Source organism: Chironomus tepperi, unplaced genomic scaffold (genome assembly GCF_022539635.2).
Source record: "Chironomus tepperi strain 1889 unplaced genomic scaffold, CSIRO-AGI_Ctep_v1 contig_376, whole genome shotgun sequence".
Lineage (NCBI taxonomy): Eukaryota > Metazoa > Arthropoda > Insecta > Diptera > Chironomidae > Chironomus > Chironomus tepperi.
The window spans coordinates 2,060,661-2,286,430 of NW_027226498.1; the positions used below are offsets into that span (position 1 = coordinate 2,060,661).

Consider the following 225,770-nt stretch of genomic DNA (forward strand, 5'->3'; position numbering starts at 1 on the left):
ACTAGATAGCTCTTAAAAATAAAATCAAAATTTGATTGATTTCAGCCAAAAAATCTCAGTCTTTGTTTGAAATTTCCAATGATATTCAAGCACTGATGCAGAGTTTTATGTAAAAAAACTTAGTTTGATTTAAGCGTAAATTTGAACCTTTTTAGCGGAACTCATTCATATTCACCCTTTTTGATTTATCTTTATGGATGCAACGAAACAGCGAGATGTTATTTTCAAACCAAAAACATGAAATCCTGTGTGAGATGAAAATATTTTTCCATTCTTTTCCTTCTTACATATGTGTAAATAAAGTTAAATGGCAAAAAAACAACAAAAAGGTTTCAACTTTTCCATTGTTCAAAGATAATATTTTTAAGCATCAAAATAACTTTTTTGTTATGCGTGAAAAAACACCAATTTTCATTTGTTTTTACTTTGTATTTTCAAAAGATATGGTGTGTGTCATTCGTTGCTGAAATAAATTTAAATATATATATATATGTTATATATACGCATCACTTTATTCATCTTTCAAATTGTGACATGTTTTTTATTCTGAACTTTAGCCATTCATTGTTCAATTTCTCTTAAATAATCTATTCATTTTTTTTGTAATTGTGTGTTAATTGTGTGGTTTTTGGGGTGCAAAATAAGAAAATTACATTTTATTATTCTGATTTTTTTTTCTTCTTCTTCTTCTTTTGATTACTGGAATATCATTTTTTTCATTTAATATACTACGTAATTCAATATAATAATTAAATTTGATTTAATTTATGTTGATGCATTAATTAATTTAAACATAAATTATTTTTGGCATTACTCAATTAAGATTATGATATGAAAATGGAAAAACCTATCTAATGATAAATCCTTTTAGAAAGAAAAATTGTTACAATTTTTTGGAAGATACAACTTGCAGTTCCTAATTGCAAAATTCAATGTATGTTTAGGCCAATTTTTAACAACGGGGATATTTTCATAATCTGTAAAATTGTATCATTTTTTCAATCAAATGAATTATACTTCAATCCTATCCCGAGTGACATAAATGAAGAAGGCTCAGCCACAAAGCTCATAAGGCTCCACAAAAGCTCTTTTATTAACACCAAATGGAATTATCCGACTTCATTCTATATTGAGGCGGTTTCCATTTTGTGTTAATAAAAGAGCATTAGTGGAATCTTAAAAGCTCCTCGGATGAGGCTTCTTCAAGTGTGCTACTCGGGAATCAAATCCCACGTCAACTTGCTTTCACTTTATTTTTAGTAAATTTTGTCAAAGCCCGTTGCAATGGCCATTGAGTTTCAATTTTTAGTGATCTTATTCTTCATTCTTCCATCTTTCTTAAAGTAACCAAAAGTGATTTTCTACAAATATTACATATACTTAATAGGTTTCTTATTATTTCTTTCACCTTTCATTTATGATAATAACAGCAATTTAAACAATTCTTTTTCGTAATAATATTCATCTTCAACTGACTAATCACAATGCTCTAAAACATTTATAATGTCTATTTATGGTATTTTTCTCATTAATTAATCGCTTTATATCTATTTCTTATTCACTTTTAATTCATATTATCTGCTAAAACAATTATAATAATTAATTAATTAATTAAGTATGGGTTGCATGGGATCATATCATCGTATTATTAATAAAAAGAACATAATAATAAGACATGTATGTAGCACAGGTTATTTACTCTTTATTAGCATTTTTTTTCTTCATTTATATTTTGTTTTGAGAGAATTTACGTAAGGAATTTTGTTTCATCATCATCCTCATCTTTTTCAATTAAGTTAAGATTTTTCGGAGACGAAAATATCACTTCGTTGAGATTGAAACATAATATAACAAAAACAATAAAGAAAAGTTCACTAACGATTCAACAAAAAGTTAAAATTAAAATGACAAAAATAGAATTTAATTCCTTTGGGAATATCTTTCATACAATGGCTTAATTATCAATAAACATGTTAAAAATTTCAATTTAAAAAAATCTTATTCTTGTTATGGGGATGAAAATTTTATTTTAAAAGTATTAAACCCGAAAAACTCTGCAATTCAAAAAAACTTGAATGCAATCTTTTCGAAGGCACCTGAAAGTTTTGAATTTTTAAAAGTTTTCAAATAAATAATTAGCAATTAGAAGATGACAAGAACTTTTAAGACAGATATTTCTAAAAAATATCAAATCAAAATAATTCATAACTTGAAGGAATGTAATTAGTGGCAATATGATTATTTCGATGTATAAGAGTTTAAAAAGTATTGAAGAAAAGAACAGAAAATATTCGAACTAAGTATTTAACATTACAATAATCGTGGCATTTTAAATTATTGTGCTTGAAAAATGCCTTTAAATAATTTGTTTTATTGGAAGAAGTAAAGCCTTTTGATAGATTGTTGAGCATTAATACACAAAAACCCATTCATGGTTGAATCGTTGAGTCCCTAACAATTAATTAAAGTACTAAAGAAATTATTCAACAGAACAAAGAACGCGCAATAATCTCATTATAGAAAAAGAAGTATATAGGAAAATAAGTAGAAAAGGAGATATAAAAGACCAAGAAGGAGCAAAAGAGAAGAAAAACTTTTTTCCCGCTTATAATAAAAATTTTCTTTAAAAAGAGTAAGAACAAGAAAAACAAGAAGAAAAAAAATTATGTTGTTGAGCATTTCGCTTGAGTGAGCAACTTTAATCATCTTTTAAATTATTATACAGTCTGTACTTACAAAATAATGGAAAAGAAATAAATGAATAATACGAAAGCAAAAAAAAATTAAATTAAATTTTTCATCCTTACTTACATCTCTGCTTCTAATGAAAGCAAACGAAAGTAAAAAAGAGAGAAATTGTGAAATAATAACAAGAAAGAAATAAGTCATGAAGAAAAGTGAAGTGTACTTAGCCGTTAAAAGGAGAAAATAGATAGGTGTGGATACTTTTGGTTTTGGTTCTTCATTAATTGTTGAATTCAGGGGCAAAGAGAGATGAATGGGTAGATTTATAACAATTATTCCGAGTTCTAAGGCTAAGCCCTTTCATGGTGCAATGTGAAGTTATTTTAGTAACTTATTCTGAGAATATTAGCCTGATAATGAGACAACTTTCAATCTCAGCTTGCAATTGTTCTAATTAAAGCTTGAAAACGATTTGGATTTTGTATAGAGTCAATCGATTTGAAGTGACATTTCGATACAAAATTTGGCTCAATTTCGAACTCAAGTTTCAATTAAAAGTAAAAGTAACCACTATTAATATTCAAATTGAACCTTAGCAGTGTGTCACATCCTTGGATGCTCCAAACAAAATTTTTATCTTCTCATTCGCAATTTTATTTTCTCATTCTTTTTTTCTTTAAGTTTTCGCAGGAAAAACTCATTAATTAGTTTATGGAGTTGAAATTTTCTTCAATAAATTCAAAATAATGAGAACTTTTTTTTCCATTTGCCTTCTCCTAAGATCGCACAATTAGCTATACGCTTTTTAATGACTGTAAGCGAAAGAGAAAAAAAAATTATAAAAATATAAAAACTTTCGCAATTTTAATTTCTGAAGCTTATTATCTAATAATGTTAATTGGGATTGTCATTCTTCTTTTTTAAACTTGAAAACATTTTTCATTTTTATTATTATAATTATATTCTCATCTTCGTCATTGATATTTTTATAACTTTCAAATAGAATGCCATCAGTTTGTGCTACTTCTAGGGATGAGATATTGAAGAAAATCAAGATTAAAAAATCACATAATTTACTAATGAAATGATAAAATCTAACGCAAAGTTTTATGGCATAAAGTTATTAAAGCGGCGAGGTAATAAAATGAAATTTCAAAGAAATAAGAAAAGTAATCAGGATGTAATTAACCTTTTAAGAAAAAAAGTACAGTGTGGATGGAAAGGCCAATTAATTAAAATCACTGTTCTGGAATTGAAATTATTTAATGAAACATAAAAGGAGTTCTGGGGAAATTCATAAAGAAAGTTTTTTTATGGAATTTGCGGTTAAACTTCTTCAACGTAAGCCATATTTTAATTAAAATGTACTTTAATTTATTGAATTAAGATTTTATAATTTTAGACATTAAATTTATATTTTTGACCAGAATTTTGTTTAAAGAATTGAAGTTTTAGACCGAAAAATATATAAAAATGAATATTAATTCCACAAAAATGAGTTCTAATAATCAATGAACTAAAAATTTACTGGAGTGATAGATTTACTATGACATGAAAACAACAAGATACACTTCAAATATCTTCACTTTTCTTCAATTTATTTTTAAAGGCCATTTAACTTTTTCATCGATTTATTTTTACGTACACTTCTCTGCATTACTTCTATGTAAGGTTTTATATTTTCTTTTATTATGTATTAATTGATAGGATCGTAGAAAATCAGAATTTATTGTATTTCTCTCTTACCCATTAAAATAACGCTTTAATTGTGAGTGTATGTGTGTGTGTCATAACGTTATAACATTCATCTCATTTCATTACGATATTTATCATAATTCATTGTTTTATAATATATTCGGTGTGATATTTACAAAGAGCGCATGTAGTTAGTTACATAATCATCTTCGTCATGTTGTCCTTAAAATTTCTAAAAGAGTCACTATTTTTTTTGATTTCTATAAAAACTAGTTCATCTATTCTCGAATTATTTTTTATTATTAATGTTTTATTTTCTTTTTTTTTTCATCTAACACTGTTCATCTAAAAACATTCAATTTAGATTCTTTAATTATTATTATTCTTATTATTTTTTATCATCATGATCAAAATAAAGATATCTGTGATATGTCTATAGAAACTTTTTTCTCATTTTAATTTTTTCTTATTTCTTTTTCTCTAGTTTCAATTCATTATTATTATCTATTACTATATTTCATATACTATAATTATATAACTAAAGAGGGACTACTTGTTAGCCTTAGACAGACAGACAAAGACAGAGTATAGATAATTAGATAGAAGTTTTGCAATAAAAGCTCATTTTTCACATTTTTTTTTTTGTAAGAGATAAAACCTGATTTAATTAATTCATTTCTGTATTCAATTTTAAATTAAGGAAAGTTTTCATTTTCTTTAAAATTTTTCAGATGTGCTAAAATTATTTTAAATTCAAAGTTGTCATCAAACATTTACTTTGCAGCTTTTCTTTAACAAAAAGTTTTATAAATTTTAAAATTTTCTGTCAAAATTCCCGCAGGAAAATCCATAAAAATTAATCTGAACTTTTTGGTAAACTTAGTCAAATACAAAAAGCTTAATTAAATTAAATTCTATCTCTCACAGGAATTAAAATAAAAAAGTAAATTTAAACAAGAGAAACTTTCAACATTGAGTTTCATTTTTCTTCTTTTGTTCTTAAAAATCACAACACAGAGTAGATGTCATTTTATTTTGTATGCAGAATTTTTTTTCTTACCACTTAAGATTAAAACTTTTTTTATTTACACTTACTTAATTCATTTTTATTTCCTCTGATAGAAATTTTTATTTTTTAAATGTAATCATCTACATAGCAGCACAGGTACGACAATATTAAAAAGAATTTTTTTTATTCACTTTTCAATCTATATTTTCAACATGAAATGATTAACAAAAAATTTCATTCATTTTTTTAAAAGAAAAAGAAAGTCACGAAGAGTTAAATAAAAACAGGAAACAAAGAAATGCATTAAAAATGTGTGAGTGTATCGAGTGTGTGTATGTGTATAATATTTATCGCCCTAATGATTTTCATTTCACATTTCGTCTTATGAATTAGGAAACTATTCAACGTCATTGACAAAAATATTCATCTCATTCATCTTAAAGTAATTTTTTTTATACTCTTATTTCTATCCTTAATAAATCATCGTCATCATTGATTTGAAAGTGACCTCTTATTTTTTAGCTTTTTTTCCTTTACCATAATTTATGTTGTATGTATATATATTTCTTTTATATTATTTTCTTTGCTTAGTATATGCTAAAGATTTAGAATTTTTATTTTTTTTCGTCATATTTTATAAAAAGAGACAGGAAAAGTATGAAAAAATATGAAATAAAATGACGTAAGAATTATGAGAAAGATTAAATAAAAGACCGCAAGGGAATGAAAGTCTCAATTGTGAGCATGTTTTTTTTTTTAATTTTATGTTTGAGCAAATCCATTCTTTTAAGTATTGCCATCAGAATTGAGCTAGTCTCTGAAATTATTTGTTTTAGGACGAAATTGATTTCTTTTCTGCATTGGAAATATTTTTTATAGCATAAAATATTAAGGTATTGCATAATTTCAATAAACAAATGCCATCATTATTCATATTCTACATTAACAAACACATAATACAACCATCGTACGATCATCGTTTCATTATTGAAATTAAATGTGAAGCATTAAAAGTTAGAGTTTAGAAAGTGCTATTGCCATCACACCAAAAATGATCATCATTGTAAAAATGAAAGATTCTTTGATAAAATTGGAAAGAACATTTCACAAACTCTTTTAAAAACTTCATTTTTTCATCATCCTTAAGGGGTAAAAGTGTAGGAGGAATATATTTCAACCTACAATCAGGCAAAAGATTTGCAATGAAAAAAATACTTTTCACAACTTTCCAAATTTTGATTGTTAAGCTTTCACCATGAATTGAACATATTTTTGATTAAAATTAAATATTATTATTTTACTATGACTATTATAAAAGTATTTTAATATTAAATTTACCTTCATTCATTGATTTCAAAAATTATTATTTTCACTTAGTTATCTTATTATGTTTACTACTATAAAACAACTTATAATCATATTTGCAAGAGAGATTGTCTTCAGTTGACATAATTTTTATTTTTTGTTTTCATTTTCATCATCATCAGAAAGTTTTTATTCTAATTAATTTTAAAATTTTCACTCTTAAGATTCCATTTTTTTTTTGTTGATGCTGTATCGAAAATATCAAGAAATTATAAATTAACATTGCTGGATTTCATTTTCTTGAGGCCGATGTGATTTCATGTGAGCGCTTCGACTTTTGACTTTATTAAATACTCTGTAAAGAAAATAATGTAAAGAATTTTTTTGAGTTTAATGTCATTTTTCAATGAACATTGAAGAAACAATTTTTTTTCTACTTTGTGATAATTTAATTTCTGCCTCCGCATTTCCAACATGAAAGAATATTGTTATGGCAACGGAAAAGAAACAATCCCCATAGCGAAATAAATTAAATTTTTCGTTTACTTTCTGCTTTAGTAATATCCGTTGAGTAGACTGTTCATTGATCTAACCATACAATATTCTATTTGTCATATTTTTGATTGATTTTGGAATTTTAACTCTTGATTTGAATGTTTTAAAGTTTGTGGAAACCGATTTATTCAGACTTAAGTTTCTTGTATATTGGTATGCAGTAAACATTTTTGACTATTTGTGGATAAATTATTTTTAGATATCATGTAACTCTAATGAACAGAATGTCTGCATTTGACATAACTCAAGGAATAATCAAGCAACGAAATATATATATAATGACTAAAGACACATAAGGCCCAGCCTTATGAGCTGGAGGCACTGCGATTTTAAATCTGTTGTACCACACCCTTTAGACCTACAGTTTATAGTGGGATCCGAACCACTTGCAAGCTCTGCACATTGCAAAGACACGAGTACGTCATAAGACCTGATGTACCCTGCAATGTACCTAGTTACAATTCGTGTGCGCAAGATTTCGTAATGAAAGTCATCCAAATACTAGTATATCCTTGTATACCTAGCAGTGGAGACACATTGTTTGCCAAAGACCTCAAAACTCCACCCAACACACGAACCGAGCTTCATAACTAGAACGGTGAAATGGAAAAAGAGCTTCGAAAATTAGACATTTATGTAAAATCTGTTTCTTTATTTACCATGAAATTATTTTAACACATGAACAGAACATCCTATCAAAAATTTTCATAAATTCCAAATAGCTCTTTTATTATTTTACATTTTAACTCCTCAAACCCTCCTAAATTATAATCAAAAAGGCATTTATGTTACATATGTTTCAAGCAAAACTTTTGCCTATTATGGTTCTGAAATTAGTATTTTAATATCATAGGAACTGAATCGTGATCATTAAATCATGATTTATTATGAAATTTCAAAAATTTTTATACTCTTCTCAATCCACTTTGCTTCTTAAAAAGCCGCAAAGCTCATTAATCAAAACTAGACTAGCTTACAAGTTTTATGAAAAACTGTTTTACCACTGTGTTAGGATTTCCCTCTATTTAAAATATGAGCGCAATTTTCTCGAGACATCTGCTTAGCTGTCAATCTATTAATGTCTTGACAATGAGAAAGATGCGTTGTATTTTTACATTTTTTACAGTGAAAAAACCAGAGGCAGAAATAGAAATCATCATTTTAATACTGAATCAGCATTTTCTCGAGCACAAACGTAAAAGATGAAAAACGATAAAAGAAAGGAAAATTTACAGGACGACATGACATTAAAAAAGAAAGTATATAAAAGATGCTCAAAATGGAACTGTGGGACAAGGAATAAAAATTTATTTTACTACCATAGGAACAATCAATGAATTCATGAAACTCATATAAATGATAGAAACTTAAAAAATTCTCTAAATAATTTTCAAATGTATTTTTTTGAACTGATCTATAGAAAGGACATCTAACAAGGGTTCTTACTTGCCGCACACCTTGCAGGGGAAGGAAAATTCATCCTTTATGCTTGTTCCCGCTTGATTACTATTGTTTAATAAATTACCATTATTCAACTGGTTCATGCTTCGTCCAATGCAGTGAATTCGTGTGTGTCCATGCAATGCAACGCGAGATGAAAAGCTCTGATGATTTGTGACGGATGTTGTGCATTATGGATAATAGAAGAAGAGAAGTGGGGAAGGGACGAGAAAGAAGAAGAGAAAAGAAAAAGCGCATTAAAAATTGATGCATTTCATTAAAGTAATGATTATGATGATAATGATTATGGTATAGTGGGTGAGTTTGTAGAATGAATGGTGGAATAGCATAGCTGATGGTGGTTTATTGCAATAAAAAAATCATGAAGCAAAATTATATCATTAATTAACTTACGGCTGAACAATCCGGTACTTCGCACACATGCGGTCGTAATTCATTATTGTGGCCAGCGACAGTTGAATTAATATTATTGTTATTATTATGACCATTTCCGTTTTGGATCGTTGAATTACTCAAATTATTGTTATCGTTAATATTTTCAACATAATCAAAAAAATCGTCGCTGTTATTGTTATGTTTATTATCATTTCCTATCATGTTGCAATCACGAGATGACTGTTGTTGATGATGATGATGCTGATGACACAGTTGTAGATATTGTTGTTGTATTTGCTGATTCTGTTGCTGTGGTAGATGCGTCGATTTATATTCATTACACAATTTCTTCCAGAAATAATATAATTGAACACAATCACCAGTTGTCTTGTTAAGGATACCTCGTGCAATGCTTGTGAAATCTTTTCCATATATTTCTAATCCCTTAAGGAATTGTTCCATTTCAGTTTGCGACCATAGTTTATCTAGACTTTTGTCACTACTTTGGAGTAGTTTTAGTACAGCTACATGCACTTCACCTTGTGATTCCATAAGTATCTTTAAGGCAGACTCAATTGAATGAGTGGGTACAGCAGACGATTTTGTTAAATCGATATAACGGTCTAATTGACGATCATCTTCGAGGACATTTGGTTTCCATAGTAATGTCTCATATGTTTTCTTATCCTCAGACTTAACACTATTATTAAAACTATTATTGTTATAAATTATTTCCGATGGCAATGTTGCTTGATAATCCGTGCCTATATTGACTCTAGGTTTTTCGAAGAAATCAATCATATCAACCTCATCATCAAAATCATTATTTAATCGGTCAATTGGAACTGATGCGTATAATCCAATGCCATATCGTTCTGGATTTAAAATTGGTGATGGTGTATAATGCAATTGAGATATTCTTTTCATCTTTGATTTGAATTGCTCGTGTTTCTTAACAACCATTTCGTACTGCTCGTTTAGATTACAACTAAGATTATTATCATTAAAACTATTAAATTTTCTTTTATTAGAGAGCAAAGCACTTTGTAAAATTTTTGGTGATGAACCGGATGATGAAGATGATATGCTATTTGGACTCAGGAAGACTGAACCAATATTATCTTTTGTTAGAATTTGTTCCGTTTGTACACTTAAAAGATTCTTATCACTATTATCACTGGATTCAATTATTGGACTGTTATGATGACTTTCAATTTTAATTTTCTTATTTTCGGGTGGTGAGAATGGATCAATATCAAAATTTGGTGTTTCATGTGATTGTGAATTTTGTAGAGACGAAGAAGTCGACGATGATATCAAATGTGGCTGGCTACGATGATGTCCAAAGTCACGTGGAACTGACGATAGAAGTGGATCATCTGAATTTGACATCATTTGTGATTGAAGTGAAAGACCAGCTGATAGAAAATATAAATCTAATGTTGAGCCAGCTCCATCATCTTCATTAGGTAGTACTTCTTCTAATGCCTCTTTAACCTCCTCAGCCGTAGACATAGATGAGAAAAATGCAGCTGATAATGGCGACGATGCATTCACTCGATCATCATCGACAATATTAAATGCTTGTGCTTCATCTAAGAAATCTAAATTTTGATTAAAATCTTGTAATTTGGCACTGTTATCACCGATGAATGTTTTTGAATCGTTATTTAGAAAACTATTATCTAGAATGCTTTTATTACTGTTACTTCCACTGCAACTGTTACTGTTACAGTTTCGAAACTCCTCTAAAACTGCCTTGCTATCGTTGAATAATTCATTTTTGAGTTGTAAGATGCGCTCACTTTCAGTTAGATTACTATTGTCTTTTGTATCTTTCATATTGTGGAACAATTCATTGCTATCATCCAACAGTCCAAAATCATTTACACTATTATTATTATTTTTCATATTTGTCTTTTTATCGTCATGGAAAAATGTACTAACATCAGAGAAATGATGAGAGTCGTCAAGGAATGGCGAAGCTTGTGCAATTGCTTCATGACTTGCAGGAGGAGTTGGATATGCTAAAGGTGATGGTAATGGTGATGATGATGTTGGAGATTCATTGCTACTACTGCATCCATACAGTACATAATCTTTAGAATTTAAAGTACCAAATTCAACAAGTGAATCTGGTAGAGGAGAATCTAGGACAGCTTGCAATTGACGTGATGGCGTGAAGCTTTGATTGAGCGATACGCTATCTGATAATGATGTATAATCACTAAGGGATGCAATGTCATCAAGATGATCTGATGTGGAGTTATCTTGCAATAAATGTATTGAGTCGACAGCTTGCAAGAGCATTGCTGTGTCATTAACGCTATAAACATCACTGTCACTGAGAAAGGAAGGAGAACTATTTGCTGAATACGTGAGAGCATAAATGTCTCCGGAAGAGCCACTTGTGCTGGGTGCTTGAGATATTGTTAATGATAGAGGACTCGATGAGCCATTTGATGATAAAACTAATGATGCTGGCGAAGAATCTGATACAGTTTCTGTTGTGGAAATTGATGCAGGTACCACAACTCTTGTAGCTTGAATGGTATTACTGGTATTTGAATCTGTAGATGCTCTTTTAACAGCAACTTTAGTTGTTCCACGTTTCAATAGCTCAATTAATGTTGCATCTTTCTCGCTCGATAATGTCGATATTTGTGTCGCCTTTTGAACAACATTTGTTGCCGTCTGTTGAGCGACTTGTTGCACAATTGCTTGCTTCGTAAGTCCATTAAATGTATTTGATGTGAGACCAGATGCTACAATTGTGATTGTATTGTTATTAGTATTTGATAATGTGCTCACATTTTTAGCATTTAAAAAGGCTTCCGCTTCTGCAAGACGTCGTGTTGTGGACAATGGTGCTGCTGGGACAACAAATGCTCCCTGCAATGACATTAAATATTAAATCAAATGATTTTTTATTTTATCTTAATGTAATAAAAATGAAAATTCATTTTCAAGCTCAATTTACCTTCAAGTCTTTGCTTCTCTTGTTAATTATTTTCTCTTCAATTAACGCTCGAACACCAACCGATGCTGTTTGCAGTGGTGGTCCTGACGATTCTTTCTTATCTGATTTCTTTGTATCCGTATCTTTTTTGAAGTAGCCTCCATGAAGTCTCATATGTCCATTTAGTGCTGGTATATTTTTAAACTTCCTATGACACAAATTACACTCCACAGGCTTCTGATCACCCCCATTAGCACCGGTATTTTTTTGGGCTTGTGTGGTTTGATTACTATTTGTTGTTGTCGATGTTGACGTTGATACTTGCTGTTGATTGGCATTAGATTTCACAGCAGCTTCAATAGTTGTTGTTGATGTCTTTACTTGATTTTGCTGTAGCTTTTTGAAAATACAAATAAAATTGCGAAAGGACCTTTAATCTCTAATTTAATTAATTTAAATTAATTTTATGTTTGATGTTACAAAGTAATATGTGGTATGTGGTATTTATGCATATTATTTCCAGAAAAAGAAATTATTTCATCGAATGAAATAGATAATTTGAATTTGAAAAATGTTCAAAATTCATTTGACAATTCGAAACCAATTTTATAGCATGATTCACTTAAAGTATTTTAAAATAATTCAATTAATTTGAAGAAATTGTATTGAAAAGTTTATCGTTTCATTTGAGACGAGTTTATCTCTCAAAATGCAAGATACAGAAAGTATAAAGGACGAAAAAGTTCCTTATTTACTCTCGCATGAGTCACAAAGTATTGAGTAGAATTTAATTCCATTAAAATTTCATTTCTTTGATGTTATTACTGCGTACAAAAAATATCTCCATCTCTCTTATTTTCACCATCGTTTGATAACGTTGTCTCCATTTACTCTGTGTCTCTTCCGTCTGATTTATGTGCTTCAATTTTTAATGCAATATAAATTTCAATTAATGTCGAGCACTTTTATTTCTATTTGCTCTTTACTTTTGCAACTGCCATTTTCTCCATTTCTCATTTCATTAAAATGTAGCATAAGAAGAGTAGGATGGAACAAATTTACTAAAATATTTAAATAAAGTTTTCTTTCAATTTCTATTCAAATATTTGAATATGAAAAGTGCACTGACTCAGTTGATGTAAGAGAAGTAAAGATTTCATTCTACAACGAAATGCATTATGACTGCATTACATAAAAGGCACTCACTGTCGTGTGAAAATACTCTAAATCCTTTCCATTCATTAATTATTTGACGACTTTACAGCCGTTTTGCTTAATAAAATATTTAATAAAAGTGAGAATGAGCATCCTTATTCTATCTTTAGAACCCATCCATCCGTCCTTTTATCACAAATTTATAAGCTGTGAAATTCATGTTATTTTTTCTCTCATTTTAAGCAAAATTCTATGACATTTAAAGGCGCAAAATATTCAGGACGAGTGTTAATAATAACAATATGATGATATAATAAAAAAAAATGAAAAATATGAAGGTTGGATTGTTTAATGAAGATTGTATGAAAGGAGATAAAAAGTATAAAAAAATGTTTATCAAACAGAAAATGTGTTTCACACAATAACAGCTCAAACAAAGGAGGTTTGACATCATCGTTATCGTCATCATCCGTGAAATGAAGTATAAAAAAGTTTAAGCATGCATATACACATGTCAATGTATAACTGTGTAATTTAGACAGTAATTAAACAAAAGGGTAAAGAAAAATGTTCCATCAGTGTTTTATCAGGATGGGCAGATATGAGCGTGATTTTTTGAATGAAATCATGTTAATCTCAAATTGATGTTTTGCATTCAAAATCGTTTAAATATTTTAATGTGCAAATCTAGGTTTCCTCAATAAATATAGCAAAAAACCAACATAAATCTAAGTTTAAGTCTAAAAACATCTTAGTTTACATAAATAATGAAGTCAAATCGTTTCTTCCTTCTTTAATACTATCAGAAAGCAAAAGGTGTTCAAAAGGTGAGCATGTATGAGTTGGTTTAAAAAACGGAATATATGTAAAGCTGAACAAAATAAACGAGATTGTGAAGCACGGGGTGCACGAGAATGATGATATGAAATTTATGTAAAATTTCTCGTTCTCTGTTTTTATTAAATTCTCATGTGGTTATTTGCATGGTTTTTACAGCACAAATTTTTGTCTCATCCCATCACATCCATTTATGTTTCATCTCTTTATGTCTCCATCTCACTTTATCTAAGACTAGATTTTTATGAGTTCATCTAACATTGTAATAACATAAACATTCAAAATAACACACATACACACACAATTCTTTTTTTCTGCACATTCCTTCATATTCATGCTGAACTGAACTGAGACTCTGTTTTGTATGCGGTGAAAATTCCTCTGTGAAAATGAAGCAAACTGTGAGAGTTTTCATAAAATAATGCTCTCGGCTCTCTTGGTCCATGTTCTTTGGTTAACCATTTTTTAATGGAAATATAATTTTTATGGATGTTAGTAATCTTTTCATATGATGAACAAGTAAATTTGTGTATTTTATCTAATGCTATTACAAAAGTATGAAATAATTTAATCAGCAGAAAGTAGAAATAAATTTTAATCCTTTTCTGTTCTCTTTCCAAGATAAAGTAATAGGGTTATTCCTTGAAAATGAGAATTATTACTGACTTTTTCTATTTGAAGTCTTAATAAGTTTTTACTATATTAAGCTAAATGACGTATTTTATACCACGACTCTCTAAAAAGTTTTTTTGAAATATTCCATGTCGAACTTAATTTTCCTTTTTTTAATCTGTGGACAGACTTTTCATTAAACTGATTAAATTTAGAATTTTCATGAAAAGAAGAATAAAATTGGAAAGTTTTCAAACTTTTCATCGATATGCTTTTGGCATTAAGCAGAAGAAAAAAATGTAAAATCATAACAAGAAGCATGAAACCCCAAAAGAGATCTGGAAATTCCTTAAATTTATTGAAATCATATTTTCTTCTCTTCTTATTGGAATTTTTCTTTTCATACTATTTTTCAAATTATTAAAACTCCTTCCAAAACTGCCATTTAAAAGTTCAATTTAAACTCGGGCTCCCCATTAAAGCACAATTATCAATAAAACAAAAATTCCCCGCCATGCTTGCCGAGGTTCTACACTGGCTCATCCATATTATTATCCTTTTACTTCTCGTTCACCTGATTGTTCTCATGGTGCCTTTTCACTCAATTCGATATTTTTTATTCTATTTTCATACATTTTCCATTTCATACTTCCTTTTGCATGCTTTGAATTCTAACATATATTAGTCTGAACAGTCACTGCTATTACATTTTATTTTATCTTAAATTCCAAAGAAGATGAAAGAAAGAAAACATGTAAGAAAAGAATGAAATTGTGAATCGCTAGAAAACAATGGAAGAAACAATTTCATTATTTTTGCACCTGCTGATGTTTCTTTTGTGTATCATATTTCTAGCAAAATGCTAAAGAAAAGTGAAAATGTCAAACAAAAATGAACCAAACATGAAATGTATGTAAAAATTATATTAATATCATATGCAAATACTTTTCTGTTCATGATAATGATATTTTATTGAAAATTTGGAATTAATGTAATTTGTTACACAATTCGATGACACCAGCCTGAATTCGACTGTAATTTGAATACAAAAATGAACAATTGAATTCTCGGAATTACCTTTAATTAAATAGAAGTTAAATGGTTAAGCATTAAACCAATTTCAAGCTCATGAAACTAATGACACTCATTTACTTAGTCACAATAAATAATTATTAATTATTTTCATGACTCAATCAATTCATAAATCTTTAACTAGTGCAGTTCTTAACAGAGCTTCATATTCCCTCCTATTTTATACTTATTACTAAAATCTCAGATGTTGATATATAAATTGAATATATGACACCTTTATGTTGTTGTTTATAGCATACAAGTGAATATTTTTATTTTGATTATATTTCGTGTGTGTCTGCACATAATGATTTTACGCATTTTTATGTTGGAGATGGGAGAGATCTACTTTCATATCCTATTTTTATGATATCACACTGTATGAACATGGATTTCAAGAATTAAATTAAGTATGTGAGTAAAGTATATCATAAAAGCACATAATACGCATAAGAGTGTATGAAGGCTTATGAAGGTACGTAAGTATGTAAACGCATAAACGTAGAGTAAGAAGGGTTTTTTATGAAACTAATGTCATATGATAAAAGTAATCAATGTAATCTTATTTTTACCTGCATATTCCATGTTCTCGGTCTTTGCGCTGACGATTTGTGTCCATTCGCATGCTTCGTTTGCTGCATAATTTGACTAATCAAATCCAACTGTTGACGTGTTAATCCTTCATTATTTGTCCCAGCAGGCGATGATGGAGATGGCGATTTCGAATTGATTGCAGTAATTGTATTTCCATCAGCATTCATCTGATATTGAATACAGGTAGCACCATGCGGCGAACTAGCATCACCTAATGTCAATTTTTTAGATTAAAAAGGAAAAAAAAGTTTTATATAAATTTTTTATGTTCAACATCCAAACTAGACATAACACATAAAATAAAAAATAGAAAGAAACTATTGATGATAAAAAAAAGCTGAGAGATTTTACCGCTTGCTGTTGCGGGTGATAAACTGGGATTGGTAATTGTTGATGTACCGCTGCTTGCATTATTGGACGACACGCTGTTTGATTGATTTTGTGAAGATGACGTTGTCGTTGTTGTTGTCGCAAGAACCAACGAACTATGATGATTCTCTGTATGTCGTCTCAATGAGCGCGCATCACAGTAAGATTTACCACATCCTTCTGCCTTACACTCATATGGTTTCTTATTGCGATGTGTCAACATGTGTCCATTTCTATTATTATAGATAGTAGATTTTGGTTGATATGATGAAAAGGTATTGAAAGTGGATTATATTGATTAAAGAAAAGAAATTAAATTTCCATCACTTACAGATGATCCTGACGCTTGAATGCCTTTGAGCACATGCCACATACATATTTCCTCTCATCACTATGTGTCAATTTATGCTTTGCTAATGCTGATGCATTTCCGAAAACTTTACTGCACACCTGCAAAGACAGAGAGAAAAGACAAAAAAAATGAGAAAAACACTTTATTGGCACTAAATCGATTTTTTTCATCAGTCTTGAATTCATAAACGTCCTGTATTACTTAAAAATTGATAAACAATTCACGAAGCGATGCTTGAACATTAAGAGGCTGAACAATTTTTGAATATTTGATGATTAAATTTCCATCCCTTCAAACCATTGAGTGAATAAAGAAGGGAGAGTGAACGAGATAAAGTAAGCAAATTTATACAGTTTTGAAGGGTACAATAACTTATAAGCTGTAAGAGCAGTCAGTGGTAGAGTAGCAACAACGTCTGACATACAGATGAGTGTGAGTGACTTGAATTTTAAATAACTTGAAAGATTCATGAAAGATTTTTACTTGCTTTGCTACTGCTTTTGACGCTTTAGTGGCTTTCTTCAATGTATTTCTCTCTCCTTCAATTTCTTTATTCACGAACAATAAAAAAAAGTTTCAAAAGGCAAAGAGAATGAATGAAAAGTTTAACATTTTTGAACCCTAAAAGCAAAAATGTGAAATAAGTTTGACACCGTCGACATATTGGCATTTGTTAAATTCTTATATTAGGCTTATTGAATTTTTCTTTCTTTCTTTTCTTACTTGGCTTAACAAAAAAATATTCTTTTTCAGACTCCTTTTCTCTTTTGTCAATAAATTATTATAAATTCATTTCATCCTTGAACTAAGAATGAGAACGTTCATTCCTATCCATTCACAAAAGCTGTTTAAATTAAATATTTCACTTCATGCTCCTTGCACCATGTTGATTTAAGATTTTAGACTCAAAATTTAAGATGAATAGAAGTGTGAAAATTGTCACTACGTATACATATTTAGTTATTCATTCATAAAATTTAAAGAATAATTCCTTAAGGATGAAAAAGTTTTCGACATTCCAAACGAATGACTTCAACGAATCAAACGTTTGTATGAGCTGTGCAAAGACATTTTCAAGTGTTTATTTTGGTTCTCCTATTAGAACGAAAAGGATATGTCATCACTATGCAATGGTTAAGAATTGTATGTCCACACATTGGCAAATATATAGAATAGCAAGATGATAGTCATATCATTAACCCTCATATTCAAGTACTTTTTCATATCCACATATGTGTTTGCTGGTGAAAATATATTTTATGGCTATAACCCATATGTTTAATTAAAATTACACATTGCATATGTTTTTGAGGCCATTTTTAAATTGAAGCAGAATCAAAAGCTTTGTGGTCTTGAATCTGCAAAAGCATTATACAGATATTTGGTCAGAACACTAATCTCATGTCTTTTCCCCTCTCATTAGTCATTCTCGTTATCCAATTCATACAATGAATATTTGTTTATGCTACCTTGTGCCATTTTAATGAGATGGTAAATGAAATGATAATATTGTAACATGACAAAGCAGTATCAGGAAAATGAGGATGAGAAGAGTTGAATAGAAAGCTAATTCATTATTTAAATAATTGCCTTTGGTCTCAAAAATAAATCATTAGAGGAGGACTTTATTCAATGAATGGTTGAATGAATTGCATGACTATAATATGTCTATTGATCTTCATCGTTTGCATTATTGGACAGTCTTTTAACTTCATGCACGCACAAAATTAATCAAGTCAATTTTTATCATCATCAATAGATATAATTCAATGTATTCATGCTTGTTTTAGTATGTAAGTAAGTAAGTAAGTAAGTGTAAGATGGAGGAAGAGAAAGATGCTGACGATGATAATACTTTGTTGCTTTTATATCTGTTTAGTGCTTTGGTAATGAGAAAATAGCTGAAGTAATGTAATAAATGCCTTCATGCTTTTATTATTTAAAGGCACATATATTATGGAAGGACGAAGGCAAGCGCAAAATGTTTCGTGTATCATAAATTACAATTCTCGTTGTCTTTCTTCCTTCCTGTTCCGAACTTACATCAGTATGCTGTAACAGCACTCTGATTATCACACAAAAGAACTGCCTCAATGTTTTGTTCTCTCTTCTTTTTAACTGTGTTTGATTATTTTAACAAAATTTATCGTTTGTGCATCTAGAATATTAATTTGAAAATTTACAGACATAAAGAGATTCAATCGAAGTTCAAACACTAAGTTCTTTTAAATTGAATTTTAAATGTGGACAATATTGAAAACCTCTTAAAAGTCATTCAAGTTCCCGTATACATTTTTCTTCTTTGCACAGCATTAACGTTTATGACACTGAACTAACAATGAAAGACAAAATCATCATAATGGTCATCTCATCGTTGTTGTTCAGATTTCGAGATAACTTTTAAAGGGCAGCAAAATGTACAATGTTCAGTAGTGAAATGTAATAGAAATATCATCAGCAATAATATTGAATACCTATTGTTATGGTAGAGAATGACAATTGCTAGGCATGCGTACAATGAAACGCGCAATTTGTGAATTGGAATTCATTTGTAATATTTTATTATGTTATGTAGTTCTTTAATATGTTTTCACTTAGCCTACACACGCAAAAAATTATTTTCTTTTATGCTTGATGTTGTTTGTCTTCCATGTATCACTCTTTTACATTACTGTTTCATGTGTGATAACAAATTGAAATTGAAGGCGGATTTTAATGTCGCGAAATTGTTTTCAATTTAAATTCTTGACTTTATTTTGACGAGAAAAGCTAAAGGAAGAAAAATCCTTTAATCTAATTTCTTATTTGAAAAGATTTGAATATGATTGACACTTTTTGTGATATATTATTCGTGAGTGAAACCAAGACTATCTCAAATACATTAAAAAGGGATAAAATTCGCCAATCAAAAATGTTAATAAAGTTTGTCATAACCTATAACGTTAAGTGCGATGATTTCTTTTTTCCTCGATAAAATGATATGTATTTTGCTGTGCAAATACATCAAGCATAACATGATGTCGATGAAGCAGACATTTGCATGATAATCAAAGGGAATAAAAGAAATGACAAATTTTGCAGAAAATCAAAAATGCTGAATCAAACTTTTTCTGTTCTCATTTTTTAAAATATGATTTGTCATTCTACATAGTATCACAGGTGTTTCATATTCACAAATCGATATGCAGCAAAATATCAAAGAATACATTAGGATTCGAATTGAAATAGAAACTTTTAATCACATAAAAATATAAATTAAGCACAGAACTGAAACTCATGTGGTCAACTTTTCACTCTTGTTCAGGCATTGCTTTCAGAAAAGTAACCGATTTAGCTTTGTAAACCTGAATTGTTTATCATAGATATGACCTTTGTTTAAGCGCATCTATCAAATGATCTTGTCATTTGTCTAGGCTCAGATCAGTGTTTCTCATACTTTTTAGAAGCGGACACATCAAAAATTAATTGAAATTTACATCAGTGTCGAAACATAGTTTGTGAAGCACTGGTCTAGATGATGCAAAGGCAAGAATGACAATATCAAACAACTCAATCTACAAAAAGGCAATAGAATGTCAAAAATATAATCGATAAAACTCGCAAATACCTGACATTGTTGAGGACCATGTCGCGTTGGAGACGCAGTTTTTGGTCTTGATTTTTTAGCTGGTTGTGTTGAAGTTACTGTTGACAAGGAATTTGCTTGTGGTAAATTGGAATTTGATGAATTTGAAATTGTTGCTGTGGAAGCTAACGTTGTCATAGTGATTGGCTGATGTTGTGTAGAAACTACAATCGATGCAACGGATGTCGTTGGTGTTGATGTGGATGTCTTTTGTATTATGTTTGATGCTTCAATCACTTTTGCGACTTTAATGAAAATTGTAATGAATTAATTAAAAGTTTCCTGACTGATTCTTTTGAAATAAAAGTTTTCAAAAGCGTCGAAATGGTTTTTTTTTCATGTATACAAAGTAAAGATATTAATAGCATTAAATTAATCACTTTTGTTTAATACATACTTGCTGTTATAGGAAATAACACCACTTTGATTGTAGTTAATTATTTCATCATTTTTGCAATTAAGTCATTCTTACCTGTTTCTTGTTTAATTGTCGTTATGTTATTGGCAGTTTTGAAAAATTGTGCACTTTGATGTTGCCGACCATTAGTAACGATATCATAAGTTGCATCGCTACCAGCAGCTTGAAATGTACCCAGAACATCTGCCAAAATTTCAGGATCTGGATATCCAATTGTCAATGCATTATTTATGGTTGTGGAATCTGAAATGGGTGCTTGAACTGCTTCGCGTAATTGCAGTGTAACTGATCCTTCTGCTCCCATCGATGCACTGCACATAAGCAATCGAGGCGGTGCAAGACCAGTTAATGGTAATCGTAAACCCGTTTGAACCTAAATATAAAAGAAAAGTTTAAGTTAAGCTCATTAAGTTACAGAAAAAATAAATATAAAAAAAATGCAGAATAGAGAGTTTGGGTATTTGCGAAACATAATCTCATTATAACCTAAAGCTGAATAGAAGCAACAATAAATGGAACAAAAATAATACAACATATAATAAAGCAACAAAATCGAAACTTTTTCGTATTTCATTTTATTTTATCGATTTTCGTATTATCGTCATAAAGTACAAGATTTTCCATACAGAATTTCCTTTTTAACGAAAACTTTTTCTTCGCTTTGCTCCCTTCTCACTCCTTATAAACTTTTACCTTCAATTATTCCATCTCATCTTTCTTCATATTTTCCTTCTCATTCGCTCACTTTTGTATTTTTCGAAAATTAACCTTACAATAAAACAATAGCAATAAAAAGTTTATTTGATTCGGTTTCCATTTTTCTCGTTTTTCCTTATGCTTGCTTCAATAATTTGTCTTCGTTTCTTAATATGCTTTCATATGTCACATACATGAATAAGCATTTTTTCTGTTGCTTTCCTTTAAATTTTATTTAGGCTGGATTCTGGAAGAACTTTTTATGTTTTTTTATAAACGAGGCTGTTCATACTTTTTAAGCTATTGTTTATGAGTAGCATCTTCAAGAACTCTTAGAGAAAATGTGAGATAATTTTCAGTTTTTTGTTTTTCTGGCAATTTTCCCATTTCCCAATAGCTATGCTCTGATGACACACAGAAGATTAATTTTAGTGTATTTATCTCCATCTCTATCTTTATCTTCTAATATCTTCACTTTCAACACAAAGCGATGTTTAGAATCCACAGTCATAAATAAAAGTCATAGAGGAGCAACATTGAGAATTATAAAAATCCGTGCTGAAATGTGGGGATAAGTGTTTGATCTTTAGACTTTATCATAAAATTTGTTCAATTTATCAGATGCAAAATTTGCGTGGTATTTTTGCGTTCAAACATTCAAAAATTGTTTATGTATTGTTAATTCGAATGACTAAGAAGAGATTAATTTGCAGTTGAATATGTTGTTGGATATTATTCATAAGATTAATTTAATTAATTTAAATTACTCACTCCTACTCAGAGTACTCGGGCTAATTTTTTGTTTAAAATGTATTGAAAATCTCAAACTTAAAGAAAAATAAAATACTAGTAATCTGGATGAAGCCGGTTTCAAGTAAGTTAGGTGTAAAAATTAAGCATGTATTTGTAAGATGTGAAACATGATGATGGCTGTGAAGAAAATTAATGTGACAATTTGCGAAAATATTTTAATGAACAAGAAACAAACAAAAGAAATACGTAAATTCCACATCAACTGTCATAGGTCAGCTGGCGCTCTAAATCAATTGTAATCATGAAGCGTTTTGTATTGTTGTTACGTTTTTGGGCATTACTATTAATAGAAACTTTATTACAATAGACGCTTCATCCATTACTGACTCAATTTATTTCAAATTTATATATCTTTTGTCAGGAGAAAATGAAATGCTTCTTTGAAATACTGAGACAAAGTTGTTAAATATTTTTTTTTTTGGTGAAAATTTTCAACAAGACTTTTTATCTTTTTCAAAAAGGCTTTTCATGTTTTTTGTGGGATTTAAAATTATGCTCAGGACACGTTAAACTTTTTTTCAGAGATAAAAAGTTTTAATCTCTTAATTTTCGTTGGCGTAGGCAACTCTCATTCTTTTTATTACTCTATCATATTGTTGCCATGGGTTTCAATATTTTTCCGCTCTGAAAACCATTTTCATTCAGTTTCCCTTTATTTTATCGCATCATCTCCGATTTCCCACTGGATTCCTCTTTAAACCATTTATTGATTTTAGTTGTTGGTAGAACTTGAATAAATTTTATGTTTGCTTATTTGTACATGTTCATGTATTTGTGTATTTGTGAATGTTTATTGTTGAATGGTCAAAGCATGAATAAAGGCTGATTAATGATTTTGCAATCGGTTTAAATGTGAATATGCTCCCCTTATTGTTTAATTTACCTACTGTTGTTTGTTCACACAGCATATTCATTTGCTGTTGCTATATCTACTTTTATTTATTTCTAGAGCAAAACAATTATCACGGATACTTTTTTTTATATTTATTTGAATCATTTTAAACTACTTTTGTGTCAATAATAAACAAAACTAGCTTTCATTTTCTCACTCAGCAGTACCAAAAACTTTTTTATCCCTTCCTGTGGATTTATTTACCAAAAACCCTTATCAAACACACCAACCTCACAGCACTACATGCATAAACTGATCCTCTTCTACATTTTTCTTCTCCTTATTTCCTCCCATATTGCTTGTACATAGATTATAATAATGGAATCGTAAATCACTTTTTTATTGGAGCATGAAGATTCCTTTTATTTAGGGAGAAGGGAATTTTCTTTGTATAAGGTGGATTATTCCTATCCACAAACACACAATTTATATGCTCATGCTAATCGATGCTCATTAGCGCTTTTTAGAATGATTTACGATTATATATAAGTTTAGTGTTACTTTAATGTGTTAAGCCTTAACTTTTTGCTTGATATCATTTTGTGTGGTCATTAACAAAATCTTCAATTTATGTCTTCTTGTTTACCACCAGAATTTTCAAAATAAATTTCGCTTTTTGAAGTTTTGTCCTCATTTTTGCAAAAGTCGTCCAAATTTTTAAATCTGCAGCATTGGACTATAAGGTACAGCTGAAAACTGCAGGTCTGTGATTCCTTACTTAATCTTATTTATCTTATCTACATTCTACATAGATGTAAATGAGCAATGAGTTGATCGATTACATCAAACCGTCCAAAAATCAACATGTGGCTATTTGGGTGTTTCAATATCGTGGCCAGGAAGGTAATTAGGCTAATCACTTCCTTGAAACTAAAATAACTCAAAAACTAGATAGGTTTATGTATTTTTTGAAATATATTTCTTACTTTAAAATGTCTAAAAAACCACAACTCTGATTATGCCAATGCTATTATTGATATCCATCATTAACTCAAATCATTAATTACATGCAAATACCAATAAACGATAAAATTTATTTCGCAAAAATACCAAATCCATAAATTGAAAGCTAAATAATTGATCATTATTGATTGCGAAAGCACACACATAAGAGAAGCAATATTGGTGAGGAAGGATTAAGTAAAATAAAAAATTATGTAATTAAAACTTATTTCATTAGGATTAATTTTTGGAACTTGCATATTGCAAATTATACAGGTTGATACAGTATGAGGGAGAGAGAGAATTCAATGTTTAAATATATCACTTTATAATTTTATAAATAAATCTCATGCACACAGCGGAAATGAACAGTTTCACGGTTGCAAAAGATAAATTACATTAAATTATCTCATAGCTATACACAGTCAGAGTAAAGCACATAATAATGAGATTAATCGCTTTTCATTTGATGAATCATTGTTAAAGAAATGAGAATGCATGCCAAAAAGCTTTTTATGATTTTTTTAGAGAAGATCTTTCTACCCAAATAAATGGTGAAGAGTGATGCATACTAAAAGTGCATTTATGCATATACAAGACTTGAAAGTTAAAGAGACGCCATTAAAACCTTCGTACATGTATAATTCGATACATCAAAACTTTTTTAATTAAAATTTTTTCCCCCTTACTCCTCAACTATATATTTATAAATATATATTTGTTTCTACTCTCACGCTTTATTATACATTGTATGTATTTTGTGGCAATGCAGTTCTGCAAATGATTACAGTCATTACAAAGAGTGTTGCAAACATTTCATACTTTGTATGCTTATAAAAATAGACTACAAAAGTTTGTAGTTTTAAAAATTTATATTTATTAGAGATTCTCAAGTCATGTCGTATTGGACATATTCTGTCATACGACGGAAAAAAATTTAAGATAATTTTTAACTTTAAAATTTTCAAATAATATTAATATTGGAAATGAAAAATGCTGTTATTAATATTTTCCGATCTAAACCTCTAATTTATGTCGTGCTACGAGACGACATATGATACATGTACAAAAATACATACGAAAGAAAGTAAATGACATATTCCCATTGTAATCTCTACTATTCTGCTAGTCAGTCTAGATGAAATTGCATTGTGTTTTACATTACATTTTGCTTCGAGAAACTTACGGAATTTACAGCCATTTTTAATTACGAGAAGTGTATCTGCAATTAAAAAAAATGTGTATTATTATGAGTGAAAAATATGTCACTGTGATTTAGCTTTTAATAGCATAAAAAAATAATTTTGCTGTTTTCTGAGGGAATATAGAGCATTGCAATTCATTTAAAGCATGCTGTCTATGATAAATTTTCATGTTTTTTTGTCTTCCTTCTCTCATAAGAGTAATTTTAATTATCTCATATGCATTTGCATTAAAATATGTATTTAGAGTAAAATATATGTAGTTGAGAAGTGTGAAATACATTATGATTATGTCAAATGAGTATTATTAAAGTTACATATTGAAAATGATGATGTGTTTTTAATAAATTAATTGAAAACTTTACTTTAGTAGAAAGATTAATTTTTTATGCATACTTATTAGATTTTCTAATAGACCGAGAATAAAATAATAATAAGAGAATAACACCGAATTTTCAAAATTAGCTTAGAATCAATTAAGCATCTGAGATTTTCAAATTTATCAAAAGTAGGTAGGGGATTATATTACAAGTTTATATGAGAGTCAAGTCTCAATATTGAAAATTTTCAATCAAGAGGGGCATGGAGATTATTACATGATGTGATTTACAATATTGTGAGTCTTGAACTGAAATGTATCGTATTGGACCTGGTTTTGGATCTTATTTTGTAAATAAGAAAAAATACTTGGATGTTACTGTATTTAGAATTATAGGAGGAAAAATGCGTTTATCGTACTGATCAAAAAAGCATTTGTTAATTAAATACTGATGGATAAGCAAGAAAGAGCTTAAGTTCCTCGATATCAAGAAGACTTTTATTTTTGTTATTAAATGAGAGAATGAATAATCATACATCAAGGAAAATTTGAATGAATCATAGAATAGAACCTGTCGAATGTAAATGATACTCCGACACTCATTTCAAAAGAGTTAATGTAAACAGGAACTACAGAAATCTCAACGAGAATACTTCATTTGATCTCCTATGGACCTTAACATTTTCATAATTTAAATATCATCACATCATGAATGATTAATAATTGACATTAACGAGTAAATTTCAAGTAATTAAGGCGTGAATATGAGAAAAACTTCCAACTGTGTGGAATAAACAGAGATTTGAAAAAGAGCGTATTTGAAATCCTCATGTACTAATGTTTATTAAAGTTTAAATGAATGGATTAAATAAAACATTGAAAATCTTATAGGAGTTTAAAGAAAAATATAGCAAATTATTTCCCCATGAAGCAGACGATCGAAAACGCTTTCGAGTTTCCCAATGAGATGTTAGAGCTGAATATAGATATGAGGAAAAAAACAAGCAACTCTTTAATTCACAAAGTCATTAATCTTGAATTTTTGCTAGCTTCTCATCTCTTTTCCACAAATTCTTCTTGATGTAAATAATTCTGTTCATTTTTTTCAGCACAATAAATGTTCAATGAAATTCTTGCTCTGTTGTGTTAAATTTATTATCAAGACCTTCTTGGAAAGTTTTTTATGTGATTTTCTGTTTTTCGTTTCTTGTTCTATCTAAAAAAAATCAATTTCTAATGCTACCTAATTAATTTATTTCGTATACGACTTAGCTAAGTTATGGATTTTCTAGTTGATAATTTACGAGTTCCAGTTCAAAAGTAAAAAATTGAGTTCTGCATTTTAGGTGCGCAGCCCTGCAGTAATGGATTGTATCTTATGGTTCGTCAGAGAATACAGGCCTGCAATTTTGGACGAACCTTAAAAAATCATTTTAAAAGTATTATGAATCATGTTTGATGACATTTTTGTCTGCTGACTTCATAGGTCATTTTTATCTACAAATATTGTTTTAGCAAGTTTAATATTGTGATGAAAATTTTTGCTCACAGATCAACAACCTTGCTTACGTAGTAAACTAAAAATAAATAAATTTTTATTTTACTTAGACTTAAACATATTTGAAGTAATTTTTCTTAATAGGATTAAGAGATTTTAAATTTAATATTTTAAAGCGACGTAATGAATTCGTTTTTAGAACATGTATGCATATTGTTGTTGCTTTTTAATATAAAAGTATGGAACATTGAAAAATGATGATATTGTATCATGAAAATATAGATCCTATTAGTTAAATAAACTGCTAATGTTTCTAAACATATCTTCTTATTTCGACAAAAAAAAAATTAATTTTTGTAGATTGTAGGAAAAGTTGTGTCTTAACACATTTCAAAACATGGGAAAATTGTTGTGGTAAAAGATGTAACTTGTGAAAATCTGTTAGGTGATGATTAATGATTTTAAGTGAAAATTTTGCGAAAAAAATACTTAAATAAGGAGGGATAAAAATTTTCAGTTATAAACGTATATTTTTCCAGAATGGATGCTTATAACAAAAGTGTTCTTTACAGCACAAGCATGAGAGAGAGAAAATTTAAAGAAAAATAGTCGAAAAGATGTGGGTTGTTTTTGTATGTCGCTAACGCCATTAGTCTTGGAATTTATGACGAAAATAAACGCGAGACAATCTGATTTAAGCTTGGAGATAACACATTCCTTTTAGTCGCTTAACAGAAAGAGATATGTAGTCGTGTTTTATGTTTCAATTAATTTAATTCGAGTTATACCGCTGTTGAGAAGTGAAAAAAAATTCTCACAAATTAATTCGCGCATTGTGTTTTATTGCTTCAGCACCCATGGCGTTTCAAATTCGACAGAGAAAAAAGAGGAAATTTGAGAAATTGTACAACAATATTATAAACACATTAAAACAGTTGAAAATGCGACGAATAGGATTAATAACAATTGCTGTTGAGAAAGGTTTATAACGTGTTTTCGTATAAAATTCTCGTATGGAACTAGGAATTGTAGCACGAAAAAAAAATCGTTTTCTATCTTCAATGTCGTATAAAGGAGTCTGCTTATTTTCAATTGACAAAATACTTAAAGCGTAAAATTGAATTTCACAAAAAATATATTATTTTTCAGAATTTAACATTGATTTAACTTTAAATTCAAAGGACTGCATTTCAGATGCGCATGCTTGCAGTTTTCAGCTGGACCTTATAGTTTGTTCAAGGCTAAAGACCTCATTCTCTGTATTCTTTCTTAAAAATATGAATAATCCGAAAACTGCATTAAGATTTAATATTCCAATAATTCCTCTTTAATGAATTTAGAAAGCATGGAAGCTCATGACTTCGTGCAAGTTATCACATTTTTTTGTTGTTTTCATTTTAATTGACAGCGACAGGTGTCCGTAGAATGTGTAACAACTATAACCAATTAAACATTTACTTCACTCGTTTATTTTCACTCATACGGTATAGTCTGATGTGAATGAGAAAATGCTATACAACATTCAAGCAAGATTAAATTTATGTATAAATTTTCAAAAAAAGAAAATCAACAACTAGTTGATGGAAATATTTTTTGAATGATTCAGGAGATTTTATATGTAAAGAAAACAAAAGAATTAATGTGGCAAAGTATCATCATCATTTAAACAATCAAATGATTTTATTCACCGGCATTTACCATAAATTTTACTCCTCCACGAATAGCTTGAAAAGTGTGTGTGCCATTCGCAAGTCTGTTGTGGTTCATTTCATAACAACTTTTAGTTATCTGAACTTCTCTTGAATTTAAGCCTTTAAAAATACAGATCAAAAAAGAAAAGATTTTTACTACAACAACCTACAGTGATGGCGCTTTTAGAGATTGTAAATAAAATTAAACCTTCGCGAAATTTGTTAATAATTATTATTAGGGTCTTCCTACATACATGTGTTCGTAAATGTAAAATCAACTCTGTTTCATCAACTGTCGAAAATAAATTGTAAGCGAACAAAACCTGAGAAACATTCAGAATGCTTTAGATTGAAATGTATTGAGAGAAACGATACAACGACCTTTCTGTCACTCATTAATAACTTCTCATGTTTATATTGTAAAAATTCTTTCCTACTTCTAAATAAACTTTTTTCTTTTGATTTTGTAACTTGTTTATATTGAAACAATTTTTATGGGGAAAATACCTCCATTTAGGAAATATATACGAGAAGGATCCATTATTCTCTTACTCCATGTTCTACTTGAAATTTCAAAGCTAAATTTCAAAGTCAAATGTTTAGATACTTTTGTATGAATTTAGACTCAAAATAAACTTATGCACTGTTATTATTTCATTAAATGGAAGGTATCCCGAGCGACACCATATTTATTAGCACCAAATCGAAGTCGCCTCAATTTGGCGAACATATGACTGCAGTTCATATGGTTGGTCTTAATAAAAGAGGTTTAGCGATTCATTTGTATCGCTCGGTAAATTGTTTGAATAAGGCTTCAGACAATGTGGGAATATATTCGCAATTTGAATTAATGTAGTCTAGATCAGTTGAGATAATTGAGAAGAAACATAGCCAAATTGAAAAAAAGTATGGTTATTGTATTTTTGACCTTTTAAGCGCTAGCTTGGTAATATCGAGAAGAAAGTATCATTATTTGATAAAGGTCATTTGTAAATAACTCTAAATATAAATTATGAAAAACATCTTTAATGTATGGAAGTAAAAAGTTTAAACAAAAATTGCAGATATATCTTTATACCCACTCGGTTTCATTAAATATTTCACTGTTTTATTAAAACCACACAAAAGATAATAATCTTCTACTAACTTCTTGATAATAATTTCAAAATACGATCAAATTCATCTATCTACTCTTTGAACTTCTTTTAGATGTTTTTAATTAAATCTTTGAGTCATCTTTATTACACCTTTGATTTCTCATATGAAGTTTCAGATACACAATTTTTATGACTAAATGGGCAATCAATACTATTTCATTTTGATTATCATCTTTCAACGTGTAATGAACTAGACAAACTTTTATTGATTCCAATTTGAGATCATTTAATTTAGCTTGCAGATATTAGTGTGAGTGTGTTTGGAGGATTTATGAAAACAGGTGCAATTGAAAAACAGGAAGTAACAAATGAAACTTATTGACTTCACAATATCATACATGACTGGCCGAAAATTGGTAGCCTTTCAAATTCGAGCCTAAACTCCACAAATACATTGATTTTCATAGTATGTACGTAAATTTACAAAATATTGTATATTTTTGAAATATTGTATACAATATTATTCATCTTACTTTAAATCTCATTAAAAAAAAACTTTGACATAATTCAGAACAGTTCTAAATTTTTATAAGTTAATCTTGCCAACTTTTAAAATTTATTAATATCCTCATTAATTTTAATTAGTGAGTTTCCATGATTGATTATACTTTAAAAATATAATATTTTTTTTTACAAATTTTCTATAATAAATCAAGCGTGATATTTTGATACATATTCTATTATTTTAGTAATTTATACACTTTATTGTACATTTTGCTCTATTTATTTTCAAATTCTTCTTAGAAAATTATTTATGAAAGAGCGAACTTCAGAAAAATAAGGTCAATTCCACAGAAAAACATTAATACTTCTAAGAAATTTTAAATAAAGTATTTATAGTTTTTCAAGAAATAACAAAGAATAAGGCAAAAAAGCTTTTATTTACTATGTCATAGAAACATAATTGAAAGGTTAAAAAGTTGAATTTTATGTTACTTTTTTAGGAGATAAAAGAGCAAAGTATTTATAGTACTAACAATATTAGAATAGACATCATCATGTATTGTAGGCAAATTCAATGGAACATTTACAAAACATTTTATTTTGTTCCTTCAATGTTTTATCGACCGTAAAAATACAAAAAAATATTTTTTCATTATTTCCCAACAAAAAATGTTTTCAAGACAAGCAGGAGAAAAAGAAAATTTTGTAAAACTTTTGTAATTACATACATATACAGAATACAAATAGAGAGAAGTGAATCACTGCCTTTTGCATCATTTCACGCAAATGCTTGTATAATAGCTTATAGTCGATAAATTGATGACTAAGTCAAATGTAAACATTCAACTTGATTTATATGAGACATATACACATTGTGAAAACGTTAAAAAGGAAAGAATATGTAGATAGAGTTCAGAGTGGTGGCATATCATAAATTTTCATGGTAAATTTGTCGCATAAATTTGTTTGCATAACACCAAAGATATAAATCTACAATTTTTACTGTTTTGCATTAGGTCATCGTGCTGTGTACTATTTCTTTCATATTTAATACATCAAATGGACGAAATCTCTTTTGACACAGAAATAAGTAGAAAAATGGGTTAAAAAAATGTTATTGAATACTAAGTTTTCTTATAAAAATATTTTGAAAATTCTAAATAAATTCCAATTAAAAGTATATAAATAGTTACAATCTCTTTATATATGCACGATTATAATCAGTTTTTACTAGAGTTGTATTGAGACACAAAGGCCACATAGCCACATTTAGTCACAAATTTCGAAATCCTAACTGTCAACGTGGTCAAATTAAAACATGAAACGTGCCTTTTCTCTTTTTAAATCCTAATCAAGTTGTGCCTATCAAGACAACTCTGGCATTTACTAATTTTAACTTTGTGTTCTGAAAGCATTGAAAGTACTTTTATCAGAAATGTCAACAAATGGTTAAGATGTAATCCAATGGATTTATGGCAAATTTTTAAGTTCAGATTCGAAAATTACTTTTAGGTAGTAAAGCATTGTCTTAATCCTTCAAAAGTTCGATTAATTTATTTGCCAAAAAAGTTAATTTTGTTTTAAAAGAATGCCGAAAATACAGTATGAAATGATTCGAAGTATTCCTACATATTTATTGTAGAAAGAAGCTCAAAAAATCTGAACAAACAAATTAAGAATAAATCAAATTGATTCATGTCGTTTTATTTGAAAGAATGAATTTGAGCTAAACTTAACTTATTATGTATTATTTTAATGTGATCATCTACTCATTCAGGCCGCTTTCCCCACAGTCTATCTTCTTTTTCTTGCTTACAATGTCATAAAAAAGACATTAAAAACGCTTCACAATACACATCAAGTTTTTATTTGGACATGTGTTTTCGCCATGACTATCGCACTCAGAAAAAAAATGTAGATAAATTCTTTTATAGAATGTGTATATACATTCTCTAGTAATCGACGTAGGGAAAAAACTGACCGATGAGAAGAGAAGAAAAAGTTATGCAATTTCCCTATCCCGATTTACTTTCTCTGTATCGTTCATCTCTCTCAAATTCTCATTTTTTTTTTCAATAATTGCTATATAAATTCAGTCATCGTATTCATTCATACGTTCACGTAATGGGCATCAACATTAAGTTGAATGGTCGACTATCTGTATGAAGATAATAAAATTAATTGTCAATTTCAACAACTGTATTGTAATCGATGTAGAATCAATAGAATTCTCTCGTATAACATGCTGAGCATTCGTATTCTGTTAATTTAGTAGGTCTATAAATCGATTTTTCTATAGAACCAATGCCATTTACTAATAAAAATGCTAATATGACAGTTACAATTTCGCAAATATAAAGAAATATTCTGTAATAATTAAAATTGAATTCGTCAGGACAAACAAAATTCTCGATATATCTAGAAAGATCTGTGATATGGCAATAAGACCAACGTAAAATTTTCCACTTGGCGGAATGAGAACTTATCAATTAAGACTGAAAAATATTTAAAACATCAAACGTAATATGGATGATTTAGTAGATAATACACGCGGTATTCATATTTTTAAACCATGGAGATGATGCTAATACCTATTACATCATGACATGCCGTACTATTGTACACATATATAAAAATAGATGTGAGTGAAAGGAGGAAAGAAAATTGAAATGGCTTATCTTTTTTTGGACTTTGAAAGTGATTGACAAGTTTATTAAAGAGACGGGCATGAAGCAATAGCAACAAAATCGGATCGAAAAAAATGTGCTAAGTCAAGTCACATGCCTTTTTGGATATGTTTTCATTTCCATTTTCTCTGTTCTTCTTCTTATTCTCATTCAAAATACTAAGAAAATGCGTCATATGAGTAAAAATATATTTAAGACATACATAATTTACTTTTAACGGCCGCTTTATCTTAGGGTTTTCAGGTGGAACACGTTTTAAAATTTTCTAATTCTTTTCCTCACTTCAATGTCCCACTTTCCTCAATTTTTTGTTTCTGTTGTTTTCTTTTTAAAAATTTCCATTACAAAATAAATCACTTTAAAGGTTTTACTTCTTCTTTTTCTTTAAAAAATTCTTTCGTTGCTTCTAAATATCTCAAATGAGATGTGCGATATATCTCTTCAGAAAATGTACACGTACTGAGCATTTGACATTGCGCCAAATTAATCACTCTAATGAACTAATGGCATTCACTACTATGAATGTGGTTTTCCGCTGTTTTTACATAAATATTCCAAAAGAGAATTTTGCAAATATTTTTTTAGGTTACAGATTTTGATTCTGAATGAAATATTTTTTACAATATATTATGCAACACATGATTAATCATGAAAAGAAGATATTTGATACATATACCATGTCGAAGTTAATGACATGAATTTTAATGTAAATCCCTGCTCATTTCATTTAATATAATCTTTTCGAAATTTTCGAATGTGGTTCGTATTACATGCCTCACGTCAAAGATGTAACATGTTTACAAGGGTGAGGGGTAAAATCCCCGAAAAATATTATTCCCACAGCCCAGCGAGATAAAAACCCCGAAAACCGCAAATTTTAATATGTTCCCTGCGGGATAATATTCCCACTTAGAAATGTACGTGGGATTATTATCCTGCCGGGAAAATATTAATCCCACATATATTTTCAAGTGGGATTTTTATCTTCCAGGAAGATAATATTTCCACTTACATTTCCAAGTGGGAATATTATCCTCGTGGACCACGATTAAAATCCTGGTTTAACTTAAATCCGGGAATTAAAAGAGTCCTTGTGGATAAAAATTCCACTTGTATTTTCAAGTGGGGTTTTTATCCTCAAAGATTTTCATGAAGATAAAAATTTCGCTAAAGTCGGTGGCTAAATGTTCGCTTATTTTAGCGAATATTAAAGTATTGTAGAAGGTTTAATTCCAGATTTAGTTCTTGGAAGTGACTTGGACTCAACTGGACCTTGTGTTTATGGTCGAAGAGACTAAGACTCTACGCGGAAGAATCATGTCAACAATACTATTTGATTGATAGGTAAGATAAGAAAGAAGTCAGAAAGGATTGAGGGGAACACTTGGCTGGAAAAGCGCAAGCTTCTGATGACTGTGGTAATATTAGGGGCCATTGTAATACTATTAAAGAGCTTGGTAGACATTCAGTAAGAAAACAGGCGCCAATAAAATCAAAAGAGGGAAAAGTCTTGTTCACTTTTGATGAGCAGACTGCTAGGTGGAGAGACCACTTTGAGGAAGGAACAAAGAGATGGAACAGTTGTTGAAACAATCGACAGTCCCCAAGCTTTTCCAATTAAGACGAAATCAGCAAGCATGAAAGAAATAGTTGAGGCAGTCAAGAAACTGAAAATGGTAGCAGATTGCGATGCTATTCCTTCTGAAATCCTTAAAGTGGATGCAAATGCCACGGGAAAGATGCTCAAGCCATTTTTTGATTAGATTTGGTCCCTAGAGTAGTGCATAGAGGATTGGAAAGAGGGTCTCATCGTAAAGCTTTGTAAGAAAGTGGCCCCTAATATTACCACAGTCATCAGAAGCTTGCGCTTTTCCAGCCAAGTGTTCCCCTCAATCCTTTCTGACTTCTTTCTTATCTTACCTATCAATCAAATAGTATTGTTGACATGATTCTTCCGCGTAGAGTCTTAGTCTCTTCGACCATAAACACAAGGTCCAGTTGAGTCCAAGTCACTTCCAAGAACTAAATCTGGAATTAAACCTTCTACAATACTTTAATATTCGCTAAAATAAGCGAACATTTAGCCACCGACTTTAGCGAAATTTTTATCTTCATGAAAATCTTTGAGGATAAAAACCCCACTTGAAAATACAAGTGGAATTTTTATCCACAAGGACTCTTTTAATTCCCGGATTTAAGTTAAAGCAGGATTTTAATCGTGGTCCACGAGGATAATATTCCCACTTGGAAATGTAAGTGGAAATATTATCTTCCTGGAAGATAAAAATCCCACTTGAAAATATATGTGGGATTAATATTTTCCCGGCAGGATAATAATCCCACGTACATTTCTAAGTGGGAATATTATCCCGCAGGGAACATATAAAAATTTGCGGTTTTCGGGGTTTTTATCCCGCTGGGCTGTGGGAATAATATTTTTCGGGGATTTTACCCCTCACCTTTACAAGCAAATGAGTTCGCTCTCGTTAAATCAAAATCCAGAAATTTGAAAAATAAATAATAGCAAAGTTTGGAATCAAAAGTTTTCTTTATTGTCGGAACGCATTTAAGTAACATAATGTTTGGAAATTATGTAATGCTTAGGAGGAAGAGTTTTGCTGTGGAGTGTCATGAAATTTGTAGAATATATCATCAAAACGTATTTTAGTGCGGAATTCAAAACTTAATCAATTTATTTTGAGTATCAAAAATCGCAAATTTCCCAAAAATTTCCCTTAATTGAAAAGGCTTTAATCAAAAGTTATAGCAGAACTTAAGTTTGTATTAACGTACATTTAAAACTTTTAATGAGGATTTTGATTTTGGTGGAAAAAATTTGGCCACCATGCTGTTTGGCTAGTGTGTTCTATTCGGAAGCTAAAATGTCAATAATCTTATGCTGTCACTGACACTCAGTGGAATCAATCAAGCCAGCTATTTACATTCGTTTGATTTATGATAGGCTTTGTTCACAAACATCTATTTATTCATCCATTGCGCGTTTCCTTCCCTCATTAGCCGCACTCTTTTTTTTCTTCATTTCTTCTCCTCTTCTTCTTTTGTCTTTGTTATTTTTTGCTTCTTTTTAATGTCTCTTTTATTTTATCTACTCGACTCGGTTGTAGAAATGAACCACACAAAACCTCCCGCCTTTCAAAAGTGATTAATTTAAGAAAATCAAAAATGACAGCTCCATATAATAGCAAGAGCAAAACTGAGGGAAGAGGGAAATGTTCTCCGATCACTAAACACAAACAGTTAGATTTGTTTTGACTGTTTTTATTCAGGAGTCATTAATTTTACTCATGCATGATGATTTTCAATTGGTAAAGATCGTATGGCTTGTTTGAATGTTTATAGATTCCCGTACTCCACATTCATTGATCTATTCATCCATCTACCGTATTTTTTCTCCCTAATTGATTGAAAATATTAAATGAAATCAATTTCAATCTTGTCTGAAATCATCAGAAGCTTAATTCAAGTCCTAATTAGATTTGGATTTTTTACTTCCTCCGCTGTATCATGATTTTTATTTCTATCGTCATCATCCTCCTCGTAGATCGTCGTCGTAATTGTATTTCTAATATACATTAAGATTATGTGGCTATGCCATTAATTCTATTCTATAATTTTTTTACCGCACGCTTCATATCGGAAATACGGGAATGATAGACGAAGGTGAATAAGAAAAGAAAAATTTTGCTATTATTCGCAACTCACAATTCAATTTATCGAATTTCAATTTATTATTACACTCGAGAAAGTCACGAACAGAAAATAATTTCTAATTATTGTTGGAACTCTTGTGGCTTTTCAAATATATATTTTTGCCATTCTTACATTTTCTCTCGTATCTTTTCATTCTACTGTTGCTTTTCAATGTACTGGATCAAACGAAAATTTAAGAAAAGAAGATTTATAAACTGAGCATTTCTGTCATTTGAGAGAATCGGATATATTTTTTCTTATATAAATTTTCAATTCAATATTTTATGAAAAGCTTCATACTCTGATTTTAAAGTCGACAAGAAATTTTTCTTGGTATTTTTTTAAAGTATATCTTGATAAAATCCCTCATGCTTGGTGGGGTATTGTACTAGTAACATAATAATATAGGAAGAAACACGTCGTTTTACAAACACTCAGACCATGAAGTATTTTAATTATGTCTTCATTCATTTGTTAACATCCTTTCATGAATGAAGACAGAAAAAGCGTTAAAAATGAAAGATAGAGAGGGAAAGAAGGAAAATACACAAAAAAGTGTATGAATGAGCATCAAAACAGGCAAAAAAAAATGAGGAAAAATAATTTTTCGCTTGCCTTTCCATCATATTCATCAGTGTAAAGTGAAACTCACATACTTGAAGTCTCAACATGCTGTTGAAAGCAATGTAGGTCAAGTGGATGTTAATTTATTACGTTTCAGTACTTCTGCTTACAGTATTTCAAAGGAAGATCTGTACTGAGACTGACACACGGTAAAGTATATATCTGCACAAAATGGTTTAATTTAAATGAATCTTGAAGTGATATGCACTATTGAAATATGTATAATTGTGAAGTGGATCCTTTGATGTAATTAAATTTTAATACAGGAAAGTAAAGTAATGTGAAGACAGACAGCGGGCAACACAGCATTCGTATCTGTTTCAAACATAGAAAATGAGATATTATTTACCTCGTGTATTTGTATAATGATGCTCATCGCTTACATTTTCTTTTCAATTTCTCATCATACGCGCCATTCAACATGTTAAATTTAATGAAGATAAAAATTATATTCGTATTGCCAAATACATTCTACATGTATGCATGTTTTTGAAAGAAATTAAAGAAGAATGTTCACAATGTTCAAGTGTATGTACATATGCATCTCTTTTGAATAATTAACACTAAATTACTTTTTAATCAAGAGAACTTTCATGGCAAACAATAACACTAACAGTGAATAAGTGATGAGGAGAGTGTCTAAGTACGTTGAACTTTTTCAAAAGGACAGAAAAGGAGGATTGGGGTTCAAAACTCCTACCTCAATAAAAAAATTCTTAAATTTGATATCAGTATGCAATATTATTTATGAAGCTTATAATTTAACCTTGATCGGCAGGCTGGCTGGGGTGCGTGATCTCAACAACCCAGACTCTGTAGAAAGCTCAGATTAGAAGCATTAACCGAAAATCCTTATTAGTAAGACAAATTTTGCATACATAAATACCCATCATTACCTTGAAAATGTAACCTTCGAAGAAATATTTTTTCTTTAAATATCAAATCTCAACACAGAAGAAAATTCATAGTCATAAAGCATATCATGTAAAAGATTTAATTTTTCATATTCTTAAAAACATTTCCATCTCCACAAATCTTTCTCCAATCTTTTCTTCATTACTTTTCCATTCTCTATTTGGATTTATTTAAATAATGTTCCTTTGATGATATAATGTAAGCTCGTTAGAAATTTTTTTATTATTGTTGTACATAAATGTGAAGAAAGGGAATGAAAAGTGGTATACAATTTGACAAATTGATTCAGATTCATGAAAGCTTACTGATACTACAGAGTATGGAGTAAAAAAGTTTCTTTCTTCTCAACTAGGAAGAAGAAAATGAAAAGTTGTGAAATTTAATTTTGTTCTGTCGAATTGAAAACTTTTAGAATTCTCTCATATCCCACATACAGTGAGGAAAATTCCTTCCTTGAATTTTTCTTTTGCCACCATTAATAGATGCATGCGAGAAACGAGAAAAACTTTTTTTTTTACTTTTATAAAGACGAAAAAAAGGATGAAAAAGTTTTACGTTTCACAAGTAGAAATTTTGCTTCCGTGTTTTATTTTCTGTGCTTTATTTTTATAAAAAGTAGCAGAAGAAGGCAACAAAAACTCATTCCAAAGATAACTTTCTGTATATTTTTTGAACATTCTTTAAATTGAAAGCTACAAATTTCTTCTGCAAGGGTTTTTGTTTGAAATGAAAAATAAATTTCGATACGCTTGATTTCATTTTTCGTTGCAGAAAATGAAAAGTTTTTAGCTGTTTTTATTTCAACTTTTTGCATATCGTCTGTGCCACAGAAATTTTAATGAAATTTTTTAGAAATAATAAGACTCAACATTGTATTTCAATTTTATGTCTCTATCTGTGATGCCTCAAACCATTCATTTATTTCATCTCATTTCATTCATTTTTACTTTTGATGTTCCTCATTTTCAATTCATTCATTTTTGGTAAAGTTTTTTAAACGAATATTCCGACCGACACAAATAAAGGAGGCTTCTCAATGGAGCTATTGAGGTTACTCAGACTATATATTTTCAGCCGCCGTGAGGCCAGCCTAAATTTGTGTCGCTCGGGTATCATTAAATTTATACCATAAATAGAATTATTGGTCATTAAAAATAGAAACTTCAAAAGTGTCGAGTATCTGCACCGCTCTATAGATTAGAAATTTATAGACATTCTTCATTAATTTTGTCAACCGAAAACATTAAATTTTTAGAGCAGCAAATAATTCTAGTTTTTATATCTGAAATACATATCTATACATTTTGATCTATGACATAAAAACAGGACAGGACGTTCATGTGGATTTTGACAAAATTCATTTAAGGGCATCTCATAAACTTCATATAGTTATTTTTCTACACCTAAGTGAAAATAATTTTATTGCGAAACATTTTCTGTCATATTTTAAGCAATAAATTTTTTTATAAACATTGCTCCAATTATATAAAAGTCTAGGAGCATCTTCATAGATGTATGAGAAAATTTAATAGTCATTTTAATGTTTGAGAATCAAATTGGAAGTGAAACATTGTACTTTAAATATTATTTATGACATAAAGTGTGGATGAATCTAAATAAACTTCATTTAACAACCCATCTGTTATGATATTTTTACTGATGTGAAGTATCCATGTCCATTTTTTTTTAAATTAATATCCAGCAATATCCAGTAAAAGATATAAATGATTTAGACTGTAAAAATCAAACGGTGTGGCTATCAGAAATATAAAATTAACGAAAAAAATCTCGGCTCAATGATTTAACCACAACACGCGCTGCCAAAACATATATATTCATCCATGAAGAGGCATAAGTATCATCAACAGTAACAACATCAACTATAAAATAGCAGATTAATTCAATTAATTGAAACACTGATGTGTAAAATTCATTCAAGCGCATAATTTTCCTTTTTAAAATTACATTGTGTTGTTGTAATATGATATGATACATCTTTTCATGTAAAAACATAAAATAAATGTTATGTTCATGTGTAGATATGCAAGTATGTATATATATATATATAAATACAAGAAAAGAAGAACAAGTGAAGAGATGATGGAAAATTAACCTCATAATCGTTAGGGAGATGGAGTTGGGTGGAGATTCGTGAAAAGGAAAATTCATTTTTTGTCTCATTCTATTTTCATCGTAATCGTTAAAAATTCAAGAAGGAATACAAAAGATGAAGAAGTAAACAGAAAAAAGGCACGAGAAAAAGTAGAAGAAACCAAGTTAAAGAATGTGGTGGAAAGCTTATGCATGAATTATTTATGATGTACATGCTTGTAAGTATAAATGGTGCAATCAGACTCTCATTGTGTATAGAGAGCGAGAGAAAAAAAAATCAATTTATTTAAACATTATTTTTATGCGTATGCATATAAAAGAGAAGGATGAAGACATCAGTATTAACAGCAAGATGAAAGTGTATAAATCAAGATGCAATAACTTTAATTAGACGTTTACATTTTCAAAATTTACGTCAATAATTTCTTTTTCTGCTACTCATATTCCAATTTATTTCAAGGAAACTCGAGTTATAAATTTGAATGCTTAAAAGTTATTGCACCTAGAATTGTACATAAAAATACTAAAAGATCATAAAAATTACCTTAATCATTTGTTTGTATAAGCGAGAATATCCATAAGTTTATTTAATCCAGTTGAATTGCACAAGAGTTTCTCTTCCTTTGAGTCTGAATATTGATTCTCTTTATAACGTTATTGAACTTTATCCACGTAAATAAAACATAAAATTTTTTCAATATCTTTCTCGTTTTTCTTTTTTTTTTACTTATTTATGTAATATTAAGGTTTCCATTCATATAATATAGGTAATACTTTGGTTTGGCACACACTGAGTTTTACAGCAAACGATTTTTTTATATATTCACAAATTTATAAATGTTTCTTCTTTTGAGTACATTCAGAACATTTATCTAGAAAAACATTTTCTGCTAATACTTGCCTTAAAAAATGCTTTTTTTTCATTCACTGATTTTTCTCGCAATTCACCATCATCCACCCACAGACACGGTTTTTGTCATTTTCTTTTATTATTTTTCCTCAATTCAATTCAATTACACATTTCTTCTATTTCTTCTATATTCAATCGAATGTCGACATCACTTGCTCTTTCCTCTCTTCGTTATATTTTTTTTTGATTCCTTTTCAAGTACAGAATAAAAAACGACCAGAAAATTTCAGCAATTAATTATTGAACGTGATTTTGACTTGTGAGCATAGAATAGATTTGGCAGAAATTGAAATTGAAATCTACAGCACGATTGTAGTCATTAATTTTAACAATCATACGAGAATTGCAACGTCTGATTTCTGGTATTTCAATTGTTGAGCTTCTTTACAAATATTTTAATTTTTATTCCGACAGTTTTGAGTTTTCTTTTTTTTATGTATTAATATTAAAGGACGGCTATTTACTTCAATTTTTAATATATATTTACACAGTTATTTTTTTGTTTTTAGCACACTTTTATAATGATGTAATTTCTTTATAATATCATATCACAACCACTTCAAAGAAATATTTTATTTATGGTATACATAACAAACAACTTTAATGTCTCTTTCACAATATTTTTTTGTTTCTTTGCTCCTGTGTGTCGTTCATTAATTTATACAGTAATATGTATCATATATGTATATTAATTTATTATTTTTGTAGTTAGCATATCTGTGCGAATATAAAACCGACTATAACATGATATATTGACTTCTCTTTACTTCAAAATATATGTAGCTGAATGTGTCTTACTCCTTTTTATTATTATGATGTTGTTGAAATAATTTTCTCCTCATATCACTCTATATATCTGACATTTATACAAACATATACATGTGTGTATATAAAAAATATAAGAAGTCTCTTGCACGAGCTGTTACAAAACACCATTAAGCGTTTGTTTTCCAGTTCATCCGGAATTTCTTATTTTATTTGATGTCGCTGCTGTTTTTTTTTGATTATTTTATCTCTCAGTGTTCTTCTCTGTTTGTTATGAGTAATTACATTTGACTGCTTACACCTCCGCGCACATTTTCATGAAAAAAGGCGATTTATTTTTAAAATAAGAAGTTTATTATTTAAGATGTTTTTTGATATCACTAGCTCTTCTTAATTTTCTTTCTTATTTACATAAAAATTCTTCTTCATCCTTCTTTGGCTTGTCTTCTTTTGAATATGAAAAGAAATTAATTTCTTCTCTCTTTTCCTTATTTACTTTCTTTTTCACAACCACTGAATATTTTAAAAATGAAAAAAGTTGATTGATAAATTTTTTTTCTTCTTATTTCCTCTGTATGCTTTCTTGCTTCTCGCACTCGTCACATATATTTACAGTTCATAATAATTTCTCTTCTTTCTTTTTCCTAATTCCTTTTCACAGATAACTTTTTGCAAAAAAAGCTCGAGTTTCAGGCGTGAAAGATAAGATATGGAAATTTTTATTCCTCTCTTATACTTTATTTCATCCAATAAGTCGAATCAAAAAGTTAAATTTTTGATGATCGATTTTTCAATATTTTTTTAAGTTCCTTTTCTTTTCTTTTGAGGTTTTCATTATTTGAAGAAAATATTTTAATTCCAGTTGTTGCTAAAGGAGTAAAAGGAAAAAAAAACGAAATTAAGTGAAATGAATTTTAAAGCAAAAGTTCATTACAAAATAAGGTTTTTTGATTTTTTGGAATATTTTAAAATTTTAAATAAAAGTTTTTTGTTAATTTTTCTGAGCAGTTTGAGAAAATTTAAAAACTCGGTGATTAGTCTAAATTATTGTTAAGATAAGAGACACAATCATAAATTGAATGTTTTTAATTTAAATTCATTGTTTCAAGGTTAAAGAATTTAAAATTTTGAATATTTGTAAGATTTTAAAAATTTTAAGTTTTGAATTTCGAATTTTTAAATTTTGAAATTTTGAAATTTTGTTAAATAATCTTTCTTCGTGCGTCTTACAATTTGAATATCACAATTAGTTTAGGTAAAAACGAACTTCATAAGGATGTAAAGCATTAGTGACTAAACCTAATTTCGGAACACAAATTTACACAGTGTTTTTAGCATAAAGATGGAGAAGAGGAAATAGATCAAACGTATATTTAAAAGATCGACAAAAAAATTTGACATAAAACAACAAATTCGTTAAGAAAAATATCCCAAAATCATCATAATTTATTTTTGATTATAAATGGTATTTCCACAAAAATACTGTATAAAGTAAAAGTTGGCAAGATTTTATCGATTATCAAAAATGGCGTGGGAGATAATGCAAATTTAAATAAAAACAGTTTTAAATCGCACGAAAACATAAATAAATACATACGTATTTATCAACAGATGAAAGTAAAATTTAAATTAGGTATATTTATTTTTTCATCATTTTTTCATCATTTTTTCATCATATTTGAGATTTGTATTAATACGTCGTGAAAATTTTCGTTTAGAGTTATATATTGCTTCAATAAAAGTTTTAATTTATGTTCATTCAGGATGGGCAAGATGTTAATTCATATCGTAGTTAAAGATGAATTTGAGTTGGCGAAATTTGTAAATCTTAAATTTTACAAATCGATTCATAAAAAAAGTTTTTAAATTAGAATCAATTTAAATCTGGTCTGAATTTTTTGACTTTTTTAAATTTCTTTCACATTATCAACCGACTTTTATAACTTGAATAATTAAAAATTAAAATAATAAAATCTAAAAATTAAAAAAGAAAATTCTTCGAAGTGCACAAAACATTGAAAATTGCAATTAGTACAACCCATAACAATTTTAATTGTATAAAGCACTACACAATAAACTTTTTCATAAAGAAACCTTCTAAATCACGAATAAAAAGCATTTTTCATAATCCTATTATTTCTCGAAAGCATTTAAGTCACAATATTCTTTGAATAGCCAATTTTTTGCTCATTTTTCGTCCTAATAATTTAATCTCCATAGCATTTATGTTGTCAATATAATGAAATCCGTAATTTAATCCTCAAAGTCAAAGCCAAAAACAAATTGAATCTTGTATTAATTAATTTATCACACACAAATGTGCTTGATCATAAAACTTGGAAATATTTAATAGCAAAACGAAAATATTTTCGTTATCAATAAATTACTGCCAACTTTTACTAAATGTCTTATGCAATATGCGAGAAAAATATTTATTAGTAGAAGAAATATTAGTTTTTGTACATATACATGTTCCAGCTGCTAAAATTAATTCCTTTTGATGTCAGTTAATGTTGAAGGGAAAAAGCGGAAGGAAAGTCAAAGACAGAAATGTGGAAAAGAATGGTGGAATGAGTGAGAAAATAGAAAAATATTCACTTATGTACCGAGTGGATCTATATGAAAACTGTAAAGAGATGAATGCTTAAAGCATTTTTGCTGGCAATTCATTGTTGTAGTATAAAACAAAAAGTTGTAAAGACTTTTTTTTTCATTTCATTTTTATTTTGTTCTGCATTGAAAATTATGTATGGAGAAGTTATCAAGTGTCTTGAATATGAATGAAATAGAATGAACTATACGATACAGAAGTGAGGTAGATGAGAAGGTAGGTTGGTAATAGCTGAATATTGAGTGTTGTAGAATAGAAAAGAAGGGAGAGAAAATATGATGATAAACATACAGAAAGAAATATGACCTACTTTTATGATGCAATTTTTATCTCGTAAAATAGTACAGGAGAAGAGATCGATAAAAAGTCACTTCAAATGTTACAACTACTACGTGAATATAGTAATAATATCGACATTGAATAAATTCTTGTTGTTTTAAAATTCTACACTAGTTCTTTCGATATTTTCAATAATTTCTTTCCCTTCTTCTTCTACTTTTGTTTTATTTTTTTATGATTGCTCTTTGAAACATGATGGGGGAGGCAAATTAAAATTCAATTCCTCAACGTATAACGACATCAGAAGAATAAGTATTAGCAGACAGCGTATATTTTTATAGTAAAATAATAATACTTAAAAATTCTGTATTTACTCTTTAAAATTGCGTTCTATTACATAGGTCTTGTAATTTGTTTTATTTTAAATAGATTTCACTTGATGTATTGTTGCGATTCCTTTATTATTTAACGTTTTGTTTTAAAACACATAAAAAAATTTATATATTTTTTTTTTCAAATTTATTTTTTTTTTGAACCGAAAAACAAAAAAAAAATTGTCTGTGTGAGTCCGGACAAAATTTTCTATTTAGGTTTAATTTTTTTAAACTTTTGTATTGTTTGTATTATCTTATTTAATATTTTTGTGATAAAACCGAGAACACACACGAATCAAGCTGTACGATTTCTGACCAACTAATAGAAACAACTGAACGTAATGGAAAACAGAACTCGTCGAAAAGGAAAGCAAATAAACTTTAACAATCATGACATGGAAAATTCTCAAAATTGAGACGAATCTCAAAGAGAAATGCTGAGAGTGAGCACTTTATGTACCATTTTCCATACGTGAGGATGAAAAACTCTCATCTCATGACAGCATCATGTAAAAAAATATCTCAGTCATGCGCTTAAGGTTTTATATTAATGATAAACATGATGATGATGATGCGATGTTGGAAAGGTGGCATGAAAATTTTCCGTGTGGATAGTCTGAAAATGTTCGATGTTCGTTAACGAAGAGAAGAAACAAAAAAAGTCATGAAAAATTGTTCAAAAATGAGAGAAGTTTTTCTCTTATTCGTTGCTCTTTCGCTACTCGAAATTGATGATGTTTTCAACATTTCTTCGCAAAAATATTTTTCTTTTAAATGTGATTAATTTATTTTTCTATTTTTATTTTCTTAATGTTCAGTCTTTCCTTTTTCACTAAATTTTTCTCTATTATTTTATTTCAATTCTCTGTGTCTATGTCTCTAGCATTTGCCAATTAAGATTTATGATACAAAAATTTTCATAATTACAGGAACAGTGTACTCACCAATCGTAACTACTAAAATATGACCCAGTGACCCAATTTTCAACTAATGTGTGAGGAGAAATGAATTTTACTGTTGATAAGGGAATAAAGGAGAGAAAGAAGGATACAGCAAAGAGACAGAGAGGAAAGGGAACTACTGTTGTTTTTATAAATCTGTATATAAAATGCAAGGTTACTCGTTAGGTAGGTGGATTGTGAATCTTTTTTCTCTTTCATCCCATGAGACAAATTTAAATTTAATTTTCGGTTGACACTAGAGAAAAATTCCATTCTATTGCACGAAAAAAAGTAAATTAAATTATTCAGCTTTATTGCATTATAAATTTATTTTCATGCCCTTTTCAAAATTAACTTTCATTCTTTTTCCTATCTTGTGAAAGGTACATAAGATTTACGCAACATCATGACGACAAAAGAATATGTTGAGTCAAAAAAGAATTTGATAGATTACTATTGCCAGACATCGTACGTAAAAAGACATTTTTTCACTCTTAAAATCATTCAAACTGTTTTCATGTCTCTTGTTGAAAAGACAATCATTTTTTTCAGATGAGCATGTCTTCTTCTTTTTTATTTGCCATTTGAAGGTTGCGACGCTTTTGAATTTTAGTTCTGAATTTCCTTATATCTTATTCATGTTCTGTCATCGAAGCAATATGGGAAGTAGTTTATGATGACAATTTTTGTAGGTATTTTAAAAATAAAGTAATTATGAAATATTTTCATAGTTTAGCTTACATGCTAATATAGACATAGGGAATTATAAATGAAATAGCTTTATGGAAGCTAAGTGTAAGAACTTTAATTCTGCTTCTATTTTATTAAACTTTAAATTTCTACATTGAAACTGGATCATTAAAATAAACCTCCCGGCCTTTTAAAGACCCAAATGAATTTTTAAATAATAATAAGATCAATACATGCTTTATTTTACTTTAAGATGTCTCAAGGGCAAACAAAAAAGGAAAATTTCCGAGAGCTACCAATTTTCTTTCATGTGAACGACAAACATCTCATTTATAAATTAATGTCGAGAATGGCACAAATCTATTTTCCATTTAATCACCATTTTATTATCTGAATAATATTACTAATTAGTGCAAAAAGTTTCTTTGATTTTGTTTTCTGAGAATAATGTCCATAAGGCCAAAATCAATCCATCAATATTGGCTGACAAAATGAGAACGTTAAAGTATGTTTTTTTGTTACAAATTTTCACCTCATGTGGCTTTAACGTTACTCTAATATTCATGAAATTATCTAAAGGCATAGAAATAAGACTCTTACAGTTCATTTGCAAAAAATTTCCATCTTAATCTAAATAATATTTCCTGTGAATTTTGAGTTCATAACCAAGGTAATAAAGCTTATCAATTTTGTCAATTAATATTTTCAATATGTTTTCAATAGTGTTCAATGCCGTTCCAATAATAGCATTTCTATGATAAAGTTTTTATCTGAATTAATAATGATGTTAAAAATAATTTATCACAAATGTTTACTACGTGCTTGTTAAATAATTTCAAGTTCTTGACAAACTTTTCATATTTTCTTGGAATTGTAAACTCGTTGATCAAACTTAAAAGTACTTAAATATTATCTAATTAATATTCCAAAAACTTTCCATCGAAGTTAATTGAATTTATGAACGTTTATGGTTAAAAATAAGTATTCATTAAAGTTCAAATGATTACAATATAATTTAAAGAAAACAGGAAGCCTTCAAATTTATATTGAATTTTTGTTTGAAGTTTGTGAGAACTGTAAAAATAGTAAAATAGGAATAATGAGTGAAAAATAACGAGTACATAAAGGTAAATGTAAGTCATCATAGCAACTACATCATAAATACGTTTTCCCTCCTCACATCAACAAATATCATAATTAGCATTCAGTAAAACGAATATAATCATAGATTCTGTTTAAAAGACAGACATTTCATGATTTCACACACGTTCCTACTTTTTTTTGTGCCGTTTCTAAAGCATATATTACATAGCACAAGAGAAAAATAAAACAACAGAAAAATAATTTTTACAGTAAAAATATTCAAATTTCTGTCACTTGAGACTCCTCTGTCTTTATTTTTGTATTTTTTTTTCTGTTTGCTTTGAGTCATGCAGTGAAATTTGAAATCAAATGCTCGTACGGATGATAATTATGAAGTGAAATATAAAGAATTTTTTTTCCTCTCTTTGCTTTTTTTTAAAGAAAAATAAGCAGTGTTTCGAAATTTTTCGCTTTGGACGTCGGCCAAAAAACATTTGTGACATCAATTTTTGTCTTTTTCCGTTTCTCGCTTACTTTTACACAGTTGAGAGAACAAATGTGAAACGAATAAAAAATGTTTTAAAGCACTATGAAAATTGCACGAGGAACATACTTTAAACAGGAGAAAAATTGAAAATCATCATGAAGGTGGTGGTTGTGGGAATATTATTGTTGATGATTAATGAAATTATGTAATAATTACTTAATGTGCACAAATGGATTTATATAGGGTATCTGAAAAACCGGAGAAGTTCTGATCTCACTTTAAGCTGTAGGTTTACTGAGTGCAGAGATCTGGCACTCATTAAACAGTTATCATCCATGATCTGCACTAGCAGAGCTGTGGATTTCAATTATCTGAATAGCTTAAGAAACCCTATTAATAAGGATGATTTGTTTATTTATGAAAATGTGTTAATTTTCTCATGTTGTGATTAAAGTTTATGTGGTTAATAAAATTTTCCTTTGAACGTCCTTTGGAAAATCTTTGATTTTATTACTAACTTGGCAATCACACTAATTGTAGCTGTTTGAAATGTTTTGATAAAAAATCAGAAATTAAATTTTTGCAAAAAATTCATAATTATTTGTTACAATGTATTGCTACTAATGGATTTAAAATTTAAAGAGCATACTGCCAGAATAATTTTAGTGTATAAATCTACTTAATGAATAAATCAAAAGGATGTCAATTTACAAGATATGCACAGATTCAAATCCATTGTTATACCTTCATGACAACAGCTTTAAAGATTCCTGAAAAATTATTAAACATTCTTCTAAAAGGACAACGTAACCCTTCTGAATAATATCCAATTCATTTTAATTTTGTGTACAGAGGAATGTCAAAATTTTCGCTGAAAACAATATTTTAGGGCCAAAAATGTTTCTAAAAAACAGCAAAATAAAACAAAAAAATGTGCTCGAATTATTTACGACGACGACATGACAATTTGTTGTGTACATTTACTTGCAAAATGTATCATCAGACAAATTTTGAATCTTTAGAATAATAAATTTTGTATTTGTTTCTTTTTCACTATTTGCGAAAGTTATAAAAATTTTATCAAGCATTTTATTTTAAGAAAATTTGCACAAAAAGAAGATAACGTGAAAGATAGATTTCAGTATTTTTCCACCTTTTCACTTTTTAATGCTCTTCAGCTTTTAGAAATTTTGAATCAAAAACTAGACATTGACGAAAACAAAAGTTTTATCCCAATGAAAACAACAACAGAAAGTATTCAACCCTTATATCAATTGTCAAGTTAGATATCACTAGACAATAAAACATTGAGTTGAATAAAATATATAGAAAACTTCAAATATACTCGAATTTTCCCTCCAATCTCCTTCCTTTTTTGATGCAAACAAAAGAGTTTTAAATTTGATCTGTCATGTTATTTTCACATTTTATATATTGATTGTTGTTCACAGCCATGCTGTTACAGTTTCTGCTTTTGTTGTGACGGTAGACTATTAAAACTTTTCATTTTATAACATTAAATTGATTCAGTTGTAATGAATAAATTTAATCAATTCTTTCATGGATTCTTGTTAATTCAAATATTCATACAAAAGATTATTGATCGAAAGCATGTCAGATTGATTTTTTTCAACATTTATCAAAATTAACAAAGAAGATTTTAATCGGATATAATCAGCCTATACCATATAGCATCAACATACAGCTGCAATTACATATAAACATATATTTATCTTAAACGTAAAGACTTTAGCATGGCAATCATAAATTTATCATTATAGAAGAGGAACTAAACTCTTAAAGGTACCGAAAAAGTCTTGACTTTTCGAGTGACAGTCGTGTGTGATAGTCGAATAACAAAAAAATCAACATTGTATTATTAAGATTTAAATATATATTGCATTGTTTTTAACGAAATCAATTTGAAAGTCAACAAGTTAATTCAAAGAATATACATCACAGCTTTTTTCAAAACAGGCAAAGTATATAATCATTAACGGAGTTCTCCTTCTACGAAATCTACGCCTGACTTTTACATATTTTGAAAATTCACGAGTTTAAAATGATTTTAGATTCGCTTGAAAGGTAATTAAATTTCATAAATGAGTAACGACTATAAATGGGAAATTCAATTAAAATTTATATTATTACACAGAAAAGCAGGAAAGTTGATTTCTTCTGCTTATGTATATATACACACCTACATGTACGTATACAAACTCCATAAACATAAACAGCACATCTAAAAAAATTCAATTTCGCTTAATTTATCTACCTATAAGGAGAGGAGAAATGAAATATAAATTCTAAATATTTAATGAGAGTTTCGTCATCGAAACTTCCCTTTTCACGTTTATCATCATTGAACGAAAGAAAATATGAAGAGGAAAAGAGAGAAAAAAATCTTTAACTTTCTTCCTCTTCTTAATATTTCTATGGCTGATTTTTGTGCGCTTTATAGCAAAAGAAGGAAGAAATTGAAGAAAATAACGACGAAGGAAATTGCTTATGATTATAATCTTTCCTGAAAATAAATCAACGATATAATAATAATATGAGATCCGATGGAAGTATCGTTCGTGCACTTATATATTGATTTTTAACTTCTTTCTCCTCCCTTATTCCTTTACCTTTTCCCTTCTCTATGTTTAATATGGAAACGAAGCATCTACGATTATCTATATAATGAAGATGAAAAATTTTCTTTTTATTTTATTTTCTCTGTTGATTTTTTTTATAACAACATCTTATTCCAAAGTTAAAGCAATTTTTCTTCTTCCTATTCTCTATTTTATGTCGCTTCTACTTTTTCCTTTGATCAATCAATGGATTTTTTTCTTTTCCTTTTTTTTTCTCTCTCTCAACTTTTTTAAATCAACAAATGACATCATAATAATTTGATATCGATGACCAAGATGACAAAATAAAAATACCGTAATGCTAGCATAAAGTTTTTTATACCTCAAGGTCATTAATTTTATTTTTTCCTGTTTTAATGATTAAAGACATGCATAAAAATTATATTTTAGATCTTTTTTGTATTATCTAGTCAAAGTTCTTTGATATGAAATGATTGGATATTCTGATAACGGAATGTTACTTTTCAGTTAGTAATTCGAAAGGCTAATTCATAGTTTGAAGAGGCAACTCACTAAATACATGTCTTGGTCTTTTCTATTTGTTAACTTATTTCATTGACCGAATAAATTTATTGTGATCCATGGCTTTTCTATTGCCAATTTCCAATACCAAATTCAAAATTTTATCTGTCAACAGCTTCCTTTAATAATTCTTTGGGCGTCCTCGTAATATTTTGTCATTTTTAAAGCGAAACTTGAAATTTATTTACAATATGAATGTAAGTATACATTAGTTTAATATAGATAGATGTAATAATCTGTATGCAATAAATTTATAATCCACGAGGTGAAATTAAAGAAATTTTAAACATAAAATGAAAAGAATTCATGAGGACCCTTGAATAACTCATAACATCCGATAGAAAGTAAAATATCTTGACATAAAAAATCGTCAAAACAAATTGATTTTACACAATAGTGACGTTAAAACATTTTGAAATTAGAAAAACCATTTTTCATGAAAAATTTTTATTTAAAATGCCAAATCTGACATATTTAATAGCAAAAATAATTGATCAGCAAAATTAAGTCAAAAGACTAATCAGATTAGATCAATTATGTAAAGCTTTATATTATACTGGTATAATACCGATGGCATCAAACATCTCTTTTATTATAAATAGATAAAAAAAGAAAAAGAAAAATTTGTCATGAAAAAAGAGAGAAATAATCAAAATTCTAAATAAAAATAAATTTTCATTTTCATCTTCGCAACCTTCTAAAATGTTATGCTATGCTATTAAACTATACTTGCATAGATTATTTTTTCGTAACATTTAATTACTACAAGCTACTGAAGTATAGTAAGTTGAAGAAGAAGGGAAAAATATTCGTAGCAAATGTTTCGTCTAAGACTTTCTTGGAATGCGTCCAATATTAAATACATACCAAGAGTTACAGCAAAATATAAAGGAAAGAAACGGGAACAGAAATAGAGGTTCTACATGTCAACCTAATCAATTTAGCTATTCAGTCTGGTTTCCTTCTTTTCAATTTGTAGTCTCTATTTTAAAACTTAAATTTTAAGTTTTTCATTAATGTCAAAATAACTACACTAATACGCCCCTGTAATGAACTAATTAAATATGATTCAGACATTTTGAAACTACCGTCTGACAAATAGACGAGATGTAAAAATTTATTCTCAATAAAATTGTTTACAGATTGATGTCTAAAAGATTATGTCAACTTACACATTTATTAAATGTTTTGTATGTCAATTTATTATGAATACGCTAATCACTAATATAAAAAATGCCGGGCAAGTCAGCATACTTTTTTCGTGAATTCATGCAGTAAGAGAGACTAGGAATTTTGTAATATAAATTTTTTTAAGAATATGACGCTATTTTTGTGGCATAGCTACAAAAAAAATAGATATATAATTGAGAAACAATTTAATTGTCAACGAATAAACAAGATATTTTATAATTAGGTGTAAGTGAGGTTCAATCACAAAAAAAAATCTAATTAAAAGGGTATAAATCTTACAAATAAATTAATAGAATATAAAAGGCTGTATGATGTGAAAATGGAAGAAGTAAAATTTAATTTAGCAATTTCAGCTCATTAATTTAAGTAGCATGTACGATCATATATCTTTAATCGTACGTAAGACTTTACATTTTGTGTCGTATTATTATATACAGAAGTTTAATAGAGAATAAAATTGTGAAGATAACTTAATGGCATAAAAAAAGAGAAACAAAAAAATAAATAAATGTGCGATAAAATATTTTTATGGTGCAAATTCATTGTCACATTAACTTTTGAGTCACTTTACGAGAAATGAAAATTAATTTGTCATAATAAATTATGCTTCTCATCCCCTTTTCTCTCTCACGTTTTCGCTTATACTCTAATTTTCCTTGTGTCTTGTCACACAATCACACTTTTTGCTATTTCTTATTCAAAATAAAATCTTTTACTTTTATTATTTTTTATTTCATTTAAATAATATAACATTGATGTCTTAATTTTAATAATGACTTCTATTTTGTTTTTATTCACTTTACGCTTTGATTTCTAAAATAAAGAAACATTTATTTTGTATTTTAATTTTCTAAATTACTTACTTACTTCGCTTAGCATACAAATCATCTGTGATCCATGGCCTCACTCAGCTATAGCGTTTAAAACTCGCTATATCGCTGGCTGTCTTTGCTAATTGTCAATACCAAATCCTGTCTCTATGAGTTATTGGCCCACTCTCATGCTCCTCTGTCATTTATAAAATCAGAATTTAAGACCTTATTAATGGAAGCTTCAATAGGCTTCCTAACAATGTGCCCTGCCAATCGGAGTCTATTGATCCTTGTCCAACATACAATATCAGCTTCATTTAAGATCTGATAAAATTCTGAGTTGCACCTGCTTCGGAAAATGTCTCATTCATTTTTTTGGTCCAATAATGCTACCAAGGACTTTTCCAACTGTTACTTTTTATTGATTATTTATTTGATAGCCAAATAAAACCGTTTTTTGTAAATTAAAATAATCAAAAAGCTTTACTCTCTACCAAAATATTTAATATCATTTTACGAGCCATTAAATCACGTTAAAGATATTAATTATTAATAGTAATTTATTGAAAAATATCGATCAATTTATTATTTCATTAATGATATGATGTCTGTGAATGAAATAAAGCTTGAAGGGTTAAAAAGTTCGATTTTCATAATAATATTTTAAAGACTTGAGCATTTTTTCACAATTGAAAATATTGGCATCGAATTAATATTTGTTAATCATTGAAAATCAATTCGAAATGAGGATTGATTTAACAAAAAATGAGATTGTTAAACTAGAGATTCGACATTCAAGATAAACTAAATATATAAACCAGAACATTATTTTAAAGCTAAAAGTTCATTGAAATCCAAAAACAAGTGCTACATGTGCACCATTTTGTTCAATTAACTAAATTAATTTTCATTGAAAAAAGTTTTCTTTTCATCAGAACTAAAAGCTCTATTGAGATATGGAAAAATGTTCATTACTTAAATTTTTGATGATTATGGAAATTTTGAAATCAAACTTTGATGCTTTTTTAGTCTGAAAACTTTCACCGTCGATTTTGTAGTTTGCATGCATTTGCATTTTTTTGTTGAATGTGCAGAAAAAAAGACCAAACAATAAATATAATAAAAACCAATTCCCACTTTACTGACAAAAAATAAAACATACAAAAAGCTTTTGAAAAAATATTCATTTATCATGATTCATGAAAGAATAAACAATACATACTTTTATGCTGCAAAAAAACATTTTTTTTCAACGATAGAAGCAAATTTTTGCTGAGTTTAAAAATAGTTGAAATAATATTAAAAAAAAGTTTGAATAATGTTCAGTAATTGAAAACAAACTCAAAAGCTTTTCCTCTAGATTCTGAAATAAAAATATTATAAAATCATAATCTGAGAGCTTTTGTGAGTTAAGCAAATTATTTGATATAAATTTGCTAACGTAAAGCCTTTTGATGAATTAATAGGTCAGTTTTTATTGAACTAACATTAGCGATCTCCTGTTACAGCTGTGTATGTACAACTGGATTAAAAATAAAAGCACAAATTAAAAAAAATGTTTGAATTTATTTCATGCATAAAACATTTATAATTGAATTAATTCGGTTTTCACGGTTCAACTGGCTTGATAAAAAAAACTTTTTTCAATTATTTTTTCCAACTAAGATGGTTTTCAGTTATAAAGATTTATGAAATTGCATAACAATTTAATATTGCATTGTTTAAAATTCATGCTTAAGAACATATCCGGAACGAACATGGCATAGATATGGCAGAAAATCTGGAACCAGGGCAGCGTGACTCTAGGTCCAGGCCAGATTCATAGAGTATTTGTTGTCAGCTTTTCGGTCATTTATAAGCCTTGTGCTTTCCGACATTATTAATAATTCAAAATTAAATGTCAAAGTACACCCACTGATTAACGCATTTTGTACCATAAATAAAATTGAACTCGATAGTTCAAGGCTGTAAATGAAATGAAATAAATCAGAGTAGCTTATTCAAGTTGCAATCACCATTCAGTGACAAAAGTACTAATGGTATTCTGAGGAAAAAATAAAAATTTCTCACCTCTCTTGCAATTGAAATTGCTCATGGTTGTAAAAATAAATCATGTAACAGTTATTTTTCCATTTTATAAAAAATATTATAAAATATGCAAAAGAATGAATTATAATCTTTTTATAAATTCCATTCATACTTGACTATAGTGCAGTATTCATTTAAATACATAAATTCAAGCATTCCATTTATTTTCAAACTATCTGTTTATTTTAAAGCTACATATTTTTTGTGCATTTATTTCAAATGAAAGCAAAAAATAATTTGAGAAATGTTGTTAAAATTGAAGTTTTTCTTCGGACTTTGAATTTTTAAGCGCATTTCAATCATTTTTAAAAACACGTTTCTTAGAATTGATTATAATATGTATTTGAAGCCACAACTACTTCATCAAAACATTTTCCTTAAGAAGGACGTGTTCTAGAATAAAGAATTATTCAGATATTTTTAGTATATCCACCTTTGAAAAAATCTGATATTTTTATATAACTTATATTTCAAATCCAAAAAACTTTCAGCATTCGTACTGGATAGCACATAAATTCTCCAAAGTTGTTTACTCAGAAAAAACTCAAAAAATAAATGAACAGACATAATGCCAAAATGAGAACATAATAATTATTTTCAGCATTAAATTACAAATAAATAATAGAAAAACAGGAAGACAGCAATAAATTTTACTGTCGCTCTGCATAGTGCGATGATGATCAAACTACACATGTAAATGTGTAAAGAATATAAAATTTCTAAAGTTTTAAATTAGGATTATAAAAAAAGAGATTTAATTCATCTCGAAAATGATTTTTGTGTTACAAAGTATAATAAAAAGGCACGCGAAGTAACAATGAAGTATCACAAGGATTAAATCTAATCTTTTCAAATATTTTTCTGTCATTCAATGTTGTCTCGAAAATTAAACAAATGAATGACTCTTTGTGGATTTAAAATTGCTATGAGAACGAAATTTAAATTAAAACTGAAATGTGATTAGGACTATTCATTTGTTACAAAATTGTCTATCCTTTGAATACTTATTGAAAGAGCTTTCAAAATAATTAAAAACATTCAAAAGAAATAAATTGAGTCATATTGTATCGGTACTTTTCAAAATAATCTCTTGAGGAAATATGCTTTGATAAAATTAGGTAAAGAGTTCGAAAATAATCCATATCTGTGGAAATTTTCTTTGATCTTTTTAGTTTTTATAAAGTTTTTGAATGTGAAAAATAAACATTTAAATTAAATGTTTTCAGAGTTATTTTTAATGAAATTTTTTCAATAATTCTAGTGCATAATGATAATTGACAATTTGGTCATTTTCAAGATTTGAATAATGTTTTGATGAATTGCCCAGCTTTTGCCATAAACCATCTTTCGAAATAAATTCGAAACATAATGTTCACCTTTTTGTATTTCTATTCATTTAAAACATACGGAAATTAAATATTGTAGAAACGTAAATGATGATCATGCTGATGATGGAATATGCAAAAAAAGAAAGGAAAGCAATAAAACGAGGAAGGTGGAAATGGAATTATCATGGAAATTAAACTTTTTTCATTGCTTTAGCTTTGAAAATGAGAACATAGCAGAATCGAAAAAGAAAAGCAGAATGAATGCTTCATTTGAGATAATTAATGAGGAAAATCTTTTCTTTCACATCCAAATCTTCTTTATTGACGACTGTCTTTATTGGGATGTTCTTTATTTTATGTTTGGCGTCTATCTAAAAATATACAACCACATACAAACATTAGAATTTGTTTTATTATTGCTTACATTATCTATCTATCTATGTACAATACAATAAAAATAAAGCATCGAAAGCTAAAGCGAAATGATTATATTTTTTGTTCTCGCAAACATTCTCGGTTTGTGAAAAATTCCTGCGATATCGAAATAAATGAGATTAGCTGTAGAATTAGCAAAAAATAGAAAACTAAAACAATATATTTTGGAATAAGTAGATGAATGAAAGTCAAAGCACAGCAGAATCATTTAGAATAAATTGTATTATTCAACATCAACAGCTACGGAAACCGTAGATATTTTTTTCGAAGCAAAAAAATAAACTTTTTCAATTTCTGCCGCGATGAAAAACTTTTATTATATATACAAGTTGTGATGAAAAGCATAAAAATTCAATGAGCTTATGGGAATTAAAAGTCCTCTGTTTACAAGCTTCCATTAGTGTAGTTTCTAATGAATTTTTTAGATACTTTTATTAAAACGGTATCGAAGATGTTCGTAAATTAATTTTTGTTTTTAATCTTTTATCGAAAGTGAATCACAAGTTATCCTTAACTTTAAAAGTTGTAAGTTTAACTACATCTCGTGCTTCTTGTGGTCGACTACAGCACTTGTTTCTTTTCTCTGTCCGTAATAGACACAGAGCATGTTTTCATGGTACAAATTATCACTCCGGTACCTAAAAGTGGTCCCTTTGTTTGATATTATGATTTTAAACTAGAATACCAGACAATAGTTTTTGCTAACTTGAAGCTAATTAGTCTTGTTCTCAACAAAGCCTTTTTTTAGAGAGCATTCACTGATACGTTTAGCAAAAATGTAGTTTTTTTGTACAACAGCTTGGAAGCGATAAAATAAATCCTCGTTTAACATATTGTATTACCGATAAGCTATCATGTGTTGTTAGGAAGCTTCAAAATTCTCAGCATTAACTATTGATCTATTTTGTTTAACATTGTAGTTATTGTGGCTCTACTAGGCTACACTGAGTAACGATCTAAATATAAAAAATTAATACATTACTTCTTCTCCTTCAATCTTACTTTAAAATTGAAAATTTGATTCCATACAAATTTTATATGAAGCGTTTGAAAGAAAAATCGATAAATTTAATACAAAAATTGAAAGAGACGAAATTTCACCTTTTCTACATCAAAAAATGTTTCATTCACCCTATTCAAATGGCACCAAAATTTCCATCTATATATTTCACGTTTATTTCGAATGTAAGTATACGCTCGAAAATGATGTTATAAAAAAAGTTAAAGAATCAAAGAGATATAAAGCTACTTTGTTTTCTCGCACTCTGTAATTTACAAAAAAAAATAAAAAAAGTTGAAAAGAAAATAAAATTTGAACGTGGAATTTTATTTAATAGCTGTAAAGAAAAAAGCGATAATGAAAAATTTTCCCAAACAACAGTGAATTTTCCTTCATTCGAAAAAGGAAAATTAATTAAATTACGTCTGTGTTCAACTTTTGTTAACTGTTTAAATTGAATCTTTCTTATTTTTCAGCTTTAGGAATGACTTGTTTGTGTATCCTAGCTTTTTACGACATAACATCGTAGGTGTTACTTCCTGTAAAGCATCTTGCTCTTGAATCTTTTATTTATGTTTTCCATTCTCAAATAACAACAACAAAAGAATTTTTTTTTATAAAAACAGCAAGGATGTATGTGGCATGCATGCGATGCTTAGAGTAAAAGTACGAAAATAGCTGAGACAATATGCTTAATATAATTAGTATGTGACAACACAATGTGTATATGTAATTACATTAACTGTCTCAACACCGCACACATAACAACTCAGCATTGTAGCATAAATGGATGGAAACTTATTTCACACATATTTACTACAACAAGAACATAAATATCAGGATAATGTGAAGGAGAAGAAGAAGAAAATTTTAGTAAACTCATCAGACACTAAAATAAACAAACATAATGAACCATTTTTAGCATTCTGAACTCAAAGTTGTAGAAAAGAAAAATTCCTTTTTGTTCATCAACTTTTAATCTTAACAACAAGAATGAGAGCAGTAGAAGTAAAAGGAATGAAGAAACCCTTTTTTATAAACAATTCACATCCATTTGTACAGAATTGTGTAATGTTGACTTCTTTCATTTAATTTATAGCACAAAGCGTTGCTTTTTTTCCTTCGAGCACTTTTTATTTGTATTTCTAATAAAAATAAGAGCTCAAAAATTTCATTTCTAGGAATTATGATGAACAGAAAAAAATTGGAAAAGGGCAATGTAATATAAATTGATGATTGCATAAATGTAAGTGTGGTAGAAAGATTCTTCATTGGGAAAGGAGTAGTCTCCAAGTAAAAAAGGTAAAGTTCGGATATGAAATTGATGAAATAGAAGAAGAAAATTTATGGAACGTAATTGCTCAATTTGTTATTGAAATTGAAGGCAAAATTTTTGGTTAGAAAGGAATTTTTTGTTTCAATTCATTCCTATTTTCCACTCAATTTTATAAAAGGAACATTTTGTTTCGGTTAAAGTATTCTCATATCTTTTATGTATCTAAACATAGAATTCATGGTTTTGTTGGTAACATTTAGGCCATTATAAATGCATGAGTATGGATGAAAAACAGTAACAAGCGATGATTACAATGGGGATAGAAAAGAAGAGAGTATATAAAAGGAATAGGGACTATTTTCATTAAGATAAGAATTTATATTGTTTCACAGAATTTTATATTGTTTAAATATGCTTCAGTCGCATGACACTTTCCTTAGAATGTTAAAACTTAATAATGTACAAGCAAAGGAATTCTAAATTTATTTATTTTTTAATTTAAAAGTTATTAAACTTAATTAAGGTATGAGTCAATTTTAAGTACGGCTGGTAGGACACACACTTCGGAGGAAAAATTACAGAGAAATAATCATTGCTGGGACAGAACACATTTTTGCTATACCGGTTTTGATTGGATTCCACAAGGGAAATGCCGACCAGGAGTTCTAAAAGTTACTTTAACCAGAATCGAAAGCCTTTTGTTGTAATCTAAGGTTCACATAGGAACATGGTTGCAGTAAGTAAATAAGTAATACAAATTAATAGTAATCATATTTTGCCTCACATTTGCATTATAAAATTGATGTAAAATTTTAAAGTGAAAACGATTTGCTGAGACCTTTTTTCAGCGTTTTACATTGTAAATCTATATTGAAATTGCTACATAAGAATCCGATTGAATACCATCGAATCTGTATCTCCAAGAAAAAAAAGAAGCGGTAAAACTTTTTAAATTCCTTTTTATGTTTTCATTTTTTATCAATGTGTATCTAAATCCTAATGGTGAATGGTAAAGCAATTCAATTTCTTGATTTTTCTACTGAAGAACGTAACTTTTTTCAATAATTTTAATTTGCAAGTTAATTTAACTATAAATCGATAAGTACTGAGAATTCCTGTTATAAAATAAAATAAAAATGGCTCAATTCAAATATGTAAAGAGTTCATTATGGTAAGTACTTTGATACATGAAAATAGTGTCCATATTTAGATTTAACGGTTTAAAATAATTCGAAATTGAAAAGTACTAGATTAAAAAAAGTTCCCTCAGATAGTACGAAGCAGAAAGGATATTCAAAGTTTCAAATAAATTTTTTAATTTATTTCTGACATTCCATATCTCAAAAATTTCCAAAATTAATTATTCAAAGTACAATAACTCCCTGCAACCAGGGATAAAGGTAGAATTTATAAATTTATTTATTTTAAGTGATTTTTTCTGATTGGTAGAAAATTTGTGCATTCATTCATTATTTTTTCTTCTGTATAGTGCTTTTGTTTACAATTTGATAATTTTAAATTTTATTTATTTTAAATCTTTGTGTGTGAATTATTTTAATTTGACGCCGCGACATATAATCATCATGAACAAACTGGCAAGTATTAAAGGAAAAACAAACTTTTATTTTCATAGCAGAACAAAAAAAATTAACATAGCAAGGTAGTCGGTTTCATCGCTAACAAGAAAAACTGGTTCGACTGGATAGAATATTTAGATTTTTTAATTTGATTTTAGCTTTAGAATTTGAGTTTTAGTCGATTTAATTCCTTTGCCTGATTAAAATGTCATCTAATGAAGAGCCTATTGATTTACAGCCTATACTCTATTCGTACTGGCGATCAAGTTGCAGTTGGAGAGTTCGAATATGTCTTAATCTTAAAGAAGTTCCGTATGACATAAAACCAATAAGCTTGATCAAATCAGGCGGTGAACAACATTGCAATGAATATAGAGAAGTTAATCCAATGGAACAAGTTCCAGCTCTACAAATTGATGGTCATACACTCGTTGAATCAGTGGCAATCATGCAATACTTAGAAGAAACTCGTCCACAAAGACCATTATTGCCACAAGATTTTTATAAGCGAGCAAAAGTAAGGGAGATTTGTGAAATCATTGCATCAGGTATTCAGCCATTGCAGAATCTTATTGTGTTAATTCATGTTGGCGAAGAAAAGAAAAAGGAATGGGCACAGCATTGGATAACAAGAGGGTTTAGAGCAGTTGAAAAATTATTGTCAACAAGTGCCGGTAAATATTGTGTTGGCGATGAAATTACGTTGGCAGATTGCTGCTTGGTTCCTCAGGTTTTTAACGCTAGAAGGTAATAAATTTATAAATTAATAACAAATAATTTTAATTCAATTATTCCAATTATATTTTCAGGTTCCATGTCGATTTACGGCCTTATCCCATCATACTCCGAATTGATCGTGAACTTGAAAGCCATCCTGCATTTAGAGCAGCTCATCCATCTGCACAACCAGATTCACCTCCAGAAATTACAAAGTAAACGTTTTAAACATTTCAAATGCTCCAAGAACAGAAAAAATATTTTTTAAAAAAGTGAATAATTCCTTTTTATCTTTATTACACAAAAGTTTCTTTCCTTATCAAAAATTTTGAAATAAAAAGTCAAAGATTTTAAAAATTTAACACATATGTGCTTCATACTCAAGACTTGCAGCTTGTCGCATGTATTCTAATACAGGATTTCTTAAACACATATCCATTTCTTCAATATAAAATTCTCCTTCAACTGTGAATCTTGTTTGTTCCCATTTTAACAGCTGTGTCACTGCTGTTGGCCATTGAGTAGTGTAAACATGATATAAATCACTTAAATAATCAACAATTTCATCCTCATCATCCATTACATTTCCTCTTGATAAAGCATCCATAACGATTAAATTAATAAATAATACTTCGGATTGAATATCAGCAAATGTTGGATAGAATACATCGCGTAATTGCGCTTGCATTGTATTGTTGGCGCGAAGTGAACAGGCATGAACGTCACGAGTGATATCTTCAGATAGACGATCTCTTCTATTTATGACACCTTGCAGACATTCAGTCACACCACCAAGTTCGTTTTCTTTCATCTCAAGGGCTTCATCAAGTTCGACAGATGCTCGTCTAACGAAATCTAATTTTTCACCAAAAAGTTCCATCATTTGATTAAAAATATTTGTAATTAATTTGACATGATCGAGGCGATATTCTCTCATTTGAAAGTTCATTGTGGTATAGAAATTTTGAAAACGCTGAAATCTGTACATTATCTCATCATTAAAATCATCAACTCGAACTTGTCCATCATCTTTGAGTTCAGGAGCTGATAATGCTAGTGTCTAAAAAGGTTAAATAATTTAATTTTTAAATTTGACAATTTGAATGATTCTGTAAATCATAATGCTATAAATCATTAATGATGCGATGATTCATTAGGTGATTCATAAAGTTTGTGATCAATCATTAGGGTTTGTTCAATATTCAGGCCTGCAGCATTTGACGTACTATAAGATACAGCCAAAAACTGCAGGTCCACAAATCTGAAACGCAGTAAATGCAGCTCGAACCCTTTTTAATCACCATCAAAAATGAACTTTGATAACATTTGATTTTCAAAACATTGATCAATCCATTTGCATTTCTATCTTATCATATTCCTGTTATTTGATCATGCTGTGTTCACATTTTCCGTGCAAAGAATTTCAGTAATAAATTTACCTTCGATATGAGAGCAAAAACAACAATTGCGATAAGACTCTTCATTTTCAAAACTAAAGCAATTACTTCCTTTTGAAATGCCTTTTTATGAAAGACTAAACTTATTGGATGCTATTACCGTAAGATATATACCCTTATAAAAATTATCAACATTCAGTTACAATTGATTACCACAATCAAGCTATTTTTTGAGATAAAGCATAACTTCTTATTAATAACAAGAAAAAAAGGAGATAAGCTTTTGTTGGTCTTACTACGGAGATCAATTGATAATAAAAGCACTTCTGAAACTTATATTTATTGTGCACAAGCTGAAAAGCTTCATCCCAAATAAAAAATTCTTGACAAAAGTTAACCGGATATCACACTTCTGTCAAGTGGTTTAATTGATAAAGATAACAAAATTAATCAACTCTTATTAAATTTGACTAACTTAATCAGCTGAAAATAATTTATGTCATATAATTTACTTTCCATTAAGATAAAAGTTATAGTTTAAAAAATTATTTTATTAAATCATTCATTTTCATAATGTTTTTAAAAAGATTTTCGTGGAAAGAAAATGAAGCAGTATCAATTATGTGAAGATTTATTGGCGGGTTGGAGCGCACTCGTCAACGATACGGTACATGTTGAATGTATTGGTGTTTCTGTAGTTTTCTACTGGTTCAAGGAGACAGAGCAACATTTCTTCAATATAGAATCTTCCTTCAACACGGAAACGGTTTGTATCCCATCTGAACAATTGTGAGGCAGCTGATTTCCATTGTAAAGTGATAACTTGGTATTGGGCATCTAAGTAATCAAGGATTTCTTGGGCATCATCGAAGACATTTCCACGTGAAAGTGCATTGATGGTCAACAATGGAACTGTTGAAGCAGAGTTTTGGATGCTGTCGAATGTTGGGTAGAAAATTTCAGCTAATCCATTGCTGATTGTTGCATTAGCTCTACGTGCGCATGCATTGAATTCTGTTCCGAGTCTGGCTGAGTTGGCATCCAATGCAGCTTGGACTTCATTGAGACAAGCATTTGGGTTTCCACCAAGACGGTCGAGTGCATTTCTGAATTGCATATCAACATAGTCCTTTGATTGACGGATAATGTCGAGATCAACTGAGAAAACTTCCATCATATCTAAACCAATTTCTGTGACTAAATTAACATGTTCTAAACGGTAATGTGTCATTCTTTCATTGAATAAGTCATAGAATGTTTGGAAGCGATAAAATTGTTCAATAATATCTGCACGGAATTGATCAACAACATCATTTTTTGGCTTTGGCATCTCCTCTGGTTTTGATGGATCTTCCATAGGCAAGGCAAGTGCCTGAAAATTAAAATTGTAAAAAAGATTAATGATTAATTACGCAATCTGTACGTTGCTCTATTAATTAAGCTGTATATGACTTTTTGAGAGATAAGAATTTTCGTTTGTTTTTATCTAATCTTCTGAGTTATCGTGAAAAATTTTCAATTTCCTCAATATTTACGACAAGTTTCAAAGTTGTTGAGATATACTCAATATTGATAGATTTTACAGGAAATTATATAAATTATTCAAAGTTAATCCTTGAAGGCCATAATGGCTGTGTTTAAAAATACTAAGATCTTATTATGTTCTTAATTTATCCCTTTTGTCAGTTAATCGTCAAAAGAGCCATTAAATAGACAATCATATTATGTAACATTTAAACATTTTTCATCAGTTTCTAAACCGAAGTTATATTCCTGACTAGTTTTTAAATTAAATCTAATTATAGATTTTGACATAGAATCTTATTGTCTTATTGTATTTACTCAATTATTTAAAATTTAGAATTGACCCTTAATTATCTTTCATCCAATCAATAAGATACATTATAGCGTCTATTTGACTATATTGTCTATTTAACATCTCGAATTTCCCGAAAAGTACTTAAAATCGTTAGTAAAATTATCCTTACCTGCACTAGCATGAGTGAAACAATAATTGCAAATAATTTCATTTTGTCCTTCTAAATTTTCCCGTTTGATTTGAAAACTCACAGAAAACTGAAATCGCAACCACGTAGTGTATCAAAATTTATAGAAGTCTGTTAAACTTATCGAAAAATTATTGAAAGGAAGGGTTTTAAATGATTAGATTTGTGCTTATCATAAGCGTTGATATAATAATTGTGTTCAATAAAATTATTACTGAATGAAAAAGTGTAAGATGGGAGGAAATTGAGTTAATAGCTTAAGCTTATTTTTTAATAGGATGTCTGAAAGTTTGTGACAAAAGATAATGAAATATGTAAAAAGAAAAAAGCAAAATTGCACTTATGCTGTATTTCTTGATTGTTACGAAACAAAAGCTAATCAACATTTCTAGTTCTATCAAAATCTCACATTTAGGAATTTAACCCACATACACACACACAAAAAGTTATCTGAGAGCGGAAGATGATAAAAATAATATTATTATCAATCCAATTGTACATTAAAAATATCCTCTGATAAGAGGAAAAAAACGGTTAAAATTTTTAATTAATTATTTCACTCACAAACTCTCATTGAAACAAATTTGAAAATTCATTGATAATTTTTTGTCGTTCTTTTTTCATAGAAAAACCTTACGTGTTACGTACACGTGCTTTCACTTTAACCATATGGAACTCGAGGAATTAACCGCTGGTCAGCTCAATCAATCGTTGAATCGTTTGTTCCTTTGGTAGTGCATAGGGTAACAAAATAAAAATTAAATATTGTAATTTGGAATAATCCTTCAAAAAATTTTATTATTCTTAAATTTCACCTACAAAATTATTTTTTGTTTCAATCTAAAGGAATTTAATAATCAGATCAATTCGTACAATTAATGAAAAGTTATAAATATTTTTTTTTTTGCTTAATAAGTGACACAATTAATTTTAATATGAGACTCATTATTTATCCTTTGGCAAATTCAAATGACTTAACATCAAATTTGGGTCCACTTATTTGTCCTATGGTGAGTAAGCTAAATACTGTCCTCAATCTTAAATAGGATGATAATTTTGGCGCGTTAAATTGAATTTTCTTAAAAGCTTTCGAAAACTGTGAGAGATCAATATGTTAACAATAATGAGTACAAATCCAAATACTACATAAAGTCTTAGTTGTGTAAATCTATTGGGTATAAAGAGAGGTGTATAGTGCAAATATCCATTTTCAATTACGGCTTGTCCAAAACCAATGTGATCTTCTCCCATGCGATATGAGCATGATGGTACTTGAATCTCTAAAGCTTCTTGATTTGTTTCTATGGTACGTAATTCGTATGACATTGAATGCATTAATGGCAAGGTTGTAGAATATCGCAGTCGTTTCAATTCAGATGTAATTTGGGAGCTTCGATGATAGTGTCCACTGAATATAACATGCGGACGAAACCTCTCAATTGCTTTATAAGAATATGCACCGGGTATTAGAATAATTGAAAAATGACTTATCAAAATTCGAGTATATCCTGAATTCTCCTCAATTTGAGGCATATCCTGATCTTTGAGCAACGGTAATTCATGAGTTATTCGATTTATATGATAAATATTCAATTTGTTGTCGAATTTCCATTGACTATTGTCTTCAAAATAATTATTAAATCGCTTCACTTTTGACGGTTTCACCATCTCCGAACCTTCGCCTCCAATATCCTGTGGATGTAAATTTACATTAGTATTTAAATATCACATTAAATTTAATTGGTAATTACATTATCTCCAGGAATGAAAATCATTTTCACATCAGTAGGTTCAGGAAAAATTTCAACGAACCGTCGAAAATATTTTTCATACAGAAAGTCATCAACAAAACTTCCTTCGTCAATTAGGTCACCCAAAAATACAATCACATCAGGTCGAACATGTGATACTGCTTGATGATAATTACGAGATATGTGCTTATCACTATCATAACGAGCATACCATCTCGATTCTTTGGATTCACCTAATACTTGGGGATCAGCCACGAAAAGTATTCGTGAACAGGACTCTGAAAATGAAATTACCAAAAGCAATAGTGTATAGTCTATTATGTTACATGAATATTTACTACCTGTCTCACATGCTGCCTTTTCCCAGCCTAATCGATTGAAGTAATAAATTATGTACTCATTAAACAACAATGCCGCTAGAAGTCCATAGAAATTAAGTCTCTGTATGTGGCTAAATCTGAAATAAGTGTCATTAAATTTCAATCAACATGAGCAAAACGGTCAGCAATAAATATTTTGTATGTCCTCTTATGAATAAGAAAACAAATTAAAATCATCAATAAATTCATTAAAGAGCTAATTATTTATATAACAAACTAAATAAATAAAAGAAAAAAAGTAGGATCATAGACTTTAAAAAAAGATTTTTCAGGCAATGTGTTTTTTCAATTGTTTTCGGCATATAATGAAAATTTCATGATTTTTTTTTAATACAGATACTTGACAAATCTGTAAGTTTTGAATGATATCTGTAACTATTGCTCGTATAGGCATGGCATCTGATATTAATCAAAACATAACTTATGTTTGAAATGTTGTCGTTAATACAGGTGTTCTTGAATTAAGTTATTATTTTCAAATTTCAAATTCTTAAAAAAATTGATAAAGAATTTCAAAATTTCACTTCTTTTTAAGTTTTATATAATCATCACCTCAATACTACAAATGTGTTTGCTATATCTTAAAAGTCTTTCAAAGCTTAATTTAAAAAACATTTCTTTAATAAATTTGCATTTGCTTCTTCTTTTTCAAAATTTTAAATCATATTAATATATTGTCATAAATGATGAATTAAATTCTTTACCTTATTGCCAACAGCTTACGCATTCTTATTTTCCATATTCCCATCAGTATGATCGTGCTTAGAACTTTAAAAACTCCAACTTGTTTAAAGAAAACGAGAGATAATATTCGATGAAAATTTTAAAGTATATAAAATATATATAAACAAACCATTATATGATGGGTGACTAGATTATGTTTAAAGGTAATATTGTGGATATATTTTGTAAAAATGAATGTTCAAGCGATTTGTAAAATCGATTCTGATTTGACCAGAACACGCAAGGAACACTCTAATTTACAAGTTATTAAATTAATTTAAAAAAGATTGACTTTGACATGCATTAAATTTCCAAAGGTCATAGTCACCCAAGATTCTTCGCACTACACAATTTCGAAAACATATTTTTCGATATATCTATACACATTAGTCTTTATTGTGTTTTTTGTTTCTTCGACCGTACTACCCTTAGTTGATTTTGCTGAACGATTTTATTTATTTTTTCTGTGCATGACAATTTAATAGTTTAACAGTTATTCAATAAAGAAACTTCTTTATTCAAGTGCAATTATTAGAAAATTATTAAAAATCATTTTTTTGTTATCTGATTATTGAGGAGATAAAAAACTTATCATCTATATAATTTTTGCTCTGATTGTTAGCAATCTGAAACTGATTTTGCAATGGAAGCATTGATTGAAAAGTTGTCAATCGTCTTGCACCCTTATAAAGATACTGTAGGACAATTTGCTATTATTATAACAGTCCTACAGTTATTAACTCCAGCTGTTTTAGTTAATGAAATCCGTAAAGCAAAGTCGACTAAGGGATTCAGTATTGTTCCCTTTATCGGTGGAGGAATTATGTGAGTGATTATTATATCTGTGCTAATTAGTTGCATAATTGATTTCTTTCAAAATTAGATCAATAATGTTCGTCGTTTTTGGTCAAATGCTGAACGATCCGGTTACGGTGAAAGTCGTAAGTATTGATTGAAGGTCATTGTCAAATCTCAATTATCTGATAAATTTATTTAAACAGAACTTGATAGGAGTGATTCTAAGTGCTGTATACATCTCAATATTTTATATGTATACTCCGCTGAACGACAAGTTTAATGTATGGCTTCGTATTGGTGCAGCTGGTGCTTTTAGTGCAGTTATGGTTGCTTATACTAAGGTAAGATTTGTATTTAATAATTTAAATTGTATTTAAAATTCTCGTTTTCATTTTAGTATGAGGATCCTGAACTTGTCGAAAATCGTTTTGGCATGATCGTAACTTTATTGCTCTATGCACTCATTGCATCACCAATGACTGAACTTGGAGAAATCATCCGAAAAAAATCGACAGAAGGTCTTCCGTTTCCAATAATTTTTATGGGTTTTGCAGTCGGTTTAACCTGGTTAGTCTACGGAATAATTTTAAATAGTTTATTTATGGTATATCAAAATCTTGTTGCGGTATTATTGAGTGGATTCCAATTAGGATTATTTATTGTATATCCATCAAAAAGTACTATTCCCGACAAAAAGAAAAATTAAAAGGGAAAAAAAAATTGATAAATTTTAAATTAACTTTTGGACGTACTGGAACTTTAAAATTAAATTATAAGAAACTTCCATTTAAATTTTCAAAGAATTTAACTATGTTGAAAAGCATATTTTATTAATAGACAATACGATAAAAGTTCTTCTAAAGAATGTTTGTTAAAGACAATAATGAATGTAAAACTTTAAAACAAACTTGCAATATTTATCTAAATATTTTTGTGATAAGATTAAAAAAGACGAAATAGTTAAAAAAATGTTTAAAACCGTTTAAAGAATAAAATCTATTTTCTATAAAATATAAAAATAAAGAATTAAAATTTACTTTAATTTTAGCACAAATTTATTGAACAAATTTCAGACTGATGATTTTTCGTTAGTTACAAAATTCATTGAACATTAGTTAAAACTTGTTAAAATAAATTTGAATAAATTTAGTTTTGCTACATTTTCAGGTTTTGTATGAATTTGTTCACTGTATTTAGAAGAGTAATTTTTGTTGATTATTTGTCGTTCAGAAGTGCATACGATGCATTTTTAAATGAAATGATGACAAATAGAAGTCTAATAGAAATTCTATACATTTACTTCGTGATCACAATCCATGTCGATTTTTAGACTATTAATTAGGAAAAAGAAAACAAACCAAAAAAATAGAATCCTTACTTCATTTTCTATAAATTAATTGACAATAATTTAATAAAGGAAATAGTTCAAAAATTTACAATATTTGACAACATGCAAGTGTTATTTGAACGTTTTCACTTGTTAATTAAAATACACTTTCCTATACAATTTCAATAACAACAGACCTGAAATTGATTAATTTAAATATTATTTTAAAACCATTAAAATTCATTTTCTAAAATTTTATTTCTGAATTATGACATGAAAAAAAAGTCAATTATATTTAAGATTTTACATTATTAAACACCTAATAATCAAAATAATCAGTAAAGTTATAAGTTAAAAAGATTAAAATTTTTTGATTTACTCAAAAATTTCTTTTAAATTCTTGCAATTTTCTGTTGTTGTTGTTGTGGCATCGGTTGATGCTGAGCTCTCATCATAGGACTTTGTTCAGCCGGTGTAGGAATAGCAGGTGGTTTTACTTCTGTTTTGATTTCCTCAACTCCAAGTCTTGTAATAAATCTCAATCTAGATTTCAATGGATTACTTAGTCTTTTTATGATTGGCTCTAAATCAGTCTTCATTGAGTCACCAACAAACATGTATTTAATATGATAAAGCATATCACATATTGGATCCATAAATTCCAAATTATTTTCTTCTCCAACGTTTTTATCGACGAGCTCGAGGAGCTCATAGTACACTTTTGTTATTTCAATAACATCTTTTGGATCAAGACGTTGCAAGAATGGACCAACAATATGATGCAGATAAAGTAGCTGATATTCTGTTCTAATATGTGGCACTAATTTTTCTTTAATATATGTCACTATTTTTGATGTTTGACCAATATTAAAATGATGGAAAATTGAATGTGCAATCGCCAAATGCATGACGAACTTGTGATCCAAAAGTGCGCACTTTACTGTATTGAAATTAAACATATCAAATGGTGATTGACGATAAGTCCACTCTTTCATTTGTGGATGGCAAATGATTTCCTCAAGACGATCGTATATAACAGACCAATAAGACTCCGGTAGGGCTGCAGTTATTAATCCTTCAAAAAATATAAGATTAGCTAAAATTCTTAAATTAAGCAAAAGACTGATCAACTTACCAACAGCATTAATCCATGTATGAATGTGCTGATATGAAATTACTACTAATCCTTTAACGATTACATCAAATAAATTGTTTGCAACAGTATGAGGCAAAACTGGAAGTCCAAGAAGTTCAACTGCTGTTACATACAAAGCATGTGTTGGTGGATTGGGAAACTCGTTGAATCGCCAATCTACATTAGGAAAGATGTTGCCGCCTTCGATTGCTATAATTAAAAATATATTATTAATCTCATACATTTAAGAATATTGAGCAACTTACTTTCAATGAGACGTTTGACAAGTGACATATAATAACTCAAATCAGGAACCCATTTGATTATGCTAGATGAATCATCTTGTTGAGTATTTTTAACATACATCTGATATTGTTCAGTGAGAGCCCAACTTTTCTCGCGTACATCTTTCAATGATAGTATTATTGTGCTGACTATAACTTTCTTTAGATATAAGCGGTCACGAAGTTTTATCTCGTAGTAGAATAATGTATTATAGAGATAAGTGATTGGACGATCATGGAATTTATATAAGCATCCAAGAGTTTTTAAAATTGATTCCAGTGGTGCCGTTGTTTCAACTGACATTTCCAAGTATCGATGAATAACAATGTCAAGTACTGGTAAAAATCTGAGACAAACATTTCCAAAGTAAACAGGCAATACTTGAGAATGTTCATCAGGTGCAAATTTCTCTGGATATTCATTATGAAATGCTGCATGCTTCTCATGCCAGTTTGATTGTTTCCAATATTCGGGAGAGTTGTTTTCAACAAACTTTATTACACGATCTCGAAAATGAGAGTTCTTAATAAGCAAAAGTTGGATGACAAACACTTGTGCAGTTGGCATCTCAATTTGATTTTGTTCTTGTGTTCTCAGTGCCAAGCATAATACAAGACGATCAATAGTTACAATGTTCCATTTCCAGATCATATCATTCATTGAGTCTACGAGTTTTGGAATTTCACTTCGTCGCATGACTTCATAGAGCAAAAAGTCACATAATGTTCTTAGTTGTGCAGAAAACAGCCTTGCACCAATTCTTTCCAAAACTTTGTAAGCAATCGGACTGATTTCTCCAGTATCTGAGATTAGCTTAAATAAGAGACATAGGAATAATGGTCGTTGGCTGAAGTATGATATTGTATCATTCTCATTACTCATGGACATAAAGTTTCTGTACTCTTCCTCAATTGACTTCTTCAACATTTGTTTATCCTCAACTGGAAAATTATGATTTGCATAAAATTCCGACAAAACTTTTGGGAAGCATACACGTGTATGTTGTGCCCAGGAATGTGGTGTGTTTTTCATGACCATCTGAAGTAAGTCCATTAGGTACATATTATTTCCACCACCTTCGCTACTCGTGATTCTAACATCACCCATTCCAGTAATATGAATCGAACGTGCCATTGTCAATATCAAAACACGATTTAATTCCTCATTGTCATTAGAAACAATTGATGACAAGTTTTTGGGTTCTGTGAAGAAACGTGAAAGTTGGAATTGAAATTCAGCACTTCCTAATCCAGTTAATAGTCGAAGAGCTGTCGATTCAAAACATAGATGAAGTTGAGCTGAATTGATGTGAGAGTTTTGAGTTAAATTATGAAGCTGGAGAAGTAGTTGGGAACGATAATGTGCCTGAATATGAAATAGTCGATACGAAAACATTTCCAGTAACGTATATAAAATACTCCATGCATTTGATTTACAGACAGTCGGAAGGAGGCGTGATAAAAATCCTTTAATTCCAAGTGATTCGATTTCCGTATAGACCAAAAGGCGTGAATATGTTTCAACTAATGCTGGAGCAACATGTGATGGTGACATGTTTGAAACCATAGTTCCTTTAGCTTCCGCTTGTTTCATCAAATTATTCACAACGCAATGAATAATACTCATTTTTGAGTGAACTGTCAATGAGTCCAAAAAGACCATTGATAATGGTGCTGTTGTAAGAGCTTGTTGATTTGCTTGAGTTTGTGGTTTGTTATTCAGCAAGATTGTGTCTATTAATGTCGTCATAGGACGAGAGAAATATTCCTGATTTGTTGAGTATGCGTTGCATAGCAATGTTACGATGTAATCATCTCCAATAGTTAAATTCGGAGATGCAGAAAGTTGTTGCAAAAATTCATAGTGTTTTCGTAATGCAATCGGAATTGGCCTGATTGCAATATTTTCAAGTTGTGCTTTTTTCAGCAAATGAATATAAATGCATGTTGCGGCAATTTTCTTGGTGCTCGATGGCTGTTTTACATCTGGAACAGGCAATGGTTCCTTTTCATTATACAAAATGTCATAGAGTTTTAATACCGGAAGAAAGTTTGACAATGCATTTCTCTGGATACTTCCACTTATGTATTGTAATAATGCCCACATTAGATCATCACGTCCTTTGCGTAAATTAGTTGATGATAATTTTTCATGTAGCTCGTTAACAATATTTGGGAATGTTGCACATTGAAACAACACAAAATAAATGAGTTGAGAAGAGAAATGAAGCCACAGCCATTCCTAAAAATTATGGAAAAATATAGTTTTAATTTAAAGAGATATTCATTTCATTCTTACCTTATGTGATGGTGTTGAATCATTTGGATCAATATTAAGTTCTGAGTTGCTTTCCTGTTCGCTCTTTTCCATAGCATGGACAATCATCCATACTAATTGCTCCTCCAAAACGGCTGATCTCTGCTTTTGTAAATTCAACATTGAGCATACCATTTCCTTGGAATACAGCTGTTGCAAAACATAGCGTAAAAGTCCTACTTGTGGTTGTGTCAATTCGGAATCATAAGGGAGATTTCCTTTGAGCGTTGTGAACTTTAAATTAGGATCCAGACGCCATGGATTGGTTGAATCACCATATCCAGATGCAGAAGCTGGCTCTAAAATTGGAAGCATAGATGAATGCCCAATTATGGACAACATTTGTGCTAATCTTGTAAATTCTTCGATGAAATTGGATGTTAATGTTGAAATTTTCCAATGAACATCAGCATTTTCTTGTTTCTGAAGTTCAGTAATAATGAAGTATGCTGGTAATAAGCATGCCTTACGATCAAAAATATATTTCAAAACGTCAGCGACACTCGTTATTTGATTAAGAATACTTGTTGATAATGCAACTGGAAAACTGTTGACTTTTTCACGACATTGCTTCATTATTTCTCGAACTCCTTTATAGTCAACACCACCAATCAATTTTTTGATCATTTTAAAAGATTCCATAAAGAATAATTCATTTTTGTAGTCTAATTTTTCAGAATTTAAAATTTGCTCACAAACACTTCTGGAACTTAGTACATTTGTTTTTACTAAAAGATCCAGTGTATGATACAAAACTGTTAATTGATGATAGTTAGCTTCACTGCATCGTGATATATACATTGATAATGCTGCTTCTTTACATTCGGGAGTTTGTTGAGTGAAAAATGTTTCGACTTTCTTTTGATAATCTTTCAATTTATTTTCTTCAATATCTGGTCGTTGTACAGCAATGTCGGAAAATGTCTCTTCGATGAAATCCATCTTCAAAACCATATCCATTATCTTCTCTACACGATCCATATTGGAAATTTTGTTTTTTTAAGTTATTTTGAATTGATTAATCACCATAAACTAATAATTTTTGTCACTAAAAATTGTTGTTTATACTCGGCAAATGGAATTTTTTGTTATTTTTATGCTTTCGAAACTTCGAAATTCAAGGTTTGGAAACTTCGAAAATTGATTGATAGTTTATGATTTGTTGTGTTTATTTTATGTATTTTTTTGATCAGCCAAAAATAAAGTTTAATTATTTTTTTGACTTTTTATGCACAAATCAATCACAAACAGAAATCATGAGGAGGAAAAAATCATCAATTTTCAAAATAATTTTTTTCAATTATTTCAGATAATCCGGATTTTTGAAATCCTACGTCAAAAATTTACGTCGGATCTTTTGTACGTAAGCAAAATATTAATATTAAAAACATATGAATCCACAAATATTTAACTCAATAACATCTGGATATATTTCATGCTTAATCATTGAGAGCAAAAACCAATACAACAATTCTTCAAGTTCAAAGTAAAATGCTAATGAAGTTTGTACCCATTAACAATTCTGTGGATGTTACATACCATAACAGGCTTTCAAGGTAAAATATTCTCTTCCTGAAAAATTAAAATAACAGTTAAATAACTTAACGCACATATTTTTAAATATTTTCGAATTCGAAATTTCTGCCGGAAAATTTAAACATAATTGAATTGAATTTTGAAACGATGACAGCTTCTAAATGATTTATATTCTTTATTGATTTATTGAAATATTTTATTCCTAATTCATCAATTTTCAGAGAAATTCTTTATTACTTAATTTTTTACCATTTATTTTTTAATGGAATTACTTAACACTGTTACGATCCCTTCAGGTTTCGAAACATCAAAAGCGAAACAAAGAATAGTAGTGAAAAGCAAGAGAAGTTTGTGAGTGTAAAATAAAATTGCTAATAAAAGTAAATGATTACGCCGGTTTTGAATTTAGTTGACTTCAAGGTGCTTCACGGTAGTCATTGATCAAAAAAGAATCCACCAACATACATGTGTTATGTAGTTGTTAATGAGAATTTTAATACAAAAAAATTAATTTAAAGTCTTACAAATAGTATTTTTATGAAACCAAGAATAAAGAGATTCAAGTATTAAAAGGAAGTGGACAAAAGTCAAAAAAGATCCAAATGAGTACGAAGGATTATCAGGATTTAAACAACGTTGTGTTACTTAATTCATTTGAAATCGATAAAAAGAGATATCGGGTTTTTTATAATAATGATACGCTGATATGGGAAAAGGAAAAATCCAATAAAAGTACGTACTATTAAAATCTTAAAAAACATAATGTTTTTTGTTACTTCCATTCATTATTTCTCAACAAATATCAATTTGAAAGCAATAAACATTCATGCGAAACTAACGACCTTGCGTAGAACTAAATGCATAATAGCAAAAACTAGTTTCTACATACAGAACTAAATGAGCTTTGAAATGCAGTTTTATCATTTGCAAGCAAAAATTTCTACTGGTTTATGCTTAAACATTTTCAATTTGTTTTGCAATGATGAAACTAGTTTTATGACACAATTTTAGATTTTTTTAATGATTTCAAATTTTACAAATGTTTTTATAATTCTTTCATAATCCTTCAAACAATATTTTACTAAACAGCAGCTGATTTAGATTAAATAAAAAAAAACTAATATTTACCCATCGGATATAAAGTAAAAACTTGTTCATTTAAGATTTTAATTTCCTCAAAGAATACAAAATGATTTGCGACTTAATTTACCTCGTGTATGATGAAAATAAATTGAATGGATTTTTTGTTTTAATTTCACAGGTAAAATTAGCATTCCGATACACGATGTAATTAGTGTGAATTATCCAAAAAGGAAGAACTCATCAACAACACCATCACCACAACATCCTGCTTTTAATTCATCGCCGTCAATTAATTCAGTTGAAATTCAAAATAATAGTAGCAATAATGTAGAAGATTTTCGTTGTTTTACCATTAATTATGCAAAAAGGTGTATTGATCCGAAAGTTCAGGATGTCGGAAGTGGAAGTTCAAAAAAATCGTGCCATAATATTAACAATTGGAGAATTCATAGCATCACACTGCACAATAATGACAAATATATTATTAAGGAATGGCATGATACTCTTTCCAAAATCTTGAATTGTGAGTATCTCTTGATTTATTTTAGATCACTGCGTCACGTAGCGCCAACTCGTTAATTTATTCACAACTTTATTTATTTACATTTTATTTTATTTTTATTCTTTTCTCACACTCAAAAAACTCATATTGTCTCTAGCTCTTAAACGTCCTCGGAAATTATTGTTATTTATAAATCCGTACGGTGGCAAAAAGAATGCCCTTCAACTTTATGAAAAGTATGCGAAACCAATATTCCAAATGGCCAATGTCGATGTCAGTGTCATCATTTCCCAAAGACCCAATCAAATATTTGATCTTGTGATGCAGCAGCACTTGGATCAATATGACGGTATAGCATGTAGTGGAGGTGAGTTCAAATACATTTGATTTAATCAATATGACATTGTGACTTTTTTATATTGCATTTTTGGTAATTGTTCATTTAAAAATATTGATTGTTATGAGAGCTTAATCGAATTATATACTAATTTAGTTTTGTTTACCGTCAAGCAAAGAAAAAAACTACTTTATGATCATTAGGGTTTTATGGGGAATGAAAATAATTTGAAAAGAACTAATACTAAGAACACCAGAACTTTTGTCCAAACAACGATTCAGATCAAAAAAATCTCTTAATCTCAGAATCTCATAATAATATCAACAGTAGCAATCGAGATTATGATCCAAACATAAGTTTATCCTTGTAAATTATTTTTAATTTTCTATATTTGATTTTGGTTCCGCATACTTCAAAGTAGTTTTTTGTTTGAATTAAATTAACAACGGTACAAAGACAAAGTCAATTTTCGCACTTAATGATGTTGTATAGGTCATTGACATTACAAGAGATTTTTTCGAAGATGTTCATTTTAATCGTTTATTCATACATCATGAATCATTTTTTCGGATATGTCTTAGATTTTTTGACGTAGCATCTGATAATTATTATTCAGACGGTTGCTTTTTATTGCATACTGTAAATCATTTAAAAATATTATTAACATTTCTTAAGGAAAAATTTAGATAGAATTCTGTCATTCATTTCTCAGATTGTAAATAAATAAATAAATAAATAGTTTTAACTTTTAAAACAATAACAAGATAACTCAATGCTATTTCAAGGTCAAGATCAGCTTATGTGTCTCTTTTTAGCGCATTGTTTAATACATCCAATAAAATAAAACTCCGACTGCAAACATTCAAAGTAAATAATAAGAAAAATAAAGTTTTGACCATTTAAATATAGGTGAATCACATATTCTTGGAAATATTTTGTTTTTAAGTCATTATTTTTGCCTCGGGCGAAAAAATATAAACAGGAATTAATGAACTGTACAAATAAATTGAATTCAAATGTTTAGATGACATTTTTTAAAACTTGTAAAATTAATTTTTGAGGATAAAATAGGGTGTGAATATTGCTAAAAAGATGTATCTTTCAAACGTTGCAAGGTGAATTCTATAAAAAAATGACGTAAATATTCTTTTATGACAAGCAATAAATAAAAATTTAGCATTTCATTCAGTGACTTTTAAATAATTTTCTTGGATATGTATTCAAATTGGAAACTTTTGAACTTTAAATTTAAATTCTTTAAATTTGATTAATTTTTGGCAATAACATTTAAATAACACAAAACAATGTTTCAGATAGTTTTATAACAAATGAGTATGACGTAAAACTTGTTCAAGTTTTTTAACGCAATTTAATTCTTAGGATTATTGATACGTAATTGATAATCTCTGATCCTAACACAACTTTAAACACAACAAATATGTGTGTTGATTGTTAATAATTACACTGATTTATTCATTATAAGATAAATACAAATGAATGGGTTTTTTGTCTCATAATTAGAAATAAAACGATATTCAAGCAGAATACATAATTTTTTCAGTTTATATAAAAATTATTTTTTAAGGTTCAGGGTTGAATTAAGTCTCTGAAATTCATTTGAAAATTGACCGATTTCGCAATATTTGTGTGATAAATTTATAAAAATGTGTACAATTTAAACAATTCTCGTTAATTTAAAATTTTATGATGAGTGCCTGAAACTTGAGTTGAATAGTAAGGTTGTTTATCAACATGTTTTAAAACAATTTTATCTCAGTCAGAAAGTAAAATACTTCATCCACCTTTAAGGGGGGCTTAATTTTTTTATCGACTGCTTGATTGTAAAGTTATGATAAGTAAATCTTTTTAGATAGGTACATTTAACTTAAAGATTTACCCCGAGCGATCCCCAGCAGTCAGAATGCTGCCAAATAGTAGCGGGTTCCATTTGAGTCCTTGTTACATTGAAGAACTAAACTTTTATGTAGCCTGAATTTAAATTAAATGTAATTTATCGTAATTGAATAAACAGAAAATTTTCCCTGTAATTTTATTACATTAAATTCCAAGAAGTAAGATTTTAAATACAGAACGTTTATGATATTTATTCTTCTGCATTTAACATTTCATATGAAATTGTCCGCCTACATATAAAATTAAAAATTCATATCAGACTTTTAGATTATATTTGAAAAGGTAATTCAAAAAATAATTTTGTTAATTGCAGGTGATGGAACATTTTCGGAATTGTTTAATGGATTAATTTATCGTAAAATGATAAATGAACATTCCAGTAGCCTTGAGAACAATGAGCAGTTAAATATAGATTTTGATAACATTCAAACTCCTGATATTCCTTGTGGTAAGATAAAAACATTTTCTTTAATTAATCAGCAAAATAAATAATTCTATTGATGTAGGTATCATACCGGCTGGATCAACAGACACAATTGCTTATTGTATGCATGGAACTACAGACGTTAAAACCTGCATTATACACATTGTTTTAGGACAAACGACAGGTCTTGATATTTCAAGTATATCAACTGAACGTGGATTAATAAAGTTCTATGCAAGTGTTGTAGCCTATGGCTATCTTGGTGATATTGCATTTGAAAATGATGACTATAGATTTCTTGGTCCTAGGCGTTATGAATACGTTGGATTTAAGAAAGTTGTAATGAATCGTGGCTATGATGTTGAATTAATGCTACTTCAGGAACCCGAAAGCAATTCACCTCAAGGAAATGAAAATTCTAATGTCTGTGATAATGAACAGGAAACAAAATGTTATGAAAATTGCAGTATTTGCTCAAAGCCTAAAACATATAACAACAATAACACACCTGAAATTAAACGTGATGGTGAAAGTGAAGAAAAATATAAGAGAATAACAGGAAAATTTTTTATGGTCAATTCTGCAAACATTTCATGTGCTTGCGAACGTTCACCATCAGGATTTTCACCTTATTGTCATCTTGGTGACGGTTATATACATCTTGTTCTTGTGCGTCATGGAAGCCTTTTCCAAAACATTAAGTTATTGCTAAAACTTGCCAGCAAAAAAGGACAAATTTCGGAATATCCGTTTGTTGAACTTTACAAAACAAAGAAATTTTACTTTAAAGCTTTAAATAGTAATAGTGAAGGAAGTCTGACGGACTCAACACAACCTATTTCAGTAGGTCCCAGCAGATACACCAGTGTTTGGAATTGTGATGGCGAAGTGGTACAGGATACTGATGTAGTCGTTCGGTAATAAATCTTAAACATAAATCTTTTTTAATTTTGTATATTAATGTTAATTTTTTATTTTTAGATCTCATAGACAACTTTTAACTGTTTATAGACGAGGAGCTATTAATGAAGAAGCAGTAGAATCGTCGCGGGGCTGTTGTTGTTGTTAATTAACACCGTTCGATTAGTCAAATTATCAGTATAATAATTTTATATGCACAATTTTGCAATTTTTCTTGATTACCTAATTTTAAATCATTTCTTATATTGCATTTTTAAATTGTAAAGTACTACGTAAATAAATGATTGAAGTATACTAAAAAATTCTAAAAGTTTTCGATGAAATTTAAGAAAAAGTGCTATGATTTTATAAAATAGGACTTGGTAACTTTTTTAACTCTCTGAACAAAATAAAATTCATCTTGATGAAATTCAGTGTCAACGCCTGGATATGAATTTTGTAATGATACAAAAAAAGCATTTGACATTTTAAGTGTTAACTTTGAGATTTTAATGCTCTAGTCTTTTGTATATATATGTACATAAAATTTTAACTAGCTAATTTAGGGATCGTTTACTTAATACGTAACGCAAAAAGAAAATTTCTAAGAAAAAAAAAAAATTAGTGCTTGAACAAAATCTCAAACCCCAACTTGATCCTCTCCCTTCCGAAAGCAATACATAATAAGTGAACGCTTCCTTAATTAATTAATTTTTTAACAGTTTGAGAAAGATCATAGTTTGCGAATAAGTTGTCGTCCTTGGAGGTCTCAATTTTAATATTATGGAAAACACAGATTTTAGAAAGTAACTAATCCCAAATTTATCAATAATTAAATTATCTTTCATATTTTTAAATCTTCAGAATTTAAAACTTATGAAAAAAGAGACCTTCATAAATGTAGTAATTTTTATTATAAGGAGAATGAATTTTACTTTTAAGACAGAAATATCACTTATGAAAGGAAGCCATTGAGACTGCATTACAGATGGACAGATTGATCCAGCAAAAAAGATGTCTCTAGATTGGAGCTTAGAAATGATAATAAAAACAATATCAGAAGTTTACTGATTGAATTAGATATTTTTCCACATTTTAAATGAAAATAAAGGAATATGTAAATATTAGATAATATTAGATTTGATAATATCCAAAAGAATATTAATTTTGCATTTTATTACATATCCATTAAAAAAAATAAACATTTCAAGAATTATCTAATTATTTTTTCATAAATGATTAAAATTTTAATTGAAAAAGACTTTTGTATTTTATCACCAATAAAATTATTTATGATTGTCCATTTATCGAAATACATTAAAATGAAACCTTTTCCATAATTAGCCTTAAGAAGCATCAACCGTGGAATATGTTTGCATTTATGATTGATTGTTAATTCAATACACTTAAAATAATATGAATAATTAAAATCTAATAAAGAATAATACAAATACAACATTTGGTCTATTGAATAATTTGCAAAACTTGATTTACAGATTCATTGCAGCAGAGAGAAGATTTTTTATACAGGTTAAAATGGTATGTAACTGAAAGTGTAAATAGCTTTTAAAAGATTTTAGTCACTAGTAATTCGAATCTCTCAACTAGTAGTGGGCAACCTATTTTGTGACACGGTACACAAAAGGTTGTCTTTCACTGCTTTAAACCTTAAAATCCGATCTTTTATGTAGTTTGGAATAATTGTTTAATGTCTCTTGTTTGTTAGATGGTTTTACAAAGTTATCAATGCAGAAATGTTATATGAAAATGAAAACTAACTTTAAAGGAAAACAAGTATTCTTGACAATTATTAAGTTAAATTAAATTTTAATTGTCCTCGGTGAAAGACATTTGGCAAAATTATTTTATTATCAAAATAATAGTATCATATTCATAACTGCATGATAATGCGACTTTATTGGTACTAATAATTATTATCTTGTATACTTTTTTTTATCTATATAGTTCGATATATTAATGAACATTAAAGTGTTTATTTAATGTTAAAATCATTTAAAACACATGCTTATAAATGCCGTAAGTTTTAATGATTGTAACGTGTGAATATTGACACTTAGAAAAAGGTTTTGTACAGATAATTAATCATATTTATGAAGTTAGTAAAAAATGCAATAGCAAAAATCCAATAAATCAATAAAAAAACATCATTTAGCATAAATATGGCCACTCGCGACCAACGAAATCGCATTTTCTCGCAAAAGATTAAAACGATAATCACCACCGGCGACTGTTGTAAGGTTATAATAAAAATTTTCATGATTTAATAGGTGATTCGAGTAAATAACAAAATGAAAAATTATATTTTTTGTCTGTTTTATGAATTAAAAAGAAGCTTTCAATAATGTTTGAACCCTTAATTTTGGCATGAATTAAAAGCTATGTTTAAAGACTACCAGGCTACACACGTAAAACGTAGGTTAGTTGAAAAATTAATTTGAGTATTTGGTAAGTCGTCTAATTAAGCTATAACACGTTTTATTAAAATTTTATCATTTTAAGCAAATATCGATTATGCAAAAGAGCTTAATCTTAAGGATTTGTTAGATATTAGATTACGGAAGGAAATGCCTAACAATAATGCTAACGAAATTATTCAAAGAAGTCACGAGGTTTCTGCAGCATAAAAAAATCATGCAGCATGAAATTCAGACACCCAAAAAGTTCTAATTTCTTTAAAACTTATATTTTCTCTCATTTTTTACAATGCACATTGAGAGGCTTTTTCTTCCCTTAGCTCACTTGAACATAAAATCATGTGAAATACAATAATAAAAGTGCAATGCCTAATACATAGCAAATAAAAAGATGTATAAGCTCAGAGAGTAAAAGTTGCGCAAAATTTCCCCTCATTGTGTGCATGAAGAGAAATAATTTTCAATGTCAATTTTTGTCGCATCAGAAATGGTTTTCGATTAATTAATGAAGCTTGATGAATTAGTAGTAATGAAAATATTCAAACTTAATAGTTAAATTGCAAAATCAAATTAATTTTTAAAAATAATTCATTAAAAATGTACTCACTCAAGTTGGTATATGACTGTAGTAAATAGGAAGTTTAGTGGGGACAAAATACTCTCTTTCTCTCACGTTCTTTGTTTGCACACAGATAAGACTTTTGGACATACTTGTATAGGTTCATAGCAGTAAATTTCGGAAATGCATGAAATTGTTAATTTATTTCCATTTGTCAGTTTTTGAAATGCATATTTCTGAAAAATATTGGATGATGACAATTGATGGATTTTTTGAGTTTTAGTCAGTTCTTAATTATTATGAAATTGTTATAAGATGTCAATCTATAATCATTATGAATTCTTATCAATAGTTTTGAACAACAATGTTTTGCAACAATAATCTAACCGAAAATGCCCCACACAATCTTAATACTTGCATAATGTGTCAAAGTATTGGTGAAAGCTTTAATGTATGAGTTGAAGCACACAGGAGAAAAAAAGATAGATAGGAAAATATTTTTCTGTGGCCCGTCAAAGTCGAGTCGAGTTCACTTCTCTCTACTCAGTAGTTCTCTCGCGTATTCACTGAATCACACGACGAACAAAAAGAAGTCGGTATACAGACAAATAAAATATATTTTATTTTTATTATTTCACATTTTATTCCACTTAAAAATATGGGCAAATAGAGGCATACAGAGAAGTTTTTGTATTAAAATATTTTTACCAGTTATCATAAGTTCCTAGCGAATACACAGCTAAAAAATAAATAAAATTGGAACGAAAAAAGCAAATAAAAAAAAAAAGTTCATTCGTGTTCGTTATCAGCAGGTCTGTAAAGTTGAGAGTGGAGTCAGACCAATTGATTATTATTATTTCATCCGTTTCAGCTAGTTCGCAAGGTTTTATCGCGTTGAGTATATATGTTTTTTTTTGTTTCTTGCTTTTCGTGAGGAAGATTTCCACAGTGACAGTAAAGTGGTTGCATTTTGTAATAAAATACACAAACTAAAAAAAAGAGAAGAAAAATAAAATAAAAAATAGAAAAAAATTGGTGTCGCGATTATAATTTTTTTCTTCTTTTTTTCTTTTCGAATTAATACGTCAGCTGAGAGTGAGAGCGCGTAATTTTTTGAATTTAATTAAAAGATCGCGGGTGCTTGTAAAGAAAAAATTAAAGTGAATCGAACAATTTGAAAGTGCCATAAAGACAATCATTCTCTCTTTTTCGCCTATATTTATTCATTTGAGATCAGAAAATTCCTCAATTCATACATAACACTTTTCTTCATCAAAAAATTTTTTTTTCTACCTCAAAAAAAATTTTTGCGCCTGCGCATTTTATCATCATTTTTCCCAAAAAAAGCTAGACTTTTTTATATTTTTTTGTTGTTGTACACTGTGAAAAATAAAGTTTTTTCCTTTGTGTTTTCTTATTTTTCTTTTGAAATCACTGCACAGCAAAAAAAAAATATTCTCATTATTTTTCCTCTCAGAGCTTTTTCATAATTTTACTCAATTTTGCGATTTAGTTTTTCGCTTGGCTTCAAATATCGCACTTATATCATCCGAATAATTTTTTTCCTTTTGTCACATTTTTGAAGAGAAGAGAAATTACATAAAAAAATCCTAACCGGAAAAGGGTTAAAAAATAATTTTATTTTGTTCATGTGAAATAGAAAGAAATTTTTCATTATCTGAGAATTTTTTTCAGTTGTATAAACTTGTTTGATAAAAAAAACAGAGTACATTTAATTTAGTGTTGGTACTACTCTTATCAGTAGAAAGAAGTATAATGTGGAAAAAATAAATTTTAGATGGAGATAAAGGCAAAAAAAATATAAAGCCAGTCGAAAAGTTATTGGCAGTTTCTTGATCGTTAATTTTAACGGTAGTTAGTGTAATCATATTGCATTGTTTATAGCACACGTATAATACCATAAAATATATGGGTATGAATTTTACATGAAAAAATTAGAGTCACAAGACGTCGATTTCACAACAATACTTAAGAAACCTAATTTAACATTATGTTAATGATAGTGGGAAAATATGATGATAGTAATAATTGAAATTTTGGGATGTGCGGGTTCTCAGAGTGTCTGTCTTACAGAAATTGTCATTAATTATTTGGAATTATTATTTGGACTAATTAATTATTTTATATTGATTTTTAAGCTTTATAAAGATACTCTCAACGATAATAAATGCCAAAATATTCTGAATAATTTCTCTTTTAATATTTTCATTCAATGTTTTAATTGAATTTTTTTTATGTCAATCCTATACTGCCGCATATTTCTTTTTGGCTTGTTATTGAGCAATTGGTCAGAAAAGCTAGAAAGTCTGATAATCAAATATTGATACTTTTATATATTTTGTATGAAAAAAAAATCTGACAAATTATCTTTATATTTTAAACTCAGATTAACAGCTCTATACGGTAGTTAATAACTTCAGTTTTCTGATATTTCCGATAAGCATGCTTGTATGTATGTAACAAATTGAGCAAGTTAGTAGTGTTTATGACTGCAGTAATATTTTTTGGATAAGACTCAATCTCTTCAAAATTTTTAATCTTATTTTTAGACAAAAATTATCAAGTCAGAGATAAGATCCATATTTTTGTTTATGGTAATTTTTGGAGCTATATTTGACCTGAAACGAGAGCTGAATGTCTGAAATGTTATGATAGTTTTATCTTAAATAATAACAAATGTTTATAGCAGATACATAAATTTGCACATTTTGCAGCCTAAATTTAATCTTATGTGATAAATTTAATAATTATTATGACTGCATAAAACTAATTGTTTAAGGCAATATATCCAATATTATTTATTTTTAAACAGTGACCTACATATTTCAGTTAAAGATAGCATTCACATCGCACAAGTCAGTCAAATAAATCTATTAAGATCCAAAAAAAAATATTGACAGTCATTTAGCTGCTGACAAATACTGAACTCAAGAAATTTCAAATATAGCTTATAAACAGCTGTAATTTTAATTTTTTCTGGTGACCAAATAGCTTGAAATTCTCAATGCTCAATAACAAGTCCAACAAAAAGAATTTTAAAATATTAAAAGAGAAAATTAAATCAAAAAATTTAAAATTCAATTTATTTGCAGTTGTTTTGGTCTTGTTACAATATAATTTACATTAACTGTAACAAATAGCGAGAATCTGCAGAATTACAACACAGAAGAAAAAGAGGAAATAGTAAAAGAAAAAGTAATTTTTAAATAAATAAGGAGAAAAGTCATTGACTGTTTGCCAAAAAAGAATAAAACACAAAAAGAACAGAAAACAGTATAAAGTAGTAGTATAAATACAAATAAGAAAGAAGAAGAAGAGAAGAGAATTCTATTATAATTTTAATTTTTGTTTTCGTTGAGATATAATAATAATAATTAAAATTGTTAACTGTTTTAATAACCTTAAAAAGAGAATTTAAAAAAAGAAGAAAACATCATACAAAATATAAAAGAGCTCAGAAGAAGTCATAAAACTTTTTTTCGAGCACTTTGACCTCAGCGAGCAAGAGAGAGCATATTAATAAATTAGCCAAAACGAGTGGTCAAGTTGAAAGAAAGTATAAAAAATCAACAGCAAAAAAATTTATAGAAGAGACTTAAACAAATAGAAAAGGAAAAAAGAAAAAAAGTTGAATGAGATTTGGCATACAAATGATGGCCGCTGATGCCGGAATGGATACAACATGTCCAAGTCCAGAAATTCCAAATGATTCACGTAAACGTCCACTCGATGGTGACAGCGATAATGGCAGCACCAAACGATCACATTTTTCGGGTGAGTCAAAAAGCAAAAAAAGTTGTAAAAAAATTGGAAAAATCTTGATGTTAATTGATTGAATTGATCCTGATTGGGAAAAACAATGACAATAAGTAATGAATAATTACAAACTTTGTTGAGGATTAAAACTAATATTTATTTTTTAAAAGATAGAGAAAATACCGAAAATATTTTGTAGTATTTTTCCAATAGAAAATTTTGTTTTCGTGAAAATTCAATTCATGACGCAAAAAAAAAGTTAAGTCTAAATATAAAAAAATTAAGTTAAGGTGAAAATGACTCGAATTAACAATGTGACACATTTTTAAAGAATCTAAATTTTAATTTAATTTATTCTTTTGTTTAATTATATGAGATGGTATATTAGTCATTTTAAAAAGTACAATAAAAGATCTCTTAACTTCAAAAAAATGAGAGAATTTTATTTATTTTTGAGGATGAGAAATTTTAATGAAAATAGTTTACTCTAATTTACATCAAATTAATTTTGCTGACTTTGCGGAAATGAAATTTAATTAATTTTTTTTCCAAATCTTATTAGACACTCAAGAAATATCAGTCAACAACTTGACTCAGAAGCACATAAAAATTGTTTGCTTGTAAAGATGCAAAAATAGCCTTCATTCATTCATTCATTAAGAAACTCGACACTGAAATTGACTATTTAGTCAGTTTATCTATGTATCTATTTGCCTACCTACCTATTTTATGAACACATGATTTCATTTTTACTATAAACATGTACAAAATATGTAGGTGCTTCAATTTACGTGCAATAAATTTAATAAAGTAATATTATCTTCCGTACTGAAATACTGTTAAGTCTAAACGTTCACGCTTTACAAGAAGAAAATAAGCTGAATCGTAGCACATTTATAATAATTATGTTACGTAACTTTCAAATTATTAACTTGTTCTTTTACGTTTTACTGATATAGTTTAAATCAACAATATAATAAATAAAATTTATGACTTGTCGACTAGAAAATTTCATATCAAGTGGCTCAATTCTTTAACATTTTGTGGGATTTTTTTTTTTGTCGTAACTGATAAGATTTTATTTTTTGAAATAAACTCAATTGTGATATATATCTTTGACATTCTCACTTCAACATGATTGCAAATTTGTCACAGTCGACGACTAAGGTCAATGTAGTCATAATATTTTTGTGGTTTAGGTGGTCATATTTGAATGAACATTTTATGTTAAAGTAAATGACATTCATGATTTTTTACGACTTTTATGCATTTTCAAAAGTCTTAAATCCCCTGATTTTTAAATCTCAATAAACCACAAAAAAATTATTACCTAGCAAATCCAGAATATTTTTATCGAAAAATATTGTCACTAAATTTCAATTTTAGTGTATTTCAAGTTATCTTACACTATGGCATATTCCGCGAACATCATCAGATTTCACTAGAATCATCAAGGCTAACGAAATCTTGTTTTGCATTAAAAACTACATAGTTAAAGTCATGTGATTCCTTTACTACCTCTTTGATTAATATCTTGATTAATGATACATAGATTACAAAGACTAAATTACAATGTACTAAATAATGAGCTATGACTATCGAATTCGCATTGATCGATAGGATTAAAATTGAGAAAACTAAAGGATTTATTAATCTGGCAAATCTGCAAAATTGTTACGAAACTAATTAAAAATATTTCTTATATACAATAAATCAATTGAAATGATCAAGAATAGTTGTTTTAATTTCTTATTGAGAATGGTTAGGATTGTTTTTGTGACAAGCTGTTTTTTTGTCCCCATCTGAAACTTTAAATTACATTAATGACTTTGAAAGTCTTATAACTAGATTAGCATAATTAAAAGGATTAAAACCCCATAGGATATATGTTTTATAAGTACAGTAATGTTGTAGCTATGTGGTGCCAGTGTAGAAAAAATTGGCATTGCGGGTGACTGATACCACAACTCTCCTTTACATCAACTATACAAAGTCGAAAGATTTTGTGAATTGTAAATCATTAAAATCAGCTCATTATTTACTTCAGTAATTAAAGTTAATAATTACATTTTGTAATTTAATTGCATCAAGCAGATGCTTAACATTAAATCTTTATGTCCTTCAGAAGATCACGGCTCTAAAAATACTTCATTCGTTTACCTATGTAACCTGATTTTCAACCATTGATTTTATAATTTTTAAAATTAGCAAAGATTTTAAACTGAATGTGCATAAATTAGATGCTATGATATCCTTGAGTTATATTTTTGTTTTTATTTCAGTCAGTATTGTTGCCAATTCATTAATTTTTTTAAAAAATCGATTATGTCAACATTATTTTCGAATATTGGTACAATAATTTAATTAGACCATAAAACTAGATTCAATTTATTAATTTAGGAAGTTATATGCATAAAATGAAATTCATGAATATAAAATAAGTTCTTTAGAATTACCATTCATATTTTCTTATACTGTCTGAATCTATAGATAAAATCTTGAAAATCAAGTTTTCGGATTTTTTGCTGATTTCAAGTTTTATTCAATTTCCCCTAGCAATATTACATCATAATGATGATGCATTCTCTCAATGATTATCGATAGTAGTGGCTTATTATTAGTTAAAATGAAGTTCGTGGCATCATGCACATATTTATCCATAATTTCTTTGTCGAGTTTAAATTTTCAACTTTTATTTTATATTTAATGTGAGACTTGAGAATTTTATGAAATAAAATGTCAATTTTACAAAAGTCTCTTAAAATCTCTAATCTGTTCTTAAATAGTTGTTTATTTTAAAATTATTGATCACTAAAAGTTTAAGTGCTTATCAACAACATAAACTTTATTTTCTTGAATAGTCAGCAAGTTTAAGATGTTTAGAGTAAACTAAAATTCAGTCTAATCTTAATTTCTCACCCTCTTTTTTATCATTTACTAAGAAATAAAATGAAATTTTCTGCTTGAAAGCAAAATAAAAATTTATGAGGAGTAAAAACTATGATAAATATTATGATAAATAACGGCTCAAAACTATTGACAAACAAGGAATGTTTTCGATGAATCTACAAAACTTTTACTTCATATTTTATTTGTATTTACGAATTCATTCACTTTTTATGTGGAGAAAAGCAGAGAATTAAAATGAAAAATGTAATAATGATGATAAATTATTAACCCCGAGTGACACAAATGAAGAAGATTTTGCCAAATATTTTTTATTACCATTAAATGGATATCAAGTACAAAAAATAGAGCCTTCTTTATTTATGTTGCTCGGGTGAATTTACAGCCAACGAAATTTAGTTAAGATTTAAACTGTAATTGTCTCTATAAAATGTTTATTGTAATGACACGAAATGTTATGCGACAAAAAAACTGGTGGAATAAAGCAGAAGCAGACGACGAAATAGGTCAACAGGAAAGAAGTTTTTGTGAACAATTTTAAGTCGAAAAACAATTTTTTTTCCTCAATTTTGTGGTAGAACTACTAAAAAAATTTGAATGTGTGGAACATATGAAATTTATTACAAAAACCAGAACCTTTTTTTATAAAATGAAAATGAAATCGGACGAAATCATTGTCATGAATGACAAATCTCTTTAATTACTTGCTTTATTAATTAATCAAAATTATGCAATAAAATCGTTTATAATGGAAATAAAGAAGAGCTCTGAAATATGTATTTTTAATTGAATTACATTTCATGATCCATGCATATTTCATATTTACTTTGACATTTTCTTACCCTATGCCAGCTGAGGAATTTCTGTGGATTATCCCAACTACTCTTCATTTTTATAGATGACTGATTTTTGAAAGTTGAAATGCGCTTTCGATTTCATTTTAAACTGTTACTTTTGAAACAGTGACGCATTTATCATCTTCGTATTAATAATGTTTAATACAAATTACGTCATTCAGCATAAGAAAGTAAATAATATGACATTATGAAGTCAAGTTGTTCATAATAAATTTGTAGTTGAAAAGCACCAAAGAAGCATAAATGAGAATGACGAGATTCCCGCTTTTATTCTCAGTCTGAAATGTAAAAGATTTTTCTCCCTTCAGCATTGCTCCTCACAACAACAATGAATTGTTTCGACAGTGAAAAACGAAATGAATGAGAAAATTTTCAATTTCAAAATGGCAAGCACGAAACACAAAAAAATCAGAAGTAGAGTTGAGTAATTAATTAGAAATAGCACAAAAATGATCTAATACTTAGAGTGAAATGTGTCCTTGAGGGTTGAAAATATTTCAAAAATATAGATAATTAGCTGTAACACAGTTATAAATACTGTGTTGTCAATGGAAGTCTCATCATTTATCTTACGCTTCTTTTCCCTAAAAGCCCGAAGCAGCAAGCACAAAAAAATACTCGACAACTCGCTCAATTGAAAACAATTGACGTCTTTTAAGTGAACAAGTGTTTTTTTCATCTCTGTTTCTTTTCTTCTTTCTCGTGTACCCGTTTCACTGTGTGTAACTTAATAAATAAAATAATTTTTAACTATATGTGCCAGCTACTCACTTACTCTTTCATGTAGCTTAGAAATGAATGTATACAAATATAGCATTCATACGAACTGTAAATGAGAGGGCATTTTGATTGTGAATTATATTAAATGAATACACAATTGTGCATAGGCATTCATTTACTTAACATTGCCTTTTTATAAATTCTATGAATGTATATCTAAAGAGTCTCTTCTATATTACTATTAATTTGTGTAAATTCTTCTCGCTTGCTACTCAATCTATCTAATAATAAAAAATAAAAATCATTGTCATCTTGAATGTGTCATATCAAACAAATTGGATTCTTTGTGGGGTTCTCTATTAAAATAATCGTTATATTCATACACTTGTTCTCTTTTCCTTCTTCTCTTTATCATTGACATGATTGCTCTCCTTCTCTTTTCTTATTATTTAAAATGAAAAGAGAAATTTTTGAAGGGTTGATGATTTGTGGAGGGCTGAAATTATGTGTGGAGGCCCCTCCAGTTTTCTTTATAGATAATCAAAGCATATAATAAATGAAAATTGTAACTTTTTTAGAAGATTTCTTTGAATTTTATTTTTTAAGGCTTGACATGTTTTATTCATCTTCAAATGTTTCAAAGAATAAAGTAACCCACAGATTATAGTGGGATCGTAAAAAAGTATGTCAAAATAGTATAAAATTTAGAATAGTTTTAAAAAATGAGGGTATCCATTATATTAATTCAGAAAAAAATGATTTTATTGAATATTGTAAAGGAAAGGGATAAATCTGTAATGAAAGAGAAAGAACAACTTTTTCCATAGTAACAAAAATTAAATTAAACATCCTCTAAAACATGGTAAATAAAATAAAATTTTACTGAGAACAGAGAAAGGAAACAACTTTTGTATACCCTTTGCATACATATTATTATCTCCTTACGTGCTATGCAAATAACACTTTACAACCCTCCTTCTAGGAACTTCACTGAATAAGTTAATCTTATCAATTTTTCTTCTTTTCATATTTTTGAACTCAAAAAAAAAAATCTAATCATACGTTATGGCGAAGATAGATGATAGAAAAAAAGTATGAAATGAAATACAAAATCCTATAAATATCTCTTTACTGTTTCAGTTGAGAATAAGGAAAAAATCACTTCACGAGAAAAATCATTTAGATAGCAGAACTTGGAATTAGAATTGAATATATGTAAATAATCTCTCAGTGCTGCTTCGTTCTGCTTTTTACCCTTTTTTCACTCTCTCAATTCCTTTTGTTTTTCAAGTATCAAACATACCGCAAGACACTTCATTTTATCATGCAAAAATATGTTGTTCTATCTACATCTATAATTGTATGGAAAAAAAGAAATATGGAAATGATATGGTCGCAAAGACAATTCAATAAAACTTTTTAAAATCTTCGTACATTTTCGTTTCTATTTTCTTTGCTTGAGGGTAGAATGTGGCTGCTTTTGAGGATGATAAAAATCAAAAGAGTGAGAGCATGAGAGACAGACAGTAGTCAATATAAATTTTGTTTTGTATTTTATTCATAACAATAATAATAATGATGCAAAGGTATCGTGCATGTATGAGCATTCAACACAATAAATTCAATTGTAATAAATGAAAAAAATTTCAAAACTACTTCCAGTTGGGTGCATACAATGAGTGATGAAAATGAATAGATGTTATCAATATTTTTCAATTGTTTTAAGATTGAAGAATAAAAAATGCAATCTTGATACTGATGAAAATAGATTATTTAATTGACACAAATGTTCTCACTGTTCCTTTGTATGTCTACATATGATGAAATTCTATTTCATTTGTTGAAAAAATTGTCAATAGCTGAGTGACAAAATATCAATGATATTCAATAATAGTATAAAGACTCTACATAACAAATAAGACACACAATAAAGATGTGACTCTCACTGGCTATGTGAAGATGTATGTAAATGATGATAATGATTTCATCTATATACACATAAATATGTTGAATAATATATGAGAAACCAGTATTTAAGATGAATATTTGTGTACAAAGAAAAAAATTTACACGTTTCTGACATATAATGTCATATAGGCAGCAGAAGCAGCATCAGTAGTAAATGATTTGGAGGTTTTAGAGAAGAGAAGAAACAATCATGAGATGAAATGAGAAGTAAGAAAAAAAAATTGAGAGGAAAAAAATTTATTAACATATTTATGCATACATTGTATGGAGTATGTGGTCTGCGTGTGTCTCCACCATTTTAAAGCGCCCCGTATAATATTCAAAAAAGTGTATATATTTGCAGCCCGATAGTACTACGACACAATCTAACACACATTTTTGTCGTCTCAACTATTGCTCGCTCTTTCCCATACACATGCAATATCTATCTCTATACACACACAAAAAGAGAAGTAAAAAATTAATTCATACATATAATGTAGTGGCGATAAGAAATAAAGGCTGTTGTGTATACGACAATATTATTTTCTGAATGGCACTCGAAAGAAACAATATACAACTCGATGATTCGCCTTCCATTCAATCAGTCACAATCCGGCTCTGTTCCATTTTTCGTCGCATCGCTGCTTTATTCCCGAAAATCTGTAAAAAAATTTTGTTTTGTAAGTTTCGTGTCAACCAAGAACTATCTAGTGATTTTATTGTTATCCGTTTAGTTGCTAATTTTTATAATAATAACAAAAAAATGTAACTCTCATGAGCTGTATTTATTATTGCAAATGATATTATTGTTGCTGTTGTTGTTGTCGTTGTAAAGTACGAAATTAATATAAATGTATCTGAAAAATTATTATTTTTTTTTAATTGCCAACAAAAAAAGTTTACGTAAACGTTCGCTTTTGTGAAGTTATTTGACTGCGATGTAATAACTCACATATAATCGAGTATTACAAGGGGAAGAATAAATACCACATTTTTTTTTCTTGTTTTTATCAACAAAAAGTTTATTCTTTTGTGGAAGCAACAAAAAAAACATACAAACTAAAAACCATTCAATTGCTTCAAACACGCGAATGTAAAAAAAAATGATTGCAAGAAAAACTAAAACTGTGAAAATTTTTCAGTTGTAAAAAACTATTTTTAAGCGCACAAATACCTAAAAATCTATTCTGTATAAGCAAAAAATGAATAATTGTGCAACAGAAAATTGTGTTATGCAAAAAGCTAATAATTTTCACCCTTCGGCTTTCAAAATTGAATTTGTATGTGCTATATTGAAATTGTAACACTTTTTTGTGTGTCATTATAAAAATGGACAAAAGATTTATTCATATGATGCTTAACGTGTTATCATTATACAGCACCCACATTTATCGAGTGTTTTTATTTATGGATATAGTGTAATACGTACACAAAAGAATGAGTATCATATTGGAAAATTTAATAATATGTTTTTCTTTATACCTTTACAATAGCACAACAAAAAATGGTAAATACCCTTCAATTATAGCAAAAGGAAAAAGTTTTCCTTATTCTTTAAAAATGTAATTTTAAGGCTAGAAAGGGCCATGTCATGAGTATTATAAAACATGTTGTTTGTGTGCAGTGAAAAATTTTAATTAAACCTAAAAATATTCCCATTCTATAAAACAAACTATTGCCTTCATATCAGTGAATGTGAGAACTTTACATTCTAAAATGCGGGGTCAAATTCAAGATTATATTTTAGAAATCACGCACATTTACAGTGTGATTCTACACATAATATTCCCTTGCGCTTATTGCCTCTCTATATCTCTATCAAATATTATAATACAAAAATATAATTTCATGTGCACGTCAAGGTTAATTCTGACTGTTGTGCTTTTTTCGTTTTATTCGTTCTGTTTCTCTAGTTTTTTTTTCTGTATTTTTGTGTAAAAAGTTTTTCCATTCACAATGACTTTCGTTTTTGCGTGCCGTAATGAAACATGCTAGCAGGAACAAAAACAAAAATTTCCATTTCAACTTCAATGATTTTCATGAAAAACTTTTTTCATGGTGTATTTCTATTGTTTGTTTTGGACAAGCATCTGTCCATTCGTGTAACATTATCACTAAACTATTCCAATATTTAAAATTCATAGGTTTTTTTCTCCATAAGAGAAAAACAAATACCAGGAATCTCCAACACAAAAAATATATTTCTGTATAGCTGATCTTTGTCGTTAATCGACAAAGTTACGACAACTAGTGGTAGTATCATCTCTCGTCACCTTATTATTGCTATTATTTTTTACTAGAGATTCAAAAAATTCGTTTACTTTTTGTGGCTTTAAAAAATATGTGCTTTATTGACATACTGAGAGTATTTTCGAGTCGAGTTCTTGATATAGCAGTACTAAGTGTAATACATTTTCACATATTGACTTAATATTGTGCTCAAAGCTTCAATTGAAATATTTTAAATTTTGTTGAAATAAAGCCATATAATGTGTTTTGTGAGATGAATCATCTTACCTGAAATCAGCTGAAATTATAGAGATTGAAATAATTTTTATTTTCCTAGATTAAATTTTCCAAAAATATGTGATAATAAGATAAACAAAAAGAACCTCTATTATCGTCAGTCTCTTTTGGCTCCATAAATAGAGCCAAAAAGAAAGCTGACTAGTTTAGTTTTTGTGAAGGAAGCATAAATACGATTATAACAAAATTATGGAATGTCTTTAACATCTTCCAATTTTGTTTTTTTTTTCTTCATTAGCTTGTTTCTATTTGATATCTGTCCAAAAAAACTGTAAATTTTTTTCCCCAAAAATTTTTTGGTTCATCTTCATCGTATGCTTTCTGACTTGTTTGGTATATAAATGAACAGTTATGGAGAAACCTGAAAAATTTATGATTTTTTTTCTATCACATACAAAGATATCAATTTGAATAAATTAAATAGATAGATACAGAAAAAATATATAAAGAGATTTTGGCCATGCCATTTGAATTTTTAAGAAGATGAAATATCCAATATTTTGAAAAGAAAATAAATATGAAATAGAAACTCTTTGGCACTGAAAACAACACAATATAATGTTTTATTGGAACAAAAATCGCATAATTGATTGAGTAATTTAAGAAGTTTTCGATTTTTTTTTTTAATTTTCAATGATTCAATTTTCTTGTTTTGCAATCATTTCATTAAATGTATAAGTCCTTCGCCAATGACACTTGAATAATAATGAAATTAAAAATCGAAGACATTCAAATTGTCGTTGTTGTTATTGTTGAATAATAAAAATTAAGCTCTTCTTCTCGGTGCACAAAGTCAATAATTATAATGTAAAGTTTCTTGCATAAGTAGCAAAATAATTAGAAATCTATGTACGTGTCATTAGGGACAAAAGTGTAAGGTGCAGAAAAATCGAAAAGAAATTATGTAAAAGTTAATCTTTCTCGGGAATCTTTTTATTGCTCTAACACATGAGACGACTTAGAGAAATTTTGCGCAAATTTATTCCAATCTGAAATGTTAATACAAGATTAACAATATTAAAATCATCCTCAGATGGTGAAGCTTCAATGAATTCAAACGACCTAAATAAATAAAATTATAAATTAAAAGTATTAGGCATAATTCATCGGTTCATGGGTTATTTAAATTTATTTCATGAAAGTGCTAAGTTCTAGTTTCACAATAAACGTCATTAATGACGCATTTGAATTAAGTATGAATGTAATAGTATGTGCACATTAGGGAAATAACAACAATTTCTTAATCAATTTTTTTTTTTGTTTACAATAATTACTTTCGAAAAATGAACTTATGCACTTAGTATTAAGTCAAAACAGGGATGTTCTTTTTACAATAAATTTCTTAATTTCTAAATATAAAATTGAATGAATATTTCATAAACGATAATAATATGAATCTATTTTTGTCATTAAATGTTTGCTATTTCTTGATGGGAAATTTATTACTTTATATTCCTCTCAGTTTTCAATCTACAGTGCTATAGTTGAAGTGAAAAAAATGTTTAAAAAGTAAATAAAATTGATTTTTCACCTCAGTTTTAATATAGTTAAAAAGTTGTTGCAAACTCGATCATATGGTGTTTCCCATAAAAACTGTTTTAGATGTTTCAATTTTAAATTTAGATAGAAATCAGAAATCAAACACGAAAATACAAGTTCATAAATTAAGCAATTTTTATATCTTTGAGCTAGAAAATGTATTATTTGTAAAAGAATCTTGACTTTTTGCCTTGAACTGCTGTTTACAATAGAAGGAAATACCCCATTACAAAATTAGAATGGACGATTGCTCAGAATTAACAACCATGTGATTCCTTTTACTCGACATACAGTGCTCATGCTTCATAACAATTTTTTGCTGTTTGGAGAAATTTCATTTCCTTTTTGAAAACAGAAAAAGAGCTTTATTTATAAAAAGAAGTCTTAAAGTCAAAAGGAAAACGAGAGAGAGAACTTCTCTCTTCCACTTTGCCGTTAACCAAAAGAACTGTAGCCAAAATTGTCTAAAAATAAAAACTTTTGCAACAATAAGATTTTTTTGGAAACGAAAAAGTTCATAAAGAGATATGTTAAAGGAACAAATTGCTTCACTTTATAAAATAAAAAATAAAACAGAGAGAAAAAATTAAATGTTTGAGGAACCGCAAAGAAGTTTACTTACTTGACGTTTTCATATCATACACATTTTAAATAATTGCCTACATTTTCACCTTCGCATCATATTTGCCCTCGTTCTTTTCATTTTTATTTTCCTCGGGATGTAATCCATTTTTCATGTCAACCATGCAAAGTTAGGCAATCTGACGATGTCAGTGACAATGTGGAAATGTACATCTTTGATGTAGGTTATGGTAATTAGTTAAAATTTCCCTACTGTGCCTACCACATTGTCAAGCATTTCTAATTTTAATCTTTTGATAGGCTTTAAATTCTTCAACTTTTTCTAGCAATTTTCATTCAAATTCTTTCGTTACTCAAAGACGTGTGACATTGCTAATATAAAGCTATCCATCACAATGTTATGACTGAAATGCTTCGTAAATCATGATTCAATATTTATAAATATTTTCTGATTCCTCCCATCAACTTTTAATGCATTAAACATCAGAATCGTCAACATGAGGAAAATTCAATTTAACAAACTAAATGAAAGACAATGCATCTTTTCTGCATCATCTTGTCAGCTACCATAGAAGAAAAAAATCATGTTGCATGAACATTTTTTCATATTCTATTGTCAAAGCTTTATATGAAAGAAGGATTCAAACTGTAAATGTGTGTCATTACAAGTGCAACGTCAATTGATGTTCACTGCATTGTCAATTATGCTTGAATAGTCTACGTTGCAGAAATTTTCATTTAGTGATAAATCACATGGGGAAGGAAAAAAAACAGCCTGAAATTGTGCACTTTTCCACTTCCTTCACAATACAAATCCTCTATCCTTGTGTGAGAAAAGAAAGAAAGAAAGAAAAAATAAATTTGAATGCACTCATGCAGTAATATAAAGTTTGCATAAAAGATAAGATAGTGAAAGGTATATAATTTCATATACATGAACGTGCTCTAACTCATTCACTGTGCTTCAACAATAGGAAATGTGCTTCTGTTGTTGCTACTGCTCTTCGTTTTTTAAATAGATCACAACTTTTTGTGTTTGCTGTATAGAAGATTAATGTATGTAAAATTTCATTTGATGTAATAGACCTTCTCTACCCTACTACACCCATTTACTTGTAAAGTGTCTTCTTTTCGCTTCATTTCCTGATTAAATGCCATTGTACGTTCCTCAGCACATGTCGCGCATACATATTTGTGAGCAAAATATGCACAGCTATGATGTAATTTAATTATCTACTTATTTATTTACATTTACATTTTTAAGATAGCCATAAGCATGTTGTTGTTTTACATCTGATGAGTCGTTGCTTACCAACTCGCTACATATGATGAGTTCTAAAATGCCTTTAGCAAAAGAGAAATGGTCAGTTATAGATGAACGAAAAGAAAAGGCAAACACAGAACGAGGCAGATCGGAGCGGACGATGTAGAGTAGTTTAATTAATTTGTGTAATAGTTTTTTTTTTCCAAAACATACACAGTACATATCCAAACATTTGTGGCATTTATAACATGAAATCACATTCAAAACGAAAACGTGAATAGAATTTATAAAATGATATGGAAAAATGTAGATGGAGATATTCGAATATGTACAAGAATGAGGAATATAATGTAATGAAAACATATGTTCATATTATTATACGATTTTTTGGTCATTTAAATATTATAATAACTATAAGTCTTTACTAAAGCTCGGAAGCAAATATACAGACACATACTTTTTGTACACATGTACATATAGATCGAGAGAAAATACATGGAACAATGTTTTTGTTATATGAAGTGTTGTGCTATTGTTATGGTTATAAAAATACTTGTAATGTTGTCATTTAGAATATTTTCATGAAGTTTTTAGTCGGAAAACTGGAGTGCTATATGCAACTATATACTATTCTTTTAGCAAAGTTTCTATTATCATTTCTTTCAATATAGTTATTGCAGAGATATTAAATTTAAAAAAAGATTGAAAAGTTTTTAGACGCTCAACTGAAAGCGCTAAAGGCATCACGAACAGCTTACTATTTCTACTTATTTCGTGATGCTCAATTTATTCCATATAATTTAGAAATTACTCGGTTATCGTATTGTCACCAGTACACTTGTGCTTAATCTATCATCAATTTTTAAATAAAAAATAATGATTGCGTAAATTCTAAATCAAAACAACACGAAAATAATCGAGTACGAGCGCTTAAAGTGAAACAGAATTATTATTAACAATAATTGGCATTTTGAAAGTGTATCAATAATAATTGCGGTAAATTGAGCTGGTAAAATGTTTTAGTAACATTCTGTTTGACTTGTGAGTAGTGTATAAAAAATATTCGTTAACAAGTCTATAATGTGCGTTGTTATGAGACATTTAATTTCACATTAATACAAATTTCAACATCAACAGCAACAACAATAAAAATAATTTGTAATAAAAATTTGTAATCAAATAATATTGTAAAGGAAGAGCTATGTAAAAATAGCAAAAATAAAAAATTAATACGAGATTGATGTGTAAAGTGAAAAACTAGCAAACAGTGATACAAATACAATTGACAATATTTTGTCGATAATGAAAAAAATTATTTTGATAATTTTGGGAAATTACGCATAAATAATATTTTGTTGGTGGCATACACATCAATTATTTTCTATGCACTATTTATTTTGATTTTATTTTTCCATAAATTTTTTGTTATTATTATTATGGCAATCATATATTGAAATTATTAGAACTTCCAAGTGGAATTTTATACCTTCCTTTAATGATATTTTTGAATAAAAAAATCATTAATTTATTTATAATTTTACAATGACGGTTTTGCAGAGATAGATTTTGAGAATTCATTTTGCCTTACTTTACCCAGTGGTTGGAATTTTGAATTAATTTTCGACAACTTGCCCTAGCAGATAAGAAGCATACTCATAAGTATGCTCACAAAATTGAACATGCTTAATTATATTGCTTGAGAAAAATTATGAGCACGCTCATTTAGGTCGGCGTGCTCAGTGTCTGTTAAATTAAATCTGTAAATACAAATGTACTCAATTTCTATCTCTGCAAAGCCACAGCAATTTAACAACGAAGAAGAAAAAAAAATCAAAATTTTTGATTTATGTTAATTTTTGCAGCATTATCTCATCAAATTCATTACACATTATCAAACAATCAAATTGTGATGAAATTTTAAACAAATCAAAAAAAAAAAAAATTAAAAGGATAAAAATAGGTTGTGAAAGATATTATACATAGTTGATAACAAAGTGCTTAAAGGACATAAACTTTATATTAAAAAAAAGAATCAATTAAAAAAGTGAAAAATATAGAAAATATAAATAAAGCAACAATGCAATAAAACAGGCTGTATTCTATTCTGCACATACTTTTGCGACATAATTAAGCAAATAAAATTAAAGATACATTAAAGAGCGTAACATAACACACCAAGATAATTCCACAACATAGTAATCTCATCAATTTTATAATCAATAAAAATCTAAGCAAGATATTCACCGTTATTGGATATAGTTTTATATGTACATGATAAAATCGCATCAACAATAAAGTAACCGAAAAATACATTCTAAAGCAAAATTCAAGTAATATTGCGGGTACTTAGAGAGCATTCATAAATCACCATTTACCATCGTTTACATCGACACAAAAGAAAAAAAAACAGCAATTATTTAAGAAGGAAATTGAAAGCTTTAATAAGGAAATTAAATAAGAATAAATCACTGCTTTAAATAATTAAAAATAAATCTGAATTTATCAATAATGCTACATTCCAATTCATCACCGCCATTGCAATCCATTTTGCAACGAAATTGTTCGCCATTAAAACAACAAAATTCAACAATGAATGGTGCAAGTAATGCACAAGATAGTTATTTTATATTTGATGAATTATCGACGGCATTATCAGAACGAAATAACAATTCTGATGGCAGCAGTAAAATTATTGGAAATAATTCCAATAATAACTTTTCGAATAAATCATCATCGAGTATTGGTTCGAGTATTGGTGGCTCTAATACTTCGACTGCCACAAATCTCTCATCAACATTCCAACGTCCACAATTTAATCATCAACAACAGCAAGTACAGCAACAGCAACAACAACAGCGATTTGGTTTTGGTGAGTTTTACCTAAATGAAAAAAAAAATCTATGAGACACAAACAATATTTTAGGTCTCTCGCATTATAACTTCAAATAGAATGTCTATTTCATAAAAAATTCATCATTTTGTTCACAAAAAAATATATATATACACACAAAAAATGACATGAAACCTTAATGATTTCGCTACAATAAATTATTAAATTGTATAAATTAATTAATCAAGAGAAAAATTTACTGCGGTGTATTATCATCATTAAATATAGAAACCACAAAAAACCAAAGCTTTTATAAGCTGATGCGTTTTTTGCCCTAGATATGTATTTTTTGATTTTTTTAAATAAGGCACTCTTGATAATAAAAGTGTCACGGAAATTGCGAAAAACGAAAGAAGTTAAGAAAAAGAAGAAAATGTGTCATGAAAATATTTTGAAAGGTTCTCGAGAATACATAAAATATGAGGAATAAGTCGAGCAATGTAATACATATATTTGAAAATCATACATCAAAACTTGAGTAAAAGTCACATTGTTATATTTATTTATATTTATTGACATTACGCTAATGACACTTGAAGGGGTAATCATTATTGCTGACATTCCTTTCTTCTAGTTGTAAATAATAAATTTGCTGGCTAATTAATGAGGAGTTTTTAGATATTGTATTTTTAATTCATCCTCAGAATTATAAAAGTACTATTCATGTCCTTAAGTAATGCGACTTCTTTTAAGACAAATGTATACGGGATTAATTCATTCAAATTTTTTTAATATTATTTTAAAGGACATAGCTTATCACACTGAATATAGCACTTAAATTTAAATTCTATAAGCTTTTTCATTTCCAACCTTTAAATTAGTGAACAAAAAAGAATTAAATTGATCAACGTTTATTATTTTCCTTCCTTTACTATCTTATTTTTATAACAATATACAGCATTAAGGCATTTATATTTGTATGAATGTTTAACATGTTAAATCAATCAGAAAAGAAAAAAAAATCACAAGCAAATACATTCTTCATATTCAAAAAAATATATTTATACTCCTAATGTTAATATTATTAATTAAGTTTCATCACCAGCCTAAAAACCAAATCAAGCCACTTCTCGAACCAAAACCATCATCATCATAACATTCAGATAAAAAAATATTTATAAATCATCATCATTCTACTACCTACATCTACCTACTACTTTTATGCTACTAAATCGCTACCACCACCGTGAACTATATAATTTTCATCAAAATGCATTTTTCACCATGCTGCCAGGAATTCAAGATTCTTTTTTTTATAAAAGCATTTAATTATTTTTACAAAAAAAAAAAACATAAAATGAAAAAAATCAATTATTACTGAAAAGTATGTGCCTTAATTACCATTAAAAAATAATGCAAAATTGTAAATTTATGATTTTATTTTAGTAGATACACATAAACATTTCTTTATAATAATAATAATTGTATCAATCTTTCCTTAAGGATTGTGCCACCTCATCAGGTGATGAAAAAATTGTTATGAGTTTCATATTATGAGAATAAAAAAGTATCATAATGAACATAAAAAATTGTAGATTTGAATAATTTTTGGTGCTGGAAATTCACTGAACTGAAAGCAATTTATCATGTTGGAAATCTCTTCTGACCATATTTGCATTAATATCATAAACCATAGGACAATATTTAAATGATTTCGGTTGCGTGATTTATATCTGGCTTCTTATGGCCAGATTGTTCATCTGAAGGGTTTTTATTGAAATGTTATAATATTTTCTTAAACCTTTTGGATAAGGCACTATGATGATTTATGTACAAATTCATTCTTGCTCTAAAGAAGGCTAATTGATAGACATCCTTTCGAGCACTCATGGATCTTGAGTCACTTTTGTATCTATAATCAAAAAAGCATAGTCTATCAAATTTAGAACTCAGTACAATATTTTTATGTTGCAAGCGTTACTCATACAATTTCTTCATCCCTGATCATGATATTAAAAATACATTTTATGCTTCTTTTATATTTTTTTTCTCTCAAAAACATAATTTTTTATTTTATTTACTTTTTAACGATAAATGAAACAACAAAGAAAAAATTAAGCATAAAATCAAAAATCTAAAAGAACTGTTGTCACATTGTTTAGGGTTATTTACACAACAACAGCAGCATAATTTTTAAAAACAGAAAAAGCGAATGAAAACGTTAAAAGTGGTAAAGCCAAATTGTCATTAATGATTACGTGGAACGAATTGATAATCAAACGTTGGCCGAATCACAATTAAAGTTTTCATTCCTTTCTCTTTTTCGCGAAACAAAACAAAATTGTTTGTTGTTTTTTATGGATTCAGGATTATTTAATCATCATCAATTCATTATTTTATTCATCTTTCTAATGATTAATAATTACAAGAAACAATTGTGAAATTGTTTCAATTATTGCAAAAAAATATTTCTTAATTTTTGTTAAATTCACTACAAACTTTCATCCATTTCTCTATTTATTACATAAATGTCTATCTCTATCTATTATCTATAAATAAGTTATTCTCTAGATTGCATGGCTTACCTTCACTTACCCCTCCTCAATCATAAATGCGTGAATGGTTATTGCAGAAGGAAAACTTAGCAGCAAATATTTATAATTTAAACTTGAAGACGATATATAAAAAATTAGGTTGATGAGGTTGAAGGTCACAGATATGAAAACTTTTGCTGCTAAGGACATTGCTTTTATTATTATTTCTACTCGTCGAATTATAAAATAATAAATAATAAACATCATCGTAGTCTGTCGCATTTTTGTATCTCGTGACAAGCATAATAGAAACATAAACGAGATATGGCGTCATAATAACAAACAATAACAAAAATCACTGATGTATTATTTGGTTCATTGGATAATTTTTCAAAATCATAGAAATTATGTACATAATGTATACAGTTTGCCTTTATCGGCTGTTATTATTCTCATTATGATCATCATAAGTATTCATATACTTTTGATACTTTTCATTCATGTATTGAAAGGAGGAAGTAAACATAGAATTTATTGTCTTATAATTATGATAATTTTTGATTATCGTCATCAATATCCATTTGACTACTTCATTTCTTCGTGAAATGTGTTTGATTTATTAATTTATAATGACCATGTTTGACAAAGAACTGTTTTAGAATTTATAAAAAGATTAGCTGAATCTTTTGGAATAAATATTAGAATTAGCATATTATACAAAAATTAGTAAGCATTATGAATTCATAAAAGTTTCTAAAAGTTCACGTGAATATTATGCGTAGACTTTTTACATAGCAACTAATCTTTCAAGCAGTTGCTAAGGTTATTTCAAATATTGAAATTATGTTTATGCATAGCTGAATGCTTAACTTAATTTGATATGTTTAAGTTAATTTCCCAGAAGGTTTGTAAAATCCATCAAGTATTGACTGAAAGTATATAAACTCACAAGCTACGTTCTTTCGATTTCGTTTACATATTTTGTCTTTAAACGTAAAATTTTGGAATATACGTTTTGAGATTATTTAGACATCAACAAAGTTTAAATATTTCCTTTGAACTATGACAACAAATTCATTTCTCATTAAATCTCAATTATCTTTCAAGCTGAAGCTTATTAAAATTGGAGATATTCCTAGAACTTGTAAATTACTTCATTGGGTTTTCCGTAGTACATCTTGTTCTGTTAATTTAAACAGTGTTGATAAGTTCAAAAAGTTTTCGTGCTTTAAAATAAAATTCCAACAAAAAGTATAGCTTAAAGTACAACAACAAACATTTTATAGGGACCAATATAAAAAGTTTTGTGAAAATGAGATAAAAGTGATGAGTTGTGGGAGTTGTTTCTATGCTGGTTCATAATTTTGTTTCTAAAGTTTTGAAGGAGATATTTAATGTTATTTTTTTCAGCCAATTTTCAATTCTTCAATCGTCGTAAAAACATTCTTATTATGGTCCTATAAAATATATGATGTGAACCTTCTCAGTCTTTTAATAGCATCACAGAATGACATAAAGTGGACTATTACTAAGATAGCTTGTAATTCCTTAAGTACAAAAAAAGATTTAGCAACTCATTTAGCTCTACTAAAATACTTCCGTTAACTCTTTAAGCCTTATTTATGTTTCAATTTATTATATCTCTCTTGGTTCAGTAATTGCACACAATTCAACATCTTATGAAGCATTATCTTCATTGTACTTATCTATTATATCATTCCATATATACATTAAATACATATTTGAGGATAGATGAAAATTAATGATAATTGACATAACAGATAAATGTAAAATAATTTCATTATCTCATTCGCAAACATAAAATGCATAAAATCAGACGAACACCTCATAATCATTCCAAAAAATCTATTTTCATCATCATTCCCTTAATTATTTTAACTTAATTTTATTAAATTGATGAAAATTTTGTAAATATTCCTTTACGATCAGTTTGGCTTTTAATTCAAAGTTCCTTTTATGATATTAAAAATTTGTACTTGAATCTGAGGATGAATTAATTTAAAAACTCAATAAAATAAATAAATAAAAGATTAGATAAAACTCGTGGACTTTTTAAACAAGTATATTTGGAATGGGGAAGAATCGGTCGTACGAATAAAAAACAGCGACAGGCATTAGCAATTCGTCTATTTTACAAAAATATTCCATTACATAAACATTCAATTCATACGACAAAAAAAGAAAATTTATTGCCAGTGCCTTACTTTATAAAGATAGAACTCCAGTTTCGTAATTTATGTAAAAAATTTTAAATACTAACGATTTTTTATGCATTGACATATAAAGAGAAGAGAAGATGACAAGAAGACAAATGCGCATAAAACCAATATCATGGATGAGAATATTGTGAGAAAATAAAGATTTGCATATTTTCAAGGATTACAATCGTTTCGAGCATATGAGGTGCTTACGTTACTGAGTCTAAAAAATAAGTTTAATATGTTCGACACGTAGTCCGTTCTGACTGTGAATTTTTAGATGTTTATTCTATATGCTCTATTAATTAAATAGCCACAAAAATTTTAGATTATGGCTTATCACAAAAAAAGTTCAATAGCTCTAAGTTTATTGGGTCAATGTTGTCGATGAAACAACACGATGTTTCAACAAGCCACAGATTAATTTATGAATATGTATAATCTAAGGGATTAATTTTTTCATTTCAAGAATATTTCTTTTGTGAAGTATTTCGATGGAATGAAAAGGAAATTAAACTCATCCTGTGAATTTTGAATGTCAATTAAAATATTTTTTATGATATTTCAATTTTTATCACAATGGCATTATGAAGAGCTAAAAGCTATTTTTGACTCATAAACCCACCTTTGAGCAATTCATTTAACACTTGTTCTATTTTTCCCTTTTTTACCTTTCTCCATTTATACATAAACCAAAAAAAAGCAATTTTCCGCCATACAGTTTTGGCATACAGAGAAATTTCTAGCAGCACAAAAATTTCGTCCAATAAATTAGTGGCTTTATAGTTGCAATGGATAAAAAATATGCAACACTGAAAAAAAAGCTATCGCAAAAGCTGCAAAATAGTTTCAGTGGTTTTATCCGTAGCTGTTGCAATGAAAAACTACTGTTTATTTTACTTCCTTTCCTCTTTATGACTGATATTTTCCTCTGTTCAAGAGATTGTCTATATAATCATCATCGAGTATATGCATGCATTTAACAGTGAGGTGTTTACCATAGAATTTAAATGCTAAATATTTAAATTGTGGTAGAAACTGGAAGTTTGCATAATATATGTAATAATTAATTCTACAGATTTATTATGTTTTTTATCTTGAATTAAATAAATTAACATTTTAAAGATTGAACGTCACAAAAACTTTTCCAATTTCGGGATAAAAACTTGCACAACGTACATAAAACATTTTACTGCATATTAGTTTGAAACATAATTTTTAAGTACTAAGCATCTTTTCATTGCTCAAAAGCACATATATGATGATAATGAGAACAAAAGAAAAATGAGATTCTCGTAATGAAAAGTTTACATAAGCTAATGTAAATTTAATTTCGCGTAATAATCCTTTTTGTAATACATGATTGTTTAACATCGTTATCAATGTGTACTGAGTGGGAAGACATTTATGTGTGCTTTACATCTTGAATATACTTCTTGATGTAATTTGTCATGATTAATAATTTCTTGAGAATTCTTTTAATTATTGAATTTAAAATTTTTTGCGGAATTTTAATACTCGTGCTTAGATAGGGATCAAGGGTTTTAGATTGGTGCTTCTGAATATAAAAAGCTTTAACAAATAATCCTGTTTTTAAGAAATTTTCCACTCGAAAATACAATGAACGAATACCATATCGTTTTATTAAATTCTACTGTACTTGAACATGGCTTTTTTACTTTTTCTAGTCATTTCATTTGAATTCAAACTATTGTTACATTAAAAAATATTCGGCATTTTCCAAAATACAAAATGAACGCTACTGAAATAAATTGAAGTTTACAAAGAAAATTTATTTTTTTCACTCCATCCGTGACTGTTTCGAATTATCTACGATTTTAAAGCCAAATATATTGATTTGTCGATATAATAAAACAAACAAAATAATTCACAAGTAAATTTGAATGCGGTGCCATTTGAAATTTTTTTGGACAATTTACATGAAAAAAAATGTTTCAGTATGTGAAAAAGTTTGTTGTGGTGAGCAATAAAGTTATGTGGTTATATATTTTTTGTACGTAACCAAAAATGTTGAAAATAAATTTCTTCCTTTCTAATAAAAGGAACTAGAATGAATAAAAGAAAATTATTTCCCCAATTCGGTCTTTAAAAAGAAAAGTCACGTGGAATTGTGCTGCGTCTGCGCGTGACTTAATGTAAAGTTATTTGTAGCTTTTTATAATTGTACGAAAAAAGTAAATCAGATAGGAGCAGTAAAAAATTTCCTCTCGTCAATTCTTTTTTCGTAAATTCATTGTCGACTAAGAAAAAAATATATGGGGAAAGAAGGGAGAGTCGTAGCAAGTCATGAAAAAACTATTAATAACAGACAACATTTGAAAAGCATCATTAAATGACAACAATAGGTCCTGTTCAGACTTTGCAAAAATAACTTAACAATACCAACGAAAGAAATGTTTTTTGAATGCCTCCAGACTGATCGTCATTTTATTTTCCATTTTCTATTGTTATTTTCATTAAATTGTGCCTAAATTAACTCTCATTTTATATACATTATATCGATCAGAGCTAGGGAGGAGAATGTAAGTTCCTTGCGTTTATTAATAAGAATGAAGTGAAGAGAAATTCATTTTAGCACATTTGTATCGACATGCATCGTCTGTTCTGCGTTTTATACTTCTTATCGATCTCATTCTTTGCTTGTAACGGGTTTTCGAGTATTTCATACACCCCAATAATAAAAAAAATCTTTCACGATATTTTGAAGAAGGGCGCTAAATTTAGAGCAATAAATTTTTGACCACAATTTATAGCTCGCTTGTAAAAACAGATTTCGACATTCTCAAGTGTATGTTCTGCCACTGATTTAGAATTTCTATTTATCTTTCTCTCTTTTTCGAGTAAAAAGTTCTCAACTCATTTTTCCTGGAAGAAGGATATGCTGATTATTTTCTGCTTAATTCAATATAAAATTGATTATTTTTGATGCTTTCTATAGTTTATGTTCTAGTTCACTTAAGGACATGCACATTTGACATTCACATTTCACCTTAATTCAAATGTGTTTTCATGATTTGAAATTAATAATCCATTTCTTAATACTGCCATTCCCTGCGTGTAACATGGAAAATGAAATCCATATACAAGAAAAATTTTAAATATGCATCAAATTTTTTATTTTCTTGTACGAATAGCACAAAAGCAAAGAGCGAAAAAGAAAAGAAATCACATGAAAAATGAATTTAAGTGGAGTGCTTTTCGTGAGTTCTCTCGCTTTTGTATAACAATGAATTTTCATCCTTCATAGTACAGCTAGAGAAAGAAAAGAAGAAGAAGAGAATGGAAAGAAAAATGGTTATATTATATTAGTGTGAGCTTTGTATGAAAAGGAAGGAGAAGGAAAGGGACCAGAAATACTTTTTCTTTCATTATTATTGAATATTCTTGCCATATTAATGCTCCTTTTCCTATATAATACAACATAATATGTTCATACATTCTCTAGAAGAGCTATTGAGGATATGTCTGCATATCATTCTGCTTACAAAGAAAAAGGCTTAAGGATTATATTTCTCATGCCCTTGTGTAAATTATATCTAGTCAGTAGATTTAGAGACTTATTTTATTGCTACAACAATTTAAGGTGCTGAAGTTATAAACAGACTGTAATTTGTGTCTATAAATTAAAGCATACTCTATTGCTCATAGTTCAAAACGTAGAAGTATTTGAACATATAAAAGCTTATCAAAATAAAGCATGCAGTCCTTTGCAAATACTCGAAAACTCTCACAGAAAGGCTAATCAAGCTGCAAAAACTCTCAAATCCAATAAAATCTTCAATAAAATTGACTAAATTTCCCTCAAGGGCTTGTAATCTTTACCAAGAGTTTTTCACACAATGATTTCATCCATAACAGTTTCATCTTCTTCCACGACCCAATTTTTCTTTCCTCCTTTTCTTTTCGTATATTTTCTTTTCCTCTACATTTTATCAAATCACACATAAATTCAGTTTTACCATCTGCACTATACCAGTGGAATTAGAAGAGAGGAAAAACGCACATGTACGTTTGATTTGAAAGCTCCTTAAGCATGTAAAGGAAATAAAAGTTTTTGTACCGATTGAGGTTTTTTACTTCTCACAAGCTATTTATATTGGCATCATATTAAATATTTACGATGATAAGGAAGTGAAAAAAAAAAATATTTCGCATTTTTACATTGAACATACTCCAGAATTTCTGTTTTGCGCCTTCTTTCTCCATTCTATGAATAAATATTATATGCTTTCATTCAGGCAGAAGTGAGCAAGAAGAATATATAAAAAAAATATCGAGGACATATTTCGTGTTATATCATGAAGAGTTGAAGCAACAAAAAAAATTCAACCAAATTATGTGTAAGTGAACGTGTTAGAGAAAAAAAAATGAATAGAGGCTCTTGATACCGTTCCAATGAATGAAAGCTTTCCATCTTATGTCTTCTGCAACATAAACTCTTGCTTGACATCTTTATCGCCATCAGTCTTTCATCATCATCATCATATGATGCGGCTGAATGGATGGAACGGAATAAAAAATGAGAGAAACAGAAAGATTTTGAGAAAAATTTCTTTCCTTATAAGATTTCCTATCGTTTTTTGTGATCAGCTTAGTACAATAGGATTGAATCGTATTAATGTTTTGTCATATGATATAATCGATCTTTTTTTTAAGTTTTTATGAATCTATTTTGAATAGTCTATTCTATAGACTAATTGGCTATTCAGTTAACTGAAACATGCACAAAAAAGTAATCAATGCGACAAATATTTGCTTAAATGATTTATTTCACAAAAATCTCTGTCATATTTTACGTCAGTAAAATACAGAGTTACTTAAACTATGCTCCGCGGCACTCTACAGTTGAGTTGCAATCCTAAACAAGAGAAATTGTGGATTTTTTGTCAACATAGGTCATTCCTAAGATAAAGATAATGCCGCAAATTAATATTAATGTGTACTCTGCTGAAAAGTTTGAGAACCACTAGTATAAAAGGATAAAATAAATAATTTATCGCTTGAAGGAAGTAATATTCAAACATTATGTCCTTAGTTCGCGCCATCTGATACATTTTGATACATTAATATTCCCATGAATGAAAACACAATTGATATTGATGATATGAGTATAATTTTGATCACGTACACTTTTTGCGAATAAGAATGAATACAATTTTTAAGCATTCTTTCCATTTATGCCTCATTTGAATTCACTAAACTATCATTTACACAAATTTTATATTAAAAACTACATCGCATATCAAGTCTTGTCATATCATAGAAATATGTCATGGTAGACAAAAATCAATTTCCACTGTATACGAACTTCCAAAACTTTTAAAAATTGAGTGATAAATTTTCATTGCATCACAAAAAAAGAATATGTTTTACAGTATTGACAGACAATTGAACACAAATATTTTTAATTAAAAAATGTCACACACCTATAAATGAAAACTTTTTAAAACTGCCGCTGATTGTTAAGTTCATTGTTAAAAATTGAAATTTTATGCTGAATTCCGTCTAAATGAAAAAGTAAAAATGCTTCAAATAAAAACAAATTTCGATCAAAATTAATCGTCAAGTTTTTAGCAAATATTTCTTTAATACTATAATTTTGGGAATTACTCCCTTTGTCATCATGATTCATGCTCTAGTGCTGTACTTTTCAAATAAGAGATTCTGTGAATTTGAGATTTACTTTTATATACCTGCTATTATGAAAGTTTTGAAAATCTCAGCAATCTCAAATAATCTCCAAATAGAAGCCAGAGTAAACAAAGTATAAATATTTTCACATCATGCTTGGTGGGATTTCATACTAGTTTGCAAATATTTGTTTACCAACACAAGTGCACACACACGATGGTGGATGAAATTTTTAGCGCATTTTTGAAATTTTTTTCAAAAAGGTAGCTTTTTAAATCACTTTGTTCGTTCGGTCGTTCGGCTGTTCGGGCGTTCGGCTGACGCTAAAAACTTTTTAATTAGACATCGTAGAGAGCTCGATATGGTTTTAAAAGATCAGTTCCATAAAGTTATTGCGGCGCCGGGCATTTAAAAGTTTTAGATCAACGCGTAAATACTATAATTAACAAATTTTCATTTTCATATACAACAACAACAAAAACAACAACACGTTTTTTCATTGTTTTACTGTGTTCTTCAATGTTTTTTGATGTTCTTACAATGTTTGATGAACAAAGTTTGAATTTTTTTTGACCGTTATGTGGTTTAAATTATTAAAATCCGTTAAATGATGAAATGCTTAAATTTCTATTATGGTGACTTGGAATTAACTGGATCTGGTTTTGTTGGTCTGGAGTGACTTGGATCCTACTGGATCTTGTTTTTTGGGTCTGAAAGTGACCTGGATCTTACTGGATCTTGGTTTTTAGGTCTGGAAGTGACTTGTTAATCAATTACTGATCGCTGGGACAAAAATGCGCTTAAGTCCCTCGATCAATAACACGAGGACTTTTGTAATTTTTTAATTTAATTTCGACAATAAAAAATTTGTTTTCCACCTAACCATGAGCTTTATTTAATCTCTTTATTGAGCACTAAAAGATATTTTATTGTTGTATCTTTTTGGAAATTTTAAAATGTGTAGGGTAATTTGATTTGATCCAATAATCGATATTAGTCCAGCTTTTGAGTCGAAGTTTATACTTTTGAGCAATTGATTCTAAAGTTTTTTGATTTATTTTTTTGGCTTCAAAATTTGATATCTATTATGTTAAGATGGATTTAATTGTTCAAAATAAAATGGATCCCCTTGGCAATGAAGGGCAGTATTCTTTTCATTCCTAGTCTAATAAGATATAGCTGAAAACAGTTTATAAGAACTCAATTCTTTGTTGAATTTAAATGTCCATACATTTTACGAAAAATAAATGGCCATCCTACTCAATGTACAAAACTCTCTATTATATGCAGATAAAAACATAAATGGCATCATTATTGATATTCATGCTATATCTAGGTATGTTCTGATCTCAATAACATGAATTGTACAATATTCAGCCAAATTGCAATTTGCCAATAATTGTCCATGCGAAATAATAATTAATTAAATTGCAATTTTGGTTCATTATAGTTCACTCATTCTCTTCTTTAATGGTCTTACCTTTCGGATCTTATTCCGCATTTGGTATATAAATTTTACGAGCTATATATTTAACAAAGAAGTGTTAGGTCGGTCATTAAAATACTTTTCTCGGGAAACTAATCAATAAAACTTAAATAATTTGGTAAGCACATTATTCTCTATCCTAAATAAACATCTGGGTGCTTGTATGTTTTTGAAAACAGTTTTTTGGCTTTTTCGGTTTGTTACTACGGTATTAAAAAACAAACAAAGCCTCCACATCAAATAATAAAAAATTGCTTACATAAGAAATTTCCCTTCAAGAAATCAGGATAGAAAATATCCTTAAAATAACTAAAAAACTAGAGATGAAAAGGAAATGCCTGCATTAAAGCTTAATCGTATAATCTCTATGGGATTTATTGAATGGGTATATCTAGTTGGGGGGAATAATAAGAAGGAAAAGTTGAAGATTAAAAGGAGAACTATAATAATATTTATTTATATGAATTATTTATTGTGTATGCACAACCTCTCATCCATCTACTGACAGAAAGTTTAGTTTGTCTACAAAAATTTCATGCAAGAATGTGAAAATGTCACATAAACAGTTTTATATTTGACACATTAAAAACCAAGTTTTGTGGATGAAGCTTTTTTGTTTGTTTGTAGTAAGATAAAATCCACACTTCTGATGAAAGTTTCTTCACCTCCTAATAAAATAGCACTTAATATTCAAAGGATTCAGAAATTGACCTATTTATGGGAGTTTAAACATTCTTGCTCCAAACTTTAAAAGGAGTTTTTAAAAATCTGAAGAAACATTCGAAACGTGCGTATGTGCCATCCAAATCAACAACAGTAAATTAGATATAAAAATTTTATTTGCGATTTTTTGTGAGACAACGATGTGACGAAGATGATTTCACAAGAAATAGAAAGTCTCGATGATAATTTAGATGCGACAAAAAGCAATAAAATGTTTTATGGTAAAAATCCACACATTTCATTATTAAGAAATGTCGACTTTATTTCGTTATGTAAATTTACAATTTTTTGTCTGTAGATATTCAAAAGATTTCTCTCAATCGACGCAGTATATATAAATGCAATACGCATTTAATTTTACACTGAAGATTCGTATTGTGGAAGGAATCTCTGTTTTCATATTAATAGTTTTATTAGGTATATAGAGTGTATAATTTATGGTTTAGGCTACTCACCATGAAAACTTTCGATTTAAATCCATTTTTTGTCTCTTTTTTACTATCTACCCGTCTGTCTATGAAACTATCACAAAAGTATGAGTCCTATACGTGTAGATAAAATATAGTAAATGTTTTAGAGACTGAACAGCAGCAGTCTCATGTGTCTACGAATAGCAAACATACACACAAAATAATTCACATAACCTCAAATAATACAGAATAGCATAGCATAAAAAGCGTTATCAAAGGCTGTTTTTTGGAAGTGAACAGAAGGAACAGAAAAAAAAATGTTTTTTGGGTCATTTGAAACATATCGCATTATGGTTAGAGCGTATAACGCGCAAAGTGACGAGACTTATGCCAAAAATATTGTGTTGATGTGAATTTTGTTTCTTATTTTAACGCGTAATAGAGTAGGCTGAACTGTGTGTTTTTTTAGGTGATGATAAGATACAGTGCTATGGCATTGTAGAAATGGAGGTCAGCTTAAAATAATGACAGCTGATAATAATCTAACTTAAATGATTCTATTCTTTATGCTTCTTTCATTTCATATTATTATCCACTGCCATACACATCATTGCAAAAAAAAAAACAATTTTCACAAAAAATGCTTTAACTCACAGATGTTCAAACCATAAGCTGCTTTTTCCAATGCTTTTTGTGGTACAAAAATGTTCAAAAAATTTATGGCCCTAACGAGACTTGGAAAATCTTTTCCAATATGACTTTTTAGCATCGTTCATCAGATTTGGAATGGTGATGCTTCTCATACAAAAATTCATTTATTACTTATGTACTTTTGCATAGAATATTTCGTAAAATGTACATTTGAGTGCCCTGAAAACTGCAATTTTTCAATTATAAAACTAGGCATTTCATTGTTATTTCACTTAGCGACGACCATGAACGATTTTTCTGAAATTTCATTTTGACGTATTGCACTTACTGCATTGCATATACAAGCTATTTAGATTTCATTTTCATTTCGTTCTTTTTGAAAAGCATTAAAACGATATGGTACATTAAATATGAAGCTTTTACAATGTAACGAAATATTAGGCAATGTAAGATGTTGCACATTTGATGTGTAAATCATTTTGAATTTTTGTCAGTCTTATTTTCGATTTAGAAGAACCGAAAGTTTATGTTAACTCGACTTAAAATTTTGCGGAACATCTAAATTTATATGCAAACAAAATAGTTGGACAATATCAAAATCACAGTCATCGTAACACATATATAGCAATATACATATAATCTATATAATTTAGTTCAATCAACTGAAATTGAGACGATTTGCGTTGTTTGTTTATTTTGATTAGATGAAAATCATCTATTTTGTTTAATTTCGAGTAGACATATGGGGCGTATGAGGAAAAAAGAAAGAGCTATAGGAAAAATAGAGTCGAGATGAACAAAAAAAAATGCTCATTTTTATCTATGTGTATTTGAATGATGTGCACACACAATATATACTTATATGCGAAACGTGCTTGTCCTAATTTTAGAACTTACTTTCTTCTATTTCTCTCAGTTTTTTCATAAACATTTTTTGAATGCAGTATGACGTACATGAAACGAAAAAAATTACTGGGTTTCCTTTGCTGCTTCACCTATTTCGCTCATAATTTGGTAAAATTGCAAAGTCATTGCCTAAAAAAGCAGCACAGCAACGAAAAAATTCTCTTTATAGCAAAAAAGAGAAAACTAGCGGAAAAAAATCGATTGCATGCTAAATATTTAGAAACGCTCTAAAGACCCAAACTAAAATACATTACGTAATCTTTTCACCGACCATTTTTTTTGGGTACAATTCAAAGTATACACGAAAAAGACCCATGAAAATTTCATAACTGAATTTTCTATCAATAATTTTTATAAACATTACCAAATAATTAATGGATTAAGTAACATTAGCACAATTTAAGCCGCTGGTGTACCTAATATAAATTACTTTCTATTGTTTTTTGTGCTTCAATGATTCTAATATTAAGTTATGTTGGATTTAAATCATAATGATTGAAAGTAACTTTTATTAATAACACAAATATTTTTGTCAATTCAAAATATTTAAATTTCTACCGTGAAGTAAAATTGAAATGTTTCAATAAGCATGGTCTAAAAGCATAAACAATATTTGCTTATGAAATTTTTATTTTTGTGAGATTTTTTATGACATCAGAGATCATAATTTCAATTTTATGATGTAAATAATGATGTTTAAAAATTTCTGTTCCTTTTAATTTTTATTTGACCTCAAAGGCTGTTTATATTTTATATCAATTCGAAAAATTAAAATGATAAAGCGATCATTTGGGGATTTGGGACAAAAATGTATTTTATGATCTTTCTGCTCATGTTATTTTAACATCATTTAGTTTCAAAGAAGTCTCTTACCACAAGTTTTATAGTAAATCGATTAAAACATAAAACTGCATAGCTGATTAATAGCTGATAGCAAGTTGTGTGCTTAAAACTCATTCAATACATTAGGTTTTACGGATAATGCAGTTTTCGCGTTCAACTAGAAAAAACGAACATTATTTTTGTGTAATTGCTATCCGTACGACATTTTTTGAATAAACTTTATGTGATTTTTTCATGTTAGCTAATTTTATTTTATTAAATGAAATGTTCAGTACAAATTTTTCTGCTGAAAAATATTAAAATCGTTTTAATCAAATGTATTGTATTTATATCAATGCCGATGCTTAGATTACAGTAATTTTTTGAATAAAATCCGATGCGGTAACAGAAAAATCATGAATCTAATTATTCTTCGTGCTTTGGTTTTTGATATCCAATTTTAGTTTTGAGTAAGAGTACTTTAGTTTTCTTAATGGATTAATTACATGCCTTAAATCTATTAAAACAATTAAATACCGTTAGATTTTCAAGATACTAAGGCAGATTCTGTCAATATTTAGGTTAGTTGAAAGACTTAATCTGATCAAAATTTATGTGGATAATGTTATGGGTCAATGAAATTTCACGTTTATAAACCTTTTATTAAACTGTAAACAGAAGCAAGAAAATTAACATTTGAACCGAAGCTACAATAATAAAGAAGACTCACTCCTTTATTAACACCGAGTCGAAGCCTCCGTGTAGTGTCCATATGGCTACCTAATAAAGGCGACTTCCATTTGATGTTAATAAAAATGCCTTATCGGAGCTTTAAAAGCTTCTTCATTTGTATAGCTATAAATCCAATACGTAAGCAATCTTTCTGATAAAAGTATAATAAAATTAATCAAGTATCCTCCATTTACCAAATGAATCATTATTTAATCCATCTTTTTTTGGACATCGTTATTTCCTTAGCGTCCTTTCAGCTCAGTTTTCATTACGGAAAACGAAAAAAAAAAAATGTAAAAATTCAGGACTAATAAATTACACGAAATAATTCCATCGAATAATTTTTTATCGTCAAAATCAAAAGCAGAGCAATATTTAAACTTTTCCTACTGATATAAATCAACGTTGGTTGAGGAGGCAAAAAATTTATGATTGTGCCTCATGTTGATTAATTTTTATTAAACTCTTTTTGTCATTTTAATGAATGCTGTCTACCAAAGATTTATCTACATAAAAGTATTGAATTAATTGAATTCCACTAGTTCCGTTTCATTAGTTTAATAACTAATTCGTGCTAATTAAGTAAATATTTTATTGATATTGTGGAATTTCATTAAATGAGCCAAAAAAATCTACCTATAATTTACAATAATCAAGATTTGTTGTACATTCCCTTAACATTCTCATGTGCACGAATACACCTACACATAAATAGATACGAAAATGACGTTTAATGCTTCTTCATCGATATTAAAAAATTGAAGATGCTACAAGATCACACATTGCCGCATTCGAAATAAATTCTAACAAAAATTGCAATATGCAGCAGCCGTTTTGCTACTTCATCATAAATTCTGTTTCCAATCCAATGACTAGATGCTGAACGATAAAAACGAAACAGTTTTAAAAGATCAGCATTTTCGTATTCGTTATGCTGATTTTATCTCGTCGAAATATTTAGACACTTACTTCTTTTGGCATCGCCAGCTTTTACAAACAGATACATATAAACATTAATTTACACATTTGAGAAGTGTTACAAAAAATTATCTTCAATTTTTCTACAGCACACAAAAATGTGTTTTTTGTTTTCTTTTGTAAAACTTGCATATGAGCGCATCCACATAAAATAAAAATCAAATGAGGTGAAAAATTTTCCTATCGAGTGAAAAAAATGACCAGCAAGTGGCCCACGTTTTTCGTTACGATTATTTACCATTTCATTCTCTCTGCCTTTATTTTTTGATTGTCAAACAAAATGAAGTGTAAAATATTTATTAGATTTGAAGGAAAATTAGCGAGAAAATACAAAAAGGGGGATTTGCAATGAAATGGAAAATTTAAATCAAGTGGAATGAAGTTAGCAATTCTTGCTATGTTTTTCAACTTCTAAAGTCCCCTCGACACAGAAGAATTGTTTTTCTTACTTCAATTCATTTCATGTATATTGTCATTGTGAATTATCGTCATTATCATTATAGTATGAGTAAATATTTATCTAAAATATAAATAAACATAAATTTCTATGTTTGAAAAGTTAAAAAAGAATCATTTTTTATATTTTACTGCTCTCATTTTTTAATCATTCACCTTTCCTTCATTCACATAGGGTAATCGATGTATTTTTGGTGGTATTTTGTTTTTGGAGGTAATATGCCTTCAATTTTTATTTTGTAAATATTTTTGATTTTAGCGCGTTATAAGTTCTCAAAAACATACGAAAATCATCATAAACATGGCAAAATATGTTTTGTTAGACAATATTCCCTATTCGACAGTTATTTAACTAAGTTTTTTAATTTTTTATTACTCCAGCCATTTTTTCTAAGAATGAAGAAAATTTTGAGCAATTTTTATCGATTATTTTTGTCCTTAAAATCTCATTTTTCTTCCTTATGAGTAACCAAAAATGACATTTTCCATCTATTTCTGTGTTTCCATGAAGGTTTTAACAGTATATACTGCTTAATATTCGAGAAAACAGCATTCCAAAAAATGACGCATTAAATGTATTTTTGGAGGTAAAAAAATTTGTTTTTGGAGGTATTTTTAACGGAAATTTTTTGAATTTTGTCGAAAAAAATGGTTTTGTTTACTAAAATTTTTGAGTAAATAATATTTGTGATTATACATAAATTAATTAATTTAAGTGTAATTATCTACTTGAGAGATATTTTTGAAAAACTTAAAGTGATTCGATGAAAAATTAAGCAAAATGGAAGATAAAAGATACAATGAATGAGAATTTGGAAAAAGTTATAATTGATTTCACCATATTAAATATGAAAACATATTCTTAAATGAGAATCAATGTAATAGGCACACACTAGCAAGGTAATATTAAGCAATGTGTAACATCTAGACTACTAAAAAAGCATTTTTTTCACTTTTAAAAAAAATTTTTTTTTTTCGTGTTAGAGGATCGATAACGTAAAATTAACGCCAAATGTTAAGTTAATTAAGGTCTGTACCATATATTTTAGCCGTAAAGATTGCTCTAATGGATTTTTTAGCTTTTTTTCTGCGAAAATTTTATCAACGGTCATTTTTTGAATTACCTCCAAAAATACATATTTTTACCTCCAAAAACAAATTTGATACCTCCAAAAACAAAAACGAAAATAATGCATAAAAAATCATTAATTGTGCTTAAATGAATGGAAATACCAAAGAGTTGTGCATGGAATATGATTTCTGCGGTACCATTTGACATTTTGGTACATAAAACTCATTTATTCGTCCAGTAATTACGAAAATATTAGCACTCAAAGTTTTCAAAGGGGAAAATACCACCAAAAATACATTGATTACCCTACTTTTTTTTACAAGAGGAAATAAATTATTTAAATGAATATTGCGAATGTGGTTTATGATGGGAATTAAGATATGTTAAATAAAATTTTCGTATCTATATATCAACATTATACATGAACATGTTCCAGCTTTTGGGCGCCAGAAATTTTCATCAGCTTTATGATGCTTTTCACAACTGGATTTTAAGAGAATGAGGGGGTGAATTCTTAATTTCCTAATGTATAAAATGCAGCAAAAGCTTTTCAAGGCTTTACATAATACATTTCATGTGCATTTACAATAATGAATTAAGGAAAATTTGAGAGTATGTTTATGCTTGAGAACTAATGGATTCGTGCATTTAATTACGACATGTCTGATCGATTTGATAAAATTTTCATTGTCTAGTGAATTTTATAATTATTACTTTATTGCAATGTCTTCAAAACATTCATACGAATCTGATATAAATGCATATATCAAATATTAATCTTTCCATACAGTTGAAGCAATAAAATATTTTTATTATATTTCATATCCGTTTTTGTAAAATCGTAAATATTAATGAAATTTGTTGTTTATAAATAATTTCAAAAAAAAAAAATAAAAAATCAATGACCACGAGAAAAAGAATAAAAAATCCATCCAGCCACGAGATCATCGTGATGAGAATATTTTATCTTGTTTTCATTTTTCTTTATTCTATTTTTACACAAATTTGACACTGTTTATAATTATAATCGGAAAGTGAAGTGGGCACAACGCTCTTCGCACGCATGCTATAAGTATAAATATACATAAGTTGATTGTAAGAATAGTAAGTCACATGTATGTGAAAAACATATGATTTTGCAAATAGATCTTCAATCTTCTTCTAATGTCCTCATTTTTCCTTTGCGACTTGATCGCGTCATGTGTCTTTACTTTAATGATGGGTTTATTTTTGTATACATTTTTCTGTCTGATTTCTCATTCTGTCTCATCTATTGCTACTTTTTCTACGTTTCTACTTGGATGAAGAAAACTGAAAATAAATTTTTCAATAAATAGAGCAGAAAATATATACTTTTTTTTTCATTTGACATATAATTAAGATAATAAAGAGATTGTTTCTACATATTAAAAATTATTTCGTATATAATCGCTGTATTTTTCGATGCAAAAATCTGAAGAATTTCATCATAAAAGGTCATCTTCATTACACTTACTTGGCATTCATCCAATTTACACTTTACTCTTGTTAATTCCATCTTCATTTTTATTATTTTCTACTATCTAGTACAACATGAACAAGTTTGGACAATTTCAGCTGAAATTCATTCCTTCCATAATTTTTAATTTAAATCTAATTATATCTTCTAGTCGCTTTTTCCTTCTTAATCCTCTATTCTATCTCAGAAGCAAAAAAACTGAATTAACATAAAAAATATAATTGAAATTTATAGTAGAAAGAAGAATAAAAGTTGTAATCCCCTTGGTGGTGCCACTAAAATTTTTTTATTTCTCCCTGCAAAACTCTCCGCAGTCCATAAATCTCCTTCTCATTTTTTTCCCAATTTTCATATTCTTCCCTTTTGCTTTTGGTGCATCGCATTCACTTTGTTCATCTGATTCTATTGTTTCTCTTCCTCGACATTGTCAAAACGTTTCATTTATCTTGTTTTTTTTTCTTTCTTCTTCTCCCGTGTCTTTTCTGTTGCCTGATTTAAGATAACAAATGGTGTTGTAAAAAAGCTGAGAAGCAAGATGCTAAATTTTTGTCTTCATTCTACTTTTTTATGCTATATATTATATCATTACATAATGTGGTAAAGAAAATCCGCACACAAAGAGAATTGAATGAAATGAGATGAGAATGTATATATTGAATGACGTAATGAACAACCAAGTAAAGTAAAGATGTACAAAAAAGATTTTGAATTTACACGTGTTGTAGACAAACAAAACAAAGTTTAGCTGCGGCATTTACATTCGTCCTGATAATATCAGGATTGATTGGATTTCCAATGAAAAAATAAATGATTTATTGTTGAAAAGACACATTTAGTTGGTTACAATTTAACTGCAATCAATTTGCCTGCTTCTGAGTTTTCCATACGCTTTATTTTATTTATTTGTCTATTTATTTATGTCAAGTGATTTATCGATACTGTTTTGCTATAACTGTATCTTATAAGTGATAAAACTCGAAACACATTATTAACGATATTTTAAGTCTAAAACTTACAACATTGTTTACGCTGTACCACAAAACTTTCAGCTGCAGATAAAACTTTTCACATCCACAACTGCGGCTTTACAAACAAAAAATGTTCTTTATCATTTCCGTGCTACGTGATATTTATTATTGCGATATAATTCTCAATGCGGATATGTTCCGTATTTTTTTGAATTTGGAGCAATTTTAGAATAATTTGAATTTTTTGACTCTAAAATTTAAATATGCTGATTTGAAAAATGCAGTATATTTGAGTATGATTTCGAGGCTGAATTAATATTGATACTATAAAATTTTGATTTACGTTCTCACTCTCTTTTCATATTCTTTGCGTAATTTCATTTAAAGCTATAGCTGCTTGATTTTTGACAATTCAGAATTCTGTCAATGTATATTGCTGGCCATAAATTAGCGAGCTTCAGTCATTTTGATTAGTTTTTCAAACATAAATCTTCATCGATTTTCTTTTAATCACGAAAATGTGAAAAAGGCATAATAAAATAAAGATCCTTAAAAAAACAACTCAAAAAGTAACTTTTGAAAACTTTCATATCATTCATGAATGTCAATACTAATTTCCTTGGTAATAATTTTAACAAAATTGCTGTCATTTCAAAAATATTTATATTCTAATTGAAATTTCAACTTAAAACGTTAGAAATAATAATCGTGACAGAAATAATAATAACAATAATATCACTGGAAGTTAACAATGTAATATTTCTTAAAGGCAATAGCAACTAATGCTCCACTAAAGCGATGATTTTGTTGACATTTTAAATTTAGATACTGTAAATATTTGTTTGCAGAAAACAGTCAATATTTAATCCCATAAATTGAACAGATATGAATGATGTTTCCAAAGGAAAACTTCCCTTTAAGCTTTATCATCGATTTTTTTTTTGTTGCGGGAGAAAGAAAACGCGGAAAAAATCAAATAGTTCTATAAAAATGAGTAAAAAATTCAGCATGCGGCAATAAAATTTTCTCAGAGAGCGTGATGAAGCAATTATAAAAACATAATGGGGAGATAAGGTATACATTTATATAAAGAACAAAGTTCTGAGAACCATCAAGACGCCGTGGCAGATATTTCACTTATCACAATCATTTTTGACTTATTTTATATATACATTTGTTGATAACAGAATGTGTCGTGACGTGAAAAATTACCAATTAGTGACTGAATTTCCTTTTGTGTTATAAATTTTTTGGTCCTTGACGGTGATTCATTATTTACTTCGCACGTGCTGTTTATGTGAGCTAAAAGTACCTATATATGTTTAAAACATGGATTTATCTTTTTATAGTAACAAAAAGAAATGTTGTTAAATGGAAAGCTGTATGTCATGAAGGATTAAAATGACAAACCGTGGAATACCTTTTTTTAGAGAATACTCAAGCATATAAATTCTAACGCAGAAGATATGCGTTTATAAACTAAGCAAAATTCATTTAAAATTGATCTAATCATCTTCTTTGGCAGGAATTTAAATATTTCTATTAAAATCTATTAAACATAATTCTTCTCAAAAACTCTTCTAGAATCAAGTGCCAAATATGCATTGAACATGAAACATACGTACATAAAGAGCAGAAGATCTATTTGAAGTTTCTTCCTATCTTGTTATAAAAATGGATAATAAAATATGAAATGATATAAAGAGGATAAACGATTTCTTATATAAATAAAAGTGAAGGAAATATAAGTTCTAATGTTTCTGCCTCTGGCAATAAATCTTAATGCTTACCTTCCTCAACAAACTTTTTCTTTCACTGCGTGCATTCTCGACTTAACATTCTCTCTTCCCTTATCAATGCGCAGTTAAAGTTTAATAACGTAAAAAGGTATTCCGTTGAATAAGCTACTACCTTTATTTGCGTGCATTTCAATTCAATCCGATCGAATGTGGCAGTAGAACAATAGGTTTAATGCAATCAAATGCAATTTTTTATTAACCTAGATTTATTTCAAACAGATCTGTTTCGGAAATTCTGTTGTCATTACCATACGCTTTGACTGTGGCTTTGACTAAAATTATTGTACATGTAATATTCTTTCAATGTCGACATTTTTAGTATGTTGGCGTTAATTGAGTGTCCTCTAAAACCTGAATCATATTTGAAAATTCAAAAATAAAATTTAGTTAAATTGAAATTAATACTTTTTTTTAATTTAAAACCTAGATTTAAAGCATTTAAAAACCATAAAATGATATCGATGTAATTAAAATCATAGTTGTAATAATCTTTCGAATGGAATTTTTCAGCATTTACAACTATCATTTTTGTCATGTCTGGATTGTTGGCAATCATGCAATCAATGCTTTTGTATTCAGGACGAGTAAATTTTAAATGCTGAGTTGTTTGGAGCGCATTTTTTGTAAAAAGTAAATTTTGAAAAATTTATAGAATTAAAAATTCAAACTTTTGAAATCATTTAAAGCTAGAAATTTCGAGATTTTTGACATGTCGAACATTACATCATAATTTGGAACAATTTACAACCCATAAAAGTTCCATAAAATTCATTGGAATTTCTCCGACAAAATAAAAATCGCTTTTCATGCTATTGGAAATCGTTCGTGAACGGAAAATGAACGTTAGAAGGCAATCATTCTATTCTCATTGTTTGTTTTTGCCCTTCTTTTAATAGGAAATAGCAGCAAAAAAAAGTTTTAGTCTTCGTCTTCCTTTCCATTTTCTACTTCTCTTGTTTATATATATTATGTGATAAGAATGAGACTTTTTATTCATTCATAGCGAGACAGTAATTCTTTAATCGAACCTATAAAATTTAATTTTCTTTTTTCGTCTTCACTTCTTTAAAATATAATTAATAAACTTCTTAGCAATTGAATTGTAAGATTTTCTTTCTTACATAACTCATTGAAATTGAAAGTAACTGTAATCAGAACTTTTTTCATCTTTTTTGTTCACTTTTTAGTTTCTTTCTTTTACAACGTTCGTTGTAAATTAAAATATATTGAATTTTGTGCAATTGTTTCTAACTCTGAATGGACAATTGTATTTTTTCAAAATTGGTTCAAATAGATCTTATCGATTTAGGTTCAGGTTTATTCGATTTCTGATAAACGTAATAAATACTAGATTTTAGGGTCAAAGAATTTTTTTGGTAAAGGCTTATCAAAAACATTATGAATTTTGCTAGACTAAACAAAGGAGTTCCGATTTTTTGTCAAAAGTTGCTAACCGGCCTAATTTTTTTAACCTATATACTTTTAATCATCATGCGCAAGCAATTTTGAGAAGTGATTACTTGCTATGAGCTATTTCATATTGACATAATGAAATTGTATATTTCATGATGTTATTCAGCGTTTAAACAATTATTAACAAAATCCTAATGATATTTATATGGCAATGTAAATATTACTCAATTGTAATTAGAACGTTAGCAAAAGATATGCAAAAGATAAGTCACTTAAGTATTACAGGTAGTGAAATCTAATGTTTTTACGAAAATGTAAATATTAGATAATTATGTCTAGGATTATTACGAGCAAGTCATTTCTCAAGTCAAGTTAACCTTGCAAGACAAGAAAAATTGGTTTTCTTCTTTGAATTTAATTTTAAAAGAATTGCAAGGAGAAACTCTAAAATCTATTTTATGACATGTTTGATTGTGATTTGTTTCAATTGAATCGATCATTTAATTTGCTGAGAATTATTTTACTGTGCGAGACTTGCACAAGTCATATGCTCGTACATGAAATGAAATATTTTATTATTATTTCTCACAGACATGACATATTTTTACACCTAACCTCTATATCTATTTCTACTGCTTCTACAATGTTGTAGCGCATTCTGTTCATTTATGATTAATACATGCATAAAATTACACTTGTAAAAAAATACACATATGTGAAGCCATCAAAGTTTGCTATTTCAACGATATTTGACCCTGACATACATTAATTTTAATTACACACATTCACGATTATATTCTTCTCACCAAAAAAAAAAAAATTGTAATTCTCGGGATTGAGAGAGTAAATATATGTATATAGAAAATATATGTGGCAGTAGTGTAATATTAGACAGACCAACAGAGCAAATGAAAATAAGTTTACAGAAAGCAAGAAGAAATAAAAAAAAGAATCTGAGAGAATCACAGTGAAAAAACTAATAAATGAAGAGAAAAACCATATGTCTGTGTAATATTCAAGAGTACATACATACATACAGCGATAGCATATAACATTCAATGCGATAAATTCGTGTATTCTCCTCAACGTAAAATAAATTATAAATAGCAAGATGAGAGTGAGAGCTGTACATAGTCGAGTAAAGTAACCACTTTACTCGAAATCAAGAATTATTGTGCACTTCATATGTCTTTCAGATTTGATTATAGAAGTATTAAAATGTTTACATTGAAATTAACATTTTTCGTTACTTCCCTCTTCATAAACTTCATTTTACTTTCAATATCTTTTGACGGTTTATTGTTGCGAAAGAAAAATTTAACGCAAATAACGAATAAATATTTTGAAAAAAAAAATCAAAGAGTATCGTAACGTAACTGAATCGTGCCGGTAACCAATTAGTAAATTTTTAATGAAGGAAAAAATATTTTTTGATGTTTTTGTAATACAGTGGAATAATTATTGTTTGTTATATAGTAGTACCTTAAATATTTTTACAATTTCTCTTTCACTACATGTTTTATTCATACTGAAGTTGAACCTTAATCCATTATTTATTACTTGTGAGTCAAAAAGTTGGAAGTTTTCAAATAGACCCAAATTAGCTCATTGAAGTTAAAGATCCTTCTTAGAATTTGACATTTAAATACTATATTTAGCTTACCCTTAAAATTTTACTTCATATGACCTATAAATTACGATTAAAATTTATTCTTCAATCGAAGATCAATTTTTGCTTATGCACATAGATTTTGAATTTTATGTTCTAGTAAATTTAAATGTTTTACGGGTAAATAAAAGAGTATTCATATTAATGATGTGTTATCAAATAAGAATTCATGATCGTTGATTTTGTTGGTACAGAATCGCATAGATCTAAAATCATTTGGAATCATGGTCTATCTCAGTCAAAGTGTAATCATTGAGCAATGATGTTTCTATCGGATTTAAAAATCTGTTTGAATCATTATCAGTTACTTTTATGCAATAAATCAATGTATTTTATAGGAGGAAAAAAGGAATAATGAGGATTTTATGAGCTCATATATTATAGAGTTAGCGAAAATTTCTAAAATAAAATTACGTCAACAAATGATGCAATTATAAAAGTCGCGTTTAATTGTCTCGTCTATAAATCATTAATCTAGTTTACTTGAACTAAAACTAAACAGCTTTGTCATTGAAATTAACAAAAATATATTCGCAAATAAACGAAGAAGTTTGCATCGTCTGTCAACTTAATTTATCGTTTCTTTTGTAGCTCACAGCACTCATGAGATGTATTAAAAACTAGCTAAAAGTATTATCTCAATTAACAAGTTGCATTTTCATTAAGAAATTCAAAATCGATAAAACAAAAGCTCATTGCAGCATTTTTCTTTTGCAAAAAGTTCATATCATTGTCATTTTTATTCTTCATGCTGCACATCAATCGCGCTTTCATAAAAATCAAAATGTAGACACAGAATATCTTTGATGTTTACTCTAAGCATTTTTCATCACTCTGAGAGTACTTTAATCACTTCAAACCATTATACAGTAACATAAGCTTTTACGTACGATATCCTGACATTTACAGCAGAGCTTTGTAACAGAGATAGAAAAGTAAAAAAGAATTATTGCAGTTCTTTTCATGAGAAATTTCTTTATATTTCATTTAGCCTATTAAGTCCTCACGTTCGTACATAGTCATATATAAAGAAAAATACTTGGAACAATTCCATATATTCTTTCTGAGGGTTTCAAACTTTATCAAAAATACAGAACGAGAAAGAGGCTTCTGTACATATTGGCCCATATTTTTTATATCCTTGATGTCGTAAATAAAATGGATTGCGCTTTTTGTACATTCGGACGCTTGTAGTGTCGTCATAAAAAGAATTTAAAACAAAAATGGGAACAGTTTCAATTCTGGTTTTTTGATTAATTTAATTTCACTTCCTTTCCGCATTGTTGACATGCATAACGAAAAAGGAAAACCTAAAGTTACTGGTGAAAATATTTTAAGAAAATGGGAAAATGAAAAATGAGTTTATGGAAATAGATGTGTGGAAAAAGACACTTATTAAATCTTAAAGCTCTTGAAGTGAACATAATCAGCTTCAATATACAATCTCTTATGACTTCGTTGTGCATTAAAAATTCCAACAGATTTTCTTTCATATACAGAAACACTTGACATCTCATGCATATTTTTTTACTTGGAATTGGAAATAAATAAAAGAACGCGGGTTACGATGGCAAATCAATACTTTAAAAGGAAAAGCATAACGCATTTTGCGGAAATTCAATACTACATACTGAATATAAGACAATTACAGATTATGATTCAGTTCATTTATTTAATTGATTGTATAATTTTACACTCATATGTATATGAAGGATTGCATACAACAAAGAAATGCTTAGGAATATATGAATTCCCAAAGATACATATCTACAAACACGACATTTAGACATGCCAATTTTCAATCTTGTGTAAATTTCCCAAATCAATTGAATTACAATAACAGTAGATGTGTACAAAAATCAATATGTTCTTAATTTGTGCAAAATCTCAGAACTCATTGCATAAATTGAATTCTGTATGGCTTACATAGATTTCCAAAATGATTTAATTTAAATTTTCAATTACAAAGATATTCAAATTTATTAGAATATCGAAAATCACATAAAATCGAGAGCATTAAGTCAAATCTCATTGTTTATGAACCTATTGTTTTCACAGCAATCACATATCGAGCAAATACAATACAAAAAAGTCACCTCTACTCTATATAGTTTTTTTTTACTTTTCATTTTATTAATTATTCATTAACCTCATGTTGACTTTCAACAACCTAAAAGCAATCGTTGCTAGTTTCATCGGAAATACTGAATGAATAAAGAACACTTTGAATGATGTTATTCAAATGATTTTTTACTTCTTATTCTTTATTCTGTTACCTTCACATTAATTTGTATGTTACGTTCCATAAATGGAAGGAAAATTGTTCAAAGGTAAAGCAAAAAAGAAAGACGAAGGTCATAGAAAATGTTAGAATATTTCAGTTTATGACCCTTCTTCTCATGAATGGGTGTTAATGATCGTATAGTATTTGTCTGACTGTATACTTGTTTTTCAATTTATCACACAAAAAAACAGCCCTTTATTTAATTATTCAAGCAATGTAATCGTATTTAGTTTTGCATCTTACAGAAGGTTCTTCAGGTCAGACACTTTCTTTTACACACAATATACTGAATAATGGAGTAAGGAAATTCAAAATACATGTTTTTCTCATTTTAAAGCTTCCACGAAAGAAATCTGGATTTAGAAATTCACAAAAAAAAATAAAGCGCTTTAAAACATCAAAAACCTTGAACGTCCTTGCTAATTTCCCTTTTTTAAGTAATCCATCATAAAAATAGACGTGAATATATTAACGACTTTGAAAAAGAAAATTTTCGGTTCGAGATCGTTGACTATAGACAAAAGAAATAGCTGCAAATATTATTCTTCGACTTGTACTACATAATTAATTGAGATATAATTCATTCATTAAAAACATTTTATCACTTTCATTCACTCTACGATGCCACACCATCAGCAAGTACTATTTTTACATAAACAAAAGGCACCGTAATTACCTCGAATGTGTGTATACACGAGTACACGAATATGAACGAATATAAGAAAAATTGCTGTTTAATTGCATTAGACAGACGGGAGGGCTAAATATGTGCAGACTACATTAGTCAAACTATATGGATATTCAATGGTCTTATTCTTTTTTGGAAGCGTATTATGTAGAACATGCATTATGAGAGAAACGTCAGCATAATAATTACCATCACCATTTGCAGGTCTGGAAAAAAACTAAACATGACTATAACCTTTTTAGTTGAAATTAATCTAAATAATCGCTTTCGCAATTTGCCTGTGTGCCCGAAAAGAACGTAATCTATGTGTGTATATGTATAGGTTATAACCATTCATATTTAGTATAGTGGTTCCAAATTTTCGAATCTTTATCGTATTGTAGTGAATTTAATGAATTATTCATTATCTGGATCATTTGTCATTCATACCATTTCTATTCATAATTCATTTAATATAGATTTTGAATTTTATTCTAATAATTTTTTCATTTTTTCTTTTTATAGGTAAGTGATGCTTTTATATATCGTGAATCAATAACTGACATGAAAACGACATTTCAATCATCTTTCCTAATTAATATAAATGATTAAATTAGCATGAAAAAAATCGATTCAGTAACACAGAAAACTGTGGGAGGTGAGCGAAAATAATTTTTATTGTTATCAAAACTTTGTTTATATCCGTAAGGAATAAGCAATAAAAATTACCTGAGTACTGCTAATAATACCGTAATTATAGCCGAATATTATAATCAACTTATAATAATAAATTGTTTCGAAAATTCCGACAATAACATTGCTACACCGGTATTTGGAGCAAAGAAAACTAAAAGTTAAGGTCTTTACGCTTATATAAAAGCGTTCTGTTTTTTTTCCATCGTATTATAACACAAATATTACCTTCTTTCTTACTTTGCTCTGATATTAAACTCTTTAGAAAGGTAATTAATCATGTGACGCATACAAAGGAAGTTTAGTTCCGATAATAATTAGAATGCTTGGCATTTAAGGTTATGAAGAACATGAAACTAGTTTAATAATCGTGTATGAGCTTTCAATATTATGTATTACAATAATTATCTTATCTCTCTGTACACGACCCCATACTTTATGACTAATTCAAATCACTATTATTCAATAAACTTCCTCGTACTAATTACCACACGTGCGGCGACTGCATTCATACATATTTAATTATTGCAAGAATTGGATCGGTAAAATGGAATACGGATAGATAAAACGATTTCCACAGTAATACACAAGAATTGTTAAATAATATAAACAGAGCAGCAAGAAAGTTTACCATTTGCCTAGATTGTAAACAGGACTTTATTGTGTACCGAGTCAGAAAAAACACTAAAAACTCTTCTGCCTATACTTCAACTAAATGCAAAAAGAGCAAAGAACCAAAAAAAATGAAACATTTTTGCCTTTTTTCCGTATTGGATGAAGAAAAAAACTAAAATTGAAAAACTTTTTCTTTCTTCCTTATTTATATCTTAAACTTTAATGAGCATTTGTGCAAAGAAATGTATTTTCACGGTTATATAACAATAAAATAAAAGATTGTGATGAAACTACTTGTTATGATAATGGCGATTATTTAAATAAATCATTAAACTCTTCTTCCTGCTTTGTCTTAAGTTTAAGAAATAGGTTAAAATTCTTTAAATTTATCTATAAACGCTTTAGTAGCTTAGCATTGTACTTCCTCTATTATGTCTTGGATGCATTAAAAGATTGCGATAAATTGCTACTTCACATCAACAATATTATAAATACCAAAAAAAGTTTCAGGAAGTTACCATAAAAGCATTGCTACATCCTTAAATAAATATTCTTCCTTTATATATTTACTTGTATCCGAATTTATATACACATCTATTCATCCAGGATGAGTAGCCGGATCAAACTAAAAATTGATGTTGTGTTCTTCTTCAACATATAGCCATAATGAGGCTGAAAATTTTCTTTTCATCTACAGTTTTTCATAACAAATAAAAGAAGAAAAATGTACTGAATATAAATTCACCTTTTTAATGAACGATGAAATATGAGTTATGTTATATATACGTGTTTGACCCTAGCTTGTTATATTTTACAGATTTTCGTTCTACGCGTTACGCAATCTTCTAAAATTAATTATCGCTGTTTTAACCTATTCAGAAGCCAATATATCGGTGAAACTAATCTTATCTTTAAGCCTACATAATATGCGTAAAACTTTAAGACCTAAGGATGTAAAATATCGACAAAAATTCTTTGTTGATAAATCATAAATATCATTTATAAAATAAATGGTACCAAATATAAAAAGAGATGTGCTTCTTTTATTTATTATTTATTTAACTGATATCGTTTAATATTTATTTGACGTACATATCTCGAGGACTCCCATGTGATGCTCACTGCTCACTATTCTCATACTGAGTTTCGATATTCTTGTTTGGAATATGTAAAAGTCACATGAATGCGAAATTGAATATTCAAACGTAATACATACATAGAAGCGTGTTTGAGAGAGTATATATGTGCAGATAAAAAATTCCATAACAGCAGCAATGGTGGCAGCATTCATGAAATAAGAATTTATTTTCGCAAAAGCTTATGATTGAGCATGACATTGAGAAAGGAATTTAGAAATGTTTTATTTCCATTTTCTTCCTACTTTTTTTCCTTCTTCTTTCATATCAAACAACACTGAATATCATAAATAAGTTACCCAAAAAAAAAACGAAATAAAATCGAATCATAAATTTTCATCAAAAGGCATCAAGTCTCAAATCTTCCAGGAGCTTTTTTTAACATTCGGTCGATGAGGAAATGAAATAAGAAAAAAAGAAACAATACTTTCATGGAAATAGGCTTTAAAGAGAGAGAAGATTGTATGGAGGACAAATCAATAGATGAAACATGGGACATGTCACAATAAAGTGAGATGAGGGTAATCAAAATATCAAAAACTCATCGAGATGAATTTATTCTGGATCAATGTTGTAATTTCAAGGGATAAGCACTTACAGATGCTCTATATTTTGCTGAACAATCAAAAAACTTGAAAGAGGTAGTTTCCAACCACGCCCCTTAATCAGAAAGTTCCCATGACACTTATTCATCTTGACACTTTTTTCCCGTGTAAAACTTTTTCTTGCTTCCTTTCCCTTTGTTCTCTTTAAGAGTTACAAATAGCTCAAAAGAAATATTAAAGCTATGTATATATGTATGACGATGATACGTATACAAACTGAATGGAGACATAAAAATATAACAATACTCTTAATCAAGTGAAAATTTCTCATCGAAAGGCAACAGAACTATTCCTTTTTCCTCGTCATCGAATGCTTTTGTTCATTGTATTCAGCATTTTCCTTTCTCTCTTTTCTTCCATAGAGCATTATCTTTATGACATCATCTTCATTGCTCTTTGCTTCTTCCTTTGTTGGAACACTTCTCAATTCACTGTGCGATACTTTTCTGAACACAATTTACAGCAATAAATAAGATTATGAATACATTTTATCAGTGACTGGATCGAAGATTTGCTTAATTTAAATATTCTCGATATCTGTCTCAAAAAAAAATTGGATATAAATTAAAAGACAGATTAAATCTTTATAAATTAATGTTAGATACATACCTGTAAAAAGCGTCTATATGATAATTTCATAGAAGTTTGCTACAAGGCTCAGACACTCAACCAAAATTGTAATTTTTTACAATTTTTACAATTTTTTCATACAAAAATTGTGAAAATTGTAAAAATTGTACAATTTTCACAATTTTTTCATACAAAACTGACAAAATTGTACAATTTTCAAATTAACATAAACTGGTTTGAAAGATGTTCATATTTGGGAAATGTATGTGAAAAATTTATTTTTCTCGAAGTTTTTCATGTTTTTATAACAAATTTGAGGTGAAATTGGCTTACACGGGGAATTCTTCACTCCAAATAATAAAATAGAGACGAAATTCGAATTTTTCGAGAGTTTTTTCATCTTGAATAAGAAAATCAAAGAATAATTTATTTTTTTTGAGGATTTTTTTAGGAAATCGAGGTGAAATTCGGTTTTTCTGATGGATAATTTACCCCAAATATAGAAATCGAGGCAAAATTCGGGAATTTTGAGCGGTAATTTACCCCAAATATGGAAACTGACGCAAAATTCGGCTTTTCTGAGGGGTAATTTACCCCAAATATGGAAACTGACGCGAAATTCGGCTTCTCTGAGGGGTAATTTACCCCAAATATGGAAACTGACGCGAAATTCGGCTTCTCTGAGGGGTAATTTACCCCAAATATGGAAACCGAGGCAAAATTCGGCTTTTCTGAGGAGTAATTTGCCCCAAATATGGAAACTGACGCGAAATTCGGCTTCTCTGAGGGGTAATTTACCCCAAATATGGAAACTGACGCGAAATTCGGCAATTTTAAGGGGTAATTTACCCCAAATATAGAAATCAAGGCAAAATTCGGGAATTTTGAGCGGTAATTTACCCCAAATATGGAAACTGACGCGAAATTCGGCTTCTCTGAGGGGTAATTTACCCCAAATATGGAAACTGACGCGAAATTCGGCTTCTCTGAGGGGTAATTTACCCCAAATATGGAAACCGAGGCAAAATTCGGCTTTTCTGAGGAGTAATTTGCCCCAAATATGGAAACTGACGCGAAATTCGGCTTTTCTGAGGGGTAATTTACCCCAAATATGGAAACTGACGCGAAATTCGGCTTTTCTGAGGGGTAATTTACCCCAAATATGGAAACTAACGCGAAATTCGGCTTCTCTGAGGGGTAATTTACCCCAAATACGGAAACCGAAGCAAAATTTGGCTTTTCCGAGAGGTTTTCCACCCTAATTAAGAGAACTGAATCAAAATTCCGTTTTTCCGTTGGAGTTTTCATCCTAGTTTATGAAAATTATTGCGGAAAATAGCCATTTACAAGATATTTTTCCCATTTTGTAAGTCAAACAATAAAAAATTTCACTTTTCGCCAATGAATTATGCATCAAAACATGATTTTTCAAGAAATTCAGTTAAAATAAATATTTTTCACCTTTTCCATGTTTTCACAAAGTAATTTTTCTTCTATGAAAACTATAATTTCCATCTATTAATTGGATTACTAAATTATTAGTTTCTTGAAATTTACATAAAAAAATTGTGAAAATTGTAAAAATTGTACAATTTTTTCATACAAAAATTGCGAAATTGTGAAAATTGTACAATTTTTACAATTTTCACAATTTTTTCCATACGAATTGTGAAAATTGTACAATTTTTACAATTTTTTGTTGAGTGTCTGAGCCTTGGTTTGCTACTGCTTTTCTTTTGATAAAGAAAGAAAGAAAAAGTATAAGCTTAAGATGAAATAAGAAGTAAAATTATTTTATGAGTGCAGGGAAAAGAATGATTGAAAATTGCTGTAGATAGAAGGAATTTCTCACAGAAACTCGAGTAATATTAAGCATAGATATGTAGATAATAGATACAATAAGTTCTTATGCTGTATTGTCAGCATTGATGCGAACGTTTATTCACTATTCTTTAGCATGCATAAGCAGTACAAAGCATTAAAAATAAAACGAGAGGAATTAAATCTTCTTATAGTAATCATGAACTATACTCCTTTCTTGTGCATGTTTCTAGCTTTCTTAACTGATCAAACTGATTGAATTTCTCTGATAAGATGAAAAAATTCGGTAAATACATGCTAGTTCACTTGTTTATTTTTCTTATCCTTAATTTTTTGCTCTATTTGTACTTTACCCTCCACATTTCTGACAAGTTATTTATCTATTGCTTTTATACTCCACAATCTCTTATAAAAAGGATATTTGTTAGTAAGAAGAAATTTAATTAATTTTCAATCAACTAAAACAAAAAATGTTTAGAACAAGCATGAGCAAAAACCAAAATTGCATACCATAGAAAAGAAGAAAGTTTAAAAAGTGGAATTAATTTCACTTTCATGCAAGTTGAAATAGCATCATATTGCAAGTGCTTTACGTCTTGAAGTATACTCATTTAAAGCTTTTCTATCGTATCTAGTTGAAGTCACGAATTTCATTGAGATACTATTAGCTATTTCTGATGCTCTCGTTCTTTCTCTCCATCAAGATGATTCCGGCAAATGAATGTACGTGTGAGGAAGGTCAAGTAAACACGAGAGTAAAAATTTCAGTGAGGATTAAGGTAATTGTTGAAGTGTGGAAACGATTTAAGTACTGTGCAGACAAAGAAAATCATCTGTTAGTGATATTCAAACTTCTGTGGAAATATTCAACATTCTGAAGTGTTTGGTTAAACTTCAGTCAATTGAAATCAGGATTTTAGCTCTTTAAGCTCTTTAAGCTCTTTACAACTTTGCTCAACTTTTAGAAGTTTTGTGAATTTTCGTCGCAAATATTTTCTCATCTTTAAAACATTCTATTGAATCAGAATTCGAGTTCTGCAGAATTCAAATATTATATTATTATCTAGTGATACATACAACTTTTCATTTCTATTGCATAACATTGAATTTAGCATCAGTGAAACAAGTCGCGTCTTACTCGATGCTTTTTCTCACCATATATGCTCTTATGGTAAAAATGAGCTGCTTGTAAACGTGATCATTGAATATAATGTACTTTCAATTTCTAAATGTATGCGGAAATAATAAATAAGAAGAAGATGAAAAAATAGCAAAATATTGAAATGGGTAAATCTCTGTATGAAAAGACATAACGTAAGTGCACTTAAGTAGAATGAATATTTATAGCATCAGATGATATAATTTGAAAATAATTGAAATTTGTATAATTTTAACATTCTCCAACTGAAAGTGACAAAAGCCATTTTCATATTGATTTTTTTATGTCGCCATAATAATTTTCACACTTTAAAATACGAAATGAAATGATTTTCCTTTCAGCTTAGCAATACAATAAATAAAGTGCATAATGAGCTTTTCTATCGATTCTGTTTGTGAACTGACAAAAAAAGAATATTCGAAAAATAATAATACTAACACCAATAGCCAGAGATATGTGTGAGCTAAAATATAAGGTAGTGGAAAATTCTGCTTTTCTTGCAATGTCTTTTATGGCTTTTTATTCTTTGCACAAAATATAAATTTCACCCTTAATGTTCTCAATTGCATACACAGCAAAAATGAAGGCAAAAGGCAAAAAGAGAGAAAGAGCTTTAAATTGTTTTATACGAGGAGTAAAGCAAACTTTATTCCTACTTAAAATTCTATCGTGCATAATGAAAATATTTTACCAAATAGAAAAGGAATTTTTCAAGATTATCAGAAAATGAAAGAAGAAGAAGGAGGATTCTAAAATTTATATGTTATGCTCATTGATAAGTTCATAAAATATGAAACGGAAATAAATAATAAAGATTTGTTAACAAGATATGATAAAATATGGATGCAGATGGGCAATTAGGGATACTATTTTAGGCAATTTATTGATACCAGGAATGTCAAAAACGAAGAATCTTTAATCCTTTATTGATTACACAGAAATGATAAATTAATGAAATTGAAAGTATTTTTATCCGTAAAATCAGAAGAAATAAATTTGTATTATCAACTTGATTTGATAAGCACAGAAGTATGATTAAATAGATTTATGTTCATTGTTAAACTCATAAAAATCATATTAATATAAAATTCAGTGTTTACCCCTTAGGCAATGAAATTTATGCCTTCTTAATCATAATTTTATCTCCAGCGAAAGTTTCTAAGTAAATATTCAAGCTTTGTGTGGATTTCATTAGAAAAGTTGTGAGTTATTTACATTGATTTTGGAAGGGTTTAAAAGCTTCTGTTCTTAATATCCCAAGTAGCACATAACTTAAATTTTATCAATCTTTTATTAGAGTTCCTTTCAAGCAAAATTAAAAATAGTATCAAATTCAATAAAATTTTAGTATCAGGACTTGAGCTACATTAATATTCTAAAACCCTGTCTACAACCTATCGATCGTTTAAATTATTGAACTGACATAATTTTCTACAACTGAACTTGGTTGAATAGCAATGAATGTTATCTAGAATGGGCTAAATGTGTATTGTAAATATACATGTTTATACTCAAATATAAATTAAAAGCTTTTCAATTGCTTACAAATGTAGAAATTTATATCCCATCGTTTATGCAATGAATTTTACAAAACAAACTCTTGTTTGCCGTTTTTTTCATCGCAAATTTTAATCCTAGCTATAAAATGATGACGAAAATAAAGTAAAATTATTTCATGAGTATAAAAAATCTATTTTTAGAAACTAGATTGGCATGAATCATGATGATACTATTCAATCATGAAAAAGAGTTTATTGTGTCAACGAAACAATCTCAATGTTAAAGTCAAGACTTTTTAATTTTCGTTTCTTGCAAGTTTTTTGTCAACACATTTTCCTTTTCTTAAATATTGCTCTTATTTGCTCATGTTTTTATTTAACTATGCTGTTTCGAAGCAATGAAAATTTCATAAAGCACACATTTTCCATTCCTGTTGGTAGTTTTTGCTAGGCATGCATTAAAAATGTACATGTCCTCATGAGAAAGACAAAGAAGAGAAGAAACACGAAAATGCTGCATTTCTTAATTTTGCTCTGTGTGTTCTTTCAATTCCCAAAATCGAAAGAAGTACAAGCGAGCAAAGCAAAAAAAAAAGGAAATTGGAAGGAAAAATCTTTTTTAAGCCATGCACATTTTTTTATCATTTCTTTCTCATCTGCTGGCATTTTTATTTTATTCATTCATTTCAAGTTTAAAAATCCCCAGAAGCAAATTGCATTTGATATTGTATGCACAAAAAATTTTAATCTGCGGCAGTGAGTATTTTCGGTAAATCCTTTTAAAACGAGTCGAGATAAAGAAGAATAAACAACTCATTCACAATATTATACATAAAAATGCCAAAAAGGCACAAAAAGGTGGGAAAATAAATTCTCTATTTATTTGGAAGCGTGTCAAGCAAGCAAAACAAACGGCTACAAAACAATAAAAACAGAACGCGAGTAAAAAGAGACAAAAAGAAAGAGAAATAAATAGTTATAATTTAAAGAATTTTTAGTATTTCTCATTCATTACATCATTCCATTTTAGACATCTTTAATGTGTTAATTACACTTAGCACTCGTACATGACGTACTTATGGTAGCAGTAATTTTCTCCATCTTCATATTAGTATGCCGCGCGGACACCAACAGGCCTTTTATTCTAGTTATCGGCTATAATACAACTTCAACAACTTCTTATTTTCATTTTCATATTATTCGTACGCGATACGTGTATTTATGTTTATTATATCGAATAGTATCCAACAACAATCATCATTCCAATGATGATATTAAGTTAGAGTGAGAAGGAACTACATTATTGAACAGAAATACGAGGCAAAAGGAAAATAAGAATGAAAAGAAATAACTCACGACCTTGGCAATAAAAAAATACATATAACGGATACCTAAATTGCGCTTTAACCAATTATGGCTTAAACACTTTGACATAATAATGATTACCTGAGCCGACTACCTTATATACCAGTTTCTATAGTAAGACATATTTGAAAAGTGAAAACAAGACGAAGAGCAATTTGTGCTCGGTGCAAAAGCTTCGTTTTTTCCTATCAGATAAAGACCGCTGCATTACAAATAATAGAACTCGAGTAATAGGTTAAGGAAGTCATTTTGACGTTCTTAAGATCGAATTTTTTTATGCTGATTCGAAGTTTGGAATCGATTGGAGTACCACTTCTTAAAATCGAATTTTTTCACTGGATAGAAATTAATGACATGGCACAAGAAGAGCAATAATCATGGGAATTTTATTCCGATCTCGATTGTCTCATTCCATTATCATTGCTTTTTTTCTTTTGCCGGAAGCTACAAAATCTTTTTCTCGATTTCAAAAATCGCTCAATGTTAAGCAATTTTCTTTCTTCTTTTGGATATAATACCTTATCGTCTTATCCCTCACCTCTCGTGTATGCTCAAATATGCTTTCAATATTATCCCATCTGTATTGATGGAACAATTGATGATGATATTAATTTTCATTGAGCACACGCACATGCACACACAAATACACACCTTGTTCATGATAACAATGAATAATTTTTATTCTTATTGACGATGAAGTTGAGAAGAATGAGAAAGATAGAATGGAAGATTGAAAAAGCTTAAAAGGTTTTCTGCTTTACATCCTTTTTCATTTTAATCTCTCGACAAGTATAAATATTAAAGCAAATACGAAGAGTCATCCTTGAAAATTTTACTTTGATATATCTATGGTCTTGAAATGATGTGATATGATAGAATTGTTGTGAGATCAAAACTATATCGGAAACCCTTACTTTACTTACTAAAATACATCAGCGATTAAGTTAATACATTGCTTAAAAAATTAATTCTTTTATTTCCTGGAATTACTTATGATTGTAATACGTTTACATAAATAAAGGTTCAAGTCAGTCTAAAATTCTCAGCTGTTATGCTGCAGTATGCTAATAATAAAATTATGTAGCTCACTTTACCATTCGGTTTGAGTTTGAGATCTGATTTGAATAATAAGAAAAAATATTTTCATTTCAAATTTTATTAAAAAAATTTCCTTTTGAAAAGCTAGGCAGAAAAGGCACATTTTTTGCAACAATAAAACGACTTCTGTGCGGAAAACATGAGATTTTATTAGTCGATTTTAGGTTGATGATCCGGAACAGCAAGCTCATTATCCTTACTGTCTAGTTTAGATTCTATTAATAATAATAATTTCTTCTCAAGGCTTCTCAATTTCTTGGCTGATTATTTGATATTTTACTTGGCATTCATATTACACATAGTTTTGATCGTCCTTGCCTTATTTCTTTTTCTTTCTTACGTTCGTATTGATTCATTTTCTTTAAGGTTTGAATTATAATATATAGTACAAATCAGTTCTGTGATGTTCAAATCATGAAGTCCCTATATTCTGCATATATGAAAATATACCTTTTCATAGTGTAACCTTCCGGATGGACAACTTTTTTTCATGATACTACAGTAGCATGGCATTGATTCGTGTCAAATAAGGATGTTGTATAAACATTGTAGGAAGAAGGAAGTGACATTTTTTATTATTAGATCTAAAATTTCTTCTTCATGTTTTATGAAGTTGAGCTTATAAGAAAAGTTTCATGTTGGATATTAATTCTTGTTTCTTACATACTGTATATTAATTGAAAAGATAAAAATTAATTGATTTGTTGAGCATTCAAGGCCAGCTACCAAGGCGTTTTATCTTTACAGTTCTCATCTTTGTTCTCATTTTCGTTGTAACCAAACCTTCTCGTCGTACTCGAAATCAAATGTGAGGCAATTTCACGGAAAGTAACATGATGAGTATATACAAAAATCACCCGGTCGTCGACTATAAATATAAACTCGTGCTCAAAAACATAAATAATATTTTAATTTTATGTGATTGCAATACGTATAGAGAAGTATTATAATGTGCCAATGCCAATATTGCTCAATTTCACAGAATAACAAATTGTATGAGTATTTTAAATTGCAAATACATCCATACATTAGACACATGAGCGAATTGTGTGTTTTACGGAAAATATTCTTTAAAATTGATTTTTTCTTCCTAAAAATAAATGGCAAAAATCAGTTGTAAGTATACTCACGTGTTTAAATGTAGATAAAATAATTAATTTTATTGCCGATTTAAGTATTTAGTAAAGCATGATACATATTATGGTGAATGTGGGGCAGTTGATATTGATGAAGTGCTACTATAAATTCATAATAAATTACAAGATTCACAAACCAAGATAAATAAGGAAGATGTTGAAATGAAATAGCTTGAAATAAATTTTCCATTCATGTTTTGTCTTTTCCGCAATTGAATAATGCTTTATGTGGCCTTTTCCGACTGTTGTCACCTGAATGACTTTCCTTAAGAATAAGAAAAGGAAGCATAAGAAGAAGAAAAAATATTGCGGAACAATTTTCATTTCAATTAATTTTTCTCTTGTTCTTCCTCCTTGGTCTTATTTCTTTCTCATTCATCGGTTGTTGTTCATGAAAAGAACGGAGAAAAAAATGTTCTAAATGAAAGGAATTATTTAAAATTTATGTCAAGCATACAACAAGCACATAAAAATGGAAAAATACATTTCACTCTGGTAACAAACAAAAAAACTGCCACCATTATATTCAAGGTGAAATTTTTGTGTGAATGTTGGGGATGAAATTTTACCATTAAAGAAATAAAGGAAAATAAATTTTAGGACAGGATTTTCTTTGACACTTGAACATTACTGATTATTTGTCAAATATCTTCTTTTATGCTTCATATCTCTATATGAGTATATATAATCTATCTCAAGGAAGTCTCACACTCATTTCCGTGCCACCACTCCTTCCACATCTCTTTTAGTTGAAATAAATTGTTCACTTAGCAAAACACTTTGTACGCTATACAATGGAAAAGAAACATAGCGGAGCTCATGATCAGTGATAAACATTATCGGAGAAAATTTATGGTAATCCATCGTGGAAATCTTGCTACTGCAATTTATTTTCAATTTTCTTCTTCTTATTTGTCATTATTTCATATACTTTAAATATTTATTTTATCTCTGTTGCTTGTGCTCTGCTTACAAAATATTATTCTTTCCATAAAAGCACAGAGTCAACTAATATTTAATTTAATTGAAAACCACAAATTATCATGGTCTGTTATAATGAAATAAAGATATAAATATTCTCTAATATAGAGTCATCACCACGAAGAATGTCAATTGAGAATTATATTGTGCAAGTTTGAAATCTAGATTGATATGTTTATGTAATCTTTGATACTTCATAAAGTGTAATGATGCAGTCCTTCCTGTAGGTTAATATACTCCTTTGTAAACTGCAAAAACCAAATTCATTGAAGCACAAAATTAAATCAAAAATAAATTACGCAAAACAGAAGCTTAATTTAAAAGTTTCTAAAAATAACTTTTTTATGTAATATTTTCTTCATAATCATACTTGAAAGTAATAACAAAGAAGCCCTGCATAAAAATGGGAAGAATAAAATGTATGTCCATAATGAAATAAAACTAGCTGAGCACATGCAATATCATCATAAAAAGGGAGGAAAAAAAATGAGAACGCTTTTTATTTGATTTTATCCTAAATTAACTTTCTCATAATCCTCATGCATTATTAAGTTCTATTTCTCTTACATTATACATTGAAATGGGCTAACGTTATATTTTTGCTTTATAACCATAAAAATATATTACGTAATTGAAGTAAGAAGAAGAATAAGAGCATAACAAGCGAAAAAATGGTAAGCACGTAGCATAGAATGCGCGTAGCAATAGTACAAACATTAAGGACTATACCTTTCTTAATCGCTCGCGTGATTATATTGGATGAAATGGCGCAATTCTTCCTCTAGAGACAACGAGGGAAGAAAAATGCAAAGGAAAGCCACAAGAATGGAAATTTTATTTTAAATGATATCTCACATAAAAAAATCAAAGAATTTAAACAAAAGCAGGAAAGAAGGAATTTTGCAGGCACACGTCACATAAAATAAGAAAAGACTTAAAGGAATTCAAATTAAAATAAATAACAAAAAAGCAACGACAACATGACATAGCGTGGAAGAAGAAGTCTAATATACCAAAAATTATTATGATGATGAAACGAGTTTAACAGGTTGGGAATTTTTGTTTTGCTTCTTTCCTTCTCTCTCATTTTCATTTCGCGGTGCTCATAGCATTATTAAGAGATGACACTTTACCTCTGTATTTGTACCCATACATAAAAGTTTAAGTCTTCTTCCTCTTTAAATGAAGCAAAGATGCTTCATCTGGAGATAATTTTGTTGAAGCTTGAATGCTTGCCTGCTCAAGAATAGATGTTTACATTCAATGATATTACATAAGCCAAACAGGTTTTATTCCTTTTCAAATAAATGACCTCATGCTAAAGATTTTAAAATGCTAATTGGATTCTTAAAAGTTTTATGACTGATGCATCTAAGAAACTCAATTACAATATCATTTGTGGACTAAGGATAATTTAATGACACTTACCTCACATAATTCAATTTATATAAGTTAATTTAATATCTTATTCATTTTGTGGACTCAACAAAATTGAGCTTATTTAACCTAATTCAGTACTTCGCGCTTCACAACAGAAAATTTCAAGAAGAATTTATCTTAGAACTATAAAATTTTTGAATGAACAATCCATTAAATATGAAAGAAAGGCAATTTCCTTTTTTTTTAAAGAGGCAGCATCCTCCCTCAACTTAACTCACAAATAAATCTGAGCATATAAAATGTTTTTTGACGGCAATATCTCTCTTTTTCGCGAGGGGTTGTTTATTCTAATAAATAAATTTCTTTTATATTTTGAGTCCTGAAATACACAATGCGTATTGCGGTTATTCATAAAATAAAGTTACATCCTTGCAATTTGTTAGCTTAAAAATGAACAAACGTTTATATCGATGAAATCACAACGGAGAATGCTGGTGATTGTTATATTTTTTTCAGAATCGTTACGTTTATTACATTTTTATGCGAATAAATTTTCGACATAACAAGAGAGTAAGTGAGAGCCCAAGTACTTGCAATGTGGGTATGTAAGACAATATCAGTCTTAATGGCAAGCATAAATGACATCTTAATCTAAAAACTTTATTTTCTTCTTTTGCTGCTTTTTTGTTGAAACGTAAAGCACAGATATTAAAAATATAAATGTGTTTCCTAAGTTAGAGAGTGCCAAAACCCTGAAAGCTGTTTATTCTTCTGGTTTTCTTTTTCACTCTCTTATACGACATGGGATGGGTGTCTGTTATCATTAATTTTATGATGCACATAATAAACAAAAGCTTTAAGCTACCCTTAAAAAGAACATCGTTGCCTATACAATGCAATATATACGTTGAATAAAACAGTAAAGCATAGAGAAAGAAAAGAAATCAGATTCAAATTTATTTAAATTGTCATAAATGCTGTTAAGCAGAGGAATAAGAAGATTCATAACAAGCAAGCATGTAGCAAGAGAATGAGAAGGAAAAAAGAGAAAAGCATATTCAAATAGAATAAATAGATATCTTAAAATACATAGCAACATTTAAGTGTCTTAAATATCAAAGGTACATCTCTATATGTGTCTTTAAAAAACAAAAGGATGCAAAAGGAAAGCAGGAAAATGAGCTCATCTATATTTTTATGATCAAGTAGACAGATACGTATAGAAACACATAAATGCATATCGTATGATCCCATCGTGATTCTTCCTAAAGGATTCTTTGTTTTGTCTGTATGAAAAAGGAAATGAAAATAAAATCTAAAGTCCTTACTTAACATATATTTTGAGTAAGCAAAAAAGGACAGCTTGCTTTAATATTTTTAAATGATTCTGTCATTCTTCCTTAACGATAAATGTTCTTTTTGTTGATGTTCAATTGGATTTCTATCTAGTTAGTTTATTTACTGCCTACATTTTTATGTCGCAATTAAATATTTCAGATATTTTATATCCTTGAATGTCTGTCTAGCATTTGTAACTATATGCACACATGTTGTGAGGCTTTAATCTCCTACAATAGATAATCCTTTTTGTTATTCCTTTATAGACAAAATTTTTCAGTTTGAAGATTAAAACTCACTAGTAAATTTAAGTTTAAGGATGAAATCCATGCAAGAGTGGAACAAACAAAAAACAGAAAAACCAATTTTATAGGCAATTTATTCAATATGTTATCATACAATACGCGAGAGAGATATATGGAATGAAAAAATGTAGAAATATGTTTGTTGTTACTAAAAATTTTGAAAACAAATTTCCTTTAAAAGAAATTTTCATGAGCCGATGCGCTCTTTCAAAATCATATGAAAAAAAGCTAGTTCTTTCAAAAACAAAAATCTGACAAGATGTTACCGTACCACGCCCTTACCGATAAACAGAATTCCTGCATTTTAAGGCACATTTCTTTTCATTCAATTTCATCGACATAGATTTTGTGCTTTTTATTTATCTGACTTCTATTTAGTTGATGAATTTTTCACTTCTAAATTCTATTTTGTTGTTATAAGCATTCGATTGTTCGTTAGTATTAAATTATTTTCGGTTTAATGCGTCTGAAAAAGAAAAAAATTCTTATTTGTTGCCGCTGTTTATGTATACAGAAATTTCTTCAGGGCAATAAAATTACGCAATTAATCATTAAATCGCTTCATTATATTTTTCTGAAAAGAGACAAAAAATCGAGCTCAGACTCATCAAAATTCAACACCAATAAATTTATGCTTCCTTCGCTTACATACATAATTTTCATTTGAATACTTCTGCTCCTTATTGCTCTGTCTCAAGGAACTGACTAATTTTTCATTTTCATCTTATTTACTACCCCCAGTTCACCCAACTCGTGTCTTTAAATCTTTATCGTTGGCAATATTTAGTCATTAGCAGATTACGTAAACAAAAGCTAAGAGATGAATTGACTACGTCATGACAGTTATCTTTATATTTTTTATAATTTATTTTCTCTTCTCATTGCTATTTCAATTAAGCAAGCATGCCTACAAAACTTTTTTTTGCGTAACTTTATTGTCTCTATTGTTTTCATGAATAATCGATTTCTGCGACCAAAAATGTATAGTCAAATAAATGGCGATAACCATTGAGCACCAGTGGAAAATGTTTTAATGCAAAATTTATGAATGCTTTTAGACTGTTGTATTGCGATACATAGACTATACATATGCAGCACATTCAAAGAAACAACCAAATTAAAGAAATCGTTGTGAACAGATTTATTTTGACAAATTAAATTTTAAATATTTTTTGTGGCAGCTTATTGTTCTTAATAGTTTATCTAAAGTACGGTCTAGTTACCTCTTCAACTTTGACTTCGGTATATACTTTTTGAACCATTAAAAAACGGAAAATAAAACAAAATTGTGGAAGTAAAAGCATAAAGCTGATAATGATATTCGTTTAAATTGTTGAGAATAATTAAAATTGAAATATGCACAACTAAATATCTATTTTACCACTTTGGTTACCTATAAAAAAATTTTAATATTTAAATTTCAAATGGTTTTTTTTAATTAAGGAGAAAAAAGACTTTAGAATATAAATATAATGTTGTGCTGGTGGGTATATTGTTGATTTCTATTGTGTGCCTTATTTCTATAGAAATGAATTTAATGTAAAAAAAATTCTTGCTCTACAAATGCGAATACATTTCATTTTCATTCTCTCAGCATCCTCATCAACGGAATGAAAGAGCAGCAATGCATATACAGTGAAATAAAATTTTCCTTGATATAAGTAATCTGATTATAATACTGACTCATTTAACTTCGCAATTCAGCGTATTTAGTATTTAATAAATTTTGTGTTTCTGCTTCATTAACATTTTAAATGATCGAGAATTGATAGTTTGCTTTATTTTTATAATTATAAGAAAGTACTTACTGACCACTGCTAAGAAACTAAATACACGTCTTTATCTGACTTTTTTCATAAATTAATTCACACGTGAGTGCGGTGTGAATACAAAAATAAAATAAGCACATAAATAGTATAAGCAAAACAGCATGTATAATATTTAGTACATAGGTTATTTTATGTATTACTATCGAGACTTATTTACTTCTGTGTGGAGGAAAAAGTCAAATTATTGATGATTATCATCAAGCCTAATTCGTGTATAATTGCTGATTCATTAGCTTCGTCTCTTATTGTAAAAAGCAGTGTGTATAACATGCCAGTTTATTGCTATAATAATGCTGCGTTATTTGCATGAATAAGCAAGCAAATATATTTTCTTATAGTCGCATGGAAAATGTGCACGTTAATAAGTGTCTCTTCGTGTCAAAAGCATTCTCGTTGCCTTTTGTTTGGTTTATTAGTAATGAAAAATTCAGTCCTATAATTTCTTTGAGTGTACGGTATTGTACTACTTAATTTTATTAGTTCCGAGAACGTTTATTTTTTTTACTTTCCAAACATCAAAAATTTCTTGTATGTTTGACGATGTTTTTTTTTATTTATTCAACTATGTTCTATTCCTAATAGCTCTATATAAATTTTCAAACAATTCATTTATTTTTATTCCTATACGTTAGTACAGTGATGGATAACCTTTGTACCATGGCACATCAGTGTGCATGAAATTTCATACCTAACCCAACGATAAATGTTGTGCTGCGCAAAATGTTTCTATAACCGAAATTTAACATGGCTCAAAAAAGTTTGGACAATACTGCTATTAATATATTCATGATAAGGAAATGTTATGAGGGTTTATCAACATTAAGTGCTTTCTTTTGTATTTTTATTTCTTTTAATGTTGTGTAAATGATTTTTGAATTATTATGAAATGCTACGAAAAATAAGTTTAAATAATATGGAAAAATGGAGACAATATACTGTGAATGATGAATTAAGAACTGTTCTGCGCATTTACACTAAAGTTTCCTAAGAATTCTCAAAATCATTATGAAATGTCTGAATTATGCTTTAAATTATGTAATTGTTTGAAGACGATGTTTGTTGTTGTAAAATTAAAAAACTTTGAAGGATCTAAAGCTGATATAAAAATACACAGGAATTTAGTGACAGATATGCTGTATGAAATTTTACATTTGTTCCAGTTTTCTCGAATCATTTTTGACTCGTTCTATCGAACAGAATGTAGACTCACTTTCGTTGATTACGCTACTGAATAATTTGAATCTGAATGTTTTCAATAAAAGAAGCAAATAATGCGATTTCATGGAGATTCAATAAACAAATTGTATAATAATGTAGACAGGGTACTTACCTCGATTTTAATATCAAAGTAAATTCATTCATATTTTTATACACCTATTAAACCATTATTATTTAGTTCCAAATGCGATCTACTTTATGTCTTTTATGAACAATTTATAAACATATCAACGATGTTTATATATTGAGAAGATTCTTCAAATGAAAAATACTGATTGGGGGCACAGAAGCGTTTTGATACTTTTGATCATTGAATGAGAAAAAAATGAAAGAGGAAGAGAAGAAATATTTTGAGTAAGCTGTATAAATTACTCGTGTTTATAAACTGTTTGAAAAAGTTATACATTTTCATTGTGGAAAGAGTGGAGAAGAGAAATATATAAATCTATACATCTATTTGCCACAAGTCATGCAGTCAATAAACATGCTGTGCACAATTAGTGTTTATTTATAAATTAAATGTTCAAACATACTTTTGAGATTCTTTAAAGTCAATTTAAATTGTGTTATGGGAAACTTGATGGCAAATTTATCACTTTTAGAATCCTAAATTACAGATTTGTTGAATTTATTATGAAAACATAGCATATATTTAAAAAGTTCTCATGGAGTTCTGTTTAATTATTGAATTATGAAATACCGATTTAAAATTACAGAGAAAATTTATGAAACACCTTAATTACTCATTACATTTGTTTTTAAATGCTAGGCATAAAATTGGAAAATCCCTTAATCACCAAATTGTCACCAAACATTTAAATTAAAATGGAAAGTAAATTGCACGTATCTCGATTTGTTTGAAAATATCAATTAGAAATTGAGGTAAAGGAAAATATTTTTGTTATTCTTCCTTATATTCAATGAACCAATTCCAAAGTAATTAATTATTGGTAGTAGAAAAAGGTCGAAAAAGGTTCCAAGATTAAATTTTCTATTTCTTTCCACACTTCTCTCCTCCTTTTTCTTGACTTTAATTTAACATGAGTAAGATAAATCTTTCACTTAAAATGAAACTGAATTATATTTAATCTTGCTGATTACTTTTAGAAAAAATCGAAATAAAAAATAGATACGAGCAAAATTCAGCATTCACATCAATTGATTTGCTATGTACTAATTTAAAAATCATCATCAATTTATGTGTATATTGATAGTTATAAAATCTAAATTAACCTTATTGTCACCAATTAATATTCTTTCATTATTTTCCTCTCCCTTTCCAATCGCATGACCGCTTTAATAGAATCATTTACTGATACACAACATATTGGAACAAATGTCATTGAAGATTTTCAATGCGGAAAAATCAAAATTGAAACTGAAATTGAAAATCCGGGATTTCGATGAAATTGGATACGTAGAGCTCTCTTTATTTGATGCCATGTTGAATAATTCTGTAGTATTGGAAGATATTTTCGTGCGGAAATGCTTTTAAGAAAATGAATTCAGACAGTATTCTCGTTCGAATTTTCTCCCTCAACATTCACACCATTAAAACTGTAAAAGCTTTTCAAGTCCAACAGCAATTGGTAAAAATTATGTCATAAAAATTTATTAAGTCGCTCTTGTTTATAAAAATAATGAATTCCACTTATCCGATGGCATGAGCCACAAGGGACTCATTTAGTTATTGTTAAAGTAATCGTTAAGTGGTCTCTTCTTATCTCAATTCAATCCAGTACACACATAGATGTAACAAAATAAATAGCCATACATTCAATGCATAAAGACTGCTACTGCATAGAAAAAGAAATTCACATGTGTGTTTATGTTACTACTGTTTGCATGCTGTGAACATTTAATCAGTTGAAGAGCATTAATTATCACAATTTTGTGGGAAATGGTAATGGTTGATGATGATGATTATGATGTGGTTGTTCTTTATCCATGTATTTAGCATGTATGCCAATGAATACTTTTATACTTGGTGCGATCTCCATTAAAATTTATATACAATGATGAATTTTGCAAAATCTGAAACACTCCTTCCTTCTCCCTGGTTTTTAGTCAGAATTAGCAAATGGAAACTTTTGTGGCCACATGAGTAGGGTTTACTCATACTGAATATTCAACTTACTCAATAATTGAGGAAAAAAGTTTTTGATACACAATGCTAAAGTCATCAATTTCATATACGCAGTTATTTCGATACTCAATATTCTCAGTGAAAATAATAACTTAAAATTGGCTGGAAATTTTAAAATATTTTAAAGATTTATGCAAACCAAGATTATCTTTAAAAATTCTCGATAAAACTTGAGTAACAAAAATCGATCGAGTATCAATCCCAGTAATATGAGAAATAAACTTGTTCTTCCTTATTAATCTTACCGTGACACACCTGCACATCATCATCATCATCATCATTATCATTACAAATATCTCCAACGATGTCAACTAGATTTTATTACAAAAATTTATCTCTTTTTGTCCTGTAAATTTATCTTGTTTAAACTTAAAAGATGATTTTTTAACAAAAGTTTTTTATTTGCATAAACTTTTTCTACTATTCATAGACACAGTTTGTGAATATTTCAATTCAGCATTTCTAGCTTATTTTTTATCTTAATATTCCCACCTACCCTCTTTTGTTAGTTCTGTTATTTGTATCGCACTTTAGTTCTTTTATTCTCGATTTCCACTTTTCCGACTTTAATTCTCAACTTACTGTTCTCTTCCTTTATTACATCTTTAACATAAAATTATTTCTTTAAAAAAAATAAATAAGGAACAAAATTCTTGAAATGTACTTAAGACCTAAATAAGATTAAGCCTAATGATAAGCACAAAACGGAAATGAGGAAAGAATAGAGATTGAAATTTAGGGACGACAAATGAAAAATATGTAAATTTGAGGATAACGAAAGAATGAGACAACTTTTGATACCATATCAGCAAATATTAAATAACAGTATACAGTGTTTTAATGACGATGATTTTGTTAGTTTATAAAAGAAAGTTTTTTGTATCATATTTTGTTCCTATTGATCATAATGCAAAGAAATTTTTAATATATCAGCCATGTCCATCCATATATTATCCAATATGTAAATGCTCTCAAAATTTAAATGTAAATGTTCGGCATTTATGCAATAAAACGAACATCTCCCACCTTACAATTTCATTAACTCAAACAAAGCATAGAAAATGAATTTTAAAAGTCATATTTGTTTTGAAGACACTTAAAGTTTCATAGACCTTTCTGTTAACCTTTTTCGTTTCTTCTTCTTGTCAGCCAATAACAATTTTATCATTTCTATTTATTCACTCACTAACTCACCTTATGAAACAATAGAGACTACAGAGAGAACTAAAAATAAATATCTGTGGAAGTAAATAATATCATAAAAAATTCAAATGTGAGTACTGAGGTCATAATTTACTCTGCTTCATCACCAGATGAACCCACTTTAGTTTAATAATCTCCAAAAAAATGTTACACAAAAAAGATTGAATTGGTTTCATCTTGCTTTAGGACTATGCAGGATATGTGCTTGCATTAATTAACACCATGAATATGATGATATCACATCAGCAAGTGAAGTTACAAAAGAGATAGAGAAAGGGGAAAAGCAATTTCTATTTAGGTGAAGCACTCTTCTTTATTTACATAATCTTGCAGTCTGTGTTGCTGCATAAATGACTGTTTAGCGAATATTATTTATGAATATTAACAAGATTTTTTTGTGCTGAAATTTTAAAGTTATTAACATGCTCGTTATCTGAGTAATTGGATATTTTAAACTAAAATTAAAAATTACATGGATTTTTACTTCGTTTAAAAGTTTTACTTAAATTACAACACTGGTTTTCAGAATGAATAACTTCAAAAGCCCCGAAATACATAAAAATAAAACACATACTAAGACTTATGCATGTCTAAATAATAAGCCACACAAAATAAAATCACTATTTACGTCGTCATTAAAGGTCGACAGGGATTGTTAATTATTATTTATATTTTTGCATTTTTATTAAGGCCAATAAACTTCTAACATCCAACTATTTCTTTTATGTTTATTTGTGAGCAGGGCTATATTTTCTATATTTTTTGAAACAATTTAAATTTGATTTTATGAATTATAATTTTCTATTCATTTTTATTTTCATAAAAATGTTGTAGTTTTACCTGCGTCAGACGATAAATGATACGAGAACGTAGACTATTAATTTATGTTTGTTAATATTTGCAACCGCATTAACTGAAAATTGTAAACAAATTTCTAATTAAAATTATAAATCTAAATTTTTGGTTATGTCTAATCTTAATTTTATAAAAGTTACTAGCTTACAAAAAAAAAGCTTTAATTGGACAGACATATAAATATTTTGGTGTCCGATTTAAAAAATGCGTGACCGCTTACAGTGTCGTAAAAAGCAAATCAGCAATTTAAATTTCATTCATAGTAATATGTAAATTAGATTTGTGCCTAAATTACTACAAAACTGAACCTGATTTAATTAATTTGACTTTAAAGTATCATCAATGCTCATATAAATATTGTTTATAAAAGCAGCAGTTCATTATCATGTCTTAATAAAATTCCTCGAATTTATTGGAAATGTAACGATACATTTTAACTTATAAATATCCAATGACACTGATGTTATACAACGAAAAAATTATTTGATAATAAAATGCCGCAAAGTTTTGAAGAACCAGTCACTGGGTTTATAGGTGCATTATTTGTAAACTTTAATGCATTAAGTTCGAGGAAAAATATTTCAATCTATTCAAACTTAAGAATGAGCAAGTTTCATAGATCAACATGCGTTAAAAACTTGTAAATAAAATATTCAGCACTCGAGTATACTCTTGAGATAAATGTAGGTTCTGTACGGTTCCTTTTGCTTATAATGAGATGCATGGAGTAAACATTTAAAATACACCTAGCATAGTTCAAAAAAAGTTTGAAAGAAGAAATTATGAAGAATTTTGTTTGTTAGATATTGTTGATATACATATACTCAAAAAGTATGTTAATTATTAACTTTAGCTTATTATTTTTTCATCGATATCATGCTCTTATATTTGAGTGTTTAGAAATATACTAACAACTTGAGAATTAGATTCTCGTCGTAATTCAATTTAATCATTTTTTTAAGTAAACAACTTGGCATTAATTTAAATAAAAGGTCCATTACATATTTCTTAAGCAAAATACAATATCAACATCATATAAAGCATATCGCGGCAATTCTGTGCATACACATTAAGAATAATATAACGAAAAAATTAAACACTTTTAAAAAGAAAAATGGAAAGAAAATTGATCCAAGTTCCGCATGCAGCTCATTTTACATGTTCTTAGTATATATGTAAATGTATATAGCTTAGGTAGAGTTACAAAGTTCATGTTTATTAAAAATACTATAACGTATTTACATACTATGTGGCTGGTTGATGTACATAAGTATGTTGAAATGCAAATAGACATTACTGACTTTCATCATTTCAGAACATGAATTAACAGAAAAGAATTATTTTTTTTAAATCTAATAACATCATTACACACATTTCATGTGCAACTTTACTTCATTTTCTATTTTAATTTTTTTCTATCTCAATATCCACCATTAAACAATAGTTGAAAAGATCTTGACATTAATCTTGAGAGTTAATAAAAAGTATATACTGCAATTATGCCGCTTATTCATGTGCATTTTTAGCCACTACTATTAAGTTCATGTATGTGTTCATTATAGGGGGACAATAACTTAAAATAATTTCATGCGGTTAATAGACATATAATTAAAAATGGTTTTCAATAATGTCTATTTTAACTGTTTCCCCCCTGGTATTTCAATAATGCAATTAAGGCTATACAATGTTTCAATAGCTTCTTTTTTGTTTTTAACGACATTTTTCATTCGATTTTGTCTCTTCAGTGTTATTAATTGTTTGTATTTTGAAGTCAATCAATAAATTGTGTCATTAAACATCAAATGAAAATTCTTCTTTTATGATGAATACCTGCTTAATTTTAAACGCGAAATATATTTAGTGATTCATGAACAAACATAAATAAAATGCATTCTGGTATCTTTAATGCGTGCTCATGTCATAAAATATCAACGATGTAATGTATCACTTCCATAAACATTTTCTCTTAAATTTTTATAACGATAGGAAAGAGAAGAACGATTGTATTGCAATAATATACGTATTTTGTGATTGAGGAAGAAGCAAAAAAAATATATAATGAGAAAGAAGGTAACAACAGAAAATGTGACGTCACACAAGACAACGTGATTATCAAAAGCGTTGTTGCCAGAATACACGTGTATGAATCCATTTTTAGATCCTTCACATGCAAGGCAGAAATTCTTTCTTTTGTTAATTGAAATAGCCAGTTTATGACATGAAAAAATGAAAATTCACTGCAGTTGAGGGTTACACAACATTAATAAAAATGAATGAGAAAACCCGATTGAATTTGAAATATTTTAATTGTATTTTGAACATAATTTTGTGATTTTTCATTTGCAACACCATTATTGTATTAATAGACTGTCGAAATTTCTAAATTCAGTCATTTTATCGCGTTCATACGTAAATGAAAGGTGACATGCTTCAAAATGTATTTTGTTTATCATACGTTGAAAAACAAAAGATTAAAATGCAGTTCTTCAGAATTTAAAAATATTACAAGAGCACTCAAAAGATTAAATCATCTTCATTGACATTTTGAACATCATCTGTCGTCTCTTTATAAAAAGAAAGAATGAGGAACAATAAGCGAAAGTAAAAAAGTGTTATTTAATATCATGTTTAAATAGAATGTATTTATGGTCGATTGGATATTCGCCTGTCATACGAATAATTCCTATTCCTCAGTTCTGCTAATCTGACAGCACATTTTCTCACCTCACATGTTAATTTCGCTCATCTGATTTGTGTTTCAAGACTGTTTCATTTGATATAAATAAAAGGCCTGTGTAATTTCATTAATGAGATTTTATGTAGTAATGGAGGAAAATTGCTGTACATATCCAGTTCACCTCTACTTTGACACATTTACAATACTTTATATTGAACCAATTTCATCTATTTTACATCTTTACACGTCCACATGAATAAAGACATAATGGTTATCCGTAAATGACAATAAAATGCTTGATAGCGTGATATTGGAAATCTCTAAATGAAAGAAATTATACAAAAAAAGCAGTAAGGACCGAGTAAAAAACGAGCGACAACATTAAATTCATCCGCAACACATAAATCAATGTTTTATATCCTTCCGATAAATTTTTATTGAACCATGTCCTCACCAAAACTATTCGCTTGCGCTGTATGAAAGAAAAGGAGGTCAGGGTTGTGTGTCAGAAAGAAAATATAGTGGCAAATAGAACCTCATCAGCGTAGACTTTTTCTTTGAGGTAAACACAAAAACATTTTAGTGGAAGTGATTTTCTCATGTACTTCCTTTTAATTTCTTTCATAACCTCTTAATTTTCATGTTCTTAACCTTTTTACGTTCCTTCTCTCCTTTCATTTGACGTCTTCCGGTGAAATGAGCCCAAAATAGGCATTTAAAAAAATTATCATAAATACTTTTTTGGCCTTTTTTCATTCTTTTCTCTTTTGACTTTCTTCTTTATTTCGGCAATATCATAAATGATAATCGATATACTAAGCGCATTGATTCGTAAAGAATTCATTCATTTTTCATCGTCATTATTCAAATCAATATTCATGCATAAAAATTCAACAAAAGAAGAATTATATCTAATCAAAAGTCTATAAAGGTTAATTACTTTACTCTTTCGAGACTTATTTGCGTAATTTTTACGTAATGATGATGGCAAATTTATTATTTTTGATGAGAATAGATTTTTGAAGGTTTTTTCTCCTCCTGTTTATATGATGTCGTATCTTACTATGGATCTTGTTTCATATATTTTGAGAAAATCAAACTTACTCATAACTTCATAAAAATTATTAAAACAATAAAGCGAGAAATGATTTACTTACCTTCATGGATCAAAACACAAACATCATTTAATACGTTTCATAAAATATCTTATATCATCATTCTTTTGACCTCATGATTATCCTTTATTCATCTCCACTCTACATCCATAAATTACTCAAACCACAGCATTTGATGTGAAATGAGAAGAAATCATGATGAGATTATAACATGTCACATGAGAACAATAAACTCATTTGAAAAAGCATTCTTACGTTGTATAGCTTTTGACATACTATGTCTGTCTATGGAATTAAACAATCTTTCAAACGAAATATGAATTTCATTATGAAATTGTTTAGGTGTCACACTCGATGATGTTTTATCAGCAGTGGGCAATAACAGCTTCAAATATATATATTTTGAATAGTTTTTTATCACAGTTATGATGATGATCTATTTAATCTGTACTGATGTACAAGTATGTTAAGAGTACAATAATTCATATTATTATGAAAGTATAAAAGCGCACTCAATGGCACTCTTATCAACATAATATAAATATTGCGTCCGGCAACTCATTAAAACAAAATGCAATAATTGCTGTATTACTCATCTGGATATATGTAGTCAATGAACCAAATATGGCTCATTGATCTGTGGTGCAACGGACATGAAATTTTTGCAAGGTTCAAAATATCAACATTTTTTCTGTGAATACATTAAGCATACATTTTTATGTAGGTATGTTAAAATTTGTAAATGAAATGTTTTCAACTCGAAAGCATAATGATCATCTTGAATATCAATGATGATAATAATAATGTTGATGCACCAAGCTTTTATTTACTGATACATTGTATCATCAGCTGAGGTTGATATTTCTTGACTCAAAATATTGTTTATAAACTCTCTTATGTTGCAGAATACACAGCATAAAAATTACCTCAATCAAAAAAAAATTCTTTGCCAAAAATTAAATATTTTGCCATAACCATTAGCCACAATAGACAATTTAAATAAATGGTGAGCAATAAACTAAAATGGATTGCTATGTCCGTTGCTATATGAACCATTAATTAAGTTTTAATCCATAAAATCTAATCAAGCTTATGAGTACGTATATTTGTGCTTCATTTAATGTCAATTTATGGTGCAATTTTATGTCCGAGTTATGACACATTTCATGATGATAATTGTTATGCAGATGCTGGCATAATGCAGTCGTAGTTTATTTTGTCTATGCATCTCAACGAAGTTTTCTTTTTTCGTGCAAAAAGTATGAATTTTTAAGTACACTAAAAATTAAATCCTTGCTTGCTTCTCCAATAATGATAGACATGAACAATAGTCGCTCATTAAAAAACAAGCATGAGCAATTAATTTTTTTTTCGCATATAATAAGATTGTATGGTGCAAACAAGCAAACAAGTACAATAATGCATAGTTCAAGCAATGACATGAGAATTAAGTGACATTTCAGTGCACGTGACTTTTATTTAATGTCAAATTTCTTTTGCCTTCCTCTTCTGTTGTCGAAAAGTTTCTAGACAAACTTTTTTTATTCTCTGACGTAACGAGAATTATCAAATGCAAATAACAAAATCATCAACAATGAGCTTTTGTCATGTTTCAATAACATTGAATAAAATTAAATTGTATTGCAGGAGGAATCAATATATCAAATGAATGAAAAAATGTCCCACATTTATGCAAAAAAGATTGGTTCAGTCTTTTTTCAAAAAATAGTTGATGTATGATAGTGGTGATGATACTATTGATTTTATGACAGATTGTTTGATTGTTCTATATTTATCTAACATTTTGAAATTTCAATCAAATGACGTAAGATTGGAGCATACATCAAAATCGAATTAAAAATCAAACTTCTTAACAAAAGACATGTTCCGATAATTGAAATATACAACTTGACCTTATAAGCTACCCATAAAACTCTACAATTTTTCGCTTCAGGGAATTCTTTATATCGCCCATCTCGGTAATTAAATGCAATTGTCATATTGTGTTTATGTTATGACTTAATTATTGCATTTGTCGCACACGCTAATGAAATGACAATTTCATGCAATAGTGCAACTTAATTATGATCTTTATGATGAAAATGACATACAAACATAAATATAGTACACGACCATATGACCCATGCTAACATCATAGGAAAGATGAGAAAAATAATCTTCGTAATAAATTACATAAACTGGAAATGAAAATACTAATTGAATATCTTTTTTCCTCACTTTGCAGGTGAAACAGCCACAACTTATCATTTCAAAACACTAGTGCCATCAGTAGCAGCAGGTGCAATTATTGGCAAAGGCGGCGAGACCATTGCATCACTCCAGAAAGATGCAGGCGCTCGTGTTAAAATGTCGAAATCACATGATTTCTATCCAGGTAAATATGTTTGTTAAATGAATAATATGAGTTACAGTAATGACAAAAAAGAGGAATTGAAAATGATGATTTGCGTAATTGCAGGTACAACTGAACGTGTTTGTCTCATAAGCGGTAATGTGGACGGAATATTGACTGTGTTAGACTTTATTATGGATAAAATACGTGAAAAGCCAGATTTGACGAAGCCATTAAATGATGCTGATGCAAAGCAACAACAAGAGCGTGATAAGCAAGTAAAGATTTTAGTACCGAATTCCACAGCCGGTATGATTATTGGAAAGGCTGGTGCCTACATTAAGCAAATTAAAGAGGAGAGTGGATCTTATGTACAAATTTCACAGAAACCAAAAGATTTAACACTTCAGGAGCGCTGTATAACGATAATTGGCGAGAAGGAAAATAATAAGAAAGCATGCCGTATGATATTGGCAAAAATTATGGAAGATCCATCATCCGGAACATGTTTGAATGTGTCATATGCTGATGTTAGCGGGCCAGTAGCCAATTTCAATCCAACAGGCTCACCTTATGCAAATCCACAAATCAGTTCAAGTACAGCATCCCTAAATTCAGCCCTCAGTCCTGCCACTGTTGGAAATGCAGCTGCCGCTGCTGCTGGTCTTTTGGTCAACGGAAGTGCATTGAATTTATCGTTAAATTTAGGTTCACCAAATCCAAACGTAAACCCCACAGTCACAACACAATTGTTAGAAAATATTAAAGTAAGTGTCAATTTATTGAGATAAATTTTATATTTAGTTTCCAACTGAAGAACGATGTTAATTTTGGAATCTCTATAATTCCACATTCGTGAGCTTTCGAGCCAGCAAGCACGAAAATATTATTATCGTTATTATTATTGCTGTTGTCATTAAAATTAATTCTTATTGCAGCTTGCCATGCGAAGCTTAGGTTACTCCGATTCAGCAAATACTGAAGTATGTGCCGCATTAGGGATACTAGCAAAATACGGTGTTCTCGGTGTCGGTCTTTCAAATGGAACACACACAACCACATCAGCAAATCCACTTAGCTACTTAAACGTAAGCGGCCTGGAACAACAACAGTCACAACAAGCAACTGTCGGCAATATATTCGGTGCAATCGGCGGAAATCTTGAATCATTCATCAATTCGCAGACACAACAGCAGCCTCGAACGTCAATTGAACGATATGATGCAACATTTGATCCATTTCGTAATGCCCAAGCTACTGCACCCATTTCATTAAATAATAATTTTGGATTGACTGCAACTAATGCATCAGCTGCTCAAGCACTTGGTGCAGCACAATCGCTCGGAGCACTCAGTAAGAGTCCAACACCAGGCGAAATTGGCAGCAAAGATGCTAAGAATGTTGAAATCCCAGAAGTGATTGTTGGTGCCATTTTAGGTGAGTTGAGAAATGGACGAAATTTTTGTTAATGTTGATTAGCTTAAGAAAGGTGAAGTAATAAATTTGATGTTGTCACGCATCATCATACTAGCCATTTAAACGACATAAACAGCTATAATTTAAGATCATACTAAGGGTAGGGATTAATTTGTTTTGAGATTAAATTGGTTTGCTGGGCTTTGTAAATTAATTTATGCTATTATTTTTGTCTTATTTAGATCTTTACTGTCTATCTTACTTATTATTAGAACTTTTTATTTTATTTTTTTATTTTTGTTATTAATTTTTGTTTTTTGACATTGCGAAAACCTCTTCCATTATTTTGTTCACAGGTAATCCCTACCTGCAGTCTACCTACAATCCATTTCTGCAATGCGTTCCAATGAACTCTATCGAGGATCAGCATCGTACATAAAAATTATCTATTAATGCCTATATAAATATTTGTTGAGTTTTTTTTTATTATTTTTTATTTTATTTTTTTAATTTTTACGAAAAGAAAAAAAAATTTTGATTTATTTTCTAACTTTTTTCCTTTCACATTTTTACATTTTGAAATATTTTTTTAAATTTTGCATATTTTTCCTTTCTTTGTTTGTTCTATTTTTGTTCATTTGATATGAAATAATATATATAATGAAAATGAATATATTTTTTTGATAATACCTATAAGTAAATTGAAATTAAAAATACAAAATTAAATTTTTAAACAAAAAAAGAAAGTTAATTATAATTTTTAGTCAATAAAAATTACTCTTTCTCATGTAACGTCAACAAATTTTTATCCCCGAAATTGTCTTTTTTTTTCATTTAAATAAATTCTTTTGTTATCTCTTAAAGCCATATTCTAGTTCAATGACTTCAATTTCTAAACTTAAAGCAGATAATTTTTATTTTCCCTATCTCCACAATTTCCTTACGAATCATGTATTTTAGTGATCTCTGAGTACGCAGCAATGGGTTTTATATCTCACATGTCACAATCATTAAATCAGCAGCGTAACTAGGGTGGCTTATGTGGGTTAGGGCGCCATATTACTTGGATAAAATTTTGAAATTGGTTTTTCTAAAGGAAATTTACAAAAATTTCTGGTGATGGGAACACTTTCCCTGCCAAATATAACTAATTTTTTTTTATTTTTTCTTTTCTTTAGAAGAGGGCGCTTATTTATATCCATGGGGGGCTTTTTTTCAACATTATGCCCAAGGTGCCAGGAACCCTAGTTACGCCCCTGGAAAAAATTATAATAGAAGATTTTAAAAATACAATATTTTTTTAAAAAATAAATATTTTCCAATGATTGACCAAATAATTCGATCCGAAAAATCCATAAATAAAGCGCATATACTAATTTTTTCAATCAAACATAACCGATGCATCAATTGGAAATAAATTTCGTCTCTTATTGATTCAATTGGACTAGATGTGCTTAGATAACATGTCAAATGATTATGTACTAATGAATTGAACGGAAATTTATTGTTTTCATGCTCCTTACAAGAAAAGCCAGACTTATTAATTCACAGAAAATGTTATTCTATTGAATAACTTTAAGGTAAAGCCATCCTACATTCATTCAGAAATTATTTTTAACAGCAAACCTTCCCACAAATAACTGAAAAGCTTTGTACAATAAGAAGCTTTTAAAAGATAAAGTAAATACTACAAATTTTCATTTATTCTTCAAAAATAGAATTAAAATTTATTTCGATCTAAAATTGTTAATTTCAATTATTTAATGAGATTTTCATGATTCTTTTGTTATTTGAAATTAATGTGAAAATCAAGCTACCTAAATTAATTACTTTATGTGTTCAAAATAACACTCAATCTTAAAATGGAAACATTTGAGTGGTAAAAGAATTCTAAAGTTCAAAGTTATATTCCTCGAGACGCAAAGGAAGTTTGGAGTTATTAAAAGGTCAAAAGTGTTCAAATTTTGTAAGCTTTAAATAAAGGAGAGCTTAAAATAACATTTACATTTTAGAAAATCAAATTTCCAATCTTAAAGGAATTAATTACAATTATATCAATTTTTGCAAAACCGCAAAATAAAATACATTAAAGTCATACATAGATCCGTAAAGGCATTTTAGAAATTTTAAACTTAAATTAATAACCTTCACTTCATTAGTACATTTTAATGTTGACAAACATTTTAAAAAAAATGAATTAATTTTTAAACACATGTTGACGTGACAAAATTAATCAAAATGACATAAAATGAGAATCATAACCGAGCAACATATTGCTGCAAAATGATCTTTTATTTGTCTCTGAGATGCAATTGCTGTAATCTGATCAGATTCCTGCAATTGCGTCTTCAGACAGATCAAAATACTATTTTATGGTTCAGTGTTACTCGGGATAAATTTAAAAAATTATTAATTTTATTTTTTCACTTTTTGTTTGTTAAATATCATTTTTACTGGTTGCTCAATTTTCATTTCTTTTTTAATTATGACAAAAAAAATAACTTTACTAAGGACGTCAAAAAGAGTCAATACATAACAAAATATTTTGACATTCTTAGATAATGTTTATAATAAAGCATAAATGTGCATAAAAAAACATAAGCATAAGCATCGATCATAAAAATTATATATTCTTATCCTTTAAATCTTTTTGAAAATTAATTTAAAATTTTATTGTTGTGAAGCATTAAAAGACACATTTAAGAAAGGCAAAAACCGATGATTTCTATATTTCTCTGTTTCTCTTTTTTGCATCAACTTTATATCTTGTTCAACTTTATCAACCTACATATAAATCTTATCCGGCCATCGAAAACACACTGAAAATTGTTTAATATAAATGAAAAATTTATAAAACCTTTGACACGGAAAAATGTAAAAATTCATAATAAAATTCGCGCAAATTTAAATAAAAAAAATTAAAGGTCCGGGAGGTCGAAGTCTTGTTGAAATTCAACATATATCGGGTGCCAATATACAAATTTCGAAGAAGGGAACCTTCGCTCCAGGCACACGAAATCGTATTGTTACAATTACCGGAGCACCACAAGCTATAAATACAGCACATTTTTTGATTGAACAGAGAATCAATGAGGAGGAGACGAAGCGAGCATGTCAAACAAAAATTGCAAATGCCACCACGGCAGCTGCAGCGGCTGGAGTATTGCAATAGAATTTACTAAATCATGCAACTGTTTTTATTAATTGAATTCTGTTCACACAATAAATTAAACAAAACAAAAAAAAAATTATGCGCTTAGTGAAAATGAAGAAAAATTGAGTTAATCAATTTTTATCACACGCCGAATGACTCTAAATTCAAGTGAAAAAAATATTCTCAAAAAGTCATGAATTTAGACAAATTATAGTTAATTGAGGATATGTTATATGTCCTCATGTTATTGATTAAATTTGACTAGACAAAAAAAAAGTTAAAGGCCGATAAAATAAATATTATTTCACTGTTTGTTTCTCTCACCTTCTTGCTATAATCAAATTTATGAATAGTGAAAATTATTAAATAATAATTAGAATTTAAAAAAAACTAGTAATGAAAATGTTTCCACTCTCATTCAAAGTGAATTAAAGTTTTATAAAAAAAAAAATATTTTCTCACAAGGGTAATGACTGGTTATAGACTTGCTACGTTATAAGCAGCAAGTTTCAAACTGTCATTACCATTAGTCCACTATGAATGATTTGCAGGGATTAATTTATTTTCTTTGCTTTGATCTCGTTTTAATTGTTTATCATATGGCTTATATTTCTTGAAGAAAACAGCTGTAGTAGACGTCAATGTCTACCTAATTTGCAGATTCAAATTTAAAAACAGTTATGATGAATTATTTTTGTTTTAATATAATAAAAAAACCCAAAATTTTTTTAAAAAATGCAGGTCATGTCAATAATATCTTAAAAACAATTGATTGAAAATGAATCAAAAGCAAAGAAGTGCTATCAATCCCTGCTAACAAATGATACAAAACAAAATGAGAAAATATTTTTAGTGAAAAAGACTAGAAAAATCTAGTTAATGAATTAAAATGGAAAGTGATCTTATTTAAATAATAAATAATAAAAAAATTTATTCAAAGTTTCAAAAAATATAAATAATAATTATTATCCATGAGATCAAAAAAAAAGAGGAAACAAAAAGGAAGAAGAATTCATGAAGCACCTTATTAAATTAATCAATATACATACATAAAAGTGAAAATTAAATTTTTAAAAATTATGAATTATACTACAAAAACATGAGAAATGAAAAGTTGTGTATGATTTATATAGGAAAAATATAAAATATTAAGATTATTATGATATGGATATTGATGACAATGATGATGTTAAATGTGAAAACGGTAATAGGTGAAACAATATAAGGAATGATGATAAATGAAATTCAATAGAAAAAATGAATATTTATATATTTTGGTTGTGTATGTTTCGAGGAAGAGATAATAAATGAAGATAAAGATGAGAAAAAAAATTGTATAGAAAAAGGACAACTCAAGTTGAGTGAAGGCAATTTTGGAAAGGAAAGAATGAGAATTGATAAAGTTTTCGATTTAATCTCATATGGCTCTTTTTCACTTAAGGTATTTTTATACAAGTAAAACAACAGAAAAGTCAAAAGAGCGTTGAAAATATTTATTTTTGTACAATCCGCCCACAAGAGGAAAATTTTTTATATTTTAAATTTTTAGACCTTTTGGAATTGAATAAATTATTCAGGGAGGATAAAAATGAATTCTTCAAGAAATTTCATATGCGACATTCGAGAATCGTCAAAATTAAATTATCATACATTTTATGGAACCGTTAAAGATGTGGGAGTATTGTCAATATAATGGCAAAAAGCTAGGGTATTCATTTTTAACATTTTTAATTTCAAATGGGTTTAGGCTGAGCTTATTTTTCCGTGAATTTTTAAAAGACTATGTCGGTCAATTTTTTAATTTATGGGGTACAAATTTTTAATAAATTTTATACAATTTATCTCGTCACATCATTAGCTCCAAAGTTGAAAAATTACCCAAAGATTAAAGAATCCTTTCCAAAATTGCAATTACCCCGACCTTTGGTCGAAGAAAATTACTAAAAAAATTACTTTTCCATATTTTATGTTTATATTTTTGTTCTGCTTTAAATTTGGAAATTGAGAGTCATGAATATAAATACTGTTTTTTTATAAATTTGATTTTAATATTTTAAATCATTGATGATACATGAAGAGAGAAGAATGTTTAAAAAAATTATATTTCTTTGTTCAATAAATAAATAATTTTAGGTAATAGTCATGAAATAATTAAATAAGGTAAAAGATGATAACTGAAATGTTAAATAACGATGAAAATGTTAAGTCAAAACAATGAAAATTTTAGTTAATTTTTCCTTTAATATAAGACAGTATCGTTTGAGAAATGGAATATAAAATCTTTCAAACTTTCCTTTTTCTATCTCTACTTATTCTTTCGTTTTTCTAGTTAAATGCGAATATTAGTAAAAAGAAAAATTTCTTGCGGTTATAATAAAAAGACGATGATAAATGATAATAATAATGATAACAACATGTTACATTGAATTCTAATAATTATTAAATTAAAGTATTTATAAGTATGGATTTTATATTAATTCGACATCGATACCTTCTGATTTTTTCTTTAAATTGTTTAAGCTCTTAAAAGAAATTATCATAAGGAATCATGGCACTGAAGGGAAAATGTAAGTAAGTAAATTTTAGACCTTCATTTGATGCAGAAATTCTTTGTTATTTGTGAAGAATTTTGATGGACATTTTATGAAATTTTCCTTTAGATTTTTATAAGAAATAAAATTAAATCAAAAGCCTGAACATAATTCGATTTTACCTGACGAATACCGAGTATTTCTCAAAAAACAAAAATCATTTCAGAATCATTTGTACATTTTTCCAAATTTCAATAAGTTTCATAATCGATCCATCATTCTTCATCACAATAAAATTGTATTTGTTGCTCTGTAATTGATATAATTCAAGTTAAATATAAAAAAATTTGAAGAAGGACATTCAAGAAGCCTGAAAAGTAAAGTTTTTAAATAAATTTTTCACATCAATTTCTATAGTTTTCTGATCATAAATAGTTAAATCGAATTTGCATATAAGATGATCGACATTCACATTAACGTTTATCAAATAAAATATTTCACATGCTGCATAAATAAATCATTGGAGAACAATACATACACATTTTTAAATAAATTAGTTCTAGTCAAGAGTGAAGCGTTTTTTAACTGATAAAATTAAAGATTACATGAATGATGAGGAGATTTTCAGGCATACATTTTATATAACAGATCACATGCAATAGATTTAAATGACAAAAAAAATAAATAAATAGTTAAAGGCAATTTATATTAATTGGCATTCAATGCCTGCATATATTCTTTGATTTATGAAAATAGATAAATTTTTAAGCATTGAGAAAAGTTTATTAAAACTAATTTTGTAAGAATTGTCAATGCTTTAAAAAACTTGAATCAAAATTTGTAAAAACTCTTCAATTACATTAATTATTATATAAAGCTCAACTGAATTTTAATTGATTTAACATATACACACATGCATTGTTATTATTATCAATTGATTGATCACTAATGAAAAAATCACCAAAAAATTCAATCAACAATGATAAATTGAAGAGCAATTTTCAAACATCAAGGAATGAAAAAAATCTAAAAAAATTCTTTCTTTTTTTATAATCGTTTCCAAATTCGTTATTTCGTACCATCTTTAATCATGTTTTATCGGACGTACAAAAACAATCAGTCTCTCAGAAATTTAATGGGTCAACTTATTCACAAAACTGATTTAAAATTATTCATCTAAAGAAGATTCATAATATTTGAATAGGAAAGGATGTTTAACTTACTAAATTTTACAATTGGCATTCTAAACATTAAAAGAGCGAATTGACTATTAATATGTATACGTCTTTTGAAATAACATGAGCGTTAGGTTTTATTTCTTCATATTTTCTTTTTTTTACTCTTTCACTATCCAATCGATTAGGAGAAAATTTCATAGTATATACAAACATAACTAGAAAATGACCTGCTTATTATTCTTTTTTGAATGATAGTGAGATATTTAAATTATGATAAAATGATGTATAAAATTGGCAAAAGAATTTTTATATTAGTAAATCAACACCAGCTTCACGTGGAAATCAGAAAGTATTAACAATTCCTATTTTGTACTAATGAAAAAACAGAAAGAAGACGAAGACAAGAAGCAATATTTTCATCAATGAATTTTTTGATAATAAAATCTTAATCGTATTCGCGGATTTATTCGAATTATGATATAAATTACTACACATTATATGAAGGAATTTTCACAACTTTTTGAAACTGATTTACGCACGACATGATAAAAAAAAAACATGAAAAGTTGAATTTATTGATAGTTAAAAAGAATCATATTTAAACAATTCAGTCAATTGATTAATCATATAAAAAAACATTCAATGAATAGCTTTAGTCATTAAGTCCGGAAAATTGCATAATTTTTTCCTCTTCTATAACTCACTTCATCAACTTTCTCTCTATATCACTCTTTCAATTCTTTTCCATTTTTCCAGACAAATATAAGCATAAAGAAAACATTTATTAATACGCTTCGAACTTTCCACGCGAGAGACATCATCTCATAAATGAATAAAAAAAAATCGGTATATAATTAACGAAAAAAATAAGAGAAAATATATACAAGAACAGATTCCGTCAATATTATATACACACAATTTTATCAATTTAAAAAGATAAATAAATAAATTGAAAACGAAAAAAATTATTATAGAGGTGAATTTGCTATATAATAACACTTATTATTGAAACAAATTGATTTACAAAATAAATTTATCGACCTAAATAAGTAAATGAAAATTCATAAAAAGGGGTTAAAAAAATTGTATTAATTATAAATAAAAGCTGAGCGTCATTAAAAATTTTAAAGTGGAAATCGGAACTTTGGTATCAATTGTGGGAAGGATTTCGAATGAAATTTGAGCTTTTAAATGCAATGGAAATATACGACACCAAAAAATCTAAAGGTAAGTTTTACCATCTTCAGAATTATAGATTAATTCTCTAAAATATGTCATCATAATCCCGGATTAATTTGAATTTATATTTAACTATCCCGAAGTTATTTTATCAAAAATTCAATACCAAATTTCCCAATTCCACTTTCAAATTAATGACGATGAAAAACATAAAATGAAAAATTGTAGATAAACTAATTGAATTAAATTGTTGACTAATGAATTTTAAGAATCTTCATGATAAATTTCATATTTAGCTCGTTGAACAATAATAAAGAGTAAAATTCAAAATGAATTACACTCCATTTTTAATCCTAGCACTGATTCACCCAGTTTTAGTGTGAACATTCAGGTTTTCTCTCGTAGTAGATTTGTAGAATCAAACTTTTAATAATGAAAAAAATTTTAATCTATCAAAAAAAAGTAAGGAATAAAAATTTATTTATTTCTCCCACTCCTCATTCATCTAACCTATTCAACTATTTTCTATATAATCTTTTAAGACACAAAACAGCATTTGAAAAACGAAATAAAAAAGCTTTCTTAATACAAGGAAGGAAATTAAAGGAAGTTGATGAATTTTAGTGAGAATAAAAATTGGTTGATAGCTTTTCTATTTACGACAACTTATAAAAAATAAACTTTTATTCAAAAAATTTCTAAACTTACCCAAAAAGTTCTTTGTATTATAGATATCTGCAAACGACTACTTGACATATGTTCCAGATTATTTAAAATATTATTTTGTAACTTTACAAAATTTTGGAATGGATTATCTCAAAGTTTCTATTTAAAATTCAGTTTACTAATTTCTTTATTTTATTTCCTAGCGTTATCAGAGTTACAAAATTAGGCATGTTGAAATTGTTATTAATAATAATTTACTGCCTTACAGCAATAACACCAAAGATTTCAACCTTGATATAAAAATATTTTCAAAAATATTTAAAATCGTATTTCACAAAAAAACTTTATTTGCTTATCAGAATCTTATAATTCTAAGAACATCTCGTTGTTTTTCAAAATTGACTCAATTGAGTTCATTTCCTAAATTACTTCAAAGCTGTCACCACAGAAACAATAAGGATATAGACTCTCATTTATTAAAGAGCTTTCTCAAATGAAGCAAAATGACGTAAAATCCTGAGTACAAAAGAAAGAAATTTAAAAACTTTAAAAAATATTTTTAGAAGTCGTGTCATCTTTTTAAACTTCAAATGATCAAAAAGCTTCTTTTGAGAATAAAATGAGAAGGGAAAAAATATGTTGTTCGGAATGTAAGAAAGTCATGCTATGCAGATGTAATAATACATTCAACTTTTTTTCTACATAAATCAAATTACATAAATGACATTTCTAAAGCACAGTAGAACATATGAATCTTGTCGTATTTTTGCCAAAAAAAAAGAAGAGAATAAAAGAGTCAAAGAGAAAAAATAGACAGAAAGGAATAAAGAATTTCCATTTCCATTAAAAAATTGAAATTACACACTCATAAATAATTATAATCATATTAAAAAAGTTTATGAAAATGAATGCCTTCAAATCATTTACACATACATGCATACACAAAACCACACACAATGAAAAAGAAAATAACGTAAACTGTTTGTTTGATGCAATGAAGAGCATCAAAGTTTTGACTTCTGCACTTTTTAGCAAAAATATTTATCTCTGACTTTTCTTCAGAAGAAAATTGCAAAAATATAAAGAAAAGATAATGTACTTCTATACATTGACTATAAAGGTACCTTAGTAAAAAATTTATAAAGAAAAAAAAATCCTTTCATTAATCTTTAAAAGAAAAAAAAAATCTTTAAACCCATTTAAATTGCCTAGCGAAAGTTAAATTTCTAAAAATAAAGAATATAGAATGTTAGACGAAATTTACATTGAATTCATGTTAAAATTCACATTTGCATATTTATAAGCTCCTTTCATAAACATTTCATACTTTTTAAATTTTTTAAAGAATCGGTTCTTCATCATGCTCCAGAAACTCCAATTCCTTGAATTTTCTTTCCACAATAGACTTTAATGCACAGTCTTATTTTCGATTTGAAAATATATACCAGCCTAAGTTTTCAAATTTGTTTTGTGAAAAGCTCCATAAGAATACAAAAATAAAATATCTTAACAATTATTTAATACCTATTAGGGTATTGTGTTGATAGTCATTTTGGAGCTTTAAAAGTCAGATAACTTAATTCCACTTTTCTAAAAATTCAATGATCTTTTTATAGATTAGATTTTTTCCAAATAAAGACTTTCTTTATTAAATTTCACATTTCATAAAAAAAAACTGCGATTTTTGACAAAGAATTTCACACAAGTTTATAAAGCTAAAATATTTATTAATTAAGATGAAATAAGAATGAAAAAAAAGAGACGAGATCAATCTAAGTTTTTATGAAATGATGAGAATTTTAAGAAATTAAAAAGTAGTAGAATGAAATATAAGTTATTATTGCGGGAGGAAGGTTTTCTGTTAGGTAATAAAATAAAATAAATTGTAAAAAAAAACTTATGCCCGTTAAATAAGGCACGCAACGGCTTTAAAAGCTCTCATGCCGTAAAATATAAAATAATTTTATTTGAGGGGCACGGCTTTAAGACAAAAAAAAATAAAATAAAAAAATAATATTAAATAAATTTTAGATGAAAATCCTTCCTCACTTGCAGCAGAAATATTTACATTTAATATAAAGAAAATTAAAGAAAATACCACTTTTAAAGAAAATTTATTCTATACACATAATATAATGGAGTAACGAAAGGGAAAGACAGGCTTCTTCCTACACCTTGCATTGAAGCAATCCATTCTGTTTGTTTGAGATCTAAAAAGGTTTATATAAAATTTATTTTGGAGCAAGATAAACAGTTCCTGAAGGATTAATATTTAAATGTCTTGTATCTTAGGAGGATTCTTTAAATTTTGAATGCTTCAGGGAGTTTTTCATATGTTTTAAAGTTAGTAACAAAAATTTCATAGTCATCTCTGGTTTTAAAACATAAAGTAAAATTAAAAAGATACAGGGAATTAAACAAAGAACTGAAAAGTAAAGAGTTCACATGTACTTAATCAAAAAATTTCATTATAAAACTTTCAACTCATCACAAAAATATGTTGCACTAAAAATTTCACGCGTATAATTGAAACAATTCTTATTTGACAAATTCTTTCAGTTTGTAACTACGCAACAATTTCTACAAACTTCAAAAAAAATTCCAACAAGAAAAACCTCTGAACCATAAATTTTTATTTGTTCTCAAAAAGTTGGAATAAATTTCTCAAATATATCAGGAAGGAACAAGCTTCTTGCCTCTTTTAAAGTTTCCTAATTTCTTTAATGAGAATAATGAAGAAAAAATAAGAAATGGGAGAAAAAAAATATTAAATGAGGTAGAAAAATTTCATTGCAAGGAGATTTAAAAACACACGAAGAAAAAATGAAGAAGTTTCGCAAAGAATTTCTTAAAATAAGAACAAGTCTTAGGAACAAGAGTTGATTAGATTGAATGCTTATGAAAAGGTAGCTTAAAAAAGCGTGACAGGACTGAAAAGCTACGCCAATTCTAAAGAAAAACTTTTTATTCTTGTTTTATTTCACTTAACCTCAAACTTTTTCCTTTTACTAAAACAGAAGAAAAATAATCAAATACTTATAAGAGGGAATGGAAAATTTCATGCAGAAAAAATAGCAAGTTCAATAATCAAACACAGGATTAAAGGAATTTAGTGATGGGTTAGACATCTTAGAATTGATAGAACTTTTTGAGTTCTCACGTACTGACTCATCACTAAAATTTCTGCAAAGAATACAGTGAAAAGAAGTGACGTAACATGATAGCATGTGACAAAGGACATAAAATGCAGTGTGTATAGGTTTTAAATGTTCTGTGATATTCACACATGATTAAAAAAATTAATAAAAAAAAATAACAAAAAAGTTGAAAAATGCCCCATTAAAGTTGATAAAAACACTTCAAACACATTAAGCATAACAAAACATTATGTTACACATTTAAAGATTATTAATTAATCTTTAGAAATAAATGATGAAAGATGGTAAAGAACACATTATTAATTAATGCATATTTTAAATGAATTAAATAAATTAATTAGTCGCATTAACAAGTGAAATATCAATTAATAAAAAAAACATTATTTAGTGCAAATTTCTTTCAAATTATTGAAGAATCACTCAAATAAATAAATTTAATTATAAAAAAATGATGAATGAAGATAAAAAAAATCCATTACAAATTTTAAAATGAAAATTCAAATAAAAATGAATTCAAGACGAATTTCAGAAAATAAAAGTTGTAATTTCTTTCTCTTTATGCATACTTGTTGACATACAAATTTCTTTCACAATCACATAAAACAAACATTTGAAAATATCTATATAATATTCATGTCATTCATATTTAAACAAGTTGTTATCTTCAGATCTTTCAATATATTCAATTGTTATCATTTTTATTTAGAGTTTATTTAGACTAAATTTTTTTCATCATTACTTTCAATCAACCCCGATCGACACAAGTTTTTCATGACATCCGAATGGCAATTTTTATGGCAGTTAACATGATCGGGCAATTTTTTTGCCAATAATATTACTCAGAGTCCGAAGTCGACACAAATTTTATTAAAGTCAAAAAGATTTTTTCATTTGAGTCGACTTCGATCTCTGATGTATATTACTTTAGCTAAATTTATGAACTTGTGGTTAAAAAAATTTTGATGCATTTATTATTTGTTAAGTAATTGATCTAGACAATGAAAGATCAATTACTGTTTGATTTCTATTATAGTTTTGAAAGTAATGATTCAAATTTCATTCATTATTAATTTACCATCTAATTATTTTCTTCAAAAAATTTGATGTTAAGGTGAGTTTCTTAGAAAAAATTCAAAAAGAAACTTGCACCTCTCAAATTTCAATTTAAACCTTTAATATTTCTTCTAAAATAAAATCATAATAAGTCCTTAAAATGTTCATCTTATAAACTTTAATCAAGAATATTTGTTTTATATGAAAATCATAGCACATTTAATCACAATCAAACACGCAAAAACCATAAAACCATAAATCCTTCATTTCGTTAATGATAAATCAATTAATTCTAACAAATTGTTGTGTTTCGCAAATATAAAATGCGGAAGAAAAGAGTTTTTATTTTTTATTTTGTTTTTGTTATTTCTAAATGTATTTCATTAAAGCTTACGAACCTACAACCAATTTTTTAATAGTTCAAAATGATCATTTTTAATGCCTAATAATTTTGTGTGCCATTAAATTTTAGTTATCATCTTTGAGTGACACATAATTTGTAAATCTTGCCATGCATTTTTGCAAATAAATGCCAAAATTCTTTCATATTATTTGGTCAACAAATTCAGTGTCACTCTGATTTTTCATTAGCTCCAAAAATTATCATTTTGAATTCTTTTAGTCTGTATAATCCTAGATTGATAAATTGTTTTCTATTTCATTTATAAAATTTTTAAAATATGGAGCATAAAAAACATAAAATGAATAAAAAACTTAATGATAGTTAAGAATAAGAAGTAAATAATAAAAAAAATCAAAAGAGGGTCTTAAGATGAGTTTGCGTTGGTGTCAGACATAGAATAACATTAATTTACATAACATTTACATTACATGAATATTATGTGTGGGGAAAAATAGAAAGATAAAAAAAAATTGAGTAAAAAACTAGTTTGGAAGTTGAAAGATTGAATTTTGAGCCTAAAAATGATGAATATTTAACAAAAAATTTATGTAAATATATATTCTGTTAAAAATTGGAAATTTAAGGAAATAATGATGCATATATGCTATTATGAAACTAGGTGGGAAACTAGTCCTCAGAAAAGAAAAAAAAAAAAACAGAAAAACTATTAAAAAATATTTTAGTTTGTAGAAAACAAAAAAAAATGAAGATGAAAGAAATCTACGGATACAGAATCGATTTCATATTTGCTCCATTTTATCTAATTCATTTATAATCAACAGATCATTTTATTTTATACATTATTCTTGTTTCTTCTATGTGTATCAATATATATATTTCATGTAATTGTGCAAACAAATCCTACATTAATTCTACTAGCATGTGACTTGGTGACTTAAATGAATTTGAATTTCAAGTAAGTCTCCAATCACATTCATTATCACCGCTATCATATTCAAATCAATATATTTTACACCTCTTCAATATGTTTTGCGTTCTTATCCCATTTCTTTCTCTCATTCCATCATGATGCAATAAAAAATCAAGAAATGCTGAAACACAAAAAATTTAATCAATAATTTTAATTATTTTCTTTAAAATGTTTAATTTTTTTATTTTTTAAAATATAATATAGATTCAAAGTTTATTTTTGTTGTTGAATTAGATGAAAATTTAATATATAAATGATATAGAGTTATGGTGAAGAAGAATTATTGATTAAATTTTAATAAATGCAAAAATTTTTGTCACATGTTTTTTAATTCAAATTTTTGAAGAGGAAAATTTAAGGACGAAGTTTTTGATGCTATAATTAAAAAAAATTGTTACCATTGATAAAAAATACTACATTATGCTATTACATAACACATTATTATATATAACCAACCTTTAATCATAAGTAAAAAGGAATGAAAAAAAAATTGAAAATTTATTATTTTTTTGATGAGAAAATCAAAACAAAAAGGTTTATTGAAAAATTAAATAAAAAATTTAAAACACACAAAATTTCTTACCATTTATCATGTTTCATTTTCATACAACTAGCCCTATATGATTAATATTTCACCATCTTTTTTATTTTTTTAATTTTTATTTATATTTTTTTTTTTTTCTTATATCAAGGTACAACCGACATTTATTTCATATTGCATGAGCTCAGCAAGAAAAACTCTAAATCATGCTTTCGATGTTATTTCAACTCACTTTTACACTTCTTGCTGCTTAACAATAGTAAACTTAATTTCAAGGATTGGATGTTATGGTGAACAATTTTAATAAAATTGAAAAACTTCACAGTTAGAAAATAGCTAAGGCTACAAAAATTCAAGCTTAATTGAAATTAGAACTATAGCATCCAATCTATAGCATCTTTTGTTGATAAAAAATCAAAAATCTCTTCAAAATTACAAAAGTATTTATGAAGTATAAACATTTCATAAATTTATCTTCTTCATTCGCTTATCATATTCTTAAAATACAAAATTTCATTCATATCTTGCTTATTTTTTCTACTTATTAATCTATTCATCTGAGATAGACGAAGATGCATCCTGAACAATGATTTTTGATTTAAATGACTGCATTAATATTGATGAAAATTGATTGAAACTGATTTTAAAAATTTTTCAGGTGAAAATATTTTCAGAATTATTTAAATGTCTATACATTAAATAAGGTAAAAGTTTTACGATCACATTTTTATTACAGTCCTGAATAATATAGTCAAGTAGTTTATAATTGAGTTTGAGAGTAGTTATGGGCGTTTCGTGTCTGCATAAGGTGCAACATTCATAAAACATTGTGACGACAGGTGAAATTCTACCTACTTTAAGATAAAGGTAAATTTTTGCGGAAAACAATGGCGCATTAATATTTAAGAATATTTTGTTTACATCAAGTTTTGTCGCCTTAAAATTTAAATAATTTTAATTTAATTTACTCTACTTAAGTCAGTGTTGATTTCTTGTCTTTAACTTCGAAAAGTCAAATCTTGCAAATTCAATGTTTTAAAAAAATCTGCAATAGATTTTATCTTAAGGTTATAAATATTAAATTTCTAATTGAGCAAACAAATTTTTAAGATAATTGAAATTTTCAAAAATTATTTGCTTTTCAGGTGCTTTTAGGGTGAACTCTCAATGTTTCTAAACTGTATTATTAATATATTCTGACTGCTTAAAATGAAATATTGTGTAAATTAGTTAAGTGTAGGTAGTATTCTTTTATCTTCTATTTGGAATTGTTTAAAGAAGCTAGCACAACTTGTGAGCTCGGTTTACGATGTTTGAACTCCCGTGACTAGAATGGACCTGAATGCATACTGAATTATTATAACAAGGGCTGAAAGAGTTTTTTTATAAAAGAAAGAAGATTATGTCCTCAGGTAAGCTTATATAATACAATATAGAATTAAGGAATTTAGTTTTAACTTAAAAATTATATTAAAAGTTGGCAAATGATTTAAGAATGAATAAAAGTGCTGTAAGAAAATTAATAAAATTCTATAATCTGCAAAAAATTTAATTTGTTGTTCTTAATTTTATTACAGTTATTAATAAATTTTCAGACATAAAGTTAAAAATTATCGGAATTTTGGTTGATCTAATTTTCAAATGCTAATAAAATGATATTTGCTTCAAATGTAATGAATTAGCCAAAATAAAAGTTATTTGTTAATGATTAAAATTTGTTGAAAAAAAAGAACTTAAAATTTCTCTAACTTGATGATTTGATGTTAAAATAAAGCTTGTTTTTAATTCTAATTTTTGTTAAAGTAACATAAAAAATTGTAAGAGCATTTTTGAGCTCAATCTTAATAAAGTCTAACAGAAGAAGTTTTTCCTTTCACAAATTTATATAATGTGAATAAAATGCCAGTAGACATAACTGCCACGAAGGGAATTATGGCGACGGATAATTTTGGTTCCTCTTCAAATGATCTTTCCTTGAGTTTCATCATCTCTAAATCATTTACTCCGACCAAAGGATTTTTAAAATTTTTTGATGAAATAATTTCATTATCCGTATCCAAAATAATTTTATTTTCTTCAGAATCACCACGAAAGGACTCAACATGTCGACGTAATTCTTTTGACAAATTAATTCCTTCCGAAATTGTTGTCACGACTTCTTCAAAGGTCTCGATTACTGTTGTCATGGTAATTGAGCCATCTTCAGTTACCGGGTCATCATTACTTAATTGCCGTCCTTTAAATTCATAAGTAAGTTCAATTCCATCGGGATTGTCTTTCTTTTTAATTTCATGAACGGTTGAGTCTTTAAAAATCTCCTCGGGCAAAACATTTGGTCTTTGAGTAACAGGAAATTCGAGACTTCTTAAATCCATTTTCTCATCACTTAAATCTTCTTTTCCTAAATTTTCAGCTTCAACTTCTTCCGAACTCGTAGAAGGACTTTCAACTTTTTTCTTTTCAATTTTCTCCTTTTCCTCTTTGCTGTCATTTTCTTCAGATGATTTACTTGGTAACGATTGTTGACTCGATTCTTCACTTGATGATGACTTTTTAGAGTCAGTTTCGCTTCCTATTTGATTATTAATAGTTACATCTACATTTACTTCAACAATTTCCGTTTTTGTCTCGTAAAACTGTTCTGCGACTGGAGTTGTTTGTGAAATTAAAGGAGTTGCTGTTAAATGTTCAATGGTTGTTGTCTGTGGTATTTCTGTTGTAATAAATGAATCATCATTGTTTAATGATCTTCCGTAGATGGCGACGTATTCCAAAGTTTCACGCAATGTGTCAACAGGATTAACATCATCTTCATCTTCAGTTTTCTTTTCCTTAAAGAAACTATCTGGCTCAGTTGTTTCTTCACCTGGTTGGATTAAATCTTCATTTGGGATTCCTACAAAACCAGCAAATTTGTCATTTAAGTCAGTTGAATTTTCTTCTTTTGCTTCACGATGACGATCTTTTGGAATTATTTCAATTGGATCTATATCCATGTTTAATACTGGAATCGGAACCGATGTTGTATGTTCATTTGGTTTTGATTCAGAATTGACTTCATACACAATATGTTCTAGAACTTCTACAATTTCAGGATTTAGAACTAATGTATGATCAGTAAAAGCTTCTTCCGGAACAATTGTTGTAAATTCAAATTGATTTTCATTTTGATGAACTAATTGCTCTACCAATTGGACTTGTAAATTTTCCTTATCGTGAATATTCAATTCTGCTGATTCGTTACGAACTTCGGCGATATTTTCATTAGCCTGGGGTAAAGCAATCAATTTTCTTTCATAATTTGGATCATATTCTGTTCCGATATTCGTGTTTTCTGTTGTCTCATCGTCATCCTTCATAATTTGATTTAGTTGAAGTTCATTTTCGAACTCTTTTTTTACTTCCGGATCTGGTATTTCAATTTTATCAATTAAGGATTTTCCACCTGCATCAGGATCATTGATACCAACATCTTCATCATCATCCGTAGAACTTCGTTTTTGCAATGTAAATTCATTTTCAGTTTCCTTTCCATACATGCCTTCATACTTTTCAACCAAATCCACAAATGAAGCTACTGGTTCAGCAACAATTTCCTGATCTACTATAACTAAGGATGCTTCCGTTGGCAAATTTATTTCACTAATTACAATTGAGTTTAATTTTTCATCATTACTTAAAATTGGAATAGAATTTGTTACTTGAAAACTAATAAATGGAAGGAAAAACACCCAAAACTTCATTTTTCAAATATTTTCACTATTCACTAAAAAATAAACTGTTGTGTTCTCGATGACTGCCGATTCAGAAATGATGAGATTTTTCTGTCTTAAAATAACAAAATGCACATGAATTTTTGAAAACTACCTGCATTATCATTAAAGAGGAAGTACTTAAAATGGAGTTGAAAAGGGATTTAAATGATTCATTTAAAACTGTTTTACAGATAACCACATACTTTAATTTACGTCATGTACTTTACCTGGAAGTATGACAAATCCTTCAATGTTTATCATATTACCGAATCTATGTATCATGATAAGCATGTAAGTGCTTTAAGGAGCATTAATCATTTTTGTTTAAGCCTAATTGTCTTATAGGCGACATTGTACTTAAGAGAAAACGTTATTTAAATGAATTGTAAAATCATAAAAAATTTATGGAGGGTTGAATTATTTTTGAAGCCATTCTATATTACTCAACGTTTTTTAAAAATTTGAAATAATTTTTGCAGCAATGCTGCTTTTTTCCATCAACTGTCAAGAAAATTTCAAAAATCTCAGAGGGGATTGCATTTTTTTACAGTAGAACTCGCGATATCGAGACATCAAGTTTTATACATAACACAGTATGAACAGCTATATAAAAGGGGGTCATAAAGCTAGTTCTTACTGTAGTGATGATTTGGAAGTTGTGATTTGGAACTAAATAAGTTTTAACTTAAAACAAACCCTAAAGCAATATAATTCAGTACTTAGTTGATTCAGTTTTAATTCAAACGGTGTCGAGAATCAATCTCAAATAAAATTATTCAAGTGTCTAGTTTAAAAAGGCACAAAAAAGGTAAATTCCTACATATCGGCAAATATCTGTTTTTGTTTTGATTCGTGTTTGTTTGATATTTTTGATAAAGCTAAATTAAATCTCTTATCATTTGATAATAAAAACAAATTTTTGTATTTTTTCATTCCGATATTAAATAAGTTAGTGAAATAATCAACGAATCTAAGTAAATAATATAAATAAAATAAACATTTGCAAATGCATACAAGCGATTTAAGGAAGAATAAGAAGATTTACATCATAATCACAACATATTTCCTTCATTTACAAAAGAAAAATTTTCTCTGCTGTTTCCTCATAATCGAACTCTGTTATAATATAAAAAACATGTTTTTGCTCTTAGCATTTATATCTTAAATTCCCATATGTGCATCAGCTAAAAAAAGAGCAGTTTTTCTTATTATTCTATATTGTTGGAGCATTTAACATGCACTATCGTTTTATCTCCACATCAATCTTACATCCTTCGTTTTATAAACTTTTCCAACTCTTTACTACTAAAAGCAGCATAAAACTTCCATTAAAATCTGCTTCTGGAAAAATCTCTATGCCATTAACATATGAATGTGTGTATACATAATGTACCGCACATTTGACACAATTTGACATTTTTGATAAGACAAAAATCCATGCTCTCTCGCACTAGAGTTCATTGAATAACCCAGAATTTTTTTGTTTTTATTTCAATTTCTAGAAATTTTCTTCTTTCTATAAATAAACACACAACAGAAGATCAAAATGATCCGAAACTACCAGTATGTCATTTTCCTATTCACAATCATCTCCATAGCAGCAAGTGCAGTACCAAAGACAGAAGAAGGAAAGCGTGTATTGGACCACGATTTTCAACAACATTTAGGTGAAGAACATAGTAAACAGTATGATCACGAGCAATTTTTGGGAGAAGATCAAGCAAAAACGTTTGATCAACTTGCTCCAGAAGAGAGTCGTAGACGTTTAGGGTATGCTTGCTTTATTTTAATCTTAATTTTTTTATTCGCCTGGTTTTAATCCAAAATTAATTTTTCATGCATCGCTTATAATGACATGTGCATGCGATACAATTTAAAATAACAAGAAGAGGAAATGAACTATATTATCGCACAAGATTTAAATTACTTTATATATTTTCTTCAAATTACACTTCGTTTTTCATTTACTGTATTTATTTAATTCATTGCAGCATAATTGTTGATAAAATAGATACAAATAAGGATGGATTTGTTGACTTAAGTGAATTAAAGGCATGGATTCAATTTACCCAAAGACGATATATTGAAGATGATGTTGAAAGACAGGTTTGTAAAACATAACTTAAATTTAGTAATGATTTTAATTAAAATCCCTTTTCTTTTTTCGATGAACATTAGTGGAGGTCCCATAACCCAGATAATAATGATACAATTCATTGGGATGTATACAGAAAAAATGTCTATGGATTTATGGAAGAAATGGACCCAGCTGATTTAGAAAAGGAAGACAATGGATTCTCATACAAGGCTATGCTCACTCGTGATCGAAGAAGATGGAGTGTTGCTGATCGTGATGGAGATGATTCATTAACAAGAGAAGAATTCACATCATTTTTACATCCAGAAGAAAGCGAATTCATGCGCGATGTTGTAGTGTCTGAGACAGTTGAGGATATCGATAAGGATAATGATGGAAAAATTTCTGTAGAAGAATACATTGGAGACATGTATCGCGTAACAGACGATGATGCTGAAGAACCTGAATGGGTTAAACATGAGAGAGAAACATTCAAGACATTTAGAGATAAGGATCATGATGGATTTTTAAATAATGAGGAAGTAAGAGAATGGATTATTCCACATGACTTCGACCATGCTGAAGCAGAAAGCAAACATTTAATTTATGAAGCGGATGCAGACTCAGATGAAAAATTAACCAAAGAAGAAATACTCAGCAAATATGATGTGTTCGTTGGATCACAAGCAACCGATTTCGGTGAGTTTAGCAGAAACATTAGAATAGAGGTTTCAACTTCTTCTTTCAAATGCTACATAATACTCGAAAATTGTACATTTGTGCAGATTGTTGAAAGAAGACCTCTAATTACAATACATACATACTAATATTTGCTTTTTAACACAGGTGAGGCTCTTGTGAGACATGACGAATTCTAAACTATCAATGATGAACTCAACAATTTTGAATATAAGAAGAGCCAGTAGATCAAACTAAGAAATGAAAATCTATTATTAATATTTAAAATGATTAATTATAATAATTGTAGTAGATAGGGTGCTTAAAAAATGTAAAAACAATATTTTTGATAAAATGAAGAAACTATTATAAATTTGGTTATTCGTGACCGACAAAGGCGCATTTTCCCCGCATAGAGTTAAAATGTATAAAAAACCTATGATCAAAACATGACTAAAAAACTCTAAATTTTAACCTATTTGGTCCAAAAACTAAAAAAATTTACCTACTTAGTTTCCTAATTAAGCTTAAATAGGAGAAGTAGTTAGGAGACACACTAAAGTTGGACACAGGGATGAAATGCGAACAATGGCGTCTTTTTTAATCAGAAAAATCGCTGTAAAATTATAACTTTGTAGCACATAATGAGATATGTCAATGATGAAAAAGAATCTCATTAAGAATCATTTTAGATTAAAAAGACTAAAAATTATCTATAGAAATGCAAATTTTTTCAATTATTTTCATTTTCATACTAATTTTTCTTGATATTTATTTTTCTGTCGCAATGGCATTTTGAGTGGAAGAACTTGTGGAAAGTTATGCACACAGCGAGCAGAGCAGACAGTTCCAATTAATTTAATTATCTGTTATTATTTTATCTAAATGAAAGAAAAAGAATTCTCGGTACTCTTTGATTTAATTGCACACTATATGTAGATATAAATTATGCTCCTTTATTTTAATTAATAATAGTTTAAATTGCACTCAGCAAAAAGGAACTTCACTTCTATAATAATACAAAAATGTGCCAAAGTCAAGTTGAAAGAAATTATGAAAAATTTTTAATTAAAATAATGAAAAATTTTTCTCATCTCTTTTAATTAAATGTTTAATCAGTGATTCCTTTTCTTTTTTTGTGTTCTAATGATCGAGCTCTCATGATACTCTGCCATCGCTTTTTAAGATTTTTTTTACAGAAACAAAAGCTAAAACAATTCTACAATAAAAACACTAATTAATAAGATTTATTTTATAAACCAGTTTATTTTGTTAATAAATCGAATTTTTTGACTAATTATCATTAAATAATTGATATTTCCTTTTCATGACACAAACATCATAAATCAATGAGCGTAAATCATCGATGTGAAAGCAGTTGAGGCTGAAAATTTGGAAAACAAAATTTCCAAAACATTTCACATTATAAAAGTATTTTATATGTGTATATGTGTGCGACGAATTGTGTGGAAAATATGTGAACGCTCAAAATGACAGGATGTGAGGATTTATGAAAGCAACAAGTTTAATTTACCAACTATATATATGAGTATAAATCTTCTGAGGATTGACTTTTTCAAAAAATAAGGATCTTGTCTTCAAAAAAAAAATGGATACGATAGAACCAAAAATGTAAACACTTAAGGAAGCAGCACAAGCAATTATTATTCTAAGAATTTTTCTATTTCATGATTTTCATTTTCATCCCATCTATTCCGCTACATAAAAAACGGTCCATAGAGGAAGAAAAGATGTGTACATATAAAAAAATTGTGATGGAAAAAGGCAAAAAAGGACAAAAAATAGAGAGAGGGATGGATATGAGGAGAACAAGAAATTTCATATAAAAACCGAACATAAATAATAAAAGAAAAGTCATTAAATTCGGTAAAAATTTCTGGCGATGATATCGGAGAATGGAAACGAGAAGTAGGAATTTTTATAGTCCAATTACGATTATTAGGAATTTAATTTGATGGGACGTTCAAGTGTGTGAATGATGTGTGTGATGGAATGACGAGAATGAGATAATTTTCCTTACTCGCCTTTTGCTCAATGTGTAAAAAGATCTCATGTGGAAAAATGTGTGTATGCTCTACAATATAAGAAGGAAGGCAAAAAATAAAGAAAAAGGAAATAAGAGGAGAAAGAAATTTGTCAACTTAATCGCTTTACACATATACACTTGCATACTTTCTAGCAACCTCTCTCCATTTCCTCCATCTACTTTCACTTTTTTTTGTTGTTAGGAAAAAATTTAATTTTCTTTTATGAGTTAGCTGAGAGAGATATATGTGTGTCCATAGAATAAGATGTGGATCATTTATATCGATATCAATATTATAGTGCCTCATTATTACCTTACACATATACACAATGGTATGCATTTATTGGTGTTTCTCTCATTTACGTTTTGGGTGTGTAGGGAGCACTTTTTTGATATTTTAATATACACACATGGGTCATAATATAGAACTACCTTCCCATCACTTAAATTGATTGTTATTATTATTTTCATTTTCATTTTTTTGTAATATGAACTTATTGAAAATTATGTACAGCTGGGAAAGGAGATTAGAAAGGATTAGAATTTGTTGAGCTTAGCATTAGAAACTATTTAATTAGCATCGAAATCATCAAGAAAATAGCATGACTTTTTAAGAACATTAAAAACTGAAGTACGACAATAATAAAAAGGAATTCTTATAAAAAGGAATCTTTTTACATTCAATTAATTCGAAGGAAAATTGCTAAAAAATTCCATCACAATTCGAATAAAAAATAGAAAAGGAAAGAATGAATTGGAAAGGGAAAATGTGGAAATCAACAAAAGCTAAGAGGTTGGATGAAGAAGAAAAATATTTTAATGGTGTGGGGAGGAAAGCGAAAATATGTTATTTTTTAATTAAATCAAAATCAAAAATGCCTTTTTTATGCTGAAAACAACAGCATGAAAAAAAAATCATCATTTTAATCCGCAATTTAATTTAATTTCATTTCCCATTTCCCTTTTTAATGGTTTTATGAATATAAATATATGTCTGGCTGCAGCTTTTGTACATGAATATTTTTATATGTGTAGGTATGTGAAAATTAAAAGAATGGGGTTGAAGTTAATATCAGAAGACATTAAAGAGCAAGAAATCCATAAGAAATATTAAAAAAAGACGTAACCAAGCAAGGACCAACCTGCTCGATTAGTGTAGGGAAGGATATCCCGGATAAGTTGAAAAGCTAGTCCCAGTAATACTAATACCCTCCGTGTATTGGAATGATGTTCAATCTAATTATTTTCTTCATGAAAACACTACACCAAATGCTTCCTTAATATGATAAAATAAATTTCAGCTGTTCATTCACTTCCACATGAGTCGCAGCAACAATAACATCCAAAAGTCAATGTGGGTGGTGCAGAGGATCATTATAATATTTTTAATTACACAATTCATGAACACAGAAAAATAATAATTTATATTTAATGCAGAAAGATGATGAAAATGAAATAATGCTTGTGGGGTTTATGAGCATGATGGAATGAAATTAAAAAATTCTATTATTTACCAAAGTACAAAATTATGAAATAATGAGATGCTGACGTTCAAAATCCCTGTTTTCAACATAAAGAGAAGATAATTAAATTTTTTCGTATACAATTTTAATAGTCAGTTCGCTCAATTATAAGTTGAACACATTATTTTTTTATATATGCTTGGAATGCTGAATACAAAAAGTGGGTAAGGTGCATTATGAAAATTGTGAGTGAATTACAAGAACCATTGAGAGAAGAAAAATTAATTTTATTTTTCAACACACATCGAAAAAATGTAAAATAAACCATGAAGAGTGTGTTTGTAAATTAATTATAATATGTAGTATCATTCGAGTTGTTTATTCATTGAGGTTTTCACTTTTAATCTACTCGGGTGATGAATGAAAATTTTAATAATTAAATGCACTTGTGTTAATTAAAAAAGGTTTAAGGTACGTTCATGAATGAATAAAATTGTATTACTCTATTTCTAAAGAGTTATGCTTTGCAAAATATTTCCATTAGTTTAATGAAGTAATGTGCAAAGAGTTTTATTTTATTGGATAATTTTGTTAGAGCTTAAGTTATAGCGAAACTAAACAGAATGTGTCATGAAAACCCAGGCATGGATACGGTAATTTTCTTCAGGAACAAAATGAGACTCTAGACAGAGACGTAGCCAGAAATTTTTAAGGATGAAGTTTCAAAAGAATAAAGAATATCAAAACTTCAAAAGTTACCCCTGGCTTTGCCTCTACGCCCCTGTGGCTAGATGAAAATAATTTACGAGTTTTTCAAAAAGTAATTAATAAATTAACGACCTTGGCCGACACTGAATATATCTCAACTTTTTTGAGTTGCATTAGTTAATTGCAACAATTTTATCCTTATTGCGCATGCAATCAAAACAGCGTTATCTCAATATTTTCATTATTTTATTTTAATCATGCAGCAAACATAAAATTTTAAGGAAGAACCGGGTATATTATTCAACAATGTCTAAACACAAAAGCCCAAATGATACAATTGAACTCATTACAAGATAATAATTTTATTAGCAGATTTTTATAAGGCCACTATAGCCTTAACAATTAGGCTGTTCATTTATTATTACTGAAATTTCGGGTGAAATCTTCTTCAAACAATTTTTTCATCGTTCAAGAACAGGAACAATGTACACCCAAGATAAAGAAATTATGGAAAATGCTTCAATAGAAGAAGAAAATATGAGGCGTGCTGCTTCTGCTGCAATCAACCACCACCACCTCCGAGTAAACTTTTATTTTTAATTAAAAAACTTCGTTTTATTCATCTTTATTGTTTCTCATTTCCCTTCTTTCTCATTTTTCCTCCTTATTGACTCATTGTATGAGCATTTCTCTCTCGCTTTTTTCCATATTGTGTACTCACTTTCCTTTCTTTTTTCTTCGTTGTCTTTCCCATTGTTGCTGTCTTTAATTGACGGGGAGGTTGAGATATCTTGAGAATACAACAAAAAAATACTTTTATTTAATTTTCTGTTCTGTCTTTTAAGCACAATCATTAAAAAATTATTCTTATAGTTTCACTTTGAATGGCTGGCTGGCAGAGTAAGGTATCAAAGAGTAAGGAACTATCGAGTTACTGGTTTATCAATTTCCGAGTGAACAAAAGTACATTAGAAATACCTTCGGTAATAAATTATTATTATTATTATTATTATTTTTCATACAAGAATTGCAATATTTAGTTGATTTCCAAAAAATATTTCCATACCTGCTAACTATGATATCCAAAAATTCATTATTATAATTATCTAAGTACCGTTGTACAAATTGGATGGATTTTTATTCGATCACTGATTGCTGAGCAAAATCAGATACATAAATGCGCTTATGTCCCCTATTATAATTTTCGAGATTTTTTTTTAATTCAGCAACAAAATAATCATTATCCATTTCATTCCCTCTCTTTCCCATTCTCAGGTTTTTTTTTTCTTCTTTGGTGATTATCTTCCTCATTTTCATTAATGGTTATTGCTATTGCTAGTATCGTATTAAAATTCAATGAAACTTTTCTTTCCTCTACTCTGCTTCCTTCTCCTTTCCATTTTCTTGATTTTTTTTGCCACGAGTTTCGGTTATCTACACGGCAAAATCTAAATTAATTAAGCAGACGAAAAAATCTCATTAACGTAAATAATAATTAGTTTTTTTTTTCTTTTCTTTTCTGTGAGCAGTTGATGTAACATCCTCTTTTCCTCTCCTTGTGTATTCTCCGTTTATTATGTGTTCTTTTTATGCGGATTGCTTTTTATTGTCCTAACTGCTTTACATGTGAATGTGAATGTAAGTAAGTCAGTAAGGAAAAGCAATGGCAACATCCATTGTATTATACGATTATATTTTAGTCTTACATTTTCTTGGTTGCTTCTTTATTTTTTAATATTCCAAAATATTCCATTATGTACTGTCCATAATTACGACCATGCTATGTTTTTGCTTGAAGCATTTTATAGCATCTTGTGTCTGCTGCAGGGTCTGCTGGTTTTTGATGATCTCGAACAGACGAGCAGCATGCTCATGAGTATGTATGCTCACCAAAATTAGTATGATCATTAACATTTATTAAGTTCACTCATGAGCATGCTCATTTAGGTGAGTGTGCTCATTGTCTGTCACTTTTTCATACAAAATCCGAATCGACTTGGAGTTCTAAAATTAAATACAAAATCTTCATTGAAAAAAAAGTATAAGCGCTTAAAAATGCAACTGAATTGAATTTTACTACTTATAAGTGGAGACAAAAAAAAATAAAAACATTTAATCCTTTTCATGTGTCCGCATTTTGTGACCATAAAAATAATCTCTTATTTTCCTTTATTTAATTACAGATGAAAATTAAAAAAGGAAGAACAAACATAAATGCATTTTTCACCCACTTAACTTTTAAACAGGTCAGTTAACATAAAAATCCTCATTCAAAGACAAAATAAAAAATACAAAGTTATATACACGTATACAATACATTAAAATCCTTAAAAGAAAAGCAGAAATTAATTTTCCGCTCATTTTCCTACGACCAAATTCGTAATGAAGTTAGAATGGAGGATTCTACCTATTCACTTTTACCCTTCCCACTGCTGCCGAATGCCACCGAAATTGAAAAAAAAAAAAGAATTGGAGGAAAAAAGTAGAAAAAGTTTCTTGATTTTGCTTTTATATGCTGTTCCTTTTCTCATCCTCTCATGAAGTATGAAGTAATGTAGACGTAGATTCTTCTTGTTTTATTATTTGTTGTTCCTCAAAAAAAAAAGTATAGGTAGGAGTAGGTGGATGATGATGATGTTGAGTATGAGTCATTTTCATTAAAGTATGAGACAGTGTAGATAGGGTGGAGCTGAAAGAAGAGAATAAGAAAAGAAAATGTGGTGAAAAATACGCTTGCATCCAACGGCGTCTAATTAAAAATTATAATTGGAAATTGTAAGAGAGTGTAATTAAAATTAATTAATTATAATTTCTCGAAATGGTTGCGATGAGAGTTCATTGTAAGTAGAACAAGAAGTATGGGAAGAGTGTAATAGAGCTTTAGATGATGATGATGAAGAAAGAGAAGGAAAACAGCAAAAATTTTCAATTATTTTTTGGATGAGAAATTTCTAATTATTTTTTTCCTTGTGTGCACTGTAAGTAGATGTTGTTGAATGTTGAATGTATAAATTTTATAAAACTTTTTTTTTCAGTTTCTTACATTAAAACTGGGATGTTGAACATAAAATTTATTTACTATGAAAAATATTTTCTTTTCTACGCTCTTCTTCATCTAGTTCTTTTTTTCTCTATCTCATCTTGGGTTAAATTAAAAAGTTGACTTGAAATTGAAAAATTCTTCTTTGAGGATATAAAGAAGATTTAACGCCGCTTTTCTTTTAAACTTTTCCATTTACTCCTTGCTGATTTTTGAAAAATGGATAAATTCTTTTGATGAATTTATTGTGAGAATTACTTTTCCAAATCGTTCTTAAATAATTAATAAATTAACTACATTAGTAAAGCAATGCTCGAACTTCGACTATATATAATGGATATAATTCCACGCCATGTGCACGTTTATGTGCTTTCTTGGAGTAATATCCCACCAAGCATGGCGAGAAGATTTTAATTTAACGGTTATTCTTGCATCTATGGATATTGATATTTAATTGTGAATTTCAAAATTAAAGTAACAACCTAAATTTGCAGGAATTTAGTGAAAATTTAATGGTAACCTTATCTCTAAGTTATAAATAGCTTGAATTGAAATTGATATGTAATTTTTACAAAGTATATGGTTCTTAGAAAGGAACAGATTTCAAACTACAAAATCATTATTTAATTTTCAAATTAATAAAGATTCTCAACTCATTTTAAGAAAAATTAGGCATAAATTATTTCATGTGACAGATAAATGAATTAAAATTTTCAATTCGGCTTTTAATTAAAACTCTCGGAGCGAAAATTCATTTACAAAAGACAATTATGCTTTGAATAATGACATTCCTATACTTTTATGTTAAGCATAAAACTTTCTCGACAAAAAGGAAACCATCCATAAATTATTAAAGAATTTCACAGAATTTCATAAGTTAACGAGAACATGTTTTTCATTAAAATTTCTATCCTCGATGATATTACCCTACCAACTTGTCACAAATTCTAATAAAATTTAATTAAAATTGCTCCACATCTTCTTTTCTGTCAAACACAACAAAAACTAGAAGATCATGAAACATATAACATTGAATAAATTTCAAATTCTATGATCCTAACTCACTCATAAAACCAACACTCTCAAAAAAGCACAAGAAAAAAATCCAATTTTCCATTCATCTCACTTGATGTTTTTTTTTTGTTCCTGCAACATTTTTGTTTATATTTCAATTTTTATATGTTTTGTGTGTGTAAATTAAAAAATGGCAAAAATTAATAACATGCATATCATATGACGATGACATGAAAATTTTCCTTTTTTGTGTGCGCCACTTTCATGTCATTTCACTCATTTTTCTCGTATACTCATATTGTTTGATGACAGAAGGTAAATTATGACTCCATTTTTGTGCCCAACTGCCATTTGCCTGCTGGATTTTTTTTCAATTTAATATTTTTTTGAATATGTCTCATACTTCAACATTCCTTTCTCGTTTGTTGCATGAATATGCCTTCACAAATTTTCAGTACCAGTAGCTTTTTTTTTCTCTTGTGCGTCAATCATCAACTTGATTGACATTTGAATTAATTTTCGGTCGCGTTTGTTTTGTATAATATTCGTGAAAAAATTTAATTAAAATCGCGATATGATAACTCAATTTCATTATTTTCTGTGAAATAATCTTTTTTTTTCATGAAATGCGTTTGAAACACCTCTAAGTGCGTGTGTTTATTTTGGGATGAGTGGGGTGTAGAAAATTTCATCATGCTTAATTTTATTGTTTCGTGATTACTGTGCGTGTCAAAAAATTTTCAAATTAGAATACAAATTAATTTATCTCCGTTCTCAGAAATTTAAAATTATACGGTTATAATCCTTTTTGGTTATAATTCAGCATATTGACATGAATATTACAATTTAACTGTACATTTATTGGAATTTAAAAATGTTATCTTCACGAGTTATCTCCAAATTTTAACAAAAATCACACGTTAAGATTTTGTATTAATTCAAGACCACTTGTAGATTTAGAGCACATTCATATCATGTGTTGTTTGTGTGTAAACAAAAACCAGTAGGGCAGTGTTTTTTAATGCTTGAATGTAACTTAGCAACCACTGAGGATATAAACAAAACTGTTTTCTAGGTTGAATGGACATTTATTTTATATTGTTGCCAATTTATTGGATAATTAGTTACAAAGTATTGAATTCAACTGCATCACGGCTAAATTAAGACTGAATCTGAAAAATTGCTCACACAAATTTTCAATTGAAAATGGAGGAAAAGTAAGTAATTTTATAAAATAAATTAATTTTAAAATTCTAACCTTGCATTTAAATAAAATAGAAAAAGTATTCATTGGCTTGATGCACTGTCTGATGGCTCAGCAGGTCTTACAACAATATCATCTTGTTTAACTGTATGTGATTTAAGGTGTGATAGTTACTATAAACTTATTGCGGCAGAAGTTCCATTGTCTCTTGAGAATAAGCCAGCACGTTTGAGAGTTTACAAAGGCAATCAAGTTGTAAATGATCAAGCACTTCCTGGGTATCCAAGTTCCGTTCAAAGCCTTTATATTGATGAAATTGAACCGAAAATGCCAAGTAAATCTCATTAAAATTGATTTTCAATTATAATTTTGAATTAAAATCGTTTCCTTTCATGTATACTTTGGTATATATTTCCAGTAATTGCGGTAAGCGTTGGACCATCAATACTCTTTTATCGAAATATGAAGCCATATTTCAAATATACAATGCCGAGTTTGATGATTGAACCATTGGAGGAGGAAATATGGAAAAAATTGTCAGTTGAACGACAAGCAAATTATGAAAAATTAATCAATGATCTTAAATCGACAATGAACATTTCACAAATGTCGACATTATCTCAAAAATTGATATCATTATGTGAATCTGAACGAGAAGATTTTATACGAGAAAATTCAGAGCCGAAACTCGAAAGATTGCCGGGTATTGTTTGCATGACAACAATTTTCAAGAATATCGAGGAAGAAAAAGAACCAAATTGCTTAATTATTGCCACAGAAGCAAGCGATATATTCATTATAGATCCGCAAAATTTTAGTATTCTGCACGAAGCTCGTGCTTGTAGTTTTAAAGCCACGCCAGATCTAATTTCAGCAAGTGGCTCCTATCAAAATGACTTCAAAATTATTATATCATCTCGTGAAGGCTCAATTTGCATACTCAGAAAAGGATGGCTTGAGGGACGTGAAATTGTTAAACTGGAAAAACCAGCAACGTCTATGTCATTATTGCAAATTGATCAAACAATTGTCGTTTTGAGTAATTCACTTATGTGCTATTCGAAGAAAGGAAAAATGTTGTGGTCATTGAATATGCCTGAGGCTGTAACATGCATGACGCCTGTCTCTTTACCACATTTAGGGGTTTCATTGGTAAAATTTTCATGATATTAATTTCAGACAATAATATTTGCATTTTGAGGTTTGATAAAATTTTATAGATATACAATACCATTGGTCTTTTGGTTAGTAAGAATGTCTGTCGACATGCTGCATGCATCTATTTTTATCATAACTCAAAGCAGAAATCAATTAAATTTTTTTTAAAACGCCTCTGATTTGCTCATTAAGGAAACTTAATTTTTTCCCAAATTCGTCAAAGGTATGCATTGCGCTGGCAAATGGATTAGTCCAATTTTACTCACATAAAAAGCTTGTAGATGAATTTAACATTAACGGATCTGTTATAGCAATGTATTTTGGAAAACTCGGGCTTGAAGAGCAAGTACTTGTTTTAGTTACAAGAAGTATGTTTTTCAACAATAATTTTCATACAATTAGTAATGAGCATATTTTTCAGGCGGCTCGTTGCTGATAAAAATCCTCAAAAGGACTGCTGACTTTTCAAAACCTTTAGAAACTGAAGATACACATGAAGAAGAATCAACAAGTTTAAGTATTCCAAAGAAATCAAAAATATTTCTCGAACAAATGGAACGTGAACGTGAAAATGCGGCAGCTATTCATAATATTTTTCAAAGTGAACTATGGCGAATGCGTCTAGAAGCAGCAAAAGTGACAGTTGATATTTTGAGAACTGGCGATTCAACATTTTCTGGAGATTTGCAGACACCATTAAAGTTATTGGTAAGTTCGTGGACATCTTGAAAATATCATTTCAACAAAATGATTTGTATTTGTAGGCACAAGTTGATGGCTTAGGTCCAGATTTCCTTTTGACTTTAACATTAGAAAATATTTCCGCAACAAAAATAATCACGAATTTGGCAATAATCTTACATGCAAATCCAAATCATTATAAAATTGAGAGAATGTATGCAGAATTGACACCGCTGGTTCCAGGTAAATAATTTGAACTTACTTTTTATGATACGGTGTGAATATGTCTACATTGGGTTTCTACCCAATATACTAGCTTAATTAATAAATTTGTCATTCATATAGGCATCCCTTTAATTACCGATTTCAACGTAAGAATACAATTAACATCGGAAAATATACTCCCTATGGATATGACTCTAGAGAACTCAATAGTTCGTGTTTTAATTGTGAAGGATAAACTTGCAAAACCATTGATTGCATCTACGGTTGTACTGCCGCAACCAGAACTACAAATGCTCGGCACAGTTTAATTTATTTTCTTGTTAATAAGCATAAATAAACAGAGTGTATGTAAAAAGAAAGGAAAATAATTTAAATTCATTCTAAATAAAATGCAGAAAAATTTCCTTTGTTGATACGGTTTTTTTTTCTTCATCTAAAGCACTCCCATGTTCATAATTCAGCTGTTTGAGTTAAGCCAATTAGTGCATTGTAGTAGAAAAATTTATGATTTATGTGCATCATGAGAATTTTATTGAAACGCTTTTGATGTTCTCTCAATTATGAACTTCATTTAACTGAATGTATACATAAATTTATGTATATGTAAGGATAGAAATGATAGAGCTTATTACTCTAGATGTGTGAGAATTTTTTTAAAAGTTCTATAATATATGTATGTACATACATACGTGTATATAAATATGGAAGCAATAAATATTGTAGAGCTATGAGTGTATAGGGAATGCAATTACGCTCAAAAACTCTCTCCTTTTTTCAGTCATCGTCGTCGTCGTCGTTTCTACTCTGTCTTGTTTTTAATTATACTGCATCATCACGATGATACTGCAACTATTAATTATCAACTATGATCCCTGCTACCCATTTTAATACTACAAGCTCTCCTCATTCTTTTCATGCTCCATTGCCTATTGTAAAATTAAATGAAATGAATTGAATGTACACGACTGGGCAAAAATAGACAGTAATGGAAATATGAAGAGAATGAGAATTGTTCTTTTTATTTTCAGTCTATAGCAGCGAAATGTAGCTGAAAATTAAAATCATTTTACATGTGAAAAATAATGAAATAATAATTGGAATGAGACTGATGATGTTGAGGTGCTGCTAATAAATCAGTTTCTGCTGTTCTCTTTTTTTGAATACACTTTTATGTCCTGATGGGATGAAAAAGGTTTCTCTATAAATTGTATCTCTCTTATCGTCATATATGTGATCTCAATTGTTTTCATGCGTGATTGGCAAAAATGAATATTGTACATACTTTTGTGTATGAACATTGATGAATTATGAGCCAATTTAACAGCTTTTCAATGTATAATGACTCTGATGCCTCTCATTCAGAGTCGTTACTCACTCCCACGTGCTTTTCATGTTCAATATTTTTTCATCATCATCATAATTTTTTCCACGCTTTTTCATCATCAAACGATTGTCCTTATTTCATAGTGACTGCCAAATAATAGTAGCTTCACTTGCATCATTTCTGCAACAATGTGTACATATATACACAGTCATATAGCCTCGGAAAATTGTGAACATGCACACAAAATTGTCCCTCTGAGCCATGATATGATATTAAATTATTTCATATCTGCTTGTTTGCATTCATAAAAGCATAAAATATTGATTTCAATATGCATGAGAGTATCTATCACTATATACATCACACTACTCAACGAGTTAAATTTGATCAAATTGAACTTTCAATATGTGTATTCTCCACCTCTCTCAACTTTTATCGTCTATTCACTCATATGTACAATGTGTGTATTGTACTGTTCAAAAGAGCATAATGATATGATTCGATTGATGTTTATAATATAAATTTGTAGTTTCAAGTAAATATGCATTGAAATTTTGTTGTGATATGATTTTAATGCAGAGGTGGGCAACATTTGTGCTGACAAAAAATTCAAAATATTACCCAATTTTTTAAAAATTGATGCTGCATTGAGTTATTTTATTAATGCGCCTCAAAAAATTTAAAAAAGCTGTCCACCATTGTTTTAAAGTCACTTTGTTTATCTATTTGTTTGGATAGTCAAACTTATCCATCCAATTTTTTCTTTCGGAAACTTTTTTACTACATTTCTGAATATTTTATAACAGCAACAACAATCTCATAAACTAATTTTAGTAAGACTAAGTTGGATCTTTGATAGTCCTGTATGCTACTGGATCTTACATTTTTATATTGGGAATACAATCACTGAAAAAATTAGTAACTGTACGAAAATGGATGAAACAGTACGAGTGCAGTCGATTTTTGACCTTATAAGCATGTTTGTTGAAAATCCTTGAATCTGAGAATTATTTTTGTTTACCTACTTCTTTGAAAGTTATTAGAATCTCAATTAAGCCACGACTATCTTTCCTAATGATACATATTTTGTTAAAATTATTTATTTTTACCCAAATTTTTTAAATCATTAAGATAAGTAAATAAAATAAATACTTATTTTAGGATTACTTACTTACTTACTTCGCTGGCCGTACAGATCAGTTGTGATCCATGGCCTCCCGCAGATGTCGCCTATAACTGGTTCTATCGCCGGCTTCCGCCTGCCAATTGCCAATACCAAATGCAATGCTGTCTCTATCAACAGCTTCCTTCCAGGAGTTTTTCGGTCTACCTCGAGCTCTCTTACCATCCACAAAATCTGATTTAAAGACTTTATTTAGTGGAGCTTCTGCAGGTCTTCTGATAATATGCCCAGCCCATCGGAGCCTGTTTACTTTGACTCTTTTTATAATATCAGCCTCACCATACAGCTGATACAGTTCCGCATTACTCCTACATTTGTATTGGTCTCCTTCCTTCTTAGGTCCAAAGACTACTCTTAGAATCCTCCTCTCAAAAACTCCAATTGCATGTTCGTCTGCAGCCGTCATATTCCATGACTCAGCACCATATAACACTACCGGTCGGATGAGCGTCTTGTATATCGTTAATTTGGCATGCCTTGAGATTTTCCTTGACGTTAGAATATGTCTTACTGAATAATATGCTCGCTGGGCTGCCAAAATTCTTCGCTTAATCTCCAGTGTTGTGTCGTAGTTATTGCTAATAATGGATCCCAAGTAGACAAAATCATTGACTACTTCGAATTTCTTATCACCAATAACTAGATGAGATCCCACAAGCTTCCTTGATCTCTCCGTTGCAGCGACCATGAGAAACTTCGTTTTATCCTCATTGACACGTAGTCCAATCTTGTTAGCTTCTCGTTCCAACCTAGAGTACGCATCGGTAACGGACCTAATGTTCCTACCAACAATGTCCACGTCATCAGCAAAACCCAGCAACTGGATGGATTTTGTGAAAATCGTTCCGTTCAATTCCAACTTGGCTCTCCTGAAAACACCTTCCAGTGCGATATTAAACAGCTTCGTAGAAAGTTCATCGCCTTGTCTCAGTCCAATTTTGCACTCAAAAAGGCCCGATGTTGAGTCTTGAACCTTCACACTGCACATGACCTTTGCCAAGGTTGCCTTGAGTAATCTGATCAGCTTGTGAGGGAAGTTATACTCCCACATGATGTTCCACAGCCCCTCCCTGTCAATCGTGTCATATGCTGATTTGAAATCGATGAACAGGTGATGTGTTTCTACATTCCTCTCGTAGCTCTTTTGAACAATTTGGCGTATGCTGAAAAGCTGATCGGATGTCGAACGCTGCCGCCTAAACCCTGCTTGATATTCACTCAAGAATTGCTCTGTATACGGCTCCAGTCTCAAGGAAAGGATCTTAGACAGTACTTTGTATGCTGATGGAAGGAGTGAGATTCCACGATAATTTGAACATGTCATCTTACATCCCTTCTTGTGTATGGGACATATCACGCCGATCATCCATTCATTCGGAAGCTTCTCTTCCATCCAGACTTGCACTATTAGCTGATGAAGTGTGCTAACAAGCTCCTCACTACCCGTCTTGAACAGCTCAGCAGGTAAGTTATCGAGACCAGGCGCTTTGTTGTTCTTAAGTCTGCTAATAGCCGCCTCTACCTCCTCTAATGATGGTGCTTCGAAATCTCTGGAATCATCAATCTCATAGGATTGCCTGTTATGTGTGGAAATTCCATCTCCACCTGCGTTTAGAAGCTCGCTGAAATGCTCCTTTTAGAACTCCTTCTTTATCACATACTAGATTACAATTAAATTCAAATAAGAGCATTGAGGTAAAGTCTCTTCTAATCTCCTCAGCTTTTGCTCTTGATCCTTCCTTTTCCATTTATACTCGTTTTGTTCTATTTTGCTTGACTCATTTCATCGTCATAATAATCATAGTCGTCTATCCAAAATAAACATACAACAGATGGAGAGGTTCAATGATGCCGCAAAGTTGATCAGTCGAATAGATACGTTTTATTCCATTGTCATCACTACATCTCCAATCTTGTCCTTGTTTAGCTGTCGATAGAAACTGTCCTTTCACTCAATCTTCTACTGAATGAATTTGTAATAAGCTTTTTACCATTATTTTTTTTCTATTCGAAGATTGCTTTTGTCCGATACAGTTTGGAATGAGGTGGGATGTAAGAAAATCAGGCAGCAAAAAAGGGTGAACGTGACTGAGCATTCGCACACCTTACGGAAAAAATTGAGGTAAAATTTTTGCTTCCATTTATACTCGTTTTGTTCTATTTTGCTTGACTCATTTCATCGTCATAATAATCATAGTCGTCTATCCAAAATAAACATACAACAGATGGAGAGGAATAAGCTTTTATTCCATCATCACTACATCTCTTGTCCTTTCTCTTTTTTCACTCAATCTTCTACTGAATGAATTTGTAATAAGCTTTTTACCATATGATTGCATACAGTTTGGAATGAGGTGGGATGTAAGAAAATATATGAACTTTATATGAACTTTATACAAATAACTCAGTTTTTTCTTCTTCTTATGTTAAACTCAAATTCAATGTGTGTCGAATAGCAAGCAAAATGAAAGAATAAAAGTGAACTAAAGTATTGGCAATATATGGGCAATATCTTCTCCGAAACATTGAATTCCATTACCAATTTCAAATCAATATACCTTCACTTTACTTGATGTTTTTAAATGGATTAGGAATATTGGCAGTTACAGAGAAAAGAAACGAAAAAAGGAAGAAAAGAATGGCAACAACCGAAAGAGCAGGGATTTTTTCAATCTTTGAAAAAAGAAGGAAAAATTGTAGAAAAAGAAAGCAATTGAATAAAATTACATTGCCATTTACTAGATGAAAGTTATGCTAATGGAAAATGTATGTCACATAAGCTTGTATCAAGCAAGTACCATTTGTCAATTGACTCATTCTACATTCTCTCTATCCATCCATTTTCCCATATATACATATTTGTTTTCATTTTATTTTATTTTACATTTTTCTCCATCAATTTCTCCTTCAACATTCGTATTGGATACCTTTTTTCAAATCCATAAGATGTTTTCATAACATAATCAATGTAATTGGTTATAAAAAGGGCAATTCCACATAAAGTTCATGCCAAATCACAATTTAAAAATTTAACATTTGTTAAAATAATATATTTGGAAGCGATGTTTATTTTATAGGTTTGTAGCTTCTTAATTTAAAATCTTATTTGTAAAAATATATTCAAATAGCCCCGAGTGGCATAATGCATTATTTGCCGTAAAAATGGATACTCTGCAGTGACATATCCTAGCGAACGGAATACTACCATTCTACGGAATTGCCCTGAAATCTCCCATACGCTTCTGCAAGAAGTCAGTAATTCCCTAATAAATTAAAATAAAATCTATTGCCAAATAATATTTGATTTTATGAAAATTTTTATTTAAAATAACAATAATAATAGCTTTACTAACCTTCTGTTGTGATGACATCTAATGTAATAATAAATAAATCATAAGTCAAAGACATTCTGTTTATACTAAGTAACATCATCACATTGAATCTAAATCTTCATAACATCTTTTATGAGATTGAAAAATGTGCACATGTTGTTTATGCAACATAGGATGATATAGAAAGGGTTTGGTTCGGTTGCCCGCTGATCATTTGCCCACTGATTGTTTGCCCACTGACATTTTCCCACTAGTCTTTTTCCCACTGGTACGTTTGCCCACTGATATTTTTGCCCATTGATTTTTTCCCCATTCATTTTTTGCCCACTGGTACGTTTGACCACTGGAAGTTCTGCCCACTGCTTCTTTGCCCACTGGTACTTTTCCCCACTGATTATTTTCCCACTAGCTTTTTGCCCACTCGTACGTTTGCCCACTCGTATTTTTCCCCACTGGTACGTTTTCCCACTGATTATATTCCTTCAAAAGCAATGCGTTTGAAGCCCTGCCTTGACTGACTTCCTGGCTAGACAAAAGTTCTACGCAGGAAGAACTTAGAGACTTCGGGGTTTTTGCATTCAATAGTGCAAAATTCGTAGAGGTGGTAAACACTTTTGGTTTTTTGTACTTAACTTTATTGTTTTTAATGGAAACATCATTGATAAGTAATTAAGTAAGTAAGTATCTCAACTGCATGTAATTATTATGAGTATATTGATTCTGGAGGTAGACTAGTAAGCTCATGAGATTACTGTGTGAGCAACGATGCAAAAGTGCTGGGAATCAGAAGCGGGCAGAAATTATCTAAAGACAGGCCCTCGTGCGCCTTCGCCAAGGAAGTAAGTAAATAAGTATAATGATTCTGGATGTTCACTGGATCTTATTCGATCGAAAATCGTTAAATGTGCAACATAATAAGATCTAACTAACTTCCAGACACACAATGTTCTTAAAAAAAAGATCCAGTTGAAATTCAGACACAATACTCCATAATAATAAAATCGAGAATCAATATACTCATAATAATTACATGCAGTTGAGATACTTACTTACTTAATTACTTATCAATGATGTTTCCATTAAAAACAATAAAGTTAAGTCCAAAAAACCAAAAGTGTTAACCACCTCTACGAATTTTGCGCTATTGAATGCAAAAACCCCGAAGTCTCTAAGTTCTTCCTGCGTAGAACTTTTGTCTAGCCAGGAAGTCAGTCAAGGCAGGGCTTCAAACGCATTGCTTTTGAAGGAATATAATCAGTGGGAAAACGTACCAGTGGGGAAAAATACGAGTGGGCAAACGTACGAGTGGGCAAAAAGCTAGTGGGAAAATAATCAGTGGGGAAAAGTACCAGTGGGCAAAGAAGCAGTGGGCAGAACTTCCAGTGGTCAAACGTACCAGTGGGCAAAAAATGAATGGGGAAAAAATCAATGGGCAAAAGTACCAGTGGGCAAACGTACCAGTGGGAAAAAGACTAGTGGGAAAATGTCAGTGGGCAAACAATCAGTGGGCAAGTGAAAATGGGCAATCGACATAATCCCTATAGAAAGTATGCCGTTACAGTCAACAAAATGAATAAATAGCATACATTTGGTCCTTAAAATAGAAAATTATATAAGATTTATGTATTGAATAAAAGTGTCACAAAATAAATATTTCTGAGGCATTTATCAAAAATATGAAATATTTCAAAAATCCACAATTTTAACAAAATATATTGTAAATCATTAGAAAGTATTAAAGAAAGTGAAATTGCAATATTGTGTTTTATTCAAAAAACTCGTCTTTATTTTATATTTGTCATTATATTTTTTATTATTCTTAATATTTTTTCGCTTTATACATGAAATAACAAAAATAAAAAATAAGTTTTCATCCACTTTTCCACTAATTTTGCAGTAGTTATTTAATATTTTTTTAAAATATTTTATTATTCAATTTTTTAATTTTTTCATTTCATTTGAAATCGTTTAATTATTTTATTTATGTACCTAATATGTCTCTCCATCGTATTGATACTCACGAATCAATTAAAAATTTTTGTTTGTTCAAAGAAACATAAAATTGTTTTACATCGATAATTATTTCCTTTTCAAATGGAAGTTTGTTATTACAGTTATCATACCACCATTAAAATAATAATAAGAGATTGACTGATTTGTATGTTGGTTGTGGTTAGCAATTTGCCAATTTTCCCATGGACGACGATAATATAAGGGAAATTTGTAAAGAAAATTTTCATAAAATAATAATAATAATGAAAAAATCTCGTTGTTATTATTATTCATATACAATTTATGACTGTTGCTGTTGAACAAGCTGATGTGGCTTCTCAAATGATTCTGAATCATCTGGTGAGTCGTAACCACTCGATGCGTCATCTCTGTCGGGTCGTATACGATGATAACTCATTGATGAGTCATTTGTGCTGGCATGTTCGTGCACATTTGGTCCAAATCGTGCTAGACTCGAAGTGGTAGGCATGCTGTTATTTCGACTTTCTGTGACTGGCTAGAACAAAACAATTTTCTTAGTTTTATTATTGAGAAATATTAAAAAAAATCTCTGGTGTTGTTTGCGTTATTATTTTATAAATAAATGAATCAACAAAAGGAGGAATTATATTAAATCACAAAGTCAAAAAAAGGGAGACTAAGATACATTATTTACTTTGTACAATGTATTGCATATGAATGAGGGTAAAGAATCAAATTCATGATGATAATGATGTTGATGATGATGAGCATGTCATTTTATAACGAGGCTTATTAGACATAAAAACTCAATTATTTCGTATAAAAAGGAATTCAAATAAAATGTACTGTGAGGCGAGTTGAGACGGAAGAAGAATGAGGATGCGCATGATGATGAGGAAGAAAAACCAAAAACCAACATCATTATAAATTTTCCATTTAATTTTTGAAAAAAAGAAGAAGAAAAAAAGAAATGTTGCAAGGGAATATAAACTTCTTGCTCGCTTGCTTGCTCTGCTCTGCTCGTTTACTTGCTGCTCCCTCTGCCATGCTTAAAACCGTGGAGTGAGATGAATGTAAATAAAATTGAATGAACAATTTTCTACCAACAAAACAACATTTTTGTTCATTTTTCCTTTTGCTTCTTTCTTCATCTTTCGTGTACAGCTTATTTTCTTCTCATTTTCTTCTTCTTAAGGAGTAGCAACAAAAACATTACCCATTAAATATGAGTAAAAGTTTGTTGATTACTTCTTCAATTAATGTTGTTTTTCAAAAAAAAAAAAAAAATGAGAAGAAAAGCTAAAGGAAATTTTTTTCCTTGATGTCTTGGGCACATGGTTGTGAAATGTTAAAAAGAATTATGTTAAATAGTTAGAAGCATGTAAAAAGAGCAGTTGTGGATGGAAGAGAGTAGGAAGGAGAATCAAGTTGCTATAAATATCATGAATTTTATGATGAAGCATTTAAAGATTAATGTCTCACAGCAGAGCCAAGCAAATGGAAATTGCTTTAATTCTTAATTTTTTGAAGATAAATAAAAAGTTATCTTTTCATTTTGAATTGGCGGTGAAGGGGTTACTTACATTTGGGTTAAAATTATCACTTTTGGTTTTTGATAAATGTTTTAATGGACTCGGGATCTTTTCTTGATTTCAAAGTTATTTGTTAAATAAATTTTTTTTATAAAACTTCTTGAATGTATCAAAATAAGGAGCATTTTGAACTCATTATATTTTAATGAGGCTACAAATGGAAATAAAATGAATTTCGAAAAGGTACGATACCTCTGAAATTATATTTGATAATTAGAAGAAACTGCCAAATATGAAAAACTATCTCACTTGATGAGTTTCTATTATGCTTATAAAACACAAGATATGCATGTACTTTTTGATTTCACCTATTCACAAACCTCATACAAATTAGTAAAAAAAGTAAATTGATTGAATATTCTCTATTCATATAGTATCGTAAAATACACACAATTTCCATTCCAAATGCCCGTTTCTCTCAATTAAAATTGACACCATACTGTTATTGTTTAGAGGATGTCAGACAGATATTAGATGATGGCAACATATAATTATAGAAAATGTTTCGCTTTTTTTATTGCTCATTCCTGTTGTAAAGAATTCTAGTAGAATGAGAATAGTCACAAAAACGGAAGAAAACAAACATTTAGAGAAAGCACTTTACTGTCCTTCTTATAATTTTACTGATATAAACATATATCTTATTGCCGTCATCTCATAGTAATCAGCATCTGTTTAAAAAATAAAAAAATGTTCCCTACTTTGTCCACACAATTTCTCTCCAATCTAATGGTTTTTTTTCATACATTAATACGATGAATAAAGTGTGTATGGACAACCTCTTGACAGTCAACATATTTTGAAATTAATTTAATTTTGTATAGAATTTTGAGTGAATACGTACAGATAACATATGTGTATGTATATATACAAATGTGCGAATATAGGGAGGTAGATATCATGAAGAACATGAATGAAAGTAATTAATTAAATTCAATTAATTTAATTTAATTTAATTATAAAGTTTATTCAAAATCGTGTAGCAATGAAATAGAAAATACACATACACATGAAAAATATTTATTGTGGTAAGAAGAAATTTTACATGTTATGTTTATGGAAATTAAAATAAATATATGCTGAATGAGTCAATGATTACAAGTTCTAAAATAAATAAGGTAGGATGAGGTTTTTATTTAAAATTTAATTAATTTGATTGAATAATGTAAATAAGCCAGTGAGAAATTCTTCAAATGAGCCCGTTTCATCATATACTCGTGAGTTTCATCGTGAGCATGCTCATTGTTCAGCAAAGAAATTATTATTGAAATTATTATATACACTTTTTAATTTTAAGTGTAAGATATAGCAATGGTGTTCGACATTTTTTATCAAAATGTTTTCAAAACTCAATGTCTTGACAAAAGTGCATGAAATCCAAATTTTTAATATGGATACAAATTGCTAAGTTTATTTCGTCACGAATTCATTCAACCCTAACAGACAATGAGTATACTATCTATGCTCCTTGTCTACTTGGGAACTATATGAAGTTTCAATATAAGCAATTGGGTGTGTTATATTTGACCGACAAATGGGATTTTGACGAAAATCTAACGTCATTTACAAATGCTGAATTTATCTATTGCCCACAAACACCACAGAAGTATATGATTCCAATTAAAATGGTTATTACAAAAAAGTTAATACCCAATTAATTTGTTGTATTTACACCCACACATCAAAAATATATGAGTAAATACTTTTATGCATTAGAAGTTCGATAAGCACTAAGCATTCTCAACTTAAATGCTCCTTAAAACTTCTCTCCTCATCAAAAATAATTTTCATTCTAATTACGCCTTATTATTTTCTAATGAGCTCATTCATAATGAATTAAATTATTTATTGTAATTGAATATAAGACTTGCAGATTAAGGTAGTTAAATAAAAATGAGCAATAAAGCTATAGTTTTCGTAGAACAATGGGAAAATGATTGTAAACATAAATAGGAAAACAAGCAAGAAGCTCAATGCACTGCACATAAAAAATCATTCACCATTATTATCGTCATCATCATCAACATCATCAAAGTAAGTGAATTTATATTTGCTCAAAGCACATGTTTATATAGAAAATAAATTTCTATTAGCAATTTTCAATCGATAAACTTCACTTGATGCTTTAAATGGATTGGATGGAAATGTATATTGGAGACGACAAACAACAACAACATCATGCAATGCAAAGAGCGTTTTTCGGTACGAGAATAATTCGATTTTGTCGAAACTTTCTTTTTTTCACATTTTTTTTTTCTCTTCCTTTCCGAACTCACTCTCGAGAAATGAATGAAATAACTTTTCCCTGAGCTTTATGTTAATGGAAATTTTATGTTTGCCGGTTTTTTGGAGTTGAATAAGAGTAAAGGAGAATTGGTAGGAAGAATGGAAAAGGATATTGGACTTACATCAATCTACTTTTATGTCAGTTTGACTTTACATACAGCACAACTTTTTCTCGTGTTTGAATCTGACATTTAAATTATGTATAAAAAAATAAAGAAGCAACAAAAGTAAAGCACATTGAAAACATGAAAAAAGTATTACCTGCAAATTATTCAATTGACGCTTCATATGTGCTAAATTTGTCGGATTATCTGCTAAACCAGCAAATACAAGTCGCTCTTCGTAATCGTATGGACATAAAATTTTGTTATCACATAAATAGTACTTATCGCCAACACAAAATCTATATAAGAATAAGGAGAAGAAAAAAGAATGTTCAGTAATTCATAGAATTTTCATTTGGTTTGACATAGTGACATGGATGTTGGATGGAGTTTATGAATGTTGGTATATGTTTATCCAATTTGTAAATGTGACTTTTTCTCTCACTCATAAGTCATCACTCAAATTGAATTTATGGGAATTTAATGTAAACATATATGGAATGGCAGCAGGGAGGTAAGTAGACTTGTAAACGTACGCAAAAATACTTTTATTATATACTAACCTGTGTTGACAGGCGAAGCAAGCAAAGCACTCTAAATGATAAACATTATATTTAGCTCTCATCACCATCTCATAAGCTGGAATTATTTTATTACAAGCTGAACATGCACCGGTATTACCGAATAGTCTTAAATAATCTCGCTTGCATAAAATCAAATTTGCTTTCACAAATAGACTGCTGCCTACTTCACCAAGTCTACAATCACAGCATCCACATTTGAGGCAATCCTCGTGCCATAGAAGATCTATAGCTTTCAATAAATATCGTTCTACTATTCTTTTTCCACAGCCAGCACATTCTTTTGGTAATAGCGAAGATGATGTCTCACATGTCTGTTGCATTGTTGCTGAACATCCGTGATGTGATGTTATATCAGATACTGATGGCACAGCCGATGGTTGCTGTTGTTGATTCTGATTTTGTTGTTGCTGCTGCTGCTGTTGATGTTGGAGTGTCGTTAATCCCATTTTCATTTATATTTATTTATAATCACAATGTGTCTGTTAATTCAATAGAAATATTTTTTTTCCTTCGATTGATTGATTGATGAATGAGATAATAAATGATTATAGAGAAGATATAAGTAGGAACACTTGTAAAATTGTAATTAATTATATATTTTCTTTCCTCTCTATTCTCTTATGATTCACAGAAAAAAAAACATCAACAAACAATTTTTGGCAATAAAAGATAAAATCCTTCTAGTTATTGTTATCTTAAGGGCTTTATAGCTTGATAATTAATTGATGTTTATTCGATATCAGTATTAAATTTCATTTTCTTAATTTGCCATATATTTGTATATATATATATATCATTCTCTTTAATTCACACATTTAATGGTTTGCGTTGTCATGACGAAATGTGATATTATATTACCACCAATTCAATGTCTAAATATCTACAGCATGTATTCTATATGTATAACAAAAACACATTTAACACTCGACGACGACGAGGATGACGATGTACAGTGAGAGAGAAAGATGGAATGGTTCATGTATTTTTCATTAATTAATTAATTTCTATTTTCTTCTCTCCTCCTCTTCCTTTCTTTTTTTGTTGCTGTTGCTCTGCTTGCTGATGCTTGCTATTTATTAAACTCAACCCCACACAACACTCAACCCACTAACATGTTCACTATACAACACCACTTGTGATTTGTATCCACCATACTACACTATAATATAATTTCTACTCATTCAAATAATCCGCTTCTCATTTTAATTGAATTTGCACAGAAGGAAAATTACGAAAAATACAATCCATTTGGCAATGATGTGTAAATGTTATTCCAGTGGGGATAAATTAGCTTCGTTAAGTTGTATGGATGAGGCAACAGTATCTACGAAAGCACATAGTATATTCGATTATTATGCGCCACCCCATCATATTATACTGCTATTCCCATAACACAAACGGCGTGTACACAATTTAATTAATTAAGCAACTAACTCCGGTAACAACACCCTTTTTTCTTGCTCTTTTCTCCTTCTACTCTCACTATATCTGCTATTATATTTTACTTAACCCGTTATTTACGGAGTTTTTTTAGGACTTGAGAATGCATTTAGGTGATGCATAATAGATAAAAAATAAGGATTACGAAGAGTTTGAAGCTATTTAATGACTGAATTTAGTTAAATTAACAAAAGTTTAGTGTAACGTATATGTTACGCTAGTATTTTGCAAACATTTTTTTTTTCACCACTGAAAATTTTTATTCATTAATTTTTCCTTTTCCTTCCTTTTTTGACTAACAAACAGAGCTCGAATGTTGATCTAGTGCCATATTTGATCATTTGAGTCCTATTTATATATTCAACTATGCACAGAATTGTTAAAAACTAAAAAAAAATTACTCTCACATTACACATCATAATTTCTTAACTATTTATTTTGGAGCTTTCAAACTATGTATAAGGAGTTTCTTTCACCTTAATTAATCACCTGAAGCACCAAAAGAAGGATGTCATTTCTTTAAATAGACCTAAAATCACTTGAAAAGTTTCACCTCAAATTTTCATATCAAAAAAATTCATATGTAAAAAAATCCACTGAAATGAGCTATTCTTTAAAAATAATTGTCCAAAAATAACTATTTCATAATAACTAACTAATGCACAAAACAACAACGCTCAAATATTAGTTAAATCATATTAAATAATTAAATAATTATTTTCTGACTCAATCAATAAAACACTTGTAAAATACTGGCGTAACATATATGTTACAGGCAAAATGTCGTCAAAATCCTAGCGTAACATATATGTAACATTTATTATCAGCGAATAGTTAATGTATTTAATTAAGCTATTCTTGTGTTTTTAAGTTATGTTTGATAATATTCGACGTTATACTTTAATATTCTTTTGATTTCTGGTTAAAAATGTGGATTAAAGACTGAAAATTTTAAGTTTGAAAATCATACATTTTGCAACACAAAAGTTAAACTTAATTAACTTTACTAATTTGCATATTGCAGTAATTTAAATTAGTAAATATGCAAGTTTATGCATTATTACATGATAATTATTAATCTGGTTGTAAGTTTAATCAATATTAAAAGAGAATTTAACGTAAAAGTTAGCGTTACATATGTGTTACGCTAGTAATGAACGGGTTAATTAGCATTGAGACTCTTTGCTCGATAATCGCCTTCTATTCCTCACAGTTAGTGTATCTTTTTGTGTCTCCGTATGGTTGTGCTATAATCATACAGATTTTGGATTTGTTTATACGTCTGTACTTCTTATATTATATTCAGTTCTATGTATGTACGACACACAGTCGTCTAATTAAAATGCCAAAACGTTTAATTAATGAAACAATTTGCACAAATTGAAATTACAAACTTTTTGCTGTTGTTTTTGTCGTTTTAATTAAAAAGTTTTTCATTCTTCTCTTTTTTACCCCCTTTTTTTAACTGTCACTATATAATTTTCTTTTTCTTAACAGTTTTTTTTTATATATTTTTATTACAACTGCTTCACACATCAACTTTTATATTGTCGATAAATTTCTTTTCCATATTCATGATAAACTTTTTTTTCATGTGTATGTCTGTATAAATTCAATTTATATTCTGATAAAACTTTCTTACTTTTCACATTTCAGTAACAGACAGTGAAAAGGATAATGTGCTGCCTGTCTTTTACATGTGACTTTATAAGTTTTCCACACGAAAATAATGAACCGTTCTGATGAACAACAGATACTACAATGCGATGAATAAATTGTGTTTCTGTAATTTTTACCATCCGAATATGAAAGAATTTTCTTCTCCGAATGGAAAAATCATGGAAAATGAGAGAAATGTGAATCTAGAGAGAAGAGAAAGCGAGAGTTACGAATAAGGAAAAAAGAAAAATCAGTAAACAATTTTCTAAATGGATGCGAAAATAGCATTGAAAAAAATTTGAATTAAATCTGCAATATAACCATAAGGAAAATGGAAGTGGAATGGGAATGTTTTGTGGTATGAGTGAAATGGAACACCATACAGGGTGGTGGGCAACGAAAAGCAATAGAAACAGAATAAAATAAAAGAAAGAGAAAATGAAAAAAGTTTTATGCTGAATTTATTTCTTTCCCAAAACGTTTTCTTCCCTATTTGAATGTAAATTGTTGGGAAAATTGAAACTTATGATGCGTTAGTCGAAAAAAATGAACAGCAACAAGTGATTTTTAGCGCATTTCTTTTGCACGCCACAGTAGAAATTTATAAACGTTAAAAAATAAATTTATTGTAGAAAAATAAACTGAGAACAAAAAGGAATGATATAATGAATGCTGGGGAGATGATGGCTGGCAGATATTTTCCAAATTGTTAAGGTTAGAAGAAATGTGGAAAAATATCCCATCAGCATCATCATCAACTTCATTATAATTATAATGCGAACACAATACCTTTTTTTTCTATAGCTCATGAACGTAACGTCAATGGAAATCGCCCATAAATCAGATTTAATTAAAAAACTTCATTTACTGTTTTTTTGTCTTTTTCTCATTATGCCATTTTCCTTTCCTTCTATGCTCTGGGATTTCGGGGTAGAAATTTTCACCAGCCATCTCGAGAAGGGGTGGCTTTCACTTCTCTCTGACCAAAAAAATAAGGATGAAGAAGAAAAAGTTTTGAGACTTGGAGAAATTACTTTTATTTAATTTTCGCTTCTATTTTTCTGTAATTTTTCTTCCTTCACTGCCACTTTCGTCTTCTTTTCATTTCTTGTTTTTCGTTTTTATTAACACATTTTCGCCTATTAAGGTTTGTCGGCGATTATTTTTACTCATTTCGTAAATGATTTTTTCCTCCCACTATGGTGGGATCTCACCGGTGGGATGAAAAATCTTATATGTGATGTATGCAAATATTTGTTTGATATAGAGAGGCTTTGTGTAAAAAGGTTTATCACCACTGGTATATCACCATATTCAGAGTGTTTTTATAAATTAATATTTTTCAACTTGTCGACTATTATGTTTATTTTCTTCTTACCATAAATAAAGATGTTGCGATATTAGGTATTTTTAATGAACTACCAATAACAATATTCATATCCATACCATCTACATTATTACAGGAAATATCCAAGAACAATTTTTAAATCGATCCAAATCGATGGTGATCCATTTTTCCTATAACGCAATATGTACAGACAAGAAAAAAAAGAAGGAAATTTGTAATTTAGTTAATAGACTTTATTCTCATCCTTCTTTCCATGTATCGTTCAGCTAGCTTTATGTATTGTCAGCTAAAACACCCCCACCAAAAAACATATTCAACAATGAAATTTAATTTTCTAAATTGTTTCTCTCTCTTTTTTATTATTTTATTCTGTTCATTTCTCATCGTATGTGAATTATTTTGAAATTTTCAGAGGCATGTGCGAATATACACTTATAATACCATTACATGGGCACGCAAAAAATGTCTATCAAAAAATTGTGAGCCTGAGTTTTTTGATATGTGAAAATCATTTCATGATATTTATTGATATGATGAAATTGAAGAGAAGCGAGAGGAGAAAGAAGATAGAATGTTTAACATTTATTTGTTCAATTATGAAAATTGTTTACGGTATATGAAAAGTGAAAAATTCATGCAATCGCAATTTTTCGGTATTCAAGTCATGTGCAAAAATATTTTACTCGTTTTCATTTCATTATTCAAGCTTGTTGGGAAAATAAAACTTTGAGGGAAAAAAGCAGCATGAAAAAATACTTCACCAAACATTTCATTCCATTAAACTTCATAAAAGCCATTTTGGTAAATTATTGGATCAGAAGAGAAATAAATGCAGATTTTTTGTTATTTTTTCCTCTATAGTTAAATGCAATAAAAAGTTCTCGAGAGGATAATTCATTATCATTTACTTTATCCCATTGCAAAAATATGTTAAATGAAATTTTGGGTAATGTTGCATGCACATTCACTTACCGGAATAATAACAGAAAATTTCTCCTTAAGCCACCACCTTCCTCTTTCCTATTTGTTTTTTTTTTGTTCGTCTAAAAACATAACTATAAGAAGCATAATAATGATACAACACAGAACGTAGAATGGAAGCAAAGCAACAAAAAAAGCTCAAGAGAGATCGCAATAATGGGAGGGATGATTTATTTTAAATTGAAATTTCTGCTGCCTGACTTGTACTTTACAAGTGATTTATTTATAAAAGCATTTTGCGATTGTTTATTTTTCAATAAGCATTTTCGACTTGAATTCATCCCTTTCACGGAATGAAATAAAAATAATATAAAAACTGATAGAAACTTACTGAATTGACGAAGTTTTGCAAAGCGCATTTTTATTCCAAAATTATAATTTAATATTTTATCATCAAAAGTAAGGTTTTGCATAAAACTTTTTTTGGAAGAATCCCAGTTAAATCTTGAAACAGACAAATTTTCAATAGTTCCTCTAAAATCGGTGTATAAGAAATAATGCTAATACAAAATAAACTAAGAAAGTATAGTCGACAGGCAGAATAGCTCAGAGAATGAGTAAAAAGCACGAATACATTTTTTTTTTGCCTTTCGTTTATTTCTTTCCATTCAATGTAAAATGTTTATTTGAAAATGCCATTGTAGAGTGAAAGAGAGCATGGCAAAGGAAGAAAAAGGATATTTTCTTTCAAATTGGAGAATTTTATTCAAAGTTAAAAATTCTTTCAAATAAATCACTTAATTGAATTCTTTTCTCTATCTATATATATTGAAAAGAAATTTATATTTATTCATTCAATCGTTGATGGCTTTCGATAGAATGGGGGTAGCTTTTATTTTTATTGTGTGTGCATTATAACTAAGTAGCATGAGAAGCTTTTAGTTTCTTTTATTTCCTCTACATTATTGCTTGTACCAACTCACATCAGAGATAGTTGGCTAGAAAAACGAGAAAAAATTTCATTATATTGCTGCATATAGATGACATGGTCAATTGGAATTTTTCATATCATTGAGTGCTTTTGACATGATGAAACAAAATGAAATGAATTAAATTTTCCGTCTTGTTATGAACGATTTTTTTTTTGTCTTTTTAAAAGATGCTGCTGATAAAAATTTTCATCAATATATAGCAGAATGCTACGTTGAGCTACGTAGAGTTCATTAACATATTGCGCTTTGATTCATATTAGCAAAAAGTTTAAATTTCTAAGAATGTCTCTCATATAATCCTTTGCTAATTCTTTTCCATCGATCATAATAGATACACAGTAAGTATAAGAAAGATAGATATCTACATGAATCTTATAGTCAACACATGCATATGTCAATAATAAAAAAGAAGAAATCGGTTAGAAAATGGATATTTTAACAAAATTGATTTTTTCCTCCCTATTCTCATCTTCTTGATTTAATTTTTTTACTCTATTTTCCTTCAACATATGAAAGGAAATTTATTGCATCTAAATGGAAAAAGTTTTCTTCTGCAAAAGCTTGATTTTTATCTTGCAAAAAAAAATCTCAACAATTTTCTATTTGCATGCTTCAATATTGCATGTGAATTTCCCAATCTTCCTACAACTCTATCCAAAGACATATTTTTTCAATTTTTTTTTTCTCCTTTTTCAATCTAAGCAAATTGAAAATTCCCAAAATGTCCTTCTCCTCTTCATCTCCGAAAAACATTTTCTTCTCTTTCGACCCACACTATCCATACATCCTCACATTATACGTTTTCTATCTTCCCTTTTCTTTCCAAATCAATTAATTTAATTAAATTTGATGTCATTGCAGGAAATTTGAATCCTTGTTGAAATGAAATTTTCATGAAGGAGACGAATTTTAAATGGAATAATGAAACAATTTATGCAGAAAAGCTTTTATATGTCTCCAATCGATTTATCGACAAAAATAAAGTGAGTGTGTATATGTGGTAGAAAAGAGGAACTGAAATATAATTGCTGTATGAATAACATAAACTTTTAGATCATGCTAGTTTTTTTTACTAGTATTCTACAAGAAGGATTTACTCACACCATCCGTTCGAAGAACACACGCTTCTCAATCTCTGCAAACATCTTTTCTTATTTAAATTTCATTATTCAATTATAATGGAAAATTTTAAAAGCTTGTTCCGCAAATAGGATAGGATTTTTAAGTATCAAATTAATTATTATAAAGTAAAAATTTAATGCGCATTATTTTAAGAATATTCATGTTGTCTTTTCAATAAAATAAGATAATTTTTACTATGAGGTTTACAAATTTCACTAATTGAATAGAATATAATAGAATATGCGTTTGTTCATAAAAAAATTGACAGTACGATCTATGATCGTTTGTTACTATTACATTAGTATTTAAGACATCAATGTTTAACTAAACCTATTTAACTTGAATATGATTCCAAAAAGCAATTATAGTTATTAACAACGTTGAAGAATGTGCAATATTTCAAGCAGAATACATAATATATATAATTTGTACGAGGTCAAACTTTAAATTATGAACACAAAAAAAGCAAAAAAATCAGGAATCTCTCAGAATTGAGTTCATAAAACTAATTTATTTTTTACTCTTCATCTTTTATGTCTGGTTCTTTTTATTCATTTACAATAGAGCAGTGGAGGGAAACATTTTTTTATGCCAGGACACATGTCGACTTCAAAAGTTAATATTGGTTTTTTTGATTTTCCTTATAAGCTTTTTCATGGTCAATTTAAATTTTCACGGAACATCAAGACACGCAGTTTATCCATTACTGCAATATAGCAATGAAATTGAGGGGGTTTTTATATAAAAATAATGAACATAAAAAATCTGGTTAGCTTTTAAAAATCTAACAAACCAGGCAGAAGAATGAGAAGTAAACTTTTTTAATTTCCCTTCATGCAGATTTGAAAAGGACTGATAATTATAATTTTAAGGCGATGACACATAATATGCAGATTGGAAAATTTTATGTGTTTGTGAACATTTTGAATAAATAATGCTTGCGTACATTAATGCAGTATAGACTGTGTTTGTAGTGATTTTATCGAATTAGTCAAGTTTTTGATTTTACTAGATTGAAAACATGATGATCCTGGTTGTAACTGAATTTATACAGTATTGTTACAATTAATTACCTTATTCATCCTTCATCTGTCTTACCAAGAAACTTCCAATTTTTTATCCTAATGAATTTTTCATTCTATAAAATTCAATTTCAATATTTTATGACATGCAACGAGTAAAATTTTCATTTATAAGATGAATGTGAATAAAGAAATAATATACCGCAGTAAAATAAAAATTTACTTTTAATGAAAATGAGAGAAAGACAACGAAGTTGATTTTCATCGTTCACAAGTACTTTTATTACAAAACTTTCTCTTTTATTTTAATTTTTCTACTTACTGCACCATGTTACATTGCTTAATGATGATGGGGAAAAGAAGAATTATTTTTGTGTGTCAGAACACCAACACAGTTGAAAAATAATATAAAAGGGGAAAAAAGTAAAGTGGAAAGAGAGAAATGAAAGATGAGTTTGAAATAAGAAACCATGTGCAACGATGGAAAAAAGTCTAATTAAAATTATAATGAGATTCGTTGAGTTGAAGCATCAAGGATATGAAAATGAACCTAACGATGTACCATGTACTCGCAAAAATTAATTAATTATGCCTCTTTCTGAGGCAAACAAAAACGAGATGAGAAAAAAAGCATAGCAAAGAAAAAAAAGGAAAAATGAGCTTCGAGCTACATCCAACACAAGGGCAAGAAAGAGAAGGGGCTTAAAAGTAAACTTTATGATATTTAATTACAGACGTTTGAAACAAAGCTTGGAGGGAAAGGAGAGAGAAAAAAATGAAAAAGCTTCATTTGATAATATTTCCATCCTCTTTGCTTTTCTGTGCACCAAAGAACCCTTTAAATTAATTAGCCTGTTCATGGGCAGGAGAAAACGAACAAAAAAAACTGAACATGTATATATATAAATATATATTAAACAATTTGCTATGGCAAAACTCGAAAAAATTCATCTAATTAAACGATACCCTAAATGAAAATAAAAACAATTATATGATCCTCTACCCACTCTACTGTTTTTGTTTGGTATGAAATAGGGCAACACAGTATCAAATTATACGAAAAATTGGGCGGTTTGAATTTTCTTTTAATTACGATAATGCTCATAATAGAAACAATATTGCACTAAACTTTCCTTCCCAAAAAAATACTTTATCTTCCTTATTGTGGTGCAAAAGGTGCAAAAATAAATATAATTATGATGCTTATGAAAAACAATCAATCATCTGACAATAAAGATAAATTAATTTTTCATTCAATATTTAACTCTATATTAGTAAGCATTTAATTACAGCTGTTATTAAATTACAGCTATATTTTACGATGAAACCTTACAGAACAATGTTACTTAAAAAGCTTTTCCGGACGCTGTATAAAAAGTTTGTAAGGCATGTCTGAAAATTATAGCTGTATATAAATTTAAGTAACTCCTTGCATAAAAATTTAATCATATCTGTAACTTGCAGCTGTATACATAATGTGCCAACGGAAAAATTAATTTACAGCTGCAATTTAATTACAGCTTTGATGCTGACTAGAATAGAGTCCATTTTTGTTGCGATTTTCTTATGCTTAAGTAACAAAATGAAGTTTGATAAATTCAGCTGATTTACTAATTTAAAAATTTTTGTCATTAAATTTTCTTTCAGCTAAAAAAGCTGAAATGCAGACCAAATTACCGTCATAATAAAATTAATGATGTGACATTTATTGAATATTTTCAAGCAACTTATACTAAGGAATTTTCATATTTGGCATTAAAAAGGGAGAGAAGAAAAGAAAGAAAACTTGTCCATCTATAGACACACACACAATATAATAATAACGAAGAAGAAGGAGAGACAGCAATAGCAGAGAGAAGAAAAACAGCAGCAACAGCAGCAGTAGCAATGAGGAAAAATGAAAAAAGTTTTTTAATTAAAAATTTGTATTAAATCGCCTGTGTGATAAAATTCAATTCATTTTTTATCAGTACGTCTCTTCTACGTGGTGTTGTTTATTTCCATCATAGAACTGTATTTCCCACACTCTTTCCCATCCACTAGCTTGCTTCTTCTGCTATGTTACGTAGCAGTGGATGTTCGTTGTCCTAAAATCTTTTATATATTCACACAAATACATACATAGACAAGAGGCAATATCTAATTTTTTCGAAGCTTTTCTGATGTCGCAATGATGCATGAGATAGCGGGAACATTTTTTCGTGAGTTTAATTAATCAAAACGGATCTCAGGACATAACAGTAGAATGAAAATAAAAAAACAACAATTGTGGAAGCAAAAAAAAAAATAATTGAATTTTTACGGGTAATGCTTGCAACATGGAGAATAATAAAGAATATTTGTGTAGGAACTATGAGACGTGAAAAATGTTAGAGGGTTAGTATGAACAAAACGACAAATATGTAAATTGATTGTGTGGACGCGAATGAAGTCATTCTCATCAAAATTTGACTCGCTACAGCAATAAAAACTATACATAAATTTCATATGCTTCATAAAAGCAGTGGATATAAAGTTTTTCTTCTCGTTTTTTATTTCCTTCCTCTCACAAAAATAATCTAACGGTTGAATAAAAAAATATAAAATAAAATAAAATTGTATATGTGCACATACATACTCCTAATTTCATTTTCCACTTTTCAATCATAATAATACATGTTGCAACTTGGATCTATGGAGATGAGAAATTTTTCCATTTTTTTCTCTTATAAATTCTTGAAATAATTTTATTTTTTTACATATGAGAAATATTTAGAGTTATTTTTTCAATTTTTAAAGTAAATTTTTTAAATTTCCAATAACTTTCACAATTAAACTTTTCCAAAATGCGCTAAAACCAATGGGTGAGTAGGTAATCAAGTTCATTTTTGCAATTCCATTATTTCGAGAAAGGGTATAAAGGTTAATCTTTTCTCAGTCTTCAAAGAGAAATGCACGTTCCACCTGGAATAAAACTCGAACTTCTTCAGAGAATAACTGACATAAATCAAATAAGTTTCAATCAAGCATCAAACAAGGATTTCCACACCATTAACTTGTACTTACACTTTGCGCATTATCATCATATAGTGAAAAAAAAAAAGTAAATAAGTGGTAGCAATAACAGGATTGATGTACACAGTAGAATATAGAAAATAAGTAAGAAGTAATGAAATGAAAAATATTGGGCTGATTTCTACATGTCCATTGTTGACTTTTCACATTGAGCTCTTTTGCTATTACAATCCTTTTGCAACACGTAGATTTGAATCCACAAACTTTGGTGACGGCGAAATGATGATGTTGACGAATACGCACATGAGGATATTAAAAACACTGCTCTGACTGCCTACGCTCGTTTTTCCTCTTTTGATATTATGGATATATATATATATATATTATGTATATATATATATTTTTTTTTCAATTTCCATTTGTGTCTCGATTTTTTTTTCAATACATTCCTTTCTATATCAATTCGATGATTGACATTCAAATTATTATTTCATTGTGTTTTTTCTTCTTCTTTATATCCATTTTTTAGCTCATGTTAGGAAATGGAAAGATGCTTTTGTTTGCGTTTTGTCAATCTGTTTGTCTGAACTCTGTTTGATGAGGCAAAATATTAATTTAATTAATGATAATTGATCATTTTAAAATTTTTTTGATTCTTCATTCAGGTTTTGCATACTTTAATCATTATTTATTGCATTTTAATTCTATACGAGGAAAATGCGTTTTCGTTGCACACGAGTGACCTCATCTGTACTGGTTTTTCTTGGGATTATGTTCATAATAAGAGAAACGTTGTTGGAAAAAATGAGATGGTATGTGCATGAAAAGAGGCCGAAGGGAAGGAAAGAAAATCAAGAAACAGTAAAACGAAGAAGAGGATTTTCGATCTAAAAGGCAGCATGTAGCATTTTTTTTCAGAAGTATAATTTATTTATTTACAATTTTCATCCCATTATTTCGATTTCATGTCCATTTCCCATCCACAAAAAAAAACTCTCTTTCTCATTCCTTTTTTTCTTCCTTATATTGAATTTATATCGAAATAAATGTATTTTCTATGTAGTTTTTCATTTCTCTCGTTTTTTAACAAATTGAATCAGAAGGCAGAAAAATGTTTTTCAGCAAAAAAGGACAATCTATTTTCATTATTAGCTTTCTATCTTTCTTTCCTTTTTAAAAAAATCTCCAAAAAGTTTCCACTCCATTAATGATTGAAGCGCAGTTTGACTGAAATAAGTTTAATATTCTTAAGAAATATATTTTGAGAAGCACATTAATGCATATGTTGGTATGTACTATTTTGTTAGTGCTACTTTTGGCTACTAACATCAAATTAATAGAGATCCTTCGAAGAAAATCAGAAATTACTCAGTCAAAGCTAACAGCAGTCATCTTTCCAAACTAAACATAATAGCACACTTAATCAAAATAAAGCAAAAAAGGCAAATGGTTTAGTTTTTTAAAAGCTCCTTCACTTGATGGAGGTTGAAAAGCGTAAACGAATGAAATAGAGATTTATTTATTGTATTTCTAATAGCACTACTACCTTGTTTCTAATTTAACATCACAAAAGTTTATTTTTGTTATTGGTGTAATGAGTTAAATGAAAAATACTTATGGATCAAAAATTAACTTCCTTTGTTGATCTATTGCTTTAGAGTTCAGAAACATCGAACAACAAAAATTTAGTTCTAACAAATTTCTGTTTTATTTTAAATTATATAATTCTGTGTACTTTGAAAAGATTTTTATCAAATGTTTGAATAACTAAATTAATCTGATGTTCCTTTATTGTTTGCTAATGGCATGTGTACGTATATTGTATGTTTGCCAATGAAATGTATATATTTCATATGCACGAGTACGAGACATTCTCAAATGAAGAAATTTTCTCTCTCGGTAAATTTTCTCTCATTGGAAAATCCTTCCAATTTTCTCATACCACATACAAATTATACTATGAATATACTATTATATAGAGATCGTTGAACATTATTATTGTGAAGAAGATTTCGAACAATAGAATCAGTTATAGAAGGGGAGAATGAGAGGTTTCAAAGGAGCTTATTTACTCAATTTAGTTCCCTTACATACAACAAAAAGAAAAACTGTAAGTGAATGAAGGGAATTGATGTGAAAAATGCCACTTTCTTGATAAGTAATAATAAAATTAAATCATTTTATCGACATAAAAAGGATCATTCTCCTTATATTCTTATTCTATGCATTTTTTTCTTCGTTTTTTTTTACACTTTTTCATACAAAAGATGGTTTGAGATGTTTACGTCAAATAATTAGTGTTCATAAAATAAAAAAATGTATAAATGACTGCGATGGGGCGTTTTGTGAATAAAAATTGTTTGAAGAGTGAGGACGTACCAGGCCTCTGCACTCAGTTTAAAGTGGGATCAGAACCACTTTTTTGATTACCTTACTGACTATAAAGAATGCTTGTAAGCTGAATTTCTACAATAAACTATTCAAAAAATGACAGTTGAAAAATTTCTCCTGTTGAGTCTCGAACGAGTCCATGATCACATGGTCGATATTTAAATTATTAGGTACCAAAATACTAAACAATTCGGTCACTTCGGCTCACTTAAGTACAAATAACAGAAGATAATACCTTAAACAAATTTCATACTCAATTATATGGATATTAATGATAGTGTATGAATATTTTGAAAATAATACAGTGTCATAGAACTGTAAGAGCATACATTAAAACAAAATTGGATACTTGAAAAAGTATAAAAAGTAAACAAAATATACACATTTTCTTAAAAAACAAACATTGAATAACTGACACTTAATCTTTCTTCATTTTTTCCCTTTTTATACATCAAGTGCCTCTCCGTTCTGATACTCCTTCACCAACCATTACCATCATCAGCACCGTCATCATCTTTGTGATTTTTTGTATATTATATTACTTACAATAGATGTTAAAGGAGGAAAAAAACGTAAAAAAGTAAAAAATTTATCGTATAATGGAATGATTTATTTTAAATCGAACTCCATCGAATGTAGTAACTTTACTCTTGTCTGGTGATTTATATAATGGCATTTAGATTGTTTATTTTTCAATAAATTTTATTCTCCTTCAACCTCGTTTGAAATAAGTGGATTTTCCTCCTTATTTTGTGTGTGTATAAATGTGTGTGCCCTTTTATGTGTGAATATGCGCTATTATCCAAAATCCCACCAAGGGATATTTTAAAGGAAAAAAGATGGAATAAAAATAATATCGGGAAAAATTTATGGACTTTTTTTTTGGCTTTCTTGGGGAGTTCAATAAACATAAAATAAATTTACACTCTAGAAAATTGATTTTTTTTTTCTTTTTTGAAATTTCATCTTCGACTGAATTTTGCATTTTATTTGTAATTTGAGTTGCCATAAGTTTATTAAAATTGTTTATTACTTTAGTAAAATTTAATGATGTTAAAAATGATGATAAAAATACAATTTGAAATTATTAGCACCCCTGAAAAACAAAAATTCAATGTACACATTTAAAACTGACTAGTTTTCTTTAAAATGTGCAATTATTGCATTAAATTCAGTATGGCTATTCATTTTTAGCATAAATAAAAGTATCAACAAGCTACCACCCAACACGAAGCCAATTTACTTTTCAGATTAATTTTAATTTGTTGATATCTCATTAGTTTTGCCACTTGTCGCAACATAGCCTCATGCTTATTTTAATTAGTCATATTTCATATGTCTGTATGTACATACATATGGATGCAGATATTTATTTTAGCCTATAATTATAATGAAAATTCAATAATAATTAAATTAATCCATTATGCGGCGAACCCAGAAAAGTACAAACGCTTGATTTGTGATAGCATAAAATTGAAATTTCATTAGCATAATTGCATTTTCACATCCACATTAATTATTTAAATTAATTTAATTATCAAGTTTTCCGTAAATTGATGTTGAGCGTTATAGAGTTGATTGATTGAATTTTCTGGTTTTGTCATTTTCAATTGAGTGAGGGTAAGGGTACGAGTAGCTATGGTATTAAATGCAAATTGCAAAATTTAACACTCATTCTCATCTAAAATACCTCCTACCTCCCTACTCCATTCTGCTAATTCCTTCTATAAACATGTATATATTGTACATCTATATACATATCTGCTTATCTCGAAAATGGTAATTTGTTATGGTAACATAAACATCTCAGAATCATTAACATATAATCCTCCCAATCTTTTCCTTCCCCTTCTTCTTTTATGTTCTCATCAATTTCTTTTTCTTTCCTCATATTCATTTCTCGCTTTATGTCTCTTTAGCTTTATATATACGTACACCTCACATCGTCGTCATCATCATCATCAGAGCACCGATTCAATTTTCATTGTCGCACATGTCGTAAAATAACAATATTATTCATGTGATCTCCGCTCCTATCTACACGTTGAAACTATCCAATAAATAATCATTTAATTTGCATATTCATATTATTATATTATTATGTGAATTTATAAATGAATGTATAGATATGTTAAAGGTAAAATCGGCGAAGAAAAATTACTATATAATGGATGGATAGAGTGCATTTTTGTGAATTTAAATATGAAGTTCTGTGTATACTCTTTTTGACCCATCATATATACATGTAAATTGTAACAAAACCTATTATTTAAAACACTAAACCCATAATAAGATATTTTGTGATATAACATTCAATTATCCACCCAAACTGGTAACATTAACCTTAACATTTTCAAAAAAATAAGGTACTGAAAAGAGATATGAGGATACCAAAGAAGAGGATACATATAAACGTCTATGTAAAATTATAAAATTAAGTTCTTTACGTGCATTACTTAAAATATTCGCTTTCGTTATGAGCCGAGTTTGTGTGTACATAAGACACCGAGAAGAACAAATTATGACATTTTAAGGGCTGCTTAATCTGATAAATTTTCATGCACACATGTAGTAAATCTTAATGCTCAAATGACGAGAAGGAAAACTAATGCTTATGGTATTTATTTTCAGTAATTAATTTTTGTCATATACATACACATATATATTATATGAAGCTACATTTACATAAAGAAACAACCTCTGTACCTAGATATCACTAATTAACTTTCTTATTCATTCAGTTTCGTCAACTCAGCACCGTTTCTGTTCTGCTGATGTTATGAGCAACGTGGCAAGGTTCATTATGAATAAATTTATGTATGAGTATATAGACATAGATATTCTTGAATTTTCCACTGTAATGTTGTTGTTGTATAAATTTAATTATTTCTTATTTTCAAGCTTTTTAAATACATTTTTAATTAATTAATTAATTAACTTTTCCTTGTGTTCATTTTATAATTAAACTCGACACTGTTGTGGTGTACGTACTCAATTAAATGTAGATTGACGAGGAGAAAATGAATGTGCCGCTATAGGCATCAACTGTTTTTTAATTAAATTTAAAATTAATTAGTTTCTCGCACGCGTTTTCACGGAGATAATAACAATAATAGTAAAAACAATAATAATCAGAAAAAAGTGTATTATATCCTTTTACTAGAACAGAGACTCATCAAAAATTTATGTTTACAAATTTGTATTATAAAAACAGGAAAATTCGGATTAAGTAAATGCTTTTTTTTAATCTTTTTCTCCTTTTATATTTTTCCGTTGAAAAAGCTTATGTGTCAAATTTATTATTTATTTGTGTCGATCATTATGGTCCGTTACATATACACATCCCATTAATACATTTGATTACTAACTATTCTTTACGAAGTATCAAGAATACAGTTTTTAAGTCTAAATAATTCAAATAAATTAGCTTTATACTTCAAGTTTCTGACCTGCTCCTCCTTCAAACGTTGCCTTGAAATATATAAACTCTGCACTTAAAATTAAAAAAAGATACGTCTAACAGATCGCATAATTTGAACATTAACATTATCCAATCGGATGTATCAATTATTTAATAAAGACAAACAATTCTAGGGATTAAATTATTTTGGTAATGAATATGAATATGAATATGCAAATTTTAATATATTACAAACGCAATACAGTTTTTAAGCGATAAATTATTTGTGAATATCCAAACAAATAAAAAAATAAAGAAGGTATAAAACTCACTCTTTCTGAAAATTTCAGCCTAGAAATAAAAATAATTTCAATTTTCTTCTCTTTCTCTACATCCCATCAGCCTTTCAATCGCCTTTCACTCCAATGATTTTCAATTAAAAATTATTTTCCAGCTTTTATTTTCAATTACATCATTTTTTTTGCGTAAACAACAACAAACAGTGAGCAGAAATATAATGTATTATGTCGGGGTGGTAGAT

General features: G+C 28.6%; 13 protein-coding genes across 38 annotated transcripts; 6 read left to right on the forward strand and 7 right to left on the reverse strand.

The window, feature by feature from the left end:
• Positions 1-487: 487 nt before the first annotated feature.
• Positions 488-46,049, reverse strand: LOC139096195 (uncharacterized). Of its 4 annotated transcripts, none has more exons than XM_070647886.1 (12): positions 45,720-46,049; positions 41,325-43,323; positions 25,607-25,642; positions 21,132-21,450; positions 20,642-20,904; positions 17,014-17,132; positions 16,665-16,915; positions 16,292-16,524; positions 12,066-12,434; positions 9,104-11,977; positions 8,696-8,853; positions 488-7,049 (listed from the first exon to the last, which is right to left on the reverse strand). In XM_070647886.1, the coding sequence occupies exons 3-12, from the start codon at positions 25,619-25,621 to the stop codon at positions 6,971-6,973; spliced, it is 4,680 nt and encodes a 1,559-aa protein (XP_070503987.1). In that variant the 5' UTR covers positions 25,622-25,642; positions 41,325-43,323; positions 45,720-46,049; the 3' UTR covers positions 488-6,970. The 4 variants fall into 4 exon arrangements, with proteins under 4 accessions (XP_070503987.1, XP_070503986.1, XP_070503988.1 ...); XM_070647885.1 differs by having other exon boundaries at positions 12,066-12,440; XM_070647887.1 differs by having other exon boundaries at positions 8,775-8,853; positions 12,066-12,440; positions 45,720-46,048.
• A 15,623-nt stretch (positions 46,050-61,672) lies between these two features.
• LOC139096202 (probable maleylacetoacetate isomerase 2) lies at positions 61,673-62,867 on the forward strand. Of its 2 annotated transcripts, XM_070647896.1 has the most exons (3): positions 61,673-61,806; positions 62,027-62,535; positions 62,598-62,867. In XM_070647896.1, the coding sequence occupies exons 1-3, from the start codon at positions 61,795-61,797 to the stop codon at positions 62,722-62,724; spliced, it is 648 nt and encodes a 215-aa protein (XP_070503997.1). In that variant the 5' UTR covers positions 61,673-61,794; the 3' UTR covers positions 62,725-62,867. The 2 variants fall into 2 exon arrangements, with proteins under 2 accessions (XP_070503997.1, XP_070503996.1); XM_070647895.1 differs by lacking the exon at positions 61,673-61,806 and having other exon boundaries at positions 61,839-62,535.
• Positions 62,768-64,089, reverse strand: LOC139096200 (uncharacterized). The gene is made up of 2 exons (XM_070647893.1): positions 63,945-64,089; positions 62,768-63,565 (listed from the first exon to the last, which is right to left on the reverse strand). The coding sequence occupies exons 1-2, from the start codon at positions 63,987-63,989 to the stop codon at positions 62,864-62,866; spliced, it is 747 nt and encodes a 248-aa protein (XP_070503994.1). The 5' UTR covers positions 63,990-64,089; the 3' UTR covers positions 62,768-62,863.
• A 343-nt stretch (positions 64,090-64,432) lies between these two features.
• LOC139096199 (uncharacterized) lies at positions 64,433-66,047 on the reverse strand. Its single transcript, XM_070647892.1, has 2 exons — positions 65,891-66,047; positions 64,433-65,274 (listed from the first exon to the last, which is right to left on the reverse strand). Exons 1-2 carry the CDS (start codon positions 65,930-65,932, stop codon positions 64,534-64,536), a joined length of 783 nt encoding a protein of 260 aa, XP_070503993.1. The 5' UTR covers positions 65,933-66,047; the 3' UTR covers positions 64,433-64,533.
• Positions 66,048-66,679: 632 nt separating this feature from the next.
• Mppe (Metallophosphoesterase) lies at positions 66,680-68,967 on the reverse strand. Of its 2 annotated transcripts, XM_070647891.1 has the most exons (4): positions 68,744-68,953; positions 68,001-68,116; positions 67,660-67,937; positions 66,680-67,600 (listed from the first exon to the last, which is right to left on the reverse strand). In XM_070647891.1, exons 1-4 carry the CDS (start codon positions 68,785-68,787, stop codon positions 66,947-66,949), a joined length of 1,092 nt encoding a protein of 363 aa, XP_070503992.1. In that variant the 5' UTR covers positions 68,788-68,953; the 3' UTR covers positions 66,680-66,946. The 2 variants fall into 2 exon arrangements, with proteins under 2 accessions (XP_070503992.1, XP_070503991.1); XM_070647890.1 differs by having other exon boundaries at positions 67,660-68,116; positions 68,744-68,967.
• A 209-nt stretch (positions 68,968-69,176) lies between these two features.
• LOC139096201 (sugar transporter SWEET1-like) lies at positions 69,177-70,268 on the forward strand. Its single transcript, XM_070647894.1, has 4 exons — positions 69,177-69,587; positions 69,646-69,703; positions 69,764-69,901; positions 69,958-70,268. Exons 1-4 carry the CDS (start codon positions 69,406-69,408, stop codon positions 70,264-70,266), a joined length of 687 nt encoding a protein of 228 aa, XP_070503995.1. The 5' UTR covers positions 69,177-69,405; the 3' UTR covers positions 70,267-70,268.
• An 858-nt stretch (positions 70,269-71,126) lies between these two features.
• Positions 71,127-75,699, reverse strand: MED23 (mediator complex subunit 23). The gene is made up of 4 exons (XM_070647786.1): positions 74,606-75,699; positions 72,289-74,548; positions 72,023-72,232; positions 71,127-71,962 (listed from the first exon to the last, which is right to left on the reverse strand). The coding sequence occupies exons 1-4, from the start codon at positions 75,602-75,604 to the stop codon at positions 71,280-71,282; spliced, it is 4,152 nt and encodes a 1,383-aa protein (XP_070503887.1). The 5' UTR covers positions 75,605-75,699; the 3' UTR covers positions 71,127-71,279.
• Positions 75,700-76,481: 782 nt separating this feature from the next.
• LOC139096015 (ceramide kinase-like) lies at positions 76,482-81,642 on the forward strand. The gene is made up of 6 exons (XM_070647620.1): positions 76,482-76,891; positions 77,421-77,765; positions 77,902-78,111; positions 80,309-80,443; positions 80,502-81,336; positions 81,401-81,642. The coding sequence occupies exons 1-6, from the start codon at positions 76,762-76,764 to the stop codon at positions 81,486-81,488; spliced, it is 1,743 nt and encodes a 580-aa protein (XP_070503721.1). The 5' UTR covers positions 76,482-76,761; the 3' UTR covers positions 81,489-81,642.
• Positions 81,643-84,807: 3,165 nt separating this feature from the next.
• On the forward strand, positions 84,808-167,959 carry ps (RNA-binding protein Nova-1-like protein passilla). 10 transcript variants are annotated; one of them, XM_070647398.1, is made up of 7 exons: positions 84,808-84,905; positions 87,427-88,108; positions 102,298-103,304; positions 161,194-161,343; positions 161,428-162,068; positions 162,240-162,738; positions 165,642-167,959. In XM_070647398.1, exons 3-7 carry the CDS (start codon positions 102,944-102,946, stop codon positions 165,887-165,889), a joined length of 1,899 nt encoding a protein of 632 aa, XP_070503499.1. In that variant the 5' UTR covers positions 84,808-84,905; positions 87,427-88,108; positions 102,298-102,943; the 3' UTR covers positions 165,890-167,959. The 10 variants fall into 10 exon arrangements, with proteins under 10 accessions (XP_070503499.1, XP_070503494.1, XP_070503497.1 ...); XM_070647393.1 differs by having other exon boundaries at positions 84,836-85,267; XM_070647396.1 differs by having other exon boundaries at positions 84,836-85,196.
• Positions 167,960-179,352: 11,393 nt separating this feature from the next.
• Positions 179,353-181,254, reverse strand: LOC139095765 (enolase-phosphatase E1-like). Its single transcript, XM_070647230.1, has one exon. It carries the CDS (start codon positions 181,252-181,254, stop codon positions 179,353-179,355), a length of 1,902 nt encoding a protein of 633 aa, XP_070503331.1.
• A 640-nt stretch (positions 181,255-181,894) lies between these two features.
• On the forward strand, positions 181,895-184,749 carry scf (Calumenin scf). The gene is made up of 5 exons (XM_070647403.1): positions 181,895-182,074; positions 182,769-183,036; positions 183,258-183,372; positions 183,445-184,042; positions 184,190-184,749. The coding sequence occupies exons 2-5, from the start codon at positions 182,813-182,815 to the stop codon at positions 184,219-184,221; spliced, it is 969 nt and encodes a 322-aa protein (XP_070503504.1). The 5' UTR covers positions 181,895-182,074; positions 182,769-182,812; the 3' UTR covers positions 184,222-184,749.
• Positions 184,750-193,399: 8,650 nt separating this feature from the next.
• On the forward strand, positions 193,400-195,974 carry BBS1 (Bardet-Biedl syndrome 1). The gene is made up of 7 exons (XM_070647840.1): positions 193,400-193,510; positions 193,572-193,831; positions 193,916-194,649; positions 194,879-195,023; positions 195,077-195,363; positions 195,420-195,579; positions 195,682-195,974. The coding sequence occupies exons 1-7, from the start codon at positions 193,500-193,502 to the stop codon at positions 195,867-195,869; spliced, it is 1,785 nt and encodes a 594-aa protein (XP_070503941.1). The 5' UTR covers positions 193,400-193,499; the 3' UTR covers positions 195,870-195,974.
• Positions 195,975-203,238: 7,264 nt separating this feature from the next.
• On the reverse strand, positions 203,239-211,126 carry LOC139096164 (LIM domain transcription factor LMO4.1-like). Of its 12 annotated transcripts, XM_070647829.1 has the most exons (5): positions 210,833-211,126; positions 210,592-210,713; positions 207,920-209,549; positions 207,514-207,655; positions 203,239-203,909 (listed from the first exon to the last, which is right to left on the reverse strand). In XM_070647829.1, exons 3-5 carry the CDS (start codon positions 208,390-208,392, stop codon positions 203,694-203,696), a joined length of 831 nt encoding a protein of 276 aa, XP_070503930.1. In that variant the 5' UTR covers positions 208,393-209,549; positions 210,592-210,713; positions 210,833-211,126; the 3' UTR covers positions 203,239-203,693. The 12 variants fall into 12 exon arrangements, with proteins under 12 accessions (XP_070503930.1, XP_070503932.1, XP_070503938.1 ...); XM_070647831.1 differs by lacking the exon at positions 210,592-210,713 and having other exon boundaries at positions 207,920-209,538; XM_070647837.1 differs by lacking the exon at positions 210,592-210,713 and having other exon boundaries at positions 207,920-208,448; positions 210,775-211,126.
• Between the last annotated feature and the right edge of the window lie 14,644 nt (positions 211,127-225,770).

What these genes read in the sequence shown, in the direction of transcription:
- LOC139096195 (XM_070647885.1), bottom strand. An exon ending in GACAATTAAACAAGAAACAG is followed by an intron (nt 20,905 to 21,131) that starts GTAAGAATGACT and finishes TTTTCATTAAAG; the next exon opens with TCGCAAAAGTGATTGAAGCA. An exon ending in TTCAAGCGTCAGGATCATCT is followed by an intron (nt 16,916 to 17,013) that starts GTAAGTGATGGA and finishes CTATAATAATAG; the next exon opens with AAATGGACACATGTTGACAC.
- LOC139096202 (XM_070647895.1), top strand. Translation starts at nt 61,994, where the DNA reads ATGTCATCTAATGAAGAGCCTATTGATTTACAGCCTATACTCTATTCG. An exon ending in CAGGTTTTTAACGCTAGAAG is followed by an intron (nt 62,536 to 62,597) that starts GTAATAAATTTA and finishes TTATATTTTCAG; the next exon opens with GTTCCATGTCGATTTACGGC.
- LOC139096200 (XM_070647893.1), bottom strand. Translation starts at nt 63,989, where the DNA reads ATGAAGAGTCTTATCGCAATTGTTGTTTTTGCTCTCATATCGAAG. An exon ending in TTTTTGCTCTCATATCGAAG is followed by an intron (nt 63,566 to 63,944) that starts GTAAATTTATTA and finishes TAACCTTTTTAG; the next exon opens with ACACTAGCATTATCAGCTCC.
- LOC139096199 (XM_070647892.1), bottom strand. Translation starts at nt 65,932, where the DNA reads ATGAAATTATTTGCAATTATTGTTTCACTCATGCTAGTGCAG. An exon ending in TTTCACTCATGCTAGTGCAG is followed by an intron (nt 65,275 to 65,890) that starts GTAAGGATAATT and finishes TTTAATTTTCAG; the next exon opens with GCACTTGCCTTGCCTATGGA.
- Mppe (XM_070647890.1), bottom strand. Translation starts at nt 68,787, where the DNA reads ATGGGAATATGGAAAATAAGAATGCGTAAGCTGTTGGCAATAAG. An exon ending in CGTAAGCTGTTGGCAATAAG is followed by an intron (nt 68,117 to 68,743) that starts GTAAAGAATTTA and finishes CACTTATTTCAG; the next exon opens with ATTTAGCCACATACAGAGAC. An exon ending in TTTTCATTCCTGGAGATAAT is followed by an intron (nt 67,601 to 67,659) that starts GTAATTACCAAT and finishes TTACATCCACAG; the next exon opens with GATATTGGAGGCGAAGGTTC.
- LOC139096201 (XM_070647894.1), top strand. Translation starts at nt 69,406, where the DNA reads ATGGAAGCATTGATTGAAAAGTTGTCAATCGTCTTGCACCCTTATAAA. An exon ending in TTTATCGGTGGAGGAATTAT is followed by an intron (nt 69,588 to 69,645) that starts GTGAGTGATTAT and finishes TTTCAAAATTAG; the next exon opens with ATCAATAATGTTCGTCGTTT. An exon ending in ATCCGGTTACGGTGAAAGTC is followed by an intron (nt 69,704 to 69,763) that starts GTAAGTATTGAT and finishes TTATTTAAACAG; the next exon opens with AACTTGATAGGAGTGATTCT.
- MED23 (XM_070647786.1), bottom strand. Translation starts at nt 75,604, where the DNA reads ATGGATCGTGTAGAGAAGATAATGGATATGGTTTTGAAGATGGATTTC. An exon ending in ATTCAACACCATCACATAAG is followed by an intron (nt 74,549 to 74,605) that starts GTAAGAATGAAA and finishes CATAATTTTTAG; the next exon opens with GAATGGCTGTGGCTTCATTT. An exon ending in TGTCAAACGTCTCATTGAAA is followed by an intron (nt 72,233 to 72,288) that starts GTAAGTTGCTCA and finishes TTTTAATTATAG; the next exon opens with CAATCGAAGGCGGCAACATC.
- LOC139096015 (XM_070647620.1), top strand. Translation starts at nt 76,762, where the DNA reads ATGAGTACGAAGGATTATCAGGATTTAAACAACGTTGTGTTACTTAAT. An exon ending in TCTTTCCAAAATCTTGAATT is followed by an intron (nt 77,766 to 77,901) that starts GTGAGTATCTCT and finishes TATTGTCTCTAG; the next exon opens with CTCTTAAACGTCCTCGGAAA. An exon ending in AACTCCTGATATTCCTTGTG is followed by an intron (nt 80,444 to 80,501) that starts GTAAGATAAAAA and finishes CTATTGATGTAG; the next exon opens with GTATCATACCGGCTGGATCA.
- ps (XM_070647398.1), top strand. Translation starts at nt 102,944, where the DNA reads ATGCTACATTCCAATTCATCACCGCCATTGCAATCCATTTTGCAACGA. An exon ending in ACAACAGCGATTTGGTTTTG is followed by an intron (nt 103,305 to 161,193) that starts GTGAGTTTTACC and finishes CTCACTTTGCAG; the next exon opens with GTGAAACAGCCACAACTTAT. An exon ending in GATTGTTGGTGCCATTTTAG is followed by an intron (nt 162,739 to 165,641) that starts GTGAGTTGAGAA and finishes AAAAAATTAAAG; the next exon opens with GTCCGGGAGGTCGAAGTCTT.
- LOC139095765 (XM_070647230.1), bottom strand. Translation starts at nt 181,254, where the DNA reads ATGAAGTTTTGGGTGTTTTTCCTTCCATTTATTAGTTTTCAAGTAACA.
- scf (XM_070647403.1), top strand. Translation starts at nt 182,813, where the DNA reads ATGATCCGAAACTACCAGTATGTCATTTTCCTATTCACAATCATCTCC. An exon ending in AAGATGATGTTGAAAGACAG is followed by an intron (nt 183,373 to 183,444) that starts GTTTGTAAAACA and finishes GATGAACATTAG; the next exon opens with TGGAGGTCCCATAACCCAGA. An exon ending in ATCACAAGCAACCGATTTCG is followed by an intron (nt 184,043 to 184,189) that starts GTGAGTTTAGCA and finishes TTTTTAACACAG; the next exon opens with GTGAGGCTCTTGTGAGACAT.
- BBS1 (XM_070647840.1), top strand. An exon ending in AATTGAACCGAAAATGCCAA is followed by an intron (nt 193,832 to 193,915) that starts GTAAATCTCATT and finishes ATATATTTCCAG; the next exon opens with TAATTGCGGTAAGCGTTGGA. An exon ending in ATTGACACCGCTGGTTCCAG is followed by an intron (nt 195,580 to 195,681) that starts GTAAATAATTTG and finishes TCATTCATATAG; the next exon opens with GCATCCCTTTAATTACCGAT.
- LOC139096164 (XM_070647831.1), bottom strand. Translation starts at nt 208,392, where the DNA reads ATGAAAATGGGATTAACGACACTCCAACATCAACAGCAGCAGCAGCAA. An exon ending in TGCTTCGCCTGTCAACACAG is followed by an intron (nt 207,656 to 207,919) that starts GTTAGTATATAA and finishes ATTCTTATATAG; the next exon opens with ATTTTGTGTTGGCGATAAGT. An exon ending in GTCAATTGAATAATTTGCAG is followed by an intron (nt 203,910 to 207,513) that starts GTAATACTTTTT and finishes GTTTTGTTCTAG; the next exon opens with CCAGTCACAGAAAGTCGAAA.